Raw genomic sequence first — 222626 nt, forward strand, 5'->3', positions numbered from 1 at the left:
GAGAGAGATTCCCTCCCCCTCTCTCCCCCCTGTAAGGAACACAGCCTGAGAAGAATTTGAATTAAAACACAGGCTATTTTGCTTTCTGCTCAGACAAGTAGAACCCACTGGTCTAGATTTTGGGCAATACCTGAGTATGAGAATACAATAGAGGTTTTCTTATGTCTTACATCTTCTACATAAAACAAATTATGTTAGAAAATGATAGTTTCTATGCTTTTTCACATTTTTTATAGACTATGTAGGCACAGTTTTTGGGGTTTTGTTCAGAATGCTTTAAACCGCTCTAAATATCTAAAACTTCTAACGAGCATTAACACAAGTATTTGGGGAGAACTTCTGTGACTGATTATTTTAGTACTTTAGAGAATTGCGATAAATCCTTCAAAAGTGATCAGTCTTTTGGGTTTGTGTATATTGCATGAAAGGGAGAAAGAAAAAGAAGGGAGGTTTATTGAGAGAATATAATGTCAGTTATAAGATTGTTTAAGTGGAAAGAGCTTTACCTCTGTAACAGCTTCCTTTGTGTTCGTAAAAGATGAACCAATGATTCTTTTTGTTTGAAATACTTCCTTAATATTTTGTCCATGAAGATCAAGGTTTCTATAAACATGACACAAATACTATTTTATGGAATTGTTGAGTGCCATTTAGATGTAGATGTACCACATTATGAGCTTTTCACTGGCTTTTGTTCAGGCAGCTACTTTAAGTATTAATCCAGTAGATTCAAGAGCTGGAACCCAGACCAGTCCTCCAACGTGGTATTACTTACATCCAGCAAAATCTTATTTCACACTTTGAGCTACAAACATTAGAAATACTAATTTGAGCCCTAGTTTTTTAAAAATACTTGTTCTCTGAAGAAAAGAAATGAAATAATTCTAAAGCTAAAAAAGAAAAATAAGATTTTTTTATTATTATTTTTTTACTTACATTAAAAATTTTCTTTTTCACACTTGTTTCACATTCATAGTGACTGGAAAGGCTCTTTTGTGTAAGTTCAGGGAACAGACTTCCTAATATTTTTTAATAACAAAATCCCTGTCTTCTAGCTTTTTCTGTCTGAACTCTGTACAATGAAAACTCCTTACAGTCACTTTAAAGGGGGAAAAAAAAGATTTCTCTGTACACTGTGTGTATCTCAGTACACAGGTCTTTACACTGTGTGTGTCCCATTACACAGATGTGTACACTGTGTGTATGCCAATACACAGGTCTGTATAATGTGTGTATTCCAATGTACAGGTGTGTACATTGTGTATCCCTGTACACAGGTCTGTCACTGTGTGTATCCCAGTACACAGGTCTGTACAGTGTATGTATGCCAGTACACAGGTCTGTCACTGTGTGTATCCCAGTACACAGGTCTGTACAATGTGTGTATCCCAATGTACAGGTGTGTACACTGTGTATCCCAGTACACAGGTCTGTCACTGTGTGTATCCCAGTACACAGGTCTGTACAGTGTATGTATGCCAGTACACAGGTCTGTCACTGTGTGTATCCCAGTACACAGGTCTGTCACTGTGTGTATCCCAGTACACAGGTCTGTACAGTGTATGTATGCCAGTACACAGGTCTGTCACTGTGTGTATCCCAGTACACAGGTCTGTACAGTGTATGTATGCCAGTACACAGGTCTGTCACTGTGTGTATCCCAGTACACAGTCTGGAAGAGGCAGATAGATGTTCTGACCAATTCTTTTTCTGTCCAGGGTAAACTCCACACCCCGCCACCACCTAGTCAAAGCCCACTGCCATGTTTTGAGGTATTTGTGGATATTCCTGTTCGGGTGCTAAGCAAGTCTCTAGTGTAAGATCTACTTTTTATTGTCACTGAAATCTGTGAGAGGAGGAGGCTGCTGTACGTCTGGACCCTGCTGCCTTTTCAGTCCTCTGGACTCAATGAAAAGTGCTTTCTAAAGCTTGCTGGCAGGGTTTTGCCCCAGAACCAGTAAATACTGCTATTCTCATACAGTAATGTTAGCAGTGATAATTTATTAGATTTTTAAACGGCCTTTATATTTCATTAAACTGTGTAAATTTTCTTTCTTTCTTTTTTTTTTTTTTTTTTTTTTTTAGCTGAGGATCGAACCCAGGGCCTTGCGCTTGCTAGACAAGCGCTCTACCACTGAGCAAAAATCCTCAACCCCCGTGTAAATTTTCTACTTGTATAGATCTACCTTCAGGGACATTGTCAGGGACTGGAGCTGTCCTGTCTTAGTGTCTCTCCCCCCCCACCCCCAACACCATCACTTTTTGTTTTTTTTTAAAAGCAAAATCTAGAATTATTTCAGATAACTACAATAAGGAACACAACAGGTATTTGAGGACTTTTTTTAAAAACCAAGGAGAAAGTACAGAAGGTCTCTCTTCTGCCCCCTGCGCCTGAGCTTATTCTCCAAGTGCAGGAGTTGGGCTTGCATAGCCCTATGCTACAGTGAGTCTGCTGAGGGATTCCATGGCTAGTCCTGTTGCAGGCACACTTGGTACTGGCTTTTCTGTAGGCCATTGGATTCTCCCCTGTATAACTCTACGGCCAGAGAGCTGCAACCCAGCGTTACCTGCTGTCCACTGGGACATTTCACTTCGGTGATGATGGGCCAGATCTGTGAGTGAGTGGGAGGGAGTAGAAGCCGACAGATAATAGGGCCTGTTGGCCAGGGGTTGGGCCTGGAATCTCATCTGAATTTTTGTCTTTAGATTTATTTTATTTTATCTGAATGAATGTTTTGTCTACTTGTATGTCTGTGTACCATGTGCATGTCTGGTGCCTGAGGAGGTGCGAAGAGGGCGTGCGATCCCCTGGAACTGGAGTTACAGATAGTTATGATCTGTCCCTGTGGTACTTACACTCAAGCTCGGGTCCTCCAAAAGAGCAGTGAGTGCTCTTAACCCCCCTGAGCCATTGTTCCAGCCCCTGGCCTCCAGTTGTTGTTGTTGTTCTTTTTTTTTTTTTTTTTTTTTTTTTTTAAGAATTTTATAATTGCCAGGCATGATGGTGCACAACTTTAACCCGAGGACTTGGGGGGCACAAGCAGGTGGATTTCTATGAGTTCAAGGCCAGCCTGGGGCATATAGCATGTTCCAGGACCGCTAAAACTACAATAGTGAGTGCTGTTATTATGAATCCCTTGAAACTATAAGAAGGCAGATGTTTTTCTCTAAAAGATAAAATTATTCCAATATTTAAGAGCAGCCAGTTTATTATTATGTCTTTAAGGCTGCCAGGAAGGCTTAGCAAGTAAAAGTGCTTGCTACCAAACCTGGCAGCCCGAGTTTGATCCTTGGAACCTCCTCCTGACCTCCTCCACATGTGTGCTATGGCTCTTGGGATGGGGACACACACACACAAAGTAATACATAAATAAGTAAATAAATAAGTAAAATTTAAGCATTTTTTAAAAAGATTTATTTATTTTATGTATATGAGTGCTCTATGTACATGCATGCCTTTATGTCAGAAGAGGGCATCAGATCCCACTAGAGATGATTGTGAGCTGCTGGGAATTGAACTCAGTACCTCTGGAAAAGCAGCCAGTGCTCTTGACCACTGTGCCGTCTCTCCAGCTTCCCCCACCCAAATTAGCTTTTGTTTTGTTTTGTTTTGTTTGTTTTTCGAGACAGGGTTTCTCTGTAGCTTTTGGAGCCTGTCCTGGACTAGCTCTGTAGACCAGGCTGGCCTCAAACTCACAGAGATCCGCCTGCTTCTGCCTCCCAAGTGCTGGGATTACAGGCGTGCACCCACCACCGCCCGGCCCAAATTAGCATTTTTAAAATTGGTTAGTCCTTCTGGAAGAATAGACTATTCCTACTATGGATAGATGTTTGATCCAGCAGACACTTTTCTGAACTAGATTGAAACTTAAATTGCTTTAAAGATAGATTTCTGTTTATTCTGATTTATTTCAGGTAATTCCAGTGTTATTTCAAAAAATAGGCTGATCACGTACTCAATGGACTGGGTCTTGTAGGTGAAGATCCTGCTCCTCAGATGCCCGCTGGTGGATCTCACATTGTTCATAAAATCAGGAGCACGTACCCAAAGCACAAACCTCCTTTGTCTTTCCTCCCTCCCTCCCTCCCTCCCTCCTTCCTTTCTTCCTTTTCCTTTTGACAATTATTTTTTTAAAAAGATTTATTTCATATCTTAACATAATATTATAAAACAAAATTAACACATCTGAGTTGAACAAGACAAACAGAAGAAAAAGAGCCCAAAAGAAGGCATAATGACCGTTCACATACTCAGGAGTCCCATAGAAACTCTAAACTGGAAGCCATAACATACATGCAGAGGACCTGGTGGAGACCCGTGCGTGGCAGGCCCTATGCTTGCTCCTCAGCCTCTGTGAGTTCATGACCTTTGGTCCTGCTGACTTAGAAGGCCTTGTTTCCTTAGTGTCCTTGTCCCCTCTGCTCTTACACTGCCTCCTCTCCCGCAGGGCCCCTGGTCATCTCTGAGGGGAGGCATTGATGGAGACCTCCCATTTAGGGCTGAGTGTTCTGAGGTCTCTCATTCTCTACACAGTGTCTGGATGCGGGTCTCTGTATTTGTTCCCAGCTGCTGCAGGAGGAGGCTTCTCTGGTGATGGCTCATCTGCTTCCCCGGCCGGAGTGGCCTGTCTAAAATTCTTGAAAAGACCATTGAAGATGATTGTGTGTAGTCTTTTAATAATAATCTTCTATCACTGTATACATATGATATGAAATACATTGAAAATGATTATAATACGTGCTTGGACTTAATGAAATTTATTTTTTCTGTCCTTTTCAAAGGAAATGTTTTGTCAATTAGGAAATCGAATTGACCTTTGTTGTTACATTTTGTATGTCATATATCTGAGTATAAAAATGACTATATATTTTTTTTTTTTTTGGTGAGTGATATTATGAAGAAAATCATGGTGTCTTTCAGACATTGATTTAGAGTGTTCGATATTTTATTGAAGAAAGACTGTTTGTCTCACTCTGTTTAGAAAAGGAAGATCAGTGTCTCATGACTGAAGCCTGGAATGTGGACCAGGGAGTGATTACCAAACTGAAGGAGCAGTACAAAAAGGAGAGAAAGGGGAAGAAGGGGGTGAAGAGTAAGTGGAAAACATTGTGTCTCTAAACTACAGATTCTGCATCTCTACATCTCCCCAGGTTTTTTTTCTCAATGTTTTCCTAAAACTACTTACTCTTTTCATTTCTGCTCCCGACTGCTTTCCTTTGCGCCATCTCTCAGGGGTTGAAATTAAGTGGCAGTGACTGTGAATTAAACAAAAAACAGATATGAATCTGGAATTTTAACAAAAATGTAAACCTCGTGCGAATGTTGGCCTCTATGCATGTGAATGTAGTGATGAGTTGGCTTTGGAGGTCTGTGCTTAGTCACAAGGATGTTTATTCCCAGTGACAGTTTATAAATCTTATTTAAACTCGATATGCTCTCAGTCCATCAGAGTTACTGCTTATACTTTCAGATCTTGAGACAAAAAGACGTTAATTTCTACCCCTGAATAGTCTGTGTGTTCACAACATGAAATTCATTTGCCCTTATCTCTATATGCTGTACAGGGCACACAGTCAAACATAATTGAAATGGGTCTGTTTTCTAGTGTAAATGTTTTGGCCAGCTTAATTAATAGCAGTATTACCAATTACCTTTTTTCCTCTTTTCAATAAAATGTATGCCACAGAAACAGAAGCCAAAATTAAGTTTATAGCCCTGTGGATCATATAACTCATCATGCAAATGAAAAGCTTATCAATAGATCTAGTTAAATATGTAAAATAGAGAAATAAATCCTGTCAAGACCTATAAACAATACTCAACAGCTTTTCAGGGGCTGGGATGTAGCTCAGTTCTGGTGGTTCTCTAGAATGCATGCACAAAGCCTTGGACTCATCACTGAAACTCTGGAAACTGTCTGTCATCCCAGCACTATGGCGGTAGAGACAGGAGGACCAGGAGGACATCAAGGTCCTAATAGCTATGTAAGGAGTTAGAGAACATCCCAGGATACACGAGACCTCATCTCAAAAAAACAAAACAATGCATCTTCACAGGGAGTAAGATTAAACTACCTTCTTGTGCTTCTACTTACTGATGTGATAAACGTGGCTTTTTCCTTTCATGGCAATAGGAATTTCATCCTTCGAGGTGTGAACGTACATCTATTTTCTACAAAGGGAGATGAAAGTCTAAATTTAGTGAGAAACGCATTTATAAGTTGTGAAAGACTAGAAGGAAATGCTGTATCCCTTCGCTGCTTTTTATTTATGGTAAAAACATATCAAGACCAGCCATTCCTGGCAGACCTTGTTTTACAATCTGGTCGTTTTCATTAAAACAGTTAAATATTTATTTAAAATCTTAGAATTTTTAATTCATTGAAAAGTCTATGTCCATTATTGATGTTAGCACAATTTTAACAATTACTGAGAGATGAGATTATTTAGTGTTACCTCAAAATAGATAAAATCAGAATGAGAAAGATCAACATTAAAACAAAACTGTTTGATCCCCCATTCAAATATGCTAAAAACTTTAAACTTAAAAAATATATTGAGACATGAATTACTATGGCTTTTAGAACTAGTCCAAGTCAGTTAAACTAAAATGTTGAGGAAAATTTGTATATCATGCATTAGAAATTATTTCCAGATTAAACCAATGTTGATATATTTCTTTGGGTCATTATGTTATAAAATGAGTATCTTGGGAATGTAAAGATCTTTCAATTGGAAAGGTAGCCAAGACTTGTGTGGAACTCCTCTACTCTTACATTGTGGTTAGAATTTAGCCCTTCAGTTCTAAAACTGCACCATTTGACTGGAATAGTCTTCCTGTGAACAGAAGCAGCTGGAGTCCCTGCACTTGGGGATTGAGATGCGGATTGCAATGAATAGCACATGGGCTTTTTAAGTGGAGAAGTGTTAACTCTGGGGGAGAGATGAAACGCCTGGCACTGAAGGAGTGTGGTCCAAGGCCAGCACATTAGTTACGGTTCCACCTGTTACTTTGTTAAAACAGTAGTGTGAGGACAAGTGGAGACCTGTGATAAAGAGAAGAAGGAAGTAGAGCTTGGAATTGGCATGCGAAATGTTCATTTATAAGCTACCGAATAGACTTTGAATTGAGCTGTTACCCACTGTAAACTGGTTGTTTTTAATGGGTCTAGTGTAAGTATATCCAGTCAAATTGTGTACTCCAGTCATACTATCTTAAATTTTTGTAGGTATTAGTGAAAATTGCTTAGAAATAGTTGTATTCTTTGCTGGTATAGGAAATACCATAACGGACTATGGGTAAGATTTTTCCCATTCTTAATTAAACTTGTAACAGGAAAAACTACCGAAGATCTGTTTCAGCCTCTATCCTATATAAAACAGTCAAAACAGGGATGTGGGAGAATGAAGAACCAAAGCCCAGGTAAGTAACCAGCAGGGCATGAGACTTCACTGTGGGTTCCATTGCAGGATGTAGCAGTGAATGTAACTAAGTAAGCCACAGGGGTCTGTTGTTCACTTGAGTTCACATTTGGTTCATGATCTCTGATTGTCTGTCTTCATTTAGACAAGTAGTTGTTGGTTTCTTGTAGATAAGTATGACTTTTAATGATACATACTGGACTTGACATTCTTTTCATGTAGTGCTCCCATTAACTTAATTTACAAAAATCATATATTTAAATATAACTTTTCCAGAAATAATCAACTCTTAAAATTTGAAAACTTTGAAAATAACTGCTCCTTATTGATCTAGTAAGGTGTTTGGAAGGTAGATGTTGGCAGATGTGGAAAAGTTGATTGTACAGTTTTTATGAAATGAGTGATTCTGTTTTCTCTTTCTGTCTCCTCTGCCCTCCCCCTTTTTGGCTAGGGCCCAATAGGTCAAAACTACAAGACATGCTTGCTAATTTGAGAGATGTTGATGAGCTTCCCTCCCTGCAGCCATCTGTTGGCTCCCCTTCCAGACCCAGCAGCTCCAGGCTTCCTGAACAGGAGATCAGTAGGGCAGATGAAGGTGAGCACCTGGACCTGCGGCTGGGGTAGGCGCCTTCACACTCAGTCTGCACGTGGCCGCTTTCTTAAGTCGGGGGCTTGTCTCCAGAACCTGCTCTTTGTTTCTGGTTTAGAATATCCCCTAGCTCCATTGGCTAAACAGACTGATAACAGTCTTACTCCATTCCAACATTGAGAAAATTGAGTCTAAAAATTGGTTCTAAATGTTCGCTTTGAAAGACAACATACTAATTTGTTATTGATTTAAAAAATGAAGGGACACCGGGCATGGTGACACATGCTTTAATCCCAGCACTCAGAGGCAGAGGAAGCCAGTTCTCTGAGAGTTTGAGGCCAGCCTGGTCTTCAGAGCAAGTTCCAGACCAGCCAAGGGCTGCATAGTGAGACCCTATCTCAAAGCAACAATAAAATAATGAAGGGAAAGCTACCTATTTTCCTATTTTCCGCTTCCTGTGTTTTCTCTTCCCTCTAGAAGACCTTATCCACTTCATATGGCTTTTAACATAGTTACAGCTATCATGTAGAATAGTTCTATTTTGTTTTATGTTTAATATAAAATCATATATTTCCTGGGTGGTGGTGGTGGCGCACAGCCTTTAATCCCAGCACTTGGGAGACAGAGACAGGTGGATCTCTGTGAGTTCCAGGAAAGGCTCCAAAGCTACACAAGAAAAACCCTGTCTTGAAAAACTTTAAAAAAAAAAAAAAAAAATCCCCAAAACATATATTGATAATTTTCAAGCTCAGCTTTAATGCTGTATATTATACTTTAGATTTGGAATAAAATTCTTTCTTGAACTTTTTGATTGTTTCTAATTTTTCACAGTGCAATTCTATGGCATATAAATACAAAAAAAAAAATAATAATTCAGGGTTGGAGACATCACTTGGTGAGAGAGCATCAGCCTGTCCCACAGAGCTCAGTTCTATCCTCTGCACTAGGGTAGAGGAGTGAGTGGAGGAGAGAGGTGAGGTGGGGGAAGGGAGAGAGTATTTGCTTGCATATTTAATTGCCTGTTCCTAAAGATTCTTCACCCAGCTTTCAGGGAAAGTTTCCATGCTTGGTGTAGTATTTGGATTCCAGTCAGTTTTCTAAAAGCTTCTTGGGGTGGGGGGTGGGGCGCTGTTGTAACCTGTTTCTTAACTTCTGAGGCCAATGAGAGTAAGATGCCCACCCCATTAAAGACACGGTGTCCCTGCTGCTCTCTTCTGACCGCTGACTAGACCTTCCCAGAGTATTAGTACTAATCCACACTACAGTCTGCCCCAGAGCCTTATGTTTCAGGGACGAGTCATTTGTATGAAAATGTTAGAAATGAAAAAATAGAACAAACAAAAGATACCTGCTGAATGCCTAGTCTCTAGGCACACATGAATTATTTGAAATTTTGGCCTGAAAATTACTGTTTGGACACTTTGACTCCACAAACGCCCTGGGTTATTTGAACCCTCCAGATGATATGCTGCATTCTAGGTGAAGCCCATTTTTAGTAATGCCACTCTTGTGTGTTTGTGGTTTGATAATAGTTTAATTCATAGTCGGTTTTATTCTAATAGTGATTTTCTTTTTTCTGACAAAGAGTTTGAGTTTCTGTTACTACTACTAGGTTTTTGTCACTATTTATCCCTGGCTAACCTGAGCTCATTATGTAGACCAGGCTGGCCTTGAGGTTCATCTGCCTGTGCCTCCAGAGTGTTGGGATTAAAGGTGTGCACCACCACACCCATATACCATTACTGTTTTTAAAAGCAAATAACTATTATTTAATGTGTTCAAGTAGCTGTTATTAAACATGATTAACTGTAGCACAGAAAAACAACTTTTAAGTCTGCTGTGTACTCAATATAATTAACTCGCTTCTTTGTTTAAAAGGTAACATCTTTTTAGCAAATGCCTTGAATTGTTAAATTCATCTTAAATGTTTCTAATCAGTGAAGCAACCTCCTCTGGAAAGGCAAGCTCTGGTGCCTTTTTGGAATAGTTTTCTTTCATAAAATCTTAATTTAGCATTTTGCTTTTCACTGGCTCTTCCGTGACACGTGTTGAAAAGAGTGAAGTGCTGTGTTCAGAGTTACACAAAGTAAGAATGTTCAGCTGATTTCACAGTACAGCTCCATCTCACAGCACAGTTGACATCTACTAAAGGTCTGAAATGGATTTAAAACCTCTTTAAATTAAATAAAGCATGTGTACTAATGGGAACAGCTCATTAAATCTTCACACATCAAAGTTAGCTGCTGACTGTTCATGCCATCACTCAGATCAAGAGGTAGAGCATTACCAAGGTGGAGCATCCTGTGTGGCCTCTTTAACCACCTGTGACTTGATAATGCTGACTTTCACACTGTGTATCCATTTTTCTCAAGTAGGCACATTGCACAGTTTTCATTTTGAAATGTCTTCAGTATTCGGGGTTATAGAATTGATTAGTTTTATTTTGAATGAGACCAATAGTGTTCAACATATAGCAAGAACCACTTGTTAGTAGACTTCATAATTGATAGACATTATTTGAGTAATTAGCATAAAATCTCAAACAGAGAATTTACTATGATCATACTATTTTCTATATAATGATAAAGGAAAGGACAGTAAATCATTAGAGTTGTTTCTATTTTTCTTCTCTAATTGGATGCTGCTGCTAGCAGGATAATGTATGAAAGAGCAGTCTTTAGGACTTTCTGCTCGTGGGATCTCACTGCTTACAGAATTGTCTAACAGTAATGTAAAATGGGGCATAGCCCCTCTGGCCTGTAATTCTAGCACTTAAGAGGCTGAGGCAAGAGAATTGCTGGTGGTCTGGGCCAGCGTAGGCTCCAAAAACAAAAATAGAACAAACAAAAGTGTACATGTCCCTTAGTAGAAACGTAATGCAAGCAGTGGGACTGGCTGTGAAGTGTCTGCATGTGTAACTGGGCTTTGTCTCCCTCAGTGGAAGCGCTGACGTTTCCTCCTTCTTCTGGGAAGTCGTTTATCATGGGAGCAGATGAAGCCCTCGAAAGTGAACTGGGGCTTGGAGAGTTAGCAGGCCTCACGGTGGCCAATGAGGCAGACTCGCTGGCCTACGATGTAAGTAGCTGTATTTTGTATGTCATCACTGTGTTTATAGAAAAAGATGTCGGAGGTAAAAACTTTTTCGCAAATGTGGGTCTCGGTTTGGTTTTAATTTCAGACTTTGCAAAGATGGATATAAAAATGAGCTGACATTTTCTGAGTAACCTGGAGATGAAAGAGGCTTTGTCTAGATCTGTAGGTCAGTATAGCATGTGCGTTGGGTTTTGGTAGGGAAAGGAATTCTCTTTTCCATTGCAAAGTATGAGTTGTGTTTTTGGTTAGGCGCCTGCGATAAGTTGATGTCTTACCAGCAGCGTTGGCCTGCCTCTTCAGTACATTATCCAGTGTGGGCTCCCCTGGGTAGCCTGGTCTTTCCTCACAGCTTGTTGACTTCTTTTTTTCATGTCCCTACAACAGAGGTTGTCCAAATTACCTAGTCTATAATGGCTATAAGCAGAATTCCCATTGCATACTTTTGTCCTGTCTACCTAAACCATGGAGACTACTTTATCCAGTTGCTGACGGGAATCAGATCATTCTGATGCAAACTCACTTTTTTCCCCCTCAAGAAAAATCGCTACCTCTTCACCTTATTTCCAAAGGTAGTTCTGTGTTTTATTAAACATGCCTGTAATCTATTGCTATACCTTTTCAAAGTACAAAATGAATTAATGGCATTTTGGAAGTTCTTGGTCTCATAATTAGTCCTTTGTCAGAGATTCTTTTTTAAACCTTGCAGATTCTTTGTGAATATATATTATGGCTTCAGGTTTCATGAGATTTCTGTGTGTGCAAACGTGTGTCTCTGTGTCTGTATGTGTTTATTGTGCTTTTCCTTTGGTTCTTTTTACTCTGTTCTGTCCTGTCCACTTGGCTTTGTTTTATCTTATTATTATTATCTCTGTTTTCTAATGAGAGAGAGAGAAAGAGTGGAAATTCAGATAGGAGGGAGGTAGGGAGAGAGAAACTGTAATTAGAATATATTGTATGGAAAGAACCTATTTTTAATAAAAGAGGAAAAAACTATCACCTTCAAATCCCTGTGGAATCTGGGCTGTGCAGACTGGCTTGTCTGTGTCGTACTGGCTGCAGGTTTTGTGTAGTTGAAGTGAAGAGGTTGGCGTTGACTCTGTTCTCACTTGAAGACTTGACTTGGAGAAGACCAAGCTGTCTCAGAGAGAGTTGTTGGCAGGCTGTGGTCATTGGCTGAATACTTGACTGTTTTACCGCCTGATCGCTCTATGATGTCCACGCCCTTGAGTGCATGTGTAAAGAGAAAATGCAAGCAGGAGAGTAGCTCAGTGGTTGCCTTGGTTGGATTCTAAATCTCCAAGGCCTCTTGAGTTCTGGTGTGTGACACCACTCTCAGCCATTTTAACATTTTCTATTTCAAGTTTATAAATCTTGTTTCCCTCTTGGGGAAGAAAGAATTAAAAGTCACAAAAAAAATGTGAAAAACTGTGATTATATTTTAAATTGATAAGCTGTCTTAGTTGGGGTTTCTGTTGCTGAGATGAAACACCATGCTCGAAAGCAGCTTGGTAGAAAAGGTTTTATTTCTGCTCACAGTTGCACATTACAGCCTGTCATGGAAGGAAGTCAGGGCAGGAACCTGGAAGCAGGAACCAAAGCAGAGGCTGTGGAAAAATCCTGCTTACTGGCTTGCTCAGCCTGCTTTCTGTCTTTTTTTTTTTTAATTTAAGAAAAATTTTCATTCATTTTACATACCAACCACAGATCCCCTCTCATCCCTCCTTTAACCACCCCCCCATCCCCTCCTCTAAAATGGTAAGGCCTCCCATGGGCAGTCAGCGAAGTCTTGCCCGATGACTACTTTGTTGACACAGTTGACATAAAACTAGTCAGGACATAGGCTTAAAGAAAAAACCCTAGTTCTTTGACCCAAATTACATTTCCTGTGTGCAATTTGAATTGAATTACTTAATTTTGAAAACACTCTAATAATTAGTCAAGCTTTCTGTCACTGTGACATTATAACATGTAATAAGTAACCTGTTAGGAAGGAAGGCTTCCTTGAGTTTCAGTCCATGTTGGTTGGACTTGTAGTGAGGTGTTAGTGTCAGAAGAAGGTGCTTGCTTCATGGTATTCAGGAAACAGGGAGAGGAGAGGCCTGGGCTTCTGCTTCTCCTAAGGACAAACCTCTTAGTGATGTCACTGTCTGGCCTAGGCTCCATCTGCTAAAGACTCTACCTCCTGGGAATGCCACAGGATGCTGACCAAGCCTTCAAGAACATTCAGGATCGAAACTGGCAATAGTAGAGCTCTGTTTGGAATCATTATTTACCTACACTTTAGACTGAGTTATGTTAACTGTTCTCTTATTATACATTTATTTCTTCATGTATTGCTAATTTTGATAATTGGTTTGTTGTTTGCTTTAAAAATACATTTTTTGAGAGTTGTACAGTGTAATAGTTTAATAGCAAATCAGCTATCTCAACCTGATGTTTTATTTTTTTAATAGATAGCAAATAATAAAGATGCCTTGAGGAAGACGTGGAACCCTAAGTTTACGTTACGGAGCCACTTTGATGGCATCCGAGCCCTTGCTTTCCACCCCATCGAGCCTGTTTTAATCACAGCGTCAGAGGACCATACACTGAAAATGTGGAATCTGCAGAAAACAGCCCCAGCCAAAAAGTAAGAAGAGTCTGCTTTTTTTTTTTCTTTTTCTTTTCTTTTTTCTTTTTTTCTTTTTTAAGGTTTAGTTAAGTTATTTATGAACAGGGAAAGACATATTTTAAAATAATTTTCTGAGCCAGGAAGTAGTGGTGCACACCTTTAATCCTAGCACTTGGGAAGCAGAGGCAGGCAGATCTCTGTGAGTTCGAGGCCAGCCTGGGTTACAAAGTGAGTTCCCGAAAAGGTGCAAAGCTACACAGAGAAACCCTGTCTCAGAAAACCACAAAATAAAATAAAATAAATAATAATAATAATAATAATAATAATAATAATAATAATTTTCTGTTAATATTTCCAAAAATCTCTTCTGGTTTTTTATTCTTTACCATGTCATAGGTAGGTCCTCCAGACAGTCTAAGGGTTTTTATCTGATGGTTACCAAGGGTTTGTGACTGCTGATTACAGTCCTTATGCATAAATGTTTCCAGTGACTGTTTTAGTTATAAGTGGGGCCTCTTTCTGGCAATGAAGATCCCTGTTAATGTAAATAGATATAAGTAGGAACAGGTACAATTATTAAACCTTTGATCTCACTCTGGTCCATTATTTACAAAGTTTGGATTTACAAAGTGAAGACATGGTTAATGACTTTGCTATGTATGGCCTTAGCTTTTTTTTCTCTGACAACAAGTTTTCCATACTATCTGGTTTGTCTGAACTGAAGGATACTGTTGTCTTTGCTTGGCTGTTCATTCTTGGCTTGGAATATGAAATGTCAACAGTCACACTGTCCTATAAACTGTTTCCTTAGCCCCCAAGGTAGAGCAGGTCTAGTTGATGAGGCCCTTCTGGAGCTTACCCTCCATGGATCCATCCCCTCATCTAGAACCAGCCTCCACCAGCAAGGATCCCTCTGCTGTATGAGGCACAAAAGTACAGCTAAGAGTATAACAGACCGTGACACAGGCGCCACAGAAGTTGTACTGCTTGTAGGAGACGTTGCTGCCCAGTTTAAATGCACCAGTCAGGACAGGTCAAATGCTGGATACAGAGTGTACATGAGGGTCAGCAGAGGGGTTATTCCCTTTGATATGCTGTGCCTTTCCCTTTCTGATGATTCCGGCTCAGTCACATGGAGCTAAATATAAATGTCTGATTTAGGAAAATAGCAAAAACAACCTAGTTACCTTTGAGCTGAATGACTTGAGAAAAGATAATGTACACCTACAAATTCCTGCAACACTATGTAGAAAATGGTGAGTTCTTGCCTTCAACCAGTATCTGCGATGAATCCTTGCCTGTTTGGGTAAGGCAGTACGCTCAGAGTCCAGTTCTTAGTAATGAACTGATGACTTGGCAGTTTCCGCAGATCAAGGATAGACATATTAACCTTCATGAAAACACAGGGAAGTTAAAGTACCATTTGCTGAAATCCTGCTGTGTGTATAGTTCTGGCCTTGACTTTTTATATTTAGATTGTTGTTCATGTTGAATATTTGATACTATCTAGATTTTGTTTTTAAATATAGGATCATTTGAAGCTCTGAAATAATAAAAAAAAACTTTCCTGCATTAGTCAATTAATGACATAACTGGAAATTACATTCTGAAAATTAACCTTCACAGCCGGGGTTTTCTCTTGTGAATGATGCTCTGTCCCATTAGTGGACTTATTGTAACAGTGTGAGGAGGTCATGTAACATTAGTGGACTTATTGTAACAGTGTGAGGAGGTCATGTAACATTAGTGGACTTATTGTAACAGTGTGAGGAGGTCATGTAACATTAGTGGACTTATTGTAACAGTGTGAGGAGGTCATGTAACATTAGTGGACTTACTGTAACTGTGTGAATCGACCCTGTACATTGGACAGATGTAACAGTGTAAAGAGGCCATGTAACTAACTTTAGTAGACAGACTGTAGCAGTGTGAGGAGGTCATGTAACATTAGTGGACTTATTGTAACAGTGTGAGGAGGTCATGTAACATTAGTGGACTTATTGTAACAGTGTGAGGAGGTCATGTAACATTAGTGGACTTACTGTAACTGTGTTAGTAGACCCTGTACATTGGAAGGATGTAACAGTGTAAAGAGGCCATGTAACTAACATTAGTAGACAGACTGTAGCAGTGTGAGGAGGTCATGTAACATTAGTGGATGAATTGTAACTGCGTGAGGAGGCTGTGTAACAAGGTGCCACTGCTAAGGTGGGAGTCTGTCCTTGCTGTGAAGGTATGATTGGGGTTCCATGTGCCTCTGTATCCTGAGGCTGATGATATTATATCATGGAGTCTTATTTCTGACCACAGTACTATGACTTAGTCATACTGTTCACTACTGAAATGTGGGATGCTAAAAGTCATTTTCTTTCTCTGGTTTAGGAGTACTTCTCTTGACGTGGAGCCTATCTATACGTTCAGGGCTCATAAGTAAGTATGTGATTTTTCTTTATTTTAAGCCAACTTTTTTTTTTTTTTTTTTTTTTGGCTTTGGCTTTTTCGAGACAAGGTTTCTCTGTGTAGCTTTGGTGCCTTTCCTGGAACTCACTCTGTAGACCAGGCTGGCCTCGAACTCACAGAGATCCAACTGCCTCTGCCTTCCGAGTGCTGGGATTGAAGGCGTGCGCCGCCACCGCCGCCACCACCACTCTGCTCGCTACATGTATTTTAACCAATAATTTTTCTATAGTAATTACATATTTTCTTAATTTTCACTTGTGTATAAGAGGCATGTCTTCACTTGATTTGTCACAGAAATTGACAAAATGTAAAGGATGAGAAAGTAAATATTTTTCAGGTTTAGCAGACCATATACTCTCTGTTGAACTTTTTTTTTGTCCTCTTTTGGCTTTTGGTTTGGTTTTTGTTGGGGATTGAACTAAAGGTCTTAATTCATGTTACATTCTTGGTTTTGTTGTTGCTGTGTGTGCTACTATTTTAACCTTTAAAAATGTAAAAAGCATTCATAGCTTTAGGACTACTAGATGAATTTGGCCTCAAGGCCATAATTTACCAACCTTTGGTTTGGCAAAGAAAGAAAAATGAATAGTACTTCAGTAGTGTTTTTAATCATTGTTAAAAGCTTTAAAGTAGAAAGGCACTTGAGTAGTTAAACATTCTAAATTTTGACAAGTTACATCGTAGAATGAATGTTTGAGACTAGCAGTTTACTTAACAGCTGTTGATGTATTTGATGTCCCAGAGGTCCAGTGCTGTGTGTAGTCATGAGCAGCAATGGTGAGCAGTGTTACAGCGGTGGTACAGATGGACTGATTCAGGGCTGGAACACCACCAACCCCAACATCGACCCCTATGACTCTTACGGTACGGGCTTCACCAAAGTTCGGAAACACTGCTGTCTTTTTATGTTCTTTTCACAGTGTATATTAAGGGTACAATTATGTATTTAAGAAACTAGTAAAGAGAAGCATGCCTTTATTGCATTCAGAAGGACTCCTGTAAATAGCTAATGCTAAAGGTAAAAACATGCTGTTCTTGTGGAAGAGTTCATCTCTGCGGTTGTCCTGGATAACATTTGGTTTCGTTGATGCTTGCTGTCTTCATGTTAGACATCTGTCTCTTATTTGAAACATTGCAACTCATCTGTAGTACATATTTCAGTACTGTTTTTGACAAAGGACACTGAGTGCAGGCATTATTCCCTTGCTCAGTTATTGGAGGGAAATAGAAGAAGCTAATTAGTTTTACAGTCTATGCCTTCAAAATATTTATTATAAAGGGTCTCAAAGGTTAAAGAATGGCCTTCCGGCTAGGTTTAGTGGTGTAGGCCTGTGATCCCTGAACTTGGCGGGAGAAGAAGAGAATTGTGGGTTTAAACCAGCCTGGTGAGTTCCAGAATAAACCCAGGCTGTCTGTCTGTCCTCCCTCCCCCATTTTAATTTCACGACCAAACTATAAATATAGGATACACATTAAAATAGGGCCCTCTTAAGAAAGCAGACTTGTGCTTCTTAATTTTGATTTAGAATTTCCAGAACTATTTGTAATCACACCTGCTTTTCAGAAGGCTAATGAAACTAGGAAGATGTTGTCGGGTCTGTGGTTCATGCTCTATGGCGGCAGCTGAATGCCTTCACGATTTCCTGCTGGTTTTGCACTCTCTTGTCTTGCACAGATCCTTCTGTTCTTCGAGGCCCTCTGCTGGGCCACACAGATGCGGTGTGGGGGCTGGCCTACAGTGCCGCGCACCGGCGGCTGCTGTCCTGCTCAGCAGATGGCACTCTTCGCTTATGGAACACAACTGAGGTTGCCCCAGCACTGAGTGTGTTTAATGACAACCAAGGTACAGTCCCTAAAATTAAACATTTCCAGATCGTCTATAAAATATCCTACTCTGAAAAGGCGAACAAGTCAATGATCCTATAAACTCTTGACTGTATACATTTCTAAGTTTGTTTTTTTAACATAGCAACATTATCATTTGACATTTCAATGTATGTATAATTCTTAAAAAAATAGCATTTGATGAGAAAGAAAATGGGGTTTAAATTTTAAAAACTGAGACTTACTGAATTTTCAGTGAAGATTACAGACGTTAGGGATGTCCTGATGCAGCTGGTGAGCAAGTGCTGTCCTGGAGCTGGACCATTTCTTCCCTCCCCTCAGCTGCTCTGTGACCTTAGGCAGTCCCGCTACATATTCCCAGCCAGCTGTGCTGTTGTCGAGACTACCTTCATCATTAGTCTTGTCTGTTTTGAACTGTAATAAAGTAACAGTTTAGGATGTAATCTCTGTCTGGCTTTTCACCTACTGTAACGTATGTGCAATTCAGTGTCAGTTTATTTCCCTTTCTTATGTAAGAGTATTATATTAAGCTACAGTTTGTCTGTTCCTGTGTCTTCTGATAGACACTGTGGCGGTTATGAGTAAAGTTGTTATAAACATTAATAATTTCCATGATTTATTCATTTACCTCTTGGTATTTACTCAGGTTGGTCCAGTGTGGGGCTTTTAGGAATAATTTATCATGAACATTCCTAAATTTTTGTCATGGGTAGTAGAGACCTTTCAGTAGAATTGCTGGGCTTTAGGATGGGTGTTTTGTTGTTAACGTACATGAAATAACCAGCATTGTTCCCGTAGTGCTCATGGCACTTTATAGCCCGGGCTACAGCATGTGAGGAGGGCTGTCTACTCTGCATCCCCACTCACTCTTGATGTTGTCTTTCTGCTCCATTCTGGCCTTCCTGTGGGCACGTGGTAGTGGTCACTTCTGCTTCAGTGTTGAATTCTTTGCTACTGTTTCTTGCTTTTCACTTATTGGCTGTTCCTAGATCTTCTGCTGCACAATTTTGAATTATTACCTTGCTTTAGAACCAAATGAAGCAGATAATTTTATTTTTATATTCATCATTTTGTTTGTTTGTTTTCTTGTGGCATTGCATTGCTGTATAGCCCAGGTTCACCTTGAATTCATTGTCCAGGCTGACCTCAAATTCACAGTCCTTGGGCCTCTACTTCCAAGTACTGGGAAATGGGGAGTGTGCTACCACACTGGCTTTACTCATTCTGACTTTGGTATAAATGAGTTCCAGATTTAGTCCCCATCCTACTTTTCTGTATTTGTGCGGTGATTTGCACAGATACTCTACCTTTGAGTTATGCTCCAGGCCACAGAACACCTTTATTCTTCAGCAAGGTCATAGCATGCACTTAGACTTGGAAGACTTAATGCCATGCAGGCAAGTGTGGTGCTCCCAAGCTGCACTCCAGCCCTAGGTGGATTTGTTACTGTTTTCTTTTCTTCAAGATGGAGTTCCCATTGTCTCACTCTATGCCTGAAATGGAAGTGGAAGCTATTTTAATTTTCTTCTTTTTTTTTTTGGCATGAATTACATTCAAGATATTAATTACACTCATGATATTAATTACATTTGTGGTGTTCATTGATTGCATTCGCAGTATTCATTCAATAACTATGATATTCATTAATTACATTAATTGTATTGATTTATTACATTCATGATATTATGTCCCAATACTACTGTCTGTCTGTGGGACTTTTCTATCACACAAAACAGAAATCACTGCGCTATATTCCTTTCTTCTACATTTTGAGATAACATCTAATCTTTCTGTCTCTATGAATTTGTATATTCTATGTATTTCATGTAATACAATTCTATAGTATTTGTCCATTTTTTTAATGTAAAAACATTTTATGTACAACTTCAGGGGAAATAATACACAGATAGCTTGAAAATAAAAACAGGTTATAATTCAAAAGTCCAGGGTTATTTGAAACTGGAAAATGTTTTCTGTGTAAATATGATAAAATTTCCCAATAAGACCTTTTAAGCCAAATAATATCTGAATTATACATATAAATATTGATTATTTTTTGGAATACAGAAGAAACCTATCTTCATCTGTTCAAAGAGCTATGTTTTACTTACGTTATTTAAGTGAGATTCCTATTCATCTTCCCCTTCACTGTTTGATTTACGGCAGGCATTTTTCTATAAGCTAACCATAATCTAAAAAAATTTTAGCCTTCTCTCCTGAAAGTACAGCCAGCATATTCTTTTATCAGCTTGATACAGTAAATTCTTTTTTTTTAAAAGATTTATTTATTTATTATGTATACAGAAGAGGGTGCCAGATCTCATTACAGATGGTTGTGAGCCACTATGTGGGTGCTGGGAATTGAACTCAGGACCTCTGGAAGAACAGCCAGTGTTCTTAACCTCTGAGCCATCCTTCCAGCCCACAAATTCTTATCCTAATAGTGAAATGTCACTAAAGCATGCCCAGTGACTGGGCAAAACCAAAACTTATTATAAGCCACAGTCATCCTAGAGTACCCCCTGCTAGGTAACCTCCCTTGATCTGTGGGTTGCAGTCTGATTGTCCTTTGCTTTATATCTAGTATCCACTTACGAGTGAGTACATACCATGTTTGTCCTGAGTCTGGATTACCTCACTCTCATTTTCTTTCTAAATAAATTTGCATTTTCTGTAGATTAGTAGAATAATGGGTAGAAAACATTCAACAGGTAAGGATAATAAAAGACTAAGGCTAAAAGTTACAAAAGAAATACTCTCCACTGAATGGTTATAAAATAACTTATTCCAATGTTAAGCCTGATTTACTTAAGAGAATCATACTTTGTTGGTTTTTTTTTGTTTTTTGTTTTTGTTTTTGTTTTTTTTTTCATTTTGAGTACTTTCTCGAGTAGACCTTTTAATTGTCAATCTCTTTTAATATTTCTGACACTTAGAACTGGGAATCCCTGCCTCTGTGGACCTAGTGAGCAGTGATCCAAGCCATATGGTAGCATCATTCAGCAAAGGATATACGAGCATCTTTAATATGGAAACACAACAGCGAATTCTCACTTTGGAATCCAACCTAGATTCAAGTATGTATACTACTTTTTGAAAGTCTCTTTATTCATTTTTAAACTTAATCAAAAGTATCACTGAAAAATTAAAAAAAAAAAAGTATAACTGCCTGAGTCGCTATGAGGAATGCTTAAATTATAAAGTGTTCTATTGATAAAACCTGAGAACATATGTACTTTAAAAAACTTTTTTGGGGTTGGGGATTTAGCTCAGTGGTAGAGCATTTGCCTAGCAAGCTCAAGGCCCTGGGTTCGATCCTCAGCTCAAAAACAAACAAACAAACAAACAAACAAAAACTTATTTGTTTTAAGCTTCAGCAAGTCTAAGCAACTAAAACAAAACAAACAACAGAAAAACTGCACCCAAAGAACTTATTCCACATAGCCACGTGACATTTTCTGTTGTATATTGAAATAACAAACAATATAGTAATTGATCTCTTCGAAGACTCTTAAATAGTGTACAGCAGTTATTAATATGCTCCTTAAAAACTCGAAATCTGGTGGACAGTAAGATGACGGTCTTTTCTATAATGGTGCAAAGAGGAGCAAGGAGCGACCAAAGCCCTCTTCTCGTGTTTCTGTTTCTATCAGAGCTGCATGGAGAGCGCTCCATGTTGGAAGGACCTGCGGTCTGACTTTGGAGATTGTGTGGATATTGGTGGTGTTTTTTGTTTTGAGACAGGCTCTGGTTGGCCTGAAACTCACTATGTAGACCAGGCAGGCCGATCTGGACCTCACAGAGATCCGCCTGCCTCTGCCTCCCAAGTGCTGGGATTAAAGGCGTGGGCCACCACCACCCAGCTGATAGAACTCTGTTAAAGTCATCACAGAGGTGTAGACTTGGATGTCATCAGTGTCTCCAGGCCAGGTCTTAGATGGCATCCATGCATAGCAGGCAGGGGAAAGGAGCTGGTGACTTTTTAATTACCTGTAAATGTGCCAGTGTAGTTTAGCTTATGCACCTCTCACCTTACAGCACTGAAGCTGGAGAAATAATGGGAGAATAACGAAACCACAGCCGGACTAAAGCTGCATTGTTTATTTTTTCCTGTCTATTTGGGTATTTATATCTCCCTTCTATGAAAAAAAACTACTTTGACTAATTTGTATTGATTTTTAATTTTCCTTTTTAGCAGCCAGTTCTTCCTGCCAAATCAACAGAGTCATCAGCCATCCCACTCTTCCGATCAGCATCACAGCTCACGAAGACAGGCACATCAAATTCTACGACAACAACACAGGTAAGAGCTTACTAAGGACCGAGCCGTGCCAAAGCAAAGCCAACCACTTACTAACAGTAAGCTAATTATGGTGTTAATGGCGCTTTATAGTCAGGAATAGGCACTGAAACACTTTCTCCACTCATTTCTGTTCATTTCCTTCATATCTGCTAAGGCTGTATTACACAATATGGGATGACTTTTTATATTGTTTAACAGTAAGCAGATAGCATATTCTAAAGCCACAAACCTAAGTACCAATAAAAATGATCTGTTGCAATCCATAAGAAGTATTAATAGAAACATGCTAGAAGCAGAGGCTGGTAGTTGCATTTTGTTTTAAATTGCAGTAGCTGTATTCTGTTGTTCAATATTAAATCGCTTGATTCAGTGTTGTGTATGAAAACCCTCAGGTCATTTGTTTTGTGTGTTTTTCCACAGGCTGGTCTTGTACTAAAATTTGAGACCGGACTGGATTGGGGATGGGGTGTTCCCGGGTTTCAGCGGGCTGCATTTCACCGGTCTGAGGGATGTGCAGAGCTGAAGTGGGGGAAGGCCTTGTATGAGCAGCCGTGTTTCTGAGGCTATCTGCCCTTTTAATGTGGTCACTTGCAGTTGTGCTTAGTTGCTAGCAACTTAATTTTTAAAATTCTTTTCTGTCTATTGTTCCCACCAAACTCTGGCCATGTTTTCTTTCTTTTCCTTTGTGTCTTTGAATTTGAACTGTCTGTCCTCATAAGCCCATGTAATTTGCCTGTAACTAAAGGGTACACAAGTAGATTAGTGATGTCTAACTAGTAATTAGTGACCTTGTAAAACTCACTGAACTTACTGTGACTCAAAAGACAGTCTCATCTGAAACTTACGCTGTTTTTATTTTTTATTATTAACATGACCAGAGGCGAGAAGGGGAGATAAGTTGTTTGAACTGATGGGAAAAGTTGATCTAAGAAGTACACAGACAGTGATGTCTAGGGAAACCAGTGTAGCATGGAAGTTGGCATATGATCAAACTGAAGAAAACCATCAATAAAGAGTAACAATGTCTTTCTCCAAAGGCAAACTGATCCACTCGATGGTCGCCCACCTAGAAGCTGTTACAAGTTTAGCAGTTGATCCAAATGGCCTGTACTTGATGTCTGGCAGTAAGTACATTCGCTGTGGATTACTTGCTTGTCCTTGTCCATCTTCATGTTGATACAAAATTGTTCCTTTCAATCTCTTTTCTTTTGGAATAGGTCATGACTGTTCAATACGCTTATGGAATTTAGAAAGTAAAACATGTATCCAAGAGTTCACAGCTCATCGGAAGAAATTTGAAGAATCAATCCATGATGTAGCATTCCACCCTTCCAAATGCTATATAGCCAGTGCTGGGGCCGATGCACTGGCTAAGGTCTTTGTATGATGTGACGCATCAGCTTCACCTTCTAGCTCTTTATTAAAAGTCAACTGCACAACAGAGATACAGAAGACCAGGGCAAGAATCAGCTCACCCTGCTGAAGGAGCACAGAGGACATTTGTTAAAGTATAGTTTTGCAATTTGTGTACTGTTTTCTCAAGTTAAGGTTTGTTCAGGTTGCTGCAAGCTCAGCTGAATCTGGGAACCTGAAAACTTTCAAATTTCCCCCTAAAGAGGCACTTTTATTTCTGAAGTTGTTCTCATTCGCTAGGCAGGCCTGAGCGAAGCAGGTTTAGCATCTCCCTTCCTGATAAACAGGGCATGCTGTAATGGATCATTAGAGTTGGGTGGCTGGGAATGAGTGGAGGGAACTTAGATGCACTTTCCCCTGAGACATCTGCTAAACATATTAGGTAGTCAAACTAGCCTGTATCCACTCTGCTAACGCGTGATGTAGAGTGGCCAGACATTGTCCAAATGAGCTCCGAACAGAGCTCTCCTTCCGGCTGGTCTCACGGAGGATGGCAAATTGTTTCACCTAGCAGCAGGAAAAGATGCAGTGCTATGTTAAGTCTATTACTCAGAAATGCTAAACAAGTGCTTAGTTTGTATTACAACTTTGAACGTAGATGTGGCACCATTCTAAAGTCTAGCTGCCAGACACCCATGATGAACAGCAGTTAACAGAGCCTGCTTTTACTAAAGGGTTTTAACTTCTCCAGGTTTGAGAGTCTGTTTATTTTTAAGGGCGAACAGGGAATATTCCTATAATAATTTGTTTAAAAATTCGCCTCATTTGTGTGGTATTTATAGCATTAGAGTGATTTTTTCATATTGATGAAATTTACTTCCTAATGACTGAAAAAGGAGAAAGCTGTTTATTACCCATTTCCCAGCACCCATATAATTGGTTCAAATAATCCTTGATGTTTCTTCCCTGCCTTTCACATTTATGGTTTCTGACACCTACCATAAACAGTTTAAATCATTATTACTATGTTGTGTGGTCCTAAGCGAGTGGTTACCTCAGGCAGGTGCTTTCTCAGCCCTGCTTAATGAAGTAGTGCTCCCTGGACGTCCTCTACTAGAGTCTCTAAGAACGGCCTGTGATGCCTGGGGGCTCTGTCTGCCCACCCCATTGTTTCATGGGGACGCCCATGTTAACCACAGTGAATCAGTGCTGTGTCTGGATAAAACCATGTCTGAAAATGGCAGTTTTCACATTTATCTGTGGCCCGTACGTGGTCAGCTTTTGGGAGTCTCAGAATGCTACCAACTAACGTAGTGCCCTGCTGTGCAGACCTCCTACCTGTAACTGTCAGTCACTCTTCATGTCCTTCACACTCTGTCTCTGCGAAATGACAGAGACTAATATAAATGTTAAAACGAAACTAATGTCCACCTTTTCACCCAAATGTATATGCCATAAAAATATTATACCTATAAATATTATAACCCATAATAATGATTCCATTGCCACAGGCACGGTGTTTCTGGTGATCTATTCTTTGAAGTAGCAATCTCATGGTGATATGGGTAATAATTGACTTCTTAAAAATTTCTGCTCATCTGCCTTTAGAATTCTGCAGTGTGCTGGCAAATTTTCTTTAACATTATAAGACCCATGCTAAATTTCCCTGGTTGTTCTATAGACATGCTGTATAGTATTTTAATACGACTACATTTTATCTTTGTGCTTTGGTTAACAAACAGGCCTAAGAGATCAATTGGTACACACAAGTGAATTGAGCTAAATGCTTATGTTTCCACGCAGATATAGAATTTTACACTGATGGGTAAATTCTTCCGTCCTTCGTAAATTGAGCAAAAGGATTTTCTAACCGGACATTTTCAGACTATTAGAAGAGCCCCGTTAGAAGTAGTGGATTTCTGACCACAGTCCCTGCTAAAATGACTTCCCAAAGTCTTCAGTGTGTGACTTTCTCTTCACAATAGTCTGGAAACCAGGAGAGGCTGCCCTGTGCCTCATGATTGATTCTGTGGGACGTAATCCTAGACTAGGCGGAGTGTAAGACAAGTGACAGAGCTGTTGAAAGTGTTTAGGAAGTGTGCTTTGTGCCATGGAAGACTGTACATAGAAAGATTCTTCTAAACTAGCCCTGTTTGCTACCAGCCTGGACATGAGCCAAAGCTGTCTTCCAGCCAGATGGTAGCACGGACATTTCTCTGACTTTCCCCATCCTAATGAAAATTCACAAAATGAACAGTTTCAAGATTCAAAATCATTGAAATGATTGCATTCATAAATATTTACCACATTGTAAATATTCTGGGTGAACTGTTTTGGAACAGTATGGAAATCAGCAGGTGGATTAGGCCCCTGCCTTATTTTCCTAGGCTGTGGGTACGTTTCTGGGAGCTTACAGTACCCTTCTCAAAACTCAGCTGTCATGAGCTCGTTTGCTGCTCAGACCATAGACAAGTAAGTGATAGAATGACCTTTCAGTATTTTTCTATTGAACAAATTTATCAATTTTTGCCATTAAACAGATAATTAGTTATGCAAAGTATTTAGCTTTTGTAATCATTTAGTTGTAACTAAAAGGGGAAAATTGAACTGTATCACTGATAATGAACTTTGTGAGAAATTATCTGTTTATCTGACTTCCATTCTTTCAGTATTCTTGCTATAAATTTCTTTTGGAGATAATGATTCTTTATTTGAAAGATGTCTAAAATGTATGTATATTTTATAAATATATATTATAGGGATATATATAATATATAGACTACATATATATATATATATATCTAAACCATGGGTGCATTTTACTGTTTGTGTTCTCAGTTTTGGAGGTAGCATACTCAGAAGTTGAAGAGGATGACGAGTGTTGTACGGTTTGCTTTTACAGTATAATATATAGTTCTCAGTGTTTAAATTACTGTACATACTATAGTCACTATAGGCTAGCATGCTTGTTTTAAAGACTGTCATTCTAGTTTATTAAAATCTGAATGTAAGAAAACCTGGCTATTCAAATGTGAATTGAAAGAATTCCATTCTCAGTACTGAACTATTTCCATTGAACATTCAAGCTTTTTGACAAAATGTGTCATCGAGAAGGCAATAGCTAGAAAGTATGAGGTGCCTTTAAAAAAACTACAAATGCAGCCTTATAGCGAGGGTGAAGATTGAGTCTGTGTTCGGGTGGGAGGGGGAAGAGAGAGTGTGAGAGGTAGGGTGTGTGTGTGTGTGTGTGTGTGTGTGTGTGTGTGTGTGTGTGCGCGCGTGCGTGCACGCGCCAATCTGTGAAGATCCTTATTTGTGACAGTCAATGTCTTTTAATGTATCTGCTCAACTTCTAGGACATCAGGGGACATTTCATGCACAATTTTTGTGCTCTTTGGAGCACCTTCTATGCTTTCCAAGAGTTTCGAATGTGAACTCCTAGAAAATTCAGTAAAGAATAAAGAGCTGATTTTTAATTAAAATCAACTTCAGATAACAAATTATTGGTTCCCCAGAATGATGGGATTCTCATTGATATTGTAATTTTTTTAAAGCTTGCTTTTTTTTTTTAGTACTCTATATATTTTCCCTGTTCACAAGAGTATGTCATGAAATTCTTATATGATGAGGATTGAACTAGTAAAAATCATTTTTAGATGAAACACTTGAACTAATTAAACTTCCACCTAAGAATAGTCTAGAAGAATTTAAATGGCCTCTCATATCTACCTCATTGTCACTGCCGCCATTTAAAGTAGAACAGATCTCTAATGACGTTAGAAAGGATGGCTGATGCAGTTTAATAGTCTGTGTCATTTGAAGTAGAACAGATCTCTGTGATGTTAGAAAGGATGGTTGATGCCATTTAATAGTCTGTGTCATTTGAAGTAGAACAGATCTCTGTGATGTTAGAAAGGATGGTTGATGCCATTTAACAGTCTGTGTCCATTTGAAGTAGAACAGATCTCTGTGACGTTAGAAAGGACGGCTGATGCCATGTAACAATCTGTGTTGGTGCTTCTCTCAGGCTTTGTCATCTCAGATGTATCATCACAAAGCAGACTGGAACATTTAGTATTAACTTTAGTTTTTTTGCTTGTTTGTTTGTTTGTTTGCTTTTTGTTTTCCTCAAGAATGGCTTAAAACACCACTAATGTTCTTAGTGATTGGAGAGAGTTAGTCCCTGGTTGTTATGTGTAATATTTTTAACCGAGAATCAAGTTGTTGCTGAATTTACCTGAAATTCCAGGCATGGTGGCATACTCTTATAATCCTAGCACCTGAGAGGTGGAGGCAAGAGGATCACAAATTCAAGATTATCCTCAGCCATATAGGGAGTTCAAGGCCAGCCTGGGCTACATGAGCTCTTGTCTCAAAGCAACAATAAAAAATTAACCTGTTTAAAAAAAAAAGGTATGATTTTATTTGGCTTACTTTATTTTTTGAAGGTAATTTCCACACTTAGTTATGTAATTATTCACTTTACTGGCTTAGAAGTTGCCTCCATGACTGTGTTACTTGTCTGTTTATGTTGAAGTAAAATGAGTGTTTGAACTGGGACTCTGGTTGTACAAAAGTAGTATCTGATGGAGTGTGTGTGTATGTGTGTGTATGTGCATGTGTATGTGTGTGTAATGTATTGTTTCCTAAAGTCCATGTTAGTGGAAGGTCAGAAAATGAATATATCTCTGTTTAGCAGGTCAATGATTTGAATCAATTTTGCATTTGCCACTGAAAGCTTTGTAATTGCCCATATCAAGCATGCAGCTAGGTCTCTATGTCAGTGGAAGGGACTCCACATTGACCAAGTATTTAACAGAACCTTTACATCAGTTTTATTGTTAGGTGTTTAATTTTGAAAAGCTTTACGTTAGACCAAAAGAGATCTTTAGATCCACTATTTATTCTAACAATGTTTCTGAAGTGGTGCTGAGGATTTTTTCTGGATCTTGGCTAGTCAAGCTTTAGATTTCATTTAACTAGGACCATATGCTCATCACCCCTCTGGTGCAAATTAGAAAGTTGGTGTTAATTTAAATTAACTTCAATGTCTGCCTGGGTTTCTACCAGGCTGTGAACCAGTGAGTGCCTTGTTAATGTAGAATGATTTTTTCCCGTTGTACGTTAGCTCTTTCTGAAAGGGTCTCAGAGACTGGGGTTTGAAGTGACTTGTGGAGAGCTGCTGAGTTGGCAATACAGTATTGGGAAGTCTTTGGTCTGCCATATCCCACTCTTCCTGCTTTCTCTTCATTGGCTGATGTTGGCCTCTTGTGAGAAAACTAATATAGCCCCCTTCACACACTTTTTTTTCCCATTCCAGATTAAGGAGTATCGCCTATCCCCCGCCCCCCAGCTATATGATCCAATGCCTGTTTTTAGGAAAAACCACTTCTTTGTAATAATAAAGCTCTACCATTTATTTTATGTCTTATCAATATCAGTTTACTGGAGTGAACCTCAGGGTATCATCAGTTCAGAATCCTAAATAACCCTTTCTCTCCACATCCAAACCCCCAACTGGTGAGCCCTGAGCCAGATTGTTTGATATTCAGGTGTCTTAAATTTTAGTTACAATATCAATTAATGTAAATCCAAATGCTAATTTTTGTGGTGCAAGAAGTTCCTTTTGTAAATTCAGGGTATGGATAAGCTAATAATGATATCCAGTTTTGGTGGCTCTAAGTGTATTATTTGTTTTTAAATAAAGTGTACAAAATAGTTAATGTGCTCATAGGTGTGTCGTGAATTGGATTGCTTGTCAACTTTGGAATCTAGTCATAACTTTGCAGTGAGTCAGTTGAAATGCTTTAATATCTGAGGCTTTTGTTAGAGGGTTAATAGAGAGATGTAGAAAAACTGAAGAGCATTAGACAGTTGATACAAGTGCCAAGTAACAAAACATTCTCAGCTACAGACTGTGAGAAAGATGGAAATGTTTATTCTGAAGACTTTGGACTGGAGGAAAGCCAGGAAAATACAAATGCCTCGTGAAATCAGTTCAGTGCTGCTTTCCGGGAGGCATGGCATATATACTTGCCTAGTGTTTCATGTTTTCAAGTATTCAAATGATTGTTTTAAATTGTAGACACTTGTAAATTTAACCTTCCTCCCCCTTTGTTGGACTACTTACCAACCAAAAATCTCCAACCTTGGACCCACAAGTCACCATTCCTTTTCAAGGATTCGCTTGCCCGGGACGTACGATGTCAAACCCACAAGACAATATGGAATCTAAAAGACCTCTTCAGTACCTCCTATCTGTCCAGTCTTCTTTGTTGTATGTTGGCATGGTAGAGAGGAGTGTAATTTCCAATATTGTCAGAAATTCCCATTTGTCTTTTTAAATGGGAGCTGAGATGTGATTTGCTAGAGTCCTTTTGGAATAATCTGCCTTGGACGGTCAAGAGAACTCAAAATTACTGGTGAATTCCAGCAATTATTGCTGAATTCCCAGGGGTCGTCCTAGGCTCAGGCCCTGGTGTGACCTGCACTGTGTTTCCCAAGACCACTGGGGTTCTGACAGACCCCAGCTCTGTCCTGGACTTAAGATATTCTCAGCAGCACCTGAGTCTGGTTTTCCTTTTAATGCCGACACCATAATCACGGAACACCTCTCTGCTTGTGAACGTCTCAGTTTCCATGTGCTGGGACACTCATTGATAAAGCATCACTGCATGAAGCTCTGAAAATTTGAATCCTTATTTTTCAAGGGTAGTTTTTTGGGTGGTGGTGGTATTTATTATGTATTTTTTAGTGCCGGGCATCAAACCCAAGCCAGAGTTTCATGTGTACTAGTTCAGCCCTGTCACTGAACTGTGTCTTTAAGACTTCAAAGCCTCAACACAACACAGCTCCACCGAAAGAGAACAACTTACTGGAAGCCCACAAAGCCCTAAGCCTACCCTTGTCTTGTATTGATTCTAGATTAAAGGTTGTGGTAGCCGTAGTTAAGCAAGTTTGAATAACGATCTAGTGATGTTAGTGAGAAAGTCTGCAAATGCCCCCACATAAAATTCTCCTTTCTTTAGTTGGTTTCAGCCACTCAGCTTACTTAGAGAATGGTCCAGATGCTGACTCCACGTTGACTTATCCTGTACACTCCAGAAAGCTAATTAGCCCAGTGATGTCAAGAGCCAACACAAGACATCTAAAGCAGCACTCAGAATGCTAGAGCTGGGAATATTAACCCATATGCCATAGCTTTTATGTTCCAGGTTCCCAGCACCTCAAATAAAATACTTAAAAAAGAAAAATACATAACAGCATCATTCAGTTAAAGGTGGTGGTGCTAGCCTCACCATCCCCAGGTGAGAAAGTTTGCTTTTATTGAAGAAAAAGTCGCTGGGCGGTGGTGGCGCACGCCTTTAATCCCAGCACTCGGGAGGCAGAGCCAGGCGGATCTCTGTGAGTTCGAGGCCAGCCTGGGCTACCAAGTGAGATCCAGGACAGGCACCAAAATTACACAGAGAAATTCTGTCTTGGGGAGAAAACAATTCACAGAAAGGAAAACTTCCGTGTCACTCACGAGTTAGAGGAAATGTAGCTTGTGCTTGTCTATGTAGTGTGCTGGAGTGCTAACACGTACGGACTTCTACCTCCCTCCTGTCTGAGTGTGACCAAGCAAGTCCGTGTTCACATAGAAGCCAAGTGGAATTAGAGCTAAAGCAATTCCAGCTGCAGTTTGTTTGTTGAGTAACTGGATGATAATGGGAAAGAAAGAAAAGCAGCCAGGCCTGTGACCTGGACAGTGTACCTTCTATTCCTTCTTAAAGGGCAGAAAGATGGTCTCTCTTTTTGTTTTTGTGGGTTTTTTTTTTTTTTTTCTGGTTTTTCAAGACAGGGTTTCTCTGTGTAGTTTTGGTACCTGTCCTGGATCTCGCTTTGTAGACCAGGCTGGCCTCGAACTCCCGAGTGCTGGTATTAAAGGCATGCACCGCTGCTGCCCGGCTAGTGTGGTGTTTTGATTCATGGCTATATCCAGTAGTGATCAACTGAGGGCAGTTACATACCATATATCACTCTCAGCTTAATTATGGTGACTACGTTGGCGATCCTCTCTGACATTAGTAAATTCACCCTGCTGTTTGGTAGAACAACAGAATTTATTACTATTCCCGTCAGTATCTGGTAGCAACTGTGAGGTCATCTGTGAGGTACTTCAGTGATTTTTCTGCATTGGTGAGATAGTGCTGTGTCTGTATTATAGATCTGACACACTCCTCTGACATGTCCTTCAGCCTGTACATGTTATTGCAGATGACGGTATTTCATGATTGAATAGAGAATCCCATTGTGCTGGCAAAGATGTGGAGAAGGAATAAATAAATAAAATTCAATATCATTGTTGGGATTGCAAGTTAGTGCAACCCTGTGCAGTAAAATGTAGCTGGAAGGTTTCTCTGGTCCTGCATTGCTCAGCAGTCTGGATGAATCTTTCTCACCCATTTCCCCGCAGCCTCCTGGTCCCAAGTAAACACACAGAGGCTTATAGTATTTACAAACTGTATGGCCTATGGCAGGCCTCTTGCTAGCTGGCACTTATATCTTAATCCATTTCTATTCATCTATGTTTTACCACATGTTCTTGTTTTCCCTGCGTTCCATTACATGTTGCTCCTTGGGCTGCAACTTGGCTTCCTTCTCCCCAGACCCTGCCTTTCTCTTTCCTGTCTCTCTCCTTTTCCGCCTGCCTCTAAGCTGTCTTGCCATAGGCTGAAGCAGTTTATTTATTAACCAATGAGGAAGAGTATATATTCACAGCATCCAGAAAGACACCCCCTAATCCTAAAAATCCTAAAACAAAAAACAAAACAAAATCTCAAATTTTGTCAATCCTAGTACTGGATGGAAACCCAAAGGAAGTGAGATCAGTGGATTGAAAAGACACCCACACTGCAGTGGTCAACATTTTAAACAAGCCATGAACTCTTATTTCTGTAGATGCTTGAATACATACCTAATTGCAGGTGTTTTGTTTTGTTTTAACGTGATTCTAGGTCCAAGCAATGTTATATGCTCAGTGTATGAAGTATATACACACGTTGGCCTCTGTTGATAAACATGTTAAATTTTTATTTTGTGTGATTTAAAAATTATGCTTGAAGTACAAAGATTAAGAAGAAACTTGTGATACATTTATATGTCGCCATTGCAAAACATTTGGAACTTTATGTGTCCCCGTGAATGGAGTGATGAGGGCATTGTGCTCAGTGTCTCTGTCATAAGCTCACATTTTGTATGTTACAAGCTGCCCATTTGCCACCTAACAGAATAAAACAAGGACTTGCTTCTGCCTTCCTAAGCTCCTTAGGGCAGGGACCATACGTGTTTTCCTGGATTTCCCCTTAGCACTTCCCTTGATGATGTACTATCTAGAAAGGACTCAGATATTTGTTGGCTGAATAAGCAGAGTACATATTTCAAAACTCCAAAATCTCTAGATCAACAAGAGCAAAGAAGGGCTGAAGAGAAGGCCTGGCGGTTAAGAGCACTTACCACTTTTGCAAGGACTCTTGTGTGGTTTCCAGCACCCATGTCTACCCACTTAAACCACCTATCCAGCTCAAGGACAGTCTGGTGCCTCTGGTCACATAAAGCTCACATAATTTCAAAACAGAGGGCCGGGAGGTGAGGAGGGGAGCTGGGAAAATGGTTAAAACTGTGAAGTGCTTGCCTTACAAGCATGGGGACCTGAATTCCACCCCCCAAATCCACATATAAGACGCCACGATGTGGTTCTGGGAAGGCAAAGAGGTGGATTCTTTGGGCTTGCCAGCAGCCATTCTATAATAATTCCAGCACAGTGAGAAAGCCTGTTCCAAAGAGCAAAGTGGATCGCTCCCAGGGAACAACAGCTGAGGTTGGCCCCCCACATGTGCAGGCATGTATATATACCCTCCCAGTCATTGGATAATGCTCACATGCCTTTAGGTTTGTCGATGTGGCCCAAAGATTGAGGTCTGTGCCCTGATACGGGAAGAATTTGGATCTTGCCTCCTGAGTAGCATGAGACATCTCAAGGTGGCTCCCTCTTTACACCTTAAACTCCTCATCCTGCCCATTGATCGGGCTGGGCCATTCATGCTGGAGAGGAGGTACCTAACCCTGTCCAGGGCGTTCCTTCTTTCCACACTCTCCTGTAGCTGAGCGCCTGCTGTGTACCATTCTAGGAGCCTGCCAGTGAGCAGACAAAAGCCTTTCCCTGACACCCTATCCATTCTGGCCGGAGGCAAGCTAAACAAAATACCCAGAATAACCGAGGAAAGAGCCCCAAGAAAGGGGGTGTGTTCATAAAGTTAGTCATCGTCCACCATGCCCCTTTGCCCCTGCCTTCCCGAATGGGATCTAGCAGTTCATCCAAACGTGCATGAACCGCTGCCTACATTGCCTTAGTCTATATGTTTCTCTGCACTTTGCCTTTTCTCTTTTCCTGTAGATAGTGAGCACCTTCAAAATCTATACATACATGGATCACTTCTAAATTCTCTTTGTTGTTATTCTTTTTTCTTTTTCTTTTCTTTTCTTTTCTTTTCTTTTCTTTTCTTTTCTTTTTTTCTTTTCTTTTCTTTTCTTCTTTTTTCCCCCAGAAAGGGTCTTGGTATGTAGCCCTGGCTGTCTTGGCATCCACTATGTGGACCAGGCTGGCTTCAAACTCACCGGAGAGTCTCCTGCCTCTACCTCCCCAACACTGAGATTAAAGGCGTGAGCCACTAAGCCCAACTCTAAATTTCTTAACACTCACATGAAGCCTTTTATAAGTTAAAATGAGAAGATGTTTCAGTAAGCCACTTTGGTTTAAGTAAATGAAATCATGTATTCTCTGCACTCACTTTTTTTCAGCCAGCGACAAGTTGTGGTGATATATTGTGTACACTAATAAACTTGCCTGAGGATCAGGACAGAGCCAGCCACTAGATTAGACATAGAAGCCAGACAGTGGTGGCACATACGTTTAATCCCAGGACTAGGGAGCACACATTCTTTTAACCCCAGGAAATGGTGGCAGGGCAGAGAAAGGTATATAAGGCATAAGGAAACAGGAAATAGGGCAGTTCAGCTAAGACCATTTTGGGTGAGGACTCGGAGGCGTTCTGAGGATTCGTGGAGTTGGTGAGGTAGTAGGTGGTGGCTGTGGCTTCTCTGATCCTCAGGCAAGCTTTATTAGGGTACACAATCTATCACACAGCAGGTGGGACTCCTTTTACACCCCACAGTTCTTTATTCTTTTAATGACTGGCTTACCCTATGGTGTGGACATCCTATGACTTATTAGCCCTCTTCCTGTATTGCTGTATTTTCTTTGTTATGTCTCACTGCTGTAGTAAACATTCCTGTGGGGATCCTTGTGATTTGGATGGCTTTGCTTCTGTGGACCAGGTTCCCTGGAGTGCACTGATGTACAGAAGGATGTATGTACTTAATTTCTTTTTTCCGTGCATGTTGACAGATTGTGTCGAAAAAGGCTGGAATTTATATTTTTATAAAAACACTTCTTTATACCCACTGGTAAGAGATGCTATATAACATTAAAGAAAGAAAGAACAAAAAAAGAGAAAAAGGAAGATCCTAGTAGCTGTAGTCATCTTCTGTGTTCATATGCAGTTAACTGATATCTAAACCTCTGGACATCTTTTCTTGAGTTTGTTCATGGGTTGAGTTATCTCATAGGGCTAACAATTGGCCTAACAAATCACCACCTGTTTAACAGTTTAGTCATCTATTAATTATTTCATAGTTCTGTAGGTTAGAATTCCAAGCTGACTCCAGTGGATTTTTAGCTCAAGGCCCAAGAGGGCTGAGAAGGCATCTGCAGGAGAACTCACTCTCGCGAGGTTGTAGGATGGGATCCACATTTCTTCACTGGTCCTCAGTTTCCCTGCGTGCTGTCTGGTCCTGGTTCGTGGTTCCCTCGGCTGCGGCTCTATCAAGACTACATGAATGCTCCCCACCCTCTGGCCTCTCTTTTGGGCTGCTCTACTTTAAATGGCCCTTGCGACTTGTTCAGCATACGCAGCGATCTCTGTAAAGGTCAGCGGATGAATCTTCTTTTCATCCCTCTGGGCAAAGTTCTGTACCTTTCGGATTCCCACCGCAGCAGATGTCCAAAGCTGTGCCTTTACAGTTATTTCTCACCTTTATTCCCATCCAAGTTCCTGTTGTGTTTTATTGAACTGATTTGTAAATGCTAATTTTAAAATATTCCAATGTGTCCTGTGATTGGAATACATGTCTCTAATTCCCTTGCCTACTGATCACATACATGTAAGAGCCCTTTCCTTATACGCTCAACCATCTGGATTTCTCTCCAAGCTCTGTTTGCACTTTCACATCCCAGATTTCTGTTTTTCCAGTGATCTAATTTATGAGCACTTTGGCCTTGTTTCTAACATCTTTTTAAACTTTTAAGTTCTTCATATTATGTAAATATATTTTATTTGTATGGTTTTCACCCAGTCTATATTTCTGTTGGTATTTATACCCTTCTGCTATTCAAAGTTTTATATTAAGATATGAGTATATATACTTTTTGCTTTTTCTTTTCTTTTCTTTTCTTTTCTTTTTTTTTCCAAGACAGGGTTTCTCTGTGTAGCCTTGGCTGTCCTGGAACTCACTTTGTAGACCAGGCTGGCCTCGAACTCACAGAGATTCACCTGCTTCTGTCTCCCAAGTGCTGGGATTAAAGGTGTGCATGGGTTTCAGTACCCTCTTATTAAGTACAGTTTTCTCAATGAATTAAAATTCCGACATGGTGAAATTTTCACATATATTGGCATTTCTTAGTATGCTATCATTTTTACTTTTATTTCTTTTTATAGATGTCAACAAATGGATCTAATGATAGTGGCTCTATATTTATTTACAGTGGTTTATAGTATAGCACCACATAGTTTTGCCCACATCTTACACCCCTGTTCTTTTCAGTACCCCTTTGCATAGTCTTAGGCATTTGAAATTTGTTATTTACTCCAACTTTATCTAATTAGTGGTTGAAATTAATTTGGAAAATTTGACATAGTATATAATTTTCTCAGCTAAGAAAAACATACTTTGTATTTTATTAATAACTAATAATACTTGAAAATTTTCTTTACTTGACTCCCATGTTTTTATCAGTCATTATTATGAATGAATTTCACGATTTCTATTTTTAAGGACTGTTTCTGCATAAACATATTGTGTACAATAAACATACATACTAAATTTTATTAATCTTAGTAGTTTTTTTCCTAGTATCTTGGGGGTTTTCAAAATAATATTTCATAAGAATACTCCGATCTTTTTTGATGATTGACAGATTTTCTTTACTGACACCTTAATTGTCTGGGACTCTATCTAGCGATGAGTAGTACTGATAATAAGCTATCCCCATCTACTACTGATTTTAGTTGAAATGGCTTCAACACTAGTTATTTAGAGTATTTGTGTAGCCAGCTGGTCAGCAATCTTTGTTTTATTGAAGTGTTTTACCCAGTTTTCCCCCGGACATGAGAAACAGCTGCTGAGCTTTATCAGCTGCCTTCTCAGCCTCTTTTGATAGGATCATGTGTTAACTGAAGTGGTGGCTCAGACGTTAAGAGCTCATACTGCTCTTGCAGAAGATCCAAGTTCTGTCCCCAGCACCCACATATGCCTGCTCACAGGTACCTGTAACCCCAGCTCCAGGGAATCAGCTACTTCCCAAGGCACCTGCACTCAACATGCTTGTACCTACATACAAATGCACACAATCAAAAGTAAAAATAAATCTTAAAAGTTGCTGACTAGCTGGGTGATATATATAAAGTTCTGACACCAGAACACCCCTTAGAGTAAAGCCCACTTGAGCACAGTGTGTGTCTTGGGGTTTCTATTGCTGCGATGAAACACCATGACCAAAAAGCAAGTTTCAGAAGAAAGGGTTCATTTGGCTTACACTTCCACATCACTGTTCACCATTGAAGGAAGTCAGGACAGGAACTCAAGCAGGGCAAGAACCTAGAGGCAGGACCTGATGTAGAGACAATAGACAATAGAGAGGTGCTCTTACTGGCTTGCCCCCCCCCCCCCCCCATAGCGTGCTCAACCTGCTTTCTTATAGAATCCAGGGCTACCAGCCCAGGGATGGGACCACCCACAATGGGCGGGGCCCTCCCCATCAATCACTAATTAAGAAAATCTACAACAGGATCTTACAGAGGTGTTTTCTTAATTGAGCCTCCCTCCTTTCGGATAACTAGTTTGTATGCCAAGTGGACATAAGACTAGCCAGCACAATGTGTTTTTCTGAAAAATCTGTTTTGGTTGTTTTGTTAGAATTTTAGCATCTCAGATTTGTTTCATGTATATGAGTGTTTTACCTGTGTGTATGTGTGTGTGTGCGCCATGTGCATGCTTGGTGTCTGAGGTCAGAAGAAGGCATCACATCTCTGGAACAGGAATGAAGCATGGTTGTGAGCCAAGGTATGGGTGATTGGAACCAAACACGGATCCTCTGCAAGAGGGACAAGTGCCCTTAACCTCAGAACCATCTCTCCAGCCCCTGGAGTTTTAATATCCATATTCATGTCCTGAGAACTGGGGATATAGCCAGTGTAGATATGTTATATGTGTAAAGTTCATAAGGTCCTAGGTTCTATTCTGAGATAACACACACACAACAAATTTTTTTTAACATTTTATTTTTTCAGAGCTGAGGACCGAACCCAGGGCCCTGTGCTTGCTAGGCAAGTGCTCTACCACTGAGCTAAATCCCCAACCCCTACACACAACAATTTAATTGGAGTAATCAGAAGGTTCACACACACACACACACACACACACACACACACACACAGACAGAGAGAGAGAGAGAGAGAGAGAGAGAGAGAGAGAGAGAGAGAAAGCCATTTGTATAATTTGCTAAAGCTGAGATAGTCCCACATGGCATCTACAAGTTCTACGCTTGGTGTACACCTTATAAAGGGCATGCATATATATGTTCACTAGGAGAGATGTTCTAGAATGGCAACAGTGTGTAGCCCAAGTCAAAGATTGCCCGAGTGTTCCGCCATAGAGTGGAATAACATTTTTGTGTGTTCAACGTGAGATATCTACCAGTGAGAATGGGTAGTTCCTATCTACAGCAAACAGTGGTACGTCTTACAAGCTACATCAAGCATGAAGGACAAGCTGGATGCTTTTGCTTCTAAATGTACAAATGTGCACAGGATCTATGTGTGCTGTTGTGAATCCTGCAGTCTGTTCTGGCAGCTTCTGCGTCTGCTGTAGTCTATGACTGAGGTGGGACAGCAGTGCCCCCTCCCAGAAGATTCTCTGGTTGATGAGCAATGCCTAGCCCTTCCTAGATGCCCAGAGCACTCTGCATCTGGGCCCAGAGAAAAGCAAGCATCCTTCATAGAGGAAAGAGCATCGGGGATTCTGGCTCCTTCCAGAAAAACTGTTTTTAATTAGTGATTTGAAAATACTATGACTGGAATGGACTTTGAAATATGTTTCCTATTGTCTACCCTTCCAAACCAATGACGGTCCCTTTCGGGCCCATGTTACTCCTTGCTAAGCAGAATTTATAAATTAACACTCAGAATGTTGGATAACTTTTTAGCTTATTTATTAAAGGGTGAACATTAGACATTTCTCTCAAGATACTGGTAAATGATTTTTACTGTATTTATTGTTGACACACACTTGGTCTGAGGAAATGTCCATAGGTGAATTCTTGGCCACACGTGGCCCACAAGACGTAGGTTGGACACACCTGTGGTTGTGTTTCTCTTTTTCTCTTTTCTGCCCTGGTTTTGGCCACACTGCAGCCTAGAAGACCCAGTTCTGGTTCTGAGGGTTGTGTGATTCTCAAATGCTTTTGGTTCCAGTACATGTTGCTACGTTTGTCGATTTGGTTGTTTTTTTTTGTTTTGTTTTGTTTTGTTTTCCACAGTACTTAAATAATTCCTCAGACTTGGTTTGGAATCTAATGTTTAACAAATGTGTGACCTTCGGACAAGTCACGTGGCCTTTCCAAGTCTCTATTTTCTCCTTTGTAAAATAGTACCTGGTGTGCCAGTATGGGGATTAATCGGAATAATATTCGTGAAAGCAGTCACGAGACTGTCAGGCGTCTGAAGACCCCTCAGGAGGGGCCCATTTCTCACTTCCTTATCCCTCATCTTGACCTGTAGCCCGGGACAGTTCACAGGGCCTGGCCCTGAGTGGGAACTTCAGTGAGGCATCTCAACCAGCTGACCCAAAAGCAACACCTTACAAAGACTCCTTGGTTCAGAAACATCCATACCGTGGGTGCCTCCAGGTGGTTTATTTAGAAACCTCCCTGGAAAAGAAATCACAGCAAAGGAAAACTTTTTCCATTCTTAGTATTTTTCCAGAAAAGGAAGAGAGTTTTACGGACAGTACCTCATTCAGAAAAGGCTAAGAAAGCTGCCTTTTAATCCTGAGTGCACTTCTTTTAATACACTGTTCGTGAACATGTGAAAATGGGTAAACACCAACTGTGAGAACTGGCTCGTGGACAGCCATGGCCCATTTCCCATCTCTTCCTTTCAGAGTGAGCTGTGTCCTCAGAGTCTTCGTTTGGTCCTTCAGAATGTCCACTACTTGGATCTCCTAAGGTAAACGTTGCTATAGACTTGGGGAGGAGGGGCCCTCTAGTATGAGAAAGTCAATGTGATGGTCAAGTCACAGGTCCACCAAGAGGCTCTACGTGTACTTTGCCACTCACTGGCAGGTCATTTGCTATTGAGGTGGGTGAACACTGTAGGATCAGATACCTTCAGAGACCTACCTCATATGGCCTCCAGCAATTCCTAGGGTACCCGAGACAACAGTGACAGTTGTGTGGCCAGTATCTTGCTGTCAGTGATCCCTGTCACTGGTGGGCTTGCCACACTGTCACAGGGCAGGCAGGTTAAGATACAATGCACCCAAGGGATCTCAGATGGTTTCTTCCTTTCATAGTAAGCATAATGCCAGCTCCATGTCCCAGAGGACAACGCTTACACAAGACAAGTCAGGTGACAGTCATCGGAGTGGGGGGTGGGCACCATAAGACCTGCTGAAAAGGGCATGTGTGAGGAGTCCCAGCAATCACTGAAACCAGGGAGATTGCTAATAAAGTGCCTTACCAGGATGAAGAAAAGGAACCGTCCTTGGTTTTGAAAGGTAGAAAATAGGAAACATATTTCAAAGTCCATTCCAGTCATAGCATCTTTAAATCACTAGAAATAACTTTTCTGGAAGGAGCCAGAATCTCCGATGCTCTTTCCACAACGAAAGATGTTCGCGTTTCCTTGGTCCTAGATGCAGAGTGCTCTGGGCATCTAGGAAGTGTAGTTAGAGTTTTCCTGCCTGGCCCAGTCAGGACAAATCTCTCTTACCCGCCAGTCCCATAGTCGCTCAGACCCAACCAAGAAAGCACACAGAAACTTACATTGTTTAGAAACTGTATGGCTGTGGCAGGCTTCTTGTTATCTGCTTCTTCTATCTTAAATTAACCCATTTCTGTTAATCTATACTTTGCCACATGGCTTGTGGCTTACCAGTGTCTTTACATGTTGCTTCTCATGGCGGCGGCTGGCGATGTCTCCCTCCAGCCTTCTACTTCCCAGAATTCTCTCCTCTCCTGTCCCGCCTATACTTCCTGCCTGGCCACTGGCCAATCAGAACTTTATTTACACAGAGCGATATCCACAGCACTTCCCCTTTTCTTTTTTTTTAAAGGAAGGTTTTAACTACACATATATAATATCTTAGATAGAATATATTAAGTATTAGACTCAGGTTCTTTAGGATAGGACATATTTTGTAATGATCCTTGTAACATGCCACCTACCCATGCCCTAGACTTCCCTGGATTTTACTATGTGTTTTTTGCTTGATATTGTTTGCACTTATTGTAATTCCAACTTATCTAAGTCATTATCCCTCATTACTCCTGGACAATATTTGATAACCATCTCTTTGTATATAGTCTTGTATTAGGTTAGAACTTTCTTATTTAGACAAAAGGGGGAGATGTAGTGGATAGCCATCCCAGCACTGGCCTGGAAGTTCCAACCCCCATTGAGGCTTCAGTAATGATCACACCCACAAGGTGGGGCTGAGGAGGGAGCCGAAGACCAAGGATCAGGAGGAGGTCGCTCTCTTGGTTCGGGGCTCTGGACGCTGGAGGTAGACCGAGCAGAGTTCTCCAGAGAACACCGCCGGACTGCGCTATACCTTTGCCAGACCCTGCAACCTACCCCTTCATTTGTAAGTTACCCCACAAAATAAACCTCCCTTTTAACTACGTGGAGTGGCCTTGATAATTACACCAATATCGAAGGGCTAAGCATTTCTCATCAGCAGCTTTCTGAAGCAGAAAGATGGCAAAAAAGGATGGTGGGACCACTCCTCACAGACTGCCTCTCCTGTTGTAAGCCTCAGACCATCTCTGCTGGTCCCTCAAGGCAAGGGTCAGACTGCAGCTGCTGCTGTGGCCTGTGTGGAGGCACCACACTTCTGGGCTTCTGAGGTGGAACCATCTACCCTCATGCTCTATGGAGGAGCTAGGTATGGGAAAGGTCCCTCAGAGTCCTGCCTGTCCTACACCCAAGGAAATTATCCAAAGATACTGTTAAGAGTTATGTCAAGAAAACAAACAAACAAACAAACAAACTCCTCAGGGCAACCTGCTTTTAATATATCTTGTTTTTACAAATGTTCAGAGTCATTTGTTTTTACAAATGTTCTTGAGATTCAAAGACAATTGTTCATTAATAAAATATATCTTCCTTAAATTGATGAGGCCTTCTGCATGAGGATTTCTGCTGTTCCTGACCCCGTCCCCTCAGCTGCTTAGAGCACACGTGGTCACTGACAATTACTCTATGAGCAGCTCTCTTTTCCTTCCTTCCTTCCTTCCTTCCTTCCTTCCTTCCTTCCTTCCTTCCTTCCTCCCTCCCTCCCTCCCCTCTCTCCCTCCCTCCCCTGACTCTCTCCCTTCTTTCCTTCCTTCCTTCCTTCCTTCCTTCCTTCCTTTCTTTTCTTTCTTTCTTTCTTCCTTCTTTCTTTTCCCTTCCTTCCTTCCTTCCTTCCTTCCTTCCTTCCTTCCTTCCTTCCTTCCTTTCTTTTTTTCTTGATTGACAGAGTTTCTGTGTGTAACTGCTTGGCTGTCCTGGAACTCACTCTGTAGCCCAGGCTGGCCTCAAACTCACAGAGATCCACCTGCCTCTGCCTCCCGAGTGCTGGGATTAAAGGCGTGCGCCACCATGCCCGGCTTCTATGAGCAACTTTTAAAAGAACCTATCTGCGAATGGGCCAACCTTGTCTGAAGGGACAGACACAAACAGAGATGTGTGTGAGCTGAAGAATGCGGGAAGGAAGGGCAGAGAGGAAGGCAGTGAGAACTGGTGGGGAGGAAGAAGGAAATGGCCGCTTTGGCAGGGCAGGCACTCAGGAAATGTGGCAGTTTTCCTTCCTACCTGTGTGAGCTCAGGCAGCTCCCTACCCCCCTCTGTGTCTCCTTGTCCTCCTTGGGAAGAAAGGAGTACTCACTGAAGATACAATGAGCTATGAAAATATGTTTGTCCCATGGTAGACTCCCAGCTATGGTTGACGGTCATTCAAGATCCATCACTTCTGGAAGAGGCCTGGAGGAAAGATGGATTGGAGGAACACATCATTCGGTAGCATGAATGTGGTGTTGATCCAATGACATGATGAGGATCAAGCCACTTGTTGAACCCACAGATGAACTTCGTGAGGGATGCCATTGTCACCCAAATGCCCCCTAGGTCTCTCTAGCCTGTGAGGGTGAAGGCAGATGGACAGTAACCACTCAGTGGTGTTGGCTTGCCACTGGCACACTGTAGGACCCAGGCCTGTCTCAGATCTGCTCACAAACAACCCGGTCGACCATGACAGGGTAGTCTTGGCTGCTGCCCACATGGGCAACTCCCTCAGAAACTACCACGGTGCCACCAGTGTTTTGTTGGTAGCGATCCTTGCTGACCACTGAGGACTCGGGGGCTCCAGGAGGACAGGTGGCTTTTCCACTGCAGGAAAGCACCCCACAACAAAGGCACAAATAAGGATGTGGACGCTCCCGTGGGTCACCGACTGGGAAGCCACTTCTGCGATTCCCATGTTTGCAGTTGTCCCCGAGGTCAACAGTGGTTTGTTTGTGTTTGTTTGCTTTTCTTTTTTGGAGAAAACAAATCACCTTGCCACTTTGCCCGTTAGAAAACTCTTGTTTATTTATTTTGCCTGGTGCATATCTTAGCCTGTCATTCCCACAGTGGTTTGAAATCTTTTGATTTGTCCCTTCTTTTGTTTAAAAAATGTGGCACAGCCCTCCTAATGAGGTGGGAAAGAACCTCCCTTTCATCAGTTCCAAGGGGACCTTGTGACGTATCAGGGCCCTGGGTAAAATCAGTAGGGTGATTGCAGGACACAGTTCTGTAGATGCCCGAGGATGTCAGTGCAACAACAATAAAATTCATCTTGGGTCTTGTTACAGCATTTGTGTGGTTTCTATGGCTTCTGGCCCTTAGGGGTGTATGCACCCAGGGCAGCCATGTAAAAGCTCTTTGTAGGGAACCCAGATTCCGATATGCCATTAGCCTGAATACACCCACTCACCTCAAGCAAGTGTGAGGCCGAAGGAGTTGCAGAAAGGAGCTATTCATCAGGAATGTATTTGTTAGCAACATCTTGGCCGCCAAGCCAAGGATAGTGTTTGCTTGTTTGGGCAGTTTCTGCTTACAGGCCCTGTTTGTGTAAGGGGGTCAGGACCAGGGAGAAAGCTCAGCTCAGTATTTTTCAATTAAAAGACAAAGAAAAGAGAAAGAAAGAAAGAAAGAAAGAAAGAAAGAAAGAAAGAAAGAAAGAAAGAAAGAAAGAGAAAGAAAGGAAAGGAAGAAAGAAAGAAAAGAAAGAAGGAAGGAGAGAGAAAAGAAAAAAGAAAGAAAAAAGGAAGGAAAGGAGAGAGGAAGGGAGGAAGGAAGGAAGGAAGGAAGGAAAGAAGGAAGGAAAATTCCGTTTTGAAATTGTGATCTTTTGACCTTACTTGTTTTGCATGCTGATGGTTATTTGAGTAGTTTTCCTTAGTGGGACCCTCCTAGAGAAATAGACGTGGGTCCCAGAACTGTGGTGTCTGTCCCCTAGCCCTCTGAAAAGCTTCTCGGTGGATGATAATATGCACCAAGCCGGAGTGTGCTGTCATGGGGCGAAGGGTAGTGCCGAGCAGTTTTAGAGCTAGACGTGATTTTTTTCCCTTGGTTAGCACAGAAGGTAGAACAAGACCCAGCCTGCTCTCAGATGTCCTGGTTCCGAGCTTTGAGAACACACTGGCACTCAGCTCTGTGCTTCACAGAACTCCTAAACCTTGTTCATTAAGCTGGGCCTGCTGGTGCATGCCTGTAGGCTAAGCGCTCAGAAGGTTGAAGCGGGAGGATCATGCATTTCAGACCAGCCTGGGCTACATCATGAGGCCATCTCAAAATGAAACAAATCAGGCTTATTAAATTATATTGAGTTAACAACTGGGTATGGTGGTCACTTACATCTTTAATCCCAGCAATCGAGAGACAGAGGCAGGCCGATCTCTGTGGGTTCGAGGCCAGCCTGGTCTACAGAGCAAATTCCAGGACAGCCAGAGCTGTTACACAGAGAAACCTTGTCTTGAAAACAAACACTGTTCAATAAAAGATGTTCCACTTTAGGGTTATGAAAATAAAAGGGAAGAACCAGTGTAGCCCTGTGGTAGGATCCCATAGAGGACTTTGGTCCTCTCCAGCCCCTCCCCCCTTTTTTTTCTTTTTCTTTTCTTTTCTTTCTTTTTTTTTTTTTTAAAGATGTATTTATTTATTATACAGTGTTCTATCTGCATGTCTCCCTGCAGGCCAGAAGAGGGCACCAGATCTCATTACAGATGGTTGTGAGCCACCTCGTGGTTGCTGGGAATTGAACTGGGGACCTCTGGAAGAGCAGTGGGTGCTCTTAACCACTGAGCCATCTCTCCAGCCCAACTTTGGTCCTAAAATACAGTGATTGTACCATGTAGTAAGGAACCTAAGAGGGACATGAAGACAAGGGAGAAATCAACTGGGGTGGAATTAGACACTCTCTTATCCATCCTGTTTCTTCTAGGAGCATCTGCCTCTCTACTTGTACCATTGTGTCGGGTACCATCATCAGAGGTGACTCAAAATGCAAGGATTTCATTTCCTGGATTCTGTGTCTATGGTAACACGTGTGGGTTGTGTCTGCTAGTGGGAAGGGGCCATGGGAGTCTGTGGGTCAGGAGTGGGTGGGTCAGGAGAGAGCCATAGACTTTCTGAGCAAGTCAGAGGAGGCTCAGAGGAGGCTCTGACGGGGAGTTGACATTTGATCCGACACTTGAAAGATATATATGTAAGAGTTTACAAACCCTGCATGCATGGGAACATCATGGGAGCATGGGCAATAGATTAGTCCTATCCACTGGAAGTGAGCAGGATGGCTGTTGACAGAATCAGGGAGAGTGATGGAGAGTGTGGCATTTGTATCTGGCTTTTCAGACTCTTCACAGGGTATATTTAATAGCCCCTGAGAGAGTACTTGTTGGACTTCTATGTACATTTTGAGTTCCCAAGCCTACTGGAGAATGTCCCCTGCAGCCACTTTGGTCATTTTTTATGTCACTGCCGTTAGAAGCACAGTGGGCAAGGGTCCTAGTCACTAGATGTACTTTGTTTCCTAATTTCAGAGAGTTCCAGCTCACAATCACTCATCTCTCTTGCCTCTGGGTAGAACATCATGACACAGCGTATGGTAGTACAAAGCTTCATGGTGGCTGGGAGCAGAGACAGAGAAGAGGCTGGGAATAAGACATCCTTCAAGGCACACCCCATAATCTGTTAGGCCCCACATCCGAACAGTGCATCAAATTATAAATATATCAATGCATTATCCTGTTGATCAGTTCGGAGCCCTTGTGATCCAATCATCTTTCCTTGATGGGATCCATGAGCTGGGGACCAAGCCTCTCTCACACACGAGTCCTTGGTGGGAACTGTTAGTATTCAAACCATAACAAATCTGCCTTGTACCAAGTCTATGGCCTTAGACATCTCCATGCCTTAAAGGAGTGGTTCTCAACCTGTGGGTTGCAACCCCTTTGAGGGGCGGGTTGAATGACCCTTTCACAGAGATCCCATATCAGATATCCTGCATAGTGGATATTTACATTACAATTCACAACAGTAGGAAAATTATAAAGTAGCAATTATATAATATTATGGTTAGGGGAGGTCACCCCAACACGAGGAACTGTATTAAAGGGGTTGCGGCATTAGGAAGGTTGAGAACCAGTGCCTTAAAGGAATGATCTGTGAAATCCAAATAAGAAGACTTCGCCAGCAAATAGTAGAGTCACGTTAACGTATGCAACCTTGGCACAAAGCTTAGGTTATGACAGTAACTGTCAGGCATAACTACAATTTGATTTCTCATGAGGTTGTTTGTAATCACTAGTCATGCATTCAGCACATAACCCCATGATAGTAATAATAGATTTTAATTCATTTGTCTGTGCTTCCCACTGGACTATGTATTCCCCAAAGACACTGGCCGAATAAATGTCTTTTTCCAAAGCAATTTAATCCATGCTTTCAAAAATATTTCCTACTTACCCATTTATATATTGTAATCTAAGGGGAGGCCTTCTTGGGACTTTGACTGGAAATAACATTTATTTGGAAACTCCTTTTAAGCTGAAAAAATTCCTTGGACACGGGAGGATCGTGTTTTTTTTATAAACTCATGCTAGCCCCTGAGACAGCAGCTGTGGAAGTTGCTTGCCCTGTTTAAAAAGGGTTATTTTAAAATCCAAGAGAAACAAGAAATATCTGAACCTTGTCAGTGTGGCCAAAAGATTTTTTTTTTTTTTTTTTTTTGCAGATCCTTGCTGCAAAGCTTCCAGCCTTAGCAAGAAACTTCTGCCAGAGGTCATCCATTTCTCAGAAGTGGGAAAATTAAGTGGAGTGGCATTGAGAAGGCCTGGGTACCCGGAGAGGCTTGCTCGATGCTTCTGTCCATCTGTGCTCATTTCTCTGCGAGGAAAGAGCAGGGAAGAGATTTTTTTTTTTTTTTTTTTCTGTTAAGAGCACATTATGAAAGACAGAGTTGCTTTAGGAGATTGACTGCAGAGCCTGGGGCAGAGGTACAGACCAGACTGCAGGAGTGTGCAGATCCAGGTAGGGTAGGCAGAAGGTGGGGTGAGGTTTCTGAACTGAGTATGGCTTAGGTTGCCATGGTGACATTGCAGCCAAGCCTCCTGTGTTATTCCGTTATCCCCAAGATTTGGATCTCCAAACTGCTCTGTGCATACACAATCCCGCTCTCCATAAGCTTCCTCCTGGGTCAAGTGAGGTGATATTGTGTCCCTCAATACGTTGTGCACCCTAATAAACTTATCTGGGGTCAGAGAACAGAACAGCCACAAGATAGACATAGAGGCCAGAAAATGGTGGCACACACACCTTAATCCTAGCCTTCTGGTGGCAGAGACCCTGGATCTCTGTGAGTTCAAAGCCACACTGGAAACAGGTAGGCATGGTGACACACGCCTTTAATCCTAGCACTTGAGATCTCATGTCTTGCTTGGGATAGACACACACCTTTAATCCCAGGAAGTGATGGCAGGAAGCAGAAAGGTATATACAGCATGAGGACCAGGAACTACAGACCTTGTTAAGCTTTTAGCTTTTAGCAGCCGTTCAGCTGAGATCCATTCAGATGGGGATTCAGAGGCTTTCAGTCTGAGGAAACAGGATCAGCTGAGGACTGGCAAGGTGAAGTTGGATGTGTCTTGGTCTGTTTCTCTGGTCTTTCAGCGTTCACCCCAATACCTGGTCCCGAGTGTTTGTTTTTTGTTTTTGTTTTTATTAACAAGACCTTTTAGAAAGTCATCTACCATCAAGCTTGCAGAAGACATGCCCCTCACTTCATTTGTTCCCCACCCTGCTTCCAGTTATCCCCGTTCCCTGTCTTGGTTATTGCCTTGGCTATGATGGCTGTCTTCAGCCCCCCCCCCCCCCACCCCCTACCCCCCCACCTCACACCCCCCCCCCCCCCCCCGCACCTTCTCTCACTGGCTGGAAGTACCATCTCTTCCAACTTTTCTTTCACCCTGTGTCCTGCCATCATTTCTGCTCATTTGAACACACGACATGTGCAGAGAAGTCTGAGGACATCACAGCCTCACAGCACCTCCTCTACCTGGGGCACTTCCCTCCACCTGGCATACACACACACATAATTGTTGGCATCATGTGGTCAGTGTCCCATTGGAAGAAGTGCCATTTCCCTTCCCAATCATCACACCTGTCACTCGGGTGACCGTCAGGGACCCGCAGGGTCCATCTTTGTTGTCGTCTTCACTGGACTTGGAATCACCTGGGAGACACACCTCCCAGTGTGTCTGTCCCGGAGCTTCGAGAGAGGGTTAAGTAAGGGGGATGACTCACCGTGAAGGTAGGGGGCAGCAGCCTGTGGATTGGGGTCCCAGACAGACTATAAAGGAGAAAGGAGAAAGCAAGCTGGCTGTAAGAATTCTTCTCTCTGCTTCCTTCATCAGGACACACGTGACTAGCCACCTTACAGGCCTGTCACCATGCTTTCCCACCACAAGGGACCATGGATCCTTTCATTAACCATGAACCAAAGTGAACCATTTCTTCTTTAAAGGTAAAGAACTTCCGTCTGGCATTTTGTCAGGGATGAGAAAAGTAATGTCAATGATTATCTAACTTCTAAACCATGATACCTTTGTTTTTTTGTTTTTTGTTTTTTTAAATGAAAGAAGGCACCAAAACAATTAAAATTACATTATTTTTCTTTAATATTTGCTTATTGGTGACAATTTTTTTTATTAAGATCCCTAAGAAAGTATTTGGCTTTCCATATCCATGGATTCAACCAATCTCAGATAAGAATATTAAAAAAAAAAAAGTCAGTTGGGATGAGGGACTGGGAGGAGTGGAGGGAGGGGAAACTGTGGTTGGGATGTAATAAAGAGAAGAATAAAAGGTTTTGTTTTCCCTTTTAAACTTGTCATCACTGAACCCAATAGAAGAGAAAGTGGGAAATAATCTAGACTGCATTGGCACAGGAGACAGTTTCCTAAACAGAACACCAGTAGCACAGGCACTAAGATCAACAATTAATAAATGGGACCTCATGAAACTGAAAAGTTTCTGTAAGGCCAAGGACACCATCAATAGGTGTGGTGGGAATGCTTTGCTGGTGGGAGTGCAAACTTGTACAGCCACTTCAGAAGTCAGTGGGGTGGTTTCTCAGAAAACTGGAAATCAGTCCATCACGAGACCAGCTATACCACTCTTGGGCGCATACCCAAAGAATGCTCAATCATACCACAAGGATACTTGCTCAACTATGTTCATAGCAGCTCTATTTGTCATGGCCAGAACGTGGAAACAACCTAGATGTCCCTCAACTTAGGAATGGATAAAGAAAATGTGGTACATTTACACAATGGAGAATCACTCAGCTGTTCAAAAACAAGGACAGCGGGGAATTTGAAGGGAAATGGATGGAACTAGAAAAAAAATCATCCTGAGTGAGGTAACCTAGACCAAGAAAGATAAACATGGTATGTACTCACTCAGAAGTGGGTGTTAGCTACAATAAAGGATAACTGTGCTACAATCCACAGACCCAGAGAGACTAGATAACCAGGAGGTGAGTTCATGGGGTGATGCCTGGATTTCCCTGGGAAGGGGAAACAGAAGAGATTTCATGAGTAGACTGAGGGCAAGTGGGGATGGGAGCATGAGCCATCAGTTTGGAAGAGAGGAGAAAAGTACTGAAGAAGATACTGCAAAGAGGGTGGGGGACATTTCAGGGTCAGGTAAAAACCCAGTGAAAGGGAATCTCCCAGGAATCTACAAGGACTAGACTCCTAGCAATAGTGGGTACACAGCCTGCACTGGCCATCTCCTGCAACCAAACTGGTGCCTAGCCCAATTGTCATCAGAGAGGCTTCATCAGCAACTGATGGAAACAGATGCAGAGACCCACAGCCAAACATTAGGCAGAGCTCAGGGAATCCTGCAGAAGAGGGGAAGAAAGGATTGTAGGAGCTAGAGATTTCAAGGACATCACAAGAAAACCCACAGAACCAACTAACCTGGGCTCATAGGGGCTCACAGAAACTGAGCTGCCAACCAGGGAACCTGCATGAGACTGACCTATGCCCTCTGCATGTATGTTACAGTTGTGTAGCTTGGTCCTAAACAGAAAAGGAGGGTGTCTTAGTTCGGGTTTTTATCGCTGTGAAGAGACACCATGACAAAGGAAGCTCTTATAAGGAAAACATTTAATAGGGGGCTCACTTACAGTTCAGTCCATTATCACCATGTCAGGGAGCATGGCAGCATGCAGGCTGATGTGGTGCTGGAGGAGCAGAGAGTCCTATATCTTGCAGGCAACTGGAAGTCAACTGAGGGAAGCTTGAGCAAAAGAAACCTCAAAGCCTGCCCCCACAGTGACACACTTCCTCCAGCTAAGCCACACCTCCCAATAGTGCCACTTGCTTTGGGGGCCATTTTCTTTTAAACCACTACAGAGGGGGGGTTGATTGGGGGGGAATATAGGAAGTGGGGAGAGGGGGAGGGACTGGGAGGAGAGGAAGGAAAGGAAACTTCAGCCAGGATGTAAAATAAATAAATAAATAAATAAATAAATAAATAAATAAATAAATAAATTTATAAAAAAAACCAGTCAGCACTGAATATAAGACTTGTTATTTTTCTTGAAACAATACAATAATATATAGTTGGGGCTGGAGAGATGGCTTAGAGGTTAAGAGCACTGACTGTTCTTCCAGAAGCCCTGAGTTCAATTCCCAGCAACCACATGGTGGCTCACAACCATCTGTAATGAGATCTGGCGCCTTCTTCTGTGTATATAATAAAGAAATCTTAAAAAAATATATAGTTTAAAAACGTGTGTTTTGTGTATATGTATGTGTTTTCACATGTGTGGGCATGTGTGCCTGAGTGCATGCACATGTGTGCATAGAGGCCAGAGGCTGATGTGTGTCCTCCTTGATTCTGCTCTTCCTTATTTATTGAGATAGAGTCTCCTCCCATTTGAACCCAGAGCCAGATTCAGTTGGGGTAGCTAGCCTGCCTTTATAGGTGTTCTTTCTCCACATCCCACATGCTGGGATTAGAAAGCTGCTACCAGGCTCACGTGGCATTTATGTCGATGCCCAGAGTCTGAACACTAGTCTTCATGCTTGTCTGGCAAGGGCTTCCCCCACTGTGTCAACTGCTCAGCCCAGTGAAATACATATTTATATCACATTAGCTATTATAAGTTATATAGATAGGATGTAAATATGTGGGAGGGAGGATGTACAGAAACCATATGAGATATGGTACAGTTTTATATAAAGGACTCAAGCATCTGAGGATTTGGGACTCATGGGTGTGTGTGTGTGTGTGTGTGTGTGTGTGTGTGTACATTTGGTGATGTGTGCTTAGCCATTTGGGGCATATAGAAGCCAGAGATTGACATGACATCAGGATCTCTCTCTCAGTTGTCTTGCCAACTAGTTTTTATTGAGATGGTCTCTCTCTGAATCTGGAGCTGTTTTGGCTGGATTGGCAGCCTAGTGAGCCCCTAGGATCTGCCTGTTTCTGCCCTCTGTTGCTAAGAGTAGAAGTGTGTTGCCATCCATCCATCCATCCATCTTTTGTTTGTTTGTTTTGTTTTTTGAGACAGGGTTTCTCTGTGTAGTTTTGGTGTCTGTCCTGGATCTCACTCTGTAGACCAGCCTGGCCTCGAACTCACAGAGATCCACTTGGCTCTGCTTCCTGAGTGTTGGGATTAGAGGTGTGCACCTCCACCACCCAGTCCATCCATCTTTTGAGTGACTGCTGGGAAGGCAAACTCGGGTCCTTGCACAGTAAATGCCTTCCTTCCCCAGCGCCATCTCCCAGCCCAGCCCAGTGTTTTTAATTAGTGCTGTATTGTTTATGGGTATCAAGACATCTTGTAAGCTAAGTATTAATTCTGCTCACTGGATAAAAGCCTCAATTTTTATAATAAAAACATCTCAGACCTAAATTAACCAGACCCAAAGTCTGTTATGATGTTTTTATTTATTTGCAAGATTTATTTTTGCCTCAAGCCAGAACAGCATTCAACACATTTTTTTGAAAAGATTATTTATTTTTATTTTATGTGTACAAATGTTTTGCCTGAATGTATGTCTGTTTAACACATGCATGCCTGGTGCCCATAGAGGTCAAAGAGAGCAATGGATTTGCTTGAACTGGAGTTACAGATGGTTGTGAGCTGCTTCATCGATGCTGGGATTGGAACCCCGGTCCTCTGCAAGAGCAGCTAGTGTTCATAATGGTTGAGCCATCTCTCCACCCCGCCCCAGATTTTCATAAAATAAAAAAAAAACCTTAGTAAATAGTCATCTTTATTTAGGGATCTTCTTGACATTTTTTTAAGTGCTGGGGTTCAAACCAAGCACCCTATGCATGATGGTCAAGTACTCGACCACTGAGCTACACCCTAGTCCTTTTCACTTGGATGTTTATTTTATATTTTGAGGCAGGGTCTCATGAAGTTGACTAGTCAGGTCTTGAACTTGTGATTCTTTTGCCCCAGCCTCTCGAGTGGCTGGGATTGTAGGCATGTGCTCCCATGCCCATCACTGAACATGCCTTTGCATGCACCACATGTGTATTTTACAGGCAGATGGACCAGTCCTTGGTGGAGGATATGAAGCTTGATCAAGCTCCTCCCACTTCATGTTTATGAGTTCCGAGCTCTAGTACTGATTTTTTTTTTTTTTTTTTTTGCAAGAAAAGGAACAGTAGAGGATGGCCCCCACCACAAACCTGGAGACTTATCACATGATCCATGAAATTCTTTTAAACATTTATTTAAGCCACTCCTACAAAAAATAATAAAAAGATCACATAGTTCTAATGAGAAATAAAAACAAATTTCTCGTAAAAAGCTCAATTCAAACCTGTCATAACAGCTGTCTTATGAATATGTACACGTAGCTAGAGTTCTCTCTTTGTAGTTAGAGTCTCCTGCCTGGCCCACAGTCAGGACAAATCTCTCTCACCCGCCAGTCCCACAGCCGCTCAGACCCAACCAAGTAAACACACAGAGACTTACATTGTTTACAAACTGTATGGCTGTGGCAGGCTTATTGCTATCTAGTTCTTCTATCTTAAATTAACCCATTTCTATTAGTCTATAGATTACCACGTGGCTCTTGGCTTACTGGTACCTTGCATGTCTCTTGTCATGGCGGGGGCTGGCGGCGTCACTCTGCCTTGCCCTTCCACCTCCCAACATTCTCTTCTCTCTTGTCCCACCTATACTTCCTACCTGGCTCCTGGCCAATCAGTGTTTTATTTATTAACCCACCAGAGCAACACATTTGACATACAGAACATCCCACAGAATGTACAACTGTCAAAATGTGAATTCTTCAGCACATGCAAAACAGTGCAGCTTTTGGACCCAACCTTCAACTTGATGGGCAGCTTTTTACAGGCAGACTTCGAAGCATTTAAACCACAAACAGCAAAGGATAGTAACAACGCATGCATTTCCCCAAGGCCTACCAGAGCTCTGCCCTCTTCTTATGCCCCAGAAAGAGGGATAATGCTGGGGGATCGTCCCAAGAATCAGTAAGGTGGCCAACTGTCTGCTCCAAACTCAGTTCCGAGGCTGTGAGTTGAACTCTGTACAGATATTCTGGATGATCCTGGGGACGAATTTGTAGAGGTTGTCAAACTCATCCACAAAAAAGGAGTGGTCCCTGGCCGGGTGCGTGGCAATCACCTCCAGCTCCTCCTGAGCAGCCCATTGGATGCCTATGGCATACGTGATCACCCCTGTGGAGACAAAGAGGATGAAGCAAATGTCCCCGAGCAAAGGGACTGATGATGAATATTTTCCTTCTGGGTTCCCCCAAATCAGAAACGTGTCAAAGGAAACCAATGAAAGAACCCCAGTAAGGCTCTAGCTTCTAGAAATAAACTAAGTGTGACTATTCACTCAACAAACACTTTGGACATCACTCTATACCAACAGCAACAAAATTCATATAGCTGTTGTGTTAAGAGTGTATAGTCTGAGGTTGGGGATTTAGCTCAGTGGTAGAACGCTTGCCTAGCAAGCGCAGGCCCTGGGTTCGATCCTCAGCTTCAAAAAAAAAATTTAGTTGGGCTGGAGAGATGGCTCAGCCGTTAAAGGCTAGGCTCACAACCAAAAAAAAAAAAAAATCTAATTTAAGAGTGTATAGTCTTTTGACCTTACTTGAGTATGGAGTCTCTTACAGATAAAATGAAGAAGTAAGTGGTGATGAGGTCATGCTGGAGCAGAATGGGTTCCTAATTCAATACCACTGGGTCCTTAAAAAAGGAGGGAGAGATGGAGACAGACACAGACAGTGAATGACAATTGACGGAGGTCAGACAACCCAAAGAACTGAGGAAGAGTTAAGGATGGTGCTACCCAGAGTCTCAGAGAACATATTTCTCCTGACGAGTTGATGTTGGGTGGCTAATGCACAGAACGGAGCAAGAAAAAAATGACTGTTTTGCTACAAATCTGTGGTATTTTCCAGTTTTTTTTTTCTATTTAGGTATTGTCTAGGATGCAAGGAGCCAGCTGTGGGTTTTAAAATGTTTTCAAGGAGCAGCAAGAACAGTTTTGCTGTTTGTTGGCTTTTGTCTAAAGATGGGAAGACTTTACCCAGGAAAAACGACACAACAGCCGTAGAAACTGGGTTTTCCAGACCCCAGGACCACAGTGTTGGGGAGAAATTTCTATCAGCAACAAGGGCAGATGGTCACCTTGGATAGGCTTGGTACTCCAGGGGACACAGTCCTTATTACATTTTCAGACCGAATCTCGGAGTTGGGAACTAAGACAAGAAATCAACCCCCATGTCATTAAGGCACTTAACAAAAATCTGAAACTCCAGTTCCAGAGCATCTAACACCTTCTTCTGGCCTCCTAGGGAACTGTAGGCATGTGGTGTATAGACACACATGCAGGCAAAAACATCCATACATACAAAATAAAAATAAAAAGTATATAGAATATTCTAAAAGGCAACCCAAATTACACATAGGTGCGGAATAACAAAACCAACCATGGTACCGAGTTCTGTGTCCTTGCTTAGGACTCTAGTGATCACTAACCCACTCGGTTTACTTTCTCTATCTTTCTATCTATCTATCTCTATCTCTATCTCTCTATCTCTATCTCTCTCTATCTTTTGATGTTTTGAGATGAGGTTTCACTATGTAGCATTGACTGACCCAGAACTTGCAATGTTGACTAGGCTGGCCTCGAACTCATGGAGATCTCTTTGCCTTTGCACTCTCTGGAGTGCTGGGATTAAAGCTTGAGCCACCCTGTCTGGCTCTTGGTTTGCTTTTTATTAGTACTTGAGGTTTTCCTCAAGCTTGTTACATTTCCACAACACTCTTCAGAACAAGAACAGTATGTCCATGGGTTGTATAGGGGAGGTTTAAATGCAATTGATTTCTTAGAAATGTTTATAAAATACTTTGTTCATCTTCCATGTTTTTAAATCTTCTTTTGTTGGCTTCTTAAGGCTCTACATTTTTTCTTTGTTTATTTATTAGTGGGTGTGCATGCACACACATGAGACACAGTTCCTGTGTGTGCCACACCCTGAGTATGTGGGCAGAGGATGGTTTTGCAGAGTTAGTTCTCTCCTTCCACCTTTATGTAGGTTTGGGGGATCAAACCCACATTCAGACATGCCTCTATCCATTGAGCTATCCCATGAGCCCTCTTAGGAAATTTTGCATGGAAATCTTTTAAAATATTTTGAATAAGATTTCCCCCACAGGACCAAAATGTGGTTATCAGTCATTGCCCAAAATAGTATTTTACATCAAGGTATGTAAAATAGCATGTGCTTATAGTCCCAGCACTTGGGAGGCTGAGTGAGGCAGGAGGATTTTGTGTTTAAGGCAAGCTTGAGTCATATAGAAAAAAAATCCCTGAAAAAAAAATCAAAGTAAAAATGAGTAGTCACCTCAATATTACATTTTTTTTTGGGGGGGGGGAAGCTGTGGATCGAACCCAGGGCCTTGCGCTTGCTAGGCAAGTGCTCTACCACTGAGCTAAATCCCCAACCCCAATATTACATTTTTTTTTTCAAAAGGCGTCATTATTCTGTAAAATGTACAAACATGATTTGGAGTCAAAGAAGCTAGAGACTTGAGATATTTCATAAAGCAATGAATCAAATCCTCTGCAAGAATAGCAAGAGCTAACCACTGGGCCATCTCTCCAGCTCCCTCTGTGTACACTTTCTTAAGTCAGAGACAGAGCCAACACATAACACCAGCGACCCTGGTCCTCCACCCCTGCAAGAGATGCTTCTGTGCCCGTGTTTATAGCATCCGTGCTCACCCTTCTGGTAGGCAGCCATGGCTGGGATCCTCACGTCGTCGTAGGACCTGCCGTCGGTGATAAGAATCATTACCTTCCTCTTGTTGGGTTTGGACTTCTTGAAGAGCTGTTCGAGGGCATACTGGATGGCAGCCCCCGTGCTGGTACCTCCACTCCAGTACCCCACCCTCCTGATGGCACTGAGGATGTCGGCTTTGCTGTTATACTTGTCGAACCCAAATTCCAGCCGCTGTTCGTAGGTGTACTGCACGGCCCCGATGCGCGTGTCGGTGTCCGAGATCTCGAACTCCTTGCTGAGGTTGGCCACGAACTGCAGAACAGTGCGGAAGTTGCTCGTCCCCACGCTGCTCGAGCCGTCAATGACAAAGCCGATGTCGGCCGAGTTCAAACAGGTCTTGCTGCAGGCCAGGCGGTCTGTGTCGCAGACCCGCTTCACCAGGGGCTGCACCGTCTTAGGAAGGCTGAGCCAGCTCGGCACGTTGAAGGAGTAGAAGCCGTTCGTTCTGCACACCGCCTGGAAGAGAGAAAGGAAAGACGCGGTCCAGGTCAGGGGGTCAAGTCCTTCAGCCTGCCGTCATCACCCTTCACCACCAGGCAGGCTTTGCAGAGTCATACTTCCTGTATCAGACTTCACAATGCAATTTATTCCAGCTTCCTGGTTGGGTGCCACTGAGGTCAAGACCCCTCCAGTAACATCTGGACTCACTCCAGTGCCCTCAGCTGGGTCCCTGCCTTCGTGGGAAAATGGTCAGATGAGCAGATTCACAGGGAGATGCGCATCGTTGGCTTTAGCTTCATGTGTATGCATGCCTCTGCTGGCTCCTCCACGTGTTTGTATTGGAAACCAGCCTGAAGTGTGGCATTTATGGGTACCAACCACCCCGGGGGTGGGGGAACTAAAGAACGCTTTTGTTCTGATACACAAACGGGGATGTTTCCAGGGCAGCCCTGTGCCCCGCGGGAAGGGATTCACAGTCCGTGAGTGGCCACATGTGTTGGAGCCACACTGGATGCTCTTACGGTCTCTAATTGGATTCTCACGTAGACCCCTCATCATGAAACAAAGGGCCGGCTGTGAAGGGACATCCTTGAGTCCCTGAGATTGGAACATCAGTTTTATCTGCCATTAAAACCAAGCTCTGCCTGGCACGCAATCCTGCCTCCAGGCAGATGGGTGTTTGTCTGTCTGTGCCCAAGCTCGTTCCAGAAAGAAAAAAAAAAATCAAAGAGAATGGCAAAAAAAGCCTGAGCAAGTTGGTTAGTATGTCCTTAGAAGTGACTAGGCTTGTGTCCTGAAAGTGGGTCATCAATCCTTGATCCTACTGACCTCTGGGGATCTGGCAGGGGCAGACTTCACGACTACAAATGAACTTGTATAACGACAAAATTATTTTAAGCAAGAAATAACCGAAAAATTTCCTAGGAAACATTTTTTTTTTTATTGATTTATAAAAACCTAAATGAGGTTCATGAAACTTTCCACAGCCTAGGTGAATGAAGGCTGGGTCAGAGCTGAGTGCTGGCTAGTGTGTGGAGAGAAGGACTCCCACCAGACAGCCCGTGGAAAGGAGACAGTGGTGGGTGCTGGCTGTGGACTGGAGATGGGTTTGGCGGGGAGACAGTGTACATGTGGAGGTCACGACAGGCTTGACCAGGAAGGGAGGTTGGGGCCTCATTCAAGAGTATCTCAGCTGTAACAGGTGAGGGATTTGGAGCAAGGACCCCAGATTAGGAGGATGTTTCAGAGAAAAGTGGGGAAACTCAAAAGGGGAAATGGACCAGTGATGCGGTACCATCTGAGACTTGGGAGGTCGTTTAGGACTGGGATAATAGCAGAGGGGGAGAGCTGTGGTGTGGGTATCGAGGCGTAATTCTGGGATGCCACTGCCCTTGGGCAAGTGTGGGGCTATCGAGGAATATCACAGGAACATGACCATTCTGATCTGGGAAGTATTGTGGTTGATATATTGTGCACCCCAATAAACTTATCTAGGGGTCAAAGAACAGAACAGCTGCTATATTAAACATAGGTTTAGGCAGTGGTAGCACACGCCTTTAATCCTAGCATTCCAGAGGCAGAGATCCATCCAGATCTCTGAGTTCAAAGCCACACTGGAAACAGCCAGGTGTGGTGACACACGCCTTTAATCCCAGGAAGTGATGGCAGAAAACAGAAGGGTATATAAGGCGTGAGGACCAGGAACTAGAGCCTGGTTAAGCTTTTATATTCAGCTGAGATTCATTCTGGATGATGACTCAGAGGATTCCAGTCTGAGGAAACAGGATCGGCTGAGGAACTGGCGAGGTGAGGAAGCTGTGGCTGGTTCTGTCTCTCTGATCTTCCAGCTTTAACCAATACCTGGCACCAGGTTTGTTTTTATTAATACTTTTTAAGATTCATGCTACAAAGATACCTTTTGTTTTCTACTATGTACTCGTGTGTGTGTGTGTGTGTGTGTGTGTGTGTGTGTGTGTGTGTGTGTGTGAAATCTACCTGGCTGTTTGGTTAGGCTCCTCAGTGTTGTGAGAGGAGCATGGAGAAACTTTAAATGAGACTTTGAGGACACTGTTCTTGCCCCCGCTCTCAAGCTCCTGGTTGTGAAGTGAGAATAAGGGTTAGTTTTGAAAATTCCAGGCTCCCCTATGGGAGCCCCTACCACTTATTCACGAGTTTCATGCACACTCAAAGGCTCTAGAAAACAGCACTGAGGTGATCAGAACTTTTCAGAGCGCAGAGGCTCCTGCCCTTGAGTGGGTCCCTGGGCAGTTACGTACCTTGCTGGCAAAGTTGGGCTCTATCACATACTGCTTCTCACTTTCAGCAGCCCCCTCGACGGAGATGAAGAAGACGTTAATCCCCGACTCTCTTGCAACTCGTGATGCCTCTTCCACTTTGTCTGTGGGCCAGCCGTCCACCAAGACCACAGCCACATTGGGAGCGCCACCCCTGTTTCCATTTGCTTTGGAAAAGAAGCTCTTGGTTACAAAGGAGATGGCGCGGCCTGGAAGGAAAAGAAAATTTGTGCTCGGAGTGATTGTGGTAACTATGAATATAGGAACAGATCACAGCAAACATACTCATTCCCTCTCTGGTTGTTTGTTTCTTCTTCCTCCCCTTCTTCTTCTTCCTCTTCTTATCTGTCTGTCTGTCTAGCTATCTATCTGTCTGTCTGTCTGTCTATCTAGCTATCATCCATCCATCATCTCCCTCTATTGTATCTATCTATCTATCTGTCTATCTGTCTATCTATCTATCTATCTATCTGTCTGTCTGTCTGTCTGTCTGTCTATCTATCTATCATCCATCCATCATCTCCCTCTATTATCTATCTAATCTTATCTATCTATCTATCTATCTATCTATCTATCTATCTATCTATCTATCTATCTCTGTCATTCATCCATCCATTTATCAGCCAGCCAGCCAGCCAGCTACCTATTGGCTATCTATTTGAAACAGGGTTTTTCTGTGTAGCTCTACCTGTCTTGAAACTTACTCTGTAGACCAGGCTGGCCTCAAACTCACAGAGATGCACCTGCCTCTGCCTCCCAAGTCCTGGGATTAAAAACATATGCCACCACCGTTCAACTTTTTCTTCATAAAAAAAATCACTTTATTTTTCGGTGTAGAGGGCAGCAAACAGACAACTCACACACGATGTTGTACAATTGTACAGTCTCCCCTCAGCTTCATTTTTAGATGCATAGCTTCTAACTGTCTCTTATTTGAAAAGAGAAAGTTTTAGGGTCTAGCAAGCAGGAGAGAGAGACTTCTGTGATGTCAAAGGGCCCCGTTTCTGCCTGGGTATTAGACTTTTATCAGGCCCCTAAACAGGCCCATGCTGTGTCTGAGAACACAGGATGGGAGGGGGCAATTTGGAGTGGCAGTAGCCTCATCCTGGCCTCTTACAGCCTGAATGGGCCTGGTGCTTCTGCTATTGTGTGATGGCTGTCTTCCATAGTTGATGATGCCTTTTCTCCAGTCCTAGACTGAGGGCACAGGTCTGTCTGGCCATGGAGGGAGTGTACCTCCTAGGAACAGAGAGGCTGGGTCCTAGCCCTAGCTGTGACAGTTACTGGCCATGTAGGTAACTCAAGGTCCTGGGGCCTCGATTTCTAGACTAACAGTCTGCTTCAGCCGAGTGCCACAGTCATGAGGAATGATGGAGTCTCTGGCATCCTTTTCTCATGTGTGTATTTCATACTGTGCAAGAATCTCAGGACATTTTCAACTAATTCAACCCACTGTCCCAGTTTTCCAGAATTTTCTCAGTTTTATCATTGAATGCCCTAGGTCCTTCTGGGCATACTGAGATGGCTGGCTGATTTTGAGTTAGCTTGGCTGCACAGAGCATGGCTCTTAACTTATATCCTGCGCGTGCGCGTGCGCATATATGTGTGTGTGTGTGTGTGTGTGTGTGTGTGTGTGTGTGAGAGAGAGAGAGAGAGAGAGAGAGAGAGAGAGAGAGAGAGAGAGAGAAACAGAGACAGAAACAGAGACAGACATATATAGAGAGAGACAGACAGACAGACAGAGAGAATGGGGAATGTAGGGCACGGCCCTAGCGCCATGAGCTGTGCATACCACTCCCCTCAACATGGCAAAATTCTGGCTGGAGCAGGTTCATGACAAGGCCTTCTTGACAGAATCTGAAACCGGTTCCTGACACTGGTAGAGGTAGCGGCTCCCTTACTGTCCCTTGATCTGCACGGCACCCTGAGAAGTCATTCAGAAGTTCGAGCTACAGTGTGCTTCTTCCGCCCTTTCTAAGCTCCTTCATGAACCAAATCCCCACATGCCTCAGTCCGTTCCGTTGACTGTGTTCCCTGGATTCCTGAATGATGCGAGGCACAGCAAGAACGTATCACCCCCTGAAAATATGTACCGGCTGGGTTAGGACCCCTCTCTGACCTCATCAGGGGAGTCGAGTGCCTGGCTAAATTTTTCCCGTTGCAGTTTTGCATGTGTAAGCACAATATTGGACACAAACACGTGATCCCCTCTGTCACACTTATGATGCAGTTAATGTGGCTTGGCAGACATGGACTTAGGAACTTGGCTAGTGGTTATTGAGCATTGCATTGCTGGGAAGGAGTCTGCGTCTTCCAGATATTAATATTCTGGTCACTAGAGAGATATGAGGTAGAGGGAGCTCATTATTCAGCCTTTCTATAATTCCAAGGATGCTCTGTGGAGCTCTGCTCGCTGCTTTACTCCATACACTTACGCTACCAGAACTGGCATTTGAATTCCCTTGGCCTTAAACGGTTGGAAGTTTCCCTAGAGCAGAACCAGCCTTCCCCCAGTCTTCGAGCATGGTAAAACCATTCCCCCTTGTCCAGTCTCCCCCGGTGAACAGGTCCAATGGGACTTCTGGGGCTGTCCCACTGAGAACTAGACCTCGGACTTCTGGTACCACTAGCCCCTCCTGAGGTTCACGTGACACAGGAAACTCATCTTCAAACACAGGACTTGTCTCTCCTGGCTAGTCACTATCCCAATGGCTTTGATGGGGACAAGACCCCCAAAGGGACCTCCTGAGTGGAATAGTGACAGACTTTCACACTAACTGGTTGGTAGCTTATAGGCTGACCATGGAGGAGTCACACAGCTATTCTGTTAGTCCCGGGGAATGTGGCTGCAACCCAAAGAGACTCTGAGGCACCGGTGTTCTGACCATATTCTTGCACCCGAATCCGTGGTAATACTTTAGGAAAGAGATAGAGGTTGCATGTCATTTCTTGATGGATTATTTTTTCCTCCTCCTCCAATATAGAATATTATATCACAACCACATAGAAGGAGCACCATGGTAACAAGGTAGAATTAACCTGAATCTGGGTCACATACCTACATTAGAAAGGCCTCCTCTCTGGGTAATTTTCTCTATGGCTGTCTTCAGATCTTGAGAATTCATGTGGGTTTTGAGGTTAAACTGGGTAGCAGGGTTGTCTCTAAAGCAAACAAGAAAGAAAAGTTGGCTAGAAAATTATTCCCGTCGGAGGAAGGCAGAAATCATGGCTGATGCCTTCACGTACAAGTAAGATGGATGGTGTGACAAAGCCTGAGGCTGGGTTCATGAAGTGGTCCTCGGCAGGCAAGGTGATAACCAGACAGGGAGGCTGGGGTCCTCCACAGGGAACATAGAGACAGCAAGATGCTTGGGACAGGCTTGGAAGGTTTGAGTGCTACTTTTTTGTTTGTTTGTTTGAGACAGGGTTTCTCTGTGTAGTTTTGGCGCCTGACCTGGATCTTTCTCTGTAGACCAGGCTGGCCTTGAACTCACAGAGATCCTCCTGCCTCTGCCTCCCGAGTGCTGGGATTACAGGCATGTGCCAACACTGTTCGGCCTTGAGTTCTACTTTTGACTGTATGTGCCAGGTCATAGCTGTGTAATCTTGTTTCTTCTTAAAGCAGGGAGAAAAGTTGTCTTTAGTTCATCCCCTCAGCAATGGAATTTCCTTTCCTTTTATTGATTTCGTTGTTTGACAACATCTTACATGTGTACTTGCATATCATGTATTCTGACCGTCTGCACTTCTCTCCTCCCTCTTATTTTCTCCCCATCTCTTTCACTGCTGCCCACACACCCTGTCCAATCTTTACTGGTTCCTTTTTCACATTTATGACTTTTGGTTTGGTTTTGTGATCTGTTTGGTTTAACGAGGGCCACTGTGTGACCATTGCATTGGAAATGTCTATGAGCCTGGTGGGGTCCTCGGAGAGCACACAACTTAGGACAATGATTTCTCCACTCCCAGAATCTACCAACCTAGCTGTATCATCTTGAGGAATCATTTGACTTTTGGAGGGGTCCAGCTTCCTCAGAGATAAAAGCATCATCATTACATATCATACATAACACGATAACACAATGATCACATGGCTAATGTTGTCCAGTGGGATTCTACCACACTGGACAGTGAGTCCTCAATGTCTCTGGATTACCTAGGTCCTCTGCAGTAAGAGTCTCAGATGTTAGCCACCACACGGGTGACCAGAGACCTGCTAGCCATGCCCTGGGTGCCCCCCAGCACTGGAAACAATAATGAATAGTGGTACCAGGAAGACCACTGTACCTGTCTCGTCTTGTGACTCCTGCAAGTAGGTGACATGACTGACCTCTCATCAGAAGGTCAACGGCATCTTAAGACAGCTGGGGCAGATCTGGAGCAAGTTCCCTGGTGAGGCGGAATTAGGACCCTTCTCTAGAGATGAGTATGCATACGTGGGAGAGCAATGAGAACACGTTGGAACTTCAAGTGGAGGGTGTGGAGGAGTGCCAGAGGGGTGAAGTTTCTCCCAAGTGTGTGTGCTCCCTCAGTCACGGTGTGAGATGAGGTCATACCTCTGGAGGCCGTGACACTCAACCAAAGGCAGAGCAGACCCCCAAAGAACACATCCTGTGCAGCCACATAAGGCTGCATGCTTCAAAAGAGCTGGGCTCTTTTGACCCGGGAGCCTGCAAATTACAGAGCTAGTCCAGGTAGGCTGTGGGGCCAAGTCCTCAAGAGGTAGGAAGTCTTTTTTCACAAACAACAGAAGTCCAGCACTGAGCAGCTGCTTGGGAAGTTTGGGAGGAGAACTCTAAGGTGCCTGGTTCTTAGCTTGTCCTTGAGACTCCATTGTGGTCCACAGGGAACTGGCCATCAGGATTTCAGACTAATGAGGCATTCTCTGCCTCCTTCCCATCTCTTTTTCTTCCCTATTTCCAACCTCCCTCAGTGTCTCAGGCTGATCTTAGCTATGCCCAGAAGGTGTGCTTATCTGAATGGCAGGCGACAGCAGTCTGGGAAGTGCTGTCTTCGCCTCCAGCCACTGATTCAAACCCTGTACCTATCCACATAACCTGCATGTCCCCATCCCTCATGTCCCAGAAGTTCAGCTCTCTTAACTTTTATTCTTTTTTTTTTTTTTTTTCTGGAGCTGAGGACCGAACCCAGGGCCTTGTGCTTGCTAGGCAAGCACTCTACCACTGAGCTAAATCCCCAACCCCTTAACTTTTATTCTTGATTCTATCATGAAATTCTATTAGCTGCAGCAGCATCTGCCAGAGGACCTCTGTTCTAACTCCTGCTCTGTTCAAAAATTCCTCAGGGGCTCTGGATGGAGAACAGTGGTAAAGAATGTGCTTAGTGCCTGGCGGTGGTGGTACATGCCTTTAATCCCAGCACTCGGGAGGCAAAGTCAGGAGGATCTCTGTGAGTTCGAGGCCAGCTTGGTCTACAGATCGAGATCCAGGACAGGCACCAAAACTACACAGAGAAACCCTGTATTGAAAAACAAAAACAACAACAATAACAACAACAACAAAAATGTGCTTACCAGGTGCAAGGCCTGAGGTTTGAGCCACAGCATCCAAGTTAGCTCATGCTTAGGTAGCATGAGTTAGGCTCTGGGTTCAATCCCCAGCATCAAGAATGAATGAATGAATGAATGAATGAATGAATGAATGAATGAATGAAGAGTGAATAAAGATCCTTGCTGTGGTTTGGATATTGTTTTGAGTTCACATGTTAGGAGTTTAGTGGTCAGTGCACACTGGCAAGTTCCTGCTCTGGAACCCAGGTATACTTTCAATAGCTGCTAAACATCTCCATCAGAAGGTACCTCAGGTTCAGTAGTTCTCAAGCAGAAGACATTTCTTCTCGTGGTCTTCTCTATTCAACCTCACTTCTTGACTCACTGAACTTGTGGCATCCTCTTCGCCAAATGCCACATCCGGTCATTCCCATCTCCTACCTGTCTCCTGGCTCTTTTCATCTGCTCTAGTCCTGGCTTTGGACCTTGATCTCTTTACTGAATGACTCAGGTTCTATTTGGACCTGGACCGTCTCTCAAAGGCTCATGTTTTGAGACTGGCTCTCACTCTTGGTATTATTAGGGTGCAGTAAAAACCTGAGGTGGTGGGAGGAACTAGGTCACTGAGGGTGTGCCTTTGAGAGGGGGTGTGATAAAGAAAACAGTAGCTAAAAACGTCAAATGTTTTCTCATGGGTGCATGGCATGAGTTAAGTTTCTTTGACTATTCACAGCAATGCAGTCCACGAGCCTGCTGTTTTTCTGCTCTGTGGTGCAGTCAAGCTGCTGTACGTGCACTGTGATAGCTCTAACTGTTGATTTGGCACTTGGGAAGAGAGTCTCAGTGAAGGATTGTCTAGATCAGCTCAGCCTGTGAGTGTGTCTATTTGGGATTCGCTTGGCTGCCTTAACTGGTGTGGGAAGGGACAGGCTGAAGGTGGACACCATCATTCCCTGGTTTGGAGCCCTTGACCTTAGAAGAGTAGGGAAGGTTAGCTGAGTCCAAGGCACGCATTCATCTAGTCTCTCTCCCTGAATTCTTGCCTGGACTTCTCCTCAACAGTGTGCCATAACCAGGAACTGAGAGCTAAAAGAAATCCCTTCTCTTCTAAATTGCTTTATACCAGGGGATTTTGTCTCAGTAACAGAAATGAAACAAGTGCTCTCCCACTGAACCACATCCCAGTTCCTTTTCTGTTTCTTTGTTTATGTTGTTTTCAGATAGCGTCTCATTATGAAGCCCTGGCTAGCCTGGAACTCTCTATGTAGACCAGGCTGGCCTCGAACTCACAGAGATCTGCCTGCCTCTGCCTCTCAGGTTTTGGGATTGAAAGTCTGAACCACCGTGTTTAGCTCTTATGTTTGTTTTTGGAATCAGCTCTTAGGAATCCATAAGTTCAGGCTTGTTCCCCCTGTTTCACACCACTGCCATACTGTAGACGTTTCTTTAGCACTTTCTGGAGGACACTTATCTCCAGCTCAGCAAATTTCCTCTCTCTTTCCCAAAGGAACAAAGTATTGATTCCACAACCAACAGCCCTGCAGCTCATGCCTACCTGGGCTCACCTGCAGGAGACTCATGCCCACCTGGGCTCACCTGCAGGAGACTCATGCCCACCTGGGCTCACCTGCAGGAGACTCTTGCCCACCTGGGCTCACCTGCAGGAGACTCATGCCCACCTGGGCTCACCTGCAGGAGACTCTTGCCCACCTGGGCTCACCTGCAGGAGACTCTTGCCCACCTGGGCTCACCTGCAGGAGACTCATGCCCACCTGGGCTCACCTGGCAAACATGTTTCTATGAACCACATGTCAGCTTTTTTTTACTCTAAATGCTAGACAGCATCTCAGTCCTACTTAGGGCATGGGGGGCAGATCTTTTAAAATAACAATAACTAAAGCAAAAACCACACACACACACACACACACACACACACACACACACACAGAGAGAGAGAGAGAGAGAGAGAGAGAGAGAGAGAGAGAGAGAGAGAGAGAGAGAGCGAGAGAGAGAGAGAGCAAGGGGGTGGAGAGAAAGTGTAGTAATTAACTTTGAAAATGACTCTAGAAAGAACCAAGTCAGTAAGGCCAACTGTTACCTCATTCAACTGTGTTTAGTCAGGTAACTAAGTATTTCCCCCACCTCAGTATATTACCAGGAATGATTCTGAAAGCCTACTAACTTGGTATTAAAGTGAACGTGCACATTAGTGAGTAAGCCAATGTCTGAGATGCAGCTGTAACCTGAGAGCAGGTCATCCTCCTGACTTTGGCTCCCCAGTGCTTAGCACGCAGGTGGGAATGTGGAAGTATGGAATGCACCTGTGAGGGAAGGCAAAGCCTGTGTCTTCCTGCTTAGTCCATTCTCTGTGCAGAAGAGCACTCTGCCTCAGAGCCCCACACCAGCCTCATGTCCATACCTCCTCGGTGGTAAAACTCATTAGGGGCATTTGTTAAACTTATGTTGGTCACTTGATATCTTCCAGAAGAAAATCAATCACTGGCCTGGGAGTTTCTAAAATTAAGACTCTATTGATTCCTCTTCAGGGAGGTTTAGGAGGCCCTGGATTTTGGAGGGCTTCTGTTAATGTCCTAACCCTACTGTTCCGCTGATGTCCCAGAGACTACTGGTCTACCTCCGGATACTTTCACCAAATGGACGAACCTCTCAAAATAATGTTATGCCAGCAGAGACATATTATCTAATCATATTTCCTCCAGCAAGAGTCTTTTAAAATGGCTTCCCCTAATCAGGCAGTGCCTGCTGGTTACTCTAAAATAATTTGTGTTTAGCCATTTAATTTTCATTGTGGGCTGAAATGGGGATGGCGTGGACTTGGCCAGTGAAATGAATCATGCCTGTGAGATCAGGAAGAGGTCCCAGGAAACATGCTGGTGGCGGCAGGGGAGGTGACAGACTTGACCCTTCAGAGCTCATAGTGAAAATGATTCTGGCTCCATCCTCTCAACAGCTCTGACCTTCCCAGAAGCACCGCTGCCAGCCTGTGTGGCCTGAGCCAACTTGCTGAGGGACTTTGTACAACAGCCCTTGCAAATGGCCACTAGCCTTTTGATTTCCTAGCAGCAGAAACAGGGAAACAGGGTCTTCCAGAATTGAGTTTTTTGATGCGTGTTTATGCAATTTATAGCAGTATTTCCCAAAGAGCAGCAAACAAACCTGTCTTAACCACTCCCTGCTGGAGGAAATGGGGCATTCCATCTGATGACCTGTGGAATCCCCCCAGAAGCAATTGGCACACCAGATGTTAATCTGTAACCACATTGGGGGGCCCTCCCAGTGAGTGGTGGGATGTTTAGGCAGTATAGCTTCCCAAGTTCATGTGGCCTCTGATCACATTGGATCATGTTAAGATGTAGATTTGCTGTTGGAAAACCAGTAAATGGTCTGAGGTCATGTCTTTCCAACCTTCCTAACGCTGTGTGACCCTTTAATATAGTTCCTCGTGTTGTGGTAGCCCCCAGTCATAAAATCACTTTGTTTCTACTTCATAACTGTAGTTTTGCTGCTGTTATGAATCATAATGCAAATATCTGATATGTGACCCCCCATGGGGTCTCGACCCACAGGTTGAGAACCACTGCCCTAGGTGACGATGTGGATCACTCTTTAAGTAGCAGTGTCTTAGTGAATGCTTTAAAATTCCAGATGCTCATCAATGGGGTCTCCAGTGACAAGGAAGGGAAGAGAATTAATAGGTCCACATTAGAGGAGCTGGAGGTATGTCTCAGTGGTTGAGAGTGTGTATTGATCTTGCAGAGGTTCCATGTGCTCTTAGCCACTCGTAACTCCAGCTCCAAGAATATCCAACACCCTCTTCTGCCCTCCATGGACAACTGTACTCACACTCACATACCCCCACGTAAGCACATGAATATACATAACTAAGTCTTAAGAGAAAGAAATCTAGAAAAGGGAAGAGAAAGTCTGAGAGGGGAATGGGATGGAGCCCCACAGCCCTGTCCATGTCACCTAGAAGGAGGCATGTGTGTCAGTAGATGAGAGTCACATGAGAGCAATATAGGCCTGTGGGAATAGCCACGCCTTTCCTCTCTGGTTGCATGAAGACTCACCTGAGAAGCTAGTGATGCCATGGCTCCACATGCAGAAACTGGTTTCACTGAACTGATATTTGGGTTGGGCATCAGGAGTTTGAAGGAATCCCTAAGTGGTTCTAATGCACACCAAGATGGCGGTCCACTTTTCAAGAGGGAGGGTGATCTCAGAGGACCCTGCACATCCCAGCTGATGTGTGATAGGAGTTCACAGGAATCACTGGCAAAGCCAAGTGTGTTTGTTTTGTATGTACTTCAAGAGAACAACACAGGGAGATGTATTAGGGTTATCTAAAGGAACAGAACCTATTGAATGAATAAATATATTATATATAATATAGTATATATGCTACATATCATACTATATCTTATATGTACTACATAAACTATATTATATACTATATAGCACAAATATGATACCATATTATATATAGCATATATACTATATGAGCCAGTATAAATCCCCTTTAAATATATGTAACATAAAATATATAAAAATATATGACATAGTATATGCTATTGGTATTTAATATATACTATATAGTGTGGTGATATTTTATCTGTGTACCCCAATAAAGTTTATCTGAGGACCAGAGGAAAAAGCCAACCACTACAGTAAACATAGAAGTCAGGCAATGGTAGCACACGCCTTTAATCCTAGCATTCAGGAGGCAGAGATCCACGACATCTCTGTGAGTTCAGGCCACATTGGGAACAGAGCCAGGTATGTTGACACATGCCTTTAATCCCAGCACTAACCATAGAGGTCTGGAGGTCTGTACAGACAGATAGGAAGTGATATAGCTGGGCAGAGAGAGGAAATGAGATGGCAGAACAGAAAGGCATATAGGCGTGGGTATACAGGAAGTAGGTCTCTTTGGAGACTGAGAGCTGGTAAGGTGAAGTTGGCGTGGCTTTTCCTATTCCTTTGATCTCTCAGGTTTTAACCCCAATATCTGGCTCTGGGTTTTTTAATAATAAGACTGTTTAGCAATTCATATATGATATAGTTTATATAACTATATAATTATAATTATATATAATAATTGATACAATTATTATCTATAACATAATTATATATAATGTATTAGATAATATACAGTTATACACAATATAATACAATACATATACAGTATATGATGTATTAAACATGTCATATTAAATATATCACATATACTATATATAATATGTCACACATATATTATGTATTATATATACATACACACACACACATATATGTACATATATATATATATATATATATATATATATATATATATATATGTACATATATGGGGGATTTATTAGACCAGCTCACAGGAGGTGGCTCAGGTAGTCCACAATGGTCTGAAAATGGAAAGGCCAAGACTCTGGTAGTTGTTCAATCTATGAGGCTGGCTGTTTCACTAGTCCTAATATGGTCTTGGAGTCTTGGCAATTCCTGGAAAACTGCTGGTCTTCAGTCTATGTTGCACGGATCCTAAATGTTCTTAATAAAAACCTGGAGCCAGATATCAGGCCACAACCTTACCTCACCAACTCCTCAGCCTGAAAAAGAATGAGTTCTTGTCTCCTCCTCCCTTATATTCCTTTCTCTACCCAGCCATATCACTTCCTGTCTCAACCTTCCTAGTGCTGGGATTAAAGATGTGTGCCACCACTGCCTGGCTCTGTTTCTCTTTTAGACTGGATTAATCTCATGTAGCCCAGGGTGACCTTGAACTCAAAGAAATCCAGACAGATCTCTGTCTCTGCTTCCCAAGTGCTAGGATTAAAGGTGTGTGCCACCACTTGTAGTGGGTAGCCATTCCAGCCTTGGCCTGGAAGTTCCAACCCCCATTGAGGCCCACAAGGCGGGGCTGAGAGAGGACACTGAAGACCCAGGATCAAGAGGAGGGGTCTCTCTTGGTTCCAGGACCCTGGACGCTGGAGGTAGACAGAGCAGAGTTCTCCAGAGAACATTGCCAGACTGTGCCATACCTTTGCCAGATCCTGCAACCTATCCCTTCATTTGTAAGTTACCCCACAAAATAAACCTCCCTTTTAACTACATGGAGTGGCCTTAATAATTTCACCAATAACCACTGCCTGACCTCTATGACTAACTCTGTAGCTGGCTCTGTCCCCTGATTTTCAGGTTTATTTGCTAAGATTTTCAAACTTTATTTGCTAAGACTACAAACAAAATATCACCACAAATCTACATGGGAATCCTGAGGAAAATGGATTGATTCTGGTCACAATAACGAAGTAGAAGAACTTGCCAGCAAAAGTGAATACACACAGGCAAAAAGCGAAGTTCCCTTCTTCTTTGTCCTTTTATCTGGGCTGCTACCAGAGGACATGGCCCAGATTTAAGGTGACTCTTCCTACTTCAAATAATCTTATTAAGTAAATTCCTCAGCAGAGCACCTGGCAGCTTGGGTCCCAGTTAAGTTCAGATATAGTCAAGTTCACAATAGTAAACATCACAGAGGGAAAAGAAGAAGCTTGAGATTCTTTAAAAAAAACAAAACAAAAACCTTTCTCCGTGTATCATATGTGCGCATATGGTATATGCATGTGCATGTGTGTAAGTATGGATGAGCATGTACTATGGAACATATATAGAGGTTGGAGGACAACCTGTAGGGCCAGTCCTTGCTTTCCACCATGTTTTGAGGCACAGACTCAGTTTCCCACTGTGTATTTCAGGCTCATGAGTTCCCTAACTCTCTATTTCCCACCTCCCTCTAGAAGCACTGTAGTTACAGAGGCATGCCTACTGTTTCTAGATTTTCACATGGGTTCTGGGGATTAGAACTCAGGTCCTCATCTTTGTGTGGCAAGCTGGCAAGCTCTCTTACCCTATGAGCCATTCCCCCAGCCTTCAACATTCTTTTGTGTGCTGTATTTTCAGGTCACTGAGCTTGAAGACTCTACTCGTCTTTCTAAGGACGGAGCTCACTTGGCTTGTCTGCCTGTCTCCCTGAGAGAGGAACGTGGCGAGGTGGGGTCTTTTCAAGAGGAACAGAGAGTCAGTCCAGGGAGGTGACTGGCAGCTGTCTTAGGATTCTGTTAGTTCCCGGAAAGGCAACATCAACTGTGGGGACAAAAAACAAAGCCATGGGGCAAACTTGAGAAGTGTGTGTGTGTGACACGTGGCAGAGGGGTTCCCAACCCAACCTTGGGGAGTCAGTGCCTCTCCACGCCGGCGGCAGACCGGGTTCCCAGGAATAAGAGGTTAAAGCATCCATCTCAAACCCTTATTCTCTCGTCCGATTCCAGTTCCACGTATCTGGGCCGCTGTCTAGCGCAGCCTGGGAGGAAGTAAGAAGTATTTCTTCCAAGCTCTTGGAGTGAACGTAACTTGCAGTTAGAACCCAGGCTGTCCTTTCTCACTCAGGAAAATGTGTGTGTGTGTGTGTGCTTGCATGCGTGTGCGGTGTGAGTCACATCTGCCAGCCACACCCCTGCTGTGTCCATCTCCCTCCCCCATCACTCCCACCCCTTACTTTGGGGCAGACTGCTGTAGCGAACGTGTGCCCTAAACAGCACACATCAATTTCCCAGTACTGAAGGTGCTAGCAAGGGTGCACATCATAGGACGGCCTCTGCCTCCCTCAGGAGGAGGACTCAGCCTTTCCCGGAGTCCCTTGCTCATGGCCTTTCCTCCTTTGTCCTCAGAGCCTGCAATAGGCATCTCCCTATTCTTCCAGCCAGTGTCCTTTGGGCGGACAACAAGCTAGGACAGGTTTTCTGCTTTCGCAGACTTGTTATTAGATGGGTCAGCAGGGTGACGGTCTCTCTCTAATTATGTCAGCAGGGTCGTTTATACCCTTCAGACATTTGTGTGGTAGCAGCTAGGGCCGTTTTCTCTGCTACACATGTTAATGCCGTCTTTTTTTTTTTGAGCTGAGGATCGAACCCAGGCCCTTGTGGTTGCTAGGCAAGCGCTCTACCACTGAGCTAAATCCCCAACCCATGTTAATGCCCTCTTTACTTCCTCCCTGCACTCTGACTGTCCACGGATAGGTGGCGCCACTGATCCACAGAAGGCTCCAGCCTGCCGGACTGCTCCACCTTACGTGACTGCAAGCCTCCAAGGCCAAGAATCAGGCAATGAAAAGCAAGGCGATGTAAGAAATGTAACCCAAGTCACAACCCATGAAAGAGGTAGCTGCTGTAAATCCCAGCGCAAAGGAACATTTATTTTTAAATGAAGAAAACTAGCATTTTGCCGTGTTCCAAAACCATTTGCCCTATTTTGAGGTCCTGGAGTTGGCAATGAGGTCTGAGAGAGCATGCACAATCTCTTCCATGTATGGGGCTGAAATGAAAAATTATCACAAGTCTAGGGGGCGGTTAGCACCCTGTGGATGTGGGCTGAGCGACACAGGGCAAGCTGTATGCTTTTTGCAGCCACCCTGCCTGCTAGAGTTTATCTATAACAACGAGCTCTGGCTTGCTTTCCTGTGTTAGTGTGACCCTTGGTGTCAAATACAACCACACGCCTGTCCATTGTATAGTTTAAATTTTAGAATGCATATGCAAGACAGGGCCCTGACCCTTGACCTTGGGTTGCAGCACTGACTCTCCATCTGCGGGCTGGTGGGAAGCCTCAGCTATCCACAGCTTTCCTGGTGGATGGTCGAGAAGTCTCCCTTTGAAGTCAATTTTGTTTGACATTTGAAAGATTATCTCATCTGATATTTGCCCTCTTCCCATGGCTGTGCATTTAGTGGGTGTTCTTAGGAAAGCCAGGTGGTATTTCTGAGTCGGCAGCAAATGCCACCTGTCCTATTGGAGGCACGTGACGACCGTGGGAGGCATGCCATGGTTGCTGGCAGGATGTCACGGTCATGGGTTATGAACTCCACAGGCAGGGTGTAGGGAAGAGAGAACATACCACTACTGTGGAGGGTCAGACCGTCTGTCAGCCTGGACCACAGGAGAGACGGCAGCCAGTGCAAGATGAAGCAGAAAACAAGAACTTGGTAGAGGATGCTGCTCTGTAAGAGGAGAATAGAGACAAGCAAAGCTCTCAAGAGACACTGGAGGGGATGCGGAGAGCGCAATTACACGTCAGTCTTCTTGTGAGCACACCTCAAGAAACAGTTCACGTCACTAGGCTACCTTTGGGTCTGCTCTTAAAATGTCCCCAAGGAGTCTTTCCATTAGATTTCCCGAAGAATCCAACATGTTGCATTTCACAGATTTATACATCTAGAACGTTTAGTTTCTTATTTCCCGTTACTACTTGGCATACGTCTTTGAAGTCCTCAGTGTAATTCTTGTAGAGTCTAAATGCCAAGGTCTAAATTCTAAGTCAGCAACCGTGGAGATGGAGGTGGGAGCCTGAGAGGTGGAGACGTTTAGTCACTGGGTTTCCTCGGGTCCCCCCACCCCCACACCTCCACCCCACTCCTCTGCAGCTGTTCTTAATAGGGTAGACAATTCTTGGCAAGGCCCGGAGATCTCACGGCACTACGGCAAGACAAGACCAGGAGCCTTTAGGCTCCATGATTCCAAGATAAAGGGGATGATTTGAACGGTGTGGGCAGGTGCAGAGTGGGCATGGTTAATTTTACCTGAGAGATACCTAGCAAAACACACGCCATATGTCTGGGTGTGCCCCGAGAGAGGGTGTTTCCAGAGAATATTGGTATGTGGGTATGAACTGACTGAGGAAGACCCGCCCAGGGTGTGTTATCATTGGGCAGAGACTTGGGGTTGGGATGGAATGATTGGCAGGATTTCTGGATACGTGAAGGTGCTATCAGTGCATGCCTGGCAACCAGGGTTTGGTCCCTAGGGCCACGGTGGAAGAATTGAGGACCAACTATTACAAGTTGTCTTTGGACTTCTACCATGTACCGTGGCATGTGTGTGCCTGCATGGTCTCTCTCTCTCTCTCTCTCTCTCTCTCTCTCTCTCTCTCTCTCTCTCACACACACACACACACACACACACACACACACACCTCTCTTTTACACACATAAATAACAAATAAACAAAGTCTTAAAGCAGGATGGGGCTGGTGCATGCGCCTTCATTTTCCTGCTGCTGGAGATTTTCTGTTGCCTGTGGATGCCAGCTTCTTCAGTGTTTGCCTGCGGACTGGAACCAGCAGCCCTCCAGGGCAGCATTCAAGTGTGTGGCCTCAGATGGAGTCTCTATCGTTGGTTTCTCTTTCTCTGTGGCTTCAGCTTCTTGGCCTGAGCAGCTATCCACTTCTCCTACAGGCAGCTTCTGTGGGACTCTCAGGGCTCTAATTGGGTAAGCCAATCAAATAACCCTATCCAGACAATCCTATTTCCTATTGGTTCTGTTCCTCTGGAGAACCAGAAGGCAATTGGATCTGGTGAGCATCCCAAGGCTGTGAGATTCCTCACCCGACAAGCTTTCCCTTTTTTTCAAAGTCACAGACAGGAAGGAGCTCAGCAGCGGCTTGTCCACTCTCCCACCCACTCGCTTCCTCTGTCTCCACTAACGGGAGGTGGGAACCCGGCGCACCCGCAATAAGGAGCAATTTTAGCTGAATAACGTGACTCCTTTCAGCCCTGTCAGGCCACCCTCCAATTAATTTGGTTTCTCACAGTCCACAGCGGCTCGGCTGTACAACCCCCGGAACCCACCATTTCATCACGGATCAGCCCCCCTCATAGGGACTCGGGGCTGCAAGCAACAAGCAGTAGCTTGCTGGTCTGTTAGCCCAACGTTCATTCGTTGGCTGTCTTCTGAGCCGGCCACTGAATTATACAATGCCAGGGCTGGCGGAGCCCTAATAAATCATCAGTTGACCCCATATTTTAGAGGTGTCAGCATTTACACGGAGAGGTTAAGTGCTCGTACAAGGTCCCCCTGGCAAGGCTAAGGTCAGCATTCAGATCCCCCTGTCAGCCAGTTCACCATGCTTTCCTCCCCGCCCTGCTACAGGCAAGGCGGAGATGACAGACTAGTTTATATTGGACAGAAAATGGACAGACTGACACCGTCCATTTAATTATTAAATTAAATAATAAGCAGCCGGGATGGAGAAAAGGTAGACAGACACCGGACAATGTTTAGAAAGTGAAATCGGAAATCAAGGATGTAAACACTTTCTTCCAAAATTGGGGCAGGGGCTGTGTTCTTCTCTGTGTTCCTCTAGCAAAATGCTACAGATTGGGTATTTTATTAGGAAAATAATTATAGTTCTCCTATTTCTGAAGGTTGAAGATCCCATTTCTGGGGAGGGTTAAGTGCTCTGTCATCCCATGGATGACAGAGACCCTGAGACAGCAAGGGTAAGAAAGACCAAAGTCATTTTCATAGCAAACTCATCTTCTTGATAATTAACCTGATCCCTTGATTACGACAACAAGAGTCCATTGCTAAGCACTCCTGGCTGTCCCCAGCTCAAATCACTATTCCTCTGAGAATGGAGTTGTCAACACATGAACTCTGAGGCCACACTCACGGTACAGTAGGGAAGAAGGGGCTTCTGTTGATTTTGCTTCCCCGTGACATTTATTATTTCATCCTCACTCTTATCACCGCACAACAACTTCTTGGGACATTCTTCTTTTTCCTTGGCATATTTATCACCGCATTTTCATGTCACACCAGAAACCCAGGTACCCACAAGCTTTGCAGCCAGCTACTTTTGATGCAAGATAACGCAGCAAGCTTTGAATCCCCCAATAAAATTGACTAGAACATCTGGCACTAAATACTTATACTTGCTCTTTATAGGAAGGCTCGCTCTGCATTCGCTATCTTAAAAAGTAGCATAGGAGTGAAAATGGGTTGACATTTTGAGAACAAGAAGACGGTAAGCAAAACTTCCACTTTCTCCCCCGCTCCCATTTCAAGCCAACACCTCACAATAGATCATAGGACACTGCATTTGCGGCAACTGGTTATTTATAACTGACTCTTAATTTTCTTCCTGACAGAAATCGAAGATAGAAACAAATGTATTAGAATTTAGTTCTAAAAATATACACGCTATACAGTATTTGAAAAAGAAAGCATTTTCACTTATTTTTCTAGTAACTCAAAGTGGAGCCTGCTAATGCCTTCATATAACAACAGTAACTAATATGCTACTCCAGGTAGCCCCCGGGATGCTTTAGGAAACATATGGAAATATGAGGACATTGGAATGCTTATATTTTTCAGAAGGAACGGTCACGCAGTCAGTGAAACTTTGAAGCAAGAGTGCTGAGCTCTGTGTTGCTTTGCAATTCCATGGCCTGAACTATAGGTGTGTGTGGAAGAAAAGCATCATGGGTATCCCAAGCCCCTTTGTGGGTAGCATGATCATGATCTTGCCCCAGTAGTTGTTGATCAGACCACCCGTGTGAAATGTGCTTGCAAATAGGAGATTTATACAAGGTTTTTCTTTTGATTCTGATCTGTCATATCTGTAACCTGTTGTAGGGAGGACCCCATCCATATCTAAACTAAGATTGACTTATTATTCCAAATAGAGAAAAGAATATTGAGTCTGGAATGTTGCTATGGCCCCTTAAATTTTTTTTTGTTTTTGTTTTTTTTCCGAGACGGGGTTTCTCTGTGTAGTTTTGGTGCCTGTCCTGGATCTCGTTCTGTAGCCCAGGCTGGCCTCAAACTCACAGAGATCTGCCTGGCTCTGCCTCCCAAGTGCTGGGATTAAAGGCGTGCGCCACCACTGCCCAGCGGCCTCTTTAAATCTTACCCTTAATGAAACGATCAGGTGGATTGGGGCCAGTCATCTCAGTGCTCAAGGCTGGTGGAGGCCCTCGCTCTACAATGGAGCTCTCTGTCACCTGGTGGACTTTATCAGAACAGTGTAGTGTTTGGAGGAAATAGAACACACAACCTAAAACACTGTGGCAGGCAGCATCTCGCCTTCAAATAAGTGCAGCCCAGGTTGCAGCCTCTCAAACACATGTTTTCATAGTCAAGGCTGAAAGGGGACTTCGCTTTCTTTGTCTGGAGATAAGAACCCAGTGGTAGCCTCACTAGGTTATCCTTTACTTACACCCGGCACTCTTAATCCCTACAAATGGATACCCTCAAAGTCAATCATGAGTGCAAATGGTATTTACTCCCAATTGTGTATTAGTAGCCTTTTTCTTCCCTCTGGGAAGGCTCCTCATATTTCTTCAATGGCAGCTGGATTGCTTTTTTTTTTTAATTTACATTTGCATTACAGAAGAGAGTGAATCAGTGCTTGAGGATGCGTTGATATTTGTGGCTTGAAGTTAGGTGTGCAGTATCACTTGATCACCAGGCTTAGAGCATTAGCTGTACTTACCCATACTGAACAACACCCACGAGAGGACCAGCAGGGCCAACGTCAAGAGCCTGGACGACGTCCGCTAAGAACTGCTTCTGGATCCGGAAGCGGCGCTTGCCGATGCTGGCACTCCCATCAATTAGGAATGACAAGTCAACTTTGCAGTCTGAGGGGTAGAAAAAGAGGCTGTGATTCTGTTCGGCTCTGAGTGCGCCTACCTAGGCATCTTGTCTCTTTTACTGTTCCCACCTAAGGCTTCCGGTGCTCCCTTCTAAGCATCTTGTCTCTCAGTGCTCCCTTCTAGCCATCTTGTGGTTTTCATTCACCATATGCCCAGAGAGTCCAATGAGAAGAAATTGAAAAGAGGCGGAAGGTCCAGGCTACATTTCCCCGAGTACCAGGGTCCTGGATACTTGGGCATGTTTTTGTTTCTACACCTGCTTTAGAATTCTGTGGATCCGCCACCACTGTAGACTTCAGAAGACGGTGATACCCAACATGGCTTGGGAAGAACCTCAAGATGAATTCTGAGGCTCAGACCACAGAGTGCAGACTCCTAGAAGCCATGGAAAAGGCTCAGCGGGTAAGGGTATGCTGAGCATGCATGAGGAACTGAGTTGGGATCCCCAACATCCAAATTAAAAGCTGGATGTGGCTGTATCTATGCCTGGACCCTGAGTGGTGAAAGGTATAGAGACAGGATGGTTGGGGAGCTGGCTGACAGCCTGTCTAGCCAAAATAGCAGTTTCTAGGCTCAGTGAGAGACACTGTCTCCCTTTCTAAGGAAATTAGGTGGAGAATGATAAAGCAGGCATATGACATCATTTGTTGGCCTCCACACACATGCACATAGGTGAATTCATGTGTGTGTGTGTGTGTGTGTGTGTTTAAGCCCATATCCCACACACACCCACACAAACAAGAAATACATATTCCTAGATGTGGGAATTTGTCATAACAGAGTGTTTTTTATTATCATCCTTTGTAAAAATATGTGGGGTATAAAAGGACTCACAAGGCCAGAATGGAAGGGGTGGAACAGGAATTATAGAATAAGAATAGACAGAATGTTTCTCACTTCCCTAGATGAAACAATGGAAGAAATTATCTACATACATTTATAAGACAGTTTTGTGACTTGGTTGGATCCTGCCCTGTTTCTGTTGTGAAGAGTAGGGAAGATGTCCAGGGTTAGACTGTCTGACTTCTTCAAATAAACCACTGTTCCCTTGTCTCCAGGGTTCTTGGAAATACAGAGGTTCCTGAATCCCCAGGCAGAATCGAACCATATATACATTTTGTTTTCTTATATATACATTATACATTATATATTGGAAGTATTTACATGATATATATTCACTGCTAGGAATTAAACTATATATAGTTTATATATAAACATATAATTTATGAATTAAACTATAAATAATATATTATGAATATATAATATGAATAAAACCACAGACATTTATACCTAAACTATATATAAATAGTTTAATTCATAAGTTACACACACTAAGAGACTAACAATAACTAATAACAAATCAGAATAATTACAACATACTGTATTACAAACTTGGGGTTATTTATTTCTGGAATTTTCCATTTAATAGTTTCAGATCGTGGTTGATGACGGGTAATCGAAACTATAGAAAAGAAAACCATGGGTTAAGAAGATCTGATGTTCTAGATTGTGCTAAGAAAGGCGGAAGAGATGCAGGGCTAATTTCAACCCCCGTGCTAGCTGGGCTAACACATCAACGCTTGTCATCTCCTTGCAGTGGTATTGACTCAGTAAGACTGACTTCGTTGGTGAGTTGAAGCCCTTATTGGGAGTCCATATCGCCTTAAGATTAATAAAAGAAAATGAAGAATTGATTATTGAATGATTGCATTTGGGGAGACAAGAGTATTAAGAAAAAAAAAAAAAAAGACCACTTCTACAGAGAACCAGAAGAATAAAGAATTTTGATCTGGAGGATCCAAAAACACCCGGAGGCCAGCACCCCTCGTGGCTGGGGGAGGGACTGCACAGACAAGCCCGCCTGTTCCTAATGGCCGTCATAGTCTCTGCAAAGAACTTGTGGCTTCTTTGGGGCTGGCATTGCCTGCTCTTCATTAGCAAGGGCGCTGTAGACAAGCAAGGGCTGCTGAAAAACCCAAGTGCTGCTGAGCTAACAAAGGTTGAAGCAACACTGATTGCCAATAATTATTGATGAGTGATGATGACACAGAGTCGGTGAATGGAGAAGGGTTGAATCTGAGAAATGTGCTGAAACGGCTGTTGAAACCAGAGGCGGTTTGGAGGAGACCAGAGGGAGGCTTGGCTGCCTCTGCTCCAGCTATTTCGTGCGGTAACTCTTCAGCAAATCTCACAGGTTTTTGCCCTAAGTCTGCAAGTGCCTTCTAGGCTTCCCTGTCCAGCTGGCTTTCTCCCATGCTGCCCATATCCAAGCACAGCCTTTGAGATGAAGACGGAAGGAAACAACGCAATCCAAATGTGGTTTAAAGACTCCGCGGAAGACGGGGATGAAGCAGAAGACTGGCAGAATTGCTAGGAGGTCCCTCCCAAATGGCCAGCGGGTGTTTTTCTAGGTCTTGCCTTGCAATGTGAGAGATCGCCAGCAGGTGGCAGTAATGTCCTTCGGGGCTTTCGGGTCCACTAACACAGTTTGTAGGAGATACGGACTCCAGGGATCCACTCAAAGATACAGAACCAGATTTGCCTTTAAATATGACCCCCAAGTTCGAGAAGCACTCCCGAACAAAGGTTTTCCTTCCAGACGCCAGCAGAGTAGTTCAATATTGCCTTTTAAGACAGAGGAACATCGATTCTAGGAAGGAATAATGGGGTTTCCGTCATTCACTTATTTTCAGTGAAAACAGTACATGGCTTGGGTAGCATCTGTTTTGGTTCCTCAAGGACAGTTCTTGCTCGTTTCTCACGTCTTGATCTGTGTTCGGGAACAACGTGTTCATTTTTACAGCGAGCAATTTGTTCTCGTGGACCTCTGGCCTGATTGCTGACGGCTGATGCAGAAGTCACCTTTGTTAATCTTCCCAGGATTCTTTAAAAATCATTTAATCATCACTGGGACCAAACGCAGGGCCTTGCTGCACGTCTTAGGCAGTCACTCTATTACTGAAGCCAAAGCCCCTGCCTCCAAACTCCGTGTGTGTGTGTGTGTGTGTGTGTGTGTGTGTGTGTGTGTGTGTGTGTGTAGAGCGCACACATGCCAGGGCACAAGTGGATAAGCTGTGGGAGTTGCTTTCCTCTTTCCACCATGGATAGAGCCTAGGTCATTAGGCTTTGCAAAAAGTGCCTTTCCCAGCCAGGTTGTCCCTAGAGTCCCGCTGACGTCATTTTCAACTGTCTTGTCTCATACCCCACTCCAACCCTGTAGAGTTTTCCTTTTCGATATTTCTTGAAATCTGCCTGTTTCCCTCATTCCTGGTTCTAACTCCAAGAACTTCTGGCTTCTGTTACCTCCATGGTACCCCTGCCCCTGCTGACCAGCCTGTCAATTCTTCTCATCTGCCCTTGCTCTTCCATCCCTGGGGGAATTCTTCACCCTGTTGCCATAGTGACAGCCCAAACCCCTCCATCCTCTCTCCCTCATGCATATGCTTTAAATCCTCCAGAGGCTCCCCATTCTCTTTAGAACAAAGTGTCAGGAGATAGGAAATAAATAGATCTGTGGTGGGAGAGAAGTGGGTCTGAATGGAAGTGAGTAGGTAGAGGGGGGAGGGAGGGAGAGAGAGAGAGACAGAGACAGAGAGACAGAGAGAGAGAGAGAGAGAGAGAGAGAGAGAGAGAGAGAGAGAATCAGATGTCAAAGCATCCCGAGTTTCCAGCTGCCAGTTAACTCACTGGGATCTCCCTGGGACACTGGCTCCAAAGACTGTGTGCTGAGTTCTTCTTTTGGCACAAATTCTGGAAAGAGAAGTTAGAGCTGTTGTGACTTCCAAGCATAGGAACACCTGGCCTTTCCCCAGAGAAGGGGACAGAGTGCACATTCATACTCAGCTCTGGGGCTTGGCTTATAGCTCCCTCTTTTCCATACTGGCCCCATCCTGAGAAAACGAAGTGCTGACAGCCTGCCCAAGGGTACTTAATCTGTTGGATGTTCAGAGGACCTTGTTCTGTTCCCATTGTAACTGTTCTATCTAAGCCCTGGTTTATTTAGGGGAAAACATTGCAGATGTGCTGGTGTAAATTAGCATCTCTAAAATTCTACAAAAGCTGAGCTCAGGAAATCAGTCTGGCTCACCACACCTTTACTACGCTCAGTACACGTAGGTCCTGGGCCAAATTTTGGTGATGTAGGCACCGAACAAAGATGAGTTAGACATGCACAGGGCAATCTAGAAAAGGTTTTGTGAGTACCAGCGTGGAAAGCAACTCATATAGACGGGCAGAGAGGACAGTATCTCATCCCCAGCCCTTTAGGCTAGAGGCAGAGGTATAAGATGTTCATGCTTGGAAAGGCTGTTCTGAAGGTGGGCTTCAGCTAGGCAGGGGTGGGGCGTCTGCTGATTAGGGCGATGGACACAGAGTGTGGCAATAGCCACAGATACAATATGTGCCGGTTCTGCTGGGATGGCTGTGACCCTTGGGTTTCCCAGAGGCAGTAAACATGTGTAGGAAACAGGTCTCCCAGTTTTCAGGATGCCCAGCAGTTCTGGAAATTTCCGGCATGGAGGCAGATGTGGGGGTTCAGACTCTCTTTGCTCTTAGCTGCTACAGAGAACTTCCTCCTTTTTTTTTTTTTTCCATCTTCAGTTTGCAAAGCATGTGATTTCATCTTCCCATTAAAGGTCAGCCAGCTTGCCCCATTTCCTCACACCGTTTGGAAATTTTGTTTTGGGTATTCCACTGTATTTCTCAGCCAGATGCCTCCCAGGGACACATCTCAAAGCTCTACATTGTGTGTGGGGTGGAGTGGGGGCAAGTTCACGGGTTTGACCTTCCTAGCCCTGTCTTCTTTGGTCAGTAAAATCCTGCTGCCTCCCAAGAACAGCAACACTTTGTCAGGGGGTCAAAAAGTTAATGTGGTAGACAGTGCAGGACACACACACACACACACACACACACACACACACACACACACACATCCATGGACGAGAATGAAAAAACCTCAGACCATTTTCTTTTTACTTCCTTTTTTGTAGACAGGGTCTCACTATGGAGACTTGGCTGGCCCGGAGCTCACTCTGTAGACCATCCTGGCCTCAAACTCACAGAGACTCACCTGCCTCAGCCTCCTGAATGCTGGGACTAATAGTGTGCACCACCACCAGGCAGCCCTCCTGAATATCACTTTCAAAGGAGGCTGAAATAGGGAAATACTGTCCATGCTGCCAGAAGAAATGAGGATCTAATCCCATCTCTCAGTGAACTCACTTCCTACAGCCATGTTTTTTCCCTTTTGAAGAACCAGCACTACCCCAGGCATCTCCAGGAAAGTTTGCACGGGACCAAGCATGGACCTGAAGGTCCCAGGAGGAAGCCTTTGACAGCTAGACCATCTGAGCTACCGCTTGGACCATTAGGCTACCCTTGTTCTCCAATGCTGTGTGTCTCCCTCTGGTCGGGCTTCAGCGGCCAGCTGGATACTTACCTGAATCCAAAAGGACTGGTCCAGGCCTCCACAGGTCCATCTCTCCTGAATTTCGAGAAAAAGAAACAAACTTACTGAAACAAAACCAGGATACAGCCTCAGGTGAACTGCTAGGATGTTGCTTCCCAGCCGCCCGGGAGGAGGGTTCAAGGGAGGAAGATGGGACCAGAATTCTGCATGGAACCCCAGTGATGTTCGTTCCTCCCACGTGGAGCTCTTAAAACCAAAGCCATGTGCTTCACTCTCTCTGCACTAAGAGGCACAGACTAAAAGGAACCCCAGGATTCCCGAAAGTCTCATCAAGTCAAAAACACCCGCAACAGACTTCTTCTATATAGTCTCCGCTGCATTAGTTGCTGATTGGTACTTAAATACTTCCAGAGACCGAGTTACTACCTACCCAGACAAAGCAATGTATGTAACATGGTCTTAGATTACTGAGGACATGGCATGATTTCCCTTGCAGCCATCTGAAGTATTTTGAGCTAAATTTTTTTCCCCCACCACTCACGTTATTTATCCATCTTTCCACCCACCCATCCATCCTTATGTTGGGCCATTCAGTATGTACCCAATACCATGTTAATCACACTCATTCCACCTATTTGGATTGTTTTCCAAAGCTGGCACCCCCCACCAGTTTCTGAGTTTCCTCTCCTTTTGTGCCTCAGTCAGAGCAAAGAAACATGACACTTGGGTCCCAATGTACGGATGTGCTGTGGATAGGGTGCTGAAGAGCCGCGATTCTTATCCAATAAGCTCTGTTCTTATTTGGGACATCTGTAAGGTTAGGAGGAGCTCTGAGGCAGTGTGAACATGTTGGGAAACCTCACAACGCAAAGATGGCTTATTTCTTTATCCCATGCTGCACCCTTCCCAGAGAACTTAAGGGCATGAACAGCTTTTGTCTCCTGAAGGCTATCTGTCCATCCTGCTGAGGTTGGAACTACAAAAACAAAGTGGTATCCTTTTCTTCATGCAAAGAGGCCAGGGAATTTTTAGAAGGTTAAACGTCCATGTATGTCCGTTAGTGTTAAGACCTGGATTAACTTGGTTCAGGCATTACTGACTTGGAGTGAGTCAGTAGCACCCTCTGAGAGCTTTAACTGGGTAGGATGGGACTGTCACCACCACCAAGACCTTCATAATAATCTTTAGTTCGGACGGTGGTGGTGCATACCTTTAATCACAGCACTTGGGAGACAGAGGCAGGTGGATCTCTGTGAGTTCGAGGCCAGCCTGGTCTACAGAGTGAGTTCCAGGACAGGCACCAAAACTACATAGAGAAAAACTCTGTCTCGAGAAAAAATAAAAAATAAATAAATAAATAAATAAATAAATAAATAAATAAATAAATAAAATCAATCTTTAATTACTTTACCCTTATTACTTCAGTGCCACCTGCTGGTGAAAATCAGCACTGTGCTCCTTTCCTCTTTAAAAAGATGCTGGTGGCGTCTCTTTTACCAAATCACTGACAATGTTATTTTCTTTTAAGTATTTAAAATTTTCCTCAGCACGAAGGCTAGAATGCTGAGCACATTATGGCTTTGGTGACCCCAGGTTCTTGCTTTTGTCCCCAAAGCCTGTCTGTCCATCAATGCCACTTTCATCCTGCTTGGGACGAATCTGAACACATTCCCATTCATTTAATAGCCAGGGCCTGAAAAATATTTGGACAGCTGAGACTTGGTGTATTTTGGACTTGGTGGTAATGGGAAGTAAATGTGTAAAAGGACGTTTGTGTTCGGGTGTCAAGGAGGGACAGGGTGGCATGGGAAGAGAGAAGTCAGAACACCATCCGGAGTTTGCCAAGAACAGGCAGGGCGTGCCTCACCCACTTTGTCCACTATTCACCTATGGCCGTCTCCTGTGACATCACGAGGAAGTATCCCACTCTGACTCACACGGGGGAGACTCAGAAGGGATGAGTGTACATACAGTCACTCTGAAAAGTGTAAGCCACTCAACAAAACAGGGGATTATTTTGGTGATGGTCTTTGGTTGGCCGTTTCACAGAGTTAGATCTAAGGGAAACATTATGTTCTGAGCAATGTCCAGTGGGAAGAACACGCAGGGACTGTTAACATTTACCCATAGCTTGTTCAGTGGCACTCAGAACCACTTTGAAATTAGTAAGTAACATTGAGTCTGAATTAGGTACAGCTGTGACCCTATTTTGCACACGAGAAAACTGGAACACTCACAAAAAATTGCCTTAGTTGAACTTTGAGCCCAAGTCGGTAGGATCCTGAGACTGAGCTTAATCTCCCTTTATATACCCATCTACCCACTCATCTATCTATCCATCCAACCATCCATCTATCCATCCAACCATCCATCTATCCATCCATCCAACCAACCATCTATCTATCTATTTGTCATCCATTCATCCATCCATCCATCCATCCATCCATCCATCCATGCATGCATCCATCCATTCATCCATACATACATACGTACACATACATACATCTATCAATCTATTAATCCATCCATCCATCCATCCATCCATCCATCCATCCATCCATACATACACATACATACATCTATCAATCTATTAATCCATCCATCCACTCACCTATCCATCCATGCAATCATCCACACATCTATCAGTCTATCTATTAATTTATCCATCCATCCATCCATCCATCCATCCATCCATCCATCCATCCATCCAAACATCTACACGTCTGATTACATCACAGAAAGCCTTGGCCTGGAACTGTCACCTGTAACTCTTGCTCATGTGGTTAAGTCTTCCAAAGGACCTAGGATGATGATCCCTGCCTCTCTGACTCAATGTGATACCTAGGCAGGTTTCAGAGCCTCCTGGTGCCCTGCACATCTGGAAGTCACTAGCCTAGGACCCCAGAGGGAGCTGCAACATACAGCCATCAGGACTATAAAGTTTTATGGGCCCAGAGCCCAGGTGGCCAGACAGCTCCCAAGTTTCTCCCTGCTGAGTCCCTGGAGGAGGAAGTGGAAGTCTGAAGGTGTCCAGAGCTGAGAGATGCTAGCAGCCGATGGTCGCCTTTCCTGGCTGCATGTCCCTAGAACAAGAGGGCAGCACACTTTCTTCAGACTTTCTCTTGCTGTACCCCCACAGGAAGTGCTACAAGAATAGAGGCCAGCAGCTGTGCCCAAGGCATTGCTATGCCAGCAGCCTATTGCAAAGGCACTTTTAGAAACCACTGGGGACATTTTCTAGCCCTGGGCATGAGTTCATGCCAGTGAGGCTTCAATGGCATCAGGTCTACAAATGGGATGCCCTCCAATACACACTGTGACATGTTTATTTGGGACCTGGAAACCTTTTTTTTCCCCAATGGACACACTAATTCCGTGCTTAGGTTTCCAGGCCAGAGAAGCTTATTTGCAAAACTCAAACAGAGCCCATGGGGCCATGCTTGATATTCTGACCTGGGTACACATACTCAACTCTGCGTAGAAGGGATCCATTGACCTGCTTATTCTAGAAGCAGGAGAACAAAAGATTCCCAGGGCTTGAGTAGTTGCATAGTTGCAGGCTCAGTAGATGAGGAGCCAAGGGTGAGGCAGAGCTTGCCCGGTTGGAGGCAGCGCTGTTTCCACAGGAGCAGTCAGCCTCAGACACAAGCAGTGTGTTCTGCTCTGCATGCAGCACTCCAGAGTGCAATGCCAAGTCACAGAAGGAGCCGCTGGAGAACTGGAGAAGTTAACTCCAGAAAAGATGAGTCCTTAAGATGAGGCACATAGACTTGGAAGCGTCTCTCTAGTTGAAAGACACTGGGACGCTCAGCTTTGCTTGGTTAATGAAGACCTCAAAGAGCCTTTGTTTGGGTAGAGTGTCGTGTGGAAGGGCATTAGACCAGATGCAGTTCTTTTTTTTTCTTTTTCCCTGAGATAGGGTTTCTCCGTGTAGTTTTGATTCCTGTCCTGAATCTCGCTCTGTAGACCAGGCTGGCCTTGACCTCACAGAGATCCGCCTGGCTCTGCCTGGGATTAAAGTGCTGGGATTAAAGGCATGCACCACTGCCGCCTGGCTCTTTTATGCAGCTCTTTGTAATTCCAGGATCTGACAGTCTTTAGGGCTGAGGAACTGGGCAGCTTGCTTGACATGTATGAGTCTACTGGCGGTGAGAGCTGGTTGGAGACCTAGCAGCCCCAGATATACTTATCTGCCTTAACTCAGTGTGTACAGATATTTGTCATATCCCCCGCACCCCCACTCCCTGCAGGATCTTTTGTGAGATCTTGTGGCTATCCATTTCTGTGAATCTTTGGGTTGAGAGAGTGGCCCCAGGCAAGGACATGCTGAGAATTCTTGGGAGGGTCTGAGTGGCTCCGGGCAATCGTGGGGATGATGGTATTCTAGTTTTCTTTCTGTTGCTATGATACAATAGTGACCAAAAGCAACTCTTGGGAGGAAAGGATTTGTTTATCGTACACTTTCTAGTAGACTGTCATTGAAGGAAGTCAGGGCAGGAACTCAAGTAGGAACTCAAAGGCTTTGAAACCATGGAAGAGAGGTGCTTGTTGGCTTGCTTCCAGGTTCATGCTCATCTAGCTTTCTTATAGCCCGGGACTACAAGACTAAGGAATGGTGCCACCCATGGTGGGCAGGGACTTCCTACATCAGTTACAAATCAAGATGATCAATCCTCAACCGACCAGCTCACATGTAGTCTGATCCAGCATTCCTTCAACTGAGATTCTCAGTCTAGGCTGGGTCAAGTGGGCTCAAGCATTAGAAACATGAAGGAGACTGAGGAGGAAGTAGAGACTCGTGGAGCAAAAGAACTGGAAGATGATTTGGTTAGGAAAAAAAAAAAAGGAACAAGGCCAAATGCATTCAGTAGAACAGACGCTCCAATCAACCCAAAGATGGTCAGGCAGTGAAAAGAAAATGGGAGCTCGAGACTGAGAACATGACCTTGTTGCTATCCACCCCCTGGGCAAGGCCAGCTCCCACCTTTTAAAAGGGTTCCTATGAGGAGAAGAGAGGGGTAAGGAACTTTTAGATAGAAAGACAGTAAAAGGAGACAGACAGAAACACAGATAGCTTCAGGAGGACCTGGATCAAAACCCAACAGTCCTTTCTGCCTCTTCAAAAGGGGCTTTTTATAACAATGCCAAGGGGCGGGGCAAAAGACACCCCCCCCCTGCTAGATCAAAGCACACCACACAGGCAAGTGCAGACCCTTCCAAACACCTGGTAACCACACACATGGTCAAATCATCCCCTTATGCAGCCCTGCTGGGTAAAGCAAGCTCAGATTCTCGGACCCTGAATAATTTGGGGCCCCCTCCCATGCATGTCTGATGCACATGGTGCATCTTGATATTTGCACTTTATCCCAGAGGTCAGTCTGAGGAGATTGATTAGGTGGAGGAACCTCTGGAGGGGATATAAGGTAATATAAGTCCTTGGGACCCTGACTTGATAAAAAGCTTCTTCTTTTTTTTTTTTTTTTTTTTTTGTCTTACTGAGAACAGACAAAACAAAGATATTTCTTGAAGGTCAAAATGACTTGGTATGCCCCCACACTCTGCTAACCTGGAGCTGAGCTGGAGAAACCAAGGGCGACCATGGAAGTATATTTCTAGGACGCAGAACTAGAAGCAGCGAGGCCCTTGCCTAAGCTGATACCTGCTCCTGGAGGCTCCTGGTAGGCGTCTCTGGAACCCTGTCCCTGTGGGGATTCTACAGGCTCAGCAGGTCCACACACAACCAGCAGCTGATTTCTCCTTTCATTTGTCCCCTGCTGAGAGCGGCTCTGTTCAGATAGTTTCTGCAATCTGTGCTTGGCTCCACCCTTGGGAGCTGCAAACATCTTGGCCACAGGACCGAGGGGAGAAAAAATTCCCCATGGCTTGGCCACTTCTGGCTCTGACGCCAAGATAACAGAGTATACATTGGCAAAAGTGCCGTTGTGCAGTTTATGGAGACCCACTTAATCCTGATGGGGGTTGTGGGAGGGATGGGGAATAGTTCTTACTCTTTTGTTTTTTTTTTAAGCTGAGGATCGAACCCAGGGCCTTGTGCTTGCCAGGCAAGCATTCTACCACTGAGCTAAATCCCCAACCCAGTTCTTACTCTCTTATCATGTATAAAACAAAGCAGAAGCTACTGGGCTAAAGAAGCGGCTTAATGGTTAAAAGCATTTGTTGTTCTTGAAGAGGAACCAGGTGGGTGTGATTCAATTCCCAGCATTCACATGGTGGCCCACTGTTGGGGGGATATTCGATCGCACTGTGAACCCCAAGTTGGCATTTGCATTAATTCAGTAAAATTAACCTTGGGTCAGGAGGCTGAGTTAGCAATTAGTTGACAGAAAGTAATCATAGAGCCTCAAAGGGCATCTGGAAGAGATAGAGAGATGCACAGGAAGTAGTAGGGAGGGGTTTTGAGTGGCAAGGTCTTTTCTGTTTTGGTGGAGCCAAAGGTCAGACTTTTCCAGAGATACCAGCAAGGAGAGAAGGTTAGCCGGGTGCTACTCAACCTCTCTGAGCTCGCAGGTTTTCACCCCAGCCTTTGAGTCTCGAGTCTTATTTATAAATAGAACGATAGGGTTTTAGTTAAACTACCTTTAGCAGCAGTGACTGAGTCAGTGCCTACGGGAACAGAATTCCCGTCAGAGAAGCAGGCTGGTAACTGCAGAGTTGCAATTGCTGAAATAGCAGTAGATTAAGGAGCAGCCACTGTGCTGAAGGTAAAACCCACAACCCACAACCCTCCACAACTCCAGTTCCAGAAGATGCAATGCCTTCTGCTGACCTCCGCAGGCACCAAGCACGCAAGTGGTGCATATACATACATACATACAGGCTAATCATTTATGCACATACGATTAATTAAATGAATAAATAAAACACAAAACACTGGGAAGGAGATATTAACACCTCTTCCTGGCCGTCCGGCCTCTAGGCCTCATGCCATGTGGCCTCAAAGGGAGTAGCATAGTTCTTAGCCAGCACATAAGCTCCCGAGCAGGCCTGGTGTGAGCTCCTGGGAAGTCCCTATCCCACTCTCTGTGTGTATCCTGTGGGCCTCAGCATTGTTGCCGAGACCTGCTGCAGCTTCTGGGCAGCGCAGAGCCATGAGAGGCTGCAGGGCAGTAAATTTTGAGTCCCGGCTTGTTGCAATTCAGAGGCGCTTTCCTGGGAGAGAATGCGCTTCTCTCCTCCAAGCATAACGGATGTCCCCAAGCAAGATGCGCTCTGCCCTTTCTTGGGGGATGATAAAGGTTTCCCTTGATCTTTTAAATGAGTTTCCCCAAGCATGAACCACTGAGAGCATCGCTTTTCAGGCGTCTGAGAGCCTGGTTACTGAATCCTTAGGAATGGCTATCGGAACCTGTACAGAAATCGCCTCTGGGATAGGAAGATTGGGCAAAGGCCCTCCTTATTTTCCTTCCAGGTTTCTTCACAAGCCTGGGCCTGAGGGCAGCACCTCGTGTTGGCCCAACTGGTTTTAGGCTCTATTAACTCCAAATCGAATGGAGAGGATTTGGGCAGTTAGAATCATGCAGAGCAGCAATGAGGAAGACAGCTGAAACTCTCACCTGGATGGGAGCCAGGACTGGGTCGGCTGCTCGTGTAGGCAGTGGGGGACCACAGACCTGAAATAATCACAGCTGGACTGGTCAGAGCACGAACGTGAAGCTAGATTCTCTCATTCTTTCCATGAGTCAACCCAGCAAGCCCAGACCGAGGTCAGAACCAAGGCAAGGCTTTTGTACTGTCTGAACCTGCCCTGGGGGAGGCATTGGAATGGAAAATAAATATGTAGATACTAAGTAAGTAAACAAATAGGTAGACAGACAAATACATAAATGAAGTCGATCGGATTTAGACCAGTGGCTGGACATTCCAGGCACTAAACACCCTTGTGTTTTATGATTGGCAAAGTACGTCCCTTTATTCGTAAGGGCCGTATTTCTTAGATTTCCTTGTTCGCAAAAATAATTCCGCTCAACTGTGCCACTTGTGGGGAGGTTAAAGTAATCCTTCAACAGAAATGTCACTTAACATTTAGCGATTTGCCTAAGCTGCATCAACACGAAGTTGGTACAAATAGCATTAGCTCTCAGTCATTTTTAGAGGCAGCCGATGGGTTAGCCTTGATTATTCTGGGAGAGAGTCAAACGTATTTCAGAACTCATTGCTTACTGGGCAGTTGCTCTGGAGGAAGGCTTTACAGGGAGATGGGAGATGGAGGAGTTTGCAGAGAGAAACACAGAGCCCCTTTGGGGAAGAAGTTAGCTGAGGGAAGGAGGCATGTTTCAAAGGCGGTAATGAAAAGATTCTTAATTCTTTTAGGACTATCCATGGTGCCCCCCCCCCCCCCCCCCCGTTGTCTTGGTTTCAATTATGTGACATAAACTCAAAGCAGCTTTTTTTTTTTTTTTTTTTTTTTTGTACAATTCGTAAAAGTAACATAGGCTCACTGTACAGATGTTTTCTCCAAATACGATGCCTGGCAAGGGACCATTGTTGGTTGTCTATCCAGAGCTGGCTGGCCTCTGGTTTTGGTATGTAGAACTACATCCCTTGTTCTGAGAATACATTCTTATTACATACAACACACAAGCGCCGGACCGTGTGTGTGTGTGTGTGTGTGTGTGTGTGTGTGTGTGTGTGTGTGTTGGGGGGGTCCATGTTGCACCTCACTTCTTTGACTGAGCAATCGACCACAGGCCAGTCTTCTCACACTAGCCAGTGCCCACGCCTATCAGCTTTTTGGTTATTTATTTTTATTAATTTTTAAGGTTGACATGTGAAGTCACGGGTTTCATTATGACATCGTCTACATACATAGCATTATGGTATGTTCCTATTCATGTGCCTCTCTCCATTGCCTTCCCCCACAGGCCCTCCCCCTTGGGGGTCCCTTTCTTAATTGCACCCCCAAATATCTGTCCCCATTTTCATGTACTATATATTCCACCACCCTCTTACCCTCTGTTCTCCAGTTTTTCTTTTAGATCCTTTCTCTCCCAGTCTCTCCCTTCACACACACACACACACACACACACACACACACACACACACACACACACACACACATCTAGATGAGAGAAAACATGGGATATTTGTCTTTTGGACTGAGCCTCATTTTGCTTAAAGTAATGATTTCTACTTCCCTCCATTCTTCTGGAAAATGCCATAGCTGCATTTTCCCTCATGGCTGAACAGCATTTCATTGTGCACATGCCATGCATTTGAGCCGCTGTACGGGAACTTGACTTCTAATGGTGGGTGAGTAAACCTTTGTTTCTCTTCACGTGACCATGTCCCATGGCTGCTCTTCCCACCCGTGGATCATACTTACCTTGCAATTCATTCTTGGTAAATGCTATCATTTCTCCACACTCTTGCCCAAACTGTGTATTTTTCAGTTTACAGTATGAAGTGTGTGTGTGTGTGTGTGTGTGTGTGTGTGTGTGTGTGAGAGAGAGAGAGAGAGAGAGAGAGAGAGAGAGAGAGATTGATTTTGCTGTTTATTTGGCACTTATTTCATTCCTGATGAAGCTGAATATCTTTTGTTGCTTTGCTTTGGTTTGGTGTTTTAAGACAGGGTTTCTCTGTGTAGCTTTGCAGCCTGTCCTAGATCTCACTCTGTAGCCCAGGCTGGCCTCAAACTCACAGAGATCCGCCTGCCTCTGCCTCCTGAGTGCTGGGATTAAAGATGTGTGCTACCACTGCCCAGCTTGAATATCTTTAAATATATATATTTAAAAACCATTGCCTGGTCATGGTCTTTCTCCATTTTTCTTTTGGAATGCTTGTCTTTTTGAAAGATTGAATTTCAAGAAAAGCCTTCTCCAGATACCTTAAGGAAGAAAGACTTCCACAGGCGACAGAAACACTGGTGATAAGGAAAAGGGCACATGGAAGGCGTGCGCTGGCAGACACTGGGCTCCTCCGGCCTGGTTCCTCCACTTCCTCCTAGTCCTTGCCCAAGGCTGGAGGCGAAATGAATGACCCTGGCCATTTCTGGACCTTGTCACCAGGTGGCGCTCTTCTACCCCTCTGGTCTCTGTACTGTGCATACATTGAATGCTGTGCTAGCCGGACTGGGAAAACAATGCTGCCATGCTACCTTCTACATCTGAGAGATCCCAGCAGACCCAGCGGGACCTGCAGCTTGTCAATCTTTGCAGAACTCCTTTCTAACAATAGCTGTGGATCTGGCTCTCCAGGTGGCTCTCTTTGGCACTGGGTGCTTCTAGGTGGGGGGGGGGGGGGGGCGCCGCCGATGCCATCTTTGGCCTCTCCTATGAAGACAGCCTTATTCCTGTCCTGTGAGAAGTCTCTGTGTCCCTGGCTCTTGGCTTATCACTCCTAGCCTTCGCTTGTTTTTTTTTTTTGTTTTTGTTTTTGTTTTTGTTTTTTTCTGACGTCTTGGCTTGTATATTCATGGGTCAGTGAATGGGCCGCAGTGTGCCCAGCACCCTTTTCCTGGGAGTCCTCTCAAGCCTCAGCGTGCTTTCGTGAGCTGAGAGCACTCCTGTCTCTGCTGCATCTAAATATTGATGTATTTTGTTGTCAACCTCCCTCTAAGGCCATGGTTCTCAACCTGTGGGTCATGACCCCCTTGGGGGTCGCCTATCAGATATTAAGTTACAGTTCCTGACAGTAGCAGGATGGCAGTTATGAAGTAGCAATGAAATAACTTTATGGTTGGGGGTCACCCCAACATGAGGATCTCTATTTAAGGGCCGCAGCCTTAGGAAGGTTGAGAAACACTCAGAGTCCAAGGTGTTGTGTTCTGCCTGAGAGGATGCTTTTGTAAACTTCAGTGTAGGAGGAGGACTTTCAGGCCTCAAACCCAGGAGGGAGGGCCCTATTCCAGCTCCACAGGCGTGAGGTGTCCTGAGCTGAAGGGATCAGCGATGGATCTTACTTAGTGCGTTGAGGTGGGACAGTCACTGATATGTCCTAGAATGTTGTCTGATGGCACATACTAGGCATTCAATAAATATCTCTTAAATGAATTAGGCTTTGCTTGAACATCCCAGTCACACCTACTTCTAGCATCTCTCTAAGTCATACATATAAAAGGAGGGAAATACAGTAACAACTAACTTGTCTGTCAACACTGTAAGAAGTGCTGCAACCCTTGAATATAGTTCCTCACGTTGTGGGGACCTCCTCAACTATAAAATTATTTTCGTTGCTACTTCATAACTGTAATTTTGCTACCGTTATGAGTCATAATGTAAATATCTGTGTTTTCCAATGGTCTTAGGTGACCCCTGTGAAAGGGTCGTTCCGCCCCCAAAGAGGTCACAACCTATAGGTTGAGAACAGCTGATCTAGGACCAAAGGGGGGTGGTGACTCAGGTTCAGGTTCATAGGAATGGGGTTTCTTTGGGAGTGATGAAAATGTTCTAGAATTTGATTGTGGCGATGGCCATGTAACTATGGATATACTAAAACCCCCTGAATAAGAGCTTTAAATGGGTGAATTGTATGGGATGAGAGGAGAGTCTCAATACAACTACTATTTTAAATAGACTAATGCACTTGGACATCCAAATCTGCTTCTTTTCATGCATGCAAGAATGCCTTTGAGTGGGTAATGCAATGGCTCAGAAGTCCTTCTTCCCTGCCTACCTGGGCTCCTGTCTTAACGACTATGGTGCCTGCTACACAGAGGCCTCTCTTTCCCCGAGGATGGCCCAGCACTGTGTGGGTTGCATGGATGCCGGTGCTGTGCACGTAACAAAAAGGAATATTGATGGGCTGGGAGGCTGCTGTCCAGAGCCCCTGTCCCAAAGCCAGGAATAGCAAAGCTTTGCCAGGTTGGGAGTCACTACTTCAGGCTTTTTTGAGGAGTTTGCAGCCAAATTGGCATCAAGATTCCCAAGCTGCCAGGAGAAGCCAAGTAAAGAAGCCACGAGTCACTGTTCTCTGTTGCATAAGAACCGATGCCCTCTGGGAAAGACAAGAGCTGATTCAGATACTTGAATGTGTTAGAGAGAATGGAGGAAACCTAGAGCCAAGAGCTTGGGATGTAATAAAGAAAAAGCTCTGGTTCTGGGGACTCCTGTGAGCCCTGGTCACCCAGCGCCAGAGACTACTTCTCTCTTGTTGCCAGGTATCATTAACTTGTGTTAATATCAGCCCAATTGAACATGAATAGGATAGGGTGGGGAGCATGTCCGATGTCTTTTGAAACTCCACCAAATTATTTTTATGATTCTCTGATTTGGGACCTTTAGGTCACAACTTCTCCCATAAGGCAGCGATAAAGTAGAAAGTTTGCAGTGGAATCAGCGACAAGAATACAATAAAGCATGCGATATACTTGGCCCATGGAATGCATGCGTGCTGAGCATCCTGACAGTTATTAATTACTGACGATGTTAGGGGAGCCCGGCAGCCTCCGATCTTGCCACTTTGTTCTTCCCAAAGTATGGCCCTCCGTGGCTCAGATTTTTGCTGATATGTTTGCTGACGGCAAGGATTCCAGGTATTGGCATGTGGATTCCTGTTCCACTTGCTCACCCGTGTGACCTGGGGCTTGTACCCTTATCACCTTATTCCTTAGCTTATCCACTGTAACAATGGATTCGCTCAAGTTAGATGTCATATGGTTCTGCCCCACAGAGCGGTCATGATCTAGCAAGTTCTATGATCTATGTGTAAGTTGCTTAGAAAACTGCCCAGTGCCTTGAAAGTACGAATTCTCCCGTAGAAAATAAAGGGATGGGCAAACGGGTGGCTGGAATCTGCTAGGCTAGGGTGGGGTCACACTGCATGGCAATCATGAGTGAAAACTAGGGGTGAGGCTGAAAACAAGGCCCAGGGAATTTCCTCCAAGGAGGGAAATGTGTTGCCGGACAGGAAATATTCAGAGAAACCTTCCGAGATAATAGTGATCTCATTGCACCATTCCCCATCCCCCCTCGCCAGGAAACTGTTTGAACTGATACAGGTGCTTTTGATCTCAGGATGGTGAAGACAGAAGCCTGTGTAGAAACTGGAGATTGGATTATGTGACAAGCAAGCCTTTCAGCTCTCTGACATCCTAAAGGGATTCTTTTATCTAAAGATGTCTGGGTGTGGGCCATTTATTATTTAAGGAAACAAAACCCAGTAACACAGCAACGGGGAGAGCTGGGTCTGCTGTCTTCCTCAGCTGAGCTTTTGGAGGAAGGGCGATCTTGTCAAAGTAATGTTTCACAAACTTGCCTATCTTTGTGGGTATGGCAACGGTGGTTGTGTTTTGAGCCTGGAAGACACAACCTGGCTTCCCACCCCAAGGCAAGGGCTGGGCACTGCATACCAGATCCCAACAAAGCTGTTCCTCTAAAGATACACCACCTGCTCTTGTAGCACACAACGTACACGGCCCACTACTCACCTGTCTCCTGGCTCCTGTGGCCCGCGGGCAGGGGGCTGGGGTTGCTGGTTACAGATGCTTTGAATGGCTTTGATGTGGCTCTGTGGGTAGCCTCAGCTACTGGGATAGCTAAAGCCAGTGTCAGGGTGACAGGCTGTGTGGTGGTCCCTGGAATAGATGGCCTCTCATAGGCTTTTGTGGTCTCACCTGTAAGAAAACAGAATTGCGTTGGGGTTTACAAAATAGCCTATGGGACTTAGAGGACCACAAGTCAAATAAATGTTTGTTGAACACCACTGGCTTGTAGAAGACGCCTGTACTAGTTGTAGGGGAGGGTGGGATCTAGATAAATAGCCCAGACAATTTCAGAGCAATAAGCCAACCAACAACCAAAGATTTAACAGCACACTTGAGTGACAGTTCAAAACCATAGCAACATAGAAAAGGCATCAGTTGCCCGATTGCTTTGCTGGGCACCATAAGCGATGGTTTTTACTCCTTCCTTCCTTTCAAACCCCATTTCTCTTTCTCCCTTCTCCTCTCCCATCACTTTGCCATCTCAGCTGCAGTTGGCCTATGGACACACGGCTCTTCCAGGGCCTCCACTATGGCTCACTCTTAGAGAACGTGTTTTGGATTAAGTAGGTTCACGACCAGTCAACTGACTCCTCTTGGCCCCAGATGTCTTGCCAATAACTGGGATAATGGAACTAACTAAACGACAAGGATTGTCTAGGTTCTAAATTAGGAAGATTTTGATTGCCTCACAGGTTTTTATCCTTTGGCAATTTCTTATGCCTGTATACTGACTTTGGAGGGCATTTTCACTTCCTATTATCCTCTCTCATTATCCCCCACCCTGGAACCCCTTTTCTTCCCAACAAGTTCCCTCCTACTCGATGTCCTATATTTGATTCACTGAGTCGCTTGTATGAGTATGAGTAGGAAGTTATTCTTTTAAGATTTTATTTTATTTTTTAAAGATTTATTTATTTTTATTTCATTTGCATTGGTGTTTTGCCTACATGGATGTCTGGGTGAGGGTGTTGGATCCCCTGAAAGTGGAGTTACAGAGAGTTGTGAGCTGCCATGTGGGTGCTGGGAATTGAACCTGGGTCCTTTGGAAGAGCAGTCAGTGTTTTTAACCACTGAGCCATCTTTCCAGCACCCTTATTTTCAGTCTTAATTTGGTATATATGTGTGTGTCTATGTGTCTATGCATTTGATCACAGTGTCAATGAAGGTCACAATGGGAGTCAGATCCCATGGAGAAGGAGTTACAGGTGGTTGTGAGTAGCCCTACATGGGTGCTGGGAATAGAACCCAGGTCCTCTGCAAGAGCAGCAAGTGCTTTTAACCCCTGAGCCATCTCTCAAGCCCGAGTGAGAGGTCATTTCCAGGAGCGTGGGGGAGCAGATACAAGGCTCCAGTTAGTGCTCCAATTGCTCAGAGAGTCTCAATGAAGGTTTAGGGAAAGAGAGGCTGCTCTGTGAATGCTGGGAACTATCTTGGAGACCTCAGGCCAGGGCTGTAGAGAGACATGATGGTCTCCCCCATGACCAGCCCCTCAGGTCTAGATCTACTGCCAATGGCTACTGGACACCCAGCAGAATATTAATGCTTCTATAACTGTGAACCTGGTGTTGTGGGGCTGCTGTCATACATTGCCCTAAACTTGGTGGCTTAAAGCAATAGAGATTCATTTTCTTATGGCTCTGGAGGCCAGGATTCCAAAATAAGGACTTCTGGGCCAGATTTAAGGCCTCAGCAGCACTGAGCTCCCTCCAATAAGCCAGAAGGTAGATGTGATTCTTGCACCAGCCGGGGTCATCTGGATTGGCCTGTAGTTGTCTCTGAGGTTAGCATTCTTCCTTGTTTTCCCTGCTCTGTCTTCTTAAGACCTCCTTTTCTCAGGGTGTGAAGTCATTTTCCTCTATGTTCTTTTTGTGGAGATGTGTGTGATTGTATTCAGGGTCCACACAGATAATTGACGGTAAACATCCAACGTCAAGACCCTTAATCATATTAGCAGAAATGCTCCTCTCCATGTAAGGGCACGCTCAGGTTCCAGTGATTGAGATTTGAGTATCTTTTTGAGGGGGACTTTTCCTGGCTCTAGTATTCCTCATGATTAGGGTTGATGCATTTTAGGCACATGGAAAAGCTGGCCAAGGGGGTCAAAAGATGCCTCTTTCTCCATTCAACTTGCCCTTCGATGCCGTACAGCACAGTGCATGGTACAGCATCCCAGGAGAGCAGGGTTAGAACTCCAGTCCTGCAGATCAACATTTGGTAGGTGTTCAGACCCACTGCCCTACACTGGCACCTGCTCCCTTCCGTACCCTGACCCTGTCACCTTGCAGGGGTAGATCACATCACTAATTTGGGAGGCCAGGCCAGACGAGAACCAAATCCAGCATCAGGGTTCGATGTAGCCATTCCATCTGCTCTTGCGGGTGGGAAGCAGATTTCTCATTTTCATTGACCCTGTTCCTTGCCAACCGTTAGCCATCTTTAAATCAGTCAGAAGACCAGGCCAGAGGATCATTAGCGAGCCATGGATGGCTTCTGGGCTTCAGCTGGCATCTGCACCATCCTGGGGCCAAGCCAAAGCTGCCTGATGTATTACATTCCCCTTACTTTAAAGGACAGCCATTCACAATAAGTTCTAGAGAAGTGTTTAATTTCTCAAGAGGGATCCTCTGCCTTAAGCTGTTGCTAGAAGGCTTTGGCGCCTCTTGAGGGAGATGTGGGCCTAGGTTTGCCTTGCTTCATCTAGGGGGAGATGAGTAGGACTGCTTGTCGATTTCGATCCAATGATTTATTTCGAGAGACATATAAATAATCAGGCAGTATATATATATTTTACTTTCAAATAATCAATTCAGCCATAAAGCAGCCAAACAAAGCTTTTACTAGAACAGCTTCCCATCATAAACTTATTAGAGTTTGAAAGTCACAATTGTCTTTTTCTTCCCCACCTGTCCAGATCCTAGGCTCCTGACTACCCCAGTCACCTCAGTGTGTGAATATTCATTTTCAAGAGAGCTAGAGATTAAATGTCATGAGGGCAGCCAATGGGTTACTTGACAGGATAGAGCTGCTTTCAAATACTTGATCCATTTACTCAAGAGTCATCTCCCTGGTCCTATGTGGGCTGTTTTTGCTCATTCCCCATCACAGATTAGAACCATCTTTAACATGGAGGAAGAGGATGCTGCTCTTGCGGTCCTAACTTCTCCCAGTTCCTTATTGAATATTTAACTCTTGGTTCATTTTGAACACGATACCTAGTCAGACAGTTACTGCAGACAGTGTCAGATATATGGAAGTTTTGTCTCCTTTCAAAGGTTTTCGCAGACATGCCGTAGGCTCTCAGTATGTTGTTCATTTGGTCATGGCCAAGAACAGCTCTCAGGCACCCTCTCAAAAGCAGCAGATGGAGCCCCGGAACTCTCTGCCCCAGCAGCCGAGTGGAGTTGAGCAGATCGGGCTTACAGATGCAGCCACCAGGAGCTGTTCCCAGAGAGACTGATTCACCATATCTCAGATGGGCCATGGAACTTTCATATAAGAACCACAGCCCAGGCCAGATGGGCTTCTAGCCCATCAATGACAGTCTTGCTTCCTTTATGAGTGGGGACAGTCATGTCTACTTGGCAGGGCTGCTGCCGTAATCTGAGTGAAGTGTCTAAGTCACCCATACTGTGTTTGGCACATGTAGGAATCCAATAAATGGTAGGAGTTGACATTTCACATTGAGTTATGTTTCCCCCTCTGCAGCGGATAGCATTGTGCTTTGGTGGCTGGGAAGAGGACAGAAGTCAAGGTGCCCACAGGTCTGAGTTCTGGGGGAAGATTTGGTTCTTCCCATCACTAGCTCATTCTGAGCCTCAGGGCTGTACACCAGGGTAGGAGATCTAAGATCCACTGCCCAGCCACTATATGCTGGCACTTTGGAGGATTTTTACATAAGCATTCCTGATGGAGATTGTCACAGTTTTGGAAGTAGACACAAACATTTCTATTTTTAAGCTAAGGAACAGGCTTCTTAAGAGGTCCAGGAGCAAAATACAGGATTGAATGGAAGCAGAGGCAAGGTTAGAACTCAAGTGTGGTTGACTCCAAACTCATGCTCTTTGTCCACTAAAAGGGAACAAGTAGAAGAATTCCTGAGTATATCACAAGGTCTTGGTGGCGATCTCACCAAAGCTTACCCTCAGAAGTGGCAACAGCATGGCTGTGGTGGGTATGGGTCGTGAGGGCAAGGGACGCCTGGGAGGTGAAACTCATGTGGTGAGCAGCAGCCTGACGACCTCCTTCCAGGGCAGGGCTTAGCAAATAGCCAAGGGGAGGCAGAAGGGTATTTTCCTGGCACTCTTTCTCGGTAGCAGATTTCCTTAGCCGTCTTTGGCCATGACACCAGGAATGTGCCTTTCCAGTTTTCTAGTGCATTTCTGCAAATCAACACTTACCTGTTTTTATTTATCCCAGAGCACATGGAGGTGGTAGCCAAGTAGCAGCTGCCCACTTAATGGTTGCTAACTGCCTGGGAGAGACAGCCTTTACATTTCAGGCAATATCTGTCCCCAGCGTGAGCCCTGCAAGGCAAATCAGATACCTTCCAGGGTTCAAGTGAGATGCTTTGCCACTGAAGTCATTGGCTATGCTTTGGGAGGTCATCCTAACCTAATTTACCTATTAATTCATTCTTTTGAGAGCCTAGTAAGCATTTTATGCAGCATGTTGAGACCTGAGCCATGGTTGGCCCTGCATCTACCTTTTCTCTGTTTTGTGCAGTTTCTGAAGGTATTTGATCCCTTAGGAAGAATAGCTATGAGACCACTCTTTCATGATTGTCACTGGAATTTTTTTTTTACTTGAATTATTAAGAACTCACCCCATGCAGGCATGCCCTTTTAAAGAGACAGAGCGAGACCCTAAGCGTCCCTTTGATATTGGCACACTTGTCACTGAGCTTGGGTCTAGCACACAGGAGATACTCAGTAGTGAGTGAATGGGTGAATGGAGAAACATACTCTTTGAGATGCTGTCAATTGTGAACGATCTAGAAATAAGGAACAGATATAATACCTGGTGATATGCCACAGAAGCTTGAGGTGGTGTGGCAATGGGGACAAGCGACATCAGTAATGGTTGTGCTTTCACCGTGTGGCTTTTGGGTACTTTATAGATTTAAATAGAAGGAGGAGGAGGAGAAGTCCCAGGGCCCACCTGCACCACTTCAAGATGCTACAGAGTCATAGAGAAAAGTTTTGGTGGGTGGGGACAATTCAGCTTGGCCGTGGCTGGTGTAGATATGGGGAGCTTTGGACAGACCTCTGCTGCCTGGGGCTTTGAGACTGAACAGATTCCAAAACTCCAAAGCAGTGTCTCTTCTCCCTGGTTTCTTCCCACAACTGTTACCTGCTTGAGGGTGATACAACCCATCAGTCTCCAAGGAACCAGCTACAATCGTACCCTTGGGGAAATCCTTCTTTGAAAGCAGGGGAAGATACTGGCGCTCTCTGCCTCAGGCTGTTGTAGCTCAGGGCTCTGGCACAGAAAGAGGACTTGGCAGATAGCTCTGGTCACTTGATGTTGTGTGAGACTCTTCCCATTTTTCAGGTTTGGTCTGAGGGCTGAAGCCAGAAGGACCTGAATACTACTTTCTATACCAGGAAATTTGTCCCTGAGCTTCCCACACCTGTGACCATTCCAGGGTCACCTGCACAGTCACCAGTCTCCCCATCCAGTGAGGGAGAGAACAGTCAGATGGTTACTTGGCAATGGTAACTCTACACTTGAGATTTCTAAGGTTATCAGTGCCATTAACACATCCCTGGCCAGACCCTCAACAGCTCCAGACCAGGTGAGACTGGAAAGGAAGGTGACCTCACTTCAGAGCAACTCAGGCCCCAGGGCAGTCTAAAGAGAAGCCCTGGGTCCCTGGGGTGGTATGCTACAAATGGAAGGTAGGGATAGGGAGCGGACAAGAATCGACTAGATAAAACAGGATCCTGTTATCTGCACACATCACCTCATCAGAAATCACCAGACGGACAGCGGCTGCAGACCCGGATGAAACAGAAACTATTAGGAGGCTCTGTCACGGCTCCCCTTCCGGTGTCCTCACCAAAGGAAGACAGGACATGCCTCAGATCTGGCTCTTAAGGCATCACCTCACTGTGGGGGATGGGGACAGCTGTGTTCTTGCAACTCAATAAATATGTCATGATCGCTTCAGCAATTCAAATGTCGTAAACGGCATAGGTGAGGCAGTCACAAGATGAAAGACAGGCAGCTCCCAACGTGTCTGTGGAGGCCCATCAGACTGGGAGTCTGCACGTAGGGTGGCTAGCAGGAGAAAAAAATCTAGCACGGCGATTTAGGGAGTGGCGTTTGGAGCCAGGCAGTCTGCGTTTGACTCTGAACTTTCCTAATTCCTTGCTGTTTGTCAGTGAAAACTCACTCAACTTCTCTGAGCTGTGTTTTCTGTTTTCTGCAAACTGTGCATTAGGTCTAAGAACAGGGCATCTGGGTAGCAAGATCACTGAAAACTACCAAGGAAAGGTCTTGTCACAGTGCCTTGCACACAGCAAATAGTCAAGAAATGCTAGCTCTGGAACCTCTAGAGCCATGTCCACCCTACATCCACGAGTAGAACTTGAACCAAATCCGTTCGCTGTTTCTGGAATGCCAAATCCTAATGAGAAAGCACCCAACTTGGTAAGAAATCGGAGCACCTCCCAAGGCAGCACCGTGGAGGGCACAATTCTGGATTTAGCACAGAAATGCCATTCCCGGGGAGGCTGGCTCAGGTGAGCCCCTCAGAAGCGCGTTTCGTCCTGACTCAGATTCATTGCTTGACTGTTTGCTGTTAGTGAATAAGCCCCTCATTCTCTCTCCTTCCCTTTGCTTTCTAGCCAAGCGGAGGCAGCCTCTTCCCTTTTAGTTGCCAGGAAACGTTTCTAGGCACAAGGTCACATTATTGTCTGAAGTAACAGTACAATAAAAAATTCCAGGTCCCAGTCACTCTGAATGAAGATGACACAGATACAGAGAATCTGATCGTGGAAACAACAAAAAACCCTTCACTCCCAAGCCACGTCTGTCTGATCGCCAAAACCTGGTTTTGGTGCCAGGTTCCTGGCATTGTTGCCACACCTCCAGGGTCAGCGGGGCTTGACTGGGGAAGATGTGAATTCCCACACCATCGCCTAAAACACAATATTACACGTTTATGAACTCAGACAGTTCGGATGAAATACCACGTGAGCACTTGCCTGCTTTGGCAGCTGGATGTTTGGACGATGAATATGTAAGAGCCGATGGGTAGGTTACGCCCTTTTGGGGTTTACTTTCTGCAAAAGAAGAGGGGGAGGAATTTATTTCCGGGGCTGGCTTTTAGATCTTTCGGTGCTGATAAGTGGATTATCTCTTTCCAGTTTATCTCTCTTGAGCTCAGTAATATCTGCTGCCCTTGCACTGAGTTGTTGATTACAGTCGGAGAGTCAAGTGGCGTTTTGTTTTCCCGTGGAGCATTTTGTTTTTATTAATAATAGGATGGGAGTAATAAAGTCTCCATGACTCAGAGTTGCTTAACATTAGCAATTTCTTATTTTGCTCCTGAAGATGTGACATGTAAGCTCACCGGGCTCTGAATGTGCAATTACACAAGGAGATGGATGCAAGCATTACACATCCCCCTTTCAAGTCTTGGACTGGCTGTCTGTGGATGGACGGTCACCTCTCACTTCCACAGACCCTGTGGGACCCATTTGAATTCCCCGGCATCATGGACACTGGAAAGTAATTGTACAGAGGTCCTCTTTGAAAACAACCATTGGTGGTCACTCCTGGAGAGACATTGGATGCAAGGCAATGAGAAAGAGCGGTCTTGTCTAACAAGGACACAATAGAAGCAGAAAAAAGAAAGACATCAGGCCATCAGAGCTGGATCAGCAATGATCTGGCAGAGAAGTAAGCAGTCATCAAGCCTGGGGTGACTGAAATTGCCTCAGAAGGCTATTTCCCGCAGAGTCATCTAATTTCCAAGAGATGCCTGACAGTGGGCTTTGTTCTATAGTTAAATTGAAAGGGCCAATGGAATTCAGATAGTCTCCTCCCAGACCCATTACAAGTTTGTTTGTCTGTGTGGAGCTGTCAAGATCCCAGGGCCATAAGCAGCATCTCATGTAGTTAATGACATGAGGAAATATCTTTAAGGATTTGTGTGGGTGTGTGTATGTGTGTGTGTGCACACGCATGCACACGTGCACACATGCAGAGGCTAGATCTCCTTGGAGCTGGAGTCCCAGGCATTTATGAGGACTTCAATGTAGAACCAAATGCCAGATTTTTGCAAGAGCATCACATGCTCTTAACCACTGATCCATCTCTTTAGCCCCAAAGGGGAGTATCTTTTTGTTTTGTTTTGGTTTGGTTTTTTGGGTTTTTTGGAGACAGGGTTTCCCTGTGTAGCTCTGCGCCTTTCCTGGAACTCACTTGGTAGACCAGGCTGTCCTTGAAGTCACAGAGATCTGCCTGCCTCTGCCTCCTGAGTGCTGGGATTAAAGACACATGCCGCCACCGCCTGGCTTATGGGGGGATGTCTTAATGTTTAGGCCCTGGCTACAATCTCATTGCCACTTGCTATCATATTTATATGAAAGCATTAATCTCTCAACCCAGGGACATCCTTGGAGAGAAGGTAAGGGGTGGTATCATGTGGGGAGTGGAGTGAGTAGGCCGGAACACAGCTCAGGAGTGTGCCAAGCATCCCATTGACACAAGAATTGTGGGATCTCAGAAAGTGCCTGAGATTAAGAAAAACTGGGTTTCTATTTCTATTTCACTTTTTCATTTTATTTTTATTTTTATGGTCCTGAGGATCAAAGCCAGGGACCTTCACATGCTAGGTAAATGCTCTCTCACTGGACTACACCCCAGCCCTTATTTTAACTTTTAATTAGCTGCTATAATCTTCAAGACTATATTTTTTTTCATTGTGAAAATATAAATAATGACATGACCTCTAAAAAGTTACAGGGATGTAATGAAAAAATGAAATTAAAAAGTGTTTGGAGCTGGATATGCCCACAAAGATGCAAAACCTTATTCAGACATTACCTGTAAGTTCCATTCAAAGGCAAAAAATGAGGTAAACCATCTGGCTAACAGGCGCCTCTTACTTCATCCCATTAAAACCATCTGGGGAGCAGAACGGGTCATTTCCAAGTCCTCAGCCATGTCTGGGCCTGCTCTGAGCAGACCCTGGTTGAGGCTGCTGTGGACCTCATGAGGACCTTCTGGATACAGGCCACAACGAGTTCACACACAGAGAGGCTGATGCCTCGCCTCTGCCCATTTACTGTTCTTCTCATGATTAAAACTGAGGAGTTCTTAGTGTTTCTATTTGGAAGGCAAGTGAGCATCGGCTCAGCTGTCTGAAATGTGGATCAAAGTACAGAGGGCAGTTGTTAGGGCACCCGCGCTGGCCTCGCACAAGCCCGCACTGTCCAAGGATCACGAGGACCAAAACCACACACCCCATCTCTCCCCGACAGCTCCCAGAGTCCCAAGGCAGATTAATTAAAGAAGCACAGTGACCTATAAAAATTAGAAATAAAAATCCAGAGGAAGGTCACGCAGGCACCCGAGCCTTCTGAAGAGGGTTCTGACGCGATAAGGTTGTACTTGTTGGCTGTGAACTTCTGAATCACAGGGTGTCCTGGGCTGCAACCTAATGAGACAGTGCCCTCCCTAACATCCCTTTGGAAGAGGACTCCTAGTCACTGCGTAAGCACATGAGCTTATTATCTTCGGCCACAACTGTTTTCTGTTACATGTCACAAGGGAGGATGAGGGGAGATGGAAGTTGAGATTTATAGGGAATAAACTTATTAAACTGATTTTTATTACAAAAATGAAAAGCAGGCAACAAAAATCCTTAACACTCCATGTCTCCCCTTTCCAGGAATGAAGTTTTCCTTGAAAGGCGTTGGTGTGATTCCTGTACACCACACTGAGTTGTAAGTTTGGATGCTTAGGCAAGACTTGCTTGGTATATTCCTATGTGGAGGTTGTATTTCTCTCTATTCAGCCAGACGCTGACATTGTCTGCTGTGGGATGTCTTTCTGTATGCTGAGAATCTGTGCTGCTCTGATTAGTTGATAAATAAAGATGCATTGGCCCATGGCAAGGCAGGATAAGGTTAGGTGGTACACTGAAACTGAAGAGGAGAGGAAGAGGATGGAGTTGGAGAGGATGCCAGCCCGCCGCCCAAGGAGCAACAAGATGCCAGCTGACTGATAACATATAGATTAATAGAAATGGACTGAGTTAAGTTATAAGAGCTAGCTAACAAGAAGCCTGAATCATAGGCCATACAGTTTGTAAATAATATAAGCCTCTGTGTGTTTACTTGGGCCAAGTGGCTGCGGGACACTGTGGGAGAGATTCGTCCAACTGACTGCAGGGTCAGAAATACTTCCCTCTACAATTGTCATTTGGTCTCTGCCCTGACTTCTTTGTTATAACTTACTCTGTGGTTGATGCCCTTCCATGATCTGATAAAGAAACCACACTCAGCTTTATAACTTAGCAGGCTCAGGGAAACAGGGATTACCCAATTGGAAGAGAGTCCTAAAAGGTCTGTTTTTTCTTTTGTCACAACTCTGATGGATGGAGGAAATAAGGGTTTGGGACCTGGGATGCCTAATGGGAATCAGAAAACCACCTCGTCAGGAAGAGCCATGGTCTGATGAGACATCTCTCTCTCTCCACAGGAATTTCTCCTTAAGATAATCCCATCACATCTTGCTGGGAGGCCAGGCAGCTTTGAGCTAGAATCTAGTTTTAAATTCTATGGAACTTCCTTAGAGAAAATAGGAGATCGAGATCTTGAGCAATGAGAGGGTGAGGTGAGCATAGGACATTATTTAGTACTCTATATCAAATGCAACAGGTCAAAGGAATGAGCAGCTTTCACTGGCCAATCTCAGGGGACATGAAATACAATAACATGATGATGATTTGTTGGGTCTGGTGGATAACAACATGTAATATTTTAAAGGAAAAAAAGAGTGAGTCCATAGTCTCTGTTTCTGTAGCATCCAAATCTGTGATTCAACTAATCTGCAATTAAAATACTGGGTTGGGGGTTTAGCTCAGTGGTAGAGCGCTTGCCTAGCAAGCAAAAGGCCCTGGGTTCGATCCTCAGCTATAAAATAAAATAAAATAAAATAAAATAAAATAAAATAAAATAAAATAAAATAAAATACTGGGAAACAATTTACAGCTGTATTGAACTTGCATGTGGTTATTTCCTTGTCATCATTTCCTAAACAACAAAGGAGAATAGATACTTACACATCATCTACATTGTTAGGTACTGAATGAATCTAGAGATGACACCATGATACGAGAAGATGTCCACAGGTTATATGCAGACATGGTACCATGATACACAAGGCACTTGAACAGCTTGTAGATTTTGGTGCCCTGAGAAGCACGGACTAATGTCTTATTTGTGAAGCCAGGATGGACAATGGGTCTTAGAATGGCTGAGTAAGCATTACTGGAGAATAAGTTACTCAAACTGTTTAAAGTATCACCCTACTTGCTAATTAATTCCACATATCTTGGCCCCAGAGGAGTATATTATACTAGCCAAACAATCAAATTTGGTATCTGCAACAATTAAAGAAACTGGCAGTATAGCCCTTTGATATGGCCATTGTACTATGACACCACGGAGATTTGATGATATAACCTGTCCTTTCCCAAATATTTAAGTTGAGGGGCTGGAGTGATGGCTCAGTGGTTAAGAGCACACACTGCTCTTGCAGAGGTTCTGAGTTTGGTTCCTAGCACCCACATGATAGCTCACAACCGTCTGTAACTCCAGTTGCAGGGGTTCTGATATCCTCTTCTGGCTTCTGTGAGCACCAGGCACACACATGGTTCACATACGTAACATTCAGGCAAAACACTCATATACATAAAATATAAATAAATAAATATATCTTTAGAAATATATACTGAAGATGAATCCAATCACTCACAAAAGAAGTTGGTCCCATTTTTGGGTCAATACTGTAGGATACACTACTAGACAACTGGCCTAGACGTCATAGATGCCATTATTATTCATGATGACAAGATGTGACGTGCTGAGGGAATGAAAAGAGACTGAAAGGACATGACAACTAAATGCTAGGTATAATCTTTGATCATATCACAGATCCAAAAAAAAAAAGGGAATAAGTTATTATGAGGATGAGAATAAGAACTCTTTACAAACACCATGACAGGCTCCTAATAACTCAGCTAAGAACTAGGCCTCAGTTCCTGCCTCTTGAAACTGGACAGATAGTTTCTGAAGAAGCCACCAACAAAGGGCAATCAATCACCAAAGCCTCTGACAGTAAGGATGAGGAGAATTGCGTGTACTAGGTCTGGGCCAACTCCCCCACTACCCCCTAGGTACCTCAAGGCAATAACCAACTAAGGACAAAGCATGGGATTTGTCCAGACTTGCCCAAGAATGGAAATGCTATAGCCTTAGCCAACACCTGCTAGCCCTAACCAATTAGAAACGTACCAATATGATTGCCACTGGCATAGGCCAATCATAGATAAAATGGTCTAACTGACCCTGAAACTCCCCTTAGCTGTGCTTAAAAGGAGCTTACAAGCCCTCTGTACATTTTGTATGTACAGGTGAAAGACCTCACACGCATGCTGGTGTAATAAATGCTCTTGCTGATTGCATCATGACTGGTGGTCTTTCCAGGACTTCTTGCAGACCCTAACAGTTACATGAATGTTCAGTTTCAGATGTGGTATTGTGATAGTTACTCAGGAAAACGTGGGTGCTCCCAGAGACACATGGGGCAGTACCTACAGATGAAATGTCAAGGATGTTTGTAGCACTTTCCAGAAAAGTTATCTTTAAATGATAGGTATGCAAGTAGGTAAAACAAAAACGTTAACAATTAAGGATGGGTATTCACTGTGCTACCTTTTAAATTTCCTGTTAGTTTATTTTCAAAATAAAGGACTGGATTGGAGAAACAAACAAAAGTGGGAGAAAGCAGTTCATAGTAGCTCAGAGAGAGCTGGTTACCTTTCCGTTGAGAAACTACGCTACTGGAGTTTTGAGAGGAAGCGAGGGAGCCAGAATTATTATCTGTAAGACTTCCATGGTGCTAGAGAGTTAAGCTGCACAGTGAAGCAATGATTGAACAAAATTTCATAATAATCTAAAATAAAATTTAACTCATTCCTTCTCTCCTGGGCTTCCTATCCATCATCTCCCAGGGAACTCAAGGAAAAATGTTCTGGGCATGGGGTCCATCTGGCCCACCTGAAGGAATAGTTTTGTTTTAAAAAAAAAACAAACCCAACTTGATAAACGTGATTCAATTTACTCAAAGTTGGACTGGACTTGCAGACAACCATGACACAGTTAAAATGAGCAGCGGATGCGCTATTTCCAGATCTGACTTTGTAGCGATTTTTCATGTAAATTATTGTTGGTTTTAAATACTTGGTGCTGGTTACTGTTTGAGAAAGGACAGAAGCACAACAAAACCCAGTATCAGAGCCTTATTAGACGGGGCAGGGGGGATAGAAAAGAGCGTTCAGGCCCGGGAAGAGGCACATGCAGAGAGAGACAGAGTGGAAGTTTGCAGAAAGAGAGAGGAGGAGTCTGTGTCCAGCTTTTTAAGGATTCCCCTGCACATGCACAGGTGGGCTTATGGAACTACGCCATGCATGCACAGATTGCATTAGGCTGCTGCATGCATTTGCACAATCAAGCAGCACCCGGATGATGTAAGAAGTAAGACCCCTTGCTTAGCTACTGAACTGCGCATGTGCAGTCATATAGCTGGAGTGGCAGAATCCTAACAATTATAATCCATTATTTCACAGTTCTTGTTTTTGGAATGAATGCTTCATATATTTCTGAAATGAGGTGGGCTATAAGCAAAAACTAAAAGCAACTGAGAGACTACATTTGATCCTGCGGTCACCTCAGAGGCCTGTCTTCAGGGTGTGACCATTACCTGAGATGATGAAGGACTCTCTCCACCTGGGCAGCGATAAAGACTGAACGCCATTAGCAAAACTTCCTTTGTACCCGGACTGCCCGGCGACTTTCCGGACAAGAATTTTCCCTCCTGAATTATCCAGCACACCACTATGAAAAGAAGAAAAAGCAACTTACACAGAAGAAAATATAGAAATACTGCCTGACACCAACACACCAGCCAGTCTCTGTCTTTGCTCAGACACACGTGAAAGGTTAAGGGAAAGTTTGCTTCGGCTTGCAGCCCGATCCCCAAGCATGGTGTTTCCACCCCTGGACTGGGGACCTGGTCTCCAGGTCAAGTGTTCTTTTCTTCTTGGCTCTTATGACTCAATTTTCTTGTTCCCCAGCTTTCCTATTCTTATTCTTTGTTGTGTATTTTTGGTCTTGTCATTTTTCAAAATTTCTTTTAAAATTAATTAATTTTTTTTTTCCTTTTTAGACAGGGTTTTGCTGTGTAAATCTGGCTCACTATGCAGAGCAGGTTGGCCTCAAGCTCAGAAATTTGCCTGCTTCTGCCTCCTGAGTGCTGAGATTAAAGGTGTGCGCCACCACACTTAGCCCCCCCTCCTCCCCGCCCCTGCCCCTTAGTTTTAAATCCTATGGAACTTCCTTGGAGAGATTCTTCATTTGTGGAAAATGAGCTAATAGCATCCTGAATTCCTGTTTGTCCCTTCAGACCTCTCTATTCATGCTCCCAATGGATAGTGATACCTCTTTCTGAAGAGTTTTTCTACTCTGTCAGACATTGGTCCAAGGAAACCACTCCAGTCCCTCCCTCCCTTCCTCCCTTCCTCCTTCTCTCCCTCCTTCCTTCCTTCTTCTCTTTCTTCTGAGACAAGGTTTCCCTATGTGTCCCAGGCTAGCCTCAAAGCGCAATACTTAAGCCAAGCTGGCCTTGAACTCCTAACCCTCTTGCCTCCCCCTCTATGCCTGGTTTTCTAATGGTTTTCCACACTCTTGTTGATTCTCTTTTTGTAGGTCTCACTTCGTTGCTCAGGTTGGCTCTGGACCCCTGAACTCAAGCAATTCACCTGTCCCAGCCTCCTGAGGACCTCGGACTATGGTGTGTGCTGATTCTGAACATCAAGCTTCCCACTAGTTCTTTGAAGTAAAACTTGGTGCCTGACGATTTCTAATTTGACCTTGAGATATCACAGAATGAATTCCGTCACTTGAAGGAGCAGGATAAAATTGTTAACAGTGCATGGTTCTTTGAGGAAAAGGAGGAGGAGGGAGGAGAAGAGGGGGAAGAAGCAGAGGAGAAAGAGGAAAAAGAATGGAATCCTCAAAGGCTGAAAATTGTTCCTTGATCTCTCGGATTTTTACCGGGTTTTACACCCTGATGTGTAGAGACTGACATATCCATCTGTTAGGCACGAGACCCACCCCCAGGTCCTAAGTAGCACCTTGACAATGTCATTACCTTGCTCTGGAGTCTACCATGGCTCCTCTGGGTGTCTGTAATTTATGGCATATGGACAAAAAGCACAAGGATTTGTTCCCATCAACACAGATCCTTCCCTCCAGGGGTGAGGCTGCCATTTCCTGCCCTCCTTACTCCATAGTGACTCAACAATTGTCAACACTCCGTTTCCCGATGGCCACGGAGAACGTGATAATAGCGCTTGACATGTAAAACACTTAATGGCTTTAAAAATCATCTCACACATGTCTCACTGCGTCTTCCCAGCAAACTTCAGAGCTGTGGGGAATGGGGAAGGCTGTAACTCCTTGTTCCTTAGAAACAGGCTGTGCCAATGAGTCACTCAAGATTTTGTAACTAGTGCTTTGTGACAGGGATTTGAAGGCAGGCAGGTCTCATGGATCTCAAATCCTGAGTCTGTCCCCAAGTTTGGGGTATTTCTTAGGGTTCAGGAGCACAGACCCCCCCTCCCTTCTAATTCCTTGTCACTTCCTGTAGCCTTTACTGCCCCACCATGGGGTCGGGCTAGCCTCTGTTTGCTGACCCACCTCACTGTCCCATTCACATTCACATGGCTCACATTGTGCTACTGCCCTTCCTCACAGAGAGCCTGACGCCATCTTGCTTCCGTCACCATGTTAGATGTTTGATCTCATAACATTCTTGGTGATTTACTGTCTTCAACTCTCTCTAAAGATTTCTGGAATTAATTTTGTTTCTTAGACCAACAAAAAAAATGAAAAACACATTTAAAAATTATTGTCATGTGTATAGGTGTTTTGCCTGCATGCATGTATGTGTACCATGTACATGCCTGGTGGCCTGGGGCCAGAAGAGGGCATCAGGATACCTCAGAACTAGAGCTCCAGATGTTTGTGAGCCCCTGTGTAGGCACTGGAAACCAAACCTGGGTCTTTTGGAAGAGCAGCAAGTGCTCTTAACCGCTGAACTATCTCTCCAGATGCTACGAAAAATTCCTGTGGGAAGGATAACACCTTATTTTCCTATGTAAGGAGACTTATCAGGGTTTGGGTCAGGGAGTTCTGACACCAGCTTTGGGGGACCAGTTGTTAGGCTGTCAGGATTTCATGACCCAGTTGACTTGATGTTGGGGTTTTGAGCCTAGCCATCTTAAGAGCATCTATATGTGGAAGTGGGCTAGTGAGACCTGCCTCCTTTCTAACACTTCTGTGGAAAATGGGTTGTAAAACATTTATCACCTAACCTCAGCTCTGCACAGATGTGTGCAGGACCTTGACATTCACTGCCTTCCTGACCCTGGTGTCTGGGCTCTGAGATAAACTGAAGGCCAGTGCCTCAGCTCAGAGGGGGAGAGTAGACCACTGAGACAAATGTTGAATGGCCACGGTTCTGAGGATAGGCACACACTCAGAACTCTTCAAGAAGAGGCCTTGCGCGGAGATGCAAGTCTCCTCAGTGCTCCATCTCAGGAAGAGCTCTCTTTGCCAAGTGCTTGTCTCTCCCCCTTTACATAAGTGGATTAAGACTTGCTAGATGGTCAGTGGATAAAAGTGCAAAGTGCTTGCCAACTGTGAGGAACTCTACCCCTCCTCTCCTCTCCCCTCCCCTCCCCTCCCCTCCTCTCCTCTCTTCTCCCCTTTCCTCTCCTCTTCCTCCTCCTCCTCCTCCTCCTCCTCCTCCTCCTCCTCATGTCATTGTTAAATTGAGCTCCATCAGCTGGATGAGATGCAGTCACGGTCCATGTCAGGGCTAAAAATAATGGAGCCACATTGGCCCCAGTGTGTAGCTAGCCCAATTTGGCTTCTGGCACATCCTTTTTACAATAGGAATTGACTTGCTATGATACCGTTGCTTCGTTTGTGTTTGCATGGCACTGATGCTATTTCTATTTTATTTTATTTTGTTTTTTCAAGACAGGGTTCCTCTGTGTAGTTTTGGTTCCTGTGCTGGATTTCTTTCTGTAGACTAGGCTGGCCTCGAACTCACAGAGATCCGCCTGGCTCTGCCTCCCGAGTGCTGAGATTAAAGGCCTGTGCTGCCACCACCTGGCTACTGATGTTATTTCTAACTCCAGCCAAGCCTGATGACCAGAGAAAGAACCCAGAATCCATGTAGGAAAAAACAAAACAAAACAAAACAAAACAAAACAAAACAAAACAAAACAAAAAAAAAAAAACTGCATGAAGTGGTGTACATTTGTAGTAAGGACTTTTATTGAGAGACAAGAGGCAAAGACTGTGGAGTTGCCTTCAGGCCTTCAGAGTAGCTCATGGGCCAGCTAGCCTGAATTATGCAGGATGGCAGAAACATGAGAGACCCCGCCTCAATAAGGTGGAAGGACAGAACTCCTCCAAATTGTCTTCTGGGCTCCACCCACTGGACATGCCATGTGTGTGCCTCCCCCATAAATGAATGAATGAATGAATAAAGAAAGAAATGGTCAGTTTGAGATGAGCCTGAGCCCAGATATGATGCCTCAATGTGATCAATATCCCTTTGTTTTGAAAGAATAAAATAAGTCGCTCACGAGAACACAGCTGTTCACGATAAGGAATATTAAATCCCTGAATTCAAGTTAGCTGGAATGTTTGAGCCCAAGTCTGTTCTTGCCCACCTGCTGTTCTGACAGTGGGAGGGAACTCTGGCAGGGGAGGGACTGAGGTCCCCCAGAGGACTCTCCCTTGGTGGTACATCTCCAATCTTGCTTCCTGAAAAACAGATTCTCTCTGTGCAAAACAAAGCTAACAACATCCTGAATTCCTGTTTGTCCCTTCAGACCTCTCTATTCATCCTCCCAATGGGTAGTGATACCTCTTTCTGAAGAGTTTTCCTACTCTCTCAGACATGGGTCCAAGGAAACCACAATGACTTGGGGTTGCTCAAAAACAAGCATAGCGAGTCTTGGTTTTACCTCATCTATATATTTTTTTTCCACTGACTTCTTACATCCCACTTGGCACACGGGGCTTGTTCCCTGCTGCCCGGAACATCCTTCTCATGTTTCCCTTTAGGCGTGTGTCCATTCTTCATAAAGCCTTTTCTGGTCAGGACTCCTGCAGAGTACACACACACACCCCTCACTCTGTACACTGAGTGGTGCTGGGCCCCTCTAGTTCTTGTGGAAATGTGTGACCTGAGGCTCTGGGCTAGAAGTCCAGGACAGCGAGGTACTCTACTTTCTTCCTTGAAGCTGTGACTGAGTTCAAAGCACGCCAGGCCTCTCTTGTCATTCTCCCCCAATTCCAAAGTGACCGCTGGACAAGTGGTACTGCCTGTCACCCTCTTTTGTCTCCAGTCCATCACCATAGCTCTGACATGTCCCCACCCCCACTAACTCCCTACCCATTTCCTTGCTCAGCACAGGTAGGAAAACATGTGCTATATAGGATCAGGAACTTTCTTTTCTTTGCCATGGTCATGAAAGAATACACTTCCTCCTCCTCCTCCTCCTCCTCCTCCTCCTCCTCCTCCTCAGGGGGAAGAACACTTAGCTTAATATCTGATTCCATAACTCATGTCTATTACCTGCATTTCGTTCTTCCTTATCCCCTACTCTTTAGCCCCTTTGTATTCTCTTCTCTACATGTAATGTTGTACCCACACATCCATATGTTATTGGCTAGATTCAGAACATGGTTTTTAATTTTTGGTGGTGGATCCATACATAAAAGTACACTCAATAGTGAAATCTCTGTAGAATCTGATGTGACGAGCCTTAGCGGCCATTCCAAATGACTATTCTAACTGTTCACATGTTGACAGAATTAGAAAGTTTTGGGGGGTCTGGTTAATTACGATGTGTGATTTTTGTTTTTCGTTTGCAATATTTTTAAATAATAATACTTAAAGTAAAAAAAAAAAAAGGTGGGGAAATATGCTAGTCAAGTTTTGTAAGGGTGCTATGAAAGGAGACACAGTGTCATGCATGACTTCTGGGACAGTTTTGCAGATGGAATGCAGGAGGCTCAACTTGATTTGTACATTTTTGCTTGCTAATTGCCGCAGCCCTGCACCAGAGGCTCACCAGAGGCTCCCCAACAGCGCTTTGATCACTGGTTGTTGAGGAGTAGGTCATAGCCACCCACCTGTGAACCGCAGCGCCACACACGCTGGAGTAAGACGCGTAGACGCCAGTCCCGTAAACGTGGTATTTGGGGTCCTGGCATCCTGCTGGACATTTCACCATGAACTCAGGATTGATGATCTTCCCAGCTTTGACATCGCAGTTGATCTGAGGCACAGCTGGGAATACAAAATGAGGTCAAAATTACCCGCCTGCAGTGTCAGCTTATAGATGAGGTGACACCATTAGGTCATAAGTATTCATTTACTTAATCTCTAAAAGTCTAATCTGAATCGACCCTGTATCCATTCCTTCCTTGTAATGAGGGTAAAGACATAGCAAGGATGTTCTCGGACCGAAAGAATGAGACATTCATTGCCTTTAACATGCTAAAACAAAAACAAAACAAAAAAAAACAAAAGTAAAGGCTGACTCCTATTCTTTAAAAAAAAAAAAACTTTTTATTTATTTACTTATTTACTTACTTAGTTATTTATTTATTATGGACACAGAAGAGGGCACCAGATCTCATTACAGATGGTTGTGAGCCAATCTGTGGTTGCTGGGAATTGAACTCAGGACCTCTGGAAGAGCAGTTGGTGCTCTTAACCTCTGAGCCATCTCTCCAGCCCCTGACTCCTATTTGTGTTTGGACAACTAATGAAAAAATAATTCTGAGAAAAGAACCACCTCCCTCCATCAAAATGTGATCTGGAATCAACGGAAGGAAGAAACTGCTGGTTCTCCAGATGCTCTGTGATTTTCCCAGGAAGCAGAAAAACTCTTAGAGGAGGCAGGAAAGATGTTCCGGGGGGAAAGACAGACAAGAGGAGCTTGGGTTGTAGAGCCAAAGGTAACTGAGGTAAGGTGGCTTGGGTAGCAAAAGGGGAGAGAGAGGTGGCTAGGTGGGGTCAGCCAGGCTGGGGGCGATTGAGCTGTTGTGTTCTGTGCCCAATGTGGGAAGACATGTCAAGTCTTTGGACGGGGGAAGTTATATTCAAAGTGACCTTTGTGCTTGGGTCCTAGAGGAGTTCTTTGGCCTAGATGTTAGACGTTGGGTTGCTATAGCACCCATCTTTCGCCTCTAACGTTGAAAAGCTGGTACTCTCTATTGAGCATCCAGGGGAGTGTATCCATTCCCGTCTCCTGCCTCTTCCTTGTCACAGCTATTGGAAGGCCTTCGGGATGGGACAGCTTGCCTGAGGACAAGGTGCAAACCACGTTTTGCTGACAAGGTCTGAAAAGGGGTTGGATGCTTCTTCTCTGCAAAGATTATTCCCACAAAAAAGGAAGGTTCTCTCAAGTCACAGCTTTGTAAACTGTGGGTTGCACAGCTCTGTGAGTTCAAGGACAGCCTGGTCTATACAGTGAGATCTCTTCTTAAAAAAAAAACCAAGAGAGGAAGAACATGAAATTAGGCGGCAGTGGAGAAAGAATATGGTAAACTTTATTTTATTTATGAGTAACTGCATGAGTGCTCATGTCTGTGTACATGTGTATATATATGCACACGTGTTTTCATATGTCTGAGGAGGTCAAAAGAGGGTACTGGATCCCTTGCAGTTGGAGTTACAGGTGACTGTGAGCCACTCAGTGTGGGTGCTGGGACCCAAACTCAGGTCCACATGATTGAGCAGCAAAGGCTCTCAGTTGCCTAACTATTGTCCAAGCAGCTGTATTGCATGTTTATATGTAGTGCTCAGTATGGATGACTGCAAAATTCAAATGTTGACCAGCTCTGCAAAGTATTGAAGATTCTCTACAGTATCAAATATTTATATAAGATTTAATTTCTTTCTTTTTTGGGTGGGGGGGAAGGGGGTGTTTTGAGACAGGGTTTCTCTGTGTAGCTTTGTGCCTTTCCTGGATCTTGCTCTGTCCAGGACCAGGCTGGCCTCGAACTCACAGATATCTGCTTGGCTCTGCCTCCCCACTGCTGGGATTAAAGGTGTGCGCCACCACCGCCCGGCAAGATTTAATTTCTTTAAATATATAAATAAACAAGCACGTCCATCTCATTAACATGCAAATTTGCTTCTGTCATTAATAAATGGTAAAGTGATGTGAATACCAAAGAATTGCTCTAAAATAATTTTATGGTTATTAGTAATTAGATTATTGATATATCTTTTTTATACACCTGTATACCCAGGAGACATGAACATTTCTGACCCCAAATCGGTTGTGAGTGGGAGTTTAAGAGTTGGTGAACGCCATTAATCCCAGCATTCAGAGGTAGAGGCAAGTCGGTCCTTATCACCGGCTTGTTCTACATAGCAACTTCCAGGTCATGGTGAGTGAGACTCAGTCACAACAAACAAACAAGCCTGTCCAGGTGATGTACAGGTAGGAACGCGTTCAGTTCTGGGTCCTGTTTTTAGAAGAGATTCCAAACATGATTCTAAAACATAAACGCAGTCCAGCACGGGCATGCTCACAGACATGCTGGAAAACACTAGGTGGGAGTCAGGATTGACAGGAAAGGGTCATTGAGCCGCTAGATGGAAGAATGCAGGGGTGAGGGGGGGTGTCCTTTGTCTCTGCTAGCAGCACTGTTGTGAGCCGTGACACCGGAGGGGGGCGCTGTACAAGTAAACTTGCCAGAGAGGTAAATTTGCCAAGAACTTTCTAGGAATCGATGCTACCCTGGTAGGAATGAGCTGTCATCCGAAGCGATGAACGGGGGCCTTTGGTGGAAGTACGCAAACAGAACGGTTGTAAGGGGGTTCTGTCGCGGGTAGGAGGTGGAATTAAACCCCTCCCAGCGCTAAGAGCCTGTGATTACACTCAGAGATCCAGGAGCTTTGCCAGGCCACCCACCCTCTGAGTTACTGAGATGCTCTCTGAGTTGTTAATGCTTTCCAGCTGTACCCCAAAGCGCCTGCTCCTCCCCCTCCTTAACCCTGATGTAACCGAACCGGGAAGTTACATTTCATTCAAGTTGGAGAGAGAATGGAACTTGAACTCCTGCCCCCACCCCCCCCCCCACCAGCTTTGCCATTCAGGGCTAGGCCAGCATGGCGCTCCTCCTGGGAGCCAGGGTAGGGCTTGATCATAGGCTTAAGCAATTTGTGGTCTACATTTAGAACGGGAGCTGCATGCTAAAAACATTTAGTTCCATCCTCCCCACCAAAGTTACTTCTTTTTAACATTTTTGTTCTGTTAAACTCTGATAACCAAAGCTGTGCTTACTATTTTGAGTCTTAGAGTATACTTTTTTTTTTTTTTTTTAAAGGCAATTTGGGGAATGAAGATGTTCATGTTGTCTTTATCCGGATGTTGCTTGGTCCCTGCATGTAACTGGGGCGCTCAACTCCCATTTCCTCCACAGATTACTCCTAAATACATGTCCTCCCTTAGACGGGAAGAAAACAGCGGACTCCTGGGTCTCGGTTATTTGAAACTGGAGATATTGAACCCTGTGGATTGGGGTTTTGTTTCGATGATACTTCAACACTCTGAGATTTGGGATCTTTTGGAAGGTTAACCAAGTCTTTCGGAGTGGAATAAGCGAAGCCAAATCTGGAAACCTATTGAATGAATACTCAGGGTATTTACACAGTGCATATTGTAGGATTTTCCATGGAATCTGTAGCTAGAAAGACAAATGGAAAAGCCCTATGGGAATACTTTGCATCAATCTAATCAAGTTTTCCTTTGAGGGACATTTTAGTTGTTATTCTTCTTTCTCTCTCTCCCCCCCCCCCTCTCTTTGGATTATCGAGACAGGGTTTCTCTGTAGTTTTGGAGTCTGTCCTAGAACTGGCTTTGTAGACCAGGCTGGCCTCGAACTCACAGAAATCCTCCTGGCTCTGCCTCCCAAGTGCTGGAATTAAAGGCGTGTGCCACTACCACCCGGCTCTCTCTCTCTCTGTCTCTCTCTCTCTCTGTCTATCTGTCTCTCTGTCTCTCTCTGTCTCTGTCTCTCTGTCTCTGTCTCTCTCTGTCTCTGTCTCTCTCTCTCTGTCTCTGTCTCTGTCTGTCTCTCTCTCTCTCTCTGTCTATCTGTCTCTCTGTCTCTCTCTCTCTGTCTCTGTCTCTGTCTCTCTCTCTCTTTCTCTCTCTCTAAATAAGCCTAGGAAATATTTCAGACACAGTATGTTGTCTGTCCCCAATCCGATGAGCAAAGTTGGGTGGCTGAAATAATTTCGTCCCAAAGGACGAGACAGATGAAGTGCAGATGCTCACACAACTTTGGAAAAACAAGGAGAGATGGCAAAGTGTGGCTAAAGGTCAAATAGTTGTTAAATTCATACAGAAAATTAAGCCAGAGAAAGTAAACTAATTAAATTTTGCAGAGGAATTGCCAAGATCATTGGAAAGTGTAGTCAGTGCCCAGCTAGGAAAAAATAAGCCATTTTGTATTTTTATGACAGCAATTCTTTGAGTATATGAAAATCATTTTTTTAAAAATATTTCTTCAAGGTATTCTCCCTGTTGCTTGTGAAGAGATCAGTTTTCTTGTAACGAATCTTAGCCATCTCTACTTGGCGCCAGATGAAATGACTTATCTTTGCTTTGTAAGTGGGTTTTACCATCACAATACACAATTTAGGTTCATCTTTATACCTTTTTACTCTCAGCTCTGGGTTTTATCCACAAAATACATGAAGCCGACTTCTTTAAAGGGAGAATCAGCGAGGCGGACCCGGGAGCATCCTGCTTGGGTGTGAGGGAACATCAGACATCCATTGAAAGCTATTTCTGCTGTTATCCCCACGAACGCACTTATAAGTTGGAGAAAGATTTCTTCCCAAGAACACTCAAAGAAAGCAAGATAAAAGCCTCCCCTATCTTGCTGGTGAGGGGAAGCCACAGAGACACAGGACAGAAGTTACTGACATCCGGGGCCTCCACAGATGCTTTTCTAGCAGAGCGGGCTGCCAGCTGGGGCCTGACTGCTTGTGTTTTCGCCTTCTCCCAGCTCCTTCTGATGGGTCCTAAGGCTACCATGCTTCCTAAAGCCACCATCATGTTCACAAGATAGCATCTCAGTGCCAGCCACGAATTCCTTCCCAGAGGCTCTAGGAATCAGTCATGGGGAAAGATGACGGTTTGCAAACCAAGTGGGTGGAGCTGCCAGGTTCCCGTAGGTCACCTGTATTATCACAGATGTCCCATTTCAGAACAGAGAACTGATGGTCTGACTTAGTATTTTAAAGTACACTTATGGTCGTAGAGGAGGAAGCCAGGCAGAGTCGTGCACATCTGTAATCCCAGCACTCAGGAGGCAGAGAGACCAGCCTGGGCTACTCAGCGAGATCCTGTCTCAAAAGCAAAACAAAAATCTTTAGAAAGAGAGAATTGTTAAGTGTTCATGCTGTGCGTGGGCCTCCTGCCTGAGCTAATATGGTGGGTTTTGGCAGGTGTGGTACCCAATAAGCCAGGTATGTGGCAGGCCAAATCAAACTGTACAGAGGCCTCTTATTTTCCTGTTCATCTTTTCCGTGATCCCAGAAAAACCACATTATTCTGGGATAAAATTCCGTGTTAATTAGGGAAAGCCTTTGTAAGCTTCTCCAAGGCTGCTAATGAGCAAGAATTACTACATAGAAGAGCTTCTGCATGAAATGTTTTCATATTAAGCTTCATTTTATTGGGCTGTGGTATTCAACTAGTTTAAAACTTATACTTTAAAGAAAATTACACAGAAAGTTATTAGTTTAATGAAATAAAAAGAACGTCAACTTGAAGACAAGCCTGTCCTTCTTGGTCCTGAACCCCAATGGATAGGTCATGTGCGTCCTTTATTTGGGGTGACTTTGAACGTTATTCTTTTTAATTTTCTTGAACGGTTTTTTGATTATGTTGAGTTTGCTCAAAACTTATCAGTAGCTTTTTGTCGCCTTTAAGAAAAGTTTAAAGATCAGTGAAAGTTTTTCATGATCCCTTTGAAAGGATCTCTGGGCTTGTCAACACTATGTTTCACTTTCCTACATGCTCACCGTCTTGAAACATGGCTCGGATCACTGCTCATAGCTGAACTCTGTTCTCCCCGCCCCATCTGATGGACCACAACGACCTTTTTCAAGATCTTAGATCGAGTTGGGTCTCCATTCATCTAGACTATAAACTTCAAGAGGACAGGAATTTTGGGGGTCTATTTTGTTCACTGATGTTCAGTGGACTATTGAATGAATGAAGCAATTCATTTGAAAATCCTGTTGTGTTTTTTTTTTTTTTCACTTCTGATTCTGCTGTTTCTCCTTATACCAACCCTGGTTCAGGACACGTTTCATGTCTGAACTGCTAATGTAACTGTGCCTACTGTTCTGGACTTTTCTGTGCTAGCCCAACCCTTTGTCCCAATCCTTTCTTCAGGAACATTGTGGTGAGACTTGGGGGAAAAAAAAAACGTAATCAGATTTTATCATTGTCCTGGTCAACAATTCTCAGAGGTTTCCTCCTGGCTTCAGACTGGTGTCCAGCCTCCTTGGCTGCAAGGGATTGAAAGATTTGATCCCCACATTTCTACTTTGTTTCTTACTGTAGTTACATGGATGGGAGAAGGTTCCAGACCGCAAAGGTCTAGGAGAAAGAAGCACCAGGGTTAAGATTTTGTTGTAGGACTAGTCTCTGTGGTTTGGAGAACATGACAAAGCTTGTGGGCTTGGAGCAAAGTGAGTGAGGAGAAGATGTCAGCAGGGACCAAAGCACACAGGAACTTCCCAAGTTCAAAGTCCTGCTATGATCAATGTGTCACCTGTGTCTTCACCAGAACTCTTTGTAGGAGTGCATAATACTCTTTTCAGTGGAAAAATTCTCTTGAAAAGCCTGCTGAACCAGTGAGGACTTACGGGGATGAGGTGTGCATTTCTGACAGGGAAGAAGGATACTACTGTGGGGTGGCTTGCAGTGTGGGCCACCATCCAAGGGCAGAACACGAGAGAGACAGAGAGGCAGGAAGAATGAGGTCCTGGAAGATCCTCCTCTATGAGGAGGAGCCCAATGTTGGCCCTTGAAAATCTATAGTAATGGGTCAGTCAGAATGCAACAGAACGTCAGTTGTAGGGGAGTTCCTTTTTGTAAGCCATAGTATAACTGTGTCATGGAGTAACAGGACAGGAAGGCCACAAGAACATAAGGACGGCTAGACAGAGACATTCTTGAGGATGTAAGCCTTCGATTCTGCAGCAGCCAATGGAAGAATTCCAGACTGTTTAAAAAAATGGGTGCAGCACTAATGTCTGAGGAATGATAGAGACCCAGCTAATATCTGATGACATCACTCTAAAACTTGGAAATTATAGCTGCTCAATGGCAAAGCTGAATCCAAACCCCAATAAATCTGAATCCAATTCCATTCTACACTCAACTGAGCTGAGATTTTTACTGTGAGTGTGCAGCATGGGAGACCCATGGTCACAAAAGAGCCATCAAGAACAATCTACATAAGAGGCATTCCGAGGAGATGTAATCGTAATGGAAATCATGAGGATGACAATTGAATAAAAAGTATATATTGTTTTTGTTTGTTTTTCTGATACAAACACTATGTATCTTCAGCTGGCCCCAACTCACTGTGTAAACTAGGCTGGCCTAGAACTCAGAGAGATCCTCCTGCCTCTGCCTCCCAAGTACTGAGATTAGAGGTGTGCGCCACCATGCTCAACAAAAAGTACTTGTATCAATTTATAAAGACATGCTCAGAGAGAGTGTATAAGATGAGTTTTCCTCATCATTGCTTCCTGCCAGGTTGGAAAAATGCCTTTCTCCACGTGAAAGGATGGACAGAAGGACAATGAGCGAGGAGTGACAGGTTATCTGTAATTGACTCATGGCAATATAGCTTTGGGGTGTTTGTCAATGTTTAGGACTCTAAAAATAATCTCCTTGAGTTGACAAACAGCCCCAGTACACATTCCTTTACATGATCCTCACAAAACCCTGAAAGACACGTCATCTCCATTATCCCAAGAACCAAGTTGACTACACATGCTTATTTATCAAGCAGGGCCTGAGTCAAGATCTGGCCCTTCCGATCCTAAAGCCAAGGTCTGTTAGTTCTACCTGGCTGTGGCCTCTTCCATAACTGAAGTTAAAACAAGCAGTTACTTCTTTTAGTCTAATCTTCCAGGGCCTTTCTGGATCCAAACATCACATACAGCTACTATCAGGTGAATGAAGGATATGTATAGTTGATATATTGTATGTACGTGTGTGTGTGTGTGTGTGTGTGTGCATGCACAGACATACACATGCTTCTGTATGCTCCCCCCAAATTCATGTAAGGCAACTCTCCAGTGCGATTTTCTTTGCACTGTTTTCCTGTTATTTCTAAGAACCGGCCACGGTAGGGCCGGTTCACTGAAAATCCGCAGGAGTGTCAGCTTTCCTTCTTGCCCACCTATCACAAGGACATCTAGACATGTAATTCACCTTTCTCATGATCTGAAGAAAGCACACTTAGCAACCTGTGTAGAGAACAACCAGCATTTGGCACCAGGAGTCTCAGAAAGGAGCATATATTGAAGATTAATTACAAGTTGCTGAATGTGAATCTGCCCAAGGAGCTACATGCCTCTTCTACAAAATCCTTCACCCAAGGAGCATTTTAGCCTCATCACTGTCCAACGCACTCAACAACCAACTCCCAGAGCAATGACTTCTTCACGCTTAAAGCCGTGTGTCTGGAAAGCATCCATCCTCTCAAGGTTGATTGCTGAAGTGTTTCCACACCTCGTGTACAAGGTATTCGGACTAACTGATTGGAGTGACTGTATAAATTAAAGGCTGCACATTTCACCCCAGGTTAAGGCCATTTCAACAGTCTCCACTGTGATGGAACTATTTCAGAATGAGGTTTTTGCACGCCCGTGGAGGACATCTTCTTCCCTTTGCTGACTATTGTCTTTGTAATATAGATTTCCTACTCAGGAACCCCTCAGGCACAGCCATCCTCTAGTCATGAAGGGGCCCTGACCCACATTCTGCTTGCACCCCCTAAACTCACCTACACTTAGAACCTACCAATGTCTCCTGACCTCACCCCACATTTGCTCTCCATGATACCAGCTCAGCTATACAGCTCCCTGACCTCCTCTGTCTGTAAAACTCTTGTTTTTCATACCTCGTTTTGGATCATCTTTTGTGAAGCCGCCATGAATCCTGTTGTAGACTCCTTATTTGTTATTTTCATGTAGTGTTTACCACATTTTATTTTACAGTGATTTTTGTTGTTCATTTATCTGTGTATTCATCTAACAATTACCTAATGAACACTAGTTATATATTCTTGCTACTATTGGCCTTTTGGGGAAGACAGACTATATTTACATAATGTGTGGTAAGACTCAGAGGGCCTATGACACATTCAAGAAACATCCAACCTCGTTTTAAGTATGTGCTGGAGGAAGGCGTTGGGACCAGGAAAGCCTTTTCTCATAGTTTGGGGGCAAGAAGGACTATTTCCATGTTGTCTAGTATAAGATTGGATGCTTGCTGAAGTCTGAGCATTCTAAATAGACAGCCAGTGATGTGCTGTGTTTTGTCAGTCATGGTGCCTGTCCCCTGGGCAATCTGTCTATCCTGAGAACTCCACTGGGGCCCTTCCATGTGTGGAAAAGTCTACTGATGAGATTTTACAACTTAAAAGCTATTCTGCCTCCAGCACAGACGCTCTGCCAAGTAGAGATTGTTCTAGAGCCTTTGGTGGCCATGATTTATGTGGACACATAAGATGGGTTTATTATAGTAAGGGCTGTAATGCTTATGAGTTGAAAAGTAGGCTTGTTTCTGTTGCATAGCCTACACATAAATGCAGTTAGCATCACAGTCTACAACCACTCTGTCTTTATGTATGGCCTTCAACAGTCAAGAGGAATGGAGCTGCATTTGGGCAATTTGTTAGAAACTGCTTGAGCACGCTTATACTGACTGAACCTACCAGGGAGGTGCCTCTGGGGAGGGTTAGATTTATAGCTTCAAAATGTACCAAGAAAATGAGAGCCTTGGAAAAAGTCACCTCTAAGAATGAAGTGTTAAAACTCCCATTAGTACAGCAAGGTAAACTTTACCTTGGACTGCATACAGAACGTTAATTTATTACATCACCAACATGCTAATTCTCTCTCTATGTCATTTTTCCTTTGTAGTATTCTAAGACAGCGGCCAAGCTTTTGTATGCTCTTACCTCTGGAGTACAAGGTTGCCGCATAGGGGACAGAGTGGCCCAACGACCCTTCTTCTGTGCTTTGGGAATTATTATCTCTAAATCTCCCTTTCTTGAAGGAATTGATTTCTTTCTCCTCAAAGGCAATGAAGAGAAAACAACAAACAAAACAAAACAAAACAATGCTCCCAGGCTGGGTGAATTGGAGTGGGTCAATAGGTTCTCATGAGGAAAATGTTCCTACCTTCTAGCAGCTTTTGGGTGAGCGTAGTCTCAGAGCAGCACCCAGTGTGATATCTCCTAAGGAGAGGCCTGAAGCACAAAGTTTCCCCATCTCTGCCAAGATTTGGTGTTTAGGAAACCACGGAGCCACCCATCTTCCATGGAAGACAGGCTTGGGTTCTAAAACACTTCTACCATATCTCCGAATCTTCCAAATGGCACCCAAATGTAATAGGGGCTGCAGCAGTGGAGTGGCGGGGGTAGGGATGGGGGGAGCCACTATAAACAAGGAATTTGAATTTCCAGCCCTCTCTCTACCCACAGTGAGTGCCAGTTTGGAGTCAGCCCTGATTTAATTTAGAAATTCAAGTCATAAGCCAAACTCAGTAGGATTTAAAAAAAATAGACCAAATGTGCCTATTCATACAAAAGCAAAGCATTGGCTTGGAATGAATGGTCACCTGTCAATCTGTCTTAAAGGTGGGTCTGTGAGATGGCTGTTGCTTACTCCATCTCTGCTTCTCTCTGCAGAGCCTTCCTATCAGGTGTATCTTCAACACATGCTTAGTATCATGTTCTAAATCCAAAGGGTCCCCAGAGAAGCTCAGTCAGATCCATGAGGACAGCTGGAGACCAGGGGCTAACCAAAGAGATGAAAGGAGGGTAAAGAGGGTGAGAAGACAAAGAAATGGAAAGTCAGGGGTGGTAGAGAAGGAGATGAGCTCCCTGCCAAAGACAGTGTCAACCCTGTGGGTAGGCAGCATAGATGCATACACCAGTGTGCCGGCAAATCTCAGGCCAAACCAAAGGAACCAACACCGGCTCTTCCCCTTCCTGTGCCTTGCCTACATCTCTTCGACCTTCCTACTTGGTCAGCTCCTCCATCCCTCTTACCTACTGCCAAGTAACTCGTCCCTCCGTTCCTGCTTCCTCCTGCCATGCCTCACTCCACCTAGCTAGAGTTCAAAGGCTGGCTTGCCTGACTAGTGGCAGTCCTCAGGACTTGAGTCTCGGGAGTCTAGGATAGCATTTGATGTGCCGGAAAGATCTGAAAATTGTCAGATGAGCAACACTAACCAATTGTCTCCCCGTCACTACTTCAACTCTGAGGGTTGTGAAGACTTTTTGATCTTAAAAAAAAAAAAATCACTGGTGGAGCATGAAAGCTTCCAGAAGAGCAGAGGAAGAGAGGGAACTATAGAGGATCTATCTAGATGGTCTCACATTCAGGTCTACAGCCGGCATCGGCCTTGTCTCAGTCTTTCATCCACTGATTCTCAGTGTTATGAAGCATGTCAGAATCCCCTGCTCATCAGACCACGCACCGATGGCTGGAGTTCCCCTGCAGTTTCTGATTCAGTAACAAAAGGTTTCAGTTGGTGCTGATATTGCTGGTCTGGGAACTTTGAGAATCACATCTGCTTTCCCACTGGGCCCTACTTGGTTTGTTCAAAACCTTGCTTTTATCACCTTACATTTAAAATCCAAGAAGCTCCTATAAGATAGATTCTGAGATCTCAAACATAAATGTAAGGTGGTCAAGGTGTCTTTGTTTAGTGACAAGGAGGGTGGCCTCTACCTTCCTTCTCTTTGAGAGTATGTTTTCTTGGCTATTACAGCTCGGTAAAATTGGTCATTGTAGGTCAACTCTTGCTCTGTATTTCAGCCAAGGGGAAAGGCTGTCATTCTGAATTCATGAATCAAGACCTCCTTAGGTACTGGGACCCTTCAACACCTCTAGAACAAGCTCTACATAGAACTACACAGAAGACAGGCACAGTTGCATCTATTAACCTCTCCAAGAGATGTGAGAACATGGAGCTGTCTTCTACTCCACCATCTGTATCCATGTAAATTCTGTCCGGGCTTTGTAGATACATCCATGCTGCCCGCCCATGTGCATGGGACATGTCATAACACAGCTAACCAGCTGTGTTCTGTCTTCTTTCTTCATATTCTGGTATTAAAGGTTATTATAGTGGTTGGCAGGGCTAACTTGCCCGCTCTTGTCTCCTCTGAGAACAACACTGCCCTGGTAAGGTCAGACCTCCAGCCAGCTTAAATGGATGTAATTCAATTCTCTCTCCCAGGGTGAGATCGGGAGAGGGGTATGAGGGAGATGTAGATGTATAGAGACAGGCAGAGGTGTTGGCTCTTTGATTGGGTTCTTGTGGCCTTTGCATCTGGGCACCAGTCCCGGGGAGCTCCAGCTGTGCTTCCTACCTTGGTTTCTGTGAATTACTCCAGGTCCCATCCAAATCCTCTTTTCTACTTAAACAAATTGAGCTTGGATTTCTGCTAATTGCAAACAAAACAACCTGTGCTGAGATACTCCCCATTGCCTCATGATGAAGTCCAGATTCCCACACAGCAGTGAAACCCTTCACTGTACGGTGCAGCTAACTCTCCACCATTCACCCCAACACCTTCACCTCATTCTGTATCTTCCAGCCAAATTGAAACTTTTGCTTTCAATTTTTTTTGGGGGTGATTAGGACAGAGTCTTGTTTTGTAGACCAGGTTAGCACTGAACTCATGATCCTTCTGCCTCCGTTTCCCAAAGGGCTGGGATTGTAGGCATGCACTGCCATGCCTGGCCAACTTTGTAAGCTTTTTCAAGTCTTCAGGCCTTGAGCTCGTTCCCCGACCCTCATCCATTTGTTTGTGATGCCAACCCTCTTCTGCTTCATCAGAGTAGGCACACCATTCCTCCACACCCAGTCTGTTCCTTCATTGTCTCATAGCATGCTACTCCTTGACCTGTGATAGACTTGTGTATTGCTCATCTTCTTGACTCTGTGTGAGCTCTGTGAAGGTCAAAGTGCGTTTTGATTCCAGTTGCATCTGGGTGTCTAGTAAATCCTGGCTGAATGCATGAATGCTGTGCCTTCCCTGCCACAAGTTACCTAGCCCAGCTGCAGACAGCAACTGGAAAAATGGAAATGACTCTGGCCTCAAGCTAGAGACGACAATTTGCAAATACTCCTGAGGTCAAGAATCAGATCTGTCCCTGGCTTGGGAATATTCTATTACACTCCTTGCATCTTTTCCCTCCCTTATTTAATGATTGTGCTAGAGTTCTAATTAGAGAAAAGACTTCAGGCATTTATTGATTCAAATGTGCTGCCTCACAAGGGAGATTTTTTGAGAGCAAAACTAGAATTTAGCATATCAGAAATTCAATCCATCTGAGATCTCTCCAAGGGGTTTGCCCTGGGGTTACTTTAACACAGACTTTCATAGTCACTGAGACCTGTTGTCATGGCAATCACGGAACCTTTCATGATTTTTGTATCAGAGTTAATGAAGATACCGGAAACAGCCCAAAGGAATCCATACTTGGGTGTGCATTTGTCTCCATATTAGCCCAATCACTGATTGGAACACATATCTGTCCCAGTACTGTTCCTCGTGGCTCTCGGTCCCGACAGGGATAAATAAACAACTGATTTTTTTTTTTTTTTTAGTATTTCAGCCTAAGAGTCCATGGATGACTGCCCCTTTGGTCTCATTTTAGCAGGAAATCCCACATGGTAGCTTTTAAGAAAATGAAGAAAAAGGGGGTGGCTATGGAAAGCAAATTTCTCTCTTTTATTTCAAATTATACACGTTACTGATTTCAACACACTTAAATTTAATGCCAGTAAAGAAAGCCTTTGCTGTGGAAAGCACAGAACACTGACTTTGTCTAAAGCCTCTATTTTACGGTCCCCGATAAACCTCCTTCATGCCTTCACTTCTGGATCTAGAAATCCCAGCACACTCACAGTCCACTGTTTCCCATCAGTGTCCTGTTTGGCTGGCTAGTTCCCATCATACGCTCTGTCCTTCTTCCCCAGTGAGAGAAGCCCCGACTTTGATGAAGCATGCACGTGCTGACAATCCAGACCTTTCCTTCACAATGTTTGTCACTGACCCAAATGGCACTTAAGTAGAGGTGTTATATTTAACTTTCTGGATATTTTTTTTTTTAGGGGAATTCATATGTACCCTTTTTCATTCTTTCTTGTTGGTTGGAAAGAATGGAGGTGAGGCGGCCATTTTGGACGGTTAGGAGCTTCTGAAAGTCGGGAGCTTACATTAAATTACAGCTTGATTTTGCTTAAGTGAGAGAGACTTTGGTCTCATGTAAGTGGTCATGGTTTTGGATTATTATTATTATTATTATTATTATTATTATTATTATTATTATGTCAGCTGATCTTAATTGATATACCCCAAAGTGAAATTTGTTTTTCCTTTCTATTGTTTGAGTGTGATATCTCGACCAGGTGTCTCTGTGATTTACCTCCTGAACGCAGAGCTTCAGTGGGAATGGGAAATGTCCCAATGCTCCTGCCTGGCAACCTGCTGAGTTTCTCCAGATACAGTCAGAGTCCTGATTTTCAGCACAGCATAGAATCTCAGGAGGAGTCAATAGGAAGCAAAGCTGGGCGTTGTTAAGAAGACAGTGCATACCCAAGGGGTAGGTAAGCTTCCTCAAGACAGAGTCCCTCTTACCTGCCTTAAAAGTAGCTATTTGTAGGCATGGTCCTCTGTCTTTTGAAGTTAGATTGTTTAAAATATGTAATTTACAAACAAGTACAAAGATTTAGCAAAGCCTAAAAGTTAAGTAAAGAAACCAGGAATTTGTTTACTTGTTTCTCTTATCTTCAAGAATTTCCTTTTGCAAATGAAACCGTATGGATTGTTGAGGGTGGTACGTGGGATGTACTGTTCAGGTTTATGGATGAGAGAGGGTTGCTTATAGGACTCAACTCAAAGGTCCTGCAAGTTTTAGCCTTAAGCAGGGTTCATTAGCTGCTTAAATACTTGTTTGAAATTTTTTTTGAAAAAAGGAGCGTTGTACTTCTGTAAGCAATTCATCTGTCACCCCACCCACACTCTCCCCACCAGTGAAGAAGGTTTATTTTGGTTTACAGTTGAGAGTGTACAGGCCATAACAGGGAGACAGGAGTGTGAGGTGGCTGGTTATATTGTGTCTATAGTCAAAAAGCTGAGAACAGACAGGCTGTGGTGCCAGATTATATCTGTATCTGTATGTATGTATGTATGTATGTATGTATGTATGTATGTATGTATGTATCATCTATCTATCTAAAACAAAACACTCAAGGCTCCCCACAAGTGATTCACTTTCCCTGAGAGGCCCTATAAAATAGCACCAACACTGAGTACAAAATATTCAAACATGCCAGCCTATGGGAGATATTTCACATTCAACTCAAAACGTTCTGTCCCTTGGCCCCCTACACTCATGGCCATCTCATAACACAGACTATATTTATTCCAAATTTAAAAGCCCTTATAGCCTTTAATAGTTCCAACAAATGCCCAACAGCCCAGTAATTTCTGGGACCCAAGGTCATTTCTTAACTGCACACTATTGTAAAATCAAACTCAAGTTATACGCTTTGAACATACAATGGCTCAGAGTAAGCATTCCTGTTCCCAAAGTGGGGAATGCAGGAGACATGAGGGAATGATAGGACCAAATTCTGCAATTCCACGTTGGGTCTCTAGGACTAGGGATGGAATCACCTGAGCCCCCAAGTGCTTTGGGGGCCTCTCTCCTAAGGTTCTGCTTCCTGCAGCACACGGAACCTCTCTTTGGGCCAACTCTACTCCACGCTTGCAGATGTTCCATGATTTTGGGATTGCCAACATCCTAGGGTCTTCGCTGCAACTCGGGCATCACATGCCAATTTCACGTGATGGCTTTTGAGGGCTGTCCCTTGGGACTCCAACCCAGCCACACGTTGCCTGTCTCTAGGAACGTCCTTGGTACAACTTTCACGCTGCCACCACTTGTATTTTGCTTCCCTGCAAAACCAGCACCCTGGGAACAATGCTGCTGAATTCTACGGCCAGCTCCAGATGTCATCCAGCCATCTCTGTCACAGCTGTGGTGGCCTTTGTGTGCCTTGGTGGCTCAATTTGAGAAAACGCTTTCCTAGGAGCTGGAGCAGGGGAGCCTTTCAGAGACATTCTCTGTTTGTTTATTTATTTATTTGTTTGTTTATTCATTTTTTTTTTTGACAGGGTTTCTCTGTGTAGTTTTGGTGCCTTTTCTGGAACTCACTCTGTAGCCCAGGCTGGCCTCGAACTCACAGAGATCTGCCTACCTCTGCCTCTTGAGTGTTGGGATTAAAGGCGTGCGCCACCACCGCCAAGCTACATTCTCAGTTTAGGTGGAGTCTTTTCAGATGAATTTTCATTTTCCCAAGCTGAAGACTTTGTCGAGTGGGGTCTTGCCATCGGGATACCTTTCCTGTGGCCCCAGTGCAGAGCAGGTTTCTGTTTCTCTCTTAACAATTACAGCTGCATACCCGCAACTTCTGATTCACTCAGGCGCCTCTTCTTGCCAAACGGCACAGTTTCCAGGTTCTTCTGTTTCTTGCTCACGAGAGTCAGGGTCAGAGCAGTGAGCAGTAACCCCAATACCGCCTGGATACTGTCTGTCTCGAAATTTCTCCAGCCTAAGCAAACCGGTTTCATCACTTTCAAATCTGGTCTCACTCAAGTTCTTGGAATGCACGAATGACCTCTAAGTCTGTTCTCCATTGAGTATCTTAACTGAAACCCTGAGAGTTGAGTCTCCACTGTGCATATTTCTCTCAGCATTGCGTTCTTGCAGACACCCATCAGAATGGTCTGTGACGTTCTGCTTACAGCATGACAGTGCTTCTCCGGCTCGCGGCACCAAACTCTTCAGCATTCCGTCTACAAACCAGCTCTAAAGACCTATAGACTGCAAGCTCAGGTTTATCAAAGCAATGGCGGTAGGCAGGTAAGGAGGCTGACCACACTGCATCCACACACCACAGGATGCAAGATTCTGTTGGCAATCATTGGTGGCACACGCCTTTAATCCCAGCACTCGGGAGGCAGAGGCAGGTGGATCTCTGTGAGTTTGAGGCCAGCCTGGTCTACAGAGGGAGATCCAGGACAGCCAGGGCTGCACAGAGAAACCCTGTCTCAAAAAACTAAAAAGAAAAGAAAAAAGAAAGAAATGTAAACCCGATCAGTGTTGGGTGTGAGTGTCAGGGACTCTTCCTTTTTCCTGTCTCCTTAATTTCCCCCTGGTCTTTCTGTCTCTCGCAGGCATGCTGGGAGACAGGAAGCTTTCATGGACTTTTACACCAGCCATACTGAATCTTCTGCCACGGGGAATTGAGACACCAGCCATAGAAAGTCAGAGTTGTGTGGTTCTATGTGTGAATTTTGAGTTTCCCTATTGCAGTGGAACCACATTTGTTTTACAAAATCAGGATGTATAACAATTTTGGGGGGGGGGGGTGGGGAATGAGGCAAAGAATGAATAAGACACATCTCCATTTAAATGTAAAGCAACTGACGCAGAAACAAAAACCCTGGCCAAGACCCGTATTGCCATTCACAGCCTCCAATGCAGTGGTTTTCAACCTATGGGTCACTTTGGGGGTTGAACGACCGTTTCTCAGGGGTCACATGTCAGATAGCCTGCCTATCAGATATTTACATTATGATTCACAACACTAGCAAAATTACACTTATGAAATAGCAATGAAATAATTTTATGGTTGGGGGTCACCACAGCATGAGGAACTGTATTCAAGGGTCTCAGTGTTAGGAAGGTTGAGGACCACTGCTCTGACGTAAGCAGGACCACCCTCCACACGGGGCACGCAGCCTTGTGCCAGAAAGGGATTTTGATTTCACTTACCAAATTTGGGCCTTTTAATCTTCTTTGCCATTTCTTTATTTGAATGTATTCCAGTTACCAGCAAAACTAGACGAGGAAAATAAGAACAAAATGAACCTAATTAATATCATTTCCCCTAAACCCTGTTTTCTTCATGGCCTCCCACATTTGCAATGGTTATCCACGAGGCATTTTTACTGATGAAATGAATCGGGAGCGAGAGGTCCAGTTTGTAGAGTGTCTCATCTCTGCTGAAAGACTATTTTGGAAAACCACCTTGGTGTCTGCCATGTCTGTTACCTTTTCATTTCAACACAGCAGGTCTGCAGCTCCTTTTTCAAAGGAGGGCGTCTGGGCCTGGTCCCTGAAATGAAAGCTGGGTGTAGGATGAACAACCACCCTTTGCTTGTGACCTTTCCTCAGTTCCACAATGGGCTTCCAAGTGTCCAATTTGCCAATAAGGACTACACACGCAGAGCAGAGCATGTGAGTAAATGCATTTGTGTGTGTGCACACACGCACGTGTGCACATATGCATTCCTGTGCATGTGTGTAAGTGTGTTTGTGTGTGTCTGAGAGTGTGCATGCATCTTGAGTGTGTGTGTGTGTGTGTGTGTGTGTGTGTGTGTGTATGCATTTGTGTGTGCGTGAATGTTTGTGTGTGTGTGAGTGTGTAAGAATGACTGCAGGGAGGCTGAAAGGAGGATGTCTATAAACAGCCTTAGCAGAGGCTATGTTGAAAGGAAGATCTGGGGGAAGGGCCGGGGAGAAGGAGAGACTGTCCGAGAGTCTGAGGATCGACCCCTGGTGTGGCAGTCTAGCAGCCCTGGTCCTGTACTTGCCTCAGAACCAGAACCAGAGCCTCAAACAGCAGCATCTCCACACTGCCTGCTTTATAGATTCAATAACTGGTGAAGCAGGGCCCAAATAACTTAAATTCACATCTCCTGGCTCTTTTTCAAGTACATAGAATACGCCTGAGCCTTCTGCTTTAAAAAATAATGTTGGCTTTTTCTTATTGCAAAAGTGATTCATGATCCTTCTAGAAAAATGCAAAAAGCAGTACAGAAAATATGGATGAACACAGAAATTTGCTCTTTTGCGTGCATTTTTGCATACATTTATATAGGTACTTTAAACATTTGATCATGTTCATGCCATGTGCAGTGCTTTATAACTTATTTCAACATATATATATATATATATATATGCACAAACCATGAACACATGCATATACATATATTTTTCTTGTCATTAAATGTTCTTCCCACGATCATTTTAACTGCCCCCAAAGTATTGCATTATATGCATGTATTGCAATTTAACTGATCCTCCATTTCATGTAAATAGCTTCATCTTTGCGTTGATCTGTCATTATTTCCTTAAAATAAATTTCTAAATAGAGTTTTGTTTGAAATCTACATCCACTTAAAATTTTGATAGATGCTACAACAGTTTTTTATAAACAATGTATGGAAACCCCCTCTTCTTCATTCCTACACCAAGTCCACTTAGTGTTGTAACCAGAAATGCAGTCCTTTGCTTTCAAAAGTGCTCTTAAGTACTCCATGCTTCTTCCTTCACCAGGCATCCCTCTGATTCACCAGGCACCTCTCCATCTCACCAAGCATCCTTCCATTTCACCAGACATCCCTCCATCTCACCAGGCATCCCTCTGACTCACCAGGCATCCCTCCATCTCACCAGGCATCCCCCTGACTCACCAGGCATCCCTCCATCTCACCAGACATCCCTCCATCTCACCAGGCATCCCTCCATCTCACCAGGCATCCCTCCATCTCACCAGGCATCCCTCCATCTCACCAGGCATCCCTCCATCTCACCAGGCATCCCTCCATCTCACCAGGCATCCCCCTGACTCACCAGGCATCCCTCCATCTCACCAGACATCCCTCCATCTCACCAGGCATCCCTCCATCTCACCAGGCATCCCTCCATCTCACCAGGCATCCCTCCATCTCACCAGGCATCCCTCTGACTCACCAGGCATCCCTCCATCTCACCAGGCATCCCTCCATCTCACCAGGCATCCCTCTGACTCACCAGGCATCCCTCCATCTCACCAGGCATCCCTCCATCTCACCAGGCATCCCTCCATCTCACCAGGCATCCCTCCATCTCACCAGGCATCCCTCTGACTCACCAGCCATCCCTCCATCTCACCAGGCATCCCTCCATCTCACCAGGTACCCTTCCATCTCACCAGGCATCCTTCTGACTCACCAGGCATCCTTCTGACTCACCAGGCATCTCTCCATCTCACCAGCCATCCCTCCATCTCACCAGGCATCCCTCCATCTCACCAGGCATCCCTCCATCTCACCAGGCATTCCCCCCATTTCACCCACTCCAGGGAGGCATACTTTTAGCCCACCTTCACTATAACTATGTTTGGAAACAACTTGCTTTCTGGATAGAGCTGGGGCTCTGGAGGTAAGCATGGGAAAACAGAGCTATCTAAATAAGCACTTGGATCCCAACTGGGGACACACACCTGTAATATTAGCACTCAGGAGGCTGAGGCTGGAGGGTCACAAGTTCAAGGCTACATAGTGAGGCTCTGTCTAAAAAGCACAAGACAACTGATCTCTCTCTCTCTCTCTCCCTCACTGCCTCCCTCCCTCTTCCTCTCCGTCTCCCTTTCTCTCCTCTCAACAGATATATTCAATTTAGGTACAAGTGGACTCTTAAATTGGCAGCTAGTTTTGAAGGAAAAGGTATCAACATCACTAAGGCTTGGAGGAAATTATAAGGTCTCTGCTACAGAATGGCTGTGCCCCCTTAAAACTATTATGTTGCATCTTAACCCTTAAGGGGATGGTATTAACAGCAGAGCCTTTGGTGCGGGGGATGAAGATGAAGGTAGCCCTGTCATGAATGGAATTAATGGGGCTGCAGGGATGGTTCCATGGGTAAAACACCTAAATTCTAATCCACAGAAACCAAGAAAAGCTAGACACAGTAACTTAAATCTGCAGTCCCATGTCCCCTTGTTGCTATTATGGGGAGATGGGAGGAGAAAGGAGATTCTCCCAGAAGCTCCATGTCCAGCTAGTCTGGGCTATGTAATAGCAAGCAACAAAGAGACCCTGCCTCCAGCAAGGTGGGAGACACCTATCTTCAAAATTGTCCCTGGAGCTCTACACATGCATTGTGGTATGTCTGCACCCTCTCACACGCAAGTCATACATACACACATGTATAGTACACACAAGAAAGAAAAGAATGGAATTAGGGCCTTTCCAAAAGAAGTCTCAGAAAGCTATTTTGTCCTGCCTATCATGTAAAGGGGCATCAACTGTTGGTCTCTCTATCTTGGCCTTCTAGTCTCCAGAAACTTGACAGATAGGTTTCAGTTTTTGTAAGCTATCGTTTTGTGACAGTTGGCTACAGCAGCCTAAACACACTAAGACACTGGTCACCTGTGCCATTAATACAGCTACCGTGTTAACCTGTTTTGGGCTCTTATCATTAGTTGAGGTGTGGGCCTGATCGGCCAGACAGAAACAAACTCATGAAGGAGAACTGAGAGAGAGCAGAAAATGCAGCTGAGAAGCATGAAGGCTAACATTTTTGAGGTGTTATTTACTTCTGGGGTTAGGGTGTGTGCGAGTTTCCTGGAGGTCTGTTATTTATAGTGGCCTCTGGGTCATTTAGTTCTGTATAAAGACCACTCTTTCATCTTCTGTGCAGAAATAAACAGCCAGAATCTGGGAATATTTTGTAAAAGATGTACTAAGCATGTAAATAAATAGATAAACAAATAAGCGAACAAATAAATAGTGAAATTGAAGGCATAAATGGTAAATAAATTTGAGTGTCACTTCTCGGGAAAGCTAAATACTACCCATGCGGGTGTGTAGGTCATTGGGAAGTCTTTATGAGTCTTGGTGTCATTAGGACCATAAATATTTCAGTAAGACCACCCCAATACTTGTTTAGTCACCCAAGACCCTCCAAGATGAGTGAGCCCATGCATGGCTGTTTCAGTTTACCAACAGAGGGTAACAAGGTTATTATTGTCCAATGCACAAGCCTTCTCCTGCCTTCCCCTCAGCATATGGGCTTGTTAATTAAAGCACCCTAGAATCCCAACCTCCAGAGAGGAGGGCTGTTCAGCACAGCCTGCACATGCCCTTGTTTCCAGGGGCAAGTTTTCCTTTCCCATTTGCAAGCTATCTCTTGCTATGTTTTATAAAGTGCACTGGGAGGCTGGGGAGATGGCTCAGGGCATAAAGTGCTGGTTGCATAAGCATGCAGACCAAAGTTTGGGTCTTGAGCATCCATGTAAATGTATAGGGGTTTGTATCTCTAGCACCAGCACTTGGGTTGGAGGCAGAGACAGAAAGATCTCTGAAGCGCATTGGCCAGTGCCTAGCCAATCACCGAGCTCCAAGTTCAGTGACATACCCTGTCTCAAAAAATAGGTGGAGGTCTATAGAGGGATGACTTTGGCAATGCCCTCCGACATCCACACATGCACATGCAGGCTCATCAGCACACACGCTTGCATATGTATCATCGTGAACATGTATCACTCCTTCCACTCACAAACAAAAAGAAATCAACATTGAACTTGGGTGGGAGGCAAATAAGTCTAACGTTCATTTATTTCCCTAGAATGCCTCGCGGAGCACTAAGAGAGAAGGCTGACCCCATGCCTATGTAAAGAAGCAAACAAATCTGCAAGCCAAGTCTTTTCAAATAATTTTATTTACCTACCCACTGAGACGATTCCTGTCTGCAAACCTGGAGGGAACTGAGGCAAGCATGCTCTAAAGCAACCACGAAGCGATGCCCCTTAGTGTTCTGTTGTTGAAAACCCTACACTTTTTCATCATCCTTTTAGTAGCTCTTGAAATCTCAAGGAAATTAAATATTAAAATTATGTTTTCTCATTAAGACGTTCTGCTACTTCTTCCTCTCCGGTGTGATAGCAAACTAACCCAAATTAAGGCATCTGAGGTATAACTGTTTCTAAGTTCAATTTAAAAACAAAATGATCGTACAGATAATTCATAAATAAAACACAAAAGGCTAAGCTCGAAAAAACATGGAATTTCATTAACGATTTAAAGTTCAGGCTTAAAAGACAGTGAGAGGTTGCTTTTCTGTGTTATGTCCTTGTGTACAGAACACAAAATTACACTTAATCCTGGAAGGGAATTGGGGCTAGTGAATTTCTGGGCTCTGTTGGTGCAGGCGGAGCCATATAGGAAAGCTATTTGATAATAGGTTTCAAGAGCCTCAGAAATTATCTTCTCTGACATAGATACTACCCTCTTGGGAATAGATCTCAAGTTATAATCTTTGATATAGACAGAGATTTATGTAAAGATTCTCATTAGAGCATTTCTAATGGCAATCTGGAAAGAATAGAACGTTGGAAAAGTCCCAACAATCGGGGATGTGTAAGCATTTGTTACAAATGGTGTGTAGAAGGTGACTAAATTAGCTGTGAAGTGCTCAGCTCGAATGTGAACAATGATTTTGACAGTTAAAATAGAAGCAGAGGGGGAAAAAAGACCTGGAACAATATGCCAAAATGTTAATAATGATGAAATCATGATTTATACATTCTGTGTTCTACATTTCTCCCTACTGCATCATATCACTTATACACAAAACATAAATTTCATAGTGCAAATGTTTCTTTTACAATTAAAAACAGACTTTATCATTAAATTATTTTTAATTTGGTCATATTAAAGTCATTTGGACTTATAACAAAAGTTCACTCTAAAGCTATTGGCATGATTAATCTGTGTTTGTGTTTTCTAGTAAGTAATGAATTATAATCTAATTTCAAGGGAAGACGTAAAATGTCAGGACAGCTCATCAGTAAGCAAGTCAGTAAGCACTTAGGTGCCTGGAACTTTCACAGAATGCTTCATTTTTTATACAGAAATGGCTCTTTTTTTTTTTTTTTTTTTCATAGAAATTTCTTGTTAGATCTTTGAGGCTCCCAGTCCACAGGCACAGTTGGTGTCCACACCACCTTCCTGAAACCTTATCTATAAAGCAGAGCATCTTAAAGTCATTCAAGATCCCTAGTGTTTTAACTTGGGATGTATGTACTCATTGGAACCTTGGGCATCAGAAAAATCAGAGTCTCACAGCAAACACAGCACTTTATTTCCTATAATCCTGTGAAATATCAACGTAGGCTTCAAGTCATAGAATAGCAAACCTTCAGGGGACCTTTGGGATTTATCCCCTGCCCTTCATTTTAGGGACTGAAATCCTGGTCGAAGCTAACACCTTGGTTAAATCTGAAGCTGGAACCAGAAAGCAGGTTTGGTAATAAGAGCCTTTTTACTTCACTTATATCCCCTTGGTAGAAGTAATGGCTCCACTGTGACCCCCAAGACACTGAGAGGCATAGAGTTCTCTGATACACTTAGGGATCTCTAAAAGAAACATGTGGGGCTAAAGAGATGGCTCAGTGGTTAAAGGCACATACTGCTCTTCTCGAGGACCTAAGTTCGATTCTATGCACCCACATCAGGCAGCTTACAACCACCTGTAACCGCAGCTCCAGGGGAACCTAGCACCTCTGTGGGTACTCGAATTCACGTGCATATACCTCCACAAAGACCCCCCCACACACACACACAATATACATAATTAAAATAATGAAAATAAATCTTAGAAAAGGAACATGTCAACGCTGACACACATTAAGTGGTGTTAATTTAGGGAGTTTGGCAGTGTTGTTGAAGGGCTCTGTTGCCCTACACATCCAGCATCCCTAGAGACAATCCTTTGCTGAATATCTGTGACATTGAATAGCTATGATACATGAGGAACATCCATGAAAGACTAAACTCCCATCTCAATGATGATTGCTTGGGGCAGAATGCCCTCAAGAGGGCAAAGATAATTCGAGAGGTAGATGGTCCCATCTCATTGAGGCTGGGTTTTGTAATGAAACTTCTTGGAGGACCAAATGGGGATGTTGAGTGTGAGAGTGAGGGCCAGCGAATTCCAAGTAAGGGAAACAGCATCTTCAAAGGTCTGGGGATGAGAAATGCCACCACCCTCCGGGAAGTTCAAGGTAAAGGCCATGGTGAGACATGGAAGCAGAGAGGACTGTATGTGCCTCATCCTCCAAGCCTAGGAAGCAAAACACTTTAAGACCCTGGGATCCAAGCTGCTGGGAAAGGAGAAGTGCGGGGGAGCTTCAGTCAAGAGAATGGCGATGAGACATGAACCTCCACAGCCAGGTGTGGTGGCTCACACCTCCAATCCCCTGAGTGGCCGTGAGACCTTGTCTCAAAGCAAAGCGAGTGAACAAAGAGGAAGAGGTTTCATGGAGACTAGCAGGGCATGGTGGAAAGTGATGGAGGACTAAGGATTTGGGTGTGGGATTCTGTCATAATACCCAGCTGAGGATGAAGTGGGAGGGGTGAGTGCTAGGAAGCCCTAGGAAATGGTTCTGACCAGGGAGCGAGGAAAGTGATGCTGAGGATGAAGACTCAGAGGAACTCAGGGGCAGTCATGTCTTTTCCTTCTTTTTCTTTTTTTCAGGAATGGAGTCATATATCATTCCCTCCTCTGGCTCTATTACATTATGACTAATAAAAGTTGTGGTATTCAACCACTGATTCAATCCAATACATCGATCTTTGTGTACTGTGTGAAACGATTAGTCATGCTAATTGGCATGTCTATCACTTCATATACCTACCTATTTTTATTTATTTATTTATTTTGTACTGTGAGAACATTTCAGATCTATTCTTCTGGTAAATTTCAAGCAAACAACACAGTTGCATGAACTAGCCACCTTGATATACATTAAGATCCCAGAACTTACCAACCTCACAGTGAATGACATCTCTTTGTGGCTTCCCCTCCGCTAGACCCTGGCACCCATCCTCTATTCCCTGTTTCTTTCACTTTTTAGGTTTTCTATGTGAGTTCACACAGCATCATTTTTCTGTCTCTCTGTCTCTGTCTCTCTCTCTGTATGTGTGTGTGTGTGTGTGTGTGTGTGTGAGTGTGTGTGTGTGTGTGTGTGTGTGTGTTGTGTGTGTGTGAGTGTGTGTGTGTTGTGTGTGAGTGTGTGTGTGTTGTGTGTGTGAGTGTGTGTCGTGTATGGTAGGGTGCACCTGCACATACCACAGGACATATGTGGGGCTCAAAGGACAATTTGTGTGAGTGGATTCTCTCCTACCAGCACATGGGGCCTGGCGATTGAGTACTATACCCACTGCAGAAGAAAGGTTCACCGACAAAGGTTGAGAGCAACTTAGGTCTATGATTATAAACATAAATATTTGGCAAGCAGTTTGACAGCATAATCATTTCACAAACTAACAGTAGTTAAGTTCCACCCTAGGGCCTATGACCTCTTCAGTCATGGACTTGAGACCAGGTTTACGGTACCAGACATGAATTCCTTCCTATGGGACAGAGCACCATTCCAATCAGAAAGAAGTTGATTACATAATAGCTGTGCTACTGTTACACCAATGTGTACATCTTGCCTTGCACGTTGGTAGTGTAATATCAGGATACCACACTGGGTAAGACCACTGGCATCTTTTCTGCCCAAGAACTTGTATAATACCTTCTGGCCAGCGTGAAGGAAGTTTCCTGGTTGGCTAGAGATTAATTTCTCTCTGTCCTGCAGCCAAAGTGTAGGGTGTGGAGACATTACCCTAACTGAAATAAGCCAGATGTAGAAAGACATCTGGGCTGGGAAGGTGGCTTAGTGGTAAAGCATTTACCACATAAGCTCCATGGCTGCAGTTCAGATTCCCACATCCCACTAAAAGCTGGGCAAGTGTGGTGCTACCCGTAACCCCGTCACTGGGGCATCAGCAACAGAGGATCATCTGGGCAAATGATTTGGGTAGATTAGCTGAATTAGGGAGCTCTGGGATCAGCAAGAGAGTCTGTCTCAATTTTAAAAAAGTAGAGAAGACTGGAGAAACAACTTAATGGGTAAAGGATCCAGCTGCCAAACCTGTGCTGGAATTCGGGCTGGCTTGACCTTGTTCAGGCCTTGTGCTGTAGCTGGAATCTTAAAGAGTCTTAGTAATAAAATCAAACCCGAGGCCAGTTATTGGGGTGAATGCTGGAGGTCAGAGAAGCAGAACAAGCCACAGCTACCTCACCTCTCCAGTTTCTCAGCTGATTCTGCTTCTTCAGACCAAAAGCCTCTGAGTCCTCATCCAGATGGATCTCAGCTGAACTGCTGCTCCAAAGCCTAAAAGCTTAACCAGCCAAATGCTTCTAGTTTCTGGTCCTCATGCCTTATATAGCTTTCTGCTCTCTACCATCACTCCCTGGGATTAAAGGCGTGTGTCACCATGCCTGGATGTTTCCAATGTGGCCTTGAACTCACAGAGATCCAGAGGGATTTCTGCCTCTGAAATGCTAGAATTAAAGGTGTGTGTGCCGCCATTTTCTGGCCTCTGTATCTAGTGGCTGTCTGTTCTCTGACCCCAGATAACTTTATTAGGGTGCACAATATTTTGGGGGAACACAATACCATACTTGTGCACATAACCAGAGCTGCTGAGAGCCCATGAGTCTAATAACCATGCCATGTCTAGAACAACAGCACTCCTTAGCACTCCTGCCCATCGTCTGGTTCTTATTTTCTCTCCACCTGCTGCTCTTCTCCTCCTCCTCCTCCTCCTCCTCCTCCTCCTCCTCCTCCTCCTCTTTTTGGTTTTTCGAGACAGGGTTTCTCTGTGTAGCTTTGGCCTTTCCTGGAACTCACTCTGTAGCCCAGGCTGGCCTCGAACTCACAGAGATCCACCTGCCTCTGCCTCCCGAGCGCTGGGATTAAAGGCGTGCAGCACCACTGCCCAGCCCTCCTCCTCTTTAATGCTCCCTTCCATCCATCAGTGCACACATGGACTGGTTCTCGCATAGCCTCTTGTGAACAGTGCAGCTGTAGACATGGAAGGGCAAATATCTTTGAATACACCGATTCTATTTCTTTGGGACATGTATCCAGAGGGAAGATTGTAAGATCACAGAGTAGTTTGGTTTTTAAATTTTTGAGGAACCTTCATACAACTTTTTATAATAAGTGCCAACATGAGTGCACTATTTTATATACTTACTGAAGGGACCAGTATTGGCTCAGGATATCCCAAGACCAACTTCTCAGTGCAAAGGAAATTTATTTACCCCAGAAGGACAAAGGCAAGGAATAAGAGGCAAAGGCAAGATATAGAGGATGAGAGGAAAGGGGAAGGGAACATGGGAGGGGGAAGGGAACAAGGGAGGGGGAAGGCCTGGGAGGGGGTTGGAGGAGGATGGACACACAGACGACAAAGGACTGCCCCTGGAGAGAGAGGAAACAGATGTAGCCTATATGCAAATGACAGTTTATAAGAGTAAAATGGGAAGCCCTGTATTAGGATGAGGAGGATGAGGTGTTTAATTCTGATTGGGCATGTTAATTAGGTGAGCTTTTGACTGGTGGACTTCAATACTTGGATAGTTAGATTTTGGTGGTCAGCCTCAGGAGGAGGAAGTGGCCAAATAAGGGAATAGTCCTTGGTGGGTAGGTTTAGGAATGTAATCGAATGGGTTTTAGTAAGACAGAGAGAATGGGAGAGAAAGGAAAGGCCTGAGAGAGCTGTGTCCCTTCACGCACCTCCGGCAGGCAAGCATTGATTGCCTCTTCTCCAGACGCCCATCAACTCATAATATCATGTCCATCTGATACAGGCCATTCTAATAGATATAAAGTGATATTTCATGATGGTTTTGATTGGTATTTCCCTGATGATCAGTGATGTTGAACTTCTTAAAAACAGATACATCTCCCTGGCGGTGGTGGCGCACACCTTTAATCCCAGCACTCGGGAGGCAGAGGCAGGTGGATCTCTGTGAGTCTGAGGCCATTCTGGTCTACAGAGTGAATTCCAGGACAGCTAGGACTGTTTGTTACACAGAGAAACTTTGTCTCAGAAAAAAAAAAAAATACACCTATATGCTAACTATTTGTGTATCTCCTTCTAAGGAATGCCTATTCTGGTCTATTTTTAAGATTAGATTATTTTCTTGCTATTTACATTTTTGGGATCCTCTATAATATTAATATTAACCTGTCATCAGGCATGCAGCTTTCAAATATTCTTCCTCATGCCACAGGCTGCCTCTGTTCTTCACTACCACTCGCTGTGCTGTGCAGACTTCATTTTAGATAACCTCATTTGTCTGTCTGCTGCCTGGGCTTTTCGGGTCATGTCCAACGAGTCTTCTCTGCCCAGGCCAACTTCAAGATGATTTTTTTTCTAGGCTTGTTTTTGGTATCTCTCCAGTGTCAAGTCTTATGGTTAAGAATTTTCTATTTTTGGTTGATTTTTAAGAATTTGATCAGAGCTAAGTATCTAATTCCATTCTTCTGCACATGAATATCATATTTTTTTTTTTTTTTTGAGCTGAGGATCGAACCCCGGGCCTTGTGCTTGCTATGCAAGCGCTCTACCACTGAGCTAAATCCCCAACCCCTGAATATCATATTTTTCCAGTGGCATATGTTTAGGAGATTATCCTCTTCCTGTTATCTTTGCTAACTGATTATAAATTCATTTCTGGGCCATCTTTACTTCTCTGTCATTCTTACTCTAGTACGTTGCTGTTTTGATTAGTGCATCCACTGCGGTTTGAATGTGAGACGTCCCTCCTAGGCTGATGCGTTCAAACGCTTGGTTCCTAGATGGTGGTGCTGTTTTGAAATGTTGTGGAACCTTTGGGTGATGGAGGCTCTCTGGAAGAAGTGAATCGCTTGAATGTGCCTTCCCTGTTTTGAGTCCAGCTTCACTTTCTGTCTACCCTCTGCTTCCGGACTGAGATCACACTGTAATTATCCCCCTCAAACCCCCTCTACCATAACTTCCCTGCTAGAACCGAGTGTAACCTTGAACTTAAGCCAAAGCAAATCCTCGGTCCTTTATGTTGCTTCGTTTCACATACTTGGTTATAGCACCAAGAAAAGCAGTTAATATAGGATCTTTGAAAAGTACATTGGAACAAGGTTTCAAAATGCTTTCAGCTTTTGTTAGTTTGGCTCAAGAGAGGAAAAATAGAAAACACCGTGTTTTGGGGCCCAAAAGATAGTTCCTTTAAAGTTACAAAGAAACAGCAATAGTTAAAGAAACCAGTGTTGCACCAAGGGCTACCAGTGTTTTCATGGGTCCAGCCATGCAGGCATTCAGAAGTCACCGAAGCCATGGTCCAAGAGGTCCTGGCTGCTGATGAATGGGCCCATGGGTTTAGCATTTTAGCATCTGTTGTCTGTGTGCACCTCATTCTATAGGCATGCAAAATGTGAGCGTTACAGGGCCATGGAGAAAAGCCTGGGAGATCAAGCAATGTGTAGACAGGTTGGATATTCTGCGGGGACCTTAGTAAGTGATACACGAAGCTTGGGAAGCGAGACAGTTCCTAGGATTTTGGAACTGCCAAGAACGCGGGATGCCAGCTAAGTAAAGTGGCAGGCACCAAGTGGAGATGCCCCACCAAAAGAAGCTATGCCAGCCACAAATGTCAAGGCCACAGCTGCAGTGGTGTCCAAAACCGTGGGAACACAGCGACCTGTGTGCACCAAGTGCTCAACGCAGAGCTACCCAGTTTCCTGTTTTTCCCCGATGTCTTCCTTTGGCCCCACCTCCTCCCCCCCATACTGCATCTGCCCATTTTAGAATGGAAATGGCTCCTCTCCATCACTATATATGTATGAATGTAACTTTCTGAGTTCACAGAGCTTCATAACTCAGAAGAGACCTTGAAGTTTGGACTTACAGTGTGGAGACTGTTAAAGCTTTGGGAACTCTTTAACTTGGATTAAATGGTTTGTATTATGAGATGACCATGAGCTTTGGAGGCAAGGGTACAATATATTTTGAATCTGAAAAGTCCCCCGTGGGCTCCTCCTTTGAACGATTGTTCCCCAGCCAGAGGAGGCTGCGGAATCTTTTCAGGGTCAGACTTAGCTGATGGAATTAAGGCATAGGTCGCAAAGGCTGGCTTTTGAAGGTTGTGTCTGGCCCCTTGTTCGGTTGCTCTGTCTGCTGCCTGCTCTACCACGACCTGCAAAGGCCACGTCACAAGTTCTAAATGAACCGAACAGCCCAGTCCCACCAGGCTTTTCCTCACAATGATACCAAGGGAACAAAATTCTATAAATTTACTGAATTTGTTTACTAGTTCTAAAGGCTTGTTGATATATGTTTTCTACATGTCATATCATTTTTTATTTTCTTCCAAATTTAATTAGTATTTTCCAATTAAATTTTAAGTGTGTGTGTGTGTGTGTGTGTGTAGGGGGTTATTGAGTGCAGGTGTCTCTGTAAGCCAGTGCCATCAGATTCCCCTGGAGCTGGAGTTACAGTGGGATGTTAGCCGCCCGATGTAGGTCCCAGGTCATCTGTAGGAACAGCACAAGCTCTTAATCATATCTCTTCAGCCCAGCGTCTTTGATTTTTTAACCTTTCCTTGCCTAATTGATCCGGCTAGGGATTTCAGCACAAGAATAGACATGTTTATCTTATTCATCATCACAGAGGAAGGACTTGGCTCTTCCATTGTGTAGTGTGGGGTTGCCATATGTGGCTTCCATTGTGTTGAGGTATCGGGGGTGTCCTTTTTCTATTTTTTTTTTTCTTTTCCTTTTTTGGTTTTTCGAGACAGGGTTTCTCTGTGTAGTTTTGGTGCCTGTCCTGGATCTCACTCTGTAGACCAGACTAGCCTAGAACTCAGAGATCTGCCTGGCTCTGCCTCCCAAGAGCTGGGATTAAAGGTGTGTGTCACCACTGCCTGGCTATTTTTCTGCTTTCTTTGTGTGAGCACCCCTTTGAGAAAAAGGGCAGGCTAAGAGAGGCAGGGAGCAGAGTAGCTAAGTCTTCCACCTTGAGTCCTTGATGCACAGGAAAAGGCAGGGTGTGAAATGCCCTTACGGTTTCTTCCATTTTGTTCTAGGAAATTCTTATTCTCACCTCCACTTTTATCTTGCCCCCTGGGAAAATTTTGTTGGCTTTTTGAATGAAGTTGTTTTGCTGGGAAGAACAATCCCACCATACTTCTGCTGGGACCAGTGTGTGGCCTCTTCTTCTCTGATTCTGTGTTTGGCCTCAATGCAGCCAGCCCTGCACTTCCTGTCTGCTGTGTTGAAACTTGACCTACCCAACAGCACCACATAGGAATCGAGGCTGCAAATCCCAATGCTCAGGTCATATCTGATGTCCAGATCAACATGTTCTTGAACCCCCAAACCAAAGTTTCCAGTATCCAAGAAGTTATTTTTCTATAACTTACTCCTGTACCTTCGGACCTTTCTCTGGGATTTCTCCTGCCTTGGCTCCACGGACTGTGCAGGGAACAGCAATCTTTTCATTTCTCCTGATGCTAAAAGACCTGACTGTGTATCTAGCTTTGGAAAATATGGCTGTCTGGCTTGTGAGCTGCTCCAACCCTTGGCTGCCCTGCTCTCCCCAACACAGGTATTGCGGCCGAGCTTGTGAATGCGAAGTTCCTGCATGGGGCTCTCCTTTCCACCTTGGCTTTGTGCCATGATGGAGAACAGGAGGTAACACACCTCCACTTCTTCAATGCTAACCACTTGTTAACCTGTAGCTCAAAATAGTAAGGTGGATGTGAAAGACCTTGTGCTCCCAAGGCGAACTAAAGCAGGCCAGGCATATGAAATAATTGAATTTATGGGGCAGCCTAGGGTAGGGAAAGCCTAATGGAGCAGAATTTCACTTGGCTCAAGCTATCCCGAATCCCTCTTCTTAACAACCTGGGACTCCCATCTACACTAAACAACACATACCCCCTGCTCTAAACAATGTGATTGCTCCTCTCAACAACCTTTGGTAACTCTCCTTTGGGGTTATTTTCCATTCATGAGTGTCCCATAACATTAGGGAGCTTAAGACAGGGGGCTGGCCCAGCCTGAACTGGTCAGTGTTGTGCACATGCAAAGTAAGGCAAACTGTGAACTCTTACAAACAATCCCCTATTTATCATCACATGCCCCTGCATAACCGGCTGTGCATATGACTAGTATCAAGTGAATTATGATAAAGCACATGCAGGTAAAGAAAAGCTTATGTGGGGCTGAAGTGATGGATCAGAGGTTGAGAGTTCACTTCCCAGGATCTGCAAAGAACATAGTCCCCTATCACTCCAGCTCTGGGGAGACTGGCTTTATTTTCTAGATTATGTGGACACCTGCATTTATGTGTGCGCACACAAACACACAAACACACAAACACACACACACACACACACACACACACACACACACACAGAGAGAAAATTAAAAAGAATAAATATTTAAAAAGAGAAAAGTGTATGTCCACTCAACTAAAACTAAACCACCCACAGAACACCCCTTAGCAACCAACTCCTTCTTCTCATGGACCCCATAAGAGGAAGCCCCGATGCCCAAGGCAGTAACCTGAGACCTTTTAGTACTTTAACTCAAGGAGGCTGCTGCTCTCTTGTAGTGTGTTTGCTCTGTACTGTCACATTGCTTCTGAATAAAATTTCTGGCCACTTTGCTTCCTACATATGCTGCCTTAATTCTTTGAGCAAGATGCTGAGAGGTTGGAAATACCCAATCCAGACCATGACCTCCTTGTAACAGTGGTCAGGTTGGATAGTTGATTCTTGGACCTTGCTCAATCAGGTGAGAACATCTTTAGTTGGGGAGAGAGCTCCTGGATGGGTACCCAGAAACCTCTTTGGGTTTCCCACTACCACATGACAGAAACAGCATATGGTGGCACTGAGGATGAGCAATGGTCTACTTATGAGAGAGGGTGACCTGAGAGACAGGTGGTTTGGTGGACACTGTCTTAACACCCGGCAAACATTTGACATGGAGCTGGGTGGTCCCTGGCTCTGTCACATCATTTACAGAAGGAACAGCGGGCTCGAAGACAGTGGTTCTCAACATGTGGGTCACAACCCCCAAGATCGACTAATGTTTTCACAAGGGTCGCATATAAGATATCCTGCATATTAATTATTTACATCATGATTCATAACAGAAGCAAAATGACAGTTATGAGGTAGCAATGAAATATTTTTTATAGCTGGAGGTCACCACAACATGAGGAACTGTATTCAAGGGTCACAGCATTAGGAAGGTTGAGAACCACTGCCCCAAGAGTAGCTGCTAACATCAACAAACTGATGGTGTCTCAGAACTAGAACCCATGTCCTCTCTCTGACTCCAGCCCAGGGCTCCTCCTACCATGATGATTTCCCTTTGCTTTCCAAACTGTGTCACCTTTTTCTCCCTCCATTGTGTCCAGGCAGACTCCCTCTGAGCAGGCGTAAACACATTCACTCTGTAGTGGGTTAAATTTCATCCCTTTCCCATGCAATTTATGCATTGATTTCTGAATTCCCAGTTTCTCCGACCATGACCTGATCTGGATATAGGTGAATGTCACAGATAACTGGTTGAATTGGATGAAGTCATACTGGGGTTCTTGACCCAATATAATTGATGTCATTACAAAAGGGGTGAAGTCAGAAACAGGTGTGCACACAGGGGATGCCGTGTGAAGATGATGGGAACCAGAGCACTGTACTCATAAACAAAGAACATTGTAGATTTTCAAAAAGCACCCAGTAGTTAGGGAAGAGGCAGGGGTGGACTTTTCCCTCAGTACCAGCTGAAGGAACCATCCTCAATGACTCACTGATTTGGGATTTCAAGTCACTAGAGCTGGAAGACAACACATTTTTTTTTTTTTTGTTCTAGGATACTCAGCTTGTGGTACAGCCCCAACAAGTTAATGCAGACTATCTACAAGGACTTTGTGCCCCTCTGTTTCAGCATGACATGCAGAGGCATGTTAGTGGGCAAAGCCTCAGACAGTGGGTTCCAACAACAGACTATCACCGCTGGGCTTAGTTCCAAATGCACCAGTGTTGTCTGGATCCCAGTAAGCATGCTGTTCCTTAAAGACATATCCAAATTATATTCTTTGGAGATAAGAGATGCCTCAAATATTTCATCTCCAAAGTATAAGATCTAATAGCCTGAATAAAACCATCATCCTAGCCGGGCGGTGGTGGCGGCACGCCTTTAATCTCAGCACTTGGGAGGCAGAGGCAGGCAGATCTTTGTGAATTCGAGGCCAGCCTGGTCTACAGTGTAAGATCCAGGAAAGGCACAAAGCTACACAGAGGAAACCCTGTCTCGAAAAAACCAAAATAAACAAACAAACAAAAACAAAAAACAAAAAACAAAAAAACCCTATCATCCTAAGAATATTTCATTTTTTTTTCTTTTTTGAGAAATTAAGAAACAGAGGGATCTTAAATTCAGAATCTTCAAACACGCCGTATCTGAAATATTTGTTGCTAAAAAACACAAAGATGTGTGTATATAGTATATATGTAATATATAGACACATATATATGATATAAATATCTGCTTTTTATGAACACACGACACACACACATACACACACACACCAGGCATCTTGAATTTGATCTATACTTAACATTCTCCCTGAAATTTCTATTATTATTTACATATTCTGTCTTGAAACCTTTCTTGGCCAGATTTAGAAAGTATCCAGATACACACAGGAAAGTACTCACCAAGCAAGACTTCAATAACAGATGCCTTCATAGTGGGAGCACTGATCCCCGTAAATATCAAAATGCCACCCTGGGGAGAGAGAAAAATATCATCAAACTTCCGCCAGGAGTTCTGAATTGGATGCCCGAAGTAGGTGGGGACATTCTGCATCATTTTGCATTGCCCCCTGGAGCCATGATTTGAAGCTTTGCTTTCCATAGGAAGACACATAGATGGAACTGGATGGCTGCACTGGTACCCAGGGAATCCATTTTCAGTTAGAAAACCCATTCTGGTTATCTGCCTCTGATTTTCTAGGGATTTGGTCTTAGAACTGACAACCAACTTCACGATTTTGAGACTGTGTCCCAACAGTCCCCCGATTTGGCCAACAGCCATATTTATGGTGTCAAGGGAACAAATTTGAAGATTACAAATATATCATCCCTTCAGTAAATATTAAGTTCCTCTAATATGGCTGCTTTGTAAGGGAGAAGGTGATAAAACTGAATTAAAAGCCAGTTCTCACTCTTCAAAGGTGCAGTTTAATAGAGGTAGAAAAATGTATGTGAACACAAATAATCATGGCATCAGAGAGCGTGAGAGAGCCTGAAGCCCTCATAAGGAAGTGGAAGGGACGTTTACAGAGCAGTGGGGTCTCTCACTTTGCTGCATGTTGGTATCGCTGGGAGTTTTAAAACCACCAATGACCAGGCTGTGCCCAAATCAACTGAATCAGAGTCTGTGGGGGGTAGAGTCTGGGTACTAAGCTTTAAAAGTCCTTCTATAGTTCAACAGGCAGCCAAGTTCAAGAAGCAACAGTTAGAATAGGGCCTTCTCTTCACAGTGCATCCCAATCCACTGGGGATCTCGTTAACAAGCAGATTTCAGCACTGTAGGTCTGGGGCAAGGAACAGGCACGGTAAAGGAAGAAATGAGAGTCTATGGCTACACCACCCTGAATGTGCCCCATCTCATCTGATCTAGGAAGCTAGGCAGGGTCTGTCCTGTTTAGTGCTTGGATGGGAGAAAGGAAGGGGATTATGTCATCTGTGAGAAGAAGGAAAGGTTTCATGTTCTGGGAGCAGCTGGGCTACCTGGCTGGAATGTACAGAGTTCCAAAACAGAAGTAGGGAAAAGGGACATGTAGGGATGAGCATAAATAGAGTTCTAGGAGCTGGAAAGCAAGTGGGTCTGAAAAAGTTGTTCTCTATGAAGAACACGCCTCCCTCCTCTTAAAGCCATAAGGAGACCTTCAAAGGTTCACCAATACTCCCATCCCCTGCTCTAATATTATACTTCATTTTGTTCTGAATCCTTAGGATAAGTCAGCATGGTGGGTCTGAAGGTTGTCAGTGAAGAGATAAGGGAACAAAGACTTAAGAAGTTATGATGAGGCCCCAGGTGGAGCTCCAGGTGTCCAACTGTTGAGAAAGAGGAGGGACTGCAAGAGCGTGAATTGTTGAATCCAAGATTGCAAAAAGCACAGGGACAAATAAGCCAATCGAATGGAAGCACATGAACTATGAACCAACGGCAGTGGAGCCCCCAGCTGGATCAGGCCCTCTGGATAAGTGAGACAATTGAATAGCTTGATCTGTTTGGGAGGCATCCAGTCTGTGGGACCAGGATCTGTCCTTAGTGCATGAGCTGGCTATTTGAAAACTTGGGCTTACACAGGGACACTTTGCTCAGCCTGGAAGGAGGGGACTGGACCTGCCTGTACTGAATCCACCAGGTTTAAATGAGTCCTCAGGGGAGTCTTGGCCCTGGAGGAGATGGGAATGGAGGGGAGGGGCTGGGGGCAAGGTGGGGGTGGGGGCGGGAGGGGGGAGGACAGGGGAACCCATGGCTGATGTATAAAATTAAAACACATAATAAATAAATAAATAAATAAATAAATAAATAAATAAATTAAATGACCTATTAGACAGAAAAAAAAAAAGAAGTTATGACGAAATTATGACCACAGTGCTGTCAGAGAACGGGAGTGGAAGACAGGGAGGGGGAGGCGTCTGCCTTTGGCTCTTTCTATAGAAAAGAATATTGTAGAGAATCAAAATGTAAAGTTGGCCTTCATTTTATCAGCATTATCACCTAAAAAGTTTAAATAATATCAGTGGTAACATAACATTCCTTCTCTCTGGGAAAGTGGAATCCCCCGTGCAGCAGGGTGGCCAAGAGTTGGCATTCATAGCTCTATCCTCTGCTGTGGCCCCGGGCTTTCTTGGTAGATTTACTTTCTGGGAAGGAAAATCCTCTGAGTTGTACAGTATACCATGAGATAGATCCTCACAAAATCTCATTTTTAAGCCACAACAGTGGCTTAAACTAAATAGGAAACGGATATGCTTATATTCAATATTTAGATATGGATCTGTGAAGAATTAGCAAAAGTGCTTATCAATTATGATTGAGCCTTTTGTTTTTCTCTTTTGAGATGGTAGTAGACCAGGCTAGGCTGGTCTGTACTTGCAGAGATCCTGGTGCTTCTGCCCATTCAAGTGCTCCCTGTGCTCAGCTAAAGAACTGATACTCTCCTGAGTACCCAACTAAAGAGCTCACCTTGGTTATGACTGAAAGACCAATACAAATACCAGTGAATTTAAAAAGGCTTGAGGTGTGAAAGGTTTGTTTTAAACAATTAAATTAGGCACGAAGAGTGACCTCCTCCCAGCACTGGGTCCCTTCATTGATTTTCAGCAACAATTGTGATAAATGAAGTCTCCCAACTGGAGTAGTTGACCACTAGTTAACAGTAGAGCAATGGTCTTGAACTTCAGAGTAGAGACATAAAATCTGCTTGCAAACTCAATGCTGGCATAGCTGTAGTGTATTTCGGAACCTGTGTAATAAATCATTTTTACCAATTTGAGACTCTGCTGAACAAAAGGGGTGGGTTCAACCCTAAATATTAGATGTTCTTAGGAGACAGATGCAGGATGTGAAGTGTCCCTGTTGGATGCATATGACCAGCACTGTCAGTACCCAGCATTGTAGACTCATCCTTCTCTTTCTCCCGCACTTCACATCTCCAGCTGCTAAACTTGCCGGCTCTACGTTCGTACTACATCCTGAATCGGTCAGTTCTCATCTTCACTGTTGCACCTGGTCCAGGCCACACCCTGGTCCATCTAGATAACTTTAGTTAGCCTTCCAGGCCAGGGAGGCTAACTAGCATGGCCCTGGTTGAAGCAAATTGGCTCGTGGCATCCTTCTGCTCAGTACTGCACAGTGGCTCCCCCACATTCTAAGGGAAAAGCTAAGTCTTTGAAGGCGGCTTAAGGTCATACTGGATGTGTCCCCTTTTCATCCTCCTGACATAATTTCCCACTATTCTTCCCCTCACTTATTAAGCCCAGGGCTCACTGGACTCTTGGCTGTTTCTAGAATATTCCTTTCACCTCATGATCTTAATTCTGCATTTACTGTCCTACTAATTATTTGCTCTGCCTCAAATACTTCCCCAACATGAGCATGCGATTATTATTTATTTCTCCCGGGTCTTTGCTTGAGTGGTGCCTTCTTATGGGGTATTCTACAATCATCCTACTTAAAGTCACAATCCCTCTTTCTGCCCACTGCCAAGCCCTATGCATATCTTTCTATATTTTTTTTCTGGTTACTTATCACTCTTGACATACTCTACAGTTTACTTATTTTATTTGTCCGTTGTTGGGTTCCCCCAAAAGAATGCTAATTCCACGAGGATGGGAATTTTCATTTGAGTTTATAGATGCTCAGCAAATATGATAATAGATAAATATGTGAGTACCAAGGACCGTCTCCTTTTCCTAGGAAAGAAAAAGGAACCAAACAAAAGGAAGATGATGTGGATATACACCAAACCCAGCAAACCATACACTGTAGTGGGAGCTGTAACTGTTACACCTGCCTAGGACCTTGAGGGACATTCCCCCGGGGTGTGGTCACCCCAGGGACTCTTAAGACCTGGAATGGGCATACCGAGGCTCTCTCTTAGCTAACAGACCAGGGCAGAGCTCGCCAGAGAGCAGCATTGGGCAGTGCCTCACCCTTCCAGGATCCTGTGACCAATTCCTTTATTCTGTCTTGTGAGTTAACCCTCAAATAAATTCCTTTGATCATTAAGCAAACTCCGTGAATTGCTAGCGATATAATCCCCTTAATATATTTTCAATAGTAGTCCACACACTAACCCAAGGGGAAACAGGAGCATAGAGGGGAATGCTCTCAGGCATGTCCCCTACAGCTTCAGAAGTCAGGAAGGACATACATGACCTTCACATATGGGGCTGTATGAAGAGCCACCAACCAGTTCCAAGAAACAGCTTCTCTAATCCTGGTGAAGATATTACCCAAGTACGACTCATGAACAACAGAACTGACTAGAAACTCTGTCCTTTTGGAAGCAGAGTGTGTTGAAGACTCTTCCTCATCCCTACACTTTCCTTCCTTGCTTGGTCTATTTTTTCCATACTCTTAAATGTTAATGTGGTTTTTGAAATGTGAGGGAAAACATTACCTACCACCCCCACCCCCACCCCGATACCCCAGAGGCTGGGGCTGAAGCCTGCTTAATTTCACAGAAGAGAAGTCGGTCAACATGATGAAGCCATGGGGTGTTCAGTGACTTGGGAACCTTAGTTCCTCCTGTGCTCCCAGGAGTGCTGGCAAAAATTCAAGAAGAGCTTCCAAAAGAATGTTACTTGTGCATAAATTATGGATTGTGCTGTGAGCTATAATTTAAAAGTTGCCCAATCTGGAGTTCTGCTGAGGCAGATAAAGCCTTGGCTGTGAAAGAAAAATACACTTCAGTGTAAGCAAGATTAGCACATCCAGCTCAATTAGATATCATTGCCTGAAGTTGGAAAAGGACAAATTTGTAATAAATAATAATAGCACCTTTTTCTAATTTCACCTCCCTTGCTGTGATGAAACACCTTGACCAAGAACAACTTAGGGAACCGAGTATTGATTTCAGCTTACAGGTCACAGTCCATCTTCAAGGGAAGTCAGGGTAGGAACTGAAGCAGAAAACCAAAGAAGAATGTTGCTTTCTGGATTGCATACAGCCCAGGACTACCTGTCTAGGGAATGGTGTTGCCCACAGTGGGCTGGTCTCTCCTACATTGATTCTCAATCAAGACAATCTCCCACAAACATGCCCATAGGCCAATCCCTCTGAGAATCTATTTTCAAGGCTCCGTTGAGTTGACAGTTAAGGCAATTTAAGGCATACCTTATACTTTTTTTTCGAAGCCTTTAAACCATGTATGTTTCTAAAACGGGAACGCCTTGGCTATTTTTATCCTCCTCACCCCTTCTCCCCCTCCCTTCCCTTCTCCAACTCACTATGTAGCTGAAGATGGCCTTGAAGTCTATACCAGAACCACAGGTTTCTGTGGTGCTGAGGATCCAAACCAGGGGTTTGTGCGTGTTGGGCAAACGCTCGACAAACTGAATTCTGTCTCTATTTCCCTCCCTTTGTCCTTCTTGGTCATTTGGTGTCTAAGTCCTGGAGCATTGCTTGTCAATGAGGGCCACCATCTGTATTTGATGAGAAAGTGAGGAAGGCTTGTTCTTGCACAGGGGCCTTGTTTAGGAAGTGGGGACCGACATCTTCCTTTCCATTTTAAAGCAAAGGAGTCTGAGGCCTACTATGGGTGAGCGACTTCTTTAAGGCCACACACTCAAAGCCAGGCCCAGATTTTACGGCTCTTGCTTCTGGATGGTTGTTTACTCCTTGACATGTATAAAATGTTATTTTATTGAGACTTATAACAAAGGCCAAATTGACTTTTCCTGAGATCTATTTGTTAGTGTGCTTGATGCTCGTGGGCTAAGAGGGCAAGCTACTTAAAGAGCTCAGAGATGAATAATGTTCATTGCAGGTGGAAGGAGATGGAAAGAACAAACAGAAAATGATCCATGCAGCCCATGAGAATCCATTGTAATTACCTGCTTAAAAGTTTCCCTGCGTGCAGAAGCTGACAAAATCAGAAATTAATAAGGCAAATAAAGATAAAACAATGATCAACCCCTCCAATTTGGGAGGGGTCATTTAGGGACTGTCTTATCACCATCACCATCATCATCGTGTGTGTGTGTGTGTGTGTGTGTGTGTGTGTGTGTGTGTGTGTGTGTGTTGCATGCATGCTCCTGTATCACCAACATTTTTACTGCCAGATTAAATAGTTACAGAATAACTAGAAACCAAGCTGAAGCCACAGGTTGTCATAAGACGTGACCTGTGGGGAAGAGTTACCACTTCACACGATGCCCAACATCCAATAAGGAGTAACACAACCTCTGACCTCCTTACCCATCATCCTTCCTGTTCCGCACTCCTTGTGCCCTCCAATTAGAAAGGACCTGCTTCCCAAAGCACAGGTCTGAATGTGCATTCACCTGCCGAAACCTTCCCAGCCCACTCATTCTCTAAAGAGCAAAGCCTAAATTCCTTGGGGAGTCATGAGAGCCCCCAAAAATGTGATCCAGGCGACCCTTCAACACCATTAAACTGAAATTCTCTTTCAGAATTCTCTCCTCTGGCTCCAGCGCCTATGGACGTCTGATATTTATTTGTGCACAACAGCCCCATGGCTCACTCCTATTATCTCTCTGAAATACCTCACCATCTTCCCCTGCCCCTCACAAGCCTAGCCATCATCCAGGCTTCAGCCCATGGTCCACCCCTTTTACAAAAATCTTCCTGGTTTCCTAATCCAGCTTCATTCATACTTCTATTTATGATTCTAAAAAAATAAGATAGAAAAAAAAATAAAAGTTTATATGGACCCTATGTGCTCAGCAGAGAGAAACAAAATGCATGTCCTGAGATCAAGTTGCTGGGAGCCTTCCAGAGGGAGATGGACATGCATTTAGTCATAGCCAGCACTTAGGGAGCGCGTGCTAAGTGGAGATGATGTATTAACTCATTCATCTTTACAATAGCTTCCTGAGGCCCGGGATGCACACAGAAGTCAATGACTTTGCCCTAGGGGACAAGGCCGGAAGGAAAAGAAGCTGAAATCCCAGATCAGAGGCTCTGCCTTCTGCACGTGCTGTTGTTACCAAGTGTCTCCTGACAAGACAGTCAGGGCCCAGAGATAAACCACTCCAGAGATGGTTTCAGGGAACAGTGTCTGCTTTATTGCACATGAGCCACCACTTACATAATGGAAGCCTGCCTTGGATTGCATAGTAAAAAGTTCATACCACTGCGGTGAGATATCGTTCTGTATGCTGTGAATATGTGTTGCTCTGATTGGTTGATAAGTAAAGCGCTGATTGGCCAGTAGCCAGGCAGGAAGTATAGGCAGGATAAGCAAATAAGGAGAATTCTGGGAAGAGGAAGAGCTGAATCAGGAGTCACCAGACAGACACAGAGGAGGCAAGATGACAAGGCAGAAATGAGAAAAGGTATCAAGCCACGTGGCTAAACATAGATAAGAATTATGGGTTAATTTAAGTGTGAGAGCTAGTCAGTAATAAGCCTGAGCTAATGGCCGAGCTAGTTATAATTAATATATGCTTCTGAGTGATTATTTTATATGTGGCTGTGGGATCACAGGGCTGGGCAGGACCGGAGAAACCTTCCAACTACATATCACCAGGGCCTTTACATGGAAGAAGCACATGAAAACAGACACAGAGAGTGCAGACTCATCAGCAGGCCAGCTACCAGCTACTCACACTACTTCAGAATTCAGCGCTCTGACTTTAGGAGCATCTCATGCCATGCTTCTTATTTAGAAGCGCAGTGTGCCGAGGAGGCTGGCCGCCACATCACGCCTGCATTTTTTCCTACACTCCACTGGCCATTGCTGGCTCCTGGCAAGCAGGTGCCTTTATCTGCATTCTGACTCAGTTGGCCTAAGCTGGTATCTTGCTGTTTGAATGCTGGCACATGGATTCCTCTGGGCAGTGAGCGCATCTACTCTTGAAAGCTACCAGCAAGGAAAAATTGAGTGGATGGCACATTGGCTCAGGTGCGGGGACTGGAAGAGGCTTGAACAACTTAATGGAACTTCAGGGAGCTGCTCAACCAGGCACGGAAGCGGAATGAAGTTATTATGGAGGAAGGAAGGGGCTACATAAGTCTTGAATGTCATGCCTAAAGAATGTGAGATCATTCCTGTAGGCAACAGGGAGACATGGAAGGCTTAAGAATGATTTTTTTTTCATTCATCATTTTTTAATAAGCCCCTTGGAGGTCTAATTGAGCCACCCACTTGGAAAAAAATCCACCCCATTGGACATATTGGGGTGATATAACGGTGGTGTTGGTCTGATCTAGGTGGAGGAGCACCCGACCATGCACAGTCCATGAGGTGGAGACAGCCAGTGTCCATCTGGAAACATTTAGCAGTTAGGAAGAGTTTGAATGTTACTTCCAATATGCTGAAAATCCCTGGGGACAGATGTTTCTGTGTGGAGAGAGGCCACATCTACAGCCTTGCTTTCTCCATTTCTGCCTGCCTGTCAATCGTCAGCCGCTTGTCATTGATGCATGTGAGGTGACCAGAAAAGAGAGGAAAAGGAGGTTGGAGCATCCTTTGCAAGGTGGAGGTGGCCTCGATGTGGACAGTAACCTTTACACAGATTGTAGATCTGGGGGCTCGGTCTCAACGTCTGCATTCACCATTGCTCTGATCCCAACAGGTGCTGTGAGGCGGATACCAGAGTCTTCCAGGATTTGAAGGTGGCATAATAGTTCACTTTGCAATTCTTCCTGTTTTCATCCCTCCCCCTTTCATCTTCAGGAAATAATAACATAAAAGCAGGGTGAGTCAAATAGGTAGAGCAGACAGAAGACATTTTACTTTTTCTTAATAGATTGGCACGAGGTATGTACAACGATATGGGATGCCGGGCTACATGATCATGACTGAGAACAGCCCCCAATGATCCTTCCCCCTCTCTCCCGCCAACAGACCTCCTGAAATACAGACTGATTCCAAGTTAGCAACAGAAACAAGTGCAGCTGGAGATTTTAGGGATGCGGCTTTGAGAAGTCAGCAGAGAGCCCTGTTCAGGTATTGTCTGTCACAGACGGAGCATCCACATCCTCTGATACCTGAAACATTTTGCATATTAAAAGGACACCATGGCTAGAAGATTCCGTGTCATATAACTCCATCTCACGCTCAGAATTATTTTCAAAATGGCATGAAACAACCTTCAGGCTACGTATGCAAGATGGGCACAAAACATGTGAGTCTTGAATTGAGACTTGGGTCCTATCCTCCGGACATCTCATTATGTAAATGAAAATAGTTCAAAATTCCAGAACAAAGTCCCAGATTCAAAATACCTCTGGTGCTAGGCATTTCAGTGAAGGCATACTCATACTGTAGTAATTACTACCCTAGGTGGGTTGTATCCTGATGTGTAACAGGCAGGCAGAAGGGAAAGATTTTAATCCTGTGTTTGGGGAATAGCTGTTGCCTCTCTCCTTGGAAATAAAGAATGGAGCGGGAGGTACCAGGTCTACTGGCAGCCATCTTGCAGCCATGAAAACAAAAAACAAAAAAAACGAAACAAAACAAAACAAAACAAAAACAACAACAACCAAAAAAACCAGGCTTCTGGAAAAGCTAGCACAAGAGAAGGAGTTGGGCAACCTGTGGTATTGTTGGGCACCCTAGGGTATTGTTGGGCTGCCCGAGGTTTTGCAGAGAAATGGAGTGGAAGGTTGGAGCCTGGGCCCAATTCTGGATCCTCTGGTATATGAGATAATAAATGTCTCTGTCTCAGCTCGGTTATAACTGAGGGATTATTTCTACCTGGTGTAATTTTCAGGACCGATTCTTGTCAGTGACTTTAATTAGAGAAGACTAACAACACCTGTTATACTAGAGTGTTTTCTCAATAAACTATGTAGTATTTCTCTCTCAGACCCACAAAAAAATCCTTGAAGAGGCAAAATGGACACTCAAATGGGGTAGAATTCAGGGCAGGGGAGTCCACTTGCCCAATGTCACACAGCACAGGTCTTCATCCTGCTCTGTTGATTGTATCTATGTACATGTCGGGATGCATGTGTATATGAGGGCATGTAGAACTCAGAGGACAACCTCAGATGCCATCTCTCAGCCACCATCCTCCTTGTTTTTTTTTTCAGACATGGGCTGGACCTCACTGTGTAGGGTTGGCTGAGTGGCCAGAAACCTCATGAATGTCCACTACCTCCCCACTGCTGGGATTACAGGAGCATGCCACTGTGCTCAGCTTTTAAAAGTGGGTCCAGGGCCGGGACTGAGGGCTTCCTGCATGTTGCACATCAACCATTTTACTGAGAAGGCCCACTACCCAGCATTGTGCACTTTGTATTAATTATATCATACTTCTCATATAGACACTGCTGTGCATTTTAAACTATGCCATAACCTATTAGCTAATTAGTATGAGGTATAATTTCCACTCTTTTCTTCCTTCCTTCTTTCCTTCCTTCCTTTCTTCCTTCCTTCCTTCCTTTCTATCTTTCTTTTTTTCCTGAGACAGGATTTCTCTATGTAACAGCTCCGGCTGTCCTGGAACTTGCCTGTAGACCAGGCAGGCCTCAAACTCACGGAGATTCACCTGCCTCTGCCTCCCAAGTGCTGGGATTAAAGGTGTGCACCACCATTGCCCAGTGAAATGTCCAGTCTTACTGGTGCACTGTTCACTTTCAAAGCCCAGTGACATCTAGAGCTTCAGTCTTACAGGTCTTGAGGTCAGCAGCTCAAACTCAGTCGCCAAGAACATTCACTGGAGTTTAGGTTACTCAGCTGGTCAAAGCCTATAATCTAGGAAGAAAAGATACCTTAGACCATCAGAGATCTCCCCTGGGCCCTGAGAATTGAGACTCTGAGAGCCTTGAAGTGTGTGACTGTTGACTGCAGGCCTTGTGGGAACTTGCATAAAAATATATCAAGAGTAGGAGAGGGAGGTGACAGTGGGCACAGCCTGGGGGGAAGCAGGGAGGGATGCCTTCATTTCTGGCCCCTTTCCAGGTCCCATTTCCAGTCAGAGGGAGATCCAGCTGGACTCGGTTCTTGTGCATGACACACATATTTCTGGGCGCTTCTTCTCCATCCAGTTTGGAGTGAGTTTCTGGTTCTGGCTTGGATTAAAACCTTTCTTCATGTTTATTTTTCAGTTAGGTCCCTTTTCCCAAAAATGATGGCTGGGTGGAATAAAAACAACTTCAGATGAGAAGCATGCATGGAGTTTTCTCCTGTTGACATCAGAGCAGGAGCTTCCTAGAGAGGCTGCCTGGGACCCTGAGGCCAGGGTCTGGAAGGAAGTGTGGTGAAGGGCCACAGTGAGGGTGACCCCGAGTCAATGCTTCCAGAACTGCAATGGAGTTTCCCCGGATCATGACAGTACTGTACCAGCAAGAGACATTTACAACTCTGAAGACATTTTGGTTGCTACAGTTCGCTTAGGTGGGAACATCACTGCTGTTGCCTCATGGACGGCAGGCAGTCAAGTAGCTAAAGCATCCCATAACAAACAAGCCAGCCTCCCACAAATAAAGAGTCGGCAATGTCTAATTTGTGTGAATGATGATTTCTTGTGGTTTTTATGAAAATATGAATTGATGTTACCACCCTTTGATCTCACATATATACATGGCTGAATAATATAAGGTGTGAACTACTTATGGATTCCTTTCTTGGGGGCTGCTTTTCAAAAGAAGGTGTGTGTGTGTGTGTGTGTGTGTGTGTGTGTGTGTGTGTGTGTAGCGGGTGGCACCTAAGGGGAGGTGTCTGTCCTCTGATATCTCCCAGATCTGGAGTTACAGGTGGGTATGAGCTGTTTGACTCAGGTGCTGGGAACTGAACCCAGGTCTTCCAGAGAAATAGTATGAGCTTTTCACCACTGAGCCATCTCCTCAGCCTGGGGACCACTTTTGACCACTGAGAAAAATCCTGCAGCAGAGGTACCCATCCACGGTCGCTGGCTGTACTCAGCAGTTCACACGTGTGTCAATGACAGACATGTACATGCCTACGCTGCTCATCTATGTGGCGTTTTTCACATTTCCCCGAAAAGGAAAAGCCTTTTTTGGTGTGCGTTAGAAACCATCATTTTGTGCCTCGTTAAGAACCTGCCATATGGCAATGCTTACCACATCCACAAAGGCTTCCTTCCACCAATAGTGATTTCTAGGGGAACTGCAAATAGTCATTACATTTCTGAAGTGGTAGTTTAGATCTTACGTTGCCAGTGGGGTTGGAAAAATACGCTGGTTTGCAGGCATGCACCAGTGAGCTCTACAGAACTCCTCCCAGACCCTTTCAAAATCTGGGGAAGGAAATAAGACCCTCTAAGATGAGGTGGGCCAAGAGGGTAACCTCATGGTTACCCCGGAAACCAAGAAAAGCTGAGAAAGAATCTCACGAAGCTCTTAAACATGAGCTTCTCTCGTTAGAGATGCCTTTACCTAATGCATTTGACACTACATTAGCTCTGCCTCCTCTTTGTGAGTTCTCCCTTGGGCTTTTGTGGTTAGCGACTGCCAAGGGCTATCTACTGTGAATTTAGGGCTGAGTATCTGTTTCCATTCAACTGGGGTCCCTAGAGGCTCTCCTGGCGTGAACACTCTGTGCTTGCTTGCTCGGCCTTCAGTCCTGAGGCACAGAAAAGCATGTCCAGCTCTGGGTCAGCCTTCCAGCTGAGATGGGGATAGGAGCTTGTGTTTGTGTGACCCATTGCTTTCCCAACTGCCTCTTGGTAAAGAATGGGCTCCTCTCAGATGACAGGGCTTCCGCTCTCCCAGAACAGAGTCAAGGCACATTCTTGAATCCCATCGAGTAGAGGCTTGTGGAAAATGGAGGGTGTGGAGGAGTGACTGTGGCTGAGGAATTAAGGGCTGTGGAGGATTAAACTCTGGAAATTGCCGGGGACAAACAGAAAGAGTCGTTCAGACGCAAGACACTAAACTGTCTAAGGGAAGCCACCTAGCCTCATACCCCAGAGTGCCTGAGACCCTTCTTAGCCCTTAGAGAGTTTTTGCCTCTTCTGACAATTCTCGTTATGTCAGATGGGGTTTGTTCCTTTATTCCTCTTCTTGGAATGATTTATCTATTCATTTGTTTATTATTTTTTTATTAAGATAATGCGGTGGTTCTCAACCTTCCTAATGCTGCGACCCTTTAATACAGTTCCTCATGTTGTGGTAACCCCCCCAACCATAAAATTGTTTTCGTTTTTATTCATAACTGTAATTTTGCTACTGTTATGAATCCTAATGTAAACATCTGATATGCAAACCCCGTGAAAGGGTGGTTCCACCTCCAAGGGGGTTCTGACCCCCAAGTTGAGAACCATTGAGATCATGTTTTACTATGTTGCCCAGGATAGCCTCAAGCTCTGGGCTGAATTGATCCTCCTGCCTCAGCCTCCTTGAATATCTATAGACATGTGACAGTGGTTCTGGTTTTTCACAGAAAGTTCTAGAAGCTTAAAGTATAACCAGTAACAACTCTCATAACAGAGTGGTCACTCAGTGCTACACACCACATTAGCTTGGACTTATTTCTCATGGTGATAGTCTAAAGAAAATACTACTATGCTCATTTACTTTTCGGAGCAGAGAATTGAGGATGTTATTAGATTGTTCAAGGCTGTAGAGGATTATGCGACTCTCCCAGAACCTGGATGTCAGACCTCAAATCCTGCAGGCCTTTGGCAGCTCATTTTCCCATCACTCACAGCATGGCTCTACCCTCCCCTTTTACCTGACTCATGTATCAGACGCATTTAAAATACTTGCTTGACAATAGTTCAATTTCAAGCTGTAAAGCATACGCGTTGAATAATAAAAGTTGTCATAATTATAAAGAATCATGCCGGAGTCTGAACCCATGGTGTTCTCTTCCTCACAAACGTTAAAGATGATATACAGGCATCATTTTTAAGTTTAACCAGGCATGCCACCCCCATATAAAAAGCTACTTGAGTATATCATAGTTGACTGTGTATGGGATGTCAAAATGAGAGACTGTTAGACTCAGGATTTGGTGATGGCATTTGACTGTTCTCATGTCCCAAGGTGGTCTCCTCACACTCTTGCCTAAAGTGGGGTGGGAGAGAGGAACTGCCTGCTCCCTTCATTGTGTTTGGAAAGGGGCAGGAGGGGGAGCAAAATGCCAATGCATTTTCTTAAGGAAACTCTTGCCTCCAGTCTCTCGGTGCTTTTCTTGGCTTCCGTGTCCTTTTGCATGGTCCAGACTCTAGGGACATTGGAAGAGGGAACAAACTTGGGTTCCAGTTTCTGTGTCTCTTTGGAAACCCAGTTCAGGTTCCCAGGGACTTCACTGGAAGCCAATAAATAGATGCCCTGCATGCCTGGGATACAGTGGACTTGATTTTGACTTATGATTTACTTATCTCTCAACATAGGGAAGAATGTGCTACCACCGTGACTCCCTATGTAGCTGGGACATCACAGCACATGCCTACAATCTCAGCATTCAGGAGGCAGAAGCAGGAGGATCATTGCCAGTCTTAGGCCAGCTTGATCTACACAACAAGTTCCAGGCCAGTTAGGTCGACATAGTCAGACACTGTGTCAAAAACCAATCCACTAACCCAGCAACCCAACAAAAACAAAAATAAAGTCAACCAAACAGACTCCCTGTGTGAGACAGTATTCTTGGGGTGGGTGGGGCCTTGGATCCTGCAGAATCGGGACCATGGAAGGCCGAAGGGGCTGCAAATACAGCACCAGCCTTTCAGGGACTGAGGGAAAACTGCAAACCCCAAGCCAGAGCACCGACAACCAGGTGACTACAGGTAAGAGACCCTCAGTGAAATGAGGGCATCTCCAAAAAACCCATAGATGGGTCTTGTGGGACCCAAAACAGCTGTAAACCCTCCATAGCTTGCAGAATCTGGATGCCAGCCTGTAACAGTGCCAGCCTAGCCACTGTTAATGGCTGTTCCTGGCCAATGGAAAAAGAAGAAGCATAAGACAGAGAAAGTGAGAATTTGATCAGCACCCACATGGATATGGTGTGGGATATACACTTGCTATTTTTCAGTGTTGCCTAGCATCGTGTACATGCCGAAGAGTAGTACATCACTGAGTTAAAATATGATCAAGGTCACCGAAAATCTCTGGGGCATGGCTTGAAATACGAAGGAACCCAATCAGATTTTATTCAGAGCAGAGGCAAGAGCTATTCCAAGTGTGAGTTCACAGAGTGGGTATTTGTGGAATATTGAAGGGTATTAGGAGGGTGCCCTCAGAATCTGTTTAATTACAACACACCCACATTTCTCCTATCCTCACTCAGCTCCAAACACCACCCTTGCCTAGCAAACATGAACCCACTCACCACTCAGGACCTTGGCCATAGCTCTTCTGCCTGTCTGGCGGCATGAAATGCTCTCCCCCTCAGGGATTCTATTGCATTTTCTGTTATTCCCACGAATGATGGTGTAATGCAAATTATTCTCCCATCTCACTGCTCCTACATACCCCCCCCCCATCAATCTTCTGGCTTGTGTTTTATGAAGTTGCCCCACCACACGCGTACACACACACACACACACACACACACACACACACACACACACACTTCTTAGTACATTCCTTAAGATTGGCAGTTCCCAAAAAATGGAGAATCTTTTGTTCACTCTTGTCCATTTCTGAGAACTGTGAATGCACACGGAGGAGGCTCAATAAATAGTAGAGGTTGCTGTTGTCGAACATTATTATCTCAGCTTTTCCGAGTAGCTTATTCCTGTTTGGATACAAATTTCCACACAGTATTGCACAAGCAGAGCCGGTCTGGGCAAGCCAGCTTGCCCCTTTATGTCTAAAGCATATTTTTTCTATCTGGACACAAAGAACCCCAGAGGAAACTCACTCAGCATTAAGACACCAGTGACTTGATCCTCTGCAAATTGTACGTACTTCCTCCCTTAAGAAATGGAACTCACCCTTTCAAAAATTGAGGAGGAAGAGGAGGAGGAGGAGAAGGAGGAGGAGGAGAAGGAGGAGGAGGAGAAGGAGGAGGAGGAGAAGGAGGAGGAAGAGGAGGAGGAGGAGGAAACAGTGTTTCTTCTTGTGACAGCCTGAAGGGTGATTTCCCACCAAGTTTTGCTGCACGTCCACATGAAACTTTAGCTTTCTTCCAACCGACAGAAATAATCTGAGATATCTTTCCTGGAGTCTTGCCAGTGTAGAGAGTGGTTTTCTTTAGTCTGAGCCCTAAGGAAAGGTGATTCCTTCCTTCTATAGCAAGCTGCTAACTTCACCCCAGTAGAAATCTTTTGGAGACACATGCAGAAGGTTTCCACGTCCCCACCCCAATACCTGGAAAGTGATTCTAAACACACACACACAACAATCTCTTCCTATGAGTCTTCCCTCTTCTTCATTATTAGGGAGAGGACTGTACCACAAAATAGACAGCCTTTCTCAGAAGTTTGGCTTAAAAACTGTGTGTGTGGGATAGCAAAGACTGACCTGACAGTGATTTAAAGAGCAACCACAATAAACCAGGACCCTGTGTTAACAATGAGAGCCTGGCGTCATGCTTCTTGGATTTGAACCTGAGATCTTATTATCTAGGACCTTAAATTTCAAGAATTTCTTGACCTTAGTTTCTTTATTGGTGTATGGAAATAGCAACAACCCTTGTCTGTTTGTTGTGAGGGTTTCATGAGTTTGTGTATGAAAGGGTGTTAATACCATTGGTTTTGTTGTTGTTTTTAATTTGCTTGTTTGGTTGGTTTTTCCTGACAGAGTTTAGTTTCTCTGTGTAGCAGCTCTAGGTCCTAGAACTCCCTTTGTAGACCAGGCTGGTTTAGAACTCACAGAGATCAGCCTGTCTCTGTCTCCAGATTGTTTTCACTGGGTGATGAGCTGTTGGTCTGTCCACACGGCCATCCTCATTATCACCACACCTACAAAATATGGTCCACTTAGACAGTAGGTTAGGACCCAATAGAGCGAGCAGTTGAAATCTCTCAGCAGGATGCTTTTTGGGGTAAGCTATAGCTTGGTCCTTGTGTGTTTTGGTGAAGGAAACTGGTATGGTCTGAATGTTAATGTCTCTCAAAGCTCACATATAATCCCAGCCCCAAAGACAGTAGGCTTTGGAGTTGAGGCCTTTGAGGATGACTAAGTCAAAGACCTTATTAAAAGGAGGAACAACCTCATCAAAAGGGTGCCAGGGATTGGGACGATGACTCTGTAGGCAAGGGTACTGGCTGGATAAGTATGAGGACCCAAGTTCAAATCCTTAATCCCCATGTGAAATATTGGGTGTGGTCACACACTTATATATTACTCCAGTGCCTGGGAGGTAGAGACAAAGGATCCCTGGGGCTTGCTGCCTGCCAGTTTCAGTGAGAGACCCTGTCTCAGGAAAATAGAGAATGATAGAGCATGTCACCTAGCTCCTCCATTGTCCTCCCCCATGTGCAGACACAGTAAGAACATGCTGTGTAGCAAACAGAAAGGTGGTTCTCACCAGACGTAGAATCTATGGGTGCCTCAATCTTGGATACCTCAGCCTCCAGAACTCAAAATACATTTTTCTGTCTGTTTGCCACCAGTCTATGGTGTTTCTTACTGCAGCCCAAATGGACCAAGATGCAAACAGGACGGCCATCTGACTAAGTACTTGTAGAACCCCAGCACTATGCTCTGGATATATGTGTCTTCTAAAATTCACAGTTGGAAATACTAGCACCTAATGTGATGGGCTCGACATGAGACCTTGGGAGGTAGGTAGGCCATGAAAGGGAGCCAAAACTCATGTCTGTATCATATTCCAGTCTTTGAGCACTTTGATCGTGGGTTTTCATTCTCTGAAACTGTGGGAAATCAATGTTTGTTGTTTAGAACAACTAGTCTATGGAGTTCTGTTATAATAGGGCCAATTGAGTCTGTTATAAAAGGCCAATGCCTAGAAAGGAAGCAATTCTGTATTTTTTTCTCTCCCTTTTTCCTCTGTTCAGAAGTTTGTAAGGCTCCTCTGTCAATTCTCATGGAAGTCTTCTAGAAGGTTGTATTATTTGACCAGTCAAATGGTCAAGAAATAACACCTGACACTTAATTCTCAAGAATTGGAAAAAACTCTAATGAAAAAATATGAACTAGAAATGGAGTCGATTTTTTTTATATATATAAGTTCTAAGATCAGAACAAAATACAACCGTAAAAACTCTAAGTTGAGTCAAAAGCACGCTAGTGTTCTATGTTGGAACTTTCTGGCTGCAGGTTTGACTCAGGACAGGATTTGGGCATGTCTTACTTCAGTTCACCTTTGTCCCCTGAAGTGCAGATGTGGATTTTTACCTCGTCACCTCTGTTCCTTGTGAACATTGCCATTTTCAGGTTGCCAGGTAACATAATTTTTATGGATGGTTTCATCAAACATCAGATGGTGCCTGCTCTGGATACTTCCCAGGCAGCCTGAACGTTTCTCCTCATCCCTAAGGACCTCAGGAAGGCTTACAGAAAGGTTTCTAGCTGATTAAAAACAAATTCTACAGCCAGTATCCACAACTGTTTGTGTTAGGGGTGAGGTAACCATGGAAAATGCAATAAACAAAACAGAAATAGTCCTTGCTCCGTTGTGAACACGTGACCCTGGCCATGCTGCCCTGGGGGATTTTCTTCTCTCTCAGGTTTTCTACGTAGTCTGCAAAATAGGAGCTCACCTGGGTGATTTAGGCTGGTGTGTGTGTGTGTGTGTGTGTGTGTGTGTGTGTGTGTGTGTTGTTTAATGAAGATTTTGCTAACAACCAGTACAAACAAAAAGTAATTTCTGATGTTTATCGTGATTATCTGGTTTCTCTTGACGCATTCTCTATAAGAACAGAATCTGTGTGACCACGCCTGTGTAAATTAGCATTTTCCGCCCCCATATAGCTCTCCTGTCCTCCCTGTGTTTGGAGGCTCAAGAACTTCCCTGTCTTCTGGCCGACCCAGAGAGACACGTCTCGAAGCAGAGACAGGGAACTTTCTCAACCTTCACAGAAGTTGCCTCTTTGGCTTATCCTCAGCTGAGTGAGGGACAAGTTCAGACCCTCTGAGCGAAGTAACGGCAACCGGTTTCTTATACTCAGAAGAACGGCAAGGAAATCCACAAGTCATTTGCTTATCCCGCCCGAAGAGTTAATGTTTACAAGTTCAAAGACGACAACATTGAAGCTCTGGTTTCTTGTTTCAGTCACTTCAATAAAAATACTTGCTGACATTTGGGTGCCGACAGGGGGACACTTGGTACTTCGGGCTCTGATTGAGGGCTCCTTGCCACAGCTCTATGAGGTAGGGACTAAATCAAGGTCGCCTTCATGGATAAGAACACTGGGGCCCATGGCTTTTAAGTCACTTACCAAAGTTTGGAGAAGTGTCAGAGCCTGTTGACTAAACAATCCCCATAGAGCCCCATAGCATTGCAAGGCCAGCTGGCCTGAGCCATGGTCTCTCAGGCAACTTTAAACTCAGACATCTGACGTTATCTTCGCATGAAGACATGCAGATAGTCATAGAAATAGTCCAGGGAATGGAACAAAATCGGCCATATAGCTTTACAACTTGGACCATCCATCCTGTCCTAGGTATGCTATAGATGGACACACACACACACACACACACACACACACACACACACACACACACACACACACACACACACACACACACACACACACACACACACACACACACACACTCACACACACACACACACACACACACACACACACACACACACTTCCTTTAACTGTCTTGGGAAGAACAGTTGCGTTGAATTTCATTTTCTTTTACAGTGTCTTAGTAAGGTTCCCGTTGCTGTGACAAAACACCATGACCAAAAGGAAAGTGAGGAGAAAGTGAGAACTCGTCACACTCCATCACTGGAGGAGGTCAGGCGGGAGCTGGAGCAGAGGCTGTGAAGGAATGCCTCTTACTGGCCTGCTCCTCATAGCTTGATCAGCCTGCTTCCTTATACCATCCAGGACCATGTGCCTAGGGGTGGCACCACCCACAGTGGGCCTGGCCCTCCCACTTCCATCATCAACCAAGAAAACCCCCCACAGGTTTGCCCATAGGCCCGTCTGGTGGGGGCATTTTCTCAATTGAGATTCCTTCTTCCCAATTAACTTTAGCTGTGTCAAGTTGATAGAACACACACACACACACACACACACACACACACACACACACACATTTTTGTTTTGTTTTGTTTTGAGATAGGATTTCTCTGTATAGCTTTGCGCCTTCCCTGGATCTCGCTCCGTAGACCAGGCTGGCCTCGAACTCACAGAGATCCGGCTGCCTCTGCCTCCCGAGTGCTGGGATTAAAGGCGTGCACCACCACCGCCCGGCTCACACACTCTTTTTACTTAGTCATTTAAACACAACTATTTAAAACATAGTTTCTGTAAGCCTATTTTGATACTTCTTCATTGTTTTAATGTCTGTGGGCCCGCCCAATGAAACGGACTGCCTTGTCCTCTTTGTTTTATATGTCATATGAGGCAATGTGGGCAGAACTATTAGTTAGGCCCCCCGGGTCATTAGATGACCTTCTACTGGCAGACCATTGTGTTCTTCCCAGTACCCACTGCTCTAACACCAGGCTCACCTCCAGGGAGGGCTTGGGAAGGAGACGCTGCCTCTGAAGGTAACAGGACTTCCTTGGAGACTATCAAGCAGTGACTCTTCCCACTGGAATTTTTCTCTGACTGTGCAGTAAAATACCACCCTATAGAAAACAGTCACCTTTCAACCCCCCCCCCCCCCCCCCCCCCCCGTTGGAGCTGCTGCCACTCGATATTAAGCCTCGTGCCTGCCCTGGAAGGAGGAGATGCTCACATTGCCGTGTCTATTTTTCAAAAGCGGGGACAAAGGTCCAGAAATGTCCCACGCCTTTCCCGAGGGAGCACAGAGAGGTCCAGGCAGAGCTGCCTGGGTTATTCAAGTCTCCTGGTTTGGCACAGTGGGGTCAGACCACACAGCTTTCCTGTGTTCCACGTGTCTTCCAGGAATTACAGTGGAGAACAGCTCAAGCATTGCCTGGTGTTCTGGGGGCACTATCCAAACTATCTGCTGTAGTTTCTTTGAAAGAACCTATTCTTCCTGCAATTGGTAACTTGCTGGGAAGATAATTAGATCTGCTGAAGGACAGCCACAAACACGATTTCGGCAGCGATATGGAGCAAGAGGTCCTCAGCATTCCTGAGGCATTTCCTTTGCAGCCTTTCCCCGTGGCGAGGGAGGCAGAAGGTATATTTAAATGAAGTTGAGCCTGGTAAGTTAGCAGATTGCAATAGAAATGCATTGCTCATTGTCTAGTGCCTATTTTTAATGAAAGAAGATATGTTAATTTAATAAATAAAAGAGAAACCCTTGCAGCTTTTTACCAGTGGGCGGGCACACACACACACACACACACACACACACACACACACACACACACACACACACACACACACACACACACACACACACTTAGCAAAGGAAAAAAAACACAAATAGTGTTGATCCTGCCTTGCTTCAGGGCATTTCATCCCTCAAGAAACCAGGGAAAAACAGCCTCATAACTTTACCACCAAAACTTCCAAATTTATTGAAACACAGCGTAATGGCAAAATATTATTTTCTTAGCAGAAACACATTAAAAAAAAAAAAAGAAAGAAACACACCGCCACCACCATGGCCAAGAATGCTTGGTTTTGTTTTTACAATAAGCTCCAAGAAAATCTTGAATTCCACTCTTGATTTGGGGATGGTTAGAAATGCTGTAGCTTGTTTGGAGCCAAGGATCCTGTCTAATTGTTCGATTGCATCCTTTGTTTAACCTGCGCCTCGGGCGTTGATTTCATGTTTGTGCGGGTTCCACACAATCATGCTTAAAAGAGATTGAGAGTCCTTTCTTTTTGTGCAAAGTTGAGCTATAACGGCAAGGCTCACAATGCCAGCCCCTTATCAATAACAGAAGCATTCAGCCTAGGAAAACACTGCTATTGTAAACAGTCAAAGATTTGCACATCTAGCCACATTCCACGGAGACCTGCCTCAATAGAGAGACGTGGAGATTCACTCAGAATCGTTTCTGGTTTAGCATCCCTGTGCCCATTCCTTGTATGGCTTTTCATACATTAAGTAGCTGCTATATATTGTTACTATGTTCCTTATAGGAAACAAGCTGAATTAAAAAGAAAAAAAAAAGCAAGAAAGATGTAAATGACTTAAAGTTTCCACACACATGTCACATTGTTTCAACTTACTTTAACCGTAATGAAGATGCTTTAGTGACCCAGCAAAAAACTTTGTTCTAATACTAATCATTTAGCATTATTTATTTATAACACACACATATGGTTATTTACAACCAACCAGCATCTATTTCTTTTGCAACTCTCTTTAAGTTGAAATTTATAAGCTGGTTTAGGCATTTATTCTTGTTTTTTTCAATGAAAAGTACTTTTTAATGTTTTTATAACCATGATTGGAAAGCAGCTATATGTACACCATTAGGAATCCACCAGACATACCTTGTTTGAAGAAAGCAGTGGTTTTTTCCCCCCTAAACTTGCCACCACAAAGGAGGGTTATCCTTTTCTCTTTACGCTTTTCTGCATTACAAATCCCATCCAAATTATTCTAAAGAAGAAGCATGAGTTGGTCCAGGCACCCTTCTCTTCTCAGACGAGCAAAGCAAACATTCCCATCCACCTCTCAGCCCTTTGGAAAGCGCATTTTGTAACACACACACACACACACACACACACACACACACACACACACACGCCTCTCACACTGGGTTTAGTGCTGAATTAGGCGGTCCTCTTTCAAATTTCCACTCCCACTTGCTGCTTTTGGGAAAGGATTTCTAAATATTCTTTTCTAACCCAAAGCACACATGCAGTAAGCAAATTCTACAATTAGGTATTCTGAGACGCAGAAAGTGGAGGAGTTAGATAGTGACTTTTATTTCTTTTTCAAAATACATTTTTTGAAAAAGCAGGGGCAGTTGATGTTTTTTTCCCTTCCTTCCTTCCTTCCTTCCTTCCTTCCTTCCTTTCTTTCTTTCTTTCTTTCTTTCTTTCTTTCTTTCTTTCTTAGCACTAATGAACACAGCTGGATTAAGTTGTTTGAAGACAGAAAACGGCAAACACCACCAAGCTTATTCTACCGGACTCTCCCTTCTGCCCAGAGAACACATATTTTTCTTTGTCCTGGAAGCTACTGTTTTGTTTTGCTTTGTTTCCATTCTTGCTGCTCAGGGCAAGCCCCATGAAATAATTGAAGTGTAGGCTGCTGGTAACAGGACACACGATAATAATAGCGGGATGTGGACTCTGAGTCATGTTTCACCAAAAAAAAAAAAAAAAAAAAAAAAAAAAAAAAAGGAAAAAAAACCCAACAACTTCTCTTGGATATCTCACATCATTGGGGGAAGCTAACTGCCCATTTTAGTTACTTAGACAATACTGACATCAAACTAAGCCAAAGCATTTAAAAAAAAAATCCAACTGAAAAGTAATATGAGTTCATCTGGCAGTGTTCAAGGCTGCATGGCCAATCAGTGTGATGTGACATCCTTTTCTCCAGCTGGGCAGAGGGTAGCAAAGAGAAGGAATCTCCTCCTGCTGGGGAGTGTGCTCCCAAGCAGCTGGAGAAGAGAACAGTCTCCCATTCCAGGCACGCCCCTGTCCTCATCTGCTGCATTGTGGGGTGGCTCTCTCCTTAAGACTCTGTGGTTGCCACGCTATTTAGACTTTCTGTTTTCCTTCCATTTGTGCCCTGAAATTATTTTTTCAATCTTGTTTCTTCTCTCAACAAAACCTGGTGCCAGGTCCATAGCAGGCAGGAGGATGCTTCCCCTGCGAAGTTGGGTGGTCCTGTTGCTTGTGATGGGACGGGCTCATCTGAAGCATAACTAAATGGAGTTAATAAAAATACTGGAGTTGTGGCTTCTCAGATGTCTTTTCCTGGGAGTGGTGCTTATCATTTCTCTGTAACATGTTCCTAAATACTCGGAAAATTCTTTAAGGGCCAACAATGTTAGCTTCATTTCACAGATAAGAGACCTCAGACTCAAATAGTGTGAGCATTTTCCCCAAGGTCTTTCACGTATTGAAGCAAGATCTTGGCTTTGTATTTAAGGCTTTCTGACTCTCAATCAATGAGGTTGTTTTAATGCTTACAATGGCCTTTTTTTTTTGCTATTTTTAAACTATTTATTTATTTATTTATTTATTTATTCATTTATTTATTTATTTATTTATTGTCAGAGCTGAGGACCGAACCCAGGGCCTTGCCCTTGCTAGGCAAGCGCTCTACCACTGAGCTAAATCCCCAACCCCTCTCTTTTGCTATTGTTAAATTTAAAATTTGATGGCGAGTAAAGGACAAATAAAATACAAATGTACTAAAAAGCATATGAAGAACTATTCAAAGATAATGAAAACTGAAAAGCCATGATATCTGGTGTAACATGAAGAGCTAAACAGTCTTATTAATAGAAAACCCGGAGCCAGATATTGGGGTGGAAACTAAAAGATGAGAGAAACAGAATAAACCACAGCCAACCTCATCTTACCAACTCCTTAGCCACCAGAGTGAGACTTCCTGTTTACTCACGCCTTATATTCCGTTCTGTGTCCTGCCCTCTTCCTTCCCTCCTAGGTCTGGGATGAAAGGCGGCATGTGTGCTTCCCAAATACTTGGTAGCAAAGGCATGAGATCTCAAGTGCTGGGATTAAAGGTGTGTGCCACTACTGGCTGGTTCTGTTTCCTGTGTGGCCTCGAACTCACAGAGGTCCAGATCTCTGTCTCCCGAGTGATAGGATTAAGTGCCACCACTGTCTTGCCTCTATGTCTAATCTAGTGGCTGGCTCTGTCCTCTGATACCCAGATAAGTTGATTAGGGTACACAATATATTGGGATACACGGTATATCACCGCAGTCTGGGGTGAGGGAATTTTTGGAAGTAGGGCTGATGACTTCCCAGTGTTGTTGATGTGACTGGTGCTACTGAATTGTCACTTGAAAATAACAAAGATCTTGTAACGGTAAAATTTATGTAATACAGTTTTACTGGATTAAAAAATAGCAAAAGGGAGTGATTCCCTTAATGGGTAACAAAACATTGTCTGATTTTAATTTATATTGGCAAAAACTGGGAACCTAGACTCCGTGGCAGACATGCTATGGTCTTGTTGGGTGGCTGATGGTAGGTAAACATGGCTACTCTGGAAAGAAATCCAAAAGCACTTGGTTGAATATATGCTCCCACCCACCCAGCTCCTCTCTAGTGCATGTAACAGCGAACTCAGAAACACACAGAGATCTCAGGCACCAAATGTGAGAGATGCACAGGATGGAAGATGAAGCACCCCAAGAGAAGGCCTAGAGCCACTTTGCACCGCGGTCCCTATGGTCTTCCTTTGTGTGGCTCTCTCATGCTCATTTTCTTCAGGACTTTGCTCGAACGCCAGTCCAATGAGGCCAAGCCTATCTACCCTGTTTAAAATGTCACCCCACTCCGAACATTTCCTTTTCCTCTTCTCTGCTTTATTTTTCTTTTACAGCATCTATTGACTTTAATAATATTTCCACTTGATTTTGTTTTTATTGAACGCTACACTGCTAAGATAAATACAGGCCCTGGAATGAAAGAGGTTTTTATCTATTTTATTCGTGTACACATTCTTGGCTCTTGAATCCAAAACATACTAAGCATACAGTAAATATGAACTAAATGCATGATAGGAAATAGATTAGATGGTTACCTATAGTGAAGAGAATGAATAATCAGGATCAGTGGAATAAAAAACATTCAAGAAAAATCCTACAGCCTTGTGTGAATCATTGGTGCTGGGTATGGAGTCCACGCCCCATACCTGGACATCGGCAGCAGCAACAATTCCTCCAACTAAATCGATTAATTTGGTGGCTGTGAGGAAATCCTCACTTGTTTTTTTTAGAGTCACAAGATCACCATTACCTGGTTTAGAGCCTTGAGGTTGTTGCCTGCTTGGCATAAGATGAAATATATTGAGATGAAATATATAACTGAGAACAAAAATTTTGGCGTTGGGTGGGGATGCAGTTCAGTTGGTAGAGCGCTTGCCTAGTGCGTACCAAGCCCCAGGTTCCATGCCCGGCACTGCACAAACTGGGTGTGGTGACATACATCTGTAGTACCAGCATTTGGGGTGTGGAGGTAGGAGGAGCAGAAATTCAAGTTCATCTCAGCTACATAGTGAGTTCAAGGCTAGCCCGAGCTATATAGAAAGCTCTTCTGGATGGATAGGAATAGGGGCAGAGGGTAAAACTGTGTTGCCCAGTTTCCTCAAGGTGCTGAGCAACTTGTCATCACCCCTGGTTGCTTGGAAGCATTTCCCAAATCCTTTGTCACCACACAAAAGCTTGGTACCCTAATCTTGTATCCAGCACAAAAACCTCCAATCTCTCTTTAGAATGTTCTCTATTGAAACTTTTTATTATTCTCATAAATGGTGAATTTGATGGCTCTTGAAAATATTGCCTCTTTTTTTTTTCTGTTTTCGCTCCATAGCATGTGAGGCGATCAGTACAGTCTTCACATTACACATCCATTATTTTATGGGACTTTAAAAAATGCAGGCTGGCAATTTAAGAGTCTTCGTAATGAGGCAGCCTTTTCCGACACTCCTGATGCTTTTACTGTGCACAGGTATAAAACACAAGAGTTACACCTTCATAACACAAACGCACTGAAATATCTTGGACTTTATTGTATTTGATGCTACATCAATTTTTCATACATAGATATACGATTTGCCTTGAACTCTTCTATAACAGCTTTGAGAACTCTCCCTTGGGTGGCTGGAACTCACTGCAGAGATCTGATACTAGTTTAATGTCCCAGAGGCTGCTGAGCAGGGCTGAGCACACACCTTTGAGGTATCAATGCAAATGGGAAATTCGCCAACACAATTAGCCTTTGTTAAATTTATAACACCACTGTTGTCAGAAATAAAGAGATTAGGATGAGAAAAAAATAACCGCATTCCAAGCACAGAAGGAGCCGAATGAGTAGCAGGGGTAACTTACAGATATAGACAAGAGATGAGCAGAGGAGAATTTTTGCCAAGCAATGGAAAACTATAAGAAAAAAGGTGAGAGCATGGTAAAGAAAAAACTGCTTAAATACTAAACATGAGCCACTAGTGAGCAAAAGGTAAACTCGGTGAAGGAAAGATGATAGGGGACTTGAATGCACCTTCTTCTTTGGGTCATTAAAACTAACTACAAAAAGGGAATGTTGAAATGATTTCTGCTCTCCAATGCTGCCTGGAAGCCAGTGAGTTGGACAATACTGGGCAATACTGACAGTAAGCTAGGATAAACAGACAAAAGACAGATAAATCCCGATAAGTCACTGTGACTGCCGTGGCATAAAAGGGGTTAACAGACCTAGCAGCTGATGGCAGGGATTGGAGAGTTGCCTAGAAATCCTAGCATTGCTCAGCACTGCTGACATGGCTGGCTGGTTTGCCAAGCACAAAAGCACCTTGTGCAAAATCAGGGTTCACAGTAGGAAGCAGGAGATTATAGGCCTTGTGGCTCCCCATCATGCCCAGTAAGCACACTGAGTCTAAAATAAAAGACTGGTTCACAGAACATGGCTAACTGGGGCTCTGCTGACATAAGCTGTGTTTACTCTATTGTTCAGTTTCTTTCTGTAGGCCTTGGGCCAGCTGGAGAATCTCTGCTATCTAGTGTCCCCTCCCACGATGGGGACAGCATATACCAGGGAAGATCTTCTCATAGCAATGGTAATGTTGCAAGAGGGTAATAGGAATGAGGTTTTGTAGAACTGGCCTGATCGGTCTGGCCCATTCTTTCAGCTAAAATTCCATCCTGAGAACAAAGTCAAGAGCTTGGGACTAGTTGCCCATGAAGAAGAAATGGCAAAGGCTAAGGGCTGCAGCTCAGTGTTTGAGCGCTTAACCAGTTCGTTCTAGGCCCTGGGTTCTATGCCAGCACTGGCAAAGGAGGAGGAGGGGAGAGAGAGAAGGGGCTTTGGCAACAGCGTGGATGAATGTTGACAAGGGGAGGGAAGAATCAGCATCAGAAATTCAAGTGACCATGCCATTCATTCACTTTTTAACCTTTCTTTGCCCTTATGTTTATCATATGCCTTGTCAACAGCATTCAGGGAGATTTTTTAAATTGTCTAGGTTGACTCTGCATTTAAAAAAATTTAAGCCATTTATATTTATTGTGGTTACTGACATGGTTGGTGTTCTCTGTGTACCCTATTTGTATCTTTTATTAACTTTCTGTCTTCGTTGGTTTTTCATTTTCTGTCTTCTGTTTGGTCAATGGCATTTCTATGTTCATCACTTGCTCACCATTGTTTTGGAATTGCAAATTATGTCTCTGAAAAGCTAGGGTTTCCCTCCAAGTTTCAAACTGTATCAGTAGCTATATTTTTTTTTCAGTTTACTTGTTAACTTTACTTTCCATTTTAGCCTAATAAGACTCTCAGACCACTTTACTATGTCCTATCATTTGTTGATAGTTTTAGTGTTGCTCTTTCAAGACACAAAATTAGATTGCCTTAATTCTCTTTTTAAAGGGTCATGCACACATTTAATTTTAACACTTGGGAGGCAGAGGCAAGTAGATTTCTGTGAGTTTGGGGAGACAGGGATACATAGTGAGACCCTGTCAAAATAGTATCTATATCAGGAAGACAATTGACAGGTAACTTTAACATAACACAGCACATATCCTGGGATTAAAATGGCATCATCTCAATCAGGAAACTCTAGAGATTTCTCCACTAAGACTAGAAACCTGGCAAAGATACTCACTACATTTACTAGTGTCCTGGAAAATATGAGCCAATGCAATCCAACAAGAGAAATCTATAGAAGAAAACAATTAAGTAAAACAGGTGAACACTATGCCCATTTCTGGATATAGATGTATGTACACATGTATCTCTGCTGTGTTTGCAGTGAAGACAAAACCCCACTATAATGAGCATGTGTGGTACCCAGTACTTGCCTTCTAGATGTCAATCTTCAACAAACAAATCAGAGCCCCTTGGGAAGTAGATGAACCTAGGAACTGAAACAGGAGAACATGAGCTGTGAGATGTATCTGAAACATGTTTGTATTCAAAAGTAAGAAAGTGGTTTAAAAAAAAAGAAAGATACTAATGTGCTAAAAGGAGCCAGAAGCTGTCTTGAAGGACCACTCATAGACAAATATAGGGAAAAAATGATACAAGATATTAATGAACTAAAACGCACAGTGTTCAGTATCAACTTATGGATATATAATAGTATAAATAACAGGCAGTCAACTAAATTAATAAGGGAAGGCCCTTCTTTATAATGGAATCCATACTAGTAACTGAAGAAAAAATGGCCAAAATAGACAGCTGTTGTTTCACAAACAACATAGTAATTGCTCAAAAGATGAGAAGTAGAAAACTTATTATGTTTACTATTTAAGTAGAGAAAATAGTATCTGTGTAGTGGAGAAGCATAGAAGTACCCTGTTAACTTGGTGGTCACAGTTAATAACCTACGTAATTAGAGAAGCTGATAGAGTCTACCTAACCAAGATATAGAGAATGCCGCATCTCCTCTGTCCCATCATGGCCACAAATGTTTACATGGCTTCAGCTTGGAGTAAACAGCAGAAAAATCCAATGAGCCATGTTCAGACTTACTGGTGGATACCTCTCAAAACGATCAAAGTTGTGAAAGGTTAGGACTGATTAGAGAAACTGAGGCAACGTGACCTCTAAGGACAACACAGTGTTCAATTCAACCACACAGCAGAAAATGAACAGCAGCAGCAACGAGAAACCAGTGAAGGGCCAATGAAGTCTATGGATTCAGGGATGGTCGTGTACCGCTGGTAATTTTCCACGTTGATAATATTACAACCACATGACATGGAAATATTTGAGGGAGCCAGATGAATAGCATAAAAATTCTCTGAATTATGTTTACAAGGTTTTTTCCCCTCCATAAGTCTGAAATTATTTCAATATAAAAACATACATTAAAAAGATGATGTCATGAATGGAAAATTGGATGAGAAATAGAAAATAAGAAATAACATTCGGTTTGTTTTAGGAGATCTGTATTCATGAACTTTGGCTCTCAGACACTCAGCTTCCTTATTTAGAGAAGGAAAGAAATAATTTGTCCTTTTGAGCATCAGATGGGATAAAGTTGGCTAAAAAAAAAAAAATACCCATTCATTGGGAATGCTGTGTAAATGATTATTACTAATTACAATTTCATATGCCTTTTTATTGGAGATGATCAGAGGCTTCAGAAATGTTGTCTTTTTCTTAATATTCCCTGCTATGTGGTTCACAGCAAATTCTAATGGTACTCACCTGTGTTGGCATGTAATTCTACATGGGTGAGAAGCAATGGGAGCTGGGTCCTGGGTGGGGGGGGGGCTGATGGAATGAATGTGTCTGGTGGTAAACAAACCCCCTGTCACTTGCACAAATGAGGGGCTCCAAGTGCTTTTTAAATGACACAAAAGAGGGCTCAGGTTTCTTTACAGAAGGGATTCAACAGAGCCTGCACAAAGCCTGGTCACACACATCAACATATTTTTCATGATGTTTCAGTGTTAATGCTAAAATAAAATAAAATAAAATAAAATAAAATAAAAAGGAGAACCACTCTTTGGGAAGATGTGTACAATAGGGGACATCTGTGTCTAGGTGAGGGTGGCCAGGGGATGGCAGGCACACTGTGGAGACTGGCCTCAGAATTCCTATCAGAGTACAATGAATAGGATTTCTGTTTGGAAGGGCAGAGCCTGAGAGGAGACGTGACTGAAATTGCGTACAAGCCAAGAAGAGGCCACAAAAGAGAAGTGCAGGAGGGTTTAGCAACATTAGCATTAATGCCACAACGTGCTCCCAAACCAGAAATCTGCAATTCGCTGTGGAGGAATTAAAAGGCAGATGATCAAATGAGAGGAAGGGCTTGCAATAATACAATAAAAGATGAATACATTCACGATATATGTACTTAAAAAATCAATGAGAAAGATCTCAAATGAACTACCAGGAAGAAAAGAAGCCAATGTGTGCAATGTGTGTGTGTGTGTGTGTGTGTGTGTGTGTGTGTGTGTGTGTGTGTATTCACATTGTATACAATGTGAATGAATACACACATATACATACACACAAGCACACATGCACATACAATAAGTGGATAATACGCATGTTGGGGAAAAACCTTTACTCATATGAGAACATCATAGAAATACAATTTAAAATGATACTAAAACACCATTTTTAGCCTGCCTGTTTGGCACCAATATTTTTAAGGAAAGTATTCAATACCTGGAGGGTGAAGATCTGCAACCTGGCCTATGCATATTTTCAGCAGACAATGAAATTACTGCAACCTTCCACAAAGTCATTGAGCAAGCAGCACCATGAAGACCACTACCAAAACTACCACCACCAACCACAAAATCACCCCAAACTCAAAAGACCAAAATCAGTTTTTAATCTTTGGCCCTTCTAGGAATCATAGGCTGCTTTGTGTGGTTGTGACAGAATACCACAGACTGCATAATCTATACTCTGAAGGAATTTCTCACAGGGCCAGAGGTGGGGTGGAATAGCAAGGTGGTAGCCTCTAAGCAGGGTCTTCATGGATTATCTTCCTACAAGATATGAAAGTAGCAGGCTAAGAGAGGGCATGAAAAAGCAAGAGACCAAACTGGCAGCTTCAGTCTGTGTTGTTTTATTTTGTTTCATTTGATTTTTACTGAGACAGGGTTTGCTCATGTAGCACAAACTGGCCTCAAACTCCTGTGCTCAAGACATCCTCCTGTCTCCACCTCTGGAGTAGCTGAGGCTGCATGTACATGTCACTGCACCCTATTCAATCCCTTTTCAGTTAATATTAATCCACTCTAGCTCCTCTGTGGTCTGATCATCACTAAGATTTCTCTTCTGAACACTATTTTATTGGGGATTTAACTTCCAACACGTGGTTTGGTGGGACACTTTCCAACCATTACAACCCTAGCCTAAATGGAGAACATGGAGTGTGCAGAGTCCCTGGGCTGGAAGTCACCTGGCTCAAAAGTTATATGACCCTAGAGACCCAAGGGCTAGGGCAATATTATTTTAAGATGTATTATATTTGTTTATGCTCTGGAACATTTGTTTAATGATGCAAAGATGTGTTGCATTCAAAGATGTGTTTAACTCTGTGAAGCTGTGTTACTGTGCCTGTCTAAAACACCGGATGGTCTAATAAAGAGCTGAATGGCCAATAGCGAGGCAGGAGAAAGGATAGGAGGGGCTGGCAGGCAGAGAGGAGAAATGGGAGGAAGAGAAGAAGTAGCAAGAACAGAAGAGGAGGAAGTGAGGGGCCAGCCACACAGCCACACAGCCACACAGCCACACAGCCACACAGCCAGCCACGGAGTAAGAGTGAAAGTAAGATTACAGAAGTAAGAAAAGGAAAAAGCCCAGAGGCAAAAGGTATAAGGGATAATTTAAAGTTAAGGAAAGCTGTCTAGAAACAAGCCAAGCTAAGGCCGGGCATTTATAATTAAGAATAAACCTCTGTGTGTTGTTTGGGAGTTGGGTGGTGGGCCCCCAAAGGACCAAAAGAGAAAAAAACAACCAACAGTGCCAGGGAGGCTTTTCTAACACTTGCCATGTCATGACCATCACCGTCCGCCTAGGCACCTTCACCCAGGCGCTGTGCTGTGGTGCCACAGTCCTGGTTGTGACTGGCATGACCCACAGAATGGAAATCACCAATTTCAACAGCCCAACTGCTACAGCAGCTTTCTTGAACATCTTTGGCTTGCTTGCTGTATCTCTCACCTTGGCAGTATGGATTGTGGCTTTCATCTACATTCAGATGCCAGGTCCAGTTCTAAGCACATTTCCTGTATAAGTCCATTTAAGCCTCGAGCAGCATTCCCCCCCCCCCAAGTGCCAACAATATTACAAAAGAGAAAACACTGAACGATTGATTTGCTAGTGACAACAGCCGGGAAGACAAAGTTATAGTGTCCCCTAAGCTGCTGAAGCCACTCCAGGCCACGGGCAGGGTCACCATAGGTGAAAAAACAGTAGTAATCCAATCTTTTAGAATCATGAATCAGGATGTCTGTCTAGGAATATTGCTCATCTGGTAGAGACCTGGCCTTGCGTGCATAAAGCTGGGTTGAAGCCCCAGGACAGAAAACAATATAATAAACTACAATCAAAAGGAGTTGTCACACAAGGCCTCTATTGATTGAATGATGATAATAAACAGTATAATCCACAGCATCTGTCTGGACAGTGTTTGAATTTGCTGCATAAATCCTCATTCAAGTAAAGAAACGCTAACTAGGTACAAAATAAAACATTGTTCGTTCTCTCTCTCTCTCTCTCTCTCTCTCTCTCTCTCTCTCTCTTTCTCTCTCTTCCTCCCTCTCTCCCTCCCTCCCTCTCTCTCTCCCTCCTTCTCACCTTCCTTTATTCTTCCCTGGCTCCCTCATGTTTTGTTTGTTTGTTTGTTTGTTTACTTTTTAAGATAGGGTCTCCCTCTGTAGCCTAGGCTGACCTGGAATCTGGAACTCACCATATAGCCAAGGCTAGCTTCAGGTTCTCTGTCATGTTCTTGCCTCAGCCTTACAAACGCTGGGACTACAGGTGAGAACCATCAGGCCCTTCCCCTTCCCACTGAGCTCTCGTTAAGAACTACAGGCTAATTGAGAAAACATACTTTGCTAGCTGAGAGGCACAGGCAAAGGCATATTTGGGGTCAGCTTGCTTGTCCCATTTTCCAAAATGCAATATTTTAATTTGTGTCTATAATTGTTTTGCCTGCATATACATCTGTGCCTCTATCCAAGGAGGCCAAAAAAGGGAGGCTGGTTCCCTGGAATTATAGTCAGTTGTGAGCTGTCATGTGGATGTTGTGAATTGAACCCAGGTCCTCTGCAAGAGCAGCCAGTGCTCTTAACCACTGAGCTATCTCTCTAGCACCTCCAAAATATTCCTCCAAAATATTAAGGTTTCCGGCATCAAGAGTTATTTTAGAACCTGATCCAATTCTTCCCTTCCACTCTGTTTTTAAACCAAAGAAGCTTCATTTGATTTGTTGGTAAGAAAAATGTTTAGCGTTCACATATTTTGTGATACATTGGTGTTTAAAAATTAATTAGCGTAAGAGATTAATTACAAATCCCTTGAACTAAATGAACCCTAATTATGATGAGAGCTGAATGTAACCACTTCATTAGCAGGTGAGCAAGACAGTCATGGCCACAGAGCAGGCAGTGAAGAGGATACACACTTCCCAGAAACCCGAAGGCTAGTGGTCAGTGTCTAGCCGGAGGATGTTGTCACCATGCCTACCAATCTCATGGAGCCCAGGGAAACTGAGTGCCACATTCTCTCCATAAGCATAGCTTTGAGACGTTTCTCAGAACTCAGATGAAGACATCACCTCACCAGACTTGGTGAGCTTCAGTGTATTTGTTGAATGCATACTCACTGACAGCTTTCACCTTCAAAGATACCTCAGTCTGTTTAATCTTCACTAGGAAGCATGACTCTTGCCTGACGATCTAGCCCCAGCCTTCTTGTTCCCTCAAATAGACAAGCTTAAGGACACAGAGGGAAGAAGAAGGCAGGAGCTAGACCATTAGAGAAGTCGGTCTTGTTTCTGGATGTGTCATAATTTCCCTTAGCTATTATCATCACTATCTCAATAATTCTTTTGTGGATTAAATGGATTTTTTTTTACTACTCTCAGATGTGTGGTGATATTGTGTTCCCCAATATATTGTGCACCCCAATAAACTTATCTGTGGTCAGAGAACAGAACAGCCACTAAATATAGAGGCCAGAAAATGGTGGCACACACCTTTAATCCTAGCATTCTGGAAGCAGAGATCCATCTGGATCTCTGAGTTCAAAGCCACACTGGAAACAAGCCAGGTATGGTGACTCATGCCTTTAATCCCAGGAAGTGATGGCAGGAAGCAGAAAGGTATATAAGGCATGAGGACCAGAAACTAGGCTGGTTAAGCTTTTAGGCTTTTAGCAGCAGTTCAGCTGAGATCCATTCTGGATGAGGACACAGAGGCTTCCAGTTTGAGGAAACAGGATCAGCTGAGGAACTGTCGAGGTGAGGTGGCTGTGGCTGGTTCTGTCTCTCTGATCTTTCATCATTCACCCCAATACCTGGCTCTGAGTTTGTTTTTATTAATAAGACCTTTTAAAATTCGTGCTACACAATTGTGTGTATTGGAGCCCTAAGCCTCCGTGTGGTGGCACTTGATGATGAAACCTGAGGAGGCAATTATGTTTAGATGAGATCATAAGGGTGAAGTAAGTTCCCATCGTGGGATTAGTGTCCTCTTAAGGAAAGGGAGAGGGATCAGGTAGATCAGCCCCCAGTTCTGAAGGCACTTTGACCTTGTCTTTCCCTGCCTTCAGAAATAAGAAATATATTCCTGTTACTTAAGCATCCAGCCCACGGTCTTTGTTATGGCATCCTTAGCTTACTGATACACTCTGCAGACATTAGGATCAAATATTCTGTGCCCAGCTCTGGCACCCATCCACACAGACCAGCAGGACAGAATCAGAGCATTGGCACCTCTCTTGCTTCCATTTCAATATATATATATACTTTTTTTAAAGAAATGCATGATGAGTGGGGGCATTGATTTTGTGGGTTTGGGATCAAACTCGGGGACATATGCATCTAGTCGGGCATTTTCCCACTGAACTACTACCATCAAACCCACTCCAAGGCTCTTAGCTGAAGAGTGGTATACATCTATCACCACAATCGGGTTTAGAACATTTCATCACCCCAGGAAGAGTCCCACACGCCCTTATGCATCTTTCACTTCCTTCCAGCTACCAGCCCATAGCAATCCCCAGTCCACCTTTTCTCTGTAAATTAGCCAGTTCAAACATTTCACAGTAATCGATCAGACACTATATGGCCTTCACGGTCATCTTCTTTTGGTCAGCAAGGTGTCTTTATGGTTCATTTGTATTGCAACGTGGGCCGGTCCTTTCTTCCTTTCCATAGCTAATTAGTATTCCACTGCATGGACAGGTGTAGAAATTCCTGATTTGTTCCTTTGTTTCCCTCTTAGTGTCTCCAGTTTGTCCTTTTCAATGAATCTAACCTCCTGGTCGAGGCTTATCAGTCCTTGGATGTCTCGTCTAGCGGGTGACGCCTTCCTCCCACCCTGTTGCGCCTCTGGCAGAGTTAGGGGACCGCTGCTTGCTTGTTCTGACGGCCCGCACCTTCCTATCTGACTGGAGCGTTCTTCCCTCCGACTCAGCACAACGCATTCCTCCATGTCCTTCTCTCCTCTCGTTTCTCACTCTTCCGTGCTTGGTGGATCCAATGGCCGTTCTGCCAGGGCACACGTCACTTGAGTTTTCATGAACTCCTTAAATCCCCAAGCTAAGTTTTCTCCCTGTCTAACTTCAAGATCTGCTATGGAGCTTGGAATGAAAGCCAAATAGATGGTCAGATGCAGGAAAAAGTCTAATATTCTAGACATTTCCGATAGCCCACAAAATAAGAAATAATTGGAAGAACTTCATCTCAGCACATATGTGAAAATGGGTTACTAAACACCAGGCTTGTCTAGGATACACAAAACAAACAAACATAAAACCCAAACTACCATAAAACAAAACAAAACAAAACAAAACAAAAACCACAGCTATTTTATTGCCAGTTTTAATTTACTAAATATTCACTGACCACTCTATTTTGCTTTCACATCATAACTCAATTATCTCAGTAAATAACTGGTTTAAAAGAAAAAAATTGCTTTTGAATTTCCAGGCAAAGCTCCTTCCACCCAAACTCAGTAAACTCTGATCATGTAATCCTTGGAACCAAGGCATATAGATTCTGGCACCAAAGGAATATGTGGCTACATATTAAACCTAAGGAGCCAAAACAGAGCTTGTCCTTAGGAAGCCACAGCTGATCCTTGGCCTCCCGACCAGTGTTCTTAACTCATTCTGATACTGAAGTTAATTCCATGGCTTGTGCTTAATGGCATTGGTGGAATTAAAAAGAAACCTTGCTTCTGCAGACTTCACACTCTCTTTAACGTGTCTCAGTAGTATTGGGATGCCCTTTTGGAATTCTGAATGGATGACTGGATTGTGAAAGTTTATGGCTTTGACCAACAGGCTCATGGGATATGTGAGGGTCAAACAGAGCCCATCTTCTATATTCCAAAAGCACATAAGGAGCCCGGGTAAAGGGGACATCCCAAATACCAGGATCGAGTGAAATTTCATGAAACCTATCTAAGTATTTTTCCTCTTTTTTTCTTGTGCCTACCCCCAACCCACTTTGAGACAAGATCATATATGTAGTCTGGTTTACACTCAAAATGTGACTATCCTCCTTCTTCAGCCTCTTGAGTTCTGGGGTTACAAGTGTACACCACCACACCACGTCTCAAGATCTTATATGAAGTCTAATTTGGGCTCAACTCCTATCTCAGCTTTCTGAGTTCTAGGGTACAGGTGTGCACCACCACACCAGGTACTTGCCTCAATTCTGCTTCCTGGAAAATTACTTGACTTAGCTAGTTAGATCTTAGAGTTCAAGTTCTGATTAAGAAAACACGATGTATTTCAACATTACTCTCATGGTGGAATGTGACGTCTGGTCCTGATTTGAGGGCTCTAGGAAGTAGCTAAGATGATTACCAAGTTCACCTAACTGGGCAGGGCATGAGCCCCAATGTCAGCCTCCCCAGCAGTGCATGGCTGCAGAGATGTCTGGTCAGCCTTTGCTGCCTTCCTGCTGATGTTGTTGCTTTTCTCTAGAACTTCCTAGAAGTCACATCCCATGCAGTCCCCTTTGAACAACTGCCAAGAATGGAGCCAACCCTCAGCTCTCTCGAACGCTTCCGCTGGGCGAGCCTGTGGAGAGTGAAGTCTCATGGGCAGCGAAAAGATAGAGTTTCTGTAGAGAGCTTTCTTTTTCAGAGTCTTAACCAAAAGGGCAGCTTGCTTGTGGTCAAATGATTTCTACCTACCTGTGAGCCATCTAGGCTACTGCAAAATTCTAGACTCTTCTTGTCAAAATCTGAAAACTGTTTCCCACAAACTGTACCACAAGCAAAGACTGTTCACAGGAATAATTCCAGTGAGGACACAGAACCTTATTTTCATATAGAAAACTGTGCTAGATTAAGAAACCCATAGTCAGGGAGCTGGGACATCTATAAATGTTCTTCAGACTTGTGACCAATTTTAAATGTGATGGCATGGGATGGGACTTTGAGAAGTCAGAGAGGGAAACGCACATAAGGAAGACCAATGATGCTGAGCAGAAAGTGCTCCATCTGGGGACACAGGACTTGCAGTTCATGCCCTTCCCACCTGCATGAGATTTGTGATCCTCTCAGCTTCTCCACTGAGCCCACAGAAGGGCCATGTGCTGTGGGATGTTCTGTATGTCAAATGTGTTGCTCTGATTGGTTAAAATAAATAAAGTGCTGATTGGCCAGTAGCCAGGTAGGAAGGATAGGGTAGGTGGGACAAGGAGGAGGAGAATGCTGGGAAGTAAAGGCTGGGGCAGAGAGACACTGCCAGCTGCTGCCATGACAAGAAAGATGTAAGGTACTGGTAAGCCACGAGCCATGTGGCAAAGTATAGATTAATAGAAATGGGTTAATTTGAGACAGAAGAAACAGATAACAAAAAGCCTGCCACAGCCATACAGTTTATAAGTAATATAATTGTCTGAGTGGTTATTTTATACATGGGGTTGTGGGACCGCGGGGGCTTGGTGGCACCTGGAGAGATCTCCAACTACAGCTATGACCTAGGAGCAAAGGCCGCTTTCCAAAATTAAGAAAATCACCGTAAGATTCATGACCAGGCTTCCATAGACGACCCCTTAAAAACCTAATGGAGCCTTCAAGAGAGATGCGACCCCTCGGTGATTTTTGCTTGAATAAAATGCAATACCCTTCGGAAGAAAAATAATGAAATCCAGAATTCTCAAATGTGGCATCTGTGGTGTTTCTGTGACGTTGGACAGTTTTTACAAACGTCGGCAAGAACGACACAGGAAAACGCCATCGATGATAAGAACGGAGCAGGATGTCCAACAGCAGCAGACTGAATGACAGCTTCATTTTGGAATTCGATGACAGGGACGACAAGAGAATTCAAAACATGCTAACCCATCTACGGAGCGTGTAGATAGATAACGACGATGTGAAGACTGTAATTCAAAGAACAGAACCCACAGAGGTCCTGGAGATGAAAGAATAATATCCGAAAAGCGAATGCATTGAACAAGATTGACATGTGTTGGACGGGACAGGTTTATCAGTTTGAGAGGCGTGTCAACCCCCATTGTGACCGAAGCAGGGAGAACAGACAGGAATGTGACTGAAGAGAGCATTAGCGACCTCTGGGACAGCATCCAATGACCAGCATGCATGGAAGTGGAGTCTCCAAGCAGAGAAAAAAGGGGGAAAATGGCTAAAATATTCCACCTTTAAGAAATAACAAGAAAACAAAAGTTCTCAAGCCACAGACTCAGGAATCCTCAGTAGAATAGATATAAAGAAAAATACATTTAGTAACAACGTAAGGCTTAAAATTCATGCGGAGGGGAAAGGGGCACCATATGTGCAGGAAAACTGTGATAAAAATTAATCTGGTCATCAGAGATAGCGGACACAAGCAGACACACAGTGAAAGTGATGGGAAAAAATAGGCTACCTACCATTTAAGTCCAATGGGCACATCATATTAAAATTAAGGCCAAGTAAAAATGAAAATAGGCCAAGCGGTGGTGGCGCACGCCTTTACTCCCAGCACTCGGGAGGCAGAGGCAGGCGGATCTCTGTGAGTTCGAGGCCAGCCTGGGCTACAGAGAGAGTTCCAGGAAAGGCACAAAGCTACAAAGAGAAACCTTTCTTGAAAAAAAAAGAAAGAGAGAGAGAGAGAGAGAGAGAGAGAGAGAGAGAGAGAGAGAGAGAGATGAGTAACTGAGAAAATGTGTCCCCAGTAGACAGAAAATGCATAAGAAAGTTCCCTAACTAAGGTGGATTGATGTCACATTTTTTTTCTTTTTTTTTTTTCCAAAAGATTTACCCTCTAATTTGTATGGTCTGTGGGCACACGCCTGTGAGTGCAGCTGCCTGCATGTGCTGGGAAAGAAAGTTAGATGCCCTGGACCTGGAGTTGCCTGGATGTGGGTGCTGGGATCCAAACTCAGGTCCTCTAGAAGAGCATTGCACAGGTACCTACCCACTGAGTCAACTCCCCTGCCCAGAGATCCGAATCTTACTTTAAAATATCTATTTATTTTAATTTGAAGTGTATGAATGTTTATCTACCAGTTTGTATATGTGCCACATGCATGCAGTGCCATTGGAGGCTACCAAAGGATGTTAGATCCCTCAGAACTGGATTCACAGACAGTTGTGAGCTGCCATGTGGGCGCTGGGAACTGAACTTGGGTCTTTGGCAAGAGCAAGAAGCACTCTTAACTCCTGAGTCATCTCTCCAGCCCCGAGATCTGAATTTTCAGGAAGACACGAGGAACAGAAGATATAGCAAGTACGTGATTAAAGGCAAAACATGACTCTTCTCCACGAGCTATTTCATAGATGAAATAACTCACCAGTAGACTGCTTAGGCGAAAATCAAGTACTGAGGAATTTCCATATTGAAGGAATAAAAACATTCACAAGGACTGGATATCTTGTTAATGTAAATACTCTACGGTGATACTGTATTGGCTCTGTTCGTTATCACCATCAAAGGAGCTGGCTGAAGAGATTTCCGCACTATAGCCCCACATCAATCTGCAGTCACAGCAATGAAGAATGCCATTTAGAAACTGCCATCAGATTTACTCAACCAACAAAAGCCAAACCAACAAAACAAAACAAAAATTTTTCCATCAAGGAAATTGCCGGTAAAAACAGTTTCCCTTGTAAATGTGATTTAAAATGACAATAGCCAACAACCTTTAAGGAAAAAGTATTACCATTATTCAGACTTTTACAAAGAAGGGGGAATCATTCCTAATGTCTTGAGACCTGTGCATCGCTGTGGATATTGTTCTGTGTAAATAAAGTTCTTATTGGCCAGTGGCCAGGCAGGAAGTATAGGCGGGACAAGCAGAGAAGAGAATTCTGGGAGGTGAAAGGCTGGAGAGAGATTCTGCCAGCCTTGATGATGACAAGGAAGATGTAAGGCAATGGTAAGCACGAGCCACGTGGCAAAGTATAGATTAATAGAAATGGGTTAATTTAAGATAGAAGAAGTAGATAACAAGAAGCCTGCCACGGCCATACAGTTTGTAAGCAATGTAAGTTTCTGTGTGTTTACTTGGTTGGGTCTGAACGTCTATGGGCCTGGCGGGTGAGAGAGATTTGTCCTGACTCTGGGCCAGGCAGGAAAACTCTAACTACAGTGCATGTTGTGCTATGTATCTGGAATTCAGTCTTTAGTATTCCATCACATGGATTTTTTGACAATTTGCAGATGATATTCCCCGTTTCACACAAAGCCTTTTGTAACCCTGGATGTCAGGTTGGTATTTGTAAATATTCAAGACTATAATGTTCAGGCCATAGGATAGAGGTGCATGCCCAATTTTATAAGCTAAACTGAGCTGTAGTTTGGTTGTGTTCTGATAAAAACTCACAACACTTGTCTGGTTTTAGTTTTCTTGTCTATACAAGGAAGGATTAAGGAGATGTTATCTCTAAGAGCTTTCCATTATCACATTCTATAATTGTATCACTAATATCTATTCTAGTATCTTCATTAGCTTTATTTGAAAATAATATCAAATTTGCAAAATATTACACAAACAAAAATAATGCACATCTCCAAATGCCCTTTACCTGGGTTTAGCTTTGCTAATATTTATCCCCTTTTCTCTGCCATTCGTGCTGTCTTTAAACAGACGTGGCCACACTAACCCACTTAACAGAACACATTTCCTCATCTATTTGATGGTAAGCTACACACAACTCAGTTCTTGATCCCTAAATCCTTCAGAGTGCATTTCATGAGAATAGAGGTGTATTCTGGGGCCAGCAAGATGGTTCAGCAGGGAAAGATGATTGCCTTCCAGCCTGGAAACTTGATTTTATTCCCTAGGACCCAGAGAGTGGAAGGAAAGAACTGAGTCCTTCATGTTGTCCTCTATTCTCTGCTTGCACGTGTGTGTGTGTGGCATGTTTGAGCACACACACACACACACACACACACACACACACACACACACACCAAATAAACAAATAATTGTAATTTAAAAAGAATAGAGATGTATTCTTACCTCATCACAGGACAATCATCAACTCTGTAAGTTTATGTAAATATAAAATTGTAATCTAATTGACAGTCCATACCCAGTGTTTTCTAGTCTGTCAGCTCTTCAGTGCAGGATCTGCCTGAGGATCATCGATGGCAGTGGATTGTGATGTGTCTTCATCTTCTATGAATTTGGAAATTCTCACAGAGTGTCTGGTATTTTTGTAATATCAACATTACCAAAAGACCCTCCTTCACAGGAAATTCCTTAGTTGACAAGTGCTGAGGTGACCAGTGGGTCCTATCACGTGCAGCTCCCAAGTGCACTTCTGAACCTAACCCTGCTGTGCTAAATAATAAGACATGCTGAATATCTTGTTTCATCCCCTGATGCCTTTTGGAACCTTTTTGTCCAAGTGCTCTGATACCTGTCGCTCCAACAAACAAAAGAATTAAATTACAATATCAGTGTCAATGACCCAAGTTTATCAGCTTGCTTTGTATTGTTTGCTACCAGCCATGTTTGCCCTTCTGTCCTTACCAGAAAGAAATTTTATTTTTTTTTAATTGTTCATATTTATTTATTTTAGTTTATAGTTATGAGTGTTTTTCATGTATGTATGTACGTACATACACCGGGTGTCTTGTGCCCTCAGAATTCAGAAGGGTGCATTGGACCCCCTGACCTGGAATTAAAGAATGACTATGAGCTACTATTTGGATGCTGGGATCCGAACCTAGGCCCTCTGCAAGAGTAGCAACTGCTCTTAATCGTTGAGCAATTTTTCCAGCCCCCCAGGAATTAATTCTATGGTCAGGTATTATAAACTTCTTGGCTCATTCTGCTCCATTATAACAATGTGGTTGAATTCCAGTAGTCGTGACTGAACCCAACTCCACAAATGGTCCTCCTCCGTGAAGCCCCGCCCAAGGAGTCTGAGAAACCCCCTACTCCACCCCCCCCCCCATTGCACCCCCCCCCCACACACACACACACTGTTCTGCAGTCTCCTACATTAAACTCAAAGCCACACTTCTAAGGAGCAGCTAATTCGTGTGTCTCAGCTGCTGTCCCCTGCGTGGGTTTACTCTGCTGCTCTGAAAAGGGGCTACCTCACACTGGCCAGTCTGTTCCTAAACCCTCAAAATTGTCCCCTACACAGCCTCCCTAGTTAGCTCTTGAGTTTGCCTCAGGCTTTCCTTAGGAGGTGAGAAAGCAGTCCCAGAGGAAGCTAGCTCATCTTTCTACAAAACAACAAACTGCAAAATATCTGCATGTACAGCAACATCTTTTCTGCTTCAGAATTGACGTCAGCTCCCTATCCCGCCTTTTTCTCATGGAATTAGACTTTCCCGTCTTGGCCCTGCCCACTTTGTCTGGGGATTATCAATTTCCCCTTTCCTAAAGGACAGTGCTCACTGTACCCCACGTGCTGGAGAATATCCTGACTCAAAAACAGTAGTTGCAACATTTCCCTACCCTGCTTCTCACCAAAGGCACTGTCACCCTTTATCACCCTTCACAAAAATCGCCAGGAAGTTCATATGCATGTGGTCCCCACTTCTTCATCTTCTCCTCTACCTCCTCTTGTGCATTTCCTTTTCCGAAGCCACGCCTCTGCAGGGGACACCTCCCTGAGGATGAGGATGTGGCTGGCTCCTATTATTACCCATCTCTATCACCATCTTTCAGTCCCATGTCTGTGCATGGCCGCCACACCTTGTCTGTTTACCGCACGCTCGCTGGTTTGGGTTCTGCTTCCTGGTGATTCCTAGTCCATCTTTTCCTGGCATTTCCTCCTCCACTTTCCTCTGTGCCCTCGGGACCCACTTTGGGGTGCCTTTCCCTCTCTTTGTGACTTTCTTTTCTTTGTCATACCATCCACTTCCTGCGGTTTTCTTTCACCCAGCCGTGGGTTACTTCTTTTCTGTGTGAGAGGATTTCTGCCTCAGGGTGAGCGGGCTTCTGATTCTAGTGGTGGGGGTGTTACACTAAGAGCTCTTGCCTTCTGCCGCAAGGGGTGGGCATCCTGCCAATTAGCAGGTAGAATCTGTCTGGAGATATTACCTTGGGAACTCAGTTTTAAAATATGACACATTATTTGCAATGACTATTCCTTATCATTGGAAGGGCTTTCTTATGGTACATTAATTTATGATTTCAGCATAGGCAAGCCTAGCGCACAGTCAACCTCGTGGCAGTTTGTTTTACTTTCAAACTTCCTGGCTTGAGACTTGAGAGTGAGGTCAAGCCAACCAGCGTGCAGATTCTTCGTGTGTGGTCCATCCTGCCTCTTGCCCCTAATTTTGTGGCTGCAAACACCTTAAAAGGAAAAAAAAAATAGCTTTCCTCAGGGCAAAATGAAGCAAACGGTAAAAGTACGCTGCATCTATGCTGTGTTTGATAAACGTACGTTTCTAGCCATTATCCCATGTGGGTCAGAGCGGTTCTCCATGGTGAGAAAGCTGGCAGAGGAAATAGGAAATTACCCAAGCACATGCATGAAAATGTCGAGAAACAGTGCCCTGTGAGAACGGATTGAGGTAAAAGGAGAGTAACCTACTTAACTCCTGTGCCAGCCAGAAATTTAACATCTGAAAGCCTCACTTGATGGTGATGGTGGTCACGATGATGATGATGATGTTGGTGATGATGATGATGATGATCAGCAAGATGGCTCAGTGGGTAAAGGTGATTGATGTCAAATCTAATGACTTGAGTTTCATCACCTGGACCCACGTGGCAGAGGGAGAGAACAGATTCTGATTCCTGAAAGTTGTCTTCTGATCTCCACAACTATACTTACCACATGCGTACAACTCCCATAAACAAACAAACAAACAAATAAATAAATGTAAAAATAAACAACAACAGAATATTAGGCTTTCTTTAATCAAGCACCGTCACTTTCTTACATTTATTCCATTTTTTTCTTTTCTAATTCTCCTCTCCTCTACTTAGGTTTTGTGGATACCTAGCACAAAATCTGGATAGGCAGGGTTTGTTTCCAGAGGTCATTTTCAGGTATGCATGTCAAAGGCCTTAAAAATAAAAAAAATTAAAAAAAAAAACATAAAATAAAGAAGGAATTGGGCGAGAGAGACGCTTTAGTAGATAAAAGGCTTGCTGTCGAGAGTGATGGCCTGAATTGGAATCCCCAACATCCACATAAAATCCAGGTATGGTACCATGCACTTGTAACCCCCAATGCGGGATACAGAGACAAGTCGATCCCTGAGGTTTCCTGGCTAGCCCACCCATATAAAACGGTGAGCTTCCAGAGGTTAAGAGCACTGGCTGCTCTTCCAGAGGTCCTGAGTTCAATTCCCAGCACCCACATGGTGGCTCACAACCATCTGTAATGAGATCTGGCGCCCTCTTCTGGCCTGCAGTCATACAAGCTGTATACATAATAAATAAATAAATCTTTAAAAAAAAAAATAAAACGGTGAGCTTCAGATCCAGGGAGAAACCCTGCCTCAAACAGTAAGGTAAAGAGTGCTAAAGGAGGAGGGGAGGATACCCAGATCAACCTTTGACTTCTGCAAGTGCATACATGGGTGCCTGAGTCAGGTTCCTATTGCTGTGAAGAGACACCACAACCATAGCAACTCTTATAAGAAAATATTTAACTGAGGTGGCAGTCTACAGTTTCAGAGGTTCAGTCCATTATCATCATGGCAGCTGGGAGTATGGCAGCATGCAGGCAGATTTGATGCTGGAGAGGGTGCTGAGAATTCTCACATCTCAACCTAAAGGCCACAGGAAGTGGACTGTCTTGGTGGGTGTAGCTTGAGCATATAAGAGACCTCAAAGTCCAACCTCACAGTGACACACTTCTTCCAACTAGGCCACCCTTTGTCTAACAAGGCCATACCTCCTAATAATGCCACTCCCTTGGTGGACCATTTTCTTTCAAACCACAATAATGGGCAACACACCTGTACCCCCATGTGAATCTACACACATGTAGTATATATAACACACAGACACACACACACACACACACACACACACACACACACACACACACACACACACAGAGCCTCATTCATACATGAAAAAACTGTGAAATGTAAGAAAGGTAGTGAGTGCCTTTGACTCACTAATCAACCACAGGAAACTCAACCCAAGGAAGTCATCACACATTGACACAAAGTTTCCATATTTTACACGTTTATTTCTAATTATCAAAGGGAAATCAAGGATGCATCCAGAATAATGATAGGACAACTCTGTAATCCCAGCACTTGGGAGGTTAAAGCAGGAGGGTCTGAGTTCATTGCAAACTTCACAACATGGCAAGTTTGAGATCAGTCGGGGCTGCATGAAACCACGTCTCAAAAGAGAAAATTGAGCAATTCAGTAGGTGGGTAAATAAATTTTGGTATGCATAGACAATAAGTATACATTTATTTAGAATGATGAACAAATATGCTTATCGTTTAATCCAGAACTTGGGCATCTCCGGGTTCCAGGAGGAAAACAAACAAACAAACAAAAAACAGAGCAGGATAAACATATGAGCTGATTCAGCAGCCAGCCTGGGAGTTAGAAAGGAGCTGTGAGTTTACATAATCTGGGGGTTCAGGTTTAAATAAGTGCAGAGAGGGGACAAAAACTGAGGTCCCCTGAAGGTAACTGGGTGGCCAACATACAGCCAGACTTCTTGCAGGATTGCAACCTCAGAGGGAGGAGACAGATCTGGAAGGGGTCCACTCACGGTGGTGACAAGAAACTGCCTTGGTTTAGTTTCTGGATAAAGATGTCTATTTTAAGAATTTGCAATCAAAGAACCTGAAATCATGTAAGCTTGGAGTCCAAATTATACTATCTCAACTCAAGAGAATCCCAAGGTAGGAAATTAGCAAAAAATAGTCTCCAAGCCAGAGGCCCCAGGCATTTAGCAGGGGGAAGAAAACCCAGAAGTCTGCCTTGGGAGACACTCCAGGGACTGCCCAGGCCAGCATCTAGGTCTCCTAAAATGAGTGTAGGATTCACAACTCAAGATCGCTTTCTTCTACTTCACAGGTCCCCCCAATGGCAAGATGCTTCCTTTTCCAAAAGTCTGAGAAGATTCCAATGTATTCTTCTCGAGTCCATCTTTACATTCTTTCTGCCAGCCAAGAAATCCGGTCGTTAAAGAATGAACTGGCAACAAGAGGATTATTCCTGAGTGGTGCTCCCTGGGTTCTTACAGAGTAACACTGAAATCAACCTTCAAATCCACTAACAGGGTTTTGTTTTGCTCTTTACATCTCCCTCCTGTGTCTTCTCTGTGATTGGCATTTTGAGATTTGCCCGTCACACCCATTTCTGCTGTGATGGCCCTCTCATGTGTTTTTAATCTCCCTCCTTAACCATTATCATCTCTTGACAAATTTCATGGCACTTGGGTTTGGTAACACAATTCAGGGCATCTGGGATCTTTGCAGTGTCCACTCCAACATCTCCCTGGCTTCATCGATGTTTCCCATTTCTCTTTAGTGTTTTGAAGGTGGCACATTTTTCCAGTATCAGAGCCTGCCCTGCTTTAACGTTTATTATAAAAGTAATATTTTTGACAATAATAATAGTGACAAAAATGCTATTGTTGTCAGGATGGGATACCACTAGTAGAATGTTCTCCTCAGGGTTCTTGCTGACTTCGGCTCCAATGGTGGTGTCAAACAGTTGAATGGAAACCTGATACTTTTGAAGATTTGGTACTGCTTTAGAAATACCCCTGACTAGGTACTTTTTGTTCTTTATCATGCTTTCGCTTTTGAGGTTTAGTTTTTAGCTTGGAGGGAGTATCCTTTTCATATGTCTTATGCGTGGGGGTTTAAAGTCTTGGAGATAATTCACCTAAAAGAAAAGAAAAGAAATAGAAGGAAAAGACTTAGGACAACCCTCAAGAGTCCTCAAACATTCGGGACAATGGATGTGTTTACCACTTTGTATTACTGTGAACAACAGCTGTCTGAACAATTTAAGAGAAGAAAGGTTTTATGTTGGCTACTGTTGAGAAGTTCCTGTCCATGGGTGGTTCGCTCCTTTCCTTTTAGGGCTGTTCAGGGCGGATATAGTATGGCAGAGGCCATAGTGCAGGGAAGCTACCAGGAGGCATCCAGGAGCAGGGAGAGAGACAGGAGGAGGTCAGGGATAAGACACACCCTTTCTTCAAAGTCTACCTCCTGTAGCCTACCTCTTCCAGTCTAGCCCTACCTCCTAAAAGCCATTCATTATGAACTCATCAATGAACGAAATTTGTGCCCTCATGGTCCAGTCGCCTCAGGGTATAGTACCACTAGCCAAGGGGCAAGCCTTCGACACAGGAGCCCTAGGGGCCATTGGAAGCTTAATTTACAATGTTGAGGGAAACTATAAAGAAAGTCTAGCTTTGATTAGAAAAGGGAAATCACACTGAAGCCCAAGAAATGACAAGGTAGACGAAAGCATAGATGAAATCTTTGCTTTCAACTTGAAGAATCAGGCATAGCTTTCAGGTACAGACCCAAGAGCTGACTTTGTTTTCGACTTTCAGAACACACAGTCTGTAGTAGGAATAAAACTGGGCATGTGAATTTATTGTATAGTCAGACTCTTCAACTTTAATTGACTTAATCATGGGGTGAACCTTGGAGACAGACTTGCCACTCTATTTCATGCCCGGTTTTGTCCTTTCCCTTAGGGAAAAAGATTTTCTATGATGTCTCCAATATTCTTTTTATGATGTAAATGTCTGCACATTGGAGTATTATGTGTGGAAAATACAAGGCAGCATTATGGATAGTAGTTTTTCTTTTCTTTTCATTCTTTGGAAGGGTCACTGAGGTATACATAGTAGGGATATCACTCCTGTATGTAGCCAGCTCCTAAAAATATTTAGCTATTATTTCCACACTAGAGAAAGTTTCTCTTTATAACAAAACAAACTCAAAGTAAACTCACATTGCCCCGAGTGACTGGCAGTTGTTCTCCGGTTCCACAAAGGGGCACCATTGAGTTTTGCAAGCTGCCCTTTTATAGGTAGAGAGGAAACCGTAGTGTGGACGATCATGATAAGTCAATGCTTTGGTTTCTCATAAATGAGCATTTCGTGTGTATTGCTTAAACAAGGCTAAGGGGGAAAGTTCTCATAGAGATGAGTGTGTGTATTTGATAAAGTCAACACTTCCAAAGTGTTGCCATCTGCTGAATGATGACAAGTGAGTCTGGATGTTTCAGAGGTAAACACTCGCTTTGAAAAAAATTTGAAATGCACATGGTGCAATCCTAGAAATGCTCTCTTAAGTTTTGCATTTATAAATCTAGAAGAGTCGTTCGGGTCATTAGATGACTTTTCGGTAATCCACAATCTCTGAAGTCCCATCAATTTGCAGTTCCTTCAAATGAAACACTTCGTACTGGGCTTAACTGGAGATCGCAAGATAGTGAGCAACCCCTGCATTCTGAGACTTATGTGAAGATAACCACCCAGGCTCTTTGGTATTGGGTATGAAGCAAGTACCTAGCTTATTGGTTTTATTTTAAAATTATTCTTTTGTTACCATGAAGGAATTTACAAATATATTTGAGTATTAATTTTTTCACCTATACCTTTTCTTCTTTGAGAATGTATCGTCTTTACTCTATGAAAGAGAACAATTTAGGGGCCAGTGAGGTGGCTCAGCAGGTGAAGTCGCTTGCCACCAAGTCTTACGACCTGAGTTGAATTTCCCAGAGCTCACATGGGGACAGAAGAGAACTGCCTCCCTCAAGTTATCCTCTGACCTCCACACATACACCATGACAAACACTCACGCTCCCACAAATAAACGAGCATATTAAAAATGTTAAGCAATTTTGAAAAGAAAGGGGGAAATGCTGTCTTTTTTTAAATTGTTTTTTCAAGACAGGATTTCTCTGTGTAGTTTCAGTGCCTGTCCTGGATCTCGCTCTGTAGACTACCTGGCTCTGCTTCCCGAGTGCTGGGATTAAAGGAGTGTGCCGCCACCGCCCGGTGGGAAATGCTGTCTTATACAAAACATACTTTCATCTGTTTTTGTTGCTTCAGAGGGGAAGACACATGTACTATCACAGTTTGCTCTAGCTTTCATTGCTTGATGGCAAACCACTCACCTGGAGATGGATACATTGGAGATACACGGCATATTTGCTAAGAGATGAAGTCACGTGAAAAGCTACTGTTCAGGGCAGTAGTGTTGTGGGCACAACAGTGTAGATGTTCCACAAGTCCTGAGTCTGTGATGTATAAACCAGAATCAGGAACTTCCATGACACATAGTGAGCCTAAGGCATAAGAAGGCAAGGCCAAAGTGAGACCCTACTGGTCAATAAGATCTTCAGTAAGCCGAGGTGGTAGCCAGTTATAGGAAGTAGAAAACAAAATCCACTATGGCTAGTTTAGGCAAGACATGGATTTTATAGAGAATCTTGAGAGACCCACAAAGACATCAAGAGAGCCAGACTGCCCATAGCACATCCTCACCACTGTCCCTGAAGATGTCCTCCTTGTCAGGCCTGCTCCACCGCTCACAGTGTGGCCTCCATGCTGTGTGCAGCTCAAACTGATGGTGGCATTCAGGCCTGGTCCCCAGAACTTACACTGTTGTTTTGTTTTGTTTTGTTTTTTGCTTCAAAGAGGCCTTACAGCTCTGCATCTTCTTTGCCCCAATCAGAGAAACAAAACAAAACAACAATAACTACAAACTCCCCACATTTTTGGTGTTCCCTCATGAAGTGAGATCCTGCGTGAGCATACTGGATTGGTGCAGTCCATGTGTCTGCTTCCGTGCTTCAAGTCTAGCTGGGAAACTTTGCTCTGAGTTTCACCTTAGGGAATGGGGCATTATAATGTGGAGGGCTCCCAGGCCAGAGGAAGGATCGTTAGGAGATAATGAGTGACCACAAATATGACAAAAGGCCTCTGCTGTCTGCCTACGAGGGTGAAGAGAAAACCATCTAAGTAAATAAAGTAAAAGCACCTTCGAGGAGTCAAGTTGTTAAAAGCTGATGGAAAGACCTCTGTTACAATTTTAGGGACCATTACTACTGCTGGAGACGTAACAGTAGTTATTATTTGCAAAGCCGAGGCTACTATAGACCTCATCCACTGGAGTCCATTTCCCGAACCTGAGGATGTGTTTGCTCTTCTTTTTCTCTATGTTCAGAAAATCTGGACAACCTCTGCCTAGATCATACGGCTGACATGGGTTCAAACTTAATTCCCCTCATTTCATATTCTACAGTCTTCATCATTTTTCATATTCTACAGTCTTCATCAGCATACGAGAACATTTCCCAGTGGAGCACAAGACACAAGACACATGGGACTCGGGACTCTCTGGTACACACGGGGCTCTGATAGGATGTGGCCCATTTATTCTATATCGTTCTTTCCCTGGAATTGTTTGGATGGAGGCGTTGTGCTGTGAGTGGAGTTATTAGCATTCAGGAGCCTTTCATTTTTTTTTTCCAGCATGAGGATTTTGAACATCTGTTACTGTCTTTCTAGAGGAACACTTGTATATTCCTCTAGGATCCACTCCTTTCCACCTGACTCATTGCCCCACAGACATTCCGTGAGATGAGATTCAGTCAGCGTGGGCTGTCTTCTACATCTTGCTTCTTTATATTCTCCTCTTGTTTTGGGTTCAAAGTTAAGTCTCCATTCCTCCTGAGAAGCCACTTTGGATTCTCCAAGTTTTGACAGATCTTACAGAAATATGAAATGTAGAGACATAAGAGGCTTCAGGAGACAGTCAATTCTCCTTTGCATCAAAGGCCTCTAGACTATCCTAGAAAGGACATTTGCCATCTGATACCTGCACCCAGGAAAAGGTCCATGCATGGCTATCCAAGACAACCTTTTCCAATAGTAAGTTCTTGAAAGTCTTTCCCTGTTGGTCTTGAAGAGTTCTTTGACTGTTAAGCTGTTTCAGTCCCCAAGTGCCATTGATTACAACAAGAGCGTCTGTGACCCATTTCCCCTTGAGAATGCCTTGGGCAATGAGACGATCATTGGCACAGCTGCAGAGTATCTAGCAAACAATAGCCCATGAAGAAATGCATATTGCTGCATTGAGTTCTGAGGCCAGAATAGCATGGGCCTCCAGCCACACTGCGTTGTTCTGAGTGCAGTAGAGTTGGTCCTTCAAGATGACCATGTGCATTTACCAACTAGCTCGTCTAATGGGTAGACAGAGGTGGGTGGGGGGGCAGGGGCTGTCTTTCAGGGACTTAGATGCTGACATGTTAGCACTTTTAAAGGATTAAGGCCACTTTTTAATAACCCCTTCTACTATTCCTCCCTGGAATGAATAACAAGCTCATCTGTCTTTGCAATGCTCTTCTCCTCTTTGGAGCTCAGGCTGCATGTCTTTCCGCAGCCCAGGACATTTGCTCCCATCGGCTGTAATCTGGAAACTCCTACCCGACGCTGCTTTGATATGACATTGACAGGCTTCTTCTGCACCCCAGTCATCTGAACCCAGAGATCAACTGCTTTGGCGTGGCCCCTCCTCCTGGCTGTTGAGGGCTGTGCTCTTCATTCTGAAAATGGTCCTCCTTATTGACAGCCAAGGACCAACAAAGCACCCCATAGCCCTGGCCTGTCTGGGCATCAAAGAGCTCTGTGCGGAATCGTACTGAATTCTTTACGTGGTGCTTTTCCCCTTTCATCTGCTTCTCTTTCTCTTCCCCATTTCTGTCCTTCTGCCCCTGTGCAATTACAGGGATCACACACTAGTCAGATTTCAGTCGCAGAGGCATGCCTTACTTTGAAGCCCAATACTCTTTGAAAATACCTAAGCCTGGACTGTCCCCGAATTCTCTCTGATTTATTTCAAGTCACCGTAGGGGTGTTCCATATGCTTTTTTAAAAAATTCCAAAGTGGAATTGATCCATTGGCAAAAAATTGGAAACTACAGAAGATTATTGCGTACGTGCGTGTGTGTGTGTGTGTGTGTGTGTGTGTGTGTGTGTGTTTGCACTACAACAGGGACACACCTTATATTGCTCTTTGAGTGAGGGGACTTTTGTGCTTAGCAGCCAAATAATATAAAGCATTCTAAAAATTCTTATTTATCAGTTTGCTCCCATAGATGCATATTTTATATATAACACAGTCGAATAATATTTTATTACTCTGGTTATGCATGCAGAAGTAGAATGGCTAACTAGGTCATCTGGTAGATGTCGTTTTAATTTTTGAGAACTCTCCGTAACAACTGCCACAATCATATTCCCATTAAGTGCACCAAGATTGCCAGGTCTCAGAAATCTCACCAACACTTGTAACTTCTTATCTTTTGGATAATAGCTGTTCTAAAAGACAGGAGGCATGTCTCACTGGAGAAACTGTAACACATCCCAAAGGAAACATACCTGAATATTTTTATGCCTCTAAGCTGATGTGTGAGTGCGATATTGAATGTAGTCTAGGTGATGGCTAATGTGTTGATCTCATCTTAGGTTAAAGCCTGGTTTTCTTGCGTTGATCATATAGACCCAATACTGTATGCAATATATCATTGTTCCCCATTCAGTATGAGCTTCTGTGTCAGAGACCACACAAAGACACTGACTTCAACAAATTTTAACAGTTTGCTTTTGCAGAAAATGTACAGCCTAGTTAGTTCAAGGTTAACAGGTTAACTATGCAGCCTCAACCCCCACCTTCCATTTTCCAATCATGGACCAGAAGGCAGGACAAAGGAGACACATGCTCATGATTCTATGGATGCTGTCAATGGACAATCCAGCTCTCACCTCAAAAGGAATAAGAGCTCCTTTATCCTGGAGCCGAATATAAGTGGTTGTGGTCCAGGAACCTGGATCCGAGTTACCACAAATAATATGTTCCGATGTGGAAACAATTTAATGGAATTTTTATTGTTATAGAACAGCCATAAATCAAGGCACTTTTCAAATGTATGTGTAGAAACATGCCCTTCAGCTTCAAGGTTGGTGAAAGAGCTGGCGGTCCGCATTCCAGAAGGTTTCACCTGATAGCCATAGGATGTTGGGTCAGACCCAGAAGCGGATCATGAGTGGCTATAAAGGGGCTCAAAGATAGCCCAAGATAAATTTGTCTCTGGATCTGCAACATTCCAACTCTCCTAAATCACAAAGTTCTTATCAATCAGGCTTACAGAATCTTTATCAAGGGCATGGCTTCCCCTCTCTTTCTAAGGAACACCGTTCAGCCTTTTTCCTCTCTGTTCACTTAGGGGAACACTGCAAGACCTTGCCGTGAAGGCAACTGGGAATATAGTCCTTAGAATTCCAGAAATTCTACAATTGCAACATTGAAACTAATTATTGACTCCGGTTTGGAGTTCCTTCTGCAAGGAGCCACTTAGCCCAATACCACTGAGACTGTTTTTTCTCTTTCCCACATTGTGCCTTATAGTAATTGGGAAAAAAAATGTTTTATTTGTCTTGTTGTTGTTGTTTTTTAGTTTTGAAGCTCAAGGTCAGGTTCACAGGAAGGATTCCATCTTCTGGACCAGTACCATGCCCCCTGGGCATTGCAGAACCTCCTCACTTCCACCTGCGTGAGACAAGCCAGGCGGTGTCTCTGTCTTTGCGTGTCTCCTGGCTGATTTTCACAGATCCCATTCCCTCTCTCAGAGTCAGACCTGTTGTGCAGAGCGCCATCAGCAACTGTCCCCCGCTCACATTTTCTTTTAATTCTTTCACCATGCAAAAAATTACTGTTAGCTTTTTTGTGCCATACAAAACAGGCAGCTGGCGTGGATTTGGTCCATATGTCATGGCTTGCTGTCCCCTGTTGCAGGCAGTGAGGCATTATCGTGGGTCCGTATGTTTTTCTGAACGGTAAGGAAGGAGAAATCACACCAGATGGCGGATATCAGGGAGCCCCAAGGAGCCCCTTGCTCCATCTGAGCAATGCCAGGGGCTTAGCTTGCTGTTCCTCACCGAGTCTGGGAGACAAAAATTATGCTAATCTGCCAAATGATTATTATTATAAGCAGGATCAAAGCTGAAGGATGCTCCACAGACATGTCCGGGCATTTTAAAATTGTTATAAACACCTGTCCGCTTCAACTTGCCTCTGTGGAGAATGTCCATGGCAGTCTAACAGCAAAGAAGACCTGTAACTTAGAAACGATTCCCGCTTCTAAATTAAAAAAAAAAAATACCGGTGGACCTCACCATCGTTCATTGCTCGTGACATCATTCCTTATGTGATTAATCTGTGAGTCTGTACTGGACACCTGCCAGCTACCCAGGAGGGTCCTAGACCGCGGGGACACATGTTAATAAAGCACCGTCGCTCCTGTCCAGCAGGGGGAGCTCGCGGATAGAGGCGGTAACACACCTATGTCTAAAGCATGGTCGGGGCTGAGAAGTATTGTGCAAAACTACAATAAAACACAGTTTAAAAAGAAACACTAAAAATTAGATCCTGTTTGAAGGGACTAGAACGGTGGTAAAATCTCCGACATGCATGGAGCGTGGGACGGACGGAGGAAGCCGCGTGTTAGAGAGTCACTAGGGCATCAGGCCACCAGGACGGGCCCAGCAGGCTAGGGAGAGCCCGGCTAAGGAGATCACCAGGAAATCAGAGGCCTTCGTTCATTATAGGACTTTGGGTTTCATTTCGAATGAGATGAAGCTTCTGGAAAGGTTTTGGGAGAGTTAGATCAGACTTAGGCTCTATGGGCCTGTTTCTAAGGGCCTGGCAGAGAACAGGGTAGGTCAAGGACAGCATCAGGGACAGTGGAGAGTTATGGCTGTGCAGACAGTTGCCAGGTACTGGACAGGGTGCTGAGAGAGGGAAAGTCACTGTTTGCTCCTGGCTCCACGGGCTAAGAGTAAGCCTGCCTTTAATTGTATGTATTTTCTGATCCCGGAGGATTTCGATGCTATTTAATTGTCTATTTGAGGGTAGGCGCTGGTGGCCCAGGCCTTTTACAGTGGAAAAAAAACACTAGCTAATTAAACTAGGATTTATTGTATGGCTTACTTTTATATCTCGAAATCTAGACAGGGCCTTGTTATTATCACTAATAAAGAGTCCTGGCTATAAATTAGGGTGACTTCACGACGCAGCAACTTCCTTTAATATTGAAGAGTTGACGGGATCTATTTAGAGCCGAGTTAGGTAGCACACTAATCTTTTAGCGGCCGCTTGCTTTCCAACGCTCCGCCGACGTCACCGGCTCGCCTCCGTGCAACAGGAATGCACACCAACAAACCGGACTGGACGCCCAACATTGCAAAGCCGCAAATCTAAGCTTGAGGTGAAGCCTCCGTCGGTTGCTGGGAATGACGGCTGAGTGGTGGAGCTCAGCTCTTAAAAGTAATACAATTAGAGTACTTTAGGAGCAGCACACTTGCCAATTGACTGCCTGGGGTGGAGATGGTTGGGTGGGGGTGGTTTAGCCGCAGAGTGTATAAGTTTATTATTTTGTCTCTGCGCGCGCGCACATACACACACACACACACACACACACACACACACACACACACAGCATGCACATACCATTTCTCTGACCCTTTTGGAGGTCTGTGTCAATACTAAGCTTGGATTTTTTTTTTCTCTCTCCAACATTTCCCAAATTCACTTGCTAGTTGATTTTTTTTTTATATTAGCTTCTTTTAAATATAAAGGGATGTTTTTATTACAGCAAATGAGTCCTCTTGCTGAAACTAATCTTTTATTTCCTCAGGGTTATAACTTTTAAAAATAAGAGCATTCAGATTTAAATTACTTTATAGTATAATTAATTTTCACATATACATACATATACTCATGCAACTATTATCCAGATAGAGAAATGATACATTTATAGAATCCCAAATAATTCCTTTTTTTTTTTTTTTTTTTTTTTTTTTGCATTTCAAGACAGGGTCTCACTGGGTAGTCCTGGCTGTCCTGTATCCTGAAACTAGCTCTGTAGACCAGGCAGACCTCAAACTCACAGAGATCCACCTGCCTCTGCCTCCCGAGTGCTGGGATTAAAGGCGTGCGCCACCACCGCCTGGCTGGTTTCCTCATTTTTACGCTTTATACAAATGGACTCTTGTCACACATATTACTCTGCATCTCACTTCTATACGTGACATTGTCTGTGTAAAATTCATGTGTGTGGTCACAGCAGTAGCAACAGTTCACTTTGCGTGACTACTTAGCAATATATTGTGGAACTACCCTATAGTTTACTTATCCCCTGATGGAATTCAGAGTCTCCAGCTTTGGGCTGTGGGTGACGCTGCCATGACCTTTCTCATACGTGTGCTTGGTGTCCAGAAGTATTTGTCATTGTTGAATTGCCACATCAGAAGGTCTGTGTGTGCTGATTGTGTGTGTGTGTGTGTGTCTGTCTGTCTGTCTGTCTCTTATTCTATGTCTCTCTTTGTTTCTCTGTGTGTGTGTCTCTCTCTGTGTATGTTTCTCTCTCTCTTTACAATATGATTCATAACAGTAGCAAAATTATAGTTATGAAGTAGCAACAAAATAATTTTATGGTTGGGGGTCACCACAACATGAGGAGCCATATTAAAGGGTCTCAGCGTTAGAAAGGTTGAGAAGCACTGACTTACACTGTATGGTCTGATGTAGGTGTTGACAGTACTTACTCATGGGCTAGAGCTCTAGACCACTCAAGCGATACTTGACTGCTCTTCCAGAGGAGCCAGGTTCGATCCCCGGCACCCACATGGCATTTCACAACCATCTGTAACTGGAGTGTCATGGGGTCTGACTCCCTCTCTGGCCTACACAGGCACTGTGTGAATAGTCAGGCTCTTAGAAAGCAGAGCAGGATTGGACGGTTGACCTGCATGGGGGAGGGGCAATCCAAACCTTTGTTACAGGGTGTAGAGGTTTAGATTTGCAAGATGAAAAGGTTGTAGAGATGATTTCTACAAAAACAAACACTATACAACACACTCCGAGTGTTTAAGATGGAAATAAAAACAGAAAAAGAGTATCCTTTAGAATTGGGAATCCTTTTACAATGAAGGCATATTACATCATCTCCTCCCTTCCCTTTCCTCCTCCTCACCTCTCCCGTGTCCTTCCCTCTCTCTCTCTCTCTCTCTCTCTCAAATTCATGACCTTCTCTCTCTCTCTCTCTCTCTCTCTCTCTCTCTCTCACACACACACACACACACACACACACACACACACACACGCACACAGAGTCCTTCAGTGTTGTCTGTAATGTATAGGATGTCAGGGCTAGCCACTTGGCACTGGATAACCAACTAGGGGTCTCATCCCTGGGAAGAATGAGTTCTCCGTTCCTGGCAGTTGCTGTAATTGTCTGTCTAGGGGTGGGGGCTCAGGGAGGTTCCCCCTTTCTACATTAGTTCGTCTATTAATAACTGTTATTTTTAAAAAAACAAAGAGCCAGAATAGCACCCCATAACTTCAGCTGACAAACAGTCCTCGCTTATTTTTTGGCAAACTGGTCTTAAAGAAATAAGATGTAGGAACTGTCTGCCAGATTCATGCATTTCAGAATGCTCAGGGATGGGGGCGTGCTACTCCATGGAAGTCGCTCTGGGGGAGGGCAAGATCCTTGAAGTTGAATAAACTTATATGATTATTTGTTCACAGATCGGAGATCATCATACCAGAAAGAATTTGTAAGTACCAAACAGTTATTTCCAAGCTCTCTATGTCTCCCTGAATAAAGCTATTCATAAATTCATAAAACTCATAAATAACCTTGCTGAAGCATGCAGCCAGGGACCTAGCAGCTTCCAGCTTGTCGATAGATGTGATTGAGTGTAAAGTCTCTTGGCAGCAGGCGTCATGGAGCTAAGGCAGCCCCTGAAGAGGTTACCTCACAGAGGATCAACTGACCACAGTTCCTAGCCGGGGCACCAGAGCCTTAGGAGCAAAGCCTCGGCTTTAGACAGACATCATACCTTCCCCAAAATGGTCATGAACTGAGGTAAGCCAGAGAGTATGGGAAGCATGTGATCTGCTGATGAATGGCAGGCTTTCCAGCCAAGAATATTATTGGATCTTTCTTGTCCTGAATTCAGCTTCCTAACTTGACCTTACTTGAAAATAGAATGGGCTATTTAGAAGTTGAGAGCCAGGATTTAGTGCCACGGAATTTGTGAGTTAGCTTTCGCCCCTACTGGGACCTCAAGCCACACGCTGCCTGCCCTTGACCCCGGACCCAGAATCTAACTTCAGAATGGAAGGTTGGAGAGCTTGCCTCCATCCTGCCTCTTCCTAACTAAACCCAGATAATAACTCTGTAAGGGTGAAAACAAGAGTTATTGTTTTTACAGTCCTGCGGTTTCCACTAAAGCCCATAAATATGAATTACCATACTGTGCACTTTCCATGGGTCTGAATATATTTATTTTTGTGTCAAGGGAAGAGGGTGAAAATAATATTCCTTGAATTTAATTTTTTTTCTATTTTCTATTCTCTTTCTGGTGTTTTTTTCTTCCCTTCCCTTCCTTGCCTCTCTCTCCTTTCCTACCCTCACCCTGTGGCTTCTCTTTTTACACCAGTTGAGCTAGCTGGAAGAGCATTTATGAGTTTGGAGCTCAGAGAAGACAAACCTCTCAGTCTTTTTTTTTTTTTTTTTTTTTTTTCCCTCCAGTTTTTCAAGACAGGGATTCTCTGTGTAGTTTTGGAGAGCCTGTCCTGGACTAGCTCTGTAGACCAGGCTGGCCTCAAACTCACAAAGATCCGCCTGGCTCTGCCTCCCGAGTGCTGGGATTCAAGGCATGAACCAGGCCTGCCTCTCAGTTCTTAGCCGCTGTGGGACTCAAGGAAACTCCCCGACCCTCAAAGTATCAGTTTCCTTTCATTTCACATAAGGGTGATGACATTAGATAGCTTAGTTTCAGAAATGATCACACAAAATAGATGGTAGACGGTGACTACCACTTATAATTTGTGTTTATTGGGTTCTTATGGACAAGCAACAGGAAGAATATTAATACAGGGGGAAAAAAGGAAAGATCTCAAGTTGCGATAAAACTGTTGGAAGCGATCGTATAACTTTTGAGAATCCGATACACAGGAACAGCGTGTGTGGAAAAAGCGCCGGCTTGGATTCAGTGAAGTATGAAGATTGTTGTGGCAAATAAACAAAACCCAGTTCACACTCCCCTATGAGCTGCCAGTGCAAGCCAAGCCCACCCTCCCTCCCTCAACTGCTTTTGTTCCGGGCGTTTTTCTAACCGTGAACTTTAGATTGCTTTAATATTGCTAAGACTGCTTTAAGAAATGACATTTCTTTAAATAATATGATGAGGGGTGGGGGTTGGGGAGAAAGTGAGCTTTCCTGTGAAAGATCAATCTAGTCAACACTCCAGCTTGGCGTGAGAGAGGCTCATGAGCTCCCACCCCTAGCTGAGGAGCTGTTGACAATTGGTGGCTTCTGGAGGAAGGAGAGTCAGTTTTCCTTACGGATATAACCCATGGTAGGTCAACCTACGTGCCGGTGAATGGCCCCATGCTCGTGAGTGCAGGAGCAGCACCAACTGGGTCTGGCTGCTCTCTCTCTCAATCTCTCTCTCCCTCACACACACACACACACACACACACACACACACACACACACACATACACACACATAAACAAAAAAACAAAAAAACAAAACAAAACAAAACAAAACCCAGAACACAAAGTTAGGAGGGGTAAGGGTTGGGAGTGGGTCTAAGAGGAGTGAATATGATCACATAATATGCACATATGAAATTCTCAAAGCACAAAGCATTAATAAAAATACTGTATTTTTTAAATGAGCTGCAATCATTTTCCAGGTGAACAGGCTGGGGGTCCAAGAGGTTAAGCACCCTGCCTTTGGATATACATCTGGGGGCAGAGCTGGGTCAGAACCAGTACGTCTCCTGATTAGAGCCCATGGTGGGGCTGGTCATCCTACTCGAGTGCCAGGCTTTTGAAATGTGACACCATCAAAAATGCCCAGAGATCTTTCATGCTGGAGTGAGAACAACTTTGCATTCAGATCAGGGATCATTTTTCACACCTGGAATTCAAAGCATCTGAACACAGATATCATTATTCCCTGGTTCACAAATGGAAAAATCTGATGGGCTTACTCAACCATCATGCCCATGTAAACTGGAATGTTAACCCTCTGCATGGGTCTGCTTGCTTGTGGGGCATCCTTCAGCGTGCTTTCTATTGCCTGTCGGTACCTTCTTTGGTCATTGTCTCCTTTCCAAATATAAACCCCACAAAGGAACAATGTTTGTTTCTTTCCCTTTTTAATGCATAGATGTAATGCATAGATGTAACGCGTAGATGTAATGCGTAGATGAACCTTTGAATAGTGCCTGTTTTAGTTTGCTTCTTTGATTTTGTACTAAAACACTTTGACCAAAAACAATTTAGAGAAGGAAAGGGTTTATTTGGCTTACGTTTCTGGGTCTTACTTCATCACTGAAGGAAGCCAGGGCAGGAATCGAGACAGAAAGCATGCTTTTTATCAGCTTCCTCACTGGCTCAGCTTGATTTCTTATATGGCCCATACTCACCTACCTGGAGAGAGTGCCACCCACAGTGAGCTGGGCCCTCCAGTGTCAATCTCCAAACAGGACCATCTCTCACAGACATGGCCACAGCTGAGGTTCCTTCCAGGTTGTGTCAAGTTGCTCATAAGAACTAATTAGCATAATACCCCACCGATACTTAACTTTAAATGAACATTTCTTAAGTGAACAAAAAAAAATGAGCGCTCCAAGATGTCTCCATGCAGGCATGTGGATTGGCAGAAGAATCAAGTCATCTGTCTGGGTTCTAATGCTGAGACCTGTCCTGTACATTGACCAGCTCCAAGCTCTGCAGCCTCCGGGAAAAGCAACTCTCCCTTGTCCCAAGCATCTCAGATTCTAGGACACACCCTGCTTTTGATCACATGCCTTGCTCCACTTAAGACTCACAGCAAATGGAGCACAAGGAGCTTGCGCCTAGAAAACTGAATGCATCGTATTTTGGAATGGCAAAGGGAAGTGTTTGAGCTCTTCACATTCGTGAGGACTCTGGTAGTGACTCACTAGAAAGCCTCTCTAGGAGAAGGAATCGATCCACACACCCATGTGCATAAATCCAGTATTCCAAACAGAGTCTGCTTGGGAGGGTTCATCCAGCACCATTACCCAAATTAACATAGCCTCCAGATGGGTATGTGAGATCTCCCTTACATACTTCACACTCAAAAAGCACCAATATATGTAGACTTCTTCCCCACCACTGCCACAAAAACAAAAGGGTGTCGGGCTTTTTTTGTGCTGTTTTCGTAAGCAAAGGAACTTCAGTTCTTCCTGTTCACACCCTGTGTGAGTGGACAGGAAACCTTCCATAAACTCTTCCTTGTACAGAGATGTCCCATCTCTCAGACACCTACAGAATCTTAAGGGATTCCCGGTAGGGGCAGGGAGTTTACAACTAATTAGCCACTGGATCCTATTTTTAGAGGTTCCCAGGACCCATCTCTTAGGAGATTTCACACCGTTTTAGGAGGCACTAGAAAAATGTCATGAGCATGAACTTCTGCTCAGACATGTACAAATGAGTGCAATGATCAAGTCACAGGATGTCTTTGGTCCTGGCAATGTCGGCAAATACACCATTTGCAAGGGCTGGCCCTCAGGGCGGATATTGGGTGTTCACTTCCTACCAAATGATCGACATTGTCCTCACCAAGTTGGTGAGGACACTGACCACTCACGGGAGACAGGGGTGGGTTGTATGCTGCCTCAAAAGAAGATGTAGAAACAACCCAAAGGTCTTCCACGGAGGCGAGTACATCCATGCTGTGGGGATATTTGCAATGCCTCTACTTCAGCCTTGTCTAATAGTCAACAAAAAGCCATGGGACTGGTAAGCCATGCCTGTAATCTCAGGTCCCGTGAGACGGAGAGATGTTTGAGGCCAGGTTAGTATGCATAGTAAGACCCTTTGTCAAAACAGCAGCAACAAAAACGATGAGCTATGGGGTCCGGGACACCTAGAATTGAAACGGGGAAACAAACAGCAACTCCAGCATAAGCACCAATCTGATCACGCCTTCTGATGGCCAGACTCTGCTCCTGCTTGACCCAGGCAACTACAACCCATGATTCGTCAAAACCCTCTCTTGTTAGACACTGAAAAATAAAAATAATGTAGGACTTCCAGAAAATACCATCGAGGGGCAAGCAGCCTTCCCATGTAAGCAGTCTAGGTCCTGTACAGTCCCAGAGACAACTGGGATAGACATGGACAGTTACTGCCATAGGACAGATTGAAGTAAATGGTTTTATGGTCTTGGAGGTTTGGGGCAGTATCTATGAGGGATAGAGTGTTGATCGGAGAAGGAAGGGGATATGGACTTTGTGGCTTTGGTGAGGTCTGTCCTGTTCTCTGCTGGTCTCTTTGTAAACCATTTGCCTTGTTCCCACACTGGTAGGTATGACGCATCAATGGGTTATTAACGCAGAGAAAGACCAACATAACTGTCCCCTCTGTTGCCGGGACTCCACTGAAGCGCCAAATATTTAGATTATTCTGCAGGCAACAGGTCTTGAGACAGGAAGTCTCAAGGAATGTTTTGCAAATAGCTGTCATCTGAGTCAAGAGCATTGTTCCTCCGGTTAACTTGGGGGTTGAAGGATTTAATTAGGGTGAATAGGTGAAGTGAGACATAATGTTTTTCCCCCCTTGGGGACCCATGTATTCTGCTTATGCAATGACTTTCTTCCTAAAAATTCGGAACACTTCAAAAATGCCCATTAATTCTCTTCCAACCACAGTGTACACTGTAGGTGGGTGAGCTCAGCACACGAATGTGTTTTTAGGCAGCGAAACATGAACTCAAACTTTTGATAGCCACCCTTAGATATTAAAAAAACAAAAAGCTGAAAACGGATTGCATACATCTCCAAATGTACTCAAGGTCTGAAAATCCAAACCATGTGCTTGGAGGGGAGAATATTTAAGGAGGGAGATTTTAGGGACTTAAAACTTGGTCAGCACACAAAGCCTCCCTGAAGTCTGTATTTCTTTCCTTTTTTTTTTTTTTTTGTGGAGCTGAGGATCGAACCCAGGGCCTTGCGCTTGCTAGGCAAGCACTCTACCACTGAGCTAAATCCCCAACCCAGTCTGTATTTCTTAATTTGAATACTTAAAATTATTACATGCTACTTTTTTTACTTACATGGAGAAATTTGATTTTGAAATCTTTGATTATAGGGTGTTGGCATCTTTCCATCATTTCAACTTTAGGGTCATGATCTACTTAGCTTTCTGTTGCCCTGATAAACACCATGACCAGAAGTAACTTGGGAAGGAAAGGGTTGATTTGGCTTACACTTCTATGCCACAGTCCATGATTGAAGGAAGTCAGGACAGGAACTCAAGCAGGCACTGAATCAGAGACCACAAAGGAACAGTACTCCATGGTTTGCTCACCCTGCTTTCTTAGACAACCCACGACCACCTACCCCATAAGTGGGGTCCTCCCACGTCAATTAGCAATCAAGACCTGCCCTGCATAGATTCTCACAGATCAACCTGATGGAGTCAATTTGGAGATTTCCCTCTTCCTGGATGTGTCTAAGTTTGTGTCAGGTTGGCAAAAATGAACAAGCACATCATAGGTGTGCGTGACTGTGCACAGAGGTGTTGGTAATGGACATAACTCATTATGAATGGCAGCTGTGTACATCTGAAAGCAAACAGTAAGCAGTAAAAGTTGCTTTGATGACAGAAATCCTCCCTGAACAATGTAATGTGAATAGCAATTTAACTTAATTTGATAGAATAAAATTTAAGATGTAGTTTCTTGACCATGTAAGCCACATTCCAAATGCTCAAGATGCGCTTGTCTAGTGGCTACTGAACTAATGGAATCCTCTTGGACTTATTATTAATACTGTTGTGGTTAAATCTTGTCTTCTTTGATATCATAGATTTGATTCTTTGCTTTTGTTTACTTTTGGTCAGTATAGTTTTGTCTGCTTCAAAATTTTTAAGCTTTCTAACTCACTGTGTGTGTGTGTGTGTGTGTGTGTGTGTGTGTGTGTGTGTGTGTGTGTATTTGTGTGTGTCTCTGTATGTTTGAGAGTATGCTTGCAAATATCTTTTTTTTTTTTTTTTTTTTTGGTTTTTCAAGACAGGGTTTCCCTGTGTAGCTTTGTGCCTTTCCTGGAACTCACTCTGTAGCCCAGGCTGGCCTCGAACTCACAGAGATCCACCTGCCTCTGCCTCCCGAGTGCTGGGATTAAAGGCGTGTGCCACCACCGTCCAGCTGCAAATATCTTTTATAAAGTATAGAATTGAATTGTGCTTTTATCCTAGATGAGTTACTCTCATCTATATTTAATGTTATAACCTGGTTTGACCTCATTTTTTACATACAAATACTAGCAATCCTCTCTCTTTTTAGAAAATGTCTAGGCTTTTTTATTTTTTTTATTTTTATTTTTATTTTTTTTTTTTTGGTGCAAAATAAAATTAGCTTCTATATTCTTGCTCTCTCTCATCTCCACTTTCCAATTTTTATTGATGATAACATCTTCCATAGTGTTTGTCTTTGCACCCTTAGGCCCCTATAACTCAGTTTGTCAGCATCAATGATTCCCTCAGATTTCCTCTTGTGACTCATGATGCAATTTACGTTCTTACTTTATTCAGCCCATTCTTTCTCCCTTTTTCTCCTTCCAACATTTTAAACATGAAAATTTCTAAACCTGTAGCTAAGGTGAGAGAATTTTTCAGGGTACAATTTAAGTACTTACCACCGAGAAGTTGTCCTTAACATGTCACCAAATCTGCCTTGACGACTGTATCCATCTATTCACGCCTCTAGCCATCTGGCAATCAGTCCCATTTTTCCTGCTTTCTGTGGTTATTCCAGGTAACACACATTTAAGAACCTGAGCTAGGATCCACAAATAAGAGAGAACATGTCATGTTTGTCTTTCTGGGTCTGGGTTAATAAATTGCTGTCTTTAGCACATCTACTTTTGAATACTTCAAAACACACATCTTTAACTAGAATTCAAATTTTGCTTAAAAGAAATTGCTGGGCGTTTGTGTTTCACACCTGAAATCCCAGCATTAGGGAGCCTGAGGCAGTCGGGTCTGAAGTTCAAGGTCAGCCGTGACCACATAGTGAGTTTGAGGTGAGCCTGGACCACTGAGATAGTCTCAATACAAAACAAAAACCAAACCAAACCAAACCAAAACAACAACAACAAACAAAAATAAATAACCTTTTGTTTTGTTTTGTTTTGAAGACAGTGTTTCTCTGTGTATCCCTGGCTGTCCTGGATCTCACTCTGTAGCCCAGGCTAGTCTCAAACTCACAGAGATCCGCTTGCCTCTGTCTCCCGAGTGCTGGGACTAAAGGCGTGCACCGCCGCCGCCCAGACTGTTCCATATTTTTCTCCAAGTTGGTTTTGGTTGCCGCCCATCCCTTTGTGAATCCTACTTCACTCTCCTCACTGTGTGAAACATGCTTTCTTGTGTTCCTTGAGGAGGCTGTGTTCTCAGGGTCTTGTAGGTTTGACACTATCTTCTTTAAGCTCAATATCTGGGGAAACAGTCGGGAATTTTTATTTTAATCCTGGCATGATCAGATACCTGAAGGCCTGGGAATTGAACCCTGGTCCTCTGGAACAGAGGTCAGTGCTCTTAACCGCTGAGCCATCTCTCTTTCCCTGACAGATAGGATTAATAAAGCACCCTAACACATGCATTGTTATCTCAGTATATTCAGTATTGGTTATCATCATTGTTTATTATCTTTTTCTCAAAGACTTTAATTATACAGGCACTGGCAGTGAGATCCATTTATTCCAGACCACTTCTGAAGACATGCATGTGAGTGATATGCTTAGAGTCATGCACAAGAACTACCTTGCAGATTTCTTTGGTACTTAAAGATCAATAGAGTTCTCAATAAAATTTGGTTTCTGTGAGCTTTGAATTTCACTGTACCTGCTAAAGCACATAGTAAATATAGGTAACAATAACAACAATAATAACAATAATAATAACAACAATAATACCATTATTCACTTTTGTTTGTTTGTTTGTTTTGTTTTTCAAGACAGGGTTTCTCTGTGTAGTTTTGAGCCTTTCCCGGAACTCATTCTGTAGCCCAGGCTGGCCTTGAACTCAGAGAGATCCACCTGCCTCTGCCTCCCGAGTGCTGGGATTAGTAGCGTGCACAGCCACCGCCCTGCTTGACAGTTGTTCATCATGCAGCATGGATTAGTTGTTCTTTTCATTGCTGTGACCCAGCTGGGCGGTGGTGGCGCACGTCTTTAATCCCAGCACTCTGTGAGTTCGAGGCTAGCCTGGGCTACCAAGTGAGATCCGGGAAAGGCGCAAAGCTACACAGAGAAACCCTGTCTTAAAAAAACAAAAAAAAAAAACAAAAAAAACAAACAAAAAAAAACGAGGATGGAGTCTCATGCAATAAGCTCCAGGCAGCTAGGGGTTACTAGTCAAGGGAAGAGATGGGGGCCGAGAAGATCTGCCATAGGCCAAGGGTCAGCACCTAAGGGTGAGAGTTACCCACACAAGCTCAGTTGTCAGGAAGTGAAGGCCGGCCAAGAGTCAGTGGGCAGGTGGCCTCCGGCTAACAGGACACCCACACGGGGAATCTGGCTCCACCAAAGGGCTCCACTCCAGAGCTGGTGCAGGTCAAGCCAGGGGCCCGGAGAAACGGAAACGTATCCCTGCACCAGAGAGACTTGGCGGATCGCTAGTGCTGGGCTTTTAAAGGCTTGCGTGGGTCAGAAGCCATCTACAGCAAAGTGAAGAAACGTTCCGCAACAGAGCAATGATAACGCTCTTGTCTTAGGAGTCGTATTGCTGTGATGGAACACCACAGCTCCAAGTAACTCGGGGAGGAAAGGGTTTCTTTCACCTCACAAGTCTCAGGTCACCCTCTGTCACCCTAGAAAGTCAGGACATTCGGAAGTCTGAGTCAGGAACTGAAGTAGAAGTCACTGTAAAACACGCCTTATTGACTTGCTTGTTCACGGCTTGCACAGACTGCCTCTTTCTTTCTTTTCTTTCCTTTTTCTAAAGATTTATTTATTTGTTATGTATACAGTGTTCTGCCTGCATGTTTGCCTGCCGGCCAGAAGAGTGCGCCAGATCTCATTACAGATGGTTGTGAGCCACCACGTGGTTGCTGGGAATTGAACTCAGGACCTCTGGAAGAACCATCAATGCTCTTAACCTCTGAGCCATCTCTCCAGTCCTCAGACTGCCTTCTTAAAGCACCCATGCCCACCAGCCCAGAGGTGGTACCACCCCTAGTGATGTGGGCCCTCCCACATCAATCATTAGTCAAGAAAATGCCCCCACAGGCTTACCCACAGACTGAAGGCATTTTCTCCACCAAGGTTCTCTGCTCCAAACCGACTGTTGCTTGTGTCAAGTTGACATTAAACTAGCCAGCACAGGTACTCACTCTTGACTAGCAAGCCTTCGGTCTGGTGGCAGGTCTTAAGAAGTGGAACAATGTTCTCTTCTTGTTTCGGTATGTCTGAGCCTGTAACAGGGCATCTAAAATCCTGTCAGCTTTGCCAAGATTTAGGCAGTCATATACTAGAAGCTCCACTGTTATCCTCGGGCTAGGCCACACCCTCACCTCTGCTTCTTCCTGGAATGGACTGGAGTCGCTGCTGGAGGGGACACGTTGTGTGCTGCAGTAAGGGCAGCAGAGAGTAGGGCAAATCACTCCTGGATGGCAGTGCCTGGGGCTACGCCTTCACATGCTTTGTTGGGGGAGTCAAGCACTGAGAGAAGGAAGCCGACAAGTAGGAAGGGAACGTAGATTAGAAAGTGGATGAGGAAGCTGACCACAGCAGGTAACAAGGGAAACTGACTGCTGGGTCTGGCAGGATGCGTGCAGTGAGACAGCATGGCGTGATTACATCTCCCTTCCCGAGTTCCAAGGAAGCAGTTACCATCTGGCCCCCTGACCGGTTGATCAACACTTGCTCCATAGGCTTTTACTCTCCCACCCTTCCAGGTTGCGTCATCTGGTCCCTGCGTCAGCTGTTGGAGAGGCTGGGTTCAAGACAGCCGCTCAAGCATCGCCGCATAAACCAGGGCCTTCAAGATGAGTCCGTGAGGAGGTGTGTGTGGGTGGCCCTTCCCACATCCCTGCCTGCAACTTGCAACCCTGGGATTTTGGCCAATGGGTTCTGTGGCATCATTTAGCTCCAAACCTGTAGCTTCTCAGGCACCAAGAGCAAGTGAGACGTTCAAGTCAGTGGCTGACTTGATCATGCTCTGCAGGCAGGTATGGTGAGTGAGGTCAGCATCCCAGAATCCTCTGCCTTAAAACTATAAGACAGCACAAGACAGTATTTAGGACTTCCTCAGGATGTAACTCATGTTGGATCTGGGATGGCTCATTATTTACATGTTTCT

General features: G+C 43.9%; 2 protein-coding genes and 1 pseudogene across 4 annotated transcripts in view; 1 reads left to right on the forward strand and 2 right to left on the reverse strand.

Moving 5' to 3' along the window:
• The window catches only part of Strn (striatin), an 83325-nt gene extending 57334 nt beyond the window's left edge, over positions 1 to 25991 (forward strand). Inside the window, exons 8-19 of one of the 2 annotated variants that reach the window (XM_036170597.1) lie at positions 4983 to 5093; positions 7337 to 7423; positions 7874 to 8017; positions 10950 to 11086; positions 13558 to 13733; positions 16098 to 16145; positions 16918 to 17039; positions 17851 to 18018; positions 20957 to 21097; positions 22216 to 22323; positions 23361 to 23447; positions 23541 to 25991. In XM_036170597.1, the coding sequence (XP_036026490.1) occupies positions 4983 to 5093; positions 7337 to 7423; positions 7874 to 8017; positions 10950 to 11086; positions 13558 to 13733; positions 16098 to 16145; positions 16918 to 17039; positions 17851 to 18018; positions 20957 to 21097; positions 22216 to 22323; positions 23361 to 23447; positions 23541 to 23710 (1499 nt within the window). In that variant the 3' untranslated portion in view covers positions 23711 to 25991. The remainder of the gene's footprint in view (positions 1 to 4982; positions 5094 to 7336; positions 7424 to 7873; positions 8018 to 10949; positions 11087 to 13557; positions 13734 to 16097; positions 16146 to 16917; positions 17040 to 17850; positions 18019 to 20956; positions 21098 to 22215; positions 22324 to 23360; positions 23448 to 23540) is intronic. The other variant, XM_036170599.1, reaches the window with a different exon arrangement.
• Positions 25992 to 54109: 28118 nt separating this feature from the next.
• Vit (vitrin) lies at positions 54110 to 175667 on the reverse strand. Of its 2 annotated transcripts, XM_036171045.1 has the most exons (14): positions 175413 to 175667; positions 152936 to 153005; positions 135335 to 135400; positions 117319 to 117475; positions 111803 to 111936; positions 105013 to 105090; positions 97748 to 97933; positions 84391 to 84435; positions 82641 to 82703; positions 78791 to 78938; positions 63002 to 63105; positions 59926 to 60152; positions 57151 to 57664; positions 54110 to 54587 (listed from the first exon to the last, which is right to left on the reverse strand). In XM_036171045.1, exons 2-14 carry the CDS (start codon positions 152964 to 152966, stop codon positions 54409 to 54411), a joined length of 1932 nt encoding a protein of 643 aa, XP_036026938.1. In that variant the 5' UTR covers positions 152967 to 153005; positions 175413 to 175667; the 3' UTR covers positions 54110 to 54408. The 2 variants fall into 2 exon arrangements, with proteins under 2 accessions (XP_036026938.1, XP_036026939.1); XM_036171046.1 differs by lacking the exon at positions 135335 to 135400.
• LOC118571862 lies at positions 149313 to 149879 on the reverse strand (annotated as a pseudogene).
• Positions 175668 to 222626: the final 46959 nt, after the last annotated feature.

Source organism: Onychomys torridus, chromosome 21 (genome assembly GCF_903995425.1).
Source record: "Onychomys torridus chromosome 21, mOncTor1.1, whole genome shotgun sequence".
NCBI classification, from domain to species: domain Eukaryota; kingdom Metazoa; phylum Chordata; class Mammalia; order Rodentia; family Cricetidae; genus Onychomys; species Onychomys torridus.

Bases quoted from the DNA above. Each gene is read 5' to 3' on its own strand.
- Vit (XM_036171045.1), bottom strand. From the start codon at position 152,966: ATGAAGGCATCTGTTATTGAAGTCTTGCTTG. The intron at 78,939-82,640 runs GTGAGTTAACTG...TCTACCCCTCAG, and splicing joins AGTGTCCCAGGGAGATCCCA to ACTGCAAAGTTGACTTGTCA. The intron at 63,106-78,790 runs GTAAGTACAGCT...TGTTTGCTTTAG, and splicing joins GTGGGTGTTGTTCAGTATGG to AGACAACCCTGCTACCCAGT.